Consider the following 228,308-nt stretch of genomic DNA (forward strand, 5'->3'; position numbering starts at 1 on the left):
GTAAGTGCTCAGAAGACCTTGTGATACATGATGCACACAGTGGTCTAGGCAATGGCTATCTGGGCATTTTGGATATAATGCAATGTAGTTTCCTGGACCATTAGAGCCTCCTAAGATTGGGATTCATGCTCTCAGCATGGTCTGGTACTTGTTTCGCAAGGATATTAACGTTGGCAGTAAGAGACAGTCTCAAAGGACAGTGATCGCTTAATGTTACATCTAAAACCTCGAAGTTAAAAACCCGGTTAAATAGATCAGGGGATATGACTATGTAGTCGACAGCCTAGGCAATTTAATGCTCCACAGTTCCCAAGTTATAATGCAAGAATGTGTATGTGCAAAGTATTTGTGGACCAACTTAGAACACATGCTACACTCTCGGCTCCTCTCCCTCTCCCCTGAGGTAAGGACGTACATGAACAAAATAGGGGAGCCAGGCAGCTATCATAAAGTAACAAAGCTCTTCTTTTGTTGAGTATCTTTCCTATTTTCTGGATGGATTTGAGCAGATGAGATGGGAAGAAGCCAAGTGGTTTATTCATTTTGTATTTTCCTGTATGCATACGTACACACTCACACAGAGGCCAGCATAATGTGAGCTGTTTGTGATCCAATGTAGAATGTTGCATTAAAAGCAAGACTTTTTTTTTTTTAGTGTTCCAGCTTTCTACTTGCAATTTGCTGTCAAGCGAAGATTGCTCGTTGCTAGTGAAAACTTGCCTTCTAGCATCTCTGGACCAGTGAATGCAAAAGCCCTGGGATGTATCAACAAGTACTTAAAACATCAATAGTTTTCTTTAAATCTTAGTGAAATTCTTCAGTGTACCAAACATGAGCCCCGTGGCGCAGAGTGGTGAGCGGCTGTACTGCAGCCCAAGCTCTGCTCACGACCGGAGTTTGATCCTGGCGGAAGCCGGGATCAAATAGCCGGCTCAAGGTTGACTCAGCCTTCCGTCCTTCCGAGGTCGGTAAAATGAGTACCCAGTTTCCTGGGGGTAAAGTGGGAAGGCAATGGCAAACCACCCTTAAAAAGTCTGCCAAGAAAACGTTGTGATGTGATGTCCCCCCATGGGTCAGTAACAACTCGGTGCTTGCACAGGGAACTACCTTTACCTATACCAAACAATACTTAGGATTGGCTGTTCTCTACTTGTTCTCCTCTCCTCACCCCCTCCCCAAATTGTGGGCTGCATCCTAATTCCTGTCTAATAAGGCTTCCCCAGAAGTCGAAAGTACAGTTTTCAGGGAAATGGCTAGTAGCTGCATGAATGCTGGCTCTGGTAAGGCATGCCGTGTTAGGAGCACAAGAGTGACTCGTCTTGCCTTCTGTAGCAAGTGGAAGGAAAGAAAAGCAAAGGCAGCAAGACCTGTGTCTGAGTTTCTTGTGCAAGGGGAATGGGAGCAGTAGTGCGGTAATGAGGACTGTGCGTGATATGGCAGTCTCAACCAAGCAAAGAACCTCGTGTGATGTCTAGACTTACGTGCTATGGTCAGTCAGGGGATTCTAGCATCCTGAGCTTAACACTCTATGCTTGGTGACTTAAATCTAGAATTGGATAACAGCACAGCAGATGGCAGAGTGATGAGAGACCAGCTCTGTACTTTCTAGGATTTCACGAAACCAGAGTGACCAAATCATGCTTCATTTGCATTCACCCCTTTGTGTTTTTGCAATGCAAACACTTAGAGGTGGGTAAATTAGTCACTCAGGAGTCATACAGGATGAGGGTTTTGAAGAGGGATTTAACAAAGGGAAAAGGGGGGGGGAATCCTTCCTGTACTCTATAAGAGAAGCACTATTGCTGAGCACAGAGCAAGAAACGGTAGGGGCTATAGGTGGAGGTTACACTCGATACAGAAATTAGAGAGAACCTTACAGAGACCTTAACAAAATACGTGATTACAAGTGGGGAGTTGTGATTTTGAGCGGAGGTGCCCTGTATTAAGAAGTCGGATGCTCGACAGAAAGGAAAGTCAGCAAGGAGAATACAGTAGCCACCATAGTTTGGGACGGTGTGGTAGCACTTAGCAGGAAGCTCAATTAGGAAAAAGATACATAGCAGTACTGTGTTTGTGCCATAAAAATGTTTGTTAGTGAGAAGCCGATGATGTTGCCAAGGATAGGGCTGTGGGCATTCCAGTTGTATCTTCTGAACTGTGGGGGAAAGCAACATTTTGATCGGAAAAACGAGGAGTTTGGCAATCGTCTCATTCCGTTGCAGATGAAGGCAACCACTCAGGAGGAAATGGCAGCAAGACAAAAGTTGCGGTGAGTCCCTCAAGAGCTGCCAATTGCGGCGATTCATTACACAGTTGCAAAGGTGTACACTGGCTGTCGCTATAGACTTGAAGCCACTTTCATCAAGTTTCAATGAAGTTTATTGGGGAAGGTGGTTGGGACTATCCTGTATGCTGGCATGTGTCTAGCCAGGCCATTCTTTTGACGGCGTGGTGCTCCAATTTCTTAAAAGGGTGATGGTGGTTTTTGGCCATTTCCCCTCTCCCTGAAGATCCCCAGTTTGTTCCATGTGCTGTTCCGAGGGTCCATTGACCCCAGGAACGAAACTTAAGGGGGCTCAGTGAGCTACAGCAGGAAGATGAAGCAGAAAAGTTCTGCTCTGTGAAAATCTGGATGGTTGGATAGACCTGTGGGTATGGTATTCATACAAGTTTTATTATGCACATTTAACTAATGTGCTTGCCGTGACCTGGACGGCTCAGACTAGCCCAGTCTTGTAGATCTTGGGAGTTAAGAAGGGTCAGTTCTGATTAGTACTTGGATAAAAGACCACCAAGGAAGTCCAGGGTCATTACACAGAGGCAGGCAAGGGAACACACCTCTGTGTCTTGCCTAGAACTTGATGTTTATTGAAACTCCGCTATAAGTTAGGGTGATGGGTAGATGGTCTAATGGTGTGAATGTTTTGTGGACAGACTTGCTTAGAAGATGGCTTAGAAGGCTGCTCGGGACTAGCTTCTAAGTTGTGATTCTTCGTGGTAGCATCAAGCAGATGCTCTTAACTACCCTGGATCTGAATCAGGCGTAAGGCGTGTACCCTCTGGCCTTTTTTTACATTAAGCTTGCCTGCAGCTGCTTTGTATCTATAAAATTAAGTTGCTTTTTTGCAGCTTTCAGGAGTTCCTAATCTCTTGTCTAGACAGTCCTAAAATTTAATTTCTGGACACTTTGTCTTTTTTTTTTGTTAAAGGTGTATCTAGAGCGTTGCTTTAATGCAGACCTGGAGCTGAATCCAATTTAATTTCCATAGTGGAAGCGACAAAAGCCATTATGCTTACAATTCTGGCTGTCACAATGTATGGTGACTTAAACACCTTCAGGGGATTCCTCCACTGAATTAAACATAAACGTTAGCTTTATTTGTACTTTGTTCATGCCCACTTCCTCTTTTTTTTCTTCCCTTTACACACCAAAGACTCTCTAAGAAAGGACTATAAACAAACAAACCAAGGATCCAGGCCGCAGAACAATTTTCCCTACTTCCTGGTGCCAATTTTAGAAGGACAAAAGATTTGCTTGTAAGGAGATTACAGTGTTTAAACCTGTATGGGAACAAGCAGGCTGTACTTCAATGCTGCATCATCTTTCTTGACAAGTGAAGTCCAGCGTCTGGCCGAGTGTGTGTGTGCTTCGTAATTGTGAAGCTGTTGCTGCAAGGCCCCATCTTTGTTACAGAGTTTGCTCCATAAGCTGCCGGTTTGCTTGGCAGAATCCACAGCTGGATTAGAAGCCATTTGTTGCGAAAGGAGCAAGCCATGGGAACGTAGGAAGTATCTAACCCTGCCTTTGTGAGCTTGGTTGAGTGTCCCTCTTGCAGCTGGAAGCTAAGGCTATGCCACCTTCATTTTCTTTCCCTGCTGCTCCATCCAGCGGCGAGCAAGAAAGCTACACTTTCAAAGCACTGCTTTTTTTCTTGCACATGAAGACTGCTTAAATGAAAAGAGCTTCCCAGGGCAAGTGGAGCCGCAGGTTGCAGAGATGAGATTCTTTTGTGCATGCTGGATGGATGTTCTGCCTTCCATAGCAGGAATAGAGGTTTTTGGAGGCAGTGTAGTTGCTTGTGATACCTCTGTAACGGGGTTTGTTTGTTTTTTTGGCTCAAAAAGGCCCTATTTGTGTACAATTGAATCGGCAAGCATTTCAGCACTACCTTCATTGATGCGTTTAATAACGGTGCCTGATCACTAAATCCCCAGATGTCTTTCAGTGGTGGCAGCAAGCATTATAGTTCTGCTCACAGTCTTAACTTTCCTTATCTCCCAAATAGATTCCATCTTTGAATGATGCAGTAATCGTACTCTGCCGCCACTGGTATGGGATTCAGCCTCTGCTCAGCAAAGCCTGAAGCTTTCCTGTAGCATAAGGACCCACCAGGAGGAAGGCTGAAGTTTTGGTGAGCAGAGTGGTTGGATCCACCTTCGTCTGACGAAGAGAGCTGTGGTTCTGGAAAGCTTATGCCTCAATAAAGTGGGTTTGTCTTAAAGGGGCTACTGGACTCTTTTTCTAAAAAGTGTGTATGTGTGTGTAGACTAGGGTTGCCAGCTCCAAGTTGGGAAATTCCTGGAGATCGGGGCAGGGAGAGGGGGTGAAACCTGGAGAAACCTGAAGAAAGGGGTTTAGGGATGGAAAGGGCCTTGTCATGGCATAATTCCATAGAGTCCACCCCCCAAAGTAGCCATTTTTTCCAGGTGAACTGATCTCTGTGGCCAGGAGACCAGTTGTAATTCCGGGATATCTCCAGCCACTACCTGGAGGCTGGCAACCCTAGTGTAGACATACACACAAATTTAAAAGTCGTGTTTTCTTTTCCTAAATGGCTTTCTTTTGAGTCAAAAGAGGGCGGAAGAATAATAAAAGATCTGTATTTTGCATCTGGGCAGAGAGTGAACGAAGACGCTGAAGTTTGCCTCAGCGCTCTCAACGCCCTTGCCCCCTTCATGGACTCCATTTCCCAGAAGTCATAGCGCTTTCCCGTCGCTGTTCCCTGGGAGGGAAGTCCTCTCTACGGCCTAGTGCTCCTGCGCGGGCCTCCCTCCTGTCAGGGCGTTCACTACATCTCCCATGACATCCCCGCGGCAGCCAGCGTCCTAGTAGGCGGCGGCGTGCGTCACGTGACACCGGCTATATAAGCGCCGAGGCTGCGCCGGCAGCCCTATTGTTATCGCCGAGCGGAGCCGGGGGCGGGTGGTCTGTCCGGCCCGGACTGTCGCTTGCCAGAGCCGCCGCCGACGTCGGTTTCCCGCTCCTTCCCCTCCCGACCCGAGGCACGGAGCTGCCAGCTGAGCATCTTCCCCTCCCCAGGGGACCTCGGGCTTCGCCCTGCAGCTCCGGCCTGTGCGGAGGGAGGGGAGGAGGGACCGGCCGACGGGCGGGAGGATCCCCTACCCGGTAAGAGGCCGCTCGGACTGACTGACTGGGGGGGGGGCTTTTCCCCCCAAGGGGGCGGCGCTATGGGACCCCTCCCCTTTTTTGCGTTGGGGGAGAAAACGAATGCCAAGCGGGGCCCATCGTTCCGAGGGTTGCCAACCTCCAGGTGGTGGCTGGAGATCTCCCGGAATGACAGCGGATTTCCAGGCCGCAAGCATCCCCTGGAGAAAATGGCTGCTTTGTAGGATGGGCACTATTGCAGTATACCTTGCTGAGGTCCCTTAATCCCCCAAATCCCACCTCCTCCCAGCCCAACCCCCCCACAATCTCCAGGAATTTCCCCATCTTGGAGGTGGTAACCCTAAGACACCCCCTTCCTTGTAAGTGTGTGTGTGGGGGGGTATCTCTAGGTTTGATGCCCCAGTGTCATTCCTTAGCAAGTACCTCTGGATTCCTCTTTTTAAAAAGATTTTGGGTGGGGGCCCTCTGGCCTTCCCTTCCCCTCCATTAAAATGTTCATTGTTCTGAGTTAAGTTGCTGTTTTTTTCTCATTTGATCTTCATCTGTCTGTCTGTCTATCTCATCATAGGGTTTTCAAGGTAAGAGATTAGAGTCCCCATAAGTCAGAGGCGACTTGACAGCACATAACACACATATAACATATCTTTCTCTCTAATCTATCACTGCTCCTGCAGCAATTGCCTTAAGCAGAAATTAAAGGAACCTTGTTCGATGTCATGTCTCTGATGTTTAATTATTGCCCCTCTACAGAAAATGGAATGGAATCCTTTGTGTCCAGTAGTAACCACATCATCTGGGCTCTCATGTTTGGTGGTAGTTCCATATTTTTAAGTAAAGGGATGATTAAGCTAGCCCTCAGCTCATTAAATATGGGACACTCTGTGATCCCGTGTTCAATGGTTTCAGTTTTATCATATGGGCATCTTCGTGTTCTATTCGCATGTGGCAACGAGTTCTGGGATCATCTTAATATGCTTCTTGGTTTGGGAAGGGGGGCATCTTTTATCCAGGCTGGCTGAAATATGACGTGCCACCCCCCGCCCCCCAACCATAATGCAGCACTTTGTTCTTAAGTTTTTTTGCCTTCCTATATTTATTTGCTGTCATTAGCATCAGGGTGCTTAAGATGCTACTGAGGCCTACCTGTGTATGTGCATGTCATATTATGGTACCCAGGGATGAACCTGATTTTGCTGTTGGGTTTCCAACTCCTGTCTTGAGTGTACCTTGCGCAAGAATTTAGGTTACAGTCAATCACACTAGTGCTTTTCATTGGTTTGGCGATTATCTTTCTAATTGCTGCTTAATAGCGTAAATAAATAAACAGTACTTGGATTGTAGCTACTGGCAGGTGAGGTCAGCAACTGTCCCTTGGTACAGCATCTACTGTGTAAACCTGTGAGGAAGGGAGCCACTTTAAGGTGGCCTTCTTAAATTTTCTTGCATGTGCTGCTGGACTATGAGACGGAGCAAGAGTGTGGCAAGCATTTTTGCATGAGCAGGGCTCGTTCGCTGGAAGAGGAACGTGCCCTGCGCACGGAACGTTTCTGTCCTCTGCTGTATTCCTTCATTAAGTCTCTATCTCTTGATTACACAGGTCCTTACAGCCACTTCTTTGGAGAGTAGCTTTGCGGTGGTTCAGCCAAGAATATATTATATATGTGACTCTTCATTCTTTAGACCGGAGTCTGGAAATTTATGATGGGGTCCGTAGATTAGATGAATGATCGCGGCAGGAGAGTATGGCATTTGTAAGAAGGTCTCTCCACATGGATGGAGTTGAGAAGATGTTTTGACATTAGAAGATACCGTTCATTGTGGACAACGGGCAGTGGTTTCTCTTCTGGGGACCTGAGTGCTTTTGGAGAGCTATAGCCCTGCTTAGCCCGAGCTTATTAGAGCTTGGATTCTAAGCAGGCTTGGCTGTGGTTAGTGCTTGGATGGGAGATGGCCAAGAAAAATTGGTGTTGCTGTGCAGAGAAAGGCAATGGCAAGCCACCTCCGCCTGGTGGTTGCCGACAGTTAATTGTGACTTGACTGCACGTTCTTATCATGCTCACTAAAGACCCGTCAGATGTCTTCAGTCTAGAGGAGGAAAGTTTTTACACATCTGACTTGGTCAGAGGAGACCTGAAGAAATGCTTTATGATTTCTCTTTGGTCCTTGGAAGCTCTTGTGCATCTGGTAGCTCTTTTTAGAAGGTCCTAGAAGGCCTTTGGTTTTCCTCTGACTCTTAGCTGTCAGTATACAGGCCAGATAGTCATAAGGGACGTATTCTTACGGTTATTTAAAGCAATAGTAAGGATCACAGAAAGGAGATGGAATGGCTTTGTGTTACTGAGCTGTGCTGGCACTTCCTGAGTCAGGATATGTTTCCTCCCACTCTTCCATCGTGACACATTCACAGTTAGCGGCCATTATTCATTGGAGGCTATGTATGGTAGCCCTCCTCCTCCATGCATGTTTGAAGCATGAAATTGTCCCCGTTTAATCAAAACGGGGAAGGGAAGAGTGCTAAATTCCAACCTCTTTAAGAGGAATTCTGTTATTCTGTCAAAGTACTGTGGCACGTTACACAATCTGGCCTGTTGCTGTATGTGCTAGAGCAAGGTGTTTCGGGTACACTGAAGGGCAACTCAGGTTAATAAGGTGGGAATTGAAGATGGTGATGAACACACCCTAGTTGCTTGAGTGCTGTCTGCCAAAGAATTACCCCGCCCTCGCCCTTTCCTCCACCCTTATTGCTGAGGGTTGGGATGAAGGAGATGGTGTTCATTCCCTCACTTCACACTGAGCTTTTCAGATAGTCAGAAACTCTGGGGCACTCTGGAACTCAAGGAAAAGATCAAGTCATTTATGTTGTATGTTACCACCCAGGAGAAAGAAAGAGAGGCTGAAACCACCACTGATTCTTCTGTACACTCCAGGTGGATACCCATGCTGTGTAAAGAGAGAGTTCCTCTTCCCCAGCCAACAGATACGGGTGGTATGAAGAGATCCCGAAGGAGGGGATCTCATGATGATCTAGTGCATTGACCAGAGAAGAGAATCTTGGTTGCCAGTGGTGGTATAATTTGACCAGTTTGCCAGTGGTGGTATAATTGGAATTTCTACCTCCAGGTCTGTCTCGAAGGCCTAAGAGAGACAACAGTATTTGCTCTTGAGTTGGGATTTTCTGATCTTGTACCTGTAGGTGCTTTTTAAATCCATTTATAGTGATTGTCAGAGGAGAGACAGTGGTCATTTCCAGCATTATATTCTTGCATTTCCCCTTTTTAGTGTCTGATTTCTGGCCATTCTCCTAGGCAGTGAGTGTCCATTTGTCCACTATGAACTGCTAAAGAGCAACTGCAGTGTATGTGACAGATGCAGGAACAAAAGATAGTGCAGCTGATCTTAGGCCCAGCAGTAGATGGAAGAACAGCTGGCACTGGAGCTTTAACCAACACCTTTGGATCAGGACCAGTGATGTCATAATGATGAGATGACTTTTCTAGAATATTGCCTTTCAAGGTCTCTTTGATATGACCTGTGAAGGGTCTGCCTTGCATCCAGACTCACAAACTTAAAATGGGGTTAATTGAACTGACATCAAACTCTTAACAGTTTAGGAAAGTGTATTTCACACTTGTAGAGAATTACATAAGACATCTGTGCACTTGAACAGATTCCGATGTCGTTTGCTTCCCCCAGAGATGTGCAGCTGCAGAAGCCATTTTGACACAGTTGTGAAATAATCTGTCCCATATTTTACGTTACGGCATATGCCCTTGCTACTATTAGTGGAGAATGAGGTCTGAATTGTCCCTTTTAACTTCTCCAGCTTTCCGTTTTCACCCTAAGATACAGAACGTCTGCCAGACTATGACACTTCAAGGAGCTCTGAATGGACTTGTGACCATCTGAAATAGCGAAGGGATGTTATTCATGAACCTGACATATGTGAATATCTGACACAGGAGCGAAATAATTGGTTAATTTCTGCTTTCTCAGCAGTACCTACTGAAACATGTTGCAAGAAGACTGTAGTTTCCTAGTTGCCAGAGACTTGATCATTCTTTCATCTTATTTCCAAGCTTCTTGCTGTGCGTGCAACTTACTTCATGGGGTAATGATACATTGAGGGTGTTTGTAGATCCAGAGGAGTTCGCTGTGTTAGTCTGTAGTAGCAAAATAGAAAAGAGTCCAGTAGCACCTTTAAGACTAACCCACTTTACTGTAGCATAAGCTTTCGAGAACCACAGCTCTCTTCGTCAGATAAAAAGGTGCTACTGGACTCTTTTCTATTGAGGGTGTTTGTGATGGTTCCTGATTTGTAGTAGAAAAGCCATTTCCTGTAACGTGAATGCTGTAATTGGTTTAAAACCCAAAGTTTTAGTGTTAAAGTGTATTTGGTTGGGTGGGATCACATTCGCCCTTGGGTTGTCTTCCTGACGGTCCTTCCTAATATACTTCTGTGGAAATTGTGAACATCGTGTTGTGTAGTGCTCACATTTACCTACTCAAAAGGACAAGGGTTGAGGAAGTCACTCTTGGGTTAACTACCATTTAGGTGCAGCAGCTGTTTATTATTACGGACCCTCCTTTGGATAATAGTCTCTTCTTGCCTTTGTGGTATCTTCACAAGCGAGATGGGCAAGTAGGAATATGCCTCCGTCCCCTTGTATGAAAAAGAAACGAATCTGCCAAAAAGACTGCTGTTCCTCTTTGAGGTTTTCCAGCACCACAGTTCGAGCTACAGGATGCATTGCATGTTGGAAAAACCTTGTAAGGCATTTCTAGAAATGATTAAAAGGCTGGATGTGGCCAGAGGTGTGAGCAGGGGGCAGAACTGGGAATAAATGAGCCAACCCAGGACTCAGTATCTGCCCCTCCTGTTTTTGCAAGTGACTAAAAGTCTAGGGGTAGACAGATGTGCAAGGCAATGCAGATGTGCAAGGGTAGACAGATGTGTCCTTGTAGCCCATGGCTTGTGCCTTGTGGCACCCATGTGAGCTATACCAGTGGGACCAGCACTGACCCGGGACGTCGTCTTTGAGTCATCATGTTGGTTGTTCTGCTCTTGTACAGAAGATCAGCGTTAATGCCAGTGTTACGTTGTCTTGTAATAAGCAGAATCGCCTCTCCTGACCTGGTGACAACTGCAGTGGCAAACCTTACACTCGGTATTGCTATGTGATATTCCTCATGCTTTTGTGGCAGGAGGTTAATAGGTGTACGGAGTACTTGCCAGGCCTGTCTGTTTCATCGCGTCTTCTGGTGACATCACCTTACAGTAAGTACCATTCACTTCTCTGCAGTAGTGGTGCCATTTCATTTTGGCAGCATCACTTCTGCAGCTAATGTGGGTGGTATATAGTAAATGTGAAATCAGACACTCGGGAATTCCTGATGAGCTGATTTCCATTGCACGAGGGCCTGAACTTGCGAAGGAACGTGGGGAGTTAGCCTAGAAGAGCCTCAGAATTTTCTATGTAACGTCATTTTATCTTCTAGCTCTTGGAAGGCTTTTATGTACATGCCTCCTGCCCTGTTTCAAAATCCCCGGTTAGCTTCCATTGATGAGTTACAGTTTTACATTTTTTTTTTAAAAAAAAGCTGTTCCTGAAATAACGGTGTGGAGTCTCAAAATAGCGAGAGCTTTTTGCCAGCAATAGAGAGAACAGGCGATGGTTCTGATGGAGCTTGTACTAGAACAGGACGGGCTGAGCTGTCCAGCCAGCCAGCTGGTGGGGCCATGCGGTCTTTGCCCTTCCCTTGCTGATTGACCTTGCTGGGAAGGGGCAGAAGAACCAGCAGGTTTTGAGTCCAGTGCCCAGTGGATGGGCCAGGGGTGTCCTGCACTTTACAACGTGTGTAGGCGCCGTTTCCTTCAAGCAGATAACAGAATCTTGGTCCAGTTCTTGTCCTGTTCACAGGCTTGTCTTACACCCAAACTCTTAATTAGGTGTGCTTCTTTCTGAATACCGGAAGCCTTGTTGCGCCTCATTTCTGTGGCTTAGGAGTGAAACGCTATAGTTCTGCAAACTGCGACTCTAGTTCTGTTCTCCGTGGCTAGCAACTTAAGCCACTCCTTTATCTGTACCCCCAAATACTATTGACTTCTCCGTCCAAGCTCACCTGGTACAAAAGTGGAACCAGCTGCCTAGGGAGGTGGTGAGCTCCCCTTCACTGGCAGTTTTCAAGAAGAGGCTGGATGAATACTTGTCAGAGATGCTTTAGGCTGATCCTGCACTGGGCAGGGGGTTGGACTAGATGGTCTGTATGACCCCTTCCAACTCTATGATTCTATGAAATGTGGCAGTCACCCACTCTTGAGAGATGAGAAGTAGAATTGGCCTTACGGGCTGCTTTATCCATATTGCTCGGCTTTAGCTGTCCCGCCACGTGCAGGAATCTGTGTTTATGGCTGTTAAGTGCTGTGCTTGATCGTCTGATAGCTTTGTCCTATATCCCATAAATTTCACAGGACTGCAAAGAAACTGGGTGTAGATTTGGAACCGGCAGCGCGCATCTTTTGAGCCACTAAACAGCTTTCAGGGTGCTGCACAAGCCTCTTATACAGCCACAGTTGTATCCTGTAGGGGAAAGAGGACATACTTGCGGTGAAGCTAGCCATGGCTGCTGCACTAGCAGCGAGCTGAGATTTGATCCTGGCTCAACACTGCTGCTTATAGCAATGTTTGCTAAATTTCAGGCAACCGAGGAACAAGGTTTTTTTTCTTTTCTGAATTGAAATTATGAAACATGCTTCACTCCTACACTCGAAATAGTTTTGCTCCTACAGTGCAGTTCCATTCACCTTTAATTCGAAACTTCCTTGCTGCCCCGGTGGGGTTTACTCCCAGTTAAGCACGCATTGGGCTGCAGCCTTAACAGCTGCAATAATGGCTAGTTCTGAGAAGGGCCTGTCAGTTGCGTCTCTGTGCAAGTTACCGTTCTGCTCGCCTTCTTCTGCGGAAGACTAGAGTAGTGATTGGTTCAGGGGCTCCGTGAGCAGCATCTGCTGAGGCGGAATAATTCTGCTTTCCGCATCCTGTCCCACCAGGTGCAAATGGGGCTGGCTTCCTCTCCCCGCCCAGGCAGACTGGGAAGCAAGCAAGGCAGAAGTAGCGAATCCTGTAGAAATGCCGCAGATAAGCTGCTTCTACGGACGGGTGTTATGGGGGCTTGTGAGTCTTAATTTGCTTCTCATCGCCTGCTAGTGTGCCTTGGCATACAGCTTGGCAAGTTCTGTCTTATAGGACTGGACAGTGAGCAGAGAGAGAGAGAGTTTGTTTCATGGCCTTATTTTCACATACTGCCATCACTTGTGGCAGAAACGTTTCCCTCTAGAATGGCATTAACCACCTCCCCTCCCGTTTCTCTTTGAAGAGAGATTCCCAAATAGATGTGCCTTTGTCCTCTCTCTGTCTCCTGTGTCAGCGGGCAGAGAGATAGCAGGTAGCACAGTGATTTTCAATACCTTTTAATGCTAGCTTTGCAGCTGGTGACGGTCAGGTCACGGAAAGAAGTTTGTGCTTCCCCCTAGCTATTTCAGGCAGCTTGCAAACTCTAGACGACAACGCAGCATTAAATTACATGGCTGTTGTGCTTGGCTGGCTGTTCACACACGTTTGTTCTAGAAAGCATTTTCTTAAACCGAAAGGTTGTCTTGCAGAGGATTGGCCTGTGATATTCCAGTCACATAAATATATCCGGCGAGAAGTCATCTGTTTTATTATCCTTGGCTTAGGCAGAGGATATTGCGCTAGGAGTTATTTTAGAGCTGAAAAGAGATCTTCCTCTTCACAAAATGATTTTTAAAAGTCAGCCTGCAAATAGGTAGAATAGTAGAATCACAGTAACATAAGTCTGGGCACGGCTGGTGTTTCGCCTTTGCAGTCTAGAGGGCTAGAAGCTTTCCTAGGACAAGTCTGTTTAAAAGCTGTGCTTAACCATCTGCTGTGTCTAAGGCGCAGGGCAGACTCAGGGAGCATCCTGCAACCTTGATCGGATATTCCCCTCCCTTCCTGTTTTGGAGATACGTCTCTTGGAGGTATGGCTACACTTGTGTTTCATGAACCATGGTAGCCAGTCTGTAAACCGTCTTCTAGTTATGGTTATAATCAGTAAAAAAATCAGTACAGATATAATGCTAATGGTGTGTGTGTGTGTGTGTGTGTGTTATGTGCCATCAAGTCGCCTCCGACCTATGACGACCCTATGAATGAAAGATCTCCAGAACATCTTATCGTTAACAGACTTGCTCAGATCCTGCAAACTGGAGGATGTGGCTTCTTTTATTGAGTCCAGCCATCTCGTTTTTGGGTCTTCCTCTTTTCCTACTGCCTTCCATTTTTCCTAGCATTATTTTTCCAAGATTCCAGAGAATCTTCTCATGATGTGACCAAACTATGATAGCCTCAGGGTTTTTTTTTTCATTTTAGCTTCTAGGGAGAATTCAGGCTTGATTTGATCTAGTACCCACTTATTTGTCTTTTGGGCTGTCCGTGGTATCCGCAAAACTCTCCTCCAGCACCACATTTCAAATGAATCAATTTTATTCCGGTTAGCTTTCTTCACTGTCCAGCTTTCACATCCATACATAGTAATGGGGAATACCATAGTTTGGATTATCTTGATCTTGGTCCCCAGAGAGACATCTTTATCTTTAAGGATCTTATCTAATTCCCTCACAGCTGCTCTTCCAAGTCTCAATCTTCTTCTGATTTCTTCATTGCAGTTTCCCTTTTGGTTAGTAGTTTTGAACTAGAGACAGGTATGCCTGCATGAGAGGGTATGTGATCTCTGGGAGAGGTACCCTGAAACATTTAAATCACAAGATCATTATGTGTATTGAGACCAAGGTGGTGAGGAAGAAACTCCAAAAATAGGATTTTAAACCTCGGCCAATTCAGCTGACGTCTGGAAAAAAGAAAACTATTATCTGTATGTATGTGATTTTTGCTGTTGATTTTCTAAAAATACTTGCCTATTTTTGTAATCTAATACTCAGTATTGGGTTCTATATGCGTGTGCTACATATTTATGGAAAGCTTAACAATGAGGAATTCTTAAGATGTCCTATTCTCATTTTAGGGAAACTGGTAAGAAAACTGAAAAATTAGCAAACGGTGCCAGGAACTCTTACAGCTGGATTGAGATTCCTTTAAGGAGAATTGATGGTGTTTTTGTTTGTCCTTTTTTTTGTGAAACACCCTTTCACCTAGTGAGGCTGATGAAATGAACAGTTACTTAGACTGATACACAGATTTTCCTAGCTTGTGTGAGCTTTGTGCATTAAGAGTCAAATGTCGTTACTCTGGAAAGTTCTGCAGTTCTAAATTGGCTCCCAGTATAAACCAACATATTTTGCACATGTGCAGAAGATGCTTCTAACAATCCCATTTTTAGTTCTAGACATGGACAGAATTAGATGGGCTAAATGTGGAATATGAAGCATGGACAGTGCTTGTACATGGTCCGGGCTTGTACATAATGTATTTGACTTACTTGCTAACATTATATAAAGTCTGCTAACATTATTAAAATAATTTATTTAAATTTGAATCGGAAAATCCGTACATCGTCAGGCATGGACGCTAATAGCAGCTCTGTCACACCTGAACATATGCCCTAAAAGGATTATCTTTAAGAGTCCAAGGAATTTGGGGTAAGCTGAGGAGTAATTAGTAGCCTGTGGGGGAAGAGATGCTTGTGCACTTCCAGAGCCTGTCTAGCCAGACTCTCAGAACTTCCTCTGCCCGATAGCTAGTGGTTCACACAAAAGATTTTTTTCCAAATGCATTTCATACAGAAGCTTTGGGGGCAATTTTTCTTTGTTTTCAGCACAACCAAAGAAGCAAGAAAATGGAAGATACGGGGAAGCAAGTGAACAGACGTTTGTATATAAGCCATTGGGTATTCAGCTAAGAAGCGTTCCAGAATTTGATCAGACATGCTCAAGAGATTGCATAGCTTTTTCTGCTTCCCAACTCCAGATTATCTTGGGGCTTGCCTGCCATTCTGTGATTTTTTTTTTTAAAAAAACCATTCTTTGGAGATGTTTGCCAAGCTCTATCAGAGCTGCAACTAGAGTTGTGATGAGGGCTAAAAATAGACTTGGATCAACATCATTGTCTGCACATGTGCGGGATTGTGTTTGGCACCCATGAGTCAATTTAGAATTTTTGAGAGACAGCCCCTCCCTCCCTTCCACCGCAAGTGTTTAACACTTGTAATTGTCAGCCGGTGGCAGGGGTGGAGTGGGGTAGAGAAAAGAAAAAAGCCGCGAACAAGTTAAAGGTTGTTCCCGCTGCCACCACACATATTTGCTTTCTCCTTCTGCTTAGTGCTGCCACCACACACATTTCCCTGGGCACAGGGGCAGATTGCCCACTAACCCTTAAAGCACAATGAGAGGGAGTTGAAGTCACAGCCTGTGGGTATAACAGTGATGAATCTTACAAAGAGTTAAGAAGAGTCCTGCTGGGTTGGACCAGCCATCCAGCCGGTACAGCCTCCTGTTTCATGCTACGGCTGCCCTGTGGCCCCGGATGGTCAACACACCTTCTTGGCTTGTGCTCAAGTCAGGAGCGTGCCCTGGCCTGTTTGCTGTCCTTTGCAAAACCGGCAGCTCAACATCTCCCTCCTTTATAGTTTTCAAAGCTGTGTAGCTTAATACTCAAGTATGTGCTTGAAGGCCATTTTTTGTTGGCCTCGGGCAAGAAGAGAGGAGGTTAGGTTGCAAAGCTTCTTTAGAACTGTTTTTATTACCATGACACATTATTTCAGTCATGATGTGTCACTGTCTAGTTTGTTTACCGATCTAATGCTTTAAGTGTGTGATGGGTGATCTCTGAAAAAAAGATAGGTGATGTAACCTCAGAGGGCTTGCAAATCTTAAGAACCACTTGATAAAGGTACATTTTTATATGGAGATTAATTCTAAGCCATTGATACACCAGCGCCCTCATCCATGTAGCCTCAGTTGGAAGATACAATCTGACAGCCGTTTGTATATTACAAAATACACGTCTTCTTTGTGGATGGTTGAACGTTTTCTGGTTGATCAGGAAGGAAGCTTTATTTAATTGTAGGTAAGGTAAAGGTAAAGGCAGCCCCCTGTGCAAGCACCGAGTCATTACTGACCCATGGGAGGACGTCACATCACAACGTTTTCTTGGCAGACTTTTGTTATGGGGTGGTTTGCCACTGCCTTCCCTAGTCATCTACACTTTACCTCCAGGAAACTGGGTACTCATTTTACTGACCTCGGAAGGATGGAAGGCTGAGTCAACTTTGAGCCGGCTACCTGAACCCGGCTTCCGCCAGGATCGAACTCAGGTTGTGAGCAGATCTTGGGCTGCAGTACTGCCGCTTACCACTCTGCGCCACGGGGCTCATTTTTGTTAAATGTAAGATCCAATTATTCTTCCTCCCTCCCCTTCCAGTCAATGCTTATGAGTATGTGTGAACTAGCAGATAATATTAATTTGTAAAATTATTTGTAGGGTTGAGTAACTAGTGTGTCAGCTGTGAACCCTGAAATTCACGGGCAGAAGGCACCGATGTGCTCCTTGGCTAGAAGGGGATGAATCCAGTGCTGTCCATGCCATCTACGTGACCAGAATTTTGGACACTTTACCGTGCTTTCACTTTTATATTGCACCAGCAGCTCATGAAACTGCTGTGCAGACGTGCCCTAAATTGGACGCATGGGAAGGATGATCCAGGAGTGAGGTAGAGGAGTATAAAATAGAAAGGCAGCAGTAAGAATGTAGCTTGTCTGGAGCAGAGATCCTTAAATGTAAAGTGTGCTTGATACTTAGAATACCAACTCAGGCTTAAGCAGCAGTACAGAAAAAAAAACCCCAAAATAACACACCTTCCATCCACAGTTCTGAGATCAGTCTTTCGGTTGGGAAAGGTGGTTTTTCCCAGAAGGATCAGATAAGCCAGTTTGGTGTAGTGGTTAAGAGCAGTGGGACTCTAATCTGGAGAGCCGGGTTTGATTCCCCGCTCCTCCACTTGAAGCCAGCTGGGTGACCTTGAGCTAGTCACGGCTCTCCGGGAGCTCCCTCAGCCCCACCCACCACACAGGAATAATAATAACATACTTTGTAAACCGCTCTGAGTGGGTGTTAAGTTGTCCTGAAGGGCGGCATATAAATCGAATGTTGTTGTTGTTAGTAATTTCACGGTTCGAAAAAGAATTGTCCCAAGGCCTCTCTGAGAAAGGGAATTTCCCAGTTGCCTGGAAGAAGGCTCTAGTGCTTTAGACAATGTAAAAGCAGATTCTTCCTCCCTCTAAGGCCACACCATGTCCAGGCAGGTAGCAATTCTTGCCTCAGGCAGGCACTACGACTGCATGTAGACAGTGGCAGCAGCTTGCGGGTTGATTGATAACTCCGTGCCTGTTCACTCCCACGTGAATTTCCATGTTAACAGTGTTGCTATTCACCACACAGTTGGCTCTTAAAATACCCGAGTATTTTTTTTTTAACTTGGCTGTGTGTGTTTCATGCTGAAAGGACTGAAAATGTGGCTTCTAGAAACATGTTTGCAAGAAGTTACAGGGGATGTGTGAGGATCACAAAAATGGTTTCTGTATTCCATACCACATGTCACTATGGGCCCCTTTTACAGAGATGAGGCTAAGAAAATTTCCCAGTGGTGGGTGTTCTTTGTGGGGTCTCACCACTTTGCCCACTCCATGTAGCTTGGTTTGCTTGCTTCCATGAGCGTTTTGCAGTCATCTGGTTTCTCCTTGTAGAGCACCGTGTTTAGGCGGCCAGCCCAGTCTTTGGCCAAAATGGTGTTTTAGCTTTTAATTCTGATGTTCAAGGTGGTTAACAGTCTACATTGTCACTGCTCGATGAATTGCAACTGAATTTATAAGTGGATTTCATCTGAAAAATTTTGAGAGGTTATAAAGAAGGTTGTGTGGCTTATTGGTGGCTCTCTGCCTGTGCAAGTCGTCACTCTTGACATGCGCCAGCCTTTCGTCACCATGACGTAGTTACATTGATAGTTGCACAAAGGTCAGGTTGAGTTTTCAAATGAAAGCACAGGAACCAGTTCTTTACAGCAAACGAAGGCTTCATTTCCCACTGAAGTGCGAATTCTGCTGCGGGAAGGTGGACCCACAACAGAACAGAAAGTGCAAGCAAAAGCAGTCTGAAAAGGGGAAATCCTTTCCAGCGCTCAAACATGTAGGAAAGTAGTAGGCCACAGGGAGCCCACATTCGGGAAGGCATTTCTGATGGACAAGGGACAGGTTCTCAGGTCCGCAGTAGTGAGTTGTTTCGCTGCATGAGAATTGGGCTTTGAATGCGACTGCATCGGCACTGCTGATACGCATGTTTCTCAGCCGGCCTTTCACTTTACAGACCGTTCTTGCCAAAAGGAAGTCCTTGCATATGATCTCATCATACAGTCTGGCCACTTTCCATCTGCATTGCTAATGAGTTGACATGAGGACTTCTGGCTGTGATTCAGGTTGGGCGCAGCGCCATGCGATGCAGGCAGTGGTCACCTTGGTGGGAAAGAGCTTAGAATCTGGGCTTTATTGGAAAAGCAGCAACTAAAACAGTCCATTATTTACTAACTGACTGAAGACCAGGGCCCTCTCTACAAGGGTGTCTGTTAAACTCGAACTGTTCATCACAGCCTGACCGTACGTAAAGTTCTCATACATTTCCCTCTCTGTATGGTTATTTATTGTTTGAGTGGTCCAGAAGAAGATTTAAAAATAGTAATTTAAAAATCCCTGTCTAGACTAGAGCTTGAATATTGAATCCTAATCTCCATTTCTGCTCATGGTAGAAGGGAAGGGTGTTTTTTTTTAACCGACCTTCCCATCTTACTGTAGCTCCTTCTTCAACCTCAGTGGTGTTCCTGGAAGGATCCATGGACCCATGAAAGTACAATTTTGCGTGGCATAGAAGATTGCAAAGGTGCTGTTGATGTAACGCAGCTCATCTTGCATAAGATCCAAGCTCAGTGTTCCCTCCTCACCCCCTTGTATAATTTATAACCTGTCATTGACAATTCTTTTGGTGTTGATCCAAAGTGCTTTGCTTCTCTTTCAGCAATCCAGGTTAAAATGGTTACGTTCCTGTTAGTCACGTGGATTCAGAGAGGAAAAATAGCGTTTTCCTCCCATGGACTACGCCAAATGTTTTAAAAGTAATTCAAGCTTTTGGATCTTATGTGAGCTTGAATTAATCTTAATTGTAGAGACCTCTGCAGTATGAATGGTGGCATTTCGTCTTCTGATGCTTTATGTTAAATAGCCTTGAAGAGTGAAGCTGTTAACTTTTTCCTCTTAATACGACCAAGGGAGGTGTAATGGAATAAAGATAGTTTGTTCAGGCTGCCCTCTGTTCTTGGTGATCAAGTGTTTAACTGGAGCAGGTGAGAACTTAATTCCTGTTTCTTTGGACACCCATGCCTGAAGAACCGTCTTTGGGAGTTCAGATTAAAGCCTTGCAACATTTCTCAGCTTGTGGGTCCAGTACGGCCAACATCATACTACTTTGACAGCGTTATTCTAGCTTGGTTATGGCTTTTCGGAAGGGTAGGAGGGGTTCTTGAGATAGTGGCAAGGGATTGTTTTGACAACTTCAGAAATCTTTTCTTTGATATCTTCAAGATCCCAGTTTCTTCTTATCCTTTAAAAAAAATGGATCCACGCGAGCGCACATCAGTGGAGCTCTAGTGCTGTAAGCAGGTCAGAGACATTGCACACACAGTTATATGTGGAGGTAAACACGGCCAGGTGAATAGGTCAGGGCTGTCCCTTTCTCTGTAATCCTGGTCAGTGGTTGGCTGTTTTCAAGTGGGTTGCTCTGTGTTAACTCCCATCTTTGGGTTTTAGGAATTTTTCAGACTTTGCCCCTCCATCTGATTAGCAGCCTTATTAACTACAAGGATTTTGTTTGAAACCTTTGTAATCCTTCATGAACGTGCTGCAGCCATTTCCGTGTGCATCTCCTCATGCCTCCGCACAGTCCTCTGCCTCTTAACCTCAGTCCCTTTGTCCCCTGAACACTAAACGGAACTGGCCTGTAAAGCTGCCTTATGTAAGGCAACCAGTCTGTATCTGGCTGGGCCTGGCTGTCTTATGAAAAGCAAGCTCTTTACTGAGAGAGAGGTGCTACTTAGTTTTTTGTGCTTATGGCTGCCGCTCTGACCAAGGTGAGAGCTTGCAGTCCCTCTCAAACAGAGCAGCTTCTAGCATGACTACTTAAATATTCTACAGATCTTGCATTCGGCTACGTGCTGGCCTCTCTTACAGGTGGGACAGCCTGCTGTAGAGAATTCTTAACCTTCACTGAGCCACCAGCTGTTCTCCAGACAATAGGATCATTAACAATACAGACATTTTCCTTAGCAGCCTAATTCTATCAAACAGGGAAAGCAAGCACAAGCAGTCGGTCTGGTCTTGCTTCCTGGAGCCAGAGGGTGGGGAGCCTCAAGGCTTCCGCAATGCCAGAATTGCGGGCACACAAAATTGGTGGGCACCTCCTGCCATTCCAGATCATGTTTTTTGCTTGCATCCTGCTCATGTTCTTATTTGCCCGTTGCAGAGAGAGTCCTCTCCTGCTGAGCATATTCCCCTCCTGCATCTGACGAAGAGAGCTGTGGCTCTCAAAAGCTTATGCTACAGTAAAGTTGGTTAGTCATAAAGGTGCTACTGGACTCTTTTCTATTTTGCCTCTCCTGCTAGGCACTTGTTTGCTCTTAAAAAGACACGGGTCTTGCCTTAGGGGAATGTGCCTCATGCCAGAGGGACACCTGCTCTGCAGTGGAGGACTGCCTCCAAAGTACACAAAGAGGAGGGACACCTGCTCTGCAGTGGAGGACTGCTTCCAAAGTACACGAAGAGGAGCACATGTGAAGGCAAGGTATAGGATCCAGGCTGTAGTGATGCTGAGCAGGCAGCTTGCCAACTATTGAGCTGTTAAGGTTACGTTTCGGTCTGAGCTCAGATCTGCATGGCCTTGGAAGGTCATTCAGCGCTTGACAGTTTTCATAGGGCCAGATGCACCATGTTGCTGTCATGATGGGGGAGAGAAGGATCATAAAGCATCTGGAATACAAAGTGCTTTAGAAATGAAGATTTGCCATCTGTCAGTCATGAAGGAAATCAACAAAATTCTCGGGGCACCTTAAAGGCTAACCAAGTTTTTATTCAAGCAAGAATCAGTCTGCCAAAAAAAAACCCAAAATTTCTGGAATAAAATATGCTTTGTTACCTAGGTGCCACAGGACTCCTCCTTTAAGAGATTAGCGCTTATCTCCTCCCAGATACTAGAAGTCCTTCTGCATATAGCAATGACCAAGTAGCTTTGAAACAAAACAGAGATCCAGTAGCAGCTGAAAGACTAACATTTATTCCAGCATAAGCTTTGGTGAGTCAGAGCTCACTTCTTCAGATGCAATGGAAAGAAAATTATTTTTCTTATTTTTTCCCAAAAATTACAGAAGGGGAGGGGGAGAAGGGGAGAGCTGAGCGAAGAAAGGCCTGGTATCATAAATCAGGTGTATTTCTCTGGCAGGGACTTGAACGGGCTTAAATGGTTACACAGCGTTCAGTGACGGTTAGGTGAGAAACAGGTGGTTATACTTTAAAGCGTCGCTGGGCTTCTCTTGTGCTTTGCTACAATGGACTAACATGGCTGCCACCTCTATAATCACATAGTTTTGAGAAATTCCAGTCTTGCGGATCTAGTAAGTGAAATTAAACTCTCTTCATCCCACTTCCTGCGGTGAATCTAGATACCCACAGACCTAGAGAAGAGCAAACAGGTTAGAAAACTTCCTTCCAGTTTTGCTGTTTGACCTTCTCTTTGGGGAGTTGTTTTCCTTCTCTGACCCCTGTCTTGCAGCTTCCTTTCTGCCTCCAATCAAATGAACTTTTCAGAAAGAGGGAGCTTTTCTCCCTCCTCCCTTCCTTCTCGCCTCCTTTGTGTATGGCCTGCTAATGAATTTTTCCTCAAGGAGCTCCCACTTTTCACTTGTGTCCTCCTCCTCATCGGCACATCCCGAGCACCGCAGGGTTTGCCCTAAAGATGTTTGGAATTCCTTTTCATAACGAGAAGCAGGTCGTGCTCCTCCTGCCCGCTGAAGCGTTTCTCATGTTGCTGTTTAAAACCTTAAAGGTTTCACGTTGCCTGCTTTCAGGTTGGTTCCGTTGTCAACATTTCAGGATGCAGGCCTTGGAGGAGAGGAATCTATTACAACTGGGAGCTTTTAAAAGTTTCAATATTGATCTCTAAGAGTTTAAAATAATAAGGATTCATAAGAGAGGTGGCCTTTCACTATGCATAATATGCAACATAACAATGTGGTGAGCACATAACAGCCAATGCGGTGTAGCGTTTAGAGTGTCAGACTAATAATAATAACTACAGCTTTCCGACATAACACCTACTGAACTGCAAAAGATGGCACTACTTGGAACAGCGTACATATTACGCCGATATCTGTTTGATACTTAGGTCTCCTGTGGAAACTTGTATCATCTTAGCAAGGCCAATCAATAATAACATGTGACTTCTGTGTTGCGGATAATTCAAATAATAACAGCAACAACATTCTATTTATATACTGCCGTTCAGGACAACTTAATGCCCACTCAGAGCGGTTTACAAAGTATGTTATTATTATCCCCACAACAACAACCACCTTTTTGAGGTGGGTGGCGTTGAGAGAGCTCCAAGAGAGCTGTGACTGATCCCAGGCCACCCAGATGGCTTCAAGCGGAGGAGCGGGGAATCAAACCTGGTTCTACAGATTAGAGTCCTGCTCCTCTTAACCACTACACCAAACCAGGTTCAAATCTCCACTGTGCCATGGAAGCTTGCTAGGTGACCTGCGCCTCACCTACTTCACAGGGTTGTCGTGAGAATAAAATGGAGAAGGGGAGGATGTTGTTAAGCCCCTTTGGGCCACCATTAAGGGAAAAAAGTAGGGTGTAAACGAAGTAAATAAATAAAACTGCCTCAAACGTAGTCAAGACTGTAGGTCTGTTGAGGTCACGGTTGTCTACTTTGACTAGATGTATTTCTCCGGGATCTCTGGTACAGGCCCCTCATATCACCTAACAGGAGAGGGCAAGTGGTCGAACTTGGGGGCTTGCGTGCAAATTGGATGCTTTACTCCAGTTGGAGTTTGCAGTCCCCACCCAGAGGCGATGCTTGTGTTGGACCTGTTCAGGAAGAAGCAGCAGGCAGGAAGCTTATTAACCTCTTAATCTGAAGAAGCTCCCTGGAAAAGACTTTCATTTGCCTTTTCAGTTGCAGTGCAATAAATTTATCTCTTGCAAGGGGAATTGTAGCCACCTAGCATAATGTGGTGTTGCTGAAAACAGCCAAGACAAAAGCCCGAGGCCTTCATACACTAAATTTTCAAATTGTGGCTTTCTCCGAAGCAGCAGCATGGATTCTAATTGTAATAACACACATCTCCTTACAGGCTGCCAGGAAAGGGCATGCACAGGCTATGTATGAAACCAAGAAGGTGGGTTTTTTTTTTTTTACAAGACCAGGAATTTGAGACCCGTTAATCGACCACATGAATGAGAATTGGAAAGCATCAAGGTTTTAGACTAGGCCAGACCGTCGTAATGGTTCCTCCAAGCTTTGAAAGCGAATCCCACGGTGCCATCATGAACAGGATATCTCAGGGGGGACAAATCTACCTCTGTGTCCCAAATTGTTTTCAAACTAGGTTTTAATGAGTTTCACTGAAAGGAGGTTGCCGGCTAAGGATGGAAAAGAGAGCTACATTTGATAGAACTTTTAAAAAGAATAAATATCCCTTGATTTTCAGGCTGCAAACTCAACTATCTGAGCGGCTTCCTTGAAGCTCATAGGTGCCAGCTGGACTGCTATCTTACTTCCCGCCTGTTTCTTACAATAGAAAGAGGGAAGACATTTGGAAAAGGAATTGCAAATTGTGTGTGAGAGGGGCTGGAGTGGTGCTAGAGGCACTGAGCAGGCCAGGGAACGGGGTGGCCCAGAAGTCAGATGTGCAACTCTTTCAAATTGAGAGACAAGCGGGAGCAACGAGGCTGCAGTGGGTGATTTGGGAGTTGTCGAGTGCTTCAGTGGAAAAGGCAGCAAAAATATTTGGTGTGGGGGGGGGGAGAAGTTTCAGGTGGGGTTATTTTATCGATTATTTAAAAAGCTGAATATTCCGAAGTGGAGTTGGGTGTGTGTGTGGGGCTGGGAATGCCACACATGGGTGCTTTTCCAGAGCTCGGGACTCTTTTCCCCTCCCAAGAAACTCAGCCGCCCGGCAGCCAGGATCCTCTTGCCGCCGTCTGCCACAGCTGGCTGGCATGTTTCTTTCAAGCCCATTTGTTCGGCTTTGTTGCTATGGGAACGGTTGCTAGGATGTTGAAGGGAACAGGCAAGTGCGGAGGGGAAGCAGGCAGGGTTGATCTGGGTGGGTGGTGGGCTTGAAGGAACGTGGGCCCGTTCTGGGGAAGGTGAGATCCTGCGTGCCTGGCATGTGGCGTTCGTTAAAGAAACTTGGGATGTAGCGGCTTCCTGGTTTGGGGTGAAGTGGTACCCTCCTTTAAACCCAAGCCACGTCTCCTGAGGGTGAAGGCTTGACACTGTGCTCCTTTATCTTGGGGGGGCTATTTTCCTAGCTACTTTGAAGGTTTATGAACTTGCCTGTTGATGCTTACCAGCAATTGGTAAGAGGGTGTATCGGAAACCGTAGGAGCTCCTTGAGCATCCCTTCCTTGCTCCTCGTCAGCGTGCCCGTTTGTCTTGGCAGTTGGGGCTCCTTCGTAAGGCTGTTCCTTTTGCCTGCTGTCCACCCGCTTGCATTTGCATTTCTGGGGGGGGGGGGGAGGAGGGGGAAGCTTTAAGAAAGTTGTTCCTCTCTTGTAAGCCCAGGACCCATTGTTCCCAGCCGTCAGGCACAACACCAACGGAGGCTGGCGCTAATCTTCTGTCCCCCAGCGGAGTAAAGGCCATTGTTCCGTAATGAATGTCTTTTGCGGCATGAAAGTGGAGACAGGAAGAGAAAACTGGCAGCACAGCAGAGGCTCCTTTGCACCGGCGTTTTTTGGATGTGGTGTGAAAGTGTCTGCTGAGTTTTGGCACTCGGGCGGCTGGAGATAAGCTTCGGTAGAGCTTTAGGGTTTAAGGTTTTGTCTGAGTTCAGTTGTATTACGTGAACTTCTCTCTCTCTCTCTTTTAATGTTCCGTGTTGCTATCCAGCCCGAGCCTTTCAAGATGATGCAGACCAGAAATTTTCAGTGGGCGGGGAATGCGTGGTGCATTCATTTTTCCTAGAGACGGATTCCTAAACCAGTCTAAATATTAGAGGCAAAACTGCCTGAACATTTGCATGCTTTCTACATTGATGTGGAGGCAGGTGTAGTACGAGAAGGCCATTTCAGTTGTAACCGTATTCCAGAGGGGAAGAACATCTTGTTTCCACTACTTGCTTTCTACAAGAAGACAGAACCAAGAAATCCTAATTAATGTCCCCCCCCTTTTCTGGCTTTTGAACAGCCCCCATCTCAGCAGATAATCAGAAGCCAGACTCCCAGGGGAGGACCTGCATCAGTCCCAGCTAACAGCTGTACTCTTTCAGGAGCAGCCCATAGAGGCCTCCGACATCCCCAGCTTTGCCTTCTGTACCGTTCGGCTCGAAAGACTCCCTGGCTTTTAACATAACTCCAGTTTGGGCTGTGGTTGCTGACCTCCAGGATGTGAAGGAATATGTGGACTTCAGTCCCCTCTTCTATCTGGAGCGCTGCTTTCTGGCAACAGCCGGTCTGCAGATAAATGAATGACAGTACTGCGTATTTTAAGAATAGGGCCTCTTGCTAAACCAGGTCGTACAGCCCACATTTGTCGCCCACGTGGCCTGCCCAGAAGAAGAAAAATAGTTATGTTGCAGTGTTTGTGTCTGGATGACTTTGTGCTATAGGCCAGCGCAGGGATAGCTGCTATTAGCAGAGGAGGCACCCTGAGGCCTGGCCGCTCGCCTTTCTTTGACTGCAGAGAAGTAGTTCGGATGGGGGAGACAAGTCTGGCCTCTGTCTACCCTGTGAAAAGGAGGGCTTGTTGCACACATCTTTTCCCCCCCTCTCTCTCTCTGTAAGCTGAATCAAGATGGGTGGCCGTGTTCATCTGTCTATAGCAGTAGAAAAGAGCAAGAATCCAGCAACACCCATAATAAGACTGATCAAATTTGTGGTAGGGTAAGAGTTTTCACCAGCCATAGCTCACTTCTTCAGATACCAAGAGTAGCAGTATCTGAAGAAGTGAGCTGTGGCTAACACAAGCTCCTCCCCTACCACAGATTTTGTTAGTCTTAGAGGTGCTACTGGACTCTTGCTGTAAGCTGAACGTTTTCCAGTAAGCCATTGGGAGCTTGCTCACAAGACACTGAAGCTCTGATTTCTGTCTAAAGGCCCCTGAAGGGCGTGTACTCTTCTGCTAAAGTGGGAGTCATCTGGCTTTTTTTTTACCACCTTCCTTTTAATGGAAAAATGGAACATAATCTCAGAAGCCTCCTAACCCTGTAAGATATTGATAAGGCCTAAAGGGGGAAATAATGGGAGAAAAAGGGATGAAGTCGTCCAGTATCTGATGAGTTTGCATTTCTGTGCATGTAAGTTTAAGTTATGGGTAGCACAGCTGGTGGCCAAACATTGGAAAGACCTCGGCATCCAGCAAGAATCCCACCACTCCGAGCAGAGCTTTTTCAAGGGGCATGCGCTAGTACAGAGCAGCACCGGTGTCTCTTTTATTTATTTATTTTATTTATGTCATTTATAGTCCGCCTTTCTCAATGAGACTCAAGGCAGATTACACGGTGTGAGATGAGTACAGTCAGTTTCAAGGACATTTCCATAAACAATGCCATAGGGAGAATGAACACAAGTTTACAAAGACACAGCATTAGTAAGAATCCAATAAATGCTGAAATAGAACATAAACAATTCTAGTGTTGACATTAGACCACATGAAGCACAGGTAGCTCACAAGAGCGCATATTTAAGACAACAGGTAGTGCGTTAGGCAACATAGTGGTGAAGTCTCTGGTCCTTAACTCATTATTGAAGCATCTGAGAGCCCCTCCCGACAATACAAAAGCCTTTTTGAATAATTTGGTTTTGCATCGTTTGCAGAAAGCTGGGGGGGGGCTCTCTTGACCTCCTCAGGCAGGCTGTTCCACAGGGTAGGGGCCACCACAGAGAAAGCCTGTGTATGGGCTGCTTTTGATTTCGCCCATGTGCAGGGTGGTGCTTGCAGGAGACCCTGTTCAGATGAGTGAAGCTGCCGTGGAGGAGCATAGGGAGGGAGGGGGTCCTGTAGGTATGCCGGGCCAAGGCCAGGAAGAGCTTTGTACCCTGAACTGAGCACGGTAGCTGATAGGTAGCCAATGGAGTGACTGCAGAATGGGGGTGATGTTCATGCTCCTGCTCGCTCCTTATAGCAGTCGTGCCGCAGCATTTTGCACCAGTTGGAGTCTCCTAGTTAATTTGGATGGGATTGGCATGCTCCAGTTGCTTAGGTTGGCAGGATTATCCTGCTTCAGCCTCTAATACTGGTTTTCTGTTGCCTCTTCCTCCGAAACATCTGAGGCCAGCCCTGATTTGACACCCATGCCAGCTGACGCAAAAGGTTACGCATGCCTTTATAGATGACATTCAGCGGCAAACATACACTAAAAAGCTGTAGATACTGTGTAATAGCTCTTCTGTAATAAGTGGCATAAACAAGTATATTCCTTTGTGGGTTGTGGTGTAAAACTGCTGCAATCTCCCTTTTGGCTTCCACTCTGCCGAAGGCAGACCTGGTTTAATCAGGATCCCTGTTTCATCTACTCGAGGAATTTCCACGCGCATGACTCTTGTTGTACTGGTCTGCTCGATGCACAAAAGACAAGAGCAGATTTAATCACTCGGAGTCAGCTGAATGCATACCGCACATGTCTGGCATGTAAACTTGTTCACGAATAGGAAAACAACTGGTATCTTCAGTTTCTTATAAAAGAACAGTTTACATGGAAGGGGGTCTAGAATTCTGCTTACAGCTGAAAAAAAAATGAAAAATTTAGCACTCAAAACAATGAGGTGGGCTTGCATCTAGCATTCCCCACCAGCTATCCTGAATTTTTCTGCTGTCTCATTTCCTATCTTACTCCTTTCAGACAAGGAGCAAAGGGTTGGACTTGTAGAACAATGTTAATCTGCTGTCCCTGGACAGGCCCATCCACTATTACTGTCAACCAAAAGAGCCACGTTACGGCTGTGTGCCCTGTGCTCCACCCCAAACACACTGTACCATAATATATCACTATTAACTATCCGTAACCTTTTAAATTACCAGAATGCCTCTGAGCATGTAAGGTCATGCTCTCTCTATTACTTTCGTGCTTTAGCCAGGCCTATCTGGAGTGAGGGAAGGGCTTGCTTGCACGTCAGACTTAACAACACAAAAATAGCGTGCACGCTTACACGTTTTCCAAGCACAATATCAACCTGGATGTTAGAAAGGTACCCTATGTTCAAGTCCCCTTCAGGTTGAATTCTAGTGCTACAGGAGAAGAAACCCCTCTCTGTGCTAACTTTTCAACTCGCAAGGAGTTCTGCTTTCTGGGTTTGTAAGTTGATCCAGCCTCATATGCAGGACCGCTTCATCACCACAACCGTGATACGGTCCTCCTAGGCAAATTTTGTTGTGTTTGAAAAATAAAACTTGTTTATCTTGGGCCTGTTGTTATTGATGGCATCGCCCCAATTTCTAAAGAGCTCCCTTTATTTTGCATCCTTAGCAGGAAACCCACAGCTCAGGGAGTCTTGCAGCTTACCAGTCCCTTTGGTGGTGGTTGTGTTGAGGTGGGAACCATGTGCCACCCCCAAGCCCCAATGGCCTTGTCCACTTTTCCGGAACATGGAGCAGGTGCTGCATTGGGGAACTGTGCTTGGAAGAGCCACAACTTCCATGACAAAGATACACACGGGGCTCCTGAGCCACTGAGTGGGTATCACTGTTGCAGAACGTCCGAGCGATGTGTTTTAGGGGCAGAGAATCAGGCATGCTGGTTATTGAAGGGAACTTGAGTATATGCAGACTGACCTTTCCCCAGTCTGCCCCCATCCTTGCTTATTGGTGTAGAGCCAGTTTGGTGTGGTGGTTAAGAGTGCGGGACTCTAATCTGGAGAGCCGGGTTTGGTTCCCCATTCCTCCGCTTGAAGCCAGCTGGGTGACCTTGGGTCAGTCACAGCTCTCTCAGAGCTCTCTCAGCCCCACCTACCTCACAAGGTGTTTGTTGTGTGGGGATAATAATAGCATATTTTGTAAACGGCTCCGAATGGGCGTTAACTTGTCCTGAAGGGCGGTATATAAATCGAATGTTGTTGTTTTTGTTATTGGTTATAACAGTTTGCTAGAAATGGCCCCTGTGTCTTGTGTGTCTGTGTGTATTTCTAGAGGTCTTGTGATGGGTAGGGAAGGAAATCTTAAGTTCTGCGTTAGGGACTGTGATCTGAGTGCACTTACGGTTATAGAGATTTATAAACCTTGGCTGTACGCAGTTAAATTTAGGAGGCCAAAGATAGGGCTGCTCTCCAAAATTCCTTTAGAGCTTATAGACTGAGCTGCTGCGGGTAAAGTCTGGAGAGAGCTTTTGAGTCCCTTGGGTTTTCCTCTGTCCCCCGTAGGTTAACTTGTGTAAATAACAGTCTAAGACTCTCAGGAACTGCTAGTTCACTGGCTGGCAGTACGAAGCTCTTTGCAGTCATGGGGTCCTAGAGGCATAATTCTAAGCTGCGTATCAATGTTTTCTCACCGTCAACATTTCATTGTTTTCTTGCGCTTCAGCAGGATGTGCTGTTACAGCATGAATACTGAGAGCCACCATTAAGTGTGTTGTATGAAAGAATGACAGATAGTGCAAAGAATGGTTTGGGTCACTGGGGAAAACCCGCAGTGAATCTGACCACGCGCTCCCTACATCCCTGTGTGGGTTGGCCCATAGCATGCAGCGGGTTGGAGCCTAAGGCTGAGAGAGAACCCTTCACTTAGTGGAAAGGAGCCTTGGGGTTCACCCCCTTGGCTGCACGTCTTTGCCCAGAGGTGTGTGGTTGGTGTCAGTGGAAACGGCCGTATCTGGGCATGCTGTGGGCCCCTGACGGTCGAAGCCTGCGAGTGCGAATGTGGGCGTTAGTGTGCAATCCTAAGCGCCCTTCATAAGGCCATCAACTTAATAGAGTGTGTGCTTAGGACTGTACTGTTTGTGGGAAGAACTGGGGGTTTCTCAAACCCATCTTTTAGGACCTGTTACAAGAGGGGGGGGGAGCTTCAACTAGAAGCACCGCAGTTGGGGAGGGAGAAGAGCCAGCAGTCGGTGCCAAATCTGCACTGCCGCTCTTGCGTGTGTGTGTGGGTGTGGGCGTGGGCATGTGTGTAGCTATGTATAAGCCATGCAGACTGAGGATTGTTTCCCCATGCCTGGTTTATTTTATTTATTTGTTTTTATTTATGTCATTTATAGTCCACCTTTCTCACTGAGACTCAAGGCAGATTACGCGGTGTGAGATGAGTACAGTCAGTTTCAAGGACATTTCCATAAACAGTGCCATAGAATAAATAAGCACAAGTGTACAAAGACAGAGCATTAGCAAGGATCCAATACAGAGTCGCAGAAATGCTGAAACAGAACAGAAGCAATTCTAGGGCTGCCAGACCACATGAAGCACAGGTAGCTCATAGGAGCACATATTGAAGACGACAGGTAGCACGTTGAAGTCTCTGGTCCTTAACTCTTTAGCAAAGCATCTGAGAGCCTCTCCCTACAATACAAAAGCCTTTTTGAATAATTTGGTTTTGCATCATTTGTGGAAAGCCGGGAGAGTGGGGGCTCTCCTGACCTCTGGCAGGCTGTTCCAGAGAGTGGGGGCCACCACAGAGAGAGCCTGTCTACCGGCTGCTATTGATTCCGCCCGTGTGCAGGGTGGCACCTGCAGGAGACCCTGTTCAGATGACTGAAGCTGCCGTGGAGGAGCATCGGGAGGGAGGCGGGCCTGTAGGTATGCTGGACCAAGGCCATGAAGAGCTTTGCATGTGATAACCAATGCCTTGAACTGAACACGGTAGCTGATAGGTAGCCAGTGGAGTGAGACTGCAGGATGGGGGTGATGTTCATGCTCCTGCTCGCTCCTGCTAACAGTCGAGCCGCAGCAGTTTGCACCAGTTGGAGTCTCCTAGTTAATTTGGCTTTCCAGAGCATTTGCTGCTTTGTGGGTGGACGGGTGAATTGGAAGAGGGCTCTGCTTGTGAAGCAGACTTGGGAATTCAGCATGGCCAAGATTGCACTTCAAGTCCACGCTAAGAAAGTGGCGGGCAACAGCAAGACTTAAGGCGCATGATCCTAGAGTGAGTCAGCAGGCTGCGTTGTTCTCAAGGGTGGCTATTTTTTATTCCTTCTTTCCTCTCTTTCTCCCCTCTCCTCCACTTTACCGTCCATTATTAGGTACCTGGTAAATCCCATTGATAAGCCTGGGGCTGAAGATCTTCCGTTGACACTAGTCCCCTTTCTGCTCTTTGGCTCTCCATGCGAGCCAGAGACCAATGGATGCCATCGCAAGCGCCAGCCTCAAGAGGAAGTTTGATGATGTGGATGTGGGTTCGCCCATCTCCAACTCTGACGATGAAATCTCCAACAGCGACAGCGCGGACAGCTGCGACAGTGTCAACCCTCCCAGCTCTACCGGCTTCATACGTAAGTGGCTCGGTCACAGGGACCTTTGAAACGTGCGATACTCTGTTGGGAATATCAGTGTGAAACTTTGGGGCTGTATTTGCAGTAGGCTTTCCTGTCTCATTTAACAGCAGATAGTTGCAGGTCCAACTCAGCACTTTTCCAGCGTTGAACTAAATTGAATGGCATACCACTGCGATGAGCGTTTTAAAGTGAAGCTGGCAGCAGTGGCTTCCGGAGTTCAGAGCAGCTGGTTCCGGGCAAGAAAAGCAGCCTAGAAGACCCTCTTCTCAAGGGCAGCATCATTCATATGTCCTCCTTCAAACTAGATCTTAATGGCATCCCTCTTGCAGAATGAAGCCCGCTGGAAATGTGGGGAGGGCGGAATAAAAGTCAAAAATAAATAAATCATAATAAATAACTCTGTAACGACAGTGATCAGAGCGTTTTGCATAATTTTCAACTAGGGGTGTACACCAAAAAAAAAAAAAGGAAAGGAAATCTGGATCTGGGTTTCAGAAATTCCAAAAAATCCAGGATTCCTGAAAATCTGGGGGAGATCGTCTGATCCAGTTAAGACAGATCAGAGAATTCCAAATTTATTTAGCCATTATTCCCTGTGGGGAAAGTACCTGTGGGATATCTAGGGGGCATTTTCCAAGCAAATTCCACCAAAATTGCAAGGAACCTACTCCTGATTGTTCTCTAAAGCAGCCCCCCCCCATTTCACAAAATTGGACCCTGAGGGTGTTCCCAACTGCTCTCCATTATTCCCGTGGGGGAAAACCTTTCCAAGCAGGCTCTCGGGCGGAAACACACAGGGGCAGGTCTGCCAGCAGCCAAAGGCCCGCTCCCAAATACAAGAGGAAGCCCAACAGAACCAAACTGACGCAAGGGAATGGACGGAATTCCCCCAGAACCAAAGTCAACCAAGGGGGCCAACATCAAACCAGTCATGTCAAAACAGAGAATTCCACCCAAACCAAACTGAAGCAAGGGACGCTCTTGCAACTTAGTCTAACTGAACCGGTGTCACTCACAGAAGCCAGGCAGACAAGGAGAGCGCCTGCGGGGATTGGCCACTCACTCCCCCCTCCCTGCCTCTCTCCCCCTCCCCTTTTGGAAAAAAAAGAATGAGAAGCCCAGGAAGGAGCCAGCCAGAGGCTGAAGCCCCATTTCCCACATTTACGCAGATCTGGGATTCTCTTATTTGATTTGGGAAAGCCAGATTTAGCAGGATCGGCAAAAACCTTGACTATTTTTTTCCTGTTTTCTCCCCTCAAATATAGCAATAAATGTAGATTGATAACCTCTGGACTGAGTTAGGTCTTTTGAGTTCACCCATCTAACAGGCTGGTAGTGGTATATGTTTGAAATTCTATGCTAATACGTATTTAACATTCATCTGTCATTTCCACTATTCAAATAGGTTTGCGTACATTTTCTTAGTATCACTGTTGCTTAGGTTCAGCTGGAGTTTAAAGAGTGATGTGGGAAGCTTGTCTGGGGCAAGAACTGGAAACTGGTACCCATGTGGATTATACTGCGGGGAGAGTACTTGACTGAATAAAGAAATTTACTTCATGTGTTTCCCACCATTCCTACCACTGGAGACCCAAGCGGCCAACATCATTCTCATCTTCTCCATTTTATCCACGGAACAGCCCTGTAAATTAGGTTATGCTGGAAATATGTAGCTGGCCCAAGGTCACCCAGCGAGCATCCCTAGCAGAGTGGGAATTCGAGCCTGGGCTTCCTAGATCGTTGTCTGACACTCACACCACTACGCCACACCAGCCCAGCGCCATCTGATTTTTCTGTAGAGCATTTTTAAATCGCTTACCTGACAACATACTGCTTGAAATATGCTCCTTTTTTCCTGTTGTAGTAGATAAGTGAAATAGAATCATAGGGTTGGAAAAGACCTCTAGGGTCATCTCGTCCAACCCCCTGCACAATGCCGGAAATTCACAACTACCCCCCCCCCCACAGCTGCCCCAGTGACCCCTACTTCATGCCCAGAAGATGGCAAAACACCTCCAAGATCCCTAGCCAAACTGGCCTGTGAAGCCCTGTGATTTCTCGAAATCTTGTGCGAACATCCCTGAAATTTAGTTTGCCTTTCGCTGCTGATTTTCTCATACTTTGTCCAGCTGCTTGGTGGGGTAGGAGATCATCCAATACCTTTCATGCGTTGTCAACGGGTTCTGTGGCAGATGAAAGCTCAGTGCAGTTGTGGCCCTGAACATCTTCAGGCATGCAGGAGAGAGGAGAGTTCACATGGGAATGGTGAGGATATTCTGCTTGGTTAGTGCTTTTTCTTCCTTCCAGTACTATCTAATATTCTTCCTTTTTTTTTTTGTGCATGTCAGCAACCTCCATCTTGAAAAGGCAGAAACAATTGCGCAGGAAGAACGTGCGCTTCGACCAGGTGACAGTGTACTATTTTGCACGGCGTCAGGGATTCACCAGTGTACCCAGCCAAGGCGGCAGCTCCCTGGGCATGGCCCAGCGCCACAACTCTGTCCGCAGGTACACCCTTGGTGAGTTTGCCCAGGAACAGGAAGTGAATCATCGGGAAATCCTCCGAGAGCACCTGAAGGAGGAGAAGTTACACGCCAAGAAAATGAAGGTACTGTTTTAAATGGACGTAAAAGCCTGGCCACCTCCGTCATTCTCTCAGAGCTCTATAGTCCCTTTTGGATATAGCTCCATGTGTGCTTTGCACGTACACAAGCCATATCACGTAGCAGCCAGAGGAAATTTTGCATGCCTGTTATACCAATCTGTTGCATTCATGGTAGTCACTGGTAGGTAGCAAAATAGTAAAGAGTTCAGTAGCAGCTTTAAGACTAACCAGCTTTATTGTACCATAAGCTTTTGAGAACCACAGCTTTCTTCATCAAATGCATCATCTGACGAAGAGAGCTGGGATTCTCGAACACTTATGCTACAATAAAGTGGGTTAGTCTTAAAGGCGCTTCTGGACTCTGTACTATTTTGCAACTACAGACTAGCAGAGCTAGCTCCTCCGGATCTATGATTGGTAGGTACACAGGTAGACATTTTATTATCTGTGGCCATTGGCCTTTACAAGTTAAAACATACTTACAAGCACAGATTTAAAATTCTGGGATTATAGACATCTTTAAAATATCTCAGTTCACAATCAAATCCAAAATTTACCATTCCATTCAGTTAGATGCTTCCTTAGAAACTACGCTTGCTCTTATTTCCCTGATCCTCCTTCCCAAGTGCTTTGGGTAAGACTATGTAAGACATACATGACCTTTATTTCCCCTTTGTGCATATGCTGGGTGTCCCCCCCCCCATTCCCGGCAATCAGCTGCTAGAGGGCATTATTTGCTTACCTTTTTGCACACAACTTCTCAGCGCTTGCTGATGATATCGCTTCCAGTGCAACTGAGAAGTGACAGTATCACGTCCTAAAGAACCGGCCCCAAAGACCGTGTTTTGCTATGCTTTGACTTGGTTCCTTAAAGAAGCTGTCCTGGTGCAAGGGTGTCGCTTCCAGATCGCGCCGGAATTGATCTCACATCAGCTGATGACACAGAGACATTCGCACCCATTCCCCCAGACATTATTCCAGCTTCCTGCCAATGGTGGGCAATCTCTGGGCAGCCCGCCTTCTTCCAGTGATTGCGAATGATCAGCTGGCAAAGGCTACAGTCACTGGGACATTGCCTGCCCTAGGTGGGGACATGGCAAGTTTAACTGCTCGTATTATGCTATAGATGCACTCCAATAATGAAAACTACGTCAACCTTAGTTTCATGTACATATCTGATGAAGGGAGCTCTGGCTTCCGAAAGCACGTGCCCTGGAAATCTAGCTGGTCTTTAAGGTGCTACTGGACCCACATCTATGTCAAACTTGGGATACTTGGTTATTTTGCATTTCCCCCCTCCTGCTTCTGCTAGTCTGTACTAGTCCGTACCTCATATCATAGTACTGGAGGTGGATGTTTGGAAAAACACACTGCCCGTCACAAGTGGCAGTAGACAATTAGGCAGCCTTGCTTTCTGCAAAAACAAGACTGTGGGACCTTTGAGAATTCTTTCTCAGGGTGAACGAGCCTGCGGTGGGCAAGAGCTTTCCCACTGAAGATGGTGGAGGACCCCTGCTATTCTAGTATGGTTTCAGTTGCTGCGTGAGACAAGGGCTTCCCCAGAAACGTTCCGTTTTTTGCATCAGCGTCCTTACAGCAGCGCTGCGAGGAATTGATCGACCGGTGGCTCTGTCCAGGTGTCCTTTTATGATCCGGCACCAGCTTTTGTGCAGGTCTTCTGTTTTCAGCGAAAACAGCGAAAGATTCTGGGCCTTCGCCTGCTGCCCTTCCCTAGAAGTGAGCTTCGTGCTCCAGCCTTCTCAGCCTTCTCTGGTATCATGCCTCCTGGCCGTCTGGCCTGTGTGTCCCATGGGTTGCCTAGCAACTGGGTTTCCCTTACCAGACTGGCTGCTTCTGTCTACAAACCTAGAATTTCCAATCAGGCCTTCCTCAGTCTCTTGCTGCTATGACAACCGGCTTAGCAGGAGACACATGCCCATCTTTCAGTCTAACTGATCCCTTCTCTGTGGCCTAGTTCTCACCAGCAGCAGATAAGTTGCTAAACCTCTGTCTGGACCTGGACTGCTTTAGGGGATACAGGAGAGGGCCACATAGTGGAAAGCTTCTCTGCAAAAAAAACCCCCAAAAAACCCTAGAAAAAACACACTAGAATTAGAGTTAAAATAGGAAAATGTCTTTTAATATATAATCTGTGAAGTATTAAAAATCTAACAAGTTCTATGACCATATAAAATATGACCAATCTAACAAGATCTATGACCATATAAAGTAGAAAATTCCCCCAAAGTAGAAGCAGATACTGAAAGATGAAAACTAAAGCCCCTGGTGCCAGAATGGAGTTCCTAAAGTTTGGGGTGCGTATAAGAGGATTACACTATTTGTATCATTTGTCCCTATGAGTTTGACATAGAGTTTATCATTCCAAAGGTTTCAGTTTCCCTTAAAAATCTGGGGTTGGTGGTGGGGGGGTGGAGGAATGCCTGAAAATGTGCAATCCACTTCTGGCAAAGGCCGGAATCATGAAGAGGGAGCTGTCGGGCAAATGGTTTCCTAGAAGCGCGAGGCTGGCAACTGGCCAGGTGAATCCACTCATCTTTCATATTACTTTTTCCCGGCTTCAGTATCCATCCCCTTCCCCTTCTTGGTCACCTGACCTAAATGTTCCTATCCTCCACGCCTTTTTTATTCAGCTTACTGCAAAAGAACGAACATCTTCAGAACTCTGCCTTGGAAGCAAAATGAGCTTTAGCAAGTGGCGTTCTCGTTTCTTGGTGCAGGAGGGATAATGCAGCCTTCATGTCCTGGAGGGTAGCTTTCCCGGTCTGTGAGTGGAAAGAATGTTATGCTTTCCAAATGTCCAGTAGAGTGGAAATGTTCATCATCTCCACAATTTGTTACACTGATATTCTCCCCCCCCCCACTTCCTCCAAGGAGCTCCAAATAAGGTCTGAGTCACACCCTGTAAAATAGCAGCTTGCACACCAGGCAGCCAGTGAGAAACCCCTTCTGCAAAGTGTTTCCCCCCAAGTCCAAGCCCCATAGTGCGACCTCTGCATCACACTCTGGCTGTTGCTACGTTCCATTTGAACAGCCAGCCTCGGATTGAAGGTGAAGGGGGCCAAGCAGGTATTGTTGTTCTGGCCTCAGTCACCCTTGAAATGAGCTATTGTTGCATCATCTCCCCAAGGAACTGGTCCTTATGTAATCTTGTTAATAGTATGATGAAATAGCTTCCCCTTGCTTTGTTTGTGCTGCCAGATCACTTTGCCTTAAGCGCTTCTGTTGGTTGTCAGAACGTATACAGATTTGAGGGTTTAGAGAAAATGCAGCGTTCTCTTTCTCTCGGCAGACAGCGAGAACACACTTGTGGGACTTCATAGCAGAATTGTCTGTTGTGGCTTATGAGGCTCTCAGTGCTGTGTTATTAGTTAAATGTCTGCACATCTTACTTGGGAACAGATGCTCAGACCTCAGGGTTTTATTAGTCCCTTCTTAAAAACCATTCCTGTGTATGGAAACTATACCTTTTAGAGCACTTTGGCTGTTTCTGAAAGGTGGAGATTTGGATGGATTTGCTAACGCTATTGACAATAAAAAAAAATGGCACGACTGTTCTTCTTTTTGCTTGTTTTCTTTGGAATGCTACGACGTTTAATTTCTGCAGTGTGTGCCGTTATAGCAAGTTTCATAGATTAAGCACATTCCAGCTACAAATGTTCTTAGGAAAATGTGGAACCTTCTTGTTACAGATAAAAGGGCAAGGATATGGAACATCACTCGTGCTGTGCTTGTAAGAAAGAGAGCGAATCAGCTCCGGAGCCCAGAATTTTGAAAAGAAAACCTGTCCATTCTGAGGACCGCAATAAATTCTGTAATCTCGTGGCGTAATGGCAGCCAAGCAGGCTTTTTATCCTTCCTCGGAGAATGCATGCAACTGCTTGTTAGTTTATAGTTCATTCATCAGGGCTCCTTCTGCTTCTCACGTAGTGTAAACTCCTCTGGGCAGACACATCTCTTATTTGGTTATGTACATTGATGGCACTAGGTAAGTAATATCAAGGCAGATCCATACTCACAAGCCATCACCCCAAACACAAGAATTATCCACTTCTTGTTGCGTTGTGTGCTTTGAGGAGAAAGCGCTTTGGTCCAAGAGCTGTTTCTCACAAGAAGCTTTTTAAAAAAATAAACGTACTGCACGGATGCAACGAACAAGTGTCCATGTCATTCAGGTAGAAGCTAGAACTGGCTCCTGCTCTGCCTCTCTGTCTTTGGTGACAAACTGCGTTTGCTGCCACATGAAGTGGCCCTAAGGTTGAAGGTGATATCACTTCCCTTACGTGGGTTGTGTGTGTGTTGCTCTGCTGAGGAAGGCTCTTTAGCCTGGCTCGGGGAAGCAGATTTAGCAGAAATGTAGATCTGGGTTTTGGCAAAGCCGGGAGTCAGCTTGCTGAGATTGTGCAGATGTATCTTGCAGTCTGTGGTTTCAAAAGACACCCTCCGCTTCAGGCGAATGTGGAAATGGAACGTAGCATCTTCTCTGAGCTGGGCTTTTGTAAATTGTGATGTTTCAGGAGACACAGCATTATGTGGAAAAACTGCTAGAGCTGGAAACCGGGTCCATGGCAGCAAGAGGAAGGGAAAAAAGCAAAATATATACCTGTCCTGGGGTAAAGGCCTATTCTCCAGCAGGGCAGGTATTGGGTACGGCTGGAGAGCAGCGTATAAAAGCCACAAGAAGGAATAATCCCTTTCTTTCAGGGGAGGGTTTGTTCCACCATTTGTGTCCTGTCTTAAGGTATTGGTTGGGGTGGGAGGTTGGGGGATAGGTGGGTTGAAAAAGCTAGCAAATGGTTGCGGTGTCAGAAGACAATTAAGACTGCGCAGGGAAGTAGCTGCTTGAACACCTAACACGGCTTCACCAGGCCATGCCCACATATTTTTAAACTTCCTTACACAGTGTGTAAATGCTAGGAGAGGTGTGTGTGTGTTGAAAAGAAAGCCAGAGTTCTCAGGATGTCGAATTCTGTGCCAGGTACCAGATGTTGCTCTTGCACAGCAAACACACAGATGTGTTGAATTCCTATGCAGTTCTGGCAAGCTGCCTGGATACTAGGAGCTGCTTTTAAATCTGAGACTGGTGACACAGAACCATTTGCGTGTGGGATGTGGCAGTACCACGGCATCTCATTTGAAGTAGGCTGGTACTCTTGCAAAGCAGCCACCAGTGTTTAGTTGATGCCATGTGACACCCATCTGGCAAGCACCAGGTAGCAGCCTAGTTTGAAATGAGACACTGTGCATCGCTGCATAAGGCATGCTCTGTGGCCTTGCAAGCCCTGCGATTTTTAATGGAGGGAAAAGGATGGATCCTTTATCGCTGCAGATTTCAACCCAAGGGAAATCTTGTCTTTCACAGACTGGAAAGCTGCACGCTATTGCAAGATTTCAAGATTAAGTGTGCCTCTGAGTGACTTTCTCTCTTCTCCCCTGCTCCCCCTCGCAGCTGACGAAGAACGGCACAGTCGAGTCAGAGGAGGCGGATGGCTTGACTCTCGAAGATGTCTCTGATGATGACATCGATGTAGAGAACGTGGAGGTGGACGACTACTTCTTCTTGCAGCCTCTGCCTACCAAGCGGCGCCGTGCCCTGCTCCGGGCCTCCGGTGTCCACCGCATTGATGCTGAGGAAAAACAAGAGCTCCGTGCCATCCGCCTCTCGCGGGAGGAATGCGGCTGTGACTGCCGACTGTACTGTGATCCTGAGGCCTGTGCCTGCAGCCAGGCTGGAATTAAATGCCAGGTCAGTGGGGAAACCGCTAGGCTTTGGCCTGAACTATGCTACATTGTCTGTGTGTCTGTCCTGGCTATTGAAGGGTGTGCTCGTGTGTGTGTGTGTGTGTGTGTGTGTGTGTGTGTGTGTGTGTGTGTGTGAGAGAGAGAGAGAGAGAGAGACTGAGCTTGCAAGGTGGGGGCTGGAGGAACATGATCCCCCTTAGCAGCTGTTAACTCCCACACTGCCAGCGCCTCTGAGACGAGCATGCTCGGTGATGAGGAATATGGCCTTATTTCCTCTGTCTTCAGAGCAAGAAAGGAATCCCTCCCCATTATCCAAGTGTCCTTTCAGACTGTGTTCTGCTGGGATTGTGGTGGAATACAAACAGCAGTGTGCCGAAGTTGTTTGTTTGTTTGTTTGTTTATTTCACATTTCTATTCTGTCCTTCCCGCAAGCGGGCTCAGGGTGGATCACAACCCATTAAAATACAGTCAAATTCCATCTCCGTAAAACATTTTAAAAACATCATTAAAATAAAAACATATTTCTAATTATACAGCAGTCAGCCTTACAAATTAAAACGGGATGGCGGACAGCCTTCGCAGGGAGGGTTAGATTTTATACCTCCCTTGTTTCAGGCCAGCGGAGGCCCAGACCTCAGCCATGTGCCTGGCAGAACAGCTCTGTCTTACAGGCCCGGCAAAAAGATAGTAGGTCTTGCCGGGCCCTGGTCTCAGCAGACAGCGCGTTCCACCAGGTAGGAGCCAGGACCAAGAAGGCCGTGGCTCTGGTTGAGGCTATGCAGGCCTCCTTGGGGCCAGGGACCACCAACAGTTGCTTGTCCCCTGATTGGAGTGTTCTCCGGGGAATATATGGGGAGAGACGGTCCTGTAGATACACTGGTCCCAGTCCGCATGGGGCCTTATAGGTCAATACCAGAACCTTGAATCTGATCCGGTACTCCACTGGCAACCAATGCAGCTCGCGTAATATCATTGTTATATGTGCCCCATTTGGCACTCTCACAGTAACACGCGCCGCTGCATTTTGTACCAGCTGCAATCTCTGGGTCAGGCTCAAGGGCAGCCCTGCATAGAGCGAGTTGCAGGGCGAACACATTTGGCATCTGCTGTCCTTTTGCTGCCGTCTACTGGCTGTCTTCTGAAAAGAGGTCATTTGAACCTGGATTTTTATGACATTCATGTAACTTTAAGTACGCTTCTAGATGTTTTTTGCCATTTCACTTCTGTTAGACGTGTGTGGGGCAGGGGGGAGAGCTGTTTAGGATACTGCAGTCCTGGCCAGTAGAAATCCCATTCAGTTCCCTTTCACATTACTACACATCCCCCCCCCCCTGAAATGTTTAACGTTGCTTGTAGCTTGTGAGACTTTCTGCACATCCACAAGGGCCAGAAACTTGCTCTTTGAACTTCGGCTCGCACTGTGCACCGTGTATTAACATCACATTTCCCTTGCCCGTTTTCCTTCGGAGTGCCATCTATGTGCACATGAGTATCGAAAGGTTTTGTTGTAGAAAGTGCTCTTATTACCAAGATTTCGTGTTTTCCAAGCGCCAGAAAAGTGTAATGTTTGAGAAATGAAACTTGGCCTCTGCTAGCACGCCTCTTTGCAGTCACTGGAATTGGGCAGATAGTCCGGGATGCATGCTTGGGTTCTCCCTGGGGTGTAGAAGTAATGAGGGATTGGTGGGGAACTGCATACAGCATCGTAGCTCTGATACGCTGTAGCTTGCCCAACGCACCTGCATGAATTTTGCATGTTCCTTCTGGCAAGACCTCAGCACCATGGCTGAACTTGTTTCATCCAGTCCCTTCCACCGTGATCCTGTTAGCCACGCTTTCACTGTCCCTCATTCCCCCACTCAGGTGGACCGAATGTCCTTCCCGTGCGGCTGCTCCAGGGATGGCTGTGGGAACATGGCGGGGCGCATTGAATTCAACCCCATCCGGGTGCGGACTCACTACCTCCACACCATTATGAAACTAGAGCTGGAGAACAAACGGCAGGTGAGCCGATCCCAGACTTTGGAGGAGGAGCCCCCTCACGGCTCCAGCAACGACTGGCTGGGAACACAGCCCTCGGAGACGCAGGACTTCCAGGAGTTCATGGCGGAGAACGAAACGGCAGTTATGCACCTGCAAACGGCCGAGGAACTGGAGAGGTTGAAGGCTGAAGAGGACTCCAGCAGCGGCTCCAGCGTGGAAAGCCTCGGCGTGTGCATCCTGGAGGAGCCCCTGGCAGTGCCAGAGGGCATGTGCCCAAGCCTGGCTGCGCCCATCCTCATTCAAGCCCAGCTACCCCCGGGCTCCTCGGTTCTTTGCTTCACGGACAGCACTGAGCAAGCGAGCTCAGCGGAGGGTGACCAGCCCTACTTGAACAGTGGGCCTGTTGTCTATTACCAGGTCGACCAAAGGTCGGTGCTAGGGGTGAAGGGAGAGAGCAATGCAGAGGAGCCTGAGACCCCATCTCGATACACAGAAGAGAAGGAGCTCAGTGTCTACTCTGTCCCTGTTACCTCGCTGATGCCTTGCGGCAGAGCAGCGGCCACTGGAAGGGTGGAGACGGGAAAGGCTGCTATATCCCCAGATCCCCTGCCTTCTGAAAGCGGTCGATCCGATGTCCCCCCACCAAGTCCGCCGTTCCGTGCAAATGTGCCACAGGACAGTTTGTGTCCCCAGGGAGTGGGGCCACCCCCAGAGAGAGCCTGTGAGCTGCCTTCCGCAGAGGAACGCTCTCTGGGACCCGCCCTGGCTGTGTGAGGCATCGCAGTCCATCGCAGCTCTTATCCTAAAGTCTATTTATTGACAGATTTTATCTGATGGCCACGGCCGCCACGGATTATTTAATGGGGGATGGGATGGCTACTTTGTACAGGCTTATTATAAAGTGAACTAAACTAAGCTCTTGTGGCTGCCTCAAGGGGGGGAGAGGTTCCCTCCTGCGGATGGAGGGGGGGGGCGCGAGCTGTCAGTGCTGGAGTCGCTGGACCATATACAGGGATATACAGTCTCAACAGAACTCCTGGCGCGGATGTATGGGGAGGTCTCCTCACCCCTTCCTGCGTGGACCAAACATGAATGTGTCTCTCGTGTAAGCAATAGAGCGCAGCTGCCTTTTCTTAAAGCGCTTACTATGGGCTTGAGAATGGGGGAGGGTCCGGCAAGGAAGATGGCTGTATGGTATCAAAGGTCCATGTGTGTGGTGCTGGAGGGTCTTTCCATCCTGCTTCTCGCCCCGAGCGAAGCTGCCGCCGTCTGTATCACGCTGTCCGTCATCTTCAGTGCTGTCTTTTCTGGAAACTGTGACCAGACCAGCTCGAAGCGCTCCAGCCGGTTGCACAACTGAAGCTCTCTACAATCTCTTTATTTATTTGAATGCTTGCTGCCCTTCTTTCCCTGGAGGAGCTTTTTTTTTTTTTTAAAGTCAGTTTAATAAGGATTAACTTTGACCCTGACTGGGTTACATCTATGGTTTGGCATGCAAGTGTCGTGCAGAAACACTTTCGTCCTGGAGTCGCCTGCCTCTGCCGGTGGCTTCGTCCAAACAGGACCCCCCCCCTCTCTCTCTCTCCATCTTGCTAGCCTTTGCATGGGCTGGAGGGATCAATCAGTTTTAAATGTTCTTTTTTTAAATTGAGCTGAATGTTTACTGGGACATCCTGTGATCTGTTGCTGACACCCCAATCTCCGCTCTCAGCTGGGGGTGCGGCTGCCTCCTCTGGTTTTATCCCTCCTTGAATCTGGTTCAATGAACAATGACTTCACTGGGGAGGGGAGGGAGGGATGAGCTTTTCCTTGGAGCTGTAAAATCTCTTATCAGGTCCTGAAGTTTTGGGCACCAGTGTAGGATATTCAAGTTACTTACCCTTCCGTCCTACGGTTTTACGAGTTACATTCTCTCTTTGGTCCCCTCCCCCGCTTACCGCTTCAAAATGTTCGTTCAGGTGACACACGAGTTTAGAGGTGGCTTTGACAACCTCCTGTTCCCCTGCCCCTTGCTCGCCGCTGAATGTTCTGGGTGGCTGTAAATGGCCGGAGGCCCGAGTGCCACAGAGCCATGTACCACAGGGGTTGGGAGAGCACGCAGATGGGTTGGCCCTTTCCAAGGGTTTTGCAGATGTGCAATAGGAAAGGAACGAGGAAGACTCCCACGTTGGATCTGTCTGCGAAGGTCTCCATCCAACGGAGGCAGGCCAACAGCTGTCCTGGGGAGTCTCAGAATAAAAGGGAGTGGAATGTTTTTAGAATGGCCATCGCTCCCTGGCTTGGATCCGCCAGTGGAATGTTTCTGCAGGCTCAAGGGCATCCACCGATGGAACGTGACCCTTTGGCCTCCTCTGTCCTGCAGCAGCCCCAGATGCCCCCCCCCAACTCCTGTTCCTAGGGGAGAGGGGACTCCAGGGACAGGCTATTGAGGGGCATTTGGGGCTGCCACAGGATGAGGAAAAATCATACTCCGTAGATGGAGGTTCTTGAGTCTGCAGAACCCAGAATGGCTGACCACCCTCCTCCACGCCAGGAAAACAAGCACTTTTCTCCTGTGGCTTCACGGGCATCCATCTCTCCTTACTTTTTGTAGTGAACAGACTATTATTGCTTCTTTCTACAGTTCCTGTTCTGGCCCAGCTCAAGCTGGACCTATCCCAGTGAACTACCTGTGGCGTACCTTTACACAGACCAGGGCCTATGAAGATTTCCCCTATTTTAGGACCTTCAGCCTATTCAAAGTGCACCCGATCCGTTTAACTCCCTCCCATTCCACATTCCTTAAGAGTTCCCTATGCAGTAAGAGGCTGCCGCACTTATATTTATTTACTGGGGGGGGGGAGGGCAAGGGAAGGGGAGATCTAAGCAGCCTGTGGTAGAAAACATTTTTCCATTATAACTTGCCTCTGTTTGTGAATTTGGGGGATGTAAGACGTGTGTAATAACTACTACGGAATGTATTTTCTCTCCGCAGAAAGCAAGTTTCTTCCTAAGCTTAGCAGTTGCTTACCTGAACTTGAACCTTCCAGGAGCCTGGGCTTTTGTGTATCCAGGAGCTTTAGATGCTGTTTAGGGAAATGGGAGGCTTGACAAAAACCCACCACGTCCATTACCTGCAAAGGTATTTTGGGGTGCAATTGGTATGAACCAAGCCGAGCTGCCTATTCCCGAGTCTAATCCGAGTTTGGCCCACCTTCTCGGCTCCACCCTCGATCGTAACAATAAATAGTAATTAACACTCACCAGCTTGCCTGGAAATGCCTGACCTTTCTTATTGGTGCTGGCTCAGTGTTCAGAAGGTCCGTAGAAGCCGTGTCATCCCTGCAGGAGAGCTTCGGTTGGCGCAGAGTTTCGGTGACGCCGCCTCTTGGCTTCAGAGCTCTCGCAGGCCATGGAATGTTCTCCTTGCTGTATCGATGGGACTTTGGAACAGATGGTGGATATTTGACTCTTTTTTTTAAAAAAAGGAAGCATTGGTTAACGGTAATGCCTACCCTCATTTCACTTTCCTTGTGCTGCTTATTGGCAAACGCGATCTTGGATGTGCAGTACAACCGGTCCTCCTGTAGCTTCATTAATAAGTACTTAATTGCTGTCTCACCTCCGCCTGTTCAGCCCCGGGGTCTGGAAATGGTATCCACGTATCGATGAGGCACCCTCCTCCCTTGTGCAGCGACTTTAAAGCGGGGGCAGGAGCACGAGAGAGGGTCTCGAGCATCTGAATCAGCGTAGCCTTAAAATGTCTCTTGTAGTCCCATTTACTGCCTTGCGTCATGAAGGGGCAATGCACACAGGCGTTCCTGTGTGACCACTCTGGCCTTGTGGGCTGGGGGGGGGGTTCTTGCTGCTAATGTTTGGGCTTCTCCTGCCCCCCCCCCATTTTTCTCTGCCCCAAGGTATTGCCAGTTTCCATATTAGCCGTTTACAAAATAAAAAGGTGCTATAAAAAGCTGGCTCTATTCTCAAAGGCAGCTGTTTCCAGATGTGGTCTGCTCAGTACGATGTCAGCGCTCTGGAACCAGAAGTATTCTTCCTGTGCACAAGGGAAAGATCTGCCACCTCTGGGAAGCTGCTCAGGCCAACGGCATGGGCATCCCAAAGGGTAAGGGAAACGAAATGACCCCGCGCTCTGCTTGGGCTGATCTCGCGAGAGCATCGTGCGGGAGCGTGAGGAATGGGTTCACGTGGCCCATCCATTCTCCAGCATCCCCCCCCCCCTGCCCTCTCCGCACGGCAGTAGACGACAATGGTGACGCCAGCCACTGGTGGTACTTCCGCCTTCACTGGGATGTCAGAGGTCACAAAGGACCTGCTTTTTCCCTAGGATGATTCTGTGCCCTCAGCCAGCTGCTGTCGCACAGAACCAGGAGCCATAGGCAGCTGCAGTATGAGAGCAGCAGAAGCCCAACCTGCCAGCTCCCTTAATTTTGTTGTCTTTTAAGTCCCACGACATGTTTTTTCTCCTCTGGGATGAGCTACGAACAGCCCCTCCTCTTCCCCCATGGAAGGGGCTGAAATAGGGTTCACCTTCCTTCCGGTGAGTGTTTTTAAGATACTGTAACACACCCCTCGGGCCGTCTCTCCAAGCTGGCTCATGGGCCTGCTGGAATAGGTCTTCTGCAAACGGAAGAAACGCAGCAGTTTAAGTATCGGAGCTCCTCTTTGAAGCGGCAGGCGTTCTCACGCTTAACATTCCAAGATACATAGATGGTTGGAGTAGGTTGACAGAAACCTAACAGAATACAGTTTGTAGTCTTGACACAGTAGTATACGTTCTTCCTGGTGGCAGAAGACTGATAGCGTCTGAATAGTTGCTAACTAACTGCTCTACTGGCCTTTTGCCACAACACACTCCCTGAGCCGGCTGATCTTTTGTGCCTGTGACTTTGGCAAAGTAAAGCTGTTCCTTGCTGTATGGGAAAGACAACGGTAAATGGCTTTTTGTGAGGTGGGTCCATTCCGGGTGTGTGTTAAACTTTTTAAAACATTCCCATAAACAGTATGGAAGAGTAACTTGAGAGTGCAAGTTATTTTTAAGAGAATTTACAGAATCAGCTCTGTTACGAAGCTGAAATCTGGCTTTTATCAAACTTTCTTTTTTTAGAAAAATGCTCTTTAATGGAATGGAGCATATCCCCCCTTCTGGGTCCCCCCCCCCATTTTTTTGAAGCTGTGATTTGATGTGGGCACCATTGTACTCCTACTAAAACATTTTTTCTTGATTTGTGATGGGAGTAAAGCAATCACCCACCTTTCCCCCCCATTTTGGTGCTACTGAACTGTTTACACGAGAGGGCAACCCTCCTACTCCCTGTTCGGAAGACAGTCTGTATTAGCTAGGCCCTGGTCTGCGACGCTGGGTAACAGCCCTGCCCCTGCTCTCTGCATCGGTTGTGACTCTGGTAACTTTATAACTTATTCTCCACTCCCCCCATATTACATGGTATACAGGTGGCATTTTCAATGTGAATCCAAAGCTTGTCAGGTCCTCTACATTTTGTTCTGCCTTTTATGTTCTTTTCATTGTGATAATGCTGTATTTAAAGAGGATATTTAAGTGTAAAAATAAAGAAATGCTCGGACTTACACCAAACGTCTGAAGTTCTCTCTTGCTCTTTTAAAATAACAATTAGAACGCTTTGTGTTGTTACTCTGCCCACTTACAAACCTTTTAGAGATGTAATTTTTCCTGACAGTCTCACTGCAGTTACAAAACCCATGTAGTTTTTATAAGGACAAACCAAAATGTCCCAAAACAGTGTGCAGGCTTTTGAGTTATTCAGAACTCTTCATCAGGCTAGTTGACTCTCCCTGCCAAGGTAGGGGAAGATGTCTTGGGTCATTTTTTTTTAAGGAGAAGGCATATTGTGTGAAATCCTGAGCAAGGTACGCAGATTTAAAGTGGTGTCGGTGTACAGTTACACCCAGTAGAATGTGGAAGCTGGCACGCAGTTCTCTCTCTGGTCCTAATAAAAAGGTGACTTTGGCGTACAGGCGTGCCTGTAAACCGTGGCTTGAAGAATCTGTATGAGAGAGGAAGTTGGCTTAGAGCCAGAAGGGACATAATACTATACACCAGTTAAAAGCAGCAGCAGACCGGAAGGGGGAATTCTGTGCATAAGCCTGCCTTGTGCTCCCCATGTCCCAGTGGTTGAATGCTGATGGATATTGCATCGTGAAGCTGATAATGGCTTTATACCTCAGTCACTGGTTCCCTCGGACTGATCATTTACTTCTTAAATGGAGAAACACGAGCAAAGAGCCTTTGGCTGTTGCAGCTAAGACGAGTCTCATCCCTGCCAAGCAGACTGATTCTCCTCGTCGTGAAAACTCTTAAGCCCTTATTTGAAAGGAGGATTTGAGTAATGGTTTTGTGGGACTATAAAGGCAAAGGCAGTCCCCTGTGCAAGCCTTGAGTCATTACTGACCCATGGGGGGACGTCGCATCACGACGTTTTCTTGGCAGACTTTTTACAAGGTGGTTTGCCATTGCCTTCCCCAGTCATCTACCCTTTACCCCCAGGAAACTGGGTACTCATTTTACCCACCTCGGAAGGCTGAGTCAACCTTGAGCCAGCTACATGAACCCAGCTTCCGCCAGGATCGAACTTGGGTCGTGAGCAGAGCTTGGGCTGCAGCTTTACCACTCCACCACAGGGACTATACACAAATGCAAACTGTGGACCAAATATGGTTTCATTTTGGACTGAAAGAGCACCCACAAAACCCTGAGGCCCAAACCTGTTCAGATGCTGTGCTAGAGTACAATAACTTGGGAGTAAGGCAGGAAACAGGTCCAACAAGAATTTAATGATTCCAGACCCCTGTAGTTGAGAGAGTAGTTTTTATTAGCCATCATTAACGGAATATTCACAGATAACAGTACAGTCCATTCAGTGCATGTTGTTTCGTACACTTGAATTCAAGCACTATAGAAGGTAGGATGGGGAGATACTCATATTCAAGCACCCTCTGGTCAGAATTCCAGCTGCAAAAACTTTTTAAAATATTTTATTTAGCCAGAAGACCTTTCTTCTGAGCTGCCCGGCTTGTGTAATAATCATTACTACTTCCTTAAGTTTCATGGTAGCATTTAAGACTTAGAAGCTCAGAAATGGGACGCAAGTGCCTTAGTAGGGGAATTATGTGTTCCACATAACCCGTTCTGCGCACGTTAATAGTCACAGGCTGGAATCCTGAGCTCCTCGGGGTGACTCCAAAATGCATTTTATAATGCTCTTTGGCTGAGAGAGCCCACACATGTCTGTCCAGCAGAAGTGCCGCCCTTCAAGAATGTAGTAGGATTTCCGGTCGAACGGTACAGTTCTGATGGAAAGGACTAATAACCATGCTCTAATGATGTTCTTAAAGCATACTGTGACAACCCAGGAATGGATCACTGAGCTATCACCCATCCTTGTCTTTAACTTCTCCTTAACCAGTACAGAGGGCTAGGGGGGCAGCACACAAGCTCTTCCCTGAACTACTCTGTAAGTGCCAATGTTTGAGGAAGCCAGTCAATCTAGTGGTATTCAAGACCTCGTAGCTAAATGGTGGGGAGAGCATGGACTTAGGATGTCACTGCTGAGCTAGACCAGAAAGCCACCTGTGCAGACATTTCTTCTGGAGACATCTCAAAGATGCCTGCTGTCCTTTTTTTCCTGAAGGTCAGAGGGAAAGACTTCACTCATCCTTAACGCAGTGCCTCCAACAGAACTGATAGCCTCTAGGGGAAGTAGAGGCATGACCCCTCCCTGCAGGACTCTGGCCATCCTGTTCAGTGCCAGCAAAACATCCATTTTTTTTTCTGCTGTAGCCCGAAGTCATTGTCACAGCATCTCTTCAGAAGTGGTCAGGAGGGGAGTCCACACTGGTCAGCCCTTGGAGGAGGAGAGGTAGTTGGTGGAAAGCAAGACCATGCTGTGGGCCAAGAGTGATACTTCCGAGTCTGAAAAAAAAAAACAACACTATTGTGGCTGCTGTGATTCTCTACTGTACTAGCAAGAATAGAGTATCGCGGATAGACAGTCTAGCAAAAGCAGTATCCTGAAACCTAACTAAGACTGAATTAAACTGTCCAGGTCTAGAACAAAGTATATTTAATGCAAGTTTGTGTGTAATCATTCAAAGGGTATTACACTGCCTACCCAACTAGGTAGCTTTGTTTATTGAACGGGGGGCTGTGAAGAACTGAGCTCGTCTTCGCACATCGATAAGAGAATAGCCTCTATTTTGCTACAGCAAGAAGGTGTCAGCAGAAGATGAGTAATAAATGCCAACAGAGGGGGAAGAGCAGAACCCAACTTCTCCCCAGTTGGCCGCATGGAACAGACCCACGAATGGTCGTAGCAGAAGCCTGCTGTGGCCGTCTCAGTCCAAGTCTTACCTTTCAGTGAGCAAGAGAGTTCCAGCCACCGGTCCAGCCACAGCCTGCACTGTGGTGGGCTTAAACGGACAGAATCCAAGCCCCGGGTATAACAAGCCTGCAAAAGATTTAAAAAAGCATTCTATTGCATCCAGAACGACGCGTTCATTTTGAAGGCAGGTGCTAAACTTAGCTAGCTGTAGGTCCTAACGTGAAGTGCTTAACCGGGGGGGGGGGGGGACGATTTCATGTGGCCCTGGTCTGGCCATTTTTAACCTTTCTTAAATAGAGGGCATATGAATGAAAGAGCAGGAAAGCAGTCGTTTATAACAGAATAGGCACAGGCTTAAAGTACTTCCTAGTCAGCGTTTCAGACATTTTTAAGATATGAGGGCATCAAGGCACACAGGCTTTGATCCAGCCTATGTTTCTGAGAAGCTGTTGTTGAAATCGAGAGCTTGAGTAAAAAATGAGAAAGAGTCCAGAAGCACCTTTAAGACTAACCAACTTTACTGTAGCATAAGCTTTCGAGAATCACAGTTCTCTTCTTCCGAACTGTGGTTCTCGAAAGCTTATGCTACAGTAAAGTTGGTTAGTCTCAAAGGTGTTCCTCTTTCATATTTTTGCTACTACAAACTAACACGGCTAACTCCTCTGGATCAGTAAAAAATGAGAAGCCTGGCTGCATGCATGGATCTTCCTAGGCATTTCTTCAAATTGGGGCCTTTAACTTTTTTACAAAAGGGGAGCAGCATTCCAAAACGTGTCCGCTATTGTTCATCTGACTGTACTGATTCTTAAGACTGCTCTGAGAGCAGTTTGGTCAGCCCTGCAACCCATGCCTAATATCAGGTGGTGGAATTATTTACAAATTTTCATAACATTAAGGCTTTATCTTTTTTTTTTAAACTTCCCTTGGCAAATACTTATTGCCACCCTAGGCAAGAGAAAACAGGACACAAAGTATGACCACTTCCAACAGGTCAACAGGAGGCAGCCCTGGGTAGTCGAGTTACCAGGCCATACAACTCGTGTCTCACCGCTCGCGCTTCCTCATCAGACAGCTCTCTTGCTCCCAGTTTCAGCATGGCTTGGTCCAGGTGGTACAGCTCTGACAGGTGAGTCTGCAGGCGGTATCTTAGGATCGCAGGCGGCAAGCGAGGCGTCAGGAACAGAACGCGGCTTAGAACTTTCTGAAAAAAAGGAAGGAAATGGTAAGAAGCTGTTAAAGGCTTCAAAGCCATCCCATTTCAAGGTGTGCTGTAAAGACGACTCTATGCCAGCTTGGTGTAATGATTAAGAACGGCAGGACTCAAATCTGGAGAGCCAGGTTTGATTCCCCACTCCTCCACTCGAAGCCAGCTGGGTGACCTTGGGTCAGTCACAGCTCTCTCAGCCCCACCCACCACACAGGGCGATTATTGTTGTGGGGATAATAATGGCATACTTTGTAAACCAATAGATAGCAAAGAACACGTAAACCAATAGATCCAAGAACACACACATCCCATAAATTCATATAAACGGAAGCGGCCGATTGTCCATTGGGCAGCGACATCTGGGGACAGACATCGACAGTGGCTTGCCTTTCGCACAGCACTTTTTCACTTTATTCTTTATGTTTACAGCTCTTTACCTCACTACTCAGGAGTAGCCGGTGAAACAGAATCTCAGAATCATAGAGTTGGAAGGGGCCATAGAGACCATCTAGTCCAACCCCCTGCCCAGTGCAGGATCAGCCTAAAGCATCTCTGACAAATATTCATCCAGCCTCTTCTTGAAAACCACCAGTGAAAAAACTGTCAGTCATTGTTCCCAGTGATGTAAATGTTTGATAATTCTTTTATATGAATTCATGGGATGTACGTGTTCTTGGATTGGTAAACCATTGTATATATATATTTGTAATGAACGATATGTTATGAACTTTGTATGTAATGTATGCACTTAAGCGCACTTTGAATTTAAAAATATCTGGAGACAATTTATGGTTTAATTCCACTTAGGGGACTTTTGCTATCAGTTGTGTATATCCCCTTTATTTGGCCTTTTTTCTAGTTAAATACTTTGTAAACCACTCTGAGTGGGCATTAAGTTGTCTTGAAGGGCGGTATATAATTCGAATGTTGTTGTTGTTGTTATGCTTTCCCCCTCCCCGCCTCCCCTCCGTGAAATAAACCCAGGCAGCATTAAGCAGCAGTAAGAGTCAGCAAGATGCCATGGGTCATATCTATAGCTCCTTGAGACTGACATTCGAGGAGCCGGTGGAAATATAGTAAGGCCAAGGATGGATAATACATTCATAAAGAGGGCTGCCAATATAATCAGTAATTTTTTTATGGGGCTTACCACTTGTTGAACACTGAGCGTTTGGATGCCAAAGGGATGCCCCTGAAATAACGTCCTCACAGCTTTAAGTTCGATTACATCTGGATGGAATCCTTCTTGTACCTTGAAGAAGACAAAGGGTTCGTTCTGATAGGCTAGAATTTTCCAAGAACAGACGAAGAGGCAAGAGACTTCATCCACTCAGGCCCACACATGATCCAGCACAAAATTTATCCCGCTAACTTGTTATCTAACTGGGTAGATTTTTGTGCCAGCAGCAAGAGAAAAATCCCACTTGTTCTGATCATTGTGTGCAAAAATATTCTCACAATCTGCTCTGCTTCACATCTTACTCTGGGCAAAAGCTGCTAGGCCAGGAAGACCCATCCACCAATACGTGGGTTGGATCCACACAAAGCCACCTCTTGCTGAATTACTTTCTTGGTCCATGAATAGTAAAGAGTCCAGCAGCACCTTTAAGACTAACCAACTTTATGGTAGCATAAGCTTTCGAGAACCACAGCTCTCTTCGTCAGATGCATGAGCTGAGAACGCTTACACTATAATAAGCTTTTGAGCGTATCTGCGGGAACGCCTCTCCCTATATGTGCCCCAGAGGACGCTTCGATCAGGTGACAAACAGCTGCTAGTGGTCTCTGGCCCCAGGGAGCCCGCTCAGCCTCGACCAGGGCCAGGGCCTTTTCGGTCCTGGCTCCAACCTAGTGGAACGCTTTGTCCAATGAGACCAGGGCTTGGTGGGATTTGTTATCTTTCCACTGGGCCTGTAAGACAGCTGTTCTGCCAGGCGTATGGTGGAGGCTGAGCTGGGCCCCTACTGGCCAAATAGAGGCGAACACCCTCCCTGCTAGGGGCATCCACCGCCGACCTTTCTTTTAACCAAGGAATTTTAATATGGCGGATTCGGTGGCGGACTGAAATTGATAAACTGATTACTCTTGCACTGCTTTCTTTGTACTTTTAAATACTCCCATTGTACTACTGTTTTATATTGTTTTAATTTTTAAAATGTTAATTATATTGTTGTTATTAATGTGCTGTTTTATAGAATGTAATCCGCCCTGAGCCTGCCAGTTCAGGGAGGGCAGAACAGAAATTGAAGGTAAATAATTTTTTTAAAAAATTGGTTAGTCTTAAAGGTGCCTACTGGACTCTACTATTTTGCAACTACAGACTAACACGGCTAAATGGCTCTTGGTCCATGAAGGTCAGTACCATCCACTCGGATTAGCAGCAGCTTTCCCAGATCTTTCATATCGCTATCTGATCCTTTTTTAACTGAAGATGCCGGGGATTGAACATGAGGCCTTCTGCATGCCAAACAGATGCTCTGTCACTGAGCCACAGCCCCTTTCCCCCCTGTTATCCACTGACTGCAAACAAAATGGAAGGCACCTCTACTGCAGCCTTCTGAACTCCCCCAAACCCTGCTCCTGGGGAAAAGGGGCCTCCAAGAAGTGGAGCGAAGAGTGAAATGGGAGACTGCAGGGGGATTGGTGAAAATGCACCCCCCCCCCCTCCCGGCACACTGACGGAAACACCTTAGGGTTAAATACTTGCTACAATACAAAGGAACTACAGGGTGGATTACGGGGATCCATGAGAAGGGAGCAATGACGGCTGACCGTTTTTCTGTCCCCACGCCAGCCACAGCCATATGCCTCCTGAAAACTTTCATTTCCTCAGTGGAGAGCGGCAAATTCACTCCTCCTCGTATGAGCGGAGCTCTGCTGGTGGAAGAGGAGGCAAGGAGTGATTCCGCCCCCTTCCCTACCGGGCTTCCTGACTCCCGTGGGTTTTGTGACCCCGGAAGAAGTTTCCGGAGGGTATGGGAAATCGGTGAAGATTAGGAATCCTTGCTGTGGACGGTCCTTGCACGGGATCCAACCCTTTACCTCCAAGGCGGTCTGTGTGTAGTTCAGGTCTTGCCTAAGGACAGCTTTTAAAATCATCTCACGGAAGTTTCACAAGATTACTGTCATATATGCCGGTCTGCATATCTGCCATGAATGTATTCTGTGTTATGTACTGATCCTCTAAGGGCATCAGAACTTGTTACGCCAGTGGGTTCTCTGGCAAGTGTTTACTTTCTCTTTCCCCGCCGCTTCCAGCAAGTGTCTTTGAATGCCAGCTGCGGCTGGCTCGAAATGTATCCTTCTTGAGAACGGAGATGATTCCGTTCTTTGTTCTGTGTTCTGTCTAGCCTAAATCTAGCTTCTCCTCTTCAGCCCCCTGGCTCCTTCGCACCCAAACTTTAACGGTCCCTGTCCTAAGGGCGGGAACGTTCCCTATAACTAACATCACCAACCCCATTCACGTCACTTCTGCCCATCCCGTTGTCTGAGCACCTTGAACTTGGTGGATCTCTAATAAAGTTACTTCAACCAATACACCTGCGTATTAGCCTGACGCCTAAAGACCCACGCGACTGTCTCCCTGCCTGTTAGGTGGGGTTTTCTTTTTAAGGATTATATACCTTTCTGCAGAGATGCAACATCTGTTTTTGAAGGAGTGGATTGGCTAGGAAACGAGACAGGTGCATTAGTTCATCAACCACTTCAGCATATGCTTCCTTCCTTATTTTGTGATACGCATCCAAAAACTCCACTTGTTGTTCAGGAGTCCAAAAGTGACGTATTAAGAGTTGTCTTGGGAACAGATACCTTGGGAAGAAAAGACAGTTTAGAAGAAATGGCACATTTCACAAGCCACGACAGTGGAAGCTCCCATTAGTTCCCCTCTTCAGCCACAGACTCGCTGTATCGATTGGATAGCTTGTCTTTAGGTTCTCTACAAAATGTGAGTTATATTGTATGTATAGCGGTTACATGATCTGACAGTAAGCGAGAGATGACCGTTAGTTTGGGTGGTGTAAAAGATGGGGCTCTTACAAAACATTAGTTCGTTAGCAAATTGTACGGCGGGGGAGCCTAATTTAAACAAAAATGGCTGGAAAAATTCAAAGCCACTGTGTTAAAAACTTGCCTGTATAAGTCAATGCAGATGATTAGAATGGAATAAAATAACTTGTAAGTACCTCAAAAAGGATCAATTTCTAGAATGTTTTCCAAGAATACATTAATACTTTGTTTGGACTCAAGGAACACTTTCTGGCTTGATCTTTGGGTTTATTTTATTTCCCAAACAGTGCAGGATTTCACAGCCGGGTACGCTTAACAATTATGTATGAAATCAGTGTCATTAGACTGTGCATTAGGAAATTGTTAAGGGCTTCTGATTTAGAGCAGGAGGCACCAAGCGGAATTTAAGCCTTTTCTCTTCTCTGTAGATGTGTTCTCACACTCATTTTCTTTTAAATAACTTTATACAAACAGCTTTACACTTTTGTTTTTTTACTTTCAAGGATTTAGAAAAGCAGGTGTTTTGATAGAAACAGAGCAGAAAGAAAGTCTCTAAAAATAGTGGGTGTTTGGCAGCTGTATACCAAAATTGTCCAGAAAAGAACAAATATCTGTTTATGCCATGGGCAACAAAAGCAAAAAATGTATAATTCTGACTCAGTGCACGCAAGCGACGAACGTGCAGGTTTCTGATTAATGAGATGTTCTTCTTCGGTCTATTTTTGTAGCAGCTGAAACAACCAGCTGTACTGTAACAGCCCCCTCACTGAAGAGCCAAGAACAACACTTGGCAACTGATGAGAGGGAAAAAAACCCCTTAAGACAAATGCCACTCCTGTTGAGTGACAGGACCGAGTTAAATTTCTAGACTTTAACCGTAATCCCTAAGCACTGTGTGTGAACAAGCACAAAGATATACTTACATGAGCAAGAGAACGAGATAGTTAGCAAAAGGTGGAAGCGAGAGAATCCCAATAGGAATGGCCTTGATCAGATCTCTGCGAAACTACACACACAAAACACAATTAGTTCGGCTGCAAGGCGCAATCCATGTAGCTATAGCAACCAAGAGTGATGCACAGGTAAAGGCAGCGGCTGCATGTTGTGCTACTGGCTATGACTTGCAAGCGCTTGGAGGCAAATGTGTCTTTGTTTGCTCCAAGCAAAGCCAGTGGTTATGAGTCCAACTGCTTATCATCCCAATTGGAAACTGCCTGTCAAAATGGCAGGGCTGGGTTCTTCTTAGCCCACAAAAAGAAATCCCTTACTGCAGAAGCATTAGATCTAGAACAAAGAGCAAGCACTGGATTGGTGTCAAAAAAGTGACAATTAAATTCGCCTCTGATGGTCTTTAGGCGCAGTAATGCCTCCACCATCCAGGAGGAGGCCCCACTGACTAACAGGCTTACTTCTGAGTAGACCTGCTAAGGATTGTTTCCTCCGTCTGGTATGTCTATTGTGAATCTAAGCTCCCTGACACTTCATTTGCAATACCCCTCCTCCCATCCTCTGCTTGGATTATAAATCCAGAGGAGTTAGCCGTGCCCGTCTGTAGTTGCAAAATAGTAAAAAGTCTAGTAGCGTCTTTAAGACTAACCAACTTTATTGTAACAAAAAGCTTCTGAGAACCACAGCTCTCTTTGTCGGATGTATGAACACATTGTGCAACTTCGTATTACAACACTACACGCTGCAACTAAGCCAAAAAGTGGCAAATTTATCTGCTGCTTCTGCACATGGGAAGGTTCCCAGGGTGGTACCCAAGCAGCCCCAGTAATGAGATATGCTGCAGATGGTATTTCTAAGGCCTTTGGTGTAGGCAGATGTGCCTGCCTGGACCACTGTCAATCCCATTGTTGCCTACACAGAATCCTACTGAAATCTATTCAGTAGGGATTACTCCTAGGAAAGCAGTCCTAGGATAGTACAGGGAACCATTGCCCATGGCCCTGAGAAGCTATTCAGATGCACAACTAGGATGATGAAATAGCACACAGTTAAGTTTGTCTGTGCAGGTCTTTATCTGCACCAATTCAACTATGCACGAGAAGGAATAAATGCAGGGATGCTGAAAGAAAGTGAAATGGTCTGTTTTTAGTAAAATTGAAAAGAGTCCAGTAGCATCTTTAAGACTAACCAACTTTACCGTAGCATAAGCTTTCGAGAACCACAGCTCACTGTGTCAGATGCATAAGCTTTCGAGAACCACAGCTCTCTTCGTCAGATGCATCTGACAGAGAGAACTGTGATTCTCGAAAGCTTATGCTACGGTTAAGTTGGTTAGTCTTAAAGGTGCTACTGGACTCTTTTCTGTTTTGCTACTACAGACTAACACAGCCTAACTCCTCTGTTTTTACTAAGAAGCTTGGTTGATTCGTTTTTGTAGCAAACAGAACTGTGAAGCAAGTGAAATAAGCCTGGGATCCAGGATACCAGCACAACTGCCCCAGCTCACGCAACGAAGCGGATAGGATGAGATTCTAGCTGGGCTGTCTCAGAATAGTAGGAACTGCAGAAAACCGATGCCACACCAAAGAGAAGCAAACTTGTACCCAGTGCAGCCCAGATTCTCTTGTGGAAGTCTTGTACAATACAAGTGGGGTGGGCGGCAACCGGTTCAACAGGACTTCTTGTGTAGGGAAACAGAGGCCCTTGCCCAAATATGAGACCCTCACGCATGAGTGCCGGTCAAACATTAACGTTTTAGGAACTCTGCCAGGAACAGCAAGCCCAGTGTCAAAACCTACCTGCCTTAGTCTCTCCATCTCTCTGTATGGAAGCTGATAAAACTGTATATTTTTATGCGACATATTGGCCTTTATTCTTCTTATTTCTTTTACCTCTGAGTAGAATACCCGAACCCCTGTATGGAACAAACAGATACTTTCAGATCAAGAGAGATGTTTTTCCTGTGGTTTCCATGCCAAAGCCCTTTCCAAACATTTCACCTTTCTTTTGTTTAAATACAGAGCACAACGGTACAAAATAACAGAAGATGTGTTTTTCTCTGCCATCTCAAGTATCTTGCTTTGACTGATTTCTGTCACACTTTCCTATCTGTAAAATCCTAGCAAGTGAATAATTTTGCATGTGGCTCTTTTCCAGGATTTCAGTGGAAAGGTAGGAATGGGGATGGGAGAGCCCAAATGTTGACACTTTCAAGGTTCCTCACAGCCTGTTCCTTGCTCACTAAGGCCCTTTAATGTTATCATCCTCTAGCACCAGTTTGGAGATAGCAGCAACAGCAACCTTTAATGGCATTACATCCATGTTAACAGTTTGGAGATAGTAGCTACATGAGAAGGTTCTCAAAGTAGCCTTTAGCCACTGTAAGTGAAGCCGCGGCACAGTTGTATCCTCTACAAATCAGTGAAGAAAACTGGTGCTGTGGCAAGCATTGGAGAAATCGTGGACTAACGCCATGGTTTTTTATACTGTGTTCTCGAGACTCTAAAGCTTAGAGAAGTTTCGAAAACATTCTTCAATAAAATGAATAATGGCAGCGAAACGTCTCTGAAACACAGCTTGTCCACCACTCCTGCTGTAGTAGCATCCGCCACTATTCTCTGGTAGTTCATAGCCACTGAAAAGTGCTGGACGTGTTCAGCTTGCCCCACGATCTTCAACACCAGCGTAGGGATGCTGGGCTCAAGGTTTCCAGAATATAACATTCCATGGTAAGCCACTGAGGTTATAGTACTTAGTGTCTAGGTAGGAAACTTGAGTTCAAGCATTCGTGAAACTCGCTGGTAGCCGTGGGCATGCCATTTGCTTAGCCTGACCTCTTTAACTGGGCTGCTCCAAGACTAAAATGATGATATCCCATTTTTATCCTAAATTTCTCCCAAGAATTGCAGCTTTTACATATGCAACAAAATGATGGCATGGAATCCTGCAGTGGAATGGACTGCACTACTTCAAGCAGCAGCTGAACGATTCAGGCTCTGAATGGTCCTTCAAGTAAGAAAATACCTGCATGCAAACAGAAAAACAGCACGGAAGGGGGAACAATTTCTGCTCCATCTCCTTGTTTGGTGTGCTAGTTTCCTATTGGTAGGGAGTCAATAGAAGCGAGCATTCCAAAACCATCCACGACAGTCTGATGCAATCCATTCTACACCCTCCAGTCTCTACGAACTCATCGCCTTGCATGTATGAATCCGTCTCATTTCTCAGTTTCTCATGTCTCCTCCTCCCAATTAGATGGTGTATGCAGGAATTATACCATAAACGTCATTAGGAGACAGCTTCTAGCACGCAAACAAAAAACTGTGGGATGTACTGGCAACACATGATATTGATCCGATTCAGTGTGTCTAAAATTATTTGTCATACGCTATCACTCTGCTGAAATCATGAAACCTTTTGCTAGCTGCCTTTATTTTTTCCAGTTAACACCTACCTTTGAAAAAGGTTGAATACAGCAGATAAAAACGCGGGAATGTCCGTTCCAAAAACCTTTCATATTTCTCATTTATGTATTTGGCTTTTGAGACCAGGGCAGAAAGAAGAGTTTTGGAATTTGCCTTTGCAGAGAACAGGCACACCGGTGGTCTGCAACGAAAGAAATGCCCACGCAAGTAAGTGCATTATTGTGGTACAAGTCTTTCATGCCTTCCACATCTCTCTCTCTCTCACGCACACACACCAAGCCACAGCTACAAAAACTAACAATAATCTAGTGGGGAAGGAGCAGCTGTATCTGGCTGATGCATCACAGCTTAATAACACACCATAAAGCATGTCTAATGCTCATAAGCCAGAAAGAGGGAGCAACTGTCCACAGCAGATATGATACGTGCACAATTTTATCCACCCTAATTGCTACCAAAGCGCCCCAGACTCATGGCAAGATGGGGGAGGGGACTTTTAAGTAAAATACCAGGTTCTGTCCCTGCCATCTCCAACATAAAGGAGATGCTTAAGTGCCAAAAAAAATATCTTTCCTTGCCCCAAACCCTGAAGAGCCAGCGCTGGTTAAAGAAGGCAATACTGAGAGCGGAAGTGACAAAAGGCACAGGTCGGACACTTGTCAGCTTCCCTCAAGTTTTGATGGGAAATGTAGGCGTCCTGGTCTTGCAGCTTGGCTCTCCGACTGCCGTCCAACGGACTTTTCAACTGTCACTTCTCCAAGAGTCCGCCAAGCTGCCTACATTTCCCATCAAAACTTGAGGGAAGCTGACAAGTGTCCAATCTGTGCCTTTTGTCACTTGTGGTTCCGCTCTGAGACAAATGGTCCACCTGACTCCTATATAAAAGCGGCTTCACTTGCCCACACCAGCAATAAGGGGCCCTTTCTCAGTACTACAGCCAATGTTGGCATGCAGAAGGACCCACATTTAACCCTTCGTGTCTCCCAATAAAAGATCCCATGTTGCAAACGATTGGAAAAATGCTTCTTTGCTTGAACCTCCGGAGAACTGATGCCAGCCGCTGCGGGTGTTACGGAGGTGTTGTGTGTTCACAGGAGGGCATCCCCTCCCCCTTTTTCTTGCGAGACTGTAGCTCCCCTACCTTATTGACTTCCCTATCATACTTGGGGTAGGGTTGCCAGCTCCAGGTTGGGAAATTCCTGGAGATTTGGGGAGTGGAGCATGGGGAAGGCAGAGGTTAGGGGAGGAGCACACAAGTGGGGTATAATGTTCCTGACATGGGCTTTCTCTATGGTGGCCCCTCCCCTGTGGAACGGCCTGCTTGAGGAGATTAGGAGAGCCCCTGCTCTCCTAGCTTTCTGCAAACAATACAAAACTGCATTATTCAAAGAGGTTTTTGTATTGTAGTGAGGGGTCTCAGATGCTCCGCTAATGAGTTAAGGACCATAGGCTTCACCAATAGACTTCACCATTATGTTGCCTTACATACTATCTGTTGCTTTAAATATGTGTTCCTCTGTCAGCCCTAGCATTGCTTATGTTCTGTTTCAGCATTTCTTCAGCTCTGTATTGGGATTCTTGCTAACTTTATGTCTTTCTAAACATGCGTTTATTTACTCTATGGCATTGTTTATGGAAATGTCCTTGAAACTGACTGTACTAATCTCACACTGTGCAATCTGCCTTGAGTCTCGGTGAGCAAGGCAGACTATAAATGACAAATGAATAAAATATTGATTGTATTAATTTCACACTGTGTAATTCACCTGGAGACTCAGTGAGAAATTTGGACTATAAATGACATAAATAAATAAATAATGCCATAGAGTCCATCCTCCAAAGCAGCCATTTTCTCCAGGGGAACTGATCTCTGCCACCTGGAAATCCGCTGCGATTCCGGGAGATCTCCCGCCCCCGCCTGGAGGTGGCAACCCCATGCCAGGAGAGAAGGCCGGCCGCTCTCCTCTCTCCCCCTCGCACTCACTCACCTCAGCGCCGGCCAGGGGGGAGGCTCGGGCCGCCGCCGGCTCCGATAGAGGGAAGCGGCCGGCACAGGGAGGCCGGCCAGGCCGAAGCGCAAAACGAAGCGACCGCCCAGCAGCACCATGCCTGGCAACGCCCGAAGAAGGGAAGGGCGGAAGAGACCCGAGAGCGAAGGTCGCGCCGCCGCACAGCTCAGCGGGACGGAGAAAGGAACGGAAGCGGAAGTAGAGAGCCCTCACGTGACTTCAGGCGGAAGGGAAGCGAAGGCGGCCGCCCGCGGGCACGTGACTGTAGGCAAACGGGTGGGCGGGGCGAATAGGAGAATCTGACAAAAACGTTGAGAGTCGGGCTATGGTTGCCAACCTCCCGGGAGTCTGGAGTTCTCTCCAAATTATACTGATTTCTTCTAGACGACAGAATTGAGTTCCCCTGGAGAAAATGGCTGCTTTGGAGGGGGCACTCTACGGCATTATACCCTGCTGTGTTCCTGCCTAGGGTTGCCAGCCTCCAGGTGGTGGCTGAAGATCTCCTGGAATTAGAACTGATTTCCAGAGGACAGAGATCAGTTCCCCTGGAGATAACGGTTCCTTGCAAGGGTGCACTCTATGGAATTATACCCCACTGACGTCCCTCCCCGCCTAAACTCTGCCCTCCCCAGCTTCAGCCCTCAAAATCTCCAGGAATTTCACAACCCGAGCTGCTGTAGAGGGTGAAGCCATACAACGGCTGCTGTAGCTTACTTTCCATCATACAGTGAAGATTCCTGTGCCGTGGTGGCAGTTGCTAATGAAGCAACATTTAATCAAATTTCCAACGGCCATTCAGAATCCCTTGGGTCAAAAGCCCCACCTGACACTACCTACTCTGTAAAAATACTTGGGTGCCAGGAAGGATGTGGGTGGGTGTCGTGGCACCCATGGGCAGGGGAGGGGGGGCTGCTTTAGTCCCTTTCGTTACAGAAGTATAAGGGGAAAGGTATGTCTTTGCAACAAAAGGGGCTAGAGACTTGCTCTTTAAGAAAATGAAAGCTGGAAATTCAGAGAATATAGTGCATTGGCACTCGGGTTGCCAGGTACAGGTTGAGGAAATCCTGGCGATTTGGGGGTGGAGCCTGAAGAGGGTGGGGCTTGGGGAAGGGAAGGGCCTCAGTGGGGTATAATTCCACACGGTCCACCCTTCAAAGCAGCCATTTTCTCCAGGGGAACTGATCTCTGTTGCCAGGAGATCAGTTGTAATTCTGGGAGATCTCCAGCTACCACCTGGAGGCTGGCAAGCCTAATTGACACTATGGTGATGCCTGGAAGAAGGGGTATGGAATGGCCACCACAAGGGACTGAGGCAGAGAAAGTAGTGCCAATGTGAGAGAAGATCTGAACTTTTCCATTCACATGAGTGCTATCCTAGCTTTGTTACAATCTTTCACAAAACATCCCAGCAAAGCAGGCTTGGTAGAGATCACAGGAAAGCCTGGGGAAACCCATGAGGTGCACAGAAGCACCACAATGCTGTGGGAAAGTAGAGGGGGGGGGGAAACCTGTTTCCCAACAGCATCCAAGCTGCGGCGAACAAGGGTGTGGAAGTGACCGTGCATCAGCTTCCCCTTTCAAGAGGGTTCCCTTTGGGGTTCCCTGCACTAAGCGCCTTCTAAGGTTAAGCTAGGGTTGCCAGATCCGGTTGGGAAATTCCTGGAGATTTAGGGGAGTGGATCCTGGAGAGGATGGGGCTTGGGGAACGGAGGGGCCTCAGCTGGTTATTATGCCATAGAGTCCACTTCCAGAGCAGCTGTTTTCTCCAGGGGAACTGATCTCAGTCAGCTGGAGATCAGTTGTAATTCTGGGAGATCTCCAGCCACCACCTGGAGACTGGCAACCCTGGGTTAAGCAGGGCTTTCCTGGAGGTGGTGCCCAGTGCCTACTTTATTGAACTCTTATGTGAAGAAGTCAGGCTAGCTCCATCTTGACCAGACCAATTGTGACTGCTGCGTTCCAAAGGGCTCCCGAGGGCGTGGCCTATATCGCTTTTTTTATCCAGACTTTTATTGTTGCTACTGATTGATTGGTTTTCTTTATGTTGTTTTAGAGCAATGATTTCCTGCATGCGGGGGAACTTTTCCTGGAGCTTTTTTTGTCGGCCGAGAACCCCGGCATATTTGTGCTAAAAGCCTAGAACGTCGCAGTGGATCTGAGGGAGTTTTCTAGGCTGGCACAGAGCATGCCTGCCTCGGACTCACCTGGTAATTCAGGGCCAGCCCAACCACTAGACAGACCTAAGCTGTCTCTACTGCTGCTGTTCCACTGCCACCTTCCAGTATCCTAGATGGGAGAGCAAGATCAGGTGGGCCTCCCTGGGCCACTGCTGCGCATTGCAGAGACAGACGAGTAATAATAGATGTGCTGGTTTTCAGAGGTGCTTGTCCATTGTTACTGATCCTATAGAGTTATTTCCTTTGTCATCATTGAGACTCAAAGGGAAATTCTAACTGGAAGCAGCAATCCACATTTTCCACAATGGGTACATACAGCACTGGTAAGGCCTATTGGGAAAGATTAAGATAATAGTGTATCACCCATCATGGTGATTCAAATTCTTCTCACTGAGTAACCCTGTTAAACTTGTGAGGACGCTCAGCGCTCCTCAGAACACATCCTGGAAACCTCTCTTTTAGAGTTTTTTAAAAAATTTATTACAGCTATATTTTTAATGTGAACTTCGTTGGCCTAAATGGTAGTAAGCAGGGCTTTTTTTCAGCGGGAACGCGATGGAACGGAGTTCCGGCACCTCTTAAATATGGTCACATGGCTGGTGGCCCCGCCCCCTGACCTCCAGACAGAGGGGAGTTTAGATTGCCCTCCGTGCTGCTCGGCCGCACGGAGGGCAATATAAACTCCCCTCTGTCTGGAGATCAGGGGGCGGGGCCACCGGCCATGTGACCCTTTTCGCCGAGGGCGATTTAAACTTTAAAAAACTCCCCCCTTGTTCCAGCTGACCCAAAGTGACATCATGGTGCGGTCTTGAGCTCCACCAGTGAGTTCCACCACCTCTTTTCCCAGAAAAAAAAACCCTGGTGGTAAGTATTGCTCTCCCTCTCTCATGCACAGTCAGGCCCCACCACAGTCTAGTATGACCAAGAAGCATAGCATAGGATGGGTATGTGCAGGTTGGAATGTTTTTATTCGCAGTGGGTGGCGTTGCTGGAAGCAGAAAGGAGATGCCGCTTCTATTTCAGTGATACCTCTCATTCATAGCAGTGGTGGGCTGTTAGTCACTCTTCTGGGGAAAAGTAAAACACTGAACTTGAGGTTGATCCTGCACTGAGGGCAAAACCTGCCCTCTAACCCCAGCATTGGAGGATTGGGCACCTTGAGGAGGGTGCAACATGTCTTCTTGCACAGAACCTTTACAAATACAATCCCTTCTTTCATACTTACTTATGCACGCCGCTCCATAATTACAGGCATTTTGCTAGTAATTATGGGTACTAGTAGTAGTACCCTAGTTATAACAACAGGCAATGCAGCTGTGAGTCGCAAGCAGGGTGCCTACCCTACCAGCATTTTATAGATTGCCGTAGATGCCTCGGCTAGATAGATTTGCTCCAGTGCATGTTCTGTTCCTGCGGTCTTGTGTAGTCAGCCTTTTCTTATCAGAAGCAAAGCACAGATGCCTGGAGAGACACCTGAAAGTCTTCGGGTCATTTGGCTAATAAACTCAGTCTTCACGGTGCTTTTGAATCACCAAATCATCGTTGATACTTTGAATTACATTATTAATCATCTTGATGGGATTTATCAGTGCTGCACGTAGCTGTAGCTGAAAATGTGAAACGCTGCCAGATTTGAACCTTACGGGGGGGGGGGGGGCCAGCCCAATCCAGTGCAGAGTTCAGAATGTGTTCTACATTAATCTTCAGAAAGCTACCCTAATCAATTTTGACCAAATGGCTATTAAAATTCCCTCCTATCAATTAACACTTATCCACCATAACCCTGCAGTGTCCAAGTCCAGAACAGTTGTTGGCACCAGCAAAAAAACAAACAAAAAACCCCCCCAGATCTGGGATCAAAGTTTCTCATGCGCAATTCATTCTTCATTCATTATTGGAAAGGCAGTTATATTAATTATTCTCAGGTCAGTCACCACTTCAGTAGGCAGGACTACGTGTATGCCTTTTTTTAAAAAAGCAAAGGCGTAATTGGTTTCTCCAAGATATTTTGAGCAACCCGCCCCTTACCAAGCTGAGAAAGGCAACTCTGAAGAGTTCTTATCAATTGGAGACACTTGCTATATAGCAAGGGAGGAGAGAGGGTTTGCTTTCTTTCTTTGTAGAGGGATTCGAGAAGCCAGCTAGTAATACTTCTGGACGATGCCCAAAAAACACTTCTCAAAGCAAAACTGTGAACTGGGTAGGTATTCTTGTTAATTATTATTTTGGGTTGCAAAGAGTAAACCCGCATTGAAATGAGATTTCCGTTGGGAACCCCGTGCAATTTTGGGGTTGTTGCTTTCTCCCTGTAGCGTCTAGTTAGACTTGACAGCTACATGCAGTGAATTGTGTACATCTACACAAACGTAAGATTCCCCACTCCTCCACATGAAAGCCAGCTGGGTGATCTTGGGCCAGTCACAGCTCTCTCAGAGCTCTCTCAGACCCACCCACCTCACAGGGTGTTTTGTTGTGGGGATAATAATAACATACTTTGTAAACCGCTCTGAGTGGGTATTAAGTTGTCCTGAAGGGCGATATATAAATCGAATATTATTATTATTATGGTGACCCCTGCTGGAGTTCTGAAGGCAAGAAACTCACAGAGGTGGTTTGGTATTGCCTGCCTCTGTGGAGAGACCCTTGTCTTCTTTGGTGGTGGTCTCCTAGGTTGCAGAGAGAGGAAAAACCCCATGTTCTGGAAGACTTCAAGGTAAGATGGAGCAAGTTTCACCTTGAGATAATTTACAGCGTCTTTCTGAGTAGAGCTCCATCCTTCTAAATCCATAAGTCAGTGGACTTAGAAGGGTATAGCTCTGCCAAGGATGGGACTGGTAGAGCCACACTAGACACCATGAGACCAACTGCTTTTTTGTTGTCCCTGCATCTGCCTCACATGTATGTGGGTCTAATTTTGTCATTGAAAAGGGTGTGCAGGTGAAGGTGACGCCTATTGTGCCTTCTCCCCCTTGCAGTCTGTCACCCAGAAATTTTTTTCCCATCTTGGCTCCAATACCAAAAGCGAGCTGAGGAGAAGGCTAACATAGCCGCTTGTGTCATGTGTCTCTTGGTTCTTAGGCAGTGGGTCTGCTTGTGAACTGGACCTAATGATTCCCTCCGTCCGTTTCTGCTCATCTATGATTCTGTGTGACAGGTCTTGGAGGGAGGGACTCTCCTGCTCACAACTGTGAGAATTTATTTTATTTTTATTTCATTTATATTTATGTCATTTATAGTCCGCCTTTCTCACTGAGACTCAAGGCCGATTACACAGCGTGAGAGACCAGTACAGTCCATTTCAAGGACATTTCCATAAACAATGCCGTAGGTTAAATAAACACAATTTTACAAAGACATGGCATTAGCAAGAATCCAATACAGAGTTGAAGAAATGCTGAAACAGAACAGAAGCAATTCTAGAGCTGACATTAGACCGCATGAAGCACAAGTAGCTCATAGGAGCACATATGTAAGACAACAGGTGGTACATAAGGCCACACAGTGGTGAAATCTAGGGTCCTTAACTCATTAGCAAAGCATCTGACAGACCCTCCCTATGTCTATTTCTACTTCCTATTTAACGAGTCATCAACCCATAAAAGGATATATCTTCCCTAAATTTATGAGCTTTCTCAGGAGCTTTTGGTGAAGGACTTATCCAAAAACTCAATGCCTATTGGATCCCTTCTGTCACCATGTTTGACACTCTGGTATTCTTAAAGGTTTAATAAGGCAGGCCTTCCATTCGCAGATGCCATACAGTATATTCCTAACTCTGTTACAGAAGTGAACTGAATAGACAGCCCTGATAGTCTGTTCTTCATCTGTTGAAATGGGAATGTTAATCTACCATAAATAGTAAAGACGAAGTCCAGTAGCACCTTTAAGACTAACCAACTTTATTGTAGCATAAGCAATGATGATGCAACGATACTGGACTCTTTACTGGTTTGCAACTACAGACTAACATGGCTAACTCCTCTGAGTTAACTCCCCTAGAACACAGTTCTAGGGGAGTTAACTCAGAGGAGTTAGCCATGTTAGTCTAGGGAACACAGTTCTAGGGAAACATGAGATTCCTTGTAGACTTACCAGCAGTTTGTTAGGAAGAAGATCAGTACCCTCCCCAAGATATCTTCACTGGAAATTACCTTCCCAGCAAGACACCTCACTCACCATTTTGTTAATCTTCCTCTGCAATGCAAGTGGAGTGTTGTTGTAGGATCATACCATCGACAAGATAACAATGAGGCTCTGTGATACTTGCATACTGACTACATGCCTAGAACACGCTCCACAATTTGTGCGATGCAGGCAAATGCATGTGGGTTTCTTGGGGGATGAGTCAAAGAGCTGGATTTTGCTAGCTTTTCCACTTAACCCAATTCCCCTTCTCTCTGCAATCCCCTCTCTATGTGAATTTTGTCTTCACAGGTCCCATGATCCCCAGCTTAACTTGTTTAGTCATCCAAATGGGTTCCTCCTCACTTGCTTGTGAGTGGAAAAGCTAAAGCCTTCCTTGAATCAGACCGCTAAAGACTTCCTTGAATTAGGTTGCTACCTCCTGTTTGGGGAAATTCCTGGAGATCTGAAGGAGGGGTGGCTCATGGCTGGAGAGGGGAAGGAGAAATATAGTGCCATAGAGGCAGCTGTCTAGGCTTCAGAACTTCCATTTCCTCCTAGAGAACATCTGGAGATCAGTTGTAATTCCAGGAAAAATGGTAACTCTAGTTGAAAAGAGTAGTCTACCCCACTTGGACCTCTGTAAACTAGAGTTAATTCCCCAACCAGGTTCCACCAGCATGTTACAGAGAACTGCCCTACAGAGTTTAATTTCAGCCTGTGCACACCAGAGCTTTCATAGCTATTCTTTAATACCTTCCGGCTCATCTTTGAATGATGTACGGTCTTATTTTTAAAGCAATTCTCAAAATTCCTGTGGGCCCTTTTGGAATTCTGATACAGGAAGGCAGGTGGAACCACTATATGGCCACGTACAAAATCACCACCATGGAAGGAAGAGATGCACCTGCACGCCAAAGAGGAAGGCTAAATGTAGAGGGCAAGAGGATTAATTTTTTTGAAAAATTCACTAGGAACCAGGGGAGAAAGAAGACAGATGATAATGAGGGGGCAGCAGCTGTTGACCTGCACAACCAATCAGATATCCAGTGGCCAGAAGCCCTCCTGGGCAGGTGCCCCACCTGGCCATGCCCACTTTCCAAAAGCACTTGGCAGGCACCATATTGGGGTCCCCTGCTTTATGCTCCCCGCTGCCCCAGCACAGAGCTTCGTCATAGAGCTGGTTTGCCCCTAATGCCATGTTAGTTTGTTGCTGCCAAAATGAACAAGAAAGACGGATAATGTTTTTAATCTAGCAGCAAAAATTTGTGTGGACTACTGTAGCTGATGCAAGTTTATGTTGGATTAAAAATAGGGTCGCCAGCTCTAGTCTGCAAAATTCCTGGAGATTTGGGGGATGGAGCCTGGAGAGGGTGGGGGCTTCAGGAAGGTATAATGCCATAGTGTCCACCTTCCAAAGCAGCCATTTTCTCCAAAGAAACTGGTATTTGTGACCTGGAAATCCAATGTAATTCCGGGAGATCTCCAGCACTGCCTGGAGGTTGGCAACCCTAAAAAAATGTTCTGTCTTTGCCGTGCTCCCAAACTCCGGTGAAATATATTCAGTACAGGATGAATTCTCTTTCTTTCTGGGTTGGTGTGTGGAGGTAAGGTTGCCAACTCCAGGTTGGGAATCCCCTGGAGATTGGGAGAAGGAGCGTAGAGAAGGGTGGGGTTTGGGGGCGGGGAGGGATCTCAGCGGGATATAATGCCATGCAGTGCACCCTCCGAAACAGCCATTCTCCAGAAATTGTGCACCCTGGATCTGGCGCCCCTATTCCCTCCTATTTCGGTGCTGCAGACTTCTGCAAGCAAGCTCAGCCTCCAGGACTGGGGCGGCCCCTTGCCCTTTCGGCGCAGTTCCACCAGGGGGCGTGTCGCTCCCAACCCGAGCCGCTCTCTCCTCCGTGGTCTATGGTCGCTTAGCGGACCAATGAGGGCGAGGGGGCGGGGCGGGGCCTGCGAAGATTCCGAGGGAGCCGCAGAATTAACCGGGATGGAAGCGGACGGGGAGCGGCGGCGGAGGTGAGAGGCAGGGCCCTTTTCTGTGCGGAACGCAGTTGGGTGTGCATGCGTTATAAAGTGCGTGCGTGTTGGAAGGAGGGTAATTATTTCATGAGAGCAAAGAGTCCAGTTGCACCTTTAAGACTAACCCTCTTAAGTGTAGCATAAGCTTTCGGGAACCACAGCTCTCTTCGTCAGATGCATAGTAAAGAGTCCAGTTGCACCTATAAGACTAAGCCTCTTAATTGTAGCATAAGCTTTCGAGAACCACAGTTCTCTTTTTTAGACACATCATAGTAAAAAGTCCAGTTGCACCTTTAAGACTAAGCCTCTTAATTGTAGCATAAGCTTTCGAGAACCACAGTTCTCTTTGTTAGACACATCATAGTAAAAAGTCCAGTTGCACCTTTAAGACTAACCCTCTTAAGTGTAGCATAAGCTTTTGAGAACCACAGCTCTCTTAGTTAGAGAGTTAAAGAGCTTAAAGTGGCACCTTTAAGACTAACCCACTTTAATGTAGCATAAGCTTTTGAGAACAACAGCTCTCTTCATCATGCATCTGATGAAGAGAGCTGTGGTTCTCGAAAGCTCATGCTGCAGTAAAGTGGGTTAGTCTTAAAGGTGCTGCTGGACTCTACTATTTTGCAACTACAGACTAACACAGCTGACTTCTCTGGAATTATTTCATGGGCGCCATACTGGGGTGGGGGAAGGTGTCCAGAATGTAATGAGTGTCCTTTGTGAGGTGTAGGTTGTTGTGTCCAAAAGGGGTGCATGTATACATAATATATGTGCACAGACAATACATATACATATGGCTATAGAATACATATATGTATTAGATACTCATAGATAGACACACACATAATGTCTTCGTATTAGGCATGCATATGGGGTATGAGTCTATGTCCTTTTATATGGCGAGGGGAGCCAAAGTACACTGTAGGAAGAGTGCTAGAATAGTTCTAATAATGTAACATAGTTCTAATAACACCTGGTTTGTTTATTATTTATTTTTATGTTATTTATGTCATTTATAGTCCGCCTTTCTCATTGAGACTCAAGGCGGGTTACACAGTGTGAGATTAGTACAGTCAATTTCAAGGACATTTCCATAAACAATGTCATAGGGTAAAGAAACACAAGTTTACAAAGACAAAACATTAGTAAGACTGCAATACAGAGCTGAAGAAATGCTGAAACAGAACATAAGCAATTCTAGGGCTGACATTAGACCACATGAAGCATGAAGCACACAAGTAGCTCATAGGAGCACATATTTAAGACAATAGGTGGTACGTGAAGTCTGTGGTGAAGTCTATGGTCCCTAACTCGTTAGAGAAGCATCTGAGAGCCCCTCCCTACAACACAAAAGCCTTTTTGATTAATTCAGTTTTGCATCCTTTGTGGAAAGCTAGGAGAGTGGGGGCTCCCAATCTCAGGCAGGCCATTCTATAGGGTAGGGTGGGGGTCACCACAACAAAAGGCTGCTGTTGATTTTGTGCATGTGCAGGGGAGCCAAGGTAAACTGTAGGCAGGGTGCTAGAATAGTTCTAATAGCATAGTGTAATTCTAATAACACCTGGTCTGTTACCATAATAAACAGTTCAGGACTAGCTAAGCGCCTATTGGATACTTAATGAAAGAAAAATACAACCTCACCTGATGGTGGGTGGGTCTCTTATTCTGAGAGTGGGTGTATTTTCTGAAAGGGGGAACAAGTACTGCTGCCATTTGCTTTCAAACCAATCTAATTTTCGTACAAAAGGAAAAGAGTTCTTCCTTATTTGGGAGGTCCAGGGAAGTCCAGTACTCTGCTTTTACTTTATGTTCCTTCGCTCATTGAGCATTCTCTGTTAAAACTGGTTGGTTGTTCCTAGTGTCTGTAAAGGTTAATGGTGGTATCTGATCCAGCAGTAAAAAAAACCCATTATACATATGTAAGCATGTGTATTGTTAAGTAGGTAGGTAGTAGGTTTAATTGTATATGGCCAAAGGGCGTCACAATACAAAGTTAAAAACAGTAAATATTGTTAAGTAGTCTGGAAGAACTGCTATTCCTGGTTTCATGCTCCTTTTCTGTCTGTGTATGTGAGTATTCCCATTTTGTCCATAAGTATACGTTAAAAATATGTAAGAAGTGAAATAATACTCTGCCTCCCTGTTCCATAAATTGTAGATTTTGGAAGAGTCCTGGATTTTATTTAGTATTTTCATTGAAGGAGGAGCCATCATCAGTCAGCGTTTTTTAAAAAAACTAATCGAGGTTGGGAGTCAGCATGACCCAAGGGGAATATTCTCAGTTTTAAGTGAGGTAATCATTAACCTCTGCCTTTCCTATCTCTTTCTTCCCCCTGGATCCATTCCACTGTCTTAGCCTGCATTCCTGGACATGGTAGCACTTTCAAGAGAGTCCAGTCCAGAGTTTATATTGGACAAGGAAGACAGGGGGCTCTCTGGGAAAAGGAACTAGGTAGTAGTGACTCCGCGTGCATGTGACTTGAGACATTTACAAGCATGTTTTCTTGGACTCCAGGCCAGTTGGTTTAATTCAGAGGCATTTATTTCCAGGTAAGCATGCCTTATGAATGAAACCTAGATTCTCTCATCTGTTCATATTTTTAAGCTTTAGTATTTCGTATCTTATTTCTAAGAATCCAGCCATACAGGAACATGGTAGCTCAAATCTTTGTGTATGGAGGCATTATATCTTTGAATTTCACATGCTGGGGACAAAGAAAAGGCATGGGCGGTTATATTTATCCCTTACTTATGATCTTCGGCAGGCACCTGTCTGACCCTGTTGGAAACAGAATGCTGGGCTTAATTAAGCTCTGTGTGAGCCACACAGAGTCCCCTGTTGTTACAACTCGTAACCTTTTAGCATGGATCTGTTGTAATAAGTGGATGCCATTCATACGCTCCACGCTTTGTTCCTCTTTTCCAGAGAAAATGACAAATGTCCTATCCGAAAGCCCTGGTTTCACCTTGCTTCACTCCATTGTACTATTTCTGTCTGAGAGCAAGAATGCTCGACATGCAAAGAAACTAGACTTTTTAGGTGTTGTTGTGTGAACAGAAGGTTAAAAACTATTTCTAAAGCGTTTTTGGAGGGCTTTCTTTTTTTCTTGCTTAGGTTGTCATTTTGCAGAGCAAACATATGAGTATGACTAATGTTCCAGAAAATGTCACCCGTGTCGTTTTTGCCAACTCAGCAGAAGGGCAGATTGAGTGTGAGCAGATACTAAGTTTGGAAGGAAGGCTGAGAACAGTTGGAGACAGAGTTACTGCAAATGTGTGTATTCTCCCCCATGTTAATAGCAATATAAGTAGGCTTGCAGGCAGCATGAAGCAGTAGTTGCCTGACTAAGATTGGGAAGACCCAAATTCCAATCTCCACTCTGCTATGGAAGCTGATTGGGTGACCTTGGGCCAATCATGCTTTCTTAGCCCAGCCCACCTCACAGGGTTGTTGTAGTGACAGTAAAATGGAGGAGGAGAGAACGATTGTTGTAGCCTTCTCCATTGTGGAGAAAAGTGGGGTATAAATATCTAAATAAAAAAAATCTCTCTCTTTCTCAGGTGGTTTAAAGCAAGGTTTTTGTGTAGAGCTGCTTGTTTAGAGAGGCCCCCACATGTTTAAACGGTTTTACGGCTTTTGTTGCATTTACTAATCAAATGGCAAATATAATAGCAAGAAAAGTCCAAGGTCTCTTCTTGGCAAAATAGCAATTACAACTTTCATAAGCACCTTTAAGACTAACCAACTTTATTGCAGCATAACCTTTTGAGAACCACAGCTCTCTTCGTCAGATGCATCCGACCAAGAGAGCTGTGGTTCTCGAAAGCTTGTGCTACAATAAAGTTGGTTAGTCTTAAAGGTGCTACTGGACTCTTTACTATTTTGCAACTACAGACTAACATGGCTAACTCCTCTGGATCAACTTCCATAAAAGCAGCCTGCATAGTATATGTGTGTGGCTGGCCACAAAATTTCTTATCAAAGCTGCACAGCATTACTGGGATATGAATACAGAGAAAGGTAGTTAATATCACATCTTTCTGTATGGGTTGTACAAGGCTAGATTAGGAACCAAACTTACAAGACGAATGTAAGTTAAGGTATTTCTTTAAGTCAAGGCCTTTCCACAGACAGAACAATACAACTGGATTTTTACAACTGAACACACAAGTGCAACAGAGAACAGAAACTTGCAGCAAGTAATATGTTTGAATTCAGTTAAGTAACTGGTTGTTCCTTGCTACCACTTTGGGGTGTGTAAAGTCCAACTCTTCTGGTCCACCAAGTGCCAGAGTCTTTCAATACAGTCCTTTTGATTAAAGGAAAAAACTGGAATCCAGGCCTCGGTCTTCAGCTTAGAAATTACAGCCGTGCAAAGCTAACACGATAGCTTTGTAATAGCACACAACTAAATTTACCCACCCATTCCTTTAACTCATTAGCTTTCACATACAATGTCTTTCCAGTTACCTTATTCAAGATCATAAGAGTGCATAAAATTTTATCAAGTGCCCCAGCTGCCAGCCTTTTCCTCTGTTGCTCAGTCTCAGACACTGACTCCACCCAACTGGGCTAAACTAGCTAGCTTATGAGGTTTACATTGGCTTAAAGAATGAGATGCTGTCTGTCTGAAAACTTCTGCAGTTGGGGCCAGGGAAGGAGGCAAGATTCACTCTTACGCTTGGATATATTGACGAATGCAATGCAAAAACTAAGCAGAACTGTGCAACTGGAAATAACTTTCAGACTAAACAGCACACTATAAAAGGGTGTTAAAAGATCGCCCACTTAATTAAATTCTGTTCTGGGTGAACAGAAATATTTTATGGCAGCCAAGTTTTGTACAGCTGTCAGCTGGAAAAAGTCAGGAACACCTTTATTTACAGGTTGTTCTGATGATAAACCTAACTTATTGTGCAAGATCCATAGATATATTTAGTACTGAAGCTAACCAATTTGTAGAGAAGTGGCCTCGTTAGCCTAGTAAAACAGAAATAAGATTTGTGATGCTTTACAGGCTAGTAGATGTATAGTGTTCTCTGCTTTCATGAGCTAGAGCCATTTCCTCAGATGTATGGTGTGTGTCATCCATTGGTAGATACACACGCACATGAGTATATAGGAAAAATCAGTAGAAACAAAAGACAATGAAAAGAAATTTCTGTACTTGCAGTTTCATAGCCTTTTGAACCCACTTCTTATTTTTTTTCCTGTATTTAAATCTGATGAGATGGCTCTGAGTTATGGAACCTAATACAACACATTTTTTACTCTTAAAGCATTGCAGTATTCTTAATTGTTTCTTGTTGTTTTTGTATGTAACGTTATGTGTCTGGCATGGAGCCATTTCATAGTATATCCACGCAGCGGCAACACAGTGCACGTGACCAGCAAATGACAGAAATACCGATGCTCCTGAAGAATTAAGCCGGGTGGGATTCGCTCTCCCTCAACCCCTCCTGTTGTGTTCTAGAACTGAAATTTGGAGGGTGAATAGATTGAGAAGTGCTGGGCTTCAAAGCATGCCTGTGTCTTGTACAGCTGAGAATGAAATAACAGATGCACAAAAGCATGTTGAGACAAATCATCTCCCGTTTAACAACATGCCTGTTGATTTAAATGCTGATAAAAACTATGTGTTAGTTGAAATAACTATCAATGCAAGGAAGAGGTTGGATTGGTAGCTGTTAAAAGAGGTATTTATATTACCTAAAGGACAAAAAAAGGAAAGATTCAAACTTCAGATTTGTATCAGCCTAGCTAGTCCCTAATAAATTGGCATACATCCTCCTAGCTTTGACGGGAAATTTCCTCCAACTTCTGTGGTTCTTCTATTAAAGAAAGAACCAGTTACGTTGTGGAGAGGCTTCGAACTTTGTTCAGTGGGATCCAGGCTGCTGCCTCGCTTACTCTTTTATATTGTTTTTATCATGCAATAATAATGATTTAGCTGATCTGAAATGGCACTTGTGTCTTCCTTGTGATGAGAAGTTTGCATCGAGTCTCATACAATTGCTCTTTGGGTTAAAAAAAGATTCAGTAGTTCCCGTCAAATGGCATGTAGTGCACATTTGTTCTTGTATGAAAAAATGTTGCAATGACAAACATCGTTTCCCCTCCCACCCTTTCCTTTATCTCTTGACATCGGAATGACTCTCTGTGGTCAGGCTGCACCGATAAGTGAAAGAATGCATTAAACTTTTCCAGTCAGGCATTCTGCCTTTCCTCCAAGAAGACTGAGAAACTGTGGGGTTTCCCCATTATATTCTTATAACCTCCCTATGATATAAATTGGCAGAGGCTATCCCCCTAATTGCAACAGTATTTTAAAAAGGAGGGGAATTTCAAGCTGCAGGATGCCTGACTCTTGTCTCACCTGCCATTTCTCCAGAGTAGATTCTCCATTCTCCCTGTTCAGAGGGGCGCAGAGGCATGTTCCCACGTCGATTGGTAGAACTCTGACTTGGAGCAAAGAAGCTGTGCATGGGGATTAAAAAATTCCCCCATTATTGCTAAAATGAAGGCGAGAAGAATGATGTAAGCTGCTTTGTATCCTCATTGGAGAGAAAGAAGGGTTTGAATTAAATATGAATTAAATAAATACTCTCCTGTTAGTTTAAAGCCCTATACAGTGTCTTCTCTGTGGTGGCAGCAAAACTTTGAAACTATTTATTTATCTGTTCGACTTTTAGCCTGCCTTCCCCCCAAGCGGGCTCAGGGCGGGTCACAAGGATAAAACAGTAAATATAAATATAAATACATTTTCAACAATAAAACCAATAAAATTACATCAAAATACAGTATCCCCCCAAATTGCGGCTCATTCTGTTTGTCCCTGCCCAAAAAAATGTTCAAAGGGGTTTTTGTGTCCCTCTATTGCTGTCCCCCCGCCAAAAAAGCTCAGATTTGTGTCCCTCTATCACTGTCTTCCCCCACTGGATGGATACTTTTTTTGGTTATTTTGGTGTACCTCCAATAACTGTTATTGGTCTTCCTCTCTTATTGTTAGAATGGCCAAATCTGGGTTCAGAAATTCATGGAGATTTTGGAGGTTAAGCCTGGGGACGGGAGAGACCTCAGCATGGTATAATGCCGTAGAGTCGACCCTCCAAAGTGACCCCTTCCTCCAAGAGAACTGATCACTGTAAACTGGAGATCATTTGTCATTCTGGGAGACCTGCAGGCCCCACCTGGAAGTTGGCAGCCCTACTTACAGTGTTGTGTTTGTGTATTTATATGGTTCTATTGAATTGTTTGTTTTATATATACTTTATTTTAAATTAGGCTTGTCCTCTCATGATGTGACCAAAGTACAATAGCCTCAGTTTTGTCATTTTAGCTTCTAGGGAGAATTCAGGCTTGATTTGATCTAGGACCCACTTATTTGTCTTTTGGGGGGTCCATGGTATCCTCAAAACTCTCCTCCAGCACCACATTTCAAATGAATCAGTTTTCTTCCTGTCAGCATTCTTCATTGTCCAGCTTTCACATCCCTACATAGTAATGGGGAATAACATAGTTTGGATTATTTTGATCTTGGTTCCCAGAGAGACATCTTTATCTTTAAGGAGCTTCTGTTGTTCCCTCACAGCTGCTCTTCCAAGTCTCAATCTTCTTCTAATTTCTTCATTGCACTCTCCCTTTTGGTTGATGATTGAACCAAGGAACAGAAAATCTTGAACAAGTTCAGTTTCCTCATTGTCAACTTTAAAATTGTGTAATTCCTCAGTAGTCATTACTTTTGTCTTCTTGGTGTTCTCCTTTAGCCTTCATCAGTAGTCGTTTCAAGTCTTCGCTATTTTCTGCCAGTAACATGGTGTCATCTGCGTATCTCAAATTGGTAACTTTCCTTCCACCAATTTTCACTCTGTCTTCTTCTAGATTTAATCTAGTTTTCCTTATAATATACTCTGCATAGAGGTTGAACAGGTAGGGAAATAGATATAATAGATATTTTATATATATAAAGTGGTATGGTGCAAGATTGCACCCTGGTTTCTGTGAGCAACAAAAAATAAATGTTGTCTTGCCACTGAAATTACAGAAGCCATCAATTTTCCTTGTACATCTTTGACACTGAGGGCCAAGCTACACATGACGAATGACACTTGAACGGCAAGTGGATTGATTGGAGGGCAAGTGAACAGGGAGAAATACACTTGCTGTTCAAGTGTCTTTCGTCATGTGTAGCTTGGCCCACAGATTCAGAAATCTCTTGAAGGATGCGAGTAAAGGAATTACTTGCTACGCTAGTTTATTATATCAACAATTTTGGAGATAAATAAAGGTGACACACAAGGTATGAAGTAAGTTGAAGCCAAATTCAGTAGTTTGACATCATGCCAATCAACTTAAAACGTACATCGAGGCATGAAATAACAGTGGCACATGCAAAATGGGAAACGTGTTCACTCCTGTAAATATATAGTAAGCAGTAATGGCATATTCTGCTGTAGTTTGGTCCCTTTCCTTGAAACTCCCCTCAAAAGTATCTAAATTATATAAAAATGATAGCAGTAGACCCCAATAGCTAGGAGCCAGGCCCCCAAAGTATTGGAGATTCCATTGATCAACTTAACTAAACCTCAATTCCTCAAGAGGTCAGAGAAGTGTCCTGGACCACAAAGGGCGAGGAAAATGCAAAACTTTACTGCAATACTCTCAAAGGAAAACGATCTGGGCGCAATTGATAAAAGTTTCTTAAACTCTTTTGAGACCCTCCCTCTTGAAGAGCAAGCTGATATTACCAAGAGGTTTGAACAACTACAAGATCGTTCGAAGTCCAACAAAGGAATGCAATTAAATCCGCTAACAATGACAAGAATAACAATAAGAGTGCAGAACTTACTGTATTACGATTATATGAAAACTCCCTAACTTAGAGAAAGAAGCAAACAACCTATGAGGAAATCAGAAGAAATGGGGGAAAACCCCTTTGCAAAACCATGGGAGAGGATTATTCCCTTCCTTGTAAAGAAACCCTCACAGCATTCCATCATCCGACCCTTCAGTCCCAATCCCTCTTGAACCCAAAGTTCACTTATGCTTTGCAAATCCGAATGTTACCTTCTCAGCTGGCCAAATTGAATTCCTGACAGCCAATGACAATACCTTTGTAGTGATATAAAAATATCAAGTTGGAATGTGGCTGGCTGGAAGACCAAATGGTTCTTTCCAGGTCAACTCTTTTCTATTTACTTTTTAAACATTATTTTAATGCAAGAGATTTGTCTTAAATAATCCCATAACTTTCTCAAATTACATTACTTTTTCTAAGGCGGCTCAAAAGGGAGAAGGCCAAGAGGCGGGTAAACTGGCCACATTTTATTTACCCTTAATATCTTTAGATTGGGTGGCCTCTTTTGATCTGATTTTAGCTGTTCTGATACAATTGACTGATTTCTCTTTTGTAGTAATATCAACCCATATCCCTCCCTCAAAATCGACATGTATTGACCTGTTAGTCCTTCTTTTCAGAAAAATATGATAATTTGACCTACTGGTTTCCTAATCACCCAATCCTTATTGCAGATAACCTCAATGCTAGAATCGGTCAAAATGACAGTGTCTGGTTAAAAAATGGCTAAGCTGTGAACCAGAAGAAACCAGTTTGGTGTAGTGGTTAAGAGCTTGGGACTCTAATCTGGAGAGCCGGGTTTGATTCCCCACTCCTCCACTTGATGTCAGCTGGGTGATCTTGGGTCAGTCACAGCTCTTCCAGAGCTCTCTCAGCCCCACCCACCTCACAGGGTGATTATTGTGGGGATAATAATGACATAGTTTGTAAACCGCTCTGAGTGAGTGTTAAGTTGTCCTGTAGGGCAGTATATAAATCAAATATTGTTATATTATTATAAGGGTGGTATGTAAATCGAATTTTGTTGTTATTATTTCTCCCTATTTGTAAAAGAGAAGACAATTAACACTGCAGGGCTCAAACTGCTCGAGTTTTCCATGCAGAGAGGGTTGGTCATCTTAAATGGGCCAAGCGAAATTGATGGAAAAGGTGACTTTACTTTTTTGGGTCACAAGGGGGCCAGTTTGATCGATTTTTTTAAAAAAGCACTGCAGCAGATTATTTTAATCTAGTTGAGAGAGTTAATTTGGAAGAATATATTGGGAGGGGACCATCTTCCAATTTCACTCAGGGCCAAGCTACAAGCGACACCTGACACTGGTTGGACACTTGTCAGCTTCCCTCAAGTTTTGATGGGAAATGTAGGCGTCCTGGTCTTGCAGCTTGGCTCTCCGACTGCTGTCCAATGGACTTTTCAACTGTCACTTGTCCAACATTCCGCCAAGCTGCCTACATTTCCCATCAAAACTTGAGGGACGCTGACAAGTGTCCAACTTGTGTCATTCATCACTTGTAGTTTGGCCCTCAGCCTCTGCACCCCTGTGGATAGTAATCTGTGCTATAAGCATTTGTTCCACCCAACTGATAAGCAGGCATTTCCATGCCACATTCGATGGTCTTTTGCTAATAGGAGGCAGCATCAAGCTTCTTGATTCTGAAAAATTCTGGGAAAGGGAGGAAAAACTCCTCTCAAGTAATCTAAAGAACCGTTTTGTTCCGTCTTTATACTCTTTATTCAATATCTTCGAACCGCTATACATTAAGCCACCCTTGGACATTCAAGAAGTCAAAAGACCCAATAGTTGGTCTGACTGCGTGAGTGCAAATTTCTAAAGAAGGCCGTCCATTACAAACATGAATTTAAAAGGAACAATATGCTGGGAGTTCTAAGAGAACTGTTGAACCTTAAAGGCCAATATAGGAAAACGTTAAATAGGAAAAAAGAGAGGAAATGCATTGGACATGCGGCCTCCTGATTTCCGCAATAAATAATAAAGACTCCAGTGTTTTTTGGTCTTTGATCTCTAGAAACTTGGATAGAAGACCATCCCTTCTGTCCTGTATCTCTGCTTCTGAATGATTGCTATTCTTTCAGAAAATATTCTCCTTTGAAAATACTACACCATGCCACCAGACCCCGTTGACCTACCCTTTTGGCCCGCTATTACTAAGTTACCTCCATGATTTATGCTCAGGGAAAGCTCTAGGTCTGGACTTTATGTTTCAGCCTTCCCTCCCACACCTTTTTCCTGCTCCGTTATGGATCTTGATGTGTACCCCAACCTGCTTTGTGTCACGTGTATGATCTAGGTGAGCCCTTTACCCTAAAGGATTGTTGTGGACAGACTAGACCCCTGTTTTGCAGTTTGTTTTGCCAGAAGGCCACTTCATATAAAGCAAAAAAGAAAAACGAAGTCTATGTTACTGTATATCGGAGGGGTAGATGAGTTGCTACAGTCACTAATATGTGAAGGGAATGACTGGCAAAGATTATTATGGGACTAAAGGGCTTCGAAGCGTGATGAGATGGGAAAGTTCCTACAACATAATGTGGGGAGTTCTGAACCTAACAAACTGAACTGGGATTTTCTGCTAGCGTAGGGGGGAAATAAGGATTTTGCACTACAACAGCGTAAGGGATATTTTGCAATATACTCTCTGGGTCAGTCTCAGCTCCGGAATGTTTTGAGCAGGACTTTGATGAGTGAATTTCTGTAGATGGGGGTTTATTCAGGAGGGCAACGTGAATGGTCACACTGGCACCTCGGGGCGCTGCGAAGCCGCTTAAATCAACTTTACTGCAGAGTTTGGAAAAGAGTACCTTGTAGAACAGTTGAGAAGGACAGCAAGGGTCTTGTATGCTTTCCACACTTCCATTACTTGTGGGAAATAGGGGGCAGAATTGAACACCTTGATCATCAGAATTTACGTGGTAAAAACTAGCCTCCGAGTCCCCTGACCGCGGCAGAAAGTTTGAGGCTTAGATGTAGCATATAATAGGAGAAAGGAAAGACTGCAGCCCAAACTGCTGTTCCTGGGACCCCTCCCTGGAATAGCATAAATATGCTGCTGGAGGGGGAGGGGGAGGGGAGAAATTGCCCCCTTTTTTTGGCTGGAAATCCTCCGCTGGATCCAAATCTAGCACTCTTACGTAAAGGGTTAAAGCTTAGCATTTGTCATTGTACCAAAATTGGTCAACAGTAGCACAAGGGTCCTTCCCATAAACCCTTATCTAAAGCAAACATGTTTGTTGTTCCCAGACAGAGAATAGTAAACTCCCGACGTTTCAGACTGGCACCGGGTTATCTCCATCAATCTTGAGGGCCGTGAGGGATGCAGAGTTAAACATTTATTAGGAAGAGTGTGTGTTCTTCATTAATCTTTCCCCCCCAAAAAAGCCATTTATGACCATCTTGAAGTGCTAACAGTGCTGCTTTTGCTGGAAAGAGAGTTTAAGTCGTTCTTTTTAAAATACTAATAAAGGTAGGACCTGCAAGGATGCCTGCTTTCTCATCCGTACTGCGTTCAGTGGTGCTGGGATGGCACCACTTTTCCAAAAAGATCATGTCAAATAAGGTTTGGAAAGGTCATAGCGGAGCAGATACAGGAGGAATAGAGGGCAACGTCGTGTGAATGCTCCCCAAAACCATGCTCCTGTAAGCAATGATGAAGATTTTCCGGAAAATTTTCCGATTCAAAGTAAAATAAATCATTTAAAGAACATTAGCAAAATTTAAATCGTGTTAGCAAAAGAAGGCCAATGTGCCTCGTTCAGGCCTTGACCGTGTACAAGCACACGGCTGTCAATGTTTCATATCTGACATTTGGCCCATCTAACATGACTGATTTGTAGCCCAACAGCCCTGACAACTATAGATAAAACAGACTATATGTGGGGTGGGAAATTTTCTGGAAGGTTTTCAGTTTTGGAAAATTTTCTGCCCTACATCACTGGCTGTAAGGAAGTCGTGGAGAAAAACGTCTGTCAGGAGACAGCCTAGGTCAGAAGTCTTCATTTAGGTTGCTTGAAAATTATCAGATTTAATAGTTTTCAAGCTGCTGACTGACGAAGGTCAGGTTCAGCCCTAACACTCTTACATTTTTTTCAGTTAGCTTTTACACATGGATCCAGTCTTAGCAGCAGGGGTCTGAAGAGAATGCATATAAATGTTCTTCCTTGTTTTTGACAGAATGTATAAATGTTGAAGGATGTTTTAGATGTGCGTAGGCATGTGTAGCCCATTCAAAATATAGATCCAGAGGAGTTAGCCGTGTTAGTCTGTAGTTGCAAAATAATAAAGAGTCCAGTAGCAGTTTTAAGGCTAACCAACTTATTTGTAGCATAAGCTTTTGAGAACCACAGCTCTCTTGGTCAGATGCACGCATCTGACAAAGCTATGGTTCTCGAAAGCTTATGCTACAAGTAAGTTGGTTAGCCTTAAAGCTGCTACTGGGCATTTTACCACTCAAAGTATAACATCTGCATTTGATTGGAGTTGAAGTCCTTCTTTGCGGCCACTTTGAGTATCTCTGAAAACTGTCTTGTGAGTGGTCTACTTCTGTGAGTTGGGAGTAGGGTAGTATGTGAGGCTCTGAAAAGCTAACTCAAACTGACCCGCCTCTTTCTTTTTAAAATAACATTTTCTTTCCGTCCACACATTAAGATGAAGCAAAGATATGCTTCTGCAGACACCAGTCTTGGTAGAACCAAACTGGACAGCTAATAAGGAAATAAGCTGTTAAATATTAATACCCTTGGATCACAGCCAGCGCCCCTCTTCGTGCTCAGCAGTGGGGTTTTATGCACCTTTGATGACTGACTGCTTGTCAGTAGAATCTTGCCTCCTGCTGCATTTATGCTGAAATAGGTAAGGTAAAGATAAAGGTAGTCCCCTGTGCAAACACCAAGTCATTACTAAACCATGGGGGCATGTCGCATCACGATGTTTTCTTGGCATACTTTTTGTTAAGCGGTGGTTTGCCATTGCCTTCCCCAGTCATCTGCAATAGTCATCCCAAATAGGATCAGGCTATTAATATAGAACAAGGATGGCCCTAGCATCAGTAGTGCTTGGCAGTACCCTTGCAGTACCAAATTTAAAGCATGCACCAGCAATCACGGTCAATTCCACCCACCATTCTTTACTGACTTTTTTGGGGGGGGGGACGTACTACTGGGGGTCGGGTTGGATAAGACAGAGATCGGTGGATTTCTGACATCAGTGGTTGGGCTGCAAATCAGCACTCTGCTGGTTCAAATCCAGCTACTGCCATGAGCTCAGTCTCACCTCCCCCTTCCTCATGTGAGTTCATATAATGGGCAGCTGATGTATTTATTGGCCGTCTAAACTGCATAGAAATAGTAAAAAGTCCAGTAGCACCTTTAGGACGAACCAACTTTATTGTAGCATAAGCTTTCGAGAGCCACAGCTCATCTGACGAAGAGAGCTGTGGCTCTCGAAAGCATACATCTGACGAAGAGAGCTGTGGCTCTCGAAAGCTTATGCTACAATAAAGTTGGTTAGTCCTAAAGGTGCTACTGGACTTTTTACTATTTATATGCAGTTTAGACAGCCAATACATACAACAGCTACCCATTATATGAACTCACATTTATGCTGCAATAAAGTTGGTTAGTCTTAAAGGTGCTCTAGGACTTTTTACTATTTTGCTACTACAGACTAGCATGGCTAACTCCTCTGGACCCTTGACCTGCATCTAGTTTCTGTAGATTAGATTCAAGAAACTGCTGTTTAGTTCCTCATACAATGTTGGCAAAAGCACAAATGGGAAAGAGCAGCCTGTGAACGCAGTTGTTTTGCTCCTCCCAAAGTGGTCTAAATGAATTAAGCGCATAAGCCATGACAAATTTTTTTACCTGCCCTGTGGGCATCCTGGTATGGTGTACTGCCTTCGCTCCTGCTTGAGGTGGGTAACAGGGACGGGCTTAACACATGGATAGATCTGCCTTATGAGGAGAGTTTATTCAGCCTTCTATGGTCACTTTTCATTCCAATTCCATGGACTAGATGTTGGATCTCATGGCAGATCCTAAGGTTTACCCGCAGGGGAACAGTAGCTGGTACCCTCACCTCTGCTTCTGTGTCTTGGTCCAGGTATCTGACATACTTCAGCATCCTTCTCTGTTAGACTGGTACTAACCATATCTTCAGCCTGCCGCCGTCTCTACAAATGCCACACGTGGTCTTAACTTTATGATCAATCTCTCTTTCCATCCCACCACCATTCCTTTATATACAGAGTGACCGATTATATGTATTTCCTTCAGTCCCTTCTTTTCTAGGAAAAAGAAAGAGAAAAGAACATTTCAGAGGAGAAGGCAGATGAAAAATTTCCTGTTTGCTCTGTGGCAGGACGTGGTTATGCTACTGTGTCTCATGCAATCTGACCCTGATGGTGCTTTTTATTCCTTTGCTGTCTTGCAGTTTGCGTGAGATTTTCTAAAGATTCCAGTCCCGGCAAGACAGCTCCCACCATGTCACCCGGGAAAGATCGGGAAGCATTATATGGTAATGTCGCTATTTTCACTATTTTTACGGAAAAATTTCTTTAAAGGTACTCTGCTTTCAGATTACATTTCCGCACAGCCGTCACCCACAATTAACTAAAACACCAAAAGTGATCCATAAAGAATTAATGAGCTTGATTTACAATAAAACCCAGATGCAGTGCCATGTTCCGACACATGCATAAAGATCAGCCATAGCAGAGAATCTTACATACTTTCCAAAGTTAATTGCTTACAGAAAAGAGATAAAATTGTTATACAAGACTAGATACAAACCATTCTTTGGGATCAATTCTTCAGGAGACATGACACAAAACAAGTCTGATTGACAAGACAGTAAACTCTCTCTGTAATATAAACATGTTACACGTCTGGTGCCACAAGGGAATCTTGGGTGTCTTCCTGAGAGAGGGTTTATCCAAGCTAAATCCTTGAGTACAAAGTCAAAACAAGAGAGATACTGTCCTTGCAACAGGGCTTTCTAACCCTACTTAACCACAGCACCGGAAGAATCTGCTTACAAATAATAACTTTTGCCTTCTATGTAGCAGGTCAACTCCAATAAATGCTCATACATAGGTCTTTTAGAATAGGGGTCATAGAAATTCCCTAATACTAAGAAATTTAGTAACGTTGTGAGTAAAACTGAGAAGAAATGCCCATAATCATCCAATCCTGGGCTGAATGTTTACAGCTTGCGCTTTTCAATTACTCAGGCTGGAATGAAACATCAGTCCTGGTGGGACTGAGTCAGTGGTGAGCGGATGAACATTCAGCTGCTGTGTCAGAAAGACCTCTTATTCATCACTTACCTCAGACCAATTTATGCTGTTACTTTAGGTAGAAACTACGTTGTATAGCTCCCCCCCTTCTGAGACAAGTCCGTTTTACTTGAAAGTATTCCAAAGGTGCCTCAAACAGCCTTGTTTCGGTCCTCGTAATGAGACCAAGCCAGATAACGGACTGCACTTCTTAATTTGTTGTGATTTGTCTTTTCAAACACCAAAGACAAACAGACCAATATCTAGCACTGATCAATAATACTTTCCTCTTTCCAAAACATGCTGTCTCATCACTATATTTATAAAATAGTAAAAAGTCCAGTAGCACCTTTAAGACTAATCAACTTTATTGAGGCACAAGCTTTCGAGAACCGCAGCTCTCTTTGTCAGATGCATCGTCAGCTTTCGAAAACCTCAGCGCTCTCTTTGTCAGATGCATTGTCGGCTTTCGAGAACCACAGCTCTCTTCGTCAGATGCATCTGACGAAGAGAGCTGTGGTTCTCAAAAGCTGATGATGCATCTGACGAAGAGAGCTGTGGTTCCTAAAGACATATGCCTCAATAAAGTCGGTTATTCTTAAAGGTGCTACTGGACTTTTCACTATTTTGCTTCTACAGACTAACACAGCTAACTCCTCTGGATAATATTTATACCAGCCCATTCTTCTACTTTATCTAACAAAACGTAGGAATACTGATGATTTGTGCCATTTCTAATTTGCTTTTCTCCTTATGGACTCAATGCCGCTTAAAAGGCAGGTGGAATAAGAAAAATTAAAATCAATGAGTACATTACAACTGCTTCAGAAGAACCGTACAATATACCCTCCTTAGCTATCAAAACCACTCATTTAAAAAAGCTGTTCTGTAACTCTTCCTGACATGGGGTGGCATTCATAGCACGTCTGGGAAGGTTGTTGTATAATACAGGAGCCACTGCAAAAAAGACTGTGGTTTAGGCAGATGATGACCAGATCTCTCCCCCCCTCCTGTTTTAACAAACAAAAGAATTAATAGAACTGAATAGCATTGCTAAGCTAATAGAGATTATCCAAAAACAATTCCTGGTAACGTACTCCATCTGTTGTTTTTTTCCACTGCTGGAAAAACGGGGGGAATATCATAAAATCACTTCTGTTTCTTCTCCCCTCTCTTCCTTTCTGAGTCTCTGCTGTGCCATGAAGTTCATTGGGTAGCCTTGGCGTAGTCATGCTTTCTCAGCTAGACCCTACCTTACAGGGTTGTTGTGGGGAATAAAATGGGGGAGGAGAAATCCATGTACTGCAGCCCTCAGAGGAAGAGCAAAGTAGATGGTGTAGAAACAGGTATACAAACTCAATTTATGCCCCTTAGTTGGGCTATTAAAATAGCTTCAGAGAGACAAAATTTAAGGCTTCATTCAACATACTTCTAGCTCGTTTCATCTTTGAGAAAGGGGGCAAATGTGTTAGGATAGGCCCCTGAACCTCCTTATCTCAAGTTTTCCTTCAACAGAGAGAGACTTCAGGTCTTTTATCAGCCAACTTGTTAAACCACCCTGCAGTGTTCTACAAGATAACTGAGAGAGCCCATAAAACGTAAGAGACTATAAAATTATCATTACCTCCTTATAAGTGTAATGAACACTTTTCTGTGTGTCTTGAATTACCCTGACGCCCACTGCAGTTAGAAATCTTGACCTCATAAACTGTTTTACTTTCTCAAGGTCCTTCCCTCTTTTTTTTTTCTTTTCAGAAATTGACTTTGTTTGTGAATTTCAATTGTTAGCAAAAGTGGAAGAAGAGGGGCTCCTGCGGTCCTTAGATCTTGTACAAGCACACAGAACTTCCTTGCATTATTTATTTATTTATATATTGGATTTATGTCCTGCCCTCCTCACAAGCAGGTTCAGGGCAGGTCACAACATCATACTACAACGATATATAAATACCATAAAATACTACCAAATACTATTTAAAACCATATAAAATGGTAAAACAATAAAACACAGTCCAACAAGGACCCCTAAAATATGGCAGGGCTGTAAGTTCAGTACATATCACCGTGGGTAGGCCCAACAGATCTCAGTTAGGCTTTGAGAGTGGAGCAGGCCAGGCAAGGAACCAGCAAGATAGTTCACCAGCTTCTCAACCATTTTCAGAGACTTGATGGAAGATCCCTATTTTACAGGCCTGGCGGTACTGTAGTTAACTAGAGATGCACACCCCAAAAATAGTCGGGTTTCCCGCTTCAGGATTCAGGTGTTTAAATCGCTTTGGTATGCTCCGTAAAGATTCAGGAATCTTTACAGAGCACACTGAAGCTCAAAGCAACATTTTGAAAAGCTTTTTCCACACTGTGACACTGAGAGATCTCTGTCTTTTGGTGCTACACCTCTGAAGATGCCAGCCACAGCTGCTGGCGAAACGTCAGGAACTACAATGCCAAGACCTCGGCAATACAGCCCGGAAAACCCACAACAACCATCGTTCTCCGGCTGTGAAAGCCATCGACAATACATGTTGCTTTAAACTTCCCTCCCTGCCACTGCCCCCACCCTGCTTTTTTCTAGCAAACAGCTAGAAAAGTGTTGCGGGCCGAGCTGCTGCTGCTCTACCCAAACTTCCTGAAGTGATACAAATCACTTCGGAAAGCTTTGCTTCGGGATTCCCGAATCAGCTCAGCAATGCTGGAGCTGATTCGGGAATCCTGATTTTTTCCAAATTAGGCCTGATTCGGGTTAAAAACCCGAATCAGAAACCCGAAGTGCACATCCCTAGTAGTAAGTCCCACAGGGCCCAGATCTCAGCTGGAAGAATCCAGTAGCACCTAGAAGACTAACAAAATTAGTGGTAGGGTAGGAGCTTTCATGAGCTGCAGCTCACTTCTTTGGATACCTGGTATCTGAAGAACTGAGATGTGGCTCAGGAAAGTTCATATCCTACCACTAAATATATTTCAGCATAAGCTTTTGAGATTCAGAGATTATTTCTTCAGATGCATAAAGTGTAGTGTTGCCAACTCCAACAGGGGAAATTCCTAGAGAATTTGGGGATGATGGCTGGGGGGGAGTGGAGTTTAGGGAGCGGAGGAAGCTCAGCAGGAGTAGTTCATATCTTGTGATGTCACATCCAGGTCAAAGGTCAACTCTTCCCCTTCCTGTGGAGTCATTTCCTCCCACCAAAATCCAAATTTTAAATTTTCCCACCTGATATGAATTCCGCCCACCATTTCCCCCACCTTATATCACTTGCAGGCTTCTACATGCATATGTTCTCTGTGTGTTATACTGACTTTTTGACTTCAAATATCTATGCTGGTATAATTGGCTGCTATCCAGTTATATTCCACTCAGCTTAGAAAACCTCTCAAAATTCTCTTCACTGAGAAAAACCTGAAGACCTGTAGGAGGATGCCATCCAACAGCAGACCCATCTCTCTGTCCCCAGCTAGCCACTGACGTTTAGTGTCCTTGAAAGTAACAATTGGTTCCTTCTCGTTTTTATCTCATTTCATAGGAGAAACAGAGTTCCTAGAGCACCCATCTCTGTAGATGCATCTGACAAAGAGAGCTGTGGTTCTCGAAAGCTTATGCTGCAATAAAGTTGGTGCTCCTGGACTCTTCACTCTTCTGCTACTACAGGCTAACACAGCTAACTCCTCTGGATCTATCATTCTCTGTAGCCACTCTAGTACTTCCATTACTTCTAGACTTTATAAAGCTTGCTAGAACTTCTAGAATAGACTAGCTTTGGGGTGGCTGGTCTATTCTAGAAAAAGAGAACAAGAACCAAAATGTTACAGGTACATTTTTTTCCAGTGGGCACACCTATGTTGGTGGCATGCTAGACTCATCAGCTTAAATGGGCCAAGGAAAGGTGTAACCTAATCTAGTATGGATCCTGCCCGTAACTGCTACTTAACCGGATTACAGCCTCAACATTGCATTATCATAGAGGCAGAGTTGGCAGAGTTCCCGGTATTTAGTCAGCTACCCATGTGCCACTTTGAAATCTTCCTCACACCGATTGATATGTCTTAAACTTGAGATCGGACCCTAGTCAGAGTAGCACTGTGAACAGAACTGGTTCAGTATTCTCCAAATTTTGTCTCGGGGTAGAATACTTCCTTAGTGACCCTTATTTGCTGTACAGCTTACACTCCTTTAAGAGAGGACATTCCATACTCCCGCGGCTTGCCAAATTCTTTCAGCACCTGAAGCCTTTTGTCAGGGAGCCAGTTTTCGGAAGGCAGCTTCTGCAAAGTTGTCGGGATCGGGTTGAGTCTGCGTATTCCGCACGATTCCTTACATTTCTCTCGCTTTGTTTCACTAGCAATTCTTCCTGTGTCGTTTGTGGTTTCCCCTCGCCCCAACATTGTACGGCATGGCTGTTGCTTTAATTCCCCCATGTAAACAGATCTGCCGAGTGGCATCTCTTCTTATTGAGGAGGCGGGGAAGGTGGAGGAGGAGAAACCAACTTCAGTGTTGCAACAGGAAACTGTTCGTATGTCTTTAAAAAAAAAAAGGATCGAGTTAATTTATGTTTAACTGCTCCTGTTGCGAACTATAAGTGGGCTACTTCTACATATCTCAAGAGGCAGATTTCCGTTGAGCTCTGCTTCCTGGCCCCCACAGAGAAGAAGCAAAATGCCAGCGGCAGAGCTCAGGAGCGAGTACAAGAGTAAGTACAATCAGAGCTTTGGGAGTTGCCCCTTTTAATGGGGCCGGTGTTGCCAAGGGGGAGATGGTGGAATGACGTTGCAAGACACACTGTGAAACGTGTGTCTCGTGGCTGTGTTAAACAATTTTAAGGACGACTGTTCTGAATTCCGTGTGTAGAGTTGCATCTTCTCCCTGCTTTTGCTTGCTAGGTGGAGGGAGAGGCGAGTAGTCAGACTGGGTTAAGAACAAAGTTGTGCTTTGTACAGAGCTCTTGGGGCTGAATTCAGAACTCTGTGAGCTCATGTAGTACAGTGGTTAGAACGTTGTACTTGTTCTGCTGAGGCTCCTCTTAGCAGTGAAACTCACCGGGTGTTCTTTTTAAAAAATTTTTATTCATGTATACTCCACCCAAAGCAGTTTACATCATTCTCCTCTCCTTCAGTTTATCCTTACAACAATCCTGCGCGGTAGGCTAGGCTGAGAGAGACTAACTGTCCTGAGGTTGCCCAGCAACCTTCCACTGCAGAGGAGAAGCCGGGATCCCCAGATTCTAGTCTGACACTTTAGCCGCTAGTGTTTGCATGGGCTGGAAGATCCATCGGATGGAGAAGAGGAAGGCCGTCTCCCGAGAAGGAATTCTTACTTTAATGTTATGCTTATACGGAGGCTCACGACTGCTGCAACCAAGCATCCTCTTTCTTAATCTAACTGACACAGGTTTGTGGCGAAGATCAAATTGAAGGAGACTCGAGTCAGTCCAAATCTCTGTAATATAAGCAACGGTAAAAGTATAAAATTCATAAAGGAGCTCGAAAGAAAGGAAATGCTTTGTCTAGAGCCAAAAAAGAAAAGGTGGCAATAAGACTTTGGATATGAGGAAAGGAGAGGACGGAGCAAATGGTTTTTCGTAACCACTTGGTCAGGAGAAGAAGAATCGAGAAAGATACATTAGAAAAGAGAAGCTTGGATCTTCTGCAGCTGTCTTAAAGAACACTGGAACTCTTCAAGATGAATATGATGTGTTAAAGCTTTGATTCCACATGGCAGCCTCCCAGACTCTAGAGATACTGGGAATTTTAGCATGCAACTGGGTGCAGCATACTTCTCTGCAAGAAGCTAATCATCTGTAGAGTGCTGAACAGATTATGGTCCTTGTCAGTCAGAGGGACTGGCAGGGGTTGAAGAACTCCAAGTGTCCCATCCAAAATTCACATTTCCAAGTAGCAGTGTTTGCATGGCCTGGAAGATCCATCGGATGGAGACGGGGAAGGCCATCTTCTGAGAAGAAATTCTTACTTTAATGTTATGCTTATATGGAGGCTTATGACAACTGCAACCAGTCCCCCCCCCCACTTGGGGGGGTGTTGCATAACAACAACAACAACAACAACATTCAATTTATATACCGCCCTTCAGGACAACTTAATGCCCACTCAGAGCGGTTTATAAAGTATGTCATTATTATCCCCGCAACAAAACACCCTGTAAGGTGGGTGGGGCTGAGAGAGCTCTGGAAGAGCTGTGACTGACCCAAAGTCACCCAGCTGGCTTCAAGTGGAGGAGTGGGGAATCAAACCTGGCTCTCCAGATTAGAGTCCCGAGCTCTTAACCACTACACCAAACTGGCTAATTAAAGGCGAATACAATTTTATTCCATGACACACTTTCACAAGCTAATAAGCACTTCTTCAGATACAGTGAATACTGTCTCACCAGGAAGAAATTTTATGGAGAGATACGGGAGAAAACAGCCAATCGGGTGGGGAGGCCGTGAGTTGCAGGCAGTACAAGGTGAAGAGTAATGATGTAATTATATAAAATTTGCATCTAATCAAGAAGACTATAGAGGCCGTTCACTGGTTTTGCTAATGCTAGTTAATAGTGTAATAATTGGGAGTCCCAGAACTTGCCAAGAGAGTTAACACCTATGATGAGTAAGAAATCCCTCACTTCTCTCTCCTTTCAAGAAAGAACCTTGGATAATGAAGGCAGTGATGGCTGGGTGAGCCACTTTAATGGCATCCTTATTATGCAAGGTACTTTAGTACATTTATCTCCTCTGCTTTGTGTGCTGGGTCACCGTAGTGCCTTTTAGGCCGCTGAGACCCAAGAGATCTTATCTGAGATTTGGTTGTGTCTCACAGGTCAAAGTGTGACATTTTGTCTGCTGAACCAGGGCTTTTTTTCAGGGGGAACACAGGGGAACAGAGTTCTGGAACCTCTTGAAAATGGTCACATGGCTAGTGGCCCCGCCCCCTGATCTCCAGACAGAGGGGAGTTGAGATTGAGTGGCGCGGAGGGCAATCTCAACTCCCCTCTGTCTGGAGATCAGGGGGCGGGGCCACTAGCCATGTGACCAATTTCTCCAAGGGCAACCCACTGAGTTCCACCACCTCTTTTCCCAGAAAAAAAACCCTGTGCTGAACCCTATGATGGCATTTATCCTGAACCTAAAAGATAACGGATTTAGATTGGGTGTTCGGCTAGCTGCAGCACGATGCGCTTACCCTGCGCACTGTATCCCTCTCCCTTATCTCCGCCCTCTTTCTCACAACCTTTTGTTGCTGTTCGTTTCCAGAAGATGCTTCTGGGGAAGGCGTCACCACAATTTACAGCAGTGCGGCACCGCCACAGGTTTCAGACTCTACCGATGAATTTACCACCTACTTTGATCAGAAAATTCCTATCCCGGAAGATGAGAAGGTTAGTGTGACTTGTCCCAATACCCACCTGTACAGGTATCTGCACTTTTGGGGAAGAGGGGTTGTATGTGTATTTAAATAGCAATTGGGAGGCACCATACCATGGTCACCTGATGCAGCAAGAAATAAAGGTGCCACAGAGGAGGCTGCCTGCAGTATCCCTGCATGAGTTCTGACCTTGCTTCCTTGCAGTCGTCCTCTAGTTTGGGTGGGTCATTTGATTCCATCGTGGCATCTGGTATGGAGGATCATTTCATAGTCCAGAAAAATTAACCCACCCTCAGAGGAGGTTATTTGTTGTGCTTCTGCATGAGTTATGCTCTAGGCTTATTTCCTTCTAACGTGGACACAAGTCCAAACTAGGGACGCATACACAAAGACAGCAAGTGGGCCTTTTGGAGGGCAGCTATTTCTTGACACTCTCAGACTGCAAAGTCTTTTTCATTGTAAAAGCAAAACAAAAAAAGGGTTTCTTTAATTCTAGTTCTGAAAATACAGTGTATTCTCAGCTGTTAAAAATGGGTTTCAGTAGGCTTCCCTCTAATCCAAGACTAGTACTTTCTAAATTTAAACTTGTGGCCCACTCTAGTATGGAATATATGTGGTCATCCAGCAACCCTTCTTGGACCTGCAGTATTACTTGAAGGTGATTTGAGTCTCCTTCCTTTTATTTTATTTTTTTAAAACCAGGAGCAAAACAGTAAGCAGTAATTTTCCTTGGCAACGTATCCAATGTAATGGTTGGTTGATGGGGAACAATGGTGCTCTGTAGAGGCAGCAGCCTTTAACTTTAGGAAAAGAATAGATGAGCCCCGGTGCTTGCTTGTCCTGCTGTTCTTTAAAATTAAGTTAGCTACTCAGTGGAACCTCTTCTCGACCTTTGCTGTAGCGACCACAAAGACCTTCTATCCCGAAGGTGCAATGTGCAATGTGCTATGTGCTATGCAGAAGCATTATCCTAGGCTGGCCATTATTTTATAAGTATGGCATTCCCACTTTTTTGAGTCGAAACCAATAGATCTTGTTTCATGCAAAAGAATGTTTGCATTGGGAAGACACGGATACCCCCTACACCTTTTTTCCAATTGTGGAAGTGTTATATCGGGAGTACTTAAATGTGGTGTGTTCCTTTGGCATTGTGGTGTATCTGGCTGGGGTTCAACATTAAATTTTTCATGGTCAAGACATAAGAATTGCATCTGGACTTGGAATTGCATGAATGATTGACACTCCTTGCAGGAAAACCAGTGGTTGATTTTAGAACTCTCGGGCGATGAATTTCAAGACGCTGCTTTCTGAGTTCACTCCCCCTAATAACTTGCCTGCTTGATGTATCCTTGATCCATACACCATCGGGTACAACCCAGAGATTCCATGTGGATGTTCTTGTTGACTGAACAAAGAGGGGATATCTTGCTGCCCACCCACAGCTTATTACCTTTTTCCTGTGAGGGCCCCCGTTCCCAACAATGCATTTTCACAAAGTGTTGCGGGTTCCAGGGCAAGATTTATTTTATTTATAGTCTACTTTTCTCACTGAGGGCCAAGCTACAAGTGACGAATGACACTTGAACGGCACATGTATTTCTCCCTGTTCACTTGCCCTCCACTCGATCCACTTGCCGTTCAAGTGTCATTCGTCACTTGTAGCTCGGCCCTGAGACTCAAGGCAGATTACATGGTATAAATTGGTGCAATCAAGTAGCATGAGAACATCTAACTAAAATAGGACTGGGGATTACAAAATTAGAAGCAATGCAAATAAAAAAGTATTGGACCATATGTCAAACAATACAGAAAGTTGTATTACAAAAGTAGAAAAACAGTGTGGTGAGAGAGATAATACATACAGTAAACAGATAATACATCCACTTCTGCTAGCGTTATATCTATTGTGTATCTCCGTGCTCTGCATGGATACCGGAATTTTTTCCAGGGCTCTCACTCAATTCATGCAACTCACGAGGTAGGCTTTGTGTGCTGCTTGGATTCTGCGCATCAATTGAGGCCACACCGTAGAATGACCCAGCAGTTCCCTGCGCAGTGCAGAAGTGTCCTTCAGGGAAGCTTTAAGCCTCCAAAGAATTCCACTGTTTTTTTAATCCTTTTTGAAAGCCACTCGCTTGAGGTTTTCTGCCTGAGAGATGGTTCTGCCTGTACGACTCCACGTACATTGTATAATGTTGCATTGTGAATTTCTTCCATTCAAAGCACGACAGGTTCCTCTGGATCTAAACGGGCAACACAGCACCTGTTGTGTGTGTGAATTAATCATCTTTCATGTTCATGTCTTGCTTCAAGCTCTCTATAGGAAAAAAACCCACAGAAGTTTAATATCTTATTTTGGTCTCTTCACATTTTTAAAGCATCCCTGGTTCAGTTTTCGAAAACTCTGGGCCTTCACGGGGCCAGGCTTTCTCATGAGCATCGCCTACCTGGATCCAGGCAACATTGAATCGGACCTACAGTCGGGTGCCGTTGCAGGGTTTAAGGTAAGAGGTTAAAAGTCTGTCTGTGAAGCTTCAGATCCAGAGCGTCCAAAGTCTTCCATAAAGTTTCAGAAACAAATGCATTGAAAATGAGCAATGATAAGTAAATTGTCAAGGTCAGGGTTAACTGAGCAGAGTAGTCTCTGCCCTTGCTTCCAGCTCAGTCCGAAGTGTGAATTCATACTGTGCACAGGCCAAGAGTTAGTGGGAATGGAGTATCTCTTGGTACCTAAATCCAGGGATCTTCTACCACCAGTGTTTCCTTCTTTATTTCTTAGGCAGAAAGGTCTGTTGATGCCTTACTTTCCAAGTGGAAGAAGGCCAACTATTCTGGGATAAGCTCGGAGCTTTTTAATGTTTTCAAAGGGAACATTTTAGCTATCAGGAAGAACAGCAAAGTATGTGCATTGAAAAGCCAAGCCTCACTCTTGCTGTGAATAATACTTTTTTTTGTTTTTAATTCCCCGGCAATAGGGAGATGTACTTGAGTTAGTAGACACTCTGGTCTGTCGAGTTGCTTCCAGAGTTCGTATTGGTTGGCCTCTTTTGACTTGTTTCTATGCTTTATCTTTCAGCTGCTCTGGGTTCTCCTGCTGGCCACAGTCATTGGCCTGCTCTTGCAGCGGTTAGCAGCGAGGCTAGGGGTGGTAACGGGACTTCATCTGGCGGAAGTATGCAACCGGCAGTATCCAAAGGTAGGCACATTAGCGGTGCTCCTTGTTGGGTTGGAAACTCTGTCGTGTTTGGGACACCTTGTTGAGAGTTGAGGGCTGTTCTGCCATTGATTGGGGTCTCCCAATGTATCAGAATCCCAGGCAGGATTTGTGATAGAGGTGTGATAATAGTAACTAGGGGCAAGGGTCCACAATCTTGTTGCGTCTGTGGGGCCCTTTTGGAAACTTGATAGCAGGTAGGAAGCACAAAATGGTGCGGCTAATCACAACGTTGCTGTCATGGAGGCTGGGGCCAGTCATAGTAGTGTCACGCTACTAATTATTGTATTTTTTTATTTACAAAATGTATACCCCGCCTTTCTACCCTCATCAGGGACATCAAAGTGGCTATCAGATTAAAAACGTACATCATAAAAACCATTAAAACCAAAGAGAACCAATTAAATACACATACAAACCATAAAAACAATTAAAACACATGAAGGAGGGATCGCTGAGGGATCGCCAGACAGAGCAAAAAAAGTCTTCACCTGCTAGCCAGGTGTCATTCTGTGATGAAGGCATCTGTTCCCCAAAATGGGCACTGCGTGTGGACACGAAAGCTGGTGGCTTCTGAGCTCTTCTGAAACACTTCCGCTGAGGAAGGAAAGCTGGGATTGACCATTTTTGTTGGGGAAGAGATGCTTTGGAGAAGAAGGAAGTGGGCACCACACTGGCGAACGGTGAACAAGAGGCACAGTTGACCAAGCAGGGCTGGAGTCAGGAAACCAGAGCAGTCCTGGGAGATGTTCTAGATAGTTAGGCAGTTCTCAGAGTCTGTAACCACAGGGGCCCTTGAAAGCAGAGGAACTGTTACGAATAGGGGACAGAAGCTTCAAATGCCTTCAGAGTAGCAAGTAGCAGAGATGGCATGCCAAGAAATGATGCTCAAATGAGTGAATGAAACCTAGCAGTGATATTCTTCAGTCACAGACTTTACTGGACGCGGCGGTACTTTGCTGTCTAGACACCTTTCGAGGCAGAAAGGGCCTGGGTTTCGGATCCTGTTGCCACCAAATGGATCTGACAAGCTTTACGCCCATCCAGTAGTATTGAAATTACTCTCAGAATCCTTACCATGTTGCTTTAATCAAAATTCTAATTGCCTTCTTCTGAAAAAACATTTGCAATTGAGGTCTTATGAGCAAAGAAATGATAGGCTTTTGGTAGAGGGAGGGGGCTGTGAAATAAAACTGTTTTCTAGTCATATGCAGAGAGCCCTTTAAAAACAAAAAAACACTGCGCGCACACACTTCAAGCATCTTGGAGCAAGGGGTTGTGAGTCGTCCAGGCAGACTTAATTAATTTACTTTTTTATACAGCTCCCCTTTCTTGCTGAGTCTCAGGATAGATTACAGAATATAAAACGATGCAGTCAGACACCATAAGGCATTTAATAAAGAGTGCAATAGGGCTAGGATTACGGAATTTGAAAACAGTGTGAGCAACAAACTGCCTAAGTCTTGGATATACGATAAACAGTGCAGAAAGTGAAATTACCCAGGTAGAAGAGAATGGAGTAAAAGCAACATGATACCTAAAATATTGTGGTAGTAGCCTACAGTCCTATTTCATTATTAAGGTGCCCTCCTGAACTTCATTCTTCATACCACCCAGGCCACCCACCGCCTTCTGGTTTAATATCCCTATACAGCGTTTACTTAACTTGGCCTCCATAATTACTTTACTGATCTTGGAGAATACGTCATGTCTTGCATTGGAAAAGCCAGTCTTCAAAAGCCTGGATTTAAATGAATGCATAGAAGGATTTGTTCACTATGAAATGCTTTAGAGGGGCTTGTTTTGGCAAGATGCGGTTGCCTAAGTGTGTTTTGAAACAATCCACCTGATTCCCCCCCCCTCAACTGGTACGAATCTCTCTTCTTTCTCTGTTCCTGCTTTACACTGGATGGCAGGTCTTTAGAATAATGCTTGGGGGGGGGTCTCACTTGGGAATTAATCACCCCCTTGGAGTATTTGAATTTCTCCTGGAGAAAATGCAAGGCCTGAGACAGTTACTTGCTGCTCTTTTGTTCCCCTAGATATGTGTCAGTCTCAATATGTCTCAGAGCCAAGCTACAAATGACACCTTACACAGGTTGGACACTTGTCAGCTTCCCTCAAGTTTTGATGGGAAATGTAGGCGCCCTGGTTTTACAGCTTGGCTCTCCATTACAGCTGCAAGACCAGGATGCCTACATTTCCCATCAAAACTTGAGGGAAGCTGACAAGTGTCCAACCTGTGTCAGGCGTCACTTGTAGTTTGGCTCTAAGTCTTGGTAGCTGGAGTTCTTTCAGTCAAGTTGAATCCCAGGTTGATCTGGAGAAGTCCAGGTAGTAATTATTTCCTGAAGCGAGCAGAAGAGGAAATGTGAATCTGAGGGACCTCTTTTCACATTACCTTTGTGGTATGGAAATTGCAGCATAGTTCCTTTCCATACTGAGAATGTCACATCAGAAAGCCTGAGTCAGTTTCTGGGAGGGCCAGTACTGCCATGAAATTGACTCTGGGCTCCTCCCATACAACCTGGTGTTTCCGGCATGCCTTTTGTTGTACGGGAAAGTGTTGGGAATTAGCAAGTGTTTACGTTCAGTCATGAAAGAAACTGTTGTTTGTGTTTCTTAGTTAGAAAACTTACTTGCATGTAACCACTTAGGTGTCAAATGTGGATTCCTGCTATAGAAATGGGAGTCACCGTGCTTAATGAACTAGAATTAGGCTTCTCTATTGGGCAACCAGTTTATTGGGGGGGGGGCAATTAAGTTGAAAGATATACTGAAGTTTTATTGCTCTTTGCCTCTGTCTGAGTAAGTATTAGAATGTAACCAGTTCAGTCTAAGCCCGTCTGAAGAAAGTCTCTGTTTAGTTCAGAAGCTAGTTCAGAAGCAAGTTCAGCTAGCTAGCCAGTTAGGTGTTTCTTATTTTATTCCAAAGTAACCTTTTTTATCCTTTATGTAGTAAAGTATTTTATAGAGCTAAACCTGTGAGTGTGTGTTCTCATTATGTGAAGTGTACGTCTCTGCTACTCTGCAACAAATTAAATATTTCTCTACAGAAAGTGATGTAATATGAGGCCATAACTGCTCAGTTGCAAATTAAAACACCAGGAATGCATATCCTTTTTTGTTTGTTTGTTTGGTTTAAAAAAAATAAATTAAAAAAAAAAGGAATGCATATCCTTAATACTGTATGATGGGTGTTCTTGGCTTCCCAAGACTGGATAGCATGTCCCTTCAGGAACTCTTCAAAGCTGTCTGCAGAGAACTTCTGACTCGGTGCTCTGTTGATTTAAAAGGGTGTCTCTTGCTCTTGCTTCATTGGTAGGGGGAAAAAAATACTTGACAGTCTTGTTATTGTAGTCTTGTTATTGTGTGTTGATTTGTGTCTTGCCAAATCCCACGCACGTAGGTGGTTCCTGATCTCTGCACACAATGAGTCCTTCTTTCACAGGGCATTTGACTTCTAAAAATAGAACGGAGTGCTGGCTTTTTAAAATAAGTTTTGCCCAAGGCCTGTGGCACCTGGGTGGTGGTTTTAATACGCTTCTTTAGCTTTGGCCTCTTCCAGGGTTTGTCAGCCAGAGCTAGGGCATGGTATTAAACCACAGGTAGAAATTACCTTAGCAGGCTTTCAGTATTCGCCACTGTCTTTCCAAGCCTGAACGCTGAGAGCTAAGATACAAATGACGAATTGCATGAGGACGTGCACATGAAGGGAGTCACAACGTTAGCTGGGAAGCTGAGTTTTAAAAGAGAGATCGGAAGGCTTTGTCCATTTCCCCTCTCTACAGAGCCAGCAGTATCAGTATCAGTATATTTATTACGGTCAGAGACCAAAAGTAATAACATACAACCTACGATCAAGGTATTTACAGAGCTGTCCAATAAAATGCCAGAGTTCGGATTCTTATATATTTAAAACCTTAAAACCTGAGTTCCCTAAAACCAAATTGTTAAATACTTAAATCCCTGAAGTTATAAAATATTTAAATATTTCCCCCTGTAAAATACTTCCTGATCTGTATGGCCTGCGCTGCGAATTTGCCACCTTTAGAGTAATTTCTTGATCCTTGTCAGCTAAAAGTTTATCTAGATAAAATCTATCATTTCTTCCCAGGAACTGATTGCAGATTGGAGTTATGATGGCTCCTCAGAGGGTTTGTTAATTTCTTTTTCTCCTCCCAGAGGCTCTGTCAGTTTCACCTCCCCTTCTAGGAGGCGGAGAGGAAATAAACAAACCCTCTGAGGAGCAATCCTGGCTTTGTAGAAAGGGGAAATTGACAGTCTTCCCACCTGTCTTTTAAAACTCAGAGCAGAACCACAAGTGACAAAAGGCACAGGTTGGACACTTGTCAGCTTCCCTCAAGTTTTGATGGGAAATGTAGGCATCCTGGTCTCGCAGCTTGGCTCTCCGACTGCTGCCCAACGGACTTTTCAACTGTCACTTGTCCAACATTCCGCCAAGCTGCCTATATTTCCCACCAACACTTGAGGGAAGCGGACAAGTGTCCAACCTGTGCCTTTTGTCACTTGTGGTTCTGCTCATAGCTTCCCAGCTAACATTGCGACTCCCTTCACGTGAGCGTCCTTGTGTAATTTGTCTCCTGAGTTTAGCTCTGAGTGTGTTTAAATACCTATAGCTGTTTTTGAGGGTTTTACAACAGAATTGCTGGTTTTCAGCTTGCTTGGATTAAGGCACTGCTGGCCCTGGTGTGGTGAAAGAAAACAGAGGTACACATATAGCTCTTTTTCAACTTCTCTTGTGCCTCAGTTTGTCAAAGAAGATTTGGAAAAGTAAAATATTGTCTCCCTCCCCGCCAGACTGGTTATAGCTATTTCTTAATCTGTCTCCAGAAGTTAAGTGAAATAAAACAGGTGAGTCCAGTGGCACTTTAAAGAGTAATAAAATTTATTCCACATTAAGCTTTTGTGAGGTAGAGCTCACCTCATCGGACGCATTAGAGTGTACATCCTTCAGGCCGATGTGTATACACACAACGGAAAGGTGGTGGTGAGGGATTGCAAAATGAGACCAATTCAAAACAAGATCCAGACCAAAGAGTAATCAGTTCACTGATCAGTAGTCTCTGGGTGTGACACACTTCCAGATGTTTAGGCAAAACCTAGTGCAGAATGAAATGAGGTTAGTAGATACAATAGGAAGATCTAGAGATATGGCTGAAGTCATTAGCATCTCTGCAGGGCCAGATGGGCAAGATATTAGCACCTTTACAGTGAAATCCTAACTCTGTTTCAGATTTCACTGTTACTGAGTTAGAAACCCCAAGTCCGTGTTAAGCCCTGGTGGCAAGGTTGGTGGCTGGAGAATTATGAGTGATCTGCAGGAGAAAGAGATCAGTTCCCCTGGAGAAAATGCTTGCTTTGGAAGGTGGATTCTATGACATCCTACCCAGCTAAGTTCCCTCCTCTCCCCAAACCCCACCCTCTCCAGGCTCCATCCCTCCCCCAATCTCCAAGAATTTCCTTACCCTACTTGGTGAGTGTGTTGTCATGAATTTGCTAATTCAAATTCAGCAATTTTGCATTTGGTTCTCCCTTTGACGTTTCCTTTTTCCAGGTTGTGTGCCGTCAAAACAGGCTTCACTGGGACAATGACAGATTTTAGTCCACGTTTTTAAGAGATGTATAACCTGGAATGAAAGCTACTTGTCAAGTGTGAAGCATGCTGAATTTGTTTTCTTTATTCTTGAACCGTTTCATTTATTTCCTGTCCATATCTGCAGCTCAGAGCCCTACAACAGACGAATAAACTGCCTGATTCCTCCTCCCCTCTCCATTGACAACTTGTCGAGTGGGGGAGAGGGGAGAAAAATTGTGGATAGAGTATGTGTTCTCCTTTTTGACACAATGTTTGTGCTCAGGTTCCACGGATTATCTTGTGGCTGATGGTGGAGTTGGCTATCATTGGGTCCGACATGCAAGAAGTCATCGGCTCAGCAATCGCTATTAACCTCTTGTCTGTTGGGGGGTAAGTTGTCTGTTTTATCCTCTGATCTACTTCAAACCAACATGGCTACCCATCTGAAACTATTTTATGTATAGTTTAGTAATATGAGTTTTGATTTCTCCAAAAATTGTGCTAAAGGCATCCCCAATAATGAGGGGAACGAAGGCGACAAGAGGAACGTGGTCATGGTGGGGAGAGAAATGCATGAGCAGGAGGTATTATCTGCATGTGACAAAAGATGCCTTGTTTTAATTGTCAAAAAGTGTTCAAATTATTGGGGGAAGAGGCAGAGGAACTTTTAATGAATTTCGCAAGCCTCATCCCCAACAATCCCCCCCCCCCAAATATGTTTCTGAAAATGATAATTTGGGGAAGGGGGATCATAGAAGAGAATGGACTGCTCCCCTCTCCCTGTAATCCAAGCAGCTTTGTTTTATAGCTCATAGCTAGAGATGAACACAAACCAAATTACAAACCAAAGTTTGGCGCAAACTGGGCCAGTTTGTGGTTCACAAACCAATGGTTCGTCAGAGCCCATTTCTGACAAACCGCCACGAACTTTAGGCCAGTTCATTTGGTTCATTTTTCAGTTCGTCACTGCAGACAGCCTGGCGCTGATCAATCAGTTTCCTAGGCAGCGGGGGTGGGTGGGTGGGCACTGACTTTCTGCAGACCTTCTGCTGACCTGGAAGTGACATTTTCACAAACCAAACAAACCAGTTTGCGAATCGGAGCAAATTTGTGAAAGTTCATGTTTCGTGAAACGCAATGAACCACGAACTGCACGGTTCCTTTCCCCCCCGGTTCATTCCTATTTCTACTCATGGCCATTAAAATAGGTGACTCTATGTGTGCGTTGGCCCAGAGGTGAACGGGCGAAGGACAGTCCATAGCACATGGCCTTCTCAGCGATGGCTCTGAATGTGAGAGATGCTTGTCTGAACTGGGATAAGAGTTAACATACTTAAAGCTAGCAAGTCATGGAGGAACCTAAAATCAACATATCCCTTTTGTCTTCCTGCAGGGTCCCTTTGTGGGGTGGGGTTCTCATAACCATTGCTGACACCTTTGTGTTTCTCTTCCTGGACAAGTACGGTAAGCTGCTTTATTGAAACAATTTCTTGTTCGAAGTTTTTTTCTTCTCTTGTCATTAACAGGTAGTGGCGCTTTTCACCAGCAGTGCTGAGAATGCCATTGTTGGGGTTACCAACTTCAGCTTAGGAAAGGGTTTTTTTTGGGTGGGGGGGTGCCTGCAAAGTGGAGGAATTCAGCAAGGATGTGACGTTCCCTTAGGACTTCAGTTGCTCTCCTAGACCCATAGAGTCCACCCTCTGGAGCTGCCATTTCCTCCAGGGAACCTGATCTCTGTAGTCTGGAAATCAGGTATACTTCTAGGACAACTCCTTTTTTAGCTGTTGTCCAGAAATCATCTTTAGGCTATGCTTGAAGAGCCTCTGCGGTCCTTCCAGGATCTTTGGGTGCTAAAAGGTGCCGTGCAGGAAATCGCTTCTGTCTTTTAAATGGTACATAGCAGACTCTTTACTGGAAGTGTGGAGTGAGTTCCCCAATTCCCTGAAGCTTCCCAACACGTTTTGCAAACCTTGTGAATACCATGCGCACGAGCTTGAACGCAAACAAAAATCACTGGGCGAGCATCCTTCCCTGGTGCTGCAGCTAATAGTGATCCGTTACTACTTGTTTCATGCTAGAGAACTAGCCTTTTGTGCTTGACCTCTGATACCCCATGAAATACTCTACCTTGTACCTCTCTCAGGCTATAATCCTGTGCATTTTATTCACTGGGAGCCAGTGCAATTGAATTCCGTGATCTTTATATATTTTTCTCTGTGTGTGTGTATGTGTGTGTGTGTGTGTGTGAGAGAGAGAGAGAGAGAGAGAGAGAGAGAGACAAGTGAATGCTCGTTGTGATATTATTTTGTCCATATCTTGTGATGGTGCACGAAGACTTCTGGCTGCTAACGGGGCGTGTCTGTCTGTCTTTCATTTTCAGGCTTGAGGAAACTTGAGGCATTTTTCGGCTTCCTGATTACTATTATGGCCATTATGTTTGGATACGAGGTAACCCCGGATTTTGAATATCCTTAGCAATTCATTGGTGACAACTGCTTTGAAAATTCCATAGGGCTTTCCCAAGTATGTGGACACAACAGAAACTCTTGCCCTGTAGGAAGTACCACACATTTACCCAGGATGCTTGCTTGTGGCAGGCTATTGCCGGGCTGTTTGCCACCTCCTGCCAATCGCCAGCAATCGCTGAGCAAAGGGGCAAACCGCTGGGAGTTTGCCTGCTCCAGCGGGCACCTGAGAACCCTACAGTCCTCATGCTGTTTACAGCAGCATTTTAGTGAGGCATTTGGGGCTGCACTGTTCAGCCGACAGAAATCCTTTCAGTCAGCAGAGATTTTCTGTGGGATTCAAGCCCACAAATTGAGACCAATTAAGTCCAGATGGAGGGCCATCATTCCTTGGTAAACGTACGCAGGTATAACTTCCCAAGTTAATCCGCTGGTATTGAACATAAAAAGATGGGGTGGTGAAAATGTCATTGGCAGCAAACGGTATGGCCCTAGATAGGGCGTCCCCAACTTTTTCAAGCTTTTTGACTCTTACGGAATTCTGACCACAGTGTGGTGGGCGCAGGCACAAAATGGCTGCCACAGGAGGCGGAGCCAGCCATACAATGGCTGCTGCCGCTTACCTCCAGTCACACAGTGAAGATCCTTAAACTCTGATGGCAGCTGCTGACGAACCAATGTTTTTGAAAAAACAGCACAGCCAATAAAATGTCCAGTGGCCAATCAGCAGATTTCTTGAGTGCCTTCTGTGGCCAAGCCTAAATACTGCCCAAGGCCAGTCTAAGGGGTCGCCATAAGTCAGCTACGACTTATAGCACTACACACTCACGTCCCAGAAGGACTAATTCATGTTCTCTCTTTCTGTGTTCTACAGTACGGTACAGTAAAACCAGACCAGGGCCAGCTACTAAAAGGGATGTTCATGCCGTATTGTGATAAATGTGGCCCTCCTCAGCTAGAACAAGCTGTGGGCATTGTGGGTGCGGTCATCATGCCACACAACATGTACCTGCATTCTGCTTTGGTTAAGGTAAGATGTGCCCCGCCCCTCCCCCATGTGGTAATTCTTGAGCTTTTCACATCGGCGCTTCCATACCACAGACCTCACAAATGCCATGAAACACACTTAGCCTAACTTAGGTTTGTCGAGAGGATAAAATGGGTTAGAGACTATATAGGGCAACTCCACAGTAATATAAAGGACTATCAACTCCTCTTTAAAGACACGAAATACTTCAATACCTTCTCTTTGTGTGACCCCCATCTTACCTCTGTCCATTTTCTGCTTAAACTTCAGCGGAACTCAAAGGAGGTAGAGCAACACAGAAATAAAACATATAATTACACTGAAATTAGATTACTATCATACATTCACGCTGTATCTGTCCACAACCACTGGAAACTGTTATTTATATGCTGTTTGAATGCTTGTGTGGTATAATGGTTAAGAATATTGGACTAGGACTGAGGAAACCTGGGGCAAATCTCTGTGCCGTAAAGATCACTGAGTGGTTTTTGGCCGGTCACATTCTTTTAGCCTAACCTTCCTCACAGAGCTGTGAGGGTGAAACAGAGGTGGGGAGAACCATTTACTGAACTCCATGTAGGGGAAGGATGGGGTAAAACTGTAATTGGAGCAGTACATGCCAGGCAGCCTTCCTGATGGTGATGAGTTTCTGGAAACTGGTACTCTACATTGGCTTCCTGTTACCTTTTAGGCACCAATCAAGCCTGTGCAATTTTTTGCCCGATAGTCTGATTAGCATCTAGTTTTCAGGAGGGCCCATGTTGAGAAGTTGGAGGGTGGTGTGTCGACAACCCCCACGGACTACCAGCAAATCCCATGTTCAGAACTACGTCTACTCTTCTTGTATCATATTTCCAGTGAAATAGAGAGGAATCCTGGTTTATATGCCGATTCCAGCCTGCAACATTCCATGTGATAATTTCCAAATATTTTCACAAGTCCAGCTTCATTCTTTCTCCCACCCTCTGTCTACGTGACTATATCACTTATTTTTATTTATTTATTTCAAATTTGTATTCCGCCCTCCCCGTGAGCGGGCTCAGGGTGGATAACAACGTATTAAAAGTACAATTAAACATTCATGTTCATTAAAAACAACACATTTAAAACAGGATGGTGGACAGCCTTCACAGGGAGGGTTCAGATTTATACACCCCTCTTGCATGAAATAGAGTCAGACACTCAAGATGGATTTCCAAGTTCATTGGTAGGCATGCCTGTTGCAAGATCTAAGAAGCAGCAGAGAGCAAGAGAGAGAGAAAAAGAAAGGTGGTGCAGTGAGAAGAAAAATTATTTTGTTATACTGCCCCTGTGCATTTTCACATGCTTTTTCAGGGGGATTTGTATGATTGTCTAGCCAAAGCAGGTCCCACAGCAACAGAATTTCAGAGAAATCTAAGGGCCAAGCTACAAGTAATGAATGACACTTGAACAGCAAGTGTATTTCTCCCTGTTCACTTGCCCTCCACTCAATCCACTTGCCGTTCAAGTGTCATTCGTCATGTGTAGCTTGGCCCTATGAGCTGTCCTGTCCTGTTGCTTAACTCTTAAAAGGTTGGATGATCAGACTTCACAGAAGTGCCATTGCTGTATGTTGGCTAAATACCAAGTCATGCTTTGGAATTCTCCTAACTGAGCTCTTCTTCCATCCTATATTGCCGTGTTCCCTTTCTCTCCAGTCTCGGCAGATAGACCGATCCAACAAGAAAGAGGTCAAGGAGGCCAACAAGTACTTCTTCATAGAGTCCTGCATTGCCCTCTTCATCTCCTTCATCATCAATGTCTTCGTCGTCTCCGTCTTTGCTGAAGCTTTCTACAATAAAACCAACGCAGAAGTGGTGAGTCTTCCTCTTCCACCTCCTGCAGTTTCACTTTCTCTTGAGACAGCTTTAAACTGATTACCAGAAAGCAAGAAATTTGCATTGCTATAACCAGAAGATCTTACCATCAGATTAAAAGCTCATTAAAAAAAAATCCTACATGTGTACTACACGAACCTTATGATTATTCAATGTGAGTGTCTACAGAGGAATTTAATACGCTGATTGTTCCCTCTGGCACAAATCTCAGGAGGAGGGTTTGGTCCCGATTGAATTTCCAGAATTTCTGTTTTCAGTACTGCACCAGTTCCCTTTGCCATCAACATGGCCCTTTGCAAAAACTTTCCTCTATCCCCTACCCTTTCTTCCACCTTCAGACTTTTGGTTCAAAATAGATGCTACAATTTTTAATGGGCGAAAGCCACACATGCACGCGCTTGTAAAATGAGTTCCCTCCAGCTGCCATCTGACTGTGCAAAAAGCAAACTGGGTTCGGGAAACGCAGACCCAACTTGTTAAGAAACATAACATGTAGTTTTGCCCTTTGTTCCAGCCAGAAATAGCTAATAAGACTCTTCTGTCTACATCTCATAGCCCTTTAAAGCCAGGACAGGTAACCCATTGGTATTTTTTTGTGGCCCACTGTACAGTTCTGTGTGGGACACTGTGTCAGTATGTAACATATGTATTAATGCAACTCCTGCTGTTGATGTATTTCAGGACCGTTCTTGTCCTTTCCATATTTAATACTTGTACCTTTTGTAACATGGGATTTCTCGTGAGCCAGAATTGGGTTGCCCTCCCTTTTTTAGGTTGCTGTGTATTTAAATGTGACCCTCCCCACCCCCACCCCCCACTGGCTGTTCTTCCCCTTCCTAGTGATCTACATTGTGGAAACTAAAAATATCACTCTCAATCTGTTTGCAGCATGACGTGTGTTCGAATACCAGCATTTCACATGCTGGGCTGTTTCCACTGAACAACGATACCCTGGAAGTAGATATTTATAAAGGGGTGAGTTTTTGAAGGGTGTTCTACATTGGAGTGGGGGAGAAGTTGCCTTTTGTGCTTTAGAGGGGTTAGCACCTGCTGCCTTTGACTTAAATGCAAACCATTAGCAGACTTCCCCGGTCATGGCAATCTTTGCTTCGTTTTATGCATTTTTAAATTTATTACTCGTTTTATCTGTCGTAGCCGCACACTGGAAATGCAACCTTTTGTCTGTATTTAACAAATTGCCAGAAGCTTCATAACTTGCCCACAAGACTCCAGTGAAGCACTGGCTAATTGTGACCCACTGCTTGAGAATGTACTGCTGTGACAGATTATCTGCGGACACGGTGTGGCTCGGCTGCAGGTTCATGAAATATTTGTATGCACTCTGGGGACTCAAGGCTCTAGTCCCTATGGATGTAGAATCCTAAAAGGTAATGGCCAAAAAGTTACATCAGATGACATAATGTTTGGCTTGAATAACACCCAGATCTTTCAGCACATATGAAACAATATTTATAGAAACCGATAAAGTTAGACATTGTTAAAGAAAAATAATGTATTTGAACAACAGTATAGGTGAACTGCTTGCATTTATTGTTTAAAAACCGTTTTGTGTCTCAGGGCGTCGTTCTGGGGTGTTATTTTGGACCTGCTGCTCTCTACATCTGGGCTATCGGGATTCTTGCGGCGGGTCAGAGCTCAACAATGACGGGGACCTACTCTGGACAGTTTGTCATGGAGGTATTTTGTCTCACTTTAGCCATGCTTAATTTACATCCCAAGTAGAAAGTCCCTTTTTCCTACTGGGTTTATAGGCCACCTAAATCTGAGTTGTTGGAGACTGGAGAATATGGTCTAAATGGACTGCTTCTTACAGAATCTCTTTGTCCAGAGTTAAACATAACAGGGATAATATTTTCTGACATACAGAAACAATGTTGAGTGAGGACCGTCTTAGCAAGTGCATGCAAGAAAAAGCCACAAGGCTACTTCAGCGTCGCCGCTGTTTTATAAATGCTTGTTAAGATAAAACCTACAAAAATGAAACGGATAAAGGCAACAAGAATTAAGTCTCCTGACATTTCTAAACTAAACCTAAGTTTGAATCAATTAAGGTTTACTGTGAAATGCATTAAGATTCCCGTAGCACACATTACAAAGGTAAGTTTCTCGCCTAGCTCTTTATGAGATTTCTTTCAGCCAAACCCCCAATCTGCTATCTGGGTTAGCACTATTACATGTTATCTTATGCAGAAATCTAAGATCTTTTTCATGTGATAGCGTAGATAAACTATCATTGTTCTGAGATTAAATCATTTATTCATATTTTCAATCATGTGACATTCTACCTAGACAAAAAGTGACGCTGTGTCCAGCTGCAAGAGAATTTATTTTATTTATTACTTTTGACTTTTATTCCACCCTCCCCGTACAGGCAGGCTCAGGGCGGATAAGAGGTACAAATCTGTGACATTAAGTGAGCAGATTGTCGGTCCGTTCTACAATTAGAGAACGTTTATCTGATACTGTCCACTATTTTTAATTGGCTGTCAAAGATGGAGGAGCACCTGTACAGTTGTACAACATGCTAGAAAAAAAACTACAGTAAAGTTCATACAGAGTTCACTAGAATACATGTGTCTCACTTAGTATAATGTTCTCTAATCCATATTTCAGTGACAAAGCCTTGATTCTGTTAGTAATGTTGCAATAGTAATTTCGTTGCAAAAAGACTCGCCTTGTTCTGATCGGGGTGATGGATTCTGAGATTTATATTGTTTGCTGAAGGGAAAAAGGCCTCTCTTTCCAATTTCCCCACGCTGCTCTTTTTGTCAAGTTTGCCTTGTAAAGTTACTCCTCTTTGTTTAACTTTGTCCCCTTCTTCTTCCAGGGGTTCCTGAATCTGAAGTGGTCACGTTTTGCTAGAGTGGTTCTGACCCGCTCTATTGCTATCACCCCAACACTCCTGGTTGCCATTTTCCAAGATGTGGAACATCTGACTGGCATGAACGACTTCCTAAATGTTTTGATGAGTTTACAGGTGAGGGACCTGATGAAGTGAAAGCATTCCCTAAAAATTTGCCCTGATGACCCACTCTTTGACGACAGCAAAATTTAAGCTGTAGCGCTATTTGGGGAGAAAGCAGATGCCAAATTTTCAAAGAGAATCATCACGAAAATTAATAAAAGAAGCACAGCCACAAATGCACACTCACACAGAAGAAACTTAGCAATGTGGGCTCTATTCTTCTGACAAGGCAGAGAATGGCCATAGAGCAAAGGGCGTGAAGTATAAATTTATAAGGGTATGCACCCACCCACCCCAAATTAGGGAAATCCAGATCCAGGTTTCGGGGATCTCGAAAAAATCCATGCGGGAAGTCGCTTCTGTCTTTTAAATGGTACATAATTTAATTTTAATTTAATTTTAATTTATTATATTTATATTCCGCCCTCCCTGCTTTCGTAGGCTCAGGGCGGATACATAGCAGACTCTTTACTGGCAGTGTAGAGTGAGACGCCCAATTCCCTGAAGCTTCCCAACACGTTTTGCAAACCTTGTGAATACCATGACCATGAGCTTGAACGCAAACAAAAATCACTGGGCAAGCATCCTTCCCTGTTGCTGCCGCTATGAGTGATCCGTTACTTCTTGTTTCATAATAGAGAGAACTAGCCTTTTGTGCTTGACCTCTGATACCCCGTGAAATACTGTACCTTGTACCTCTCTCAGGCTATAATCCTGTGCATTTTATTCATTGGGAGCCAGTGCAATTGAATTCAGTGGTCTTTATGTATATATATGGAAGGGTGAGTTAAGAGCCCCGTGGCGCAGAGTGGTAAACTGCAGTACTGCAGCCCAAGCTCTGCTCATGACCTGAGTTCGATCCTGGCAGAAGCCGGGTTCAGGTAGCCGGCTCATAGTTGACTCAGCCTTCCACCCTTCCGAGGTGGGTAAAATAAGTACCCAGTTTCCTGGGGGTAAAGTGTAGATGACTGGGGAAGGCAATGGCAAACCACCCCGTAAAAAGTCTGCCAAGAAAACGTCGTGATGCGACATCCCCCCGTGGGTCAGTAATGACTCGGTGCTTGCACAGGGGTCTACCTTCACCTACATTGAGTCTGTTTCTTTGTGTTTTGCTTTTCAGCTTCCCTTTGCTTTAATTCCTGTCCTCACCTTTACCAGTCTGCGTCCAGTGATGAATGACTTCGCCAATGGGCTGTAAGTATGAAATATTGCGAGCACATCACACCCTTAAATGACTTCAGAACAGTCAAACTGTGGAATGTGTAATAAATATTGTTTCTGGGCAGGGAAGGGCAGACACTTCACGGAATTTCCAAAAAGCATATCGTTTGCTAAAACTGCTTTAAAGCTCCGTAACATGCATGTCTGGGTTGCCTTCCCTGTTGTTGCCGCAGTGCTTGTGGCCTTGAGGAGGGGGGTGCCCTTGGAGGGGAAAATTTCGGCAGAATCGGCCATCTTTTCGAGTAGGTTCCTCCCTTGCATTTAGCACAAATGCTTGAAAAGCAACGTTTTTGCAGCATAGGGCTATTCAGGTGCATGAGTAATCCTATTAAAATCCAGGAGACCTGAAGCTGCATTAAGGAGGACATTTCTGAAAGCTGACTTCTTTAGGATTCATTTGATTTCTACATAAATAAAGGGAGGGAACTTCGCCTTGTGAAATGATTCTCTTTCTCTGAAAACTTCGATCTCGTTTTTTCGTAATTCGCCACGTATCCCATTTCGTTGAATCCAGACTTCATTTAGGAAATGTCCACTTTAACGTAAAGAACTACCACACCCTGAATGAATTGGGGGCTGTAAATGTCATGTGTTAAATAAGAGCACGTAAGAGATGCCCTGCTGTCTCAGAACGGTGGCCCACGTAGTCCTGCGGACTGTTACACACAGTTTTTGGGGAGAGCCATCAAACGGCATAAAGGCCAAGGCTTTTATTCTTAAATGAAAAATAAAGACAGTCACCTCTGAAGATGCCAGCCACAGCTGCTGGCGAAACGTCAGGAACTACAATGCCAAGACCACGGCAATACAGCCCGGAAAACACACAACAACCAAAGACAGTCATTCCCAATCTGTCTCTTCCCATTTGTAATATATATATATATTTTTTTTTCCTTTCCAGAGGCTGGAAGATTGCTGGGGGAATTCTTGTCGTGATAATCATTTCCATTAACATGTACTTCGTAGTGATCTACGTCACGGCACTGGGGCAAATGGTATTGTATGTCATTGCCTCACTTATCAGCATTGTGTATCTAGCCTTTGTGGCATACTTGGTAAGTTCATGGTGTGTGTGTGTGTGGTTTGTAAGGCCTGTATTTAACAAGAAAGGTGTTATTTTCATAATTAGAACATACTGATGGATCGGAGGCTGTTTCTTGACCGTTGTTGCCTTTAATCATGAGCAAATGTTTCCTATATACGAGAGCAGTAGAAAAGAGCAAGAGTCCGGTAGCACCTATAAGACTAACAAAATTTATGATGGGGTATGAGATTTCGTGAGCCACAACTCACTTCTTCAGATACAGCCTGAATATGAGTCTGTCTGTCCTTATATCTTGGAGATTGGAGTGATTGCAGAAGCTCAGTGATAATAGCTTGTGAATGACGATGGCAGGCATGATTGAATAGGGTGGGGTATGCAGAGGGGTAGTGGGTATGGAGAAATTAGCATTAGTAATGAGACAGGAAGCCAGTATCTTGATTCAGTCCAAGGGGAATGCATTATCTTAAGTTTCGTTATCAGTTGCAATTCAGCAGTCTCTCAGAGACTCTGCACTGCTTGGAGTGCACTGTAATGCATTGATGATAATGCCCTGTAGTTAAAAGAGCAGGCATTTCCCAAGTTAGCTATAGGCTGAATCAGCTTGGGATGTCCACTCAGTGACAGTTTTGCCTCCCTCTCTGTATGTTTTTTGTGGTTGGCTGAGAGCACATTATGTACATTTTTATTCTGAGGGTTGGATCCTATAGTCCATCAGCAGACGCATCTGACGAAGAGAGCTGTGGTTCTCAAAAGCTGATGATGCATCTGACGAAGAGAGCTGTGGTTCTCGAAAGCTTATGCTACAATAAAGTGGGTTAGTCTTAAAGGTGCTACTGGAATCTTGACTATTTTGCAACTACAGACTAACGCGGCTAACTCCTCTGGATCAGTTAAACAATGCAGCTGGGAGGTGTCCCATGGCTACCCAGTTCTGTAAATCACATTAGTGAAGATGGGAACCTCATCTGCCAACAAACACGTATGCTGTTAATAAGGGTGAGGTTGCTTGGTTGAAAATAAGCTTATGATTCCCTTGGAAATCTGACCTTGTGCTTTAGGAACCCCTAATGTGTACATTTTACATCATGTTTTTAATGTTGTTAGCTTTCTGCATGATTCATTTAAAAGCCTGGATAAATGAATGGGTTTCAGTGAAGGGGTTGGATTAATTTATAGAGAAAAACTTTGGTCAACTGAAAGGATACTTCCACTTAATTGGGTGAACTTTTTTGGGGGGTTGTAAGTGTGTTGTTCACCTGACTCTTTCTTGTCAGGTGTTCCATAAGAAGAGTGAAAACTAAGAGAGCCCTTATTTTCTTGGTCATTTATTATCCAACTTACAGATTTTTATAACTGTGTGTGAATGTTTTTATAACTTAGTGTAACTTTTTTAGCTTGTGGTTTGATTGCTTTAATATTGTGTTGTTTTTTACTTTAATATTGTGTTTTTAGTTTTTTAAAAGCACTATATAAATTTACAAAAGCAGTCCTGCCTAAGATGGTGGTGGCTACAGCGCGCACACACGCATCCTTTATTTATTTAATATTAATATCCTGTCTTTCCACAATGCTCAGAATATAGACATGCACAATTAAAAACACAAACACATGAATTAAAATCAAGAACAGCATCAAGTTAAAAATGCAACATCATCACTACCAGAGAAATTAGTTATTTCCGCTAAAGGTGTATCAGAATAATTCCACTCTGTACCTTTTACGGAAGGAAGAGAATATAGGAGCATTCTGTGCCGTTTCTGGACAGTTGTTCCAAATTGTGGGTGCAGCCACTCTGAAAACGTTATCTAAAACCAAAATACTAGTATGTAAATTGAATGGATTAATTATATGAGTTTTAATCAACAAACTCGGGTTTCTTCATTCAGGCAAGTAGGTTTATCTCTTCACTTAAAATGACTGATTACGCAGCCATTGTTTTTCCTGTTTCTCAGGGCCAAGCTACACATGACGAATGACACTTGAACAGCAAGTGTATTTCTCCCTCACTTGCCCTCCACTAAATCCACTTGCCGTTCAAGTGTCATTCGTCATGTGTAGCTTGGCCCTCAGAGGGTAGAATTGGATGATCTCCCCCCCACCCCCGCCCAAGAGTGACATTAAGAAAGAATTATTTATAGGGGAAAGCCATCAGAGGGAGAATGCACAGGCTAAGGGCATATAATTTGGAGGGAAACTTTTTGAGCACACGGGGACAGAGCTCAGCTAATGAATACTGTAGTCTTCCAAAGATAAATTACAGCAGCAATAATAATAATAATGATGATAATAACAATTACAATAATGATGATGATAACAACATTCGATTTATGTACTGCCCTTCAGGACAACTTAACACCCACTCAGAGCAGTTTACAAAGTATGTTACTATTATCCCCACAACAAAACACCCTGTGAGGAGAGTGGGGCTGAGAGAGCTCTGAGAGAGCTGTGACTCACCCAAGGTCACCCAGCTGGCTTTAAGTGGAGGAATCAAACCTGCTTCTCCGTATTACAGTCCTGCTGCTCTTATCTTAACCACACTTCACCACACTGGCTGCCACACCAGCCAGTCTTGTATCTCTCTTTTTAAATAAACATAAACACATAACTAATTTGGGATTTCCCCCCCCCCCCCCCCTCTCCTTTCAGAGTTGGCAGTGTCTAATTGCTCTCGGGATTTCCTCCCTGGCCTGTGGGCAAACGGTAAGAGTCACGAGAACCTTGCTTACTGAAGAGCCGTCTCCAACGCGCATTAATTAAAATGCTGGGTCTGTCCGTGTCCACAGCAGCTAGCCATCAGGGCCAGTGCGTTTCTATGGTTTACTGTGTGAACAAATACCAATGTATGTGCAGTTTGGCACAAAACGTTAAGATTGTAGTAATGGTGTTAATGGATGTACACTAGGAGAACTATTTAGGCTGCTCTTTTTCCTTGTTGATCCTCTTTATAATCACACTCCGGAAATACCTGATTGCTGCTCCTGTAGCACCAGATTTTCAGTGTGAGAGCCGTATGCAAGCTGGTAACACTAACAAAATAAATACTTTCAGACTGAACCAAGTGGCAAACTTACTCCAACTTGAGCTGTCCCATTAATGAGTGGTTGTTAAACAACTCCTAAAGGGCTTGAAATTTATATGTTGCAATCCAGTCTAATAGAGGGGGACCAATGGGTATATTACTGTCTCCAGTTGGAATATGTATGCTTCCCAGTGAAAGGGCAGAGTTTCTTTGGTGTCGAGAACAGTTTCTACATTTAAGCAAAACCTTAAAGCTTTGTATGGGTTGCGCACTTCACTCTGGGGGGCGGGGGGTGGGCTCTGTACACTTAGAAATGTAGCACACATGGGGAAATGTTGGCTAGACATCTGTATGCGGAGAATTGTTTCTTCATGGGACTTACAATGCACCTGCTTCCAGCCTGCAGCCAGAAATAGATACAGCCCATAGAAAGCTTTACCCATTTGGTTCTTCTGAATGTAGAAACTGAGGGGCTAAGTGTGGAAGCAAATCCCACAGCTTTCGTTCTGAATGGAACCCGATGATCATTCCTTTTACTATTTGAAGGAGGGTGTGAAATTAGTGACTCAGTTGTCTGAAACAAAATGGCTTCTTTAGCATAGTAATTCTGGGCCAGATGTTTCCTTGAGGTAATGAGCAGTCGCTGCAAAATGAGTCCAGAAAGTCATTTCTGAGGCTTCAATTTCTCTAGTGTTGATCAGGTTGCCAGACTTTTGTTTGTATCCTTCTGTAGGACTTCTGCCCAAAAGATCATGAAATCTGAGTTGCATGTCCGTTATAGGGGGCCAGGAACAGGGAGAGAATGCTTGGCCCAGTTATAAAATGGCTGATCCTTGGGAAGGAAACCACTTACTTCCATATCAAGGCTGGCTCCTGCCACATGCACACACTGTAATTTTTATGAAGGTTCCTCTCTGAGTAGCTCCCTACAAGGAACGCCTGAACTGCTTCTAGATTCCTAAGGCAGTTTGTGAGGAGTGACAGTATGAATAACTTCTCTCAGGATTGTGCAAACACAGCCTAAGCAGTTTAACACACACACTCCCAACACTCAAAAATAACAATTGATGTGAAACTATCTTCTTTTTCAAAAAAAATTGGAAACAGAAGAATGTGGAAATAGAGACAGAATATTTGTTGGCGTCTCACCACTTAGCCTTTCTTGACCAAAGAAACTCCTGCCCCAAACCCCACAACCTGGCCATAACAAAAGTGCTTTAGTGTCATTTGGTGTGCAGTTCTGGCAGTCTATGTTCAATGTTTTGAGTTTTACTCTCTTTTTGTGATTAACTTTTGTGTACTGCTGTGAGCTAATGCCTCTGTTTTCCCACAATCCCTTGTGTCTTGGCTTACGGAATGTTAAAAGCTTCACTGATGTACGTTATTTAAATATATGAAATATTGGGAGAAAAGTTTCAGCCAGGAGTCTCTGGTGATACGTAATACAAACACTGATTTAAAAACACATGCTCAGTTAAATGGGCACGTATTTGAATTTTATTCAGACCTTCTGTCCTTTTTTCTTCAATAGTTCTGGCTGTGTGGCCCCACTTCCTGTAACTTTTCAATCTAGCGGTTGAAAAGTCGTTGCCCAGTTCACTGGGTTGTGGGTATTGAAAGCATTAAAAATCAAAGCAATGATAGCATTAAGAATTGTGAAAAATAGAAGTAATTTCTTAGGAACATGTACAGATTTTTCTGCAGGAATATTGTTCAGGGACAAATTTCCCTTGTGGCCTTTTGACTATCCAGGTTTACTGCACCAGAAATGGTCCAACAAGGAATCCCCTAAGATAGGGATTACGGTGATCTTGGTGGCACATAATGAAGTATGTCCCACAAAAATGGATAGACTGGTCCACCATCCAACCTTCCTTTTGTATTATGACTTGGAATTTGACCTGGGAGCAGCGTTGAGTTTAGAACAGTTCTACATGGTATGTTTTTTTTAGAAGTGAAAATAGCTTTTGGTCTCTTCAAGAAACGAGCTAACTCCGAAAAGTCTGAGAGTCAGATCAAACAATACTTGAAAACATTGTCCTTGATCTCTAACATGGGCTTTTGTTATTTTAGAATCCGTTTACTAGATTTTTTTTTACTACCTATCTTGATTAACTTTGTTTCACCTTCTGGTCCAGGCCCTCAATGAAGCTGGCTTCTGAGGGATTCTGAAATAATCTATTTTTCATTGCTCTTATATGTATATTGCGACACTAACTGCATATATTGCGACCAGGTTGCACTAGTAACTAAAAGGCATAGGCCAAATGCCATAACCTGGCTACTGTTTCAGCACTCCACTACATTTGGCTCTCGTGCACTAACCTGTAGGGGTGTGTGTGTTTCTTTTAAAATATTGATAAAAAAATGTTTCTTAGGCATTTTCACTGGTGGAAGCCATTTTTTTTGTCCTTCAGTGCTAACCAGACCTCTGAGTCTGTGTTTGGTTCACTTCCCTACCACCTTGCCTTGTTAGCATCGTTTTGAAAGAGTTAATATCTTTCTACATCTCTAAAATTTGTGGGGTTTGAACAGATTTTGCAGCTTTTTTATCTGGGTTACCGTTATTTGTATAAATGTCAAAGGCAGCATTTCTGACCGTAGTTTAGTGTGCTGTGGTCCTATTGACAGAGATGGAGGCAGAGAATGCTGAATTAAACCAGTCCTCTCAGACATTGTAACGTATCTTACTAGCCCATATGAGAAATATCCACCTGCCCCCAAACCAAGAATTTCCCTTTAGCCACCTCTGCAAGGTGGAAAGACATGTCCAGTTTAGAAAAAATGCAGTTAAACAGTATTCTCTTTTGTTCATTGGTGGTTTATATTGTAGGTACTGGGGCAGGAGGTGGAGAACGTTTCAGTGTGGTTCGAAAGATGGCTTGAATGTTTTAATCTTTTGAGTGTTTGGTACCTTCAAAAGATAAATGGCCACTCCACGGAGGAGTTGAACTTTGTTTGACGCCTTCGTGCTGGTTTTCTCATCTGTTATTCCACACCTAGGTATAGTGGCATAAGTCTGACAAAATGTATTATTTCATGCATGGTACAAAACAAGAAATGTAGTGTTCTACCTCCTGCAACTAGATTAAACATTACATGCGATGTATCTACCAATGTTAAAGAATGTCTGCCTCCCCCCTTGGTGTTTAGTATATGTGTAGCTTTTCTTAAGATGAAACACTCATGCCCTCAGTGGCGAAGGAACTCCAAAATGCAAAGTGTAAGTTGACTTAACACACGTGGGATAATCCCCGTTTATAGTTCTGCCGTTCAGACCTTCGTTCATTTCCATGGGCCTTGTATAGGATTCTTGTAGCTCTGCAAAGTCTTTTGGTTCCTGTTGTAAGCAAAACAAGAGACTCTGCTGAAATGAAGCAGCTAAATTGTAATTGGTATTCATCTACATGGTCATCTTTGCATTCGTACTTGGCTTTGATGTGCCTTTTTCTGGTACGCTGAAAAACCATTTTAACTCCGCTGAGAAACTCCATTTTAACTTAACGTTATTTTAAATAAGAGAGCTTGCAAACCTTGAGCTTACAATCCTGCATTTTTTCTGTAGATTTTTTCAGTCTGGCTAAATGCTTTGTGTACAATGCATAGATGAATGTCTTTCATTTTGGGGTGGCAGAATAGTTTACATTGAAGCTTGTTGGTGATCGACGCTGTTATTTTTTTTATAAAGTCCAGCAGCCTTCAGGAGTCCTACCTTTTTTTTTCTTCTGTGCACTTTAACCTCGAAAAGTTCTCAGACAAACCTTCCACTTGGGATGTCAATTTCTGTCTAACACTGAACATGGTAAAAGAGTCTGGAAAAATCCCAGCTATGTAGCAGTCATGTAATAAAACATTTGAGCTACGAGGCTTGGCGTGTATAATCTGTGAAACAAATGTCTATTTTTTATCATATAGCAGTCTGTATAAATGATGATTTCAATTAAAGAATGGAACGTTTTTCAAGTTGGGTCTCTTCCTTTTTGATTTTTTTTTCTAAATGAACATAAGGAAAGTTGTCTTGGGTGGGTAGTGACACATTTCAAAGACAAACAAGACTTTTTGTAAAATGTGTATTAAAAATACCCATGTCTGAAATGCTGGCACATCCCACCTCCGTCCCAGTTCACTGGAGTGTGGACGAATGTTGTGCATGCACACTTTTGCGAAGCGCTGTCTGACACGGAAGGCATTTATGGAAAAAAACTGCACCCTCATTTCAAGCCCTGTACATGAATCAGAAGTTTGCACTGTGAGTCATAATCTGTGACCGGCAAGTCCACACACAAGACAAGAGTTCAGTGTCCTGCTTCAGAAAAGTCAAGATGGGTTACTGAAGAGCTAACAGGACGAATGCTCCTACTGGCTGGCCATAGGGAAGATAATGACCAGGAACAACGAAACTAATTCAGCCTCCAGAATTTGCCGCATCAGACCAACGTCCGTTTAGTTTATGAGAAAAGGCCTGAATGTGACAAGCAGGGGGGCGTGAACGCTTCTCCTTTGTTGATTGATCTCATTATCGGTAGTTTAGAGGTACAGTGCCTCTGTAAAAGGAGGTTTTGCTGTACTATCCAGGGAAATAGAGCTGTATTTTTCTTTAAAGCCATCTCAACTGGTGGCCATCACCTCATCTTATGGTAATCAATTCTGTATATTCACAGTTTTCTTCAGTCTTTCCTGAACCTAGGACAAATTGACATTGTGGGTGACCCCCCCCCCCCAAGTTCTACTGTTGCCCAAAAACTAGAGCCTTGCTGAATAGAGGAGGACCAATGGGTATAGGTCTTGAGCAAAATGTCTTCACAAATGATCCTACGAGTTGCTTCTATGCAATCTCACAGAAAATAAGCATGCTATTTAAAATCTCTAGCCAGCAAATGAAGGGCCATATTTTGAATTGGAAAAAAAAAATTAAAAGGTCCAGTAACAGGGCTTTCACCCACTGAGATGTTCCTGTTTCAGCTGAGATCGCCAGCAAAGAGAACACTGGCCCTTTCCATGGGTTAAACAGTAACAGATTTCAGCCGAGCTCTTTCCTTAACATTTATTTATTTATAGTCCGTCTTTCTCACTGAGATCCAAGGCAGATTACAGAAGTGCGAGTGAAAATACTAAGTTGTTGGGCTCTGAGACCAGGACAACAGAATCTACAGCTGATGTCCATAAGGGACAAGCTTTGCCAGCTACTATTGCTGCTTATTTTGGAAACGGAGAGGAAAAATAATCCTGGGGAAGGGAAGAGTTTCGTGTTAGGGATTAAGAGCCAAGCTACAAGAGATGAATTACGCAAGGACATGCACGTGAAGGGAGTCACAGTGTTACCCGGGAAGCTGAGTTTTAAAAGAGATCGGAAGGCTTTGTCAATTTCCCCTCTCTACAGAACCAGGGAGATCCCTGCTCATAGGGTTTGTTAATTTCCTCTTTGCCTCCCGAAGGCTCTGTCAGTTTCACCTCCCCTTCTAGGAGGAGAAGAGGAAATTAACAAACCCTCTGAGCAGCTATCTTTGAGGCTCTGTAGAGAGGGGAAATTGACAGAGCCCTGTTCCAATCTCTTTTAAAAGCTTCCCGGCTAGCACTGCAACTCCCTTCACGTGTGCATCCTCCTGTAACTCGTCTTTTGTAGCTTTGCTCTAGGAGAACCACCAGATCAATTCTTTAGCCTGTCCGCTGCTCTTCTTTACTTTAGGTAACTTATTGTTGCTGTCCAGATTTCACAAGCCAGAGAACTAATTTTTTACTAACAAAAAAATTTGAAAATCGCAATTTCCTACTAACAAAGAATTAATCACCGACAGGTTTTTACGGGTCAGTGGAACAGCCTGCAAACAGTCCTCTTCCACGCAGGCAGAACTGTTTTTAATACAAGATGGGCAGCTGTTCCCTTGCCCCTTTGATTCTGCCACAGTCACCCTCCTGTAGCAAAAAAGTGGCTGCTTTAAGCGATTGTGTTATGGGAGTTTTTCTCTTTTCTCCCCACCCCTCTCTTTCATTACAAGCTTTCCTTGCCAGCCCTAATGAAACTGGAAGGTGTAAGTAATTTTTCATATGAAAGCTTGCTGTGATATTTAAAACACAGAATGCATTTTATGTTCCTGAGAATATTTGGTAAGTTTCAGTTCATTTAAAAGCTCTTGGTCTATTGGGTTTTTTTAAATTCACACGTCATTTAATTTAAAACATTAAAGTTTAATAAAATTGACCAAATTTGCATGTGTGTACTGCTTGCCAGTTTTCCACTGAGGAAATTAACATGAAATGGTTATTTAAAAAAAAAAAAATCAGCTGTCAATGGACTTCAAATCAGCACTAAAATCAACCTTAAATTATTAGATCACTCTAGTGCACGTTGGGCAAATTAGATACTAAACACCATTTTAAAACCAGAAGAATTGCTTCTGGCTGCCAGAAGAACCACAGAGGGACAGGCTGGCCTAGTTTCCCAGTTGGTAATGCCAATATACCGCAGTGGTAATGCAGCTTCTATATGACAGTTATCCCAGTGCCTAGTTCCCTACCTTTAGGTACCACCCTCCATGCCGCTCGTTTTTTTCCTTTTTTAAAAAATTGGCAGTTGAACATGATTATATGTTCTTTGCCTTTCCCCTTATATCTCTGCAACAAAAGGGGCTAGAGGCTTTATAAAAATGAAAGCAGGGTGTTTAGAGAACTTGATATGCAGATGGGTATAATGTTACAACAATGCCCAGTTGCTGATCAAAAAAGCACACACGCCCTCAGCGGTGTGATAAGGGAATGGCCATTGTGGGAGGCAGGAAAATGGCAGCCATGTGGGTGAGTCTGGGAAATTTCAAACTTTCCCACCCACGGCAGCCATTCACAACAAAACAGTTTTGGGAAAGATTAGAAAACTGGAGAAACCCCATAAGGTCCACAAATGTATCATGATGCCATGGGGAGATTGGGAAAAAACCAACTTTCCAAGAGCACCAAACTCAGGGCAAATAAATGAATGAAAACACCTTAGTATCTCTTGTAGCAGATCGAATGATACTGTCCGCGGACGAAAGGAATTTGTCTCAGTGGAGTGAGACTCTCTTGTCTCATTCTCTCACTGCAGTCTGAAGTGGTGCTTCTAGGGGATAGGAAATCCTAAGAAACATCAGGAGGGTGAAATGGAGAACATTGCCTCCCCACAGGCCCATAAGCAGGCCCATTTGTTTCCAAGAAACCGTTGCCCGCATATGACATCTCTCCAAAGCTGTGTTCCTTTTAGAAACACCCACATCTTAAAGCACAGCATAAGGCTACTACCAAGAACCCAATGACCTCTTCTAGAAGTAACTTAGGAAGTAATACTGACCGTCTCGGATCCTACGGCTGTTACTCTGGCTGCAATTCACAAGAGACCCCAGAAATCGGGGAAAGAACAGGGCTTGGCCATGGTGTCTTACAACTGCTTGACACAGGACAAGTTTCCAGCAGATGTACTTCAGTTTTTAAAATTTCACATAGCCTGTATGTTGTGACAACTGCACACAGCTACATTGTCACATGTTATGTGCTGCAGGAAACTGCTGTCAAACAGGGCTTTCCCCTTGTGTGGATGTGCTATGGCAACAGACAGTATGTATACAAGCGATATCCATGCAAAAAATTTCATCATATGAAAAGACCGATTTGGGCTGGAACATCAGTCTCTTTAAGGTGGCCTTGGCTGAGTTCCGTTGGATTCTAAAAATCCATTGAAACTCTCCGGTGAGCTCTGAGGGGTTTATAATGTTCTCAGTAAGCACTCACGTGTATTTATCACTAGTCATTTTAATGGAGGGAGTGCAGTTGTGTACACCTGCTCTTTTCATTGAAAAGGATGGGGAGAAATACTCCTTGCCAGAACTCTGCAACTATGCACTAGAACTTTTTGTTGGATGAGTGATAATTTGGAGGGGAGAACCCCGAGAAGTTACATATTTTTAAAAGCAAGAGAGCCCAAATTAGCCACCATCTATCCGCTGCAATGTAGCACAAATTCTCATAGACTGATCCCCGAAGGTGATCAAAGTTTTGCAACGAATCCCCCTAAGTGAAGTGAGTCTCCAAATGTAAAGCGAGACCAGGAATTGTTCTGGTCCCGGCAGGGGTTGAGTCATTCAGCAAAGAAAAAGTGAGGACAACAGTATAATGGGAACCCCACAGAGACTTGTAGTACCTTGGAAGGATAAACAAATGTAGCGGAAACTTTCCTGGGCCAGAGTTCATCCAATCCCAGACACAAAATGGTCAACAACAACAAAGTTTATTAGCCAGACGCCATCACATTCTCGAAATCAATTCAAAATTACACAATTGCACATCAGCGAGACACGCCATTTTAAAATAAATATTTAAAAGGTACGTATTTCAACAAATTACCACCTTTAGAAATTTCCTTAATAAACCAATCTTTAAATAAAATAAAATACATCAGTTCTAAAAGCATAATTATTTGGCAACAATACAAACTTAAAATATCCAGGCAATCATTAAAATTGTAGCTTACTATAATTTACATAATATAAATACCTAAAAATTCAAATTACCTTATATTATCAAATTCTGCACACTAAGCCAGGATTTCCTCCTATTAATGACCATCTAGCCATATTTTGCCACTTGGAGCGTCGTTTCCCTACTCCTGTCTGCTAACATGATTGTAATATAATTTTTTCTCTCCCCGGAAGACTATCAGTTATAGGTTTAATATATATTTCCTTAATATCATCATATATTTTACACTCAAAGAAAACATGTAATAGGGACTCGACACTCCTGTCTCCACATTGGCACAAACATTTTTCATAAGCTATCTTCTTATATTTGCCTTCCGGGACAGCAGAGGGTAAGACATCAGGCACAAAATGGTCATCTACATCGCTAACAAGAAAGAAGAGGATTTTTTTTAAATTTACAAACTGCTCAGACAATAACAAAAAAAAATGTAGTGTTAAAATACCAGGCAGAGCGTAAATGGTGGATCCACTCAACTGAATTAATGATCCTGTCAAATGAATGCACGGCAAACAAGCAGTAGGGTGTGATCGGCTCCCAAATAACGGCTCTTGGTAATAATATAGACAGAGCAAGATCAATGGTGTAAACAAATGGTATATGCCCAACTTCTTTATGGCTGGCTGAGAACCACACCTCCTCGTTTTCTACTCATGAATGCTCTCCATTACCAGAGAGACGTCAGTGTCATTTTTGACATCTGGAGTTGAGAGAAGAATGCTTCTGAGACATTCCATCATATTACCAACAATCTGTGCCTAGACCACTCCATGCAAGAGGTTCAGTACAGTATAAGCAAGAGGACCATTTAAACATCGTAACTTAGGACAGGGTTTGCAGAAAAAAAAGAACAGAACACCATATGCCCACATCTGTCTGCTATAACCACTCTGGGCCAAGCTACACATGACGAATGACACTTGAACAGCAAGTGTATTTCTCCCTGTTCACTTGCCCTCCACTCAATCCACTTGCCGTTCAAGTGTCATTCGTCATGTGTAGCTTGGCCCTCTGTCTACCATCAAGGATCTATCACTGAGACTGATCCTTCAGTTTCAAAGGCCTTTGGAAACTTACGTTTGCTTAGAGACATACACCCACAAAGAAGTGACTTTTCAGCACTTGTGGGCCACCAAATGGAGTCAACAAATGGGACAGACAATAAAGTAATAACACTGAGAACACATTGAACTTTCCCCACAACGTTGTATAGTCAAGTTGAAAGCTCAACAAAAATCATTTCAAAGGGAGACTGAAGCAAAAAGTTGCTGAGAGGATATTTATTAACGAACTAGAAATAATGCCCATTGTGTGAAAGACTACAGTGGGCTCTAGAAAACTCAATCGGCGGGCCCCTTCCCAGTGGCAAGTGGACACTTCACAGTGGCTTGGAGGCCAAAGTGAGAGGGCCTTGAAGGCGCGGGGAGGAGTGATTAGGCCGTCTATTCAGCAGGCCCCTTCCCAGCAGTAAAGGGGCACTTCGCAGCGGCCTTGAGGCCAGAGTCGTTGGTAATGCGCCTGTGTGATAAAAAGTGAGTCGTCGCCAATACCAACTTCCCTTTTATATAGTAGGATGTGACATTGTGGAACTTGGTTTCAGTAGAGCCTGGGAGTGGCTGGTTCAGGACAGAAAGTAATTGTCCTACTTTAGGTGTTTGTTTAGGTCACTGATCTTGCTAGGCCTGAAGATCAGCCGTGGTCATCCGTCGAGACTAGGTCACACCCATGCTGAGTGGAACTTGCATACATTTGACTGGATTCTATAGTCACTTTCTGCTGTGACGTACCTGCTGCTCTATTTTGCATTGCTTAGGCCTCTGCTTGTATAAATACATTGGTTCCCCCTTCTCTCAAGGTATATATACCCACCGACGAGGCCACTTTATACATCAGATTGAACTCTGGCTTTCAAAAAGCTTATGCCATAATATATTTGTTTTTAAGGTCGTACAAGACTGTTTTGTTTTGCTTTTTTTGCGACACAAAAGAGTGTAGGGAAGCATACATTTTATTTATGTCATTTATAGTCCGCCTTTCTCATGGAGATTCAAGGTGGATTGCACAGTGTGAGACCAGTACAGTCAGTTTCACGGATATTTCCACAAACAATGGCTGAATCCACATTACCTCCGTGCGTCCCGGTGTTGCACTAAATGTTCGCTAAACACCCGGAAGTATAGCGTCTTTCAAGCGCGATTTCTGAATCGCGCTAGAAAGGCGCTATACTTCCGGGTGTTTAGCGAACATTTAGTGCAACACCGGGACGCACGGAGGTAATGTGGATTCAGCCAATGCCGTAGGGTAAATAAACACAAGTTTACAAAGGCAAAGCATTTGCAAGAATCCAATACAGAGTTGAAGAAATGCTGAAATAGAACAGAAGCAATTCTAGGGCTGCCAGACCACATGAAGCACAGGTAGCTCATAGGAGCACATATTGAAGACAACAGGTAGTATGTTCAAGTCTCTGGTCTTTAACTCTTTAGCAAAGCATCTGAGAGCCCCTCCCTACAATACAAAAGCCTTTTTGAATAATTCAGTTTTGCATCATTTGTGGAAAGCCGGGAGAGTGGGGGCGCTCCTGACCTCCTCAGGCAGGCCGTTCCACAGGGTAGGGGCCACCACAAAGAAAGCCCATGTACAAGCTGCTGTTGATTTCGCCCATGTGCAGGGTGGCACCTTCAGGAGACCCTGCATCTCTTTTGAGCCTGGCCTGGTATCTGGATTTGATTATCCCTGATTTCCATGATCTCTTGCTTCCTGCATCCAAAAGGGTATTCCTAATCAGTGCCTTCTTCTTTGCTTCCTCTAGTACCACCTGGGACTCACTGCACACCCTGAACTCTTCCTTCTCAACAATATCGATGCTGACCCGGTCATGAGTAGATGAATCCCTCTGAATCACAGTAGTGAGAGCACAGTGTTATGTTTAAAATCTGATGCTGCACAGAACCAAGCGTTAATCGGTTCGGAAATGAACATGCGTTCAAGGGCCGTGAACGGACTCGGACTTTGCTCTCGCGAGAGGAACAGAAAGTGTGTGGAGGGGAGCAAAACGTACCTGGAGAATGGACTTCTGTAGAGTTGGCACCCAAGTTTAATTGGGAGGTTTATTAGCGGACTGCTGACATTGTGTACGCATAGCATATGATGCACCATAAGAGAGTGGGGCGATAGACGATACCTGCAGACCTGTGCCTTTAAAGTGTAGCCTGTAAAGTTGTGGGCGGGGCACAGTTGGAAACAAGAAATGATAGGCTGGAGGGATGAACCCTTCCTCCTTCCTCCACTCTCATTCTTCCCTCCTCCCCTCATCTCTTTTCCTCCCATTTGGGCTTATTGCCTAACTCAGAGCCTAACGGTGGGAGGAGTTGAAGGGGGGGGAGAGGTGAAGAGAAAAAAGTTTCTACGTTTCTTTAATGCCCCCTTGCTTTGTCACTTGAAATCCCCCTTTGCTTTACAGGTGTTTAGCGGCATTCATGTGTTTGAAAACACAAGTCAGCCATCATCTCATGTTCTTTCACCTTGAGTCTCTGCATCTTGGTTTTTTAGGTACAGGGTTTTGAAACTTTCTCTTTTTTAAGAAATGTAATATATTTGGGGTACTTAAATGCTTCTCTCTGAAGCAGCTGCTGACAGGGGCTTCTATTTGTTACAGACCTATGTGTCTATGGTAGAAAGGGAGGGACAGCTTGTCCCAGCCCCAGATTTCTGGAACCCTTCCCAAAACTGAGACAGGCCCCACATTTATTTAAAAATACGTATCCTGTTGATGGAAATCGGTGCATGCAAAAGAAAATACAGACATGTAAAGCCAAACGGAAAGAGACACGGTCAAAATCCACCCAGAACAACTTCTTTGCAAAAGACCCACAAAAGATGAACAGATGCTACACAACAGCACAAAGTGCAGGTCTTCAAGATGGCTTCCACATAGCAGCAATTTGCCATGTAGTGTTGTTGCCATTGTGAATGGCATTTGCAGCAGCAACAGAGTGTCCACAGAGGACAGTATGGTGAACTTGCCTTGCTTCAGCGAACTGTAGTTCCTCTCCTCTCGTGTCACAGGAGGGTTATTTTAGGGCTTTTTTAAAAAAGCAACAACTGCGACATTGCTGTAGCATTATAACTATCGATTATTAAGGTTCCTCTGAATTCTCAGCTTTCATTTTTAAGAAGTCTCTAGTCCTTTTTGTTGCAGAGATAGAAAGGGTGCACCTTTCCCCTTATATCTCTGCAATGAAAAGGACTAGTGGCTTGGGCTATCAGAACTTGTACTTTTTAAATCCTTTGGTTGCTGGATTAAATGGCTATAGCTCTGAGCAAGTCCTAATCATATTTTTTAAAAAAAACACCTGGGAATTCAGAGGAGACTGTGGCAATAGATTATTAGAACATTATAACACTATAGCAGTCTAGCAGTTACTGATTCTTTTAAAAAGCCCATTGCTTGCATTGAATGTTTGCCCACACCTATTTTCAATGCTAGCTGAAGTTTGACTAATCTGCATCTAGTCCAGTACCAATGTGTTGCCTTGTACACTGTACATCAGTAGATTCCTTTCAAAACTAACTACCATCCTTCGCCATTGACTTCAATGGATTTAACTCTATTTAGAATAGCACTGTCTATTGCTCTGAATTCTTTTCCCCTTCCTAACTGAGCCGAGTACATTCCATATTTCCATACAACTGCATGAGAAATCATAGAACAGTAAGATCAAAGGGAAGGCAAAGTGATATATTTGTGTCTTGATTCAAGACATGGCTATACTAGACATTTCAAATGGTCTAAAGCCATTTCAAATAGTTTAAGGTCAGATTAACTTCCGCGGTCTCCCCCAAATAACTCTGGAACAGTGTCATTTTGAGAAGGTGCTGATGGTTGGTTTTGCTTTGTTTTGTTTATCGGAGATCTCTAAATATGTCCAGAGAACTACAGTTACTGGGAAAAGGCAAACTCTGAAATACGATTAGGCTTTGCTCAGAACGGTTGCCATTTAATGCAGCAACCAAAAGATTTTTTAAAAAATTCCGATTTCCCAATCCTAAACATGTTACTTTGAAATCGCACTGATTGCAGAGGAGTTCATTTCCAATAACAACAATTTAGGATAGTAGCATTTTGTGTTCCTTTTAAAGGTTCAGAATCTCAAATTCAGAGCTTGGAACTGATTGTCCAATAGTCATGGGCCGTCGCCACACGACTCACCTTCAATCGGAACGTTGTGAAAAAACCGCGGAAGATAGCGTTTTCTCGCGCTAGTTTTGCATGATGTCGTGCAAAACTCGCGCGAGAAAACGCTATCTTCCGCGTTTCTTTCGCAGCGTTTCGCGCCGTTCTGATTGAAGGTGAGTAGTGAGGAAATGGCCCTGGAGTGAAGACAGATTCACCCCAAGTGAATCTCCTAAAAGTTCTCTTTGAAAGTGCTGCATGAATATTAATATGTTTCATCATCTTACTTTTTAAAATGAAAACTCTTTTTAAATATAAAGCTGCTCTGGTAATGAAGGTGGAAGTTTTCATGGTGACATAGTATGGGACAGGCCATCAATATGCCAAACACAGTTGGCTTTTGGTTCCGTCTTGCAGAGCCGTTTCTTGTCCCGAGCTTGAACCTGGAGAGGAATTATCACAAATGAACTGACTTGAACGTGGTAAGGGTGCTTCCAGAGGACCCCCGCTACTTTAAAAAAACGTTACTTATGTCTTCACCCCAATATGAACTAAGTATTTGAAATTCTGCGGCAACAGAATTGCCTTTGGGTGGTCAGATGGTTTGAAATAATATATTTACTATCTGTGTTCTGTTACAAATCCCATTCTCCCCTCTATTTTTTTGTAATGATTTTTCTAAAAATTGGCAGTAATTTATTTTGTACTTGTTACTATTTGATTTTTAGTTTCAATGATGGTCCGGATTTACAAATAAATATTTCAGTTTTCTAACTTCTGTCTTGGTCGATACTGATGGGTGGGATCTTCCAACTTAAAAGATTTTTTTATTGGGTTTGATTGTTTTGTTCTACTACAAGTGCTTGAAGCATATTAACTAACAGCAAACATGCAAGCATCTTAGTGCTCAATTCTAACTTGTTTCAGGAATTGAAGTGGGAAGCAGACAGGAAAAATAAATGCATTTTTATGTATATATATATATATATATATAAAAATTTTGGAGTCCCGTGGTGCAGAGTGGTAAGCAACCCAAGCTCTGCTCACAAACTGAGTTTGATCCTGGCGGAAGCCGGGTTCAGATAGCCGACTCAAGGTTGACTCAGCCTTCCATCCTTCCGAGGTCGATAAAATGAGTGCCCAGTTTCCTGAGGGTAAAGTGTAGATGACTGGGGAAGGCAATGGCAAACCACCTGTAACAAGAAGTCTGCCAAGAAAACATTGCGATGCGACGTCCCCCCCCCCCCATGGGTCAGTAATGACTCAGTGCTTACACAGGGGGACTTTACCCAAAGGGGACTACCCCAAAAATGTGTGGTGGGGCTCATTCTGTTGTTTTTGAAAACTGAGGGGGATTTTAAGAAAGGGCGATAATTCAGTGGTAGAGCCAGGCGGATTACAGGCAGCGGGCCCTATGTTCAATCCTTGACTTCTTCAGTTTCATTTTAAAAGATAGTAATTCAGGCAGCATACCCTGAAGAGTTGTTGCCCGTCAGAATAGATTACTAGACTAGATATATTGATGGTCTGACTCTTCATAGGTTCATATCAGGCTTAATATCTTGATAACAGACTTCTTAAAAGACTGACATATCTCTGAACACGATGGTTTGGATTAGAACTGTCGAAGAGCTTCATGGTTTGGTTATGTCTGGATAGCCCGCGCAAATATAAGTCTTAACACTTGTTCTGAACATATACCATCCCTTTTTTATTAAACAAGGTTGCCCAAAAATTATAGTAGTATGCTTGGAACACGAACCACTCTTATAGGTATTTGGAAATAATGCTGATCGGAATTGTTTGTTCTCCCTCTTTGCTTCGATGACACCGATCATTTCTTCGGCCTGCCACTGGTCTGGTTGACGTAATCAGTGTACATAGAGTATAGAACGCCTAATGAGAGAAAAAGATACTTTTGTTGACTCTGTAATGGTTGGATCAATACTGTTCAGCGATTATTGTCCTCTATGGATAGAGCACACTCACGGGCACAAGGTGAGAACACCCCGTTTTCCAGCAGAAGGCTGACCGAGCATAAAAGGAAGGATGCATTGACAGCTGCCCGGCATCATGGGAGAGAAATTGTAACACACAAGGAAACATAACAGCCATGTGCAACAGAAAAATGCAAAGCCCACAACTCCTTCCATTTCTCGTGATGCCAACCCTAGATAGGATCTTATCCTAGTAGTTGCATTTTGCTGCTCCACAACTGCTTTTATGGAATTGATAGTAGACGCCTCTGTACTCTGTATTTATTGATACTTACTTGGTTTTCTTGTTTTAATGTAAATTGTACTATTTGATATTGTTGTGACCTGCCCTAAGCCTGCTTGTGGAGAGGGCAGACTATAAATGGAATAAATGTAAATGAAATGTAGCATCACATTTTATATACCTTAGCACGGGCAAATTATGGGATTTTAATGGCTTTTTGTAGATTTTATAGAAGCCACCATTATCGAAATGGAATGATGGGGCTTAAACTTCTTTTTTAAAATAACTATGCTATAAAAATACTCTTGCCCACATTAAAATAACTGGAGAGGTTTCAGACAACAGCAGTGAAAACCATTGGGGTATATTGCTTAGCTTAGTGTTGGACAATGGCAGGGGAGACTCGAGTTCAAATCCTCAGTCTGCCCTGAAGTTCACTGCAAGTCACTATCTCTCAGCATAACTTTGAGTTCATTGCCCCGAGACCATGAGAATAGGAGCAGAACACAGAATTGGATGAATACTACACGTTCCCACCAGATAGTATGCTTGGCTTCTGCTACAGGCACTAGAAACGCCCGTAAGGCAGGGCGAAGGAGTTGCTCTGTATCCAGGATGAGACCCCCTCCCACTCCCCAATCTCCAGTTCAAGAATTTCAGGCTGGAAAATCCCTCAGCCTGAGATTTGGGAACGTAACTGCTAGGAAATGGGTTAGATATTTTAACACCAACTAAGGGTGGGAGAGAAGATAAGAACGGCTGTCACGTTACCGAAGGCCTTGATGGAGATCAAGCACCATCTTCACTCATGTCCCATAAAATGGCTTTCTGGAGTAGAGAAAGGTTGGGACCCTCTTCTTTAGCTATTGTAGTGCTCCATGAGGTGGGTTTTCATTCTTCCTCAACCTGTCACCATAACCCAAGTTCTCCTTGCACCCACTTCCTGTCCACTCCAGTGTGACTTTCTGTATCTACTGGTGAGCTGTTTTCCCTCTTTGGGGGATTAGATTACCCCCCCCCCCAAATCCTTTTCAGTGACAGGATTTTGCTAACTTTTCTGGACTATCATTTCCTTCTGCCTTTGATAAAACTGGCATGGCTTGTGCTCCAGATGTGAATTTTGTATGCCATAAACGGTTCTCCACCAATGGCTCAACACTGCACAAAAAAGCCGCAACGGGTTAGGAAAGGGATGTAACTTACAACCAGCTTGTGATCAAGACAACTTCTTCTCTTACCTATTGTGATTGCTCCTACGACAAAACCTTGTGCCGCAACTCTCATGTGGATGAGGTGGACAGACATTTTTTGGCTTCCTCTGTGTTTTAACTTATAAAGACCATAGCCCACCACAGCAAGGCAGCCTGCTAGTCCTGAAAGTTAAAGAGAAAGGTAAAGTTACTTTAGCGCTGTGGGGTGGCTCTTATCTTTCAGCAGTCCCAACTCAGAAGCTGTGATAAATCGCAGTAACTCTTGCTATACTTCCCTGATCAATAGATAACATTTATAGGATCCGCTTTGTATCATTTTCCTGCAGCGCACTGTAATGGATGCATTCTGGTAAAGATGGATCCAAAGGAGTTAGCTGTGTTAGTCTGTAGTAGCAAAACTGAAAAGAGTCCAGTAGCACCTTTAAGACTAACCAACTGTAGCTTTCGAGAATCACAGTCCTCTTTGTCAGATGCGAAGAGAGCTGTGATTCTTGAAAGCTTATGCTACAGTAAAGCTGGTTAGTCTTAAAGGTGCTACTGGACTCTTTTCAATTTTGGTAAAGATGGAGAAGATCAAACAGGGAAAATCACAAGGAATTCACTTTCGAGGTTCTAAGAGTGCAGACCATTGATTTCAATGGTCTTAGACTGGAGTAACTCTTGTTTAGGAATGCACTGTAAACGTGTGAGACTAAGGGCCAAGCTACAAGTGACAAATGACACTTGAACGGCAAGTGTATTTCTCCCTGTTCACTCGCCCTCCACTCAAACCACTTGCCAGGCAAGTGTCTTTCGTCATGTGTAGCTTGGCCCATAATCTACCAAATTATAGGGAAGAGAGATGAAATATGGGCTTCTAAAAATGGGAGCACAGCCCCAATTATTATCTAAACACTCTTCTGACAGCGCTCACATTTTTCATGGAATTTGGCAATTTTGATTATTTTAAGCTGATTTAATACATTGGACAAATCTGGATGTTTTTCTTACAAGGCGTTACATGATGCATTCAGGGCAAGAGAAGTTGCCTTGATGATAGTATGAAAGTTGGTAATAAAAACTGCCCCAGACCAACTTTTTTCTGTTTACGCTTCATCCATTGTTATTTGTATTTTTAAAAACTAGGACCTGATTTGAATCAAATTTTGTTTAAAGCAGTGATAAGAAAACACCAGAACCTTTCATTTCAATAGGATGTTTCATTTTCAGAGTTATAAAAATTAGGATTTCATTTTGGGATTAGCAGATTTCTGTTCTTTCATTGTTCCATAATTTTTCTCTGTGCTGCATTCCATTCCTTGTTCAACCATGAGAATTTCTAAAATTAATACAGGATTTGCGTCATCTGCCATTTGCTGGAACTTTCAATTCGTTCAATTTAATGTGCATCTTTTCCTTCTCTTACATTACAAATGTCCATGTGTGCATGACAGAATACAAGAAATGAGCACTCTGGACGTGACCGTACATGTAACTTCATCAAGAGTTTTCTGTGTAGTCTTCCACTTATGTCCCAACTGCTCCAGTACGCTGATAAAACACCATACAAAAAGAAACTAGATATGGTTGAACATACAATCACATCAGAAATGCTTTTGTAGTTTTTTTTTAAAAGGTACACATCTGTAATGTAAAGAGGAAGATGAAATAAACTGAAGGACAGGATATTGTGGCAAACTCTACATACACAGTGACTTGAACAAAATCCAGAAATTAGCAACAAACAGAACAACGGGGAAGTTCTAAAGGCACCATTTCCTCTTTGGTTATTTATTTTCAGAACTATCCATGAGAAATTCGGATGAAGAGAATTTCTGAAACATCCCTAAGGGCCAAGCTACACATGACGAATGACACTTGAACAGCAAGTGTATTTCTCCCTGTTCACTTGCCCTCCATTCAATCCACTTGCCGTTCAAGTGTCATTCGTCATGTGTAGCTTGGCCCTAATTTCACTTCCCAGGCCATTTACAGTAACTTTTAATGACTCACTGAATCTAGATTTTTTATTTTTTTTTTTTTTGCTACGAAGTGACATCCAGATGTGTCGTTTTTTAAATTTTTGGCTGACTTGTTCTTAGAAGATGATTCAGGTGATATAAATTGCTTTTTTAAATTATTCTTGTTTTCGAGACATAAATTCAACATAATGACATATTTAAAAAAATCTCGGGACGGCAAACGTGGTCTGAGAAGGCAAGCGCTGTCCTTGCAGCCAGCTTAATTGGCAGCAGGGCATACAAATTACCCTTTGTTCATGGGCACTGCATGTACAAATCACTTTAAATTCAGGGAAAGGATCTGCTCTGATACACTTCTGGCCGAGCTGATAAATGGAAAGGAAGACTAACGAAGGTTGATCGGTGACAGCTTTTGAGGCTTCTGTTTTCCATTCTGTGTATGGGCACAGTTTTAAAAAGAAAACCCTGGCTCACATGTTGTTTGTGTGTCTTTTGAAATGTACCTTTTAAAAAAGATATTGTCAAGTCCAAGATGGCTATGAGAACCAGACCCAGACCCATCACATTTCGTGCCTGTTGATTCGGACTGGAACAGCCAGCGTTTGTATTTTCAGAGCTACCTTGACCTCCAGATAATATTTTGCAAGCTGGAACAATTTGACCTCTTAGTGAATGATCAATCTCTGCTCACATGGCACCCACCATTTACTGGAACATACATGGGTGGGAATTTCAGCCGAACCCCATTAAGCATTAATGGGTGGGAAGTACAGCCGAACCCCATTAAACATTCGCATCCTTTGACTTCTGAATTCATATAAGATAGTTATTCAAAAAATGCATATGAAATAAACACATCATGTACTTAAAAATGAAGCTGTGAGCCACACTGAAAATTTCATAGGGCCAGTGGGGAGGCAGATACAACCACGACCTTTAAAAGTGAATAAGACAGATTTGTGGAAAATTGATACGTCAATGGATATTAGCCATGATATTCAGAGACATAACAGTTGCTGGGGTGCAACAGTGGAGAAGAACAACTGCTTTCTTGTGGGCTTTCTGAATGCTTCCCAGTTTGGTGTAGTGGTTAAGAGCAGCAGGACTCTAATCTGGAGAGCCAGGTTTGAGTCCCCACTCCTCCTCTTGAAGCCAGCTGGGTGACCTTGAGTCAGTCACAGCTCTCTCAGAGCTCTCTCAGCTCCACCCACCTCACAGGGTGCTTGTTGTGGGGATAATAATAACATACTTTGTAAGCCGCTCTGAGGGCCAAGCTACACGTGACGAATGACACTTGAACAGCAAGTGGATTGAGTGGAGGGCAAGTGAACAGGGAGAAATACACTTGCTGTTCAAGTGTCATTCGTCATGTGTAGCTTGGCCCATAGTGTGTTAAGTCCTCAATTGAGGTTTCACAGATACATGTACGCTGATCAATGTTTGTTTTTTTAAAATCATCTGAGAAGCATCTCGGTTGGCATCGACTGGAAGCATTGACCGTAAATGAATGAATGAATCAATCAGTCATGAGCGCTGAAGGATTCAACTCACCAATGGGAACAAAGGGGGCATCCCGGGCTTTTCTAACCAGTTTCGAAGCTTGACTGTCATCTTCAACTGGGGACCACTTCTCATCAGAAGGCATTGTGTACGTCTGAAAGGAATAAGGAGAAAAATGGCTGACCATTTAAACACTGGGTAGGGAGGGAGAGACATCTTTGAATTACTGTATCGGAAGAGGGAGAGACTAGTGGGTTGGCTCTATTGCACTTTTTCAGTAACTTTTTTCCCCTGAGCATCTATAGTAATATTCAGAAGGTAAATCAGAGCTGGTTATTACCAACAGTGCCTTTGTTTTTTAAAAATTTATTAAAATACTGATTTCAAATTACAAAAGGAAATAAAAGCATATTAAAAAATTACAAATCAAATACCCAGAAAATAACTCATATCTACTCATACCTCTAGTGCAAATGGTACAGCCCTATACATCTGGTTTTAACTCCTATATGGAAAGTCAGATTAAACAACAGCAAAGTTACAATACATGCCCCTAACTCCTAACTCTACTTAGTTTTGTTATTCTACAGACCCCTATAAATATGATTTTTTCAAATTTCAAATAAAAGCATATCTCTCTACTGGGGCTCAGACGGTAAAACATATTTTTGTGACAAAATTTGAAGTATAGGAGCCGAGACGTTAACGAATTTATGATTCTTTCTGAGATAGGGTTTGCCAAATTCACTGTTATTTTGGACAACACAAAATATTTCCATATTTGAGTATACCAAGATTGGATATTTAAAGATTAATCATTTATACAGTTTGCTACTATTACGCTCCTCGCTATAGATAACAGTATTGAGATTAATTCAACCTGTGATTTATTTACTATCTTGGTGCCTTTGCCTATAGTCCGCCATTATCCCTCCTCCCTTCTAATGCATTGCAACACATGAGATCATGACATGAGCCATATGGAGTTAACTATTAGGGAATAGCCACATGGCCCTGTATACAGACAAGAAACACGAAACCGTTTTATTTACCTTAAAAATTGTGTCTTCAGCAACAGTATGTTTTATCACATCCACAGTCCCAGTATACATTGACAACCAAATCTGCCCGTAGTTTTGTTTTATGAAAACCTGTTGATTGACACAAAACAAATAATAAAAACTGTGACTTTGCATAGTCTAATCTTTCTTTCACTTATGCTTGTTTCAAGTCACCCACTAACAGGTTCATATACTGTTCTTGTGTACTTTTGGTAAGTCCTCATAAAAGGTATTCTGTGGCTTCAGGTATCTGAAGAAGTGAGCTGTGACTCACAAAAGCTCCTACCCTACCACAAATTTTGTTACTCAAAGTATGGTATACATCTGTGGGTTAAAGCAGATGTTTAATTTCAGTGTACTCAACCTAATGGATCGACAGAAAGCACAGTTTAAATGCCCCTTATGTTTGTCCTTCAGTCTGAATTCATCTCGATTTAGATTTGGTTCCCTGTCAGCTGTTTATGCTTCTCTGGAAGATTCAAGGCCATGACACTCTTGGAAACATATTGCATGTAAGTGATCTTTTATTTCTGTAACCTAAACACAATGAATTGCTAAGGACTTGCTCTCATTTACCCCAGACCAGTTCTCCTGACTTCCTTTAAAGTTGTTTCCAGTTCTCCCTCACCATCCAAAACTTGGGAACTCACCCACCAGACTTGAGAAGCAGTAGTAAACATGGTGAAATCTAATACACTTCTTGTCTATATAAACATATAACACTCCTATAGCCCTCATTTTAATTAAAACAAAATGATTGCATTCGGTGTATCTATCTCAGTTCCTTCCAATCGGGATCTGGTCCAACTGGATTCTATGCCATCCTTATTTTTAATTAATAATGTGATGTCAGTGTTTTTACTCCGAGATACAGCCTTCATTCCTGGGATACAGAATTAAGAAAAGTGAAAAGTAAAAATGCTACATTACCTTTGTTGCTGAAGTATTACTCGCTCCTCTGCTCTGCAATCTGGTCTCGAGGAGAGATGAACTTGTTTGCCTGCTGCCTGTAACAAGAGACAAATATAATTATAGACCCTTTGAAGACAACCTATGATAAAAATCTATTATGTTCTTCCCACAGATTCTGAAAGCTTTGATAATTGTTCTCAAAACGCATCCAGAAGGGCAGAAAATATCTAATGTAAGAGATTTAATGAGAAGTGGTCTTTAGGTAGCAGATAAAACTTAACAATGCTTCAGGTGATTTCTGGCTGGAGGAGGGATAAAAGTTGGCAGAATTTTTTGGTTCTCAAGGTGAATTTATTGACCAGCTTGGGCTGGAAACATCATGCAGACTTTCAAAGTTACACAAAACGTTTTCATCTTTCTCCAAGTTGTCTCCTCTCTATGATACCAATAGGTCCATCTGAAGTTTGGGTAATTCAATATCTTTTAAATCTGTACATGTTATATAGTAATGGTCCCTCCCTATATCAATTTCACATGATTTCACAAGTTTTATAGTCCATGCCCTGATGTGTCAAAGAGGATAGATAAGATTTATGAATCAATGGCCGAATTAACTAGTTATCTACATAACAGATCGATAGCCAAATTTTGGGGGAAATGGAAGGATTTCTTTGACTACTTAGGCAGAAATCAACATTAATTAAGGTAACTTAATATAAAGACAAGAAGCTAAAACATAGGGAATCAAAAAAAGAGTTGATATTATAGTTTGTATATAAGTAAACATAACCAAGGAGGGGAAGGGAGAGCTATTACACAATTACGTTTAGTTATGGCAAATTTTGAATGTATTTTTCTATTTTTTCAATGTAATTTTAAATGTAGGGCTTGTATAAGTCTCAAATTAATTCCAAATGTACTGTTTACATACATTTGTATGTTTCAACTCAATTTCAAGTGTAGTGTTTGTATAAGCTTTTATTATGCACTTTCTATTTCCATATCTTTTTTTAAAATAAAATTTCTATTAAAAAAATAATATTTGAGCCCATAATGCCAGTCTATTGCAAAAGAGCATCTTCACATTTTTTTCTGTGGGTCCAGTGTTGTAAGCATGCTTACTTTAGTGACAAAATCGAAAAGAGTCCAGTAGCACCCTTAAGACGAACCAACTTTACTGTAGCATAAGCTTTCGAGAATCACGGTTCTCTTTGTCAGATGCAAAGAGAACTGTGATTCTCGAAAGCTTATGCTACAGTAAAGTTGGTTCGTCTTAAAGGTGCTACTGGACTCTTTTCGATTTTGCTGCTACAGACTAACATGGCTAACTCCTCTGGGTTTAGTGACAAAGGTGACGAATCTTACAGATCGCACAATCTAACTGGAGAAAGTGATCCTCCGCATGAGAAAACTTTACAGTTACTCAAGGGACGCCAACCATATACAGAGTGAAATTTTCCCACTTCCTCCTCCTACTGCAGCTTTCTGAGCTCTTTGAAAATTTGCCAGGCGGGTGGGTGCTTGTGGGGGGTCAGCGGACCCTGAATAACAGCACAGGAGGCAAAGAAGGGGTCTGCAGGAGGAAATCAGTGGAAATTGCTCTCCTCTCCTCTGCAAATGAAAATGTGATTCTTTTGGAGAAAGTCTGTTGTGGAATACAGGCCACTGTCTCACTGTGTTCTAATGTCATTGTTTTTTTTAAAAAAATAAAATTTTTATTAGTTATATAAAAGTAACAATAACAATAAACATTAAATAGCGAATGTCATTGTTAATATAGCATATCAAAATAATATTTACAGAGGATTGTTCTTATGATCAAAAATGAACATGACATTAAGAAACAGGGCTGTCAGTAAAGGATTATGCAAACATATCTACCAGCCTACACGATCATGTAGGTTTCCCGTTATGATCACACGTGAACATATAACAAAGGACAGTGGTTAATCCAGAATAAGGACCTTGAAAAAATATTTGTTGATGAGCGTAGCTCCAAAAAGAAATTAAGTTTCTTTATCAGCACCATGGTTCATGAGGCAAATTATTCCTACATGACCACATTGCCTACTGTGGTCCCATTTGATGCAGTAAATGTGAATGGGTGTAATTGTCATTATACACCAATGGTACCAGGGCTGGTGCCAGCATACCATTTGGAGAGGCAGCTGCAGGGTCCCAGAGCTTCTTCTGGGGCCACTACTGCCAACCACCCACCCACCCTGTGTCCCCTTCCTCCATCCACAGGCAAGCACACAGCCACCTATGCTTCCAGCTCCACGTGCTGGCCTGCACCACTGGGGAATCACAGCGTCTGGGCCGTACAGGTGACTGTGTGGGTAGCGGGAGGACTTGTGGATGGGGGGGGGAACACATGGGTAGGTGGGAAAGCACGTGGGCAGGTGTGAGCAAGGTAGACCTGGCAAAACTTCCACGCTGAGCAGTCCTAATTATGTTTATTCAGAAGCAAGTTCCGCTGAGTTCAACTGTATTTACTCTATTGTAAATTTGCAGTCCAATCCTAAAGAGAATTACACCTTTATAAGTTTGTTGAAGCGCGTGGGCTTAAAAGAGTGTAACTCTTCTTTAGATTGCATTGTTAGGAAACAGTCTGTGTTTACACATCTTTGACAAATATCCACATACGATTGTTTCCGAGGACAGCCAGCCCAGCCCAGTTTGAGCACTCTGTCTAGAGTTTTCATGCTCCAGATCTGGTCCTAAGAAAAACATTCTCCTACAGCTCCCTGTCCCCAATCCATTCCTAAACTTTCTGCACTAGCAATACCTCCTTTGGGCTCTCTTTTCAGCACATCCAAAGCATCTCGACATGGGGACTTCCCAATGAGTCCTAGAAAACATTATTCAATGTAGCATGAGCATTGCAAGTAATAAGAGAGCTTCATCCCTCCTGTAGGACCACAATAGATGATGGGGGCTCATATAGAAGAGGAAATTTTAGCAGATTCAGCTCTCATCATAGCTTCTTCTTAGTCAACTGTTAAAAGGCACAGAGACCATCAGTGGATGAGCTGTGGGTGAGCCATATGCAAACTGCTTCCCAGATGCCCTGGGAACAAAAGTGTTTGTGTGGGGGGGGGGGGAGTCACGTATGAATTCTACAGGCCACAAACAGAGTCTGCAATCTGTTTTTAAAAGATCCGATGGGCCAGAGGTAGCTTGTCTCTAATTTAAATGTATAAAATGTAAGAAGGTTAGGCTATGCTTTAAAGCCAGTTTGGTGTAGTGGTTAAGATAGGCAGGACTCTAATCTGGAGAACCAGGTTTGATTCCCCACTCCTCTGCTTGAAGCCAGCTGGGTGACCTTGGGTCAGTCACAGCTTCTAGGAGCTCTCTCAGCCCCTCCCACCTCACAGGGTGTTGGTTGTTGTGGGGATAATAATAGTATACTTTGTAAAATGCTCTGAGTGGGTGTTAGGTCATCCTGAAGGGAGGTATCTAAATAGAATGTTATTGTTATTATTATAAAGTCATTTCTTATCCCTAATCTCAGGGCCAAGCTACACATGACAAAAGACACTTGCCTAGCAAGTGGATTGAGTGGAGGGCAAGTGAACAGGGACAAATACACTTGCCGTTCAAGTGTCATTTGTCACTTGTAGCTTGGCCCACAGATTCATGGGGCTAGCAAGATTGTGGTCCACGGCACTCTGTACATGCCAAATTGTAGCAGAGTATTTCTGAGCAAGTCTCAACATGCTGTAAACAAGTTCTTGGGCTAAATCCTGGTGAGCCTTGGTTTTATTTAAGCACTGCTCCTGAAATATTACCTGGGGAGGGAGCTGGACCTCACTGCCAAAGCACGGCCTGGCATTTCCAGGAGGAAATACCTACTGAGCAACCTGGCAGAACAGAAATAAACTCCCAGGATGGAAGACTTGGCAGAGGATAAAGAAAAGGTGAGGCTGAACTGGCACCTGATGAACACAAATCTCTCACCTTTTCAAATTCCAAAATGGCCACAGATTCCCCCACAGCTGTTTCAGCTCTTGAAAAGGTGTGTGCGCGGAGGGAACAAGAGCACTTCAGTCTACCACATTGTGGGCCCCCAATCATGCCATTTAAAATGGCAGTGGGGTCCCCATGGCAGACACAAGAATGACATCATGTCTACTTTTGTCCTCAGTTCTAGTGTGTATCAACCGTGATGTGCCCTTCCTGGCTACCACACTAAACCGGTCGGCTTCTACCTGAAGTCAGACTATGAGAGAGAGCTTTTTCTAACCTGCTAAGTTAGACTTCTCAGCCCTATCGGAAGAAGTGGCAGTTAAATCCTTCAGTTTTTCTCCTCCTATTCCCGCCCCCCCCCCAACTTCTCCCTCTGAGGATTCCAAACGTCTGCTTATGGCTACTGTAATAGACATGCAGATTTTAAAGGGGATTGGAAGATTTAGGAAAAATGGCCAGACTTAGCTCTGCCCATCACACAAAGTAAAAAAATAAATAATTTAAACAGTATTTCTGCATTTTTTTAAAAAAAATGAATGAAGCCTTCCCGCCTTATCGTTTGGACATGATTCTTGCCCCCGGCAACCAAGTTTCTACGTACAAGCCAAAGACAATCTCTGCATCTCCTTGGAGGTGCAAACAGAAGGTACCCATGAGTGTTCACCTCTTAAGTTTCTCATTATTTCTCCATTTTTTCAGGGCAAGTCTCAGAGAACAACCTGATGAAGCTGGCCAGAAAACTGGGCAAGAATTGGAAAGACATTGGGACTGAGGGGTGGAAGTTTCATTCTTAGAGCAAAGAAAATCTTATTGTTGGCTTTCACCTCCTGTTCCAACGTCCAGGACAGGCGGGTTCCTGCAGAGCTTTCCGATGCTCTGGGTAGACTCCCCTTTGGCTGTGGCTGCACTGTCCACTAACAGTATTAAACGAACACATTAATGGGCAATACACATTTGTCATTGCCAAAATCTGGGCTGGGTGGGAAGGGAAAAACCTTCACCTTCCCTTTTTCTATGGCCCTTAAAGCAAGAGGGGGGGGGAAGCAAACAGTTAAAAACATCATACTCCAATGTTTTATAGTGTATACTGGCCACTTGATAATTCCAGTCTTGGTTTAGGTGAAATCCACCAGTTAGGTTAAGTGACAGATTATTTGGTTACTATAACACAATAGAAATAATTCACAAGAACACGTATTCCTATTTTGTCCAGCAGATGTCAGCAACCACTCACCTCTCTTGAAGAACTGGAACGCATTTTTATTTATGCAACTTACTCTGTCACAGACACGTTATGTAATTTTCTTCTTCTGATCAACTGTATACTCAAAATATGGAAAGTTATGTATCTTTAGGCTCTCGCTGGAAGATTAAAGCCCTATAGGGTTTCCCAAACGCTGATGAGATTCCTTTCTCCCACAAGAGTTCAGTCCCCATTTTGGTTGCTTGGATGCAGCCAAAAGTTTCGTAGCAAAATTATCTATACAGTTCATTTTTTAAAAAGGGAACAGGATAAGAATTTTTTAAATGGTGTAATGTCATCATCATGCACAGAGGGAAGTTTTATGATTATCATAGCCATGGGTTCAGCAACAGACAGACAGCCTTCAATGTATTCCTCTATACTGAGTGTATTTGCACTTTCTGTCTCTTTAAATACAGAGAGCGTCTTTCACCACTGACTACCCACAGCCCAAAAACAGAGAAGAGGTTTAACTCCACACTTTGTCCCCATGATCTCTGGGGTTCTGCACCAACCCCCAGGGCTTGCCTTCCGTCAGGCGGGCTTCCCTCCCAGCGGTGACGATTCCTCTGGCCTACTCCCCCTCTCAAGCCCCTTTCTCACCTTCTCCATTGGTTTCAGAGTGTCTTGTGGCTACGGGGCTGGCGTATACACGTTTAGAAGAGTGAATACACGTTGATAAAAAAAGAACGTCTATATTTTATCACATGCCTCAGTAATATACACCTTGATAATAAAGGCAATTCCCTAGTTCGTCCCCTTCATTTGTACCTTGCCTGTCTCTCCAAAGCAGCTTACATTGTTTTGCTCTCTTTCGTTTTATTCTCACAAGAAATCTGTGAGGTAGATTAGGCTGGGAATGTGTGATGGCCCAAGATCACCTTGCATGTCGGGAGGGCGGACTAAAAATCTAACAAACAAACAAACTTCCGTGGCAGAGTGGTGATTTGAACCTGGGTCTCCCTCGAGCCTCGTCCAACACTAACTACTCCACCACACTGGCTCTCAGATATACTCAGGCAGGTCTTTTTTTCAGGGGGAACGTGGGGGAACGGAGTTCCGGAACCTCTTGAAAATGGTCACATGGCTGGTGGCCCCGCCCCCTGATCTCCCGACAGAGGGGAGTTGAGATTGCCCTCCGTGCCGCTGAACGGCGGGGAGGGCAATCTCAACTCCCCTCTGACTGGAGATCAGGGGGCGGGGCCACCAGCCATGTGACCATTTTCTCCAAGGGCAACCCACTGAGTTCCACCACCTCTTTTCCCAGAAAAAAAGCCCTGTGCTCAAGTATACCATAAGGCCCACAAGAAGTGTAGCAAGTCATGCTTCCTGAGGGAGGGAGTTCCACAGCTTAACTGGTGTCAGCTGGGAAGACTGACCCACACAAGTCTGCACTAGCCACACTGAATCTTTATACTTAAAAACATCTTCACGCGGAGCAGCCCTACGGGGCAAGTAATATATGAGGCATGGGGACTACCTACAGCAACGCCTGAGCCTCCAGAAGCCCTACGCAGTTTCTTTAACTCAAATGGAGGGAGGAGAAATTGCATAAGCAGGACTTCCTGGGGATCAGGCATCAGTATAGACATATAGAGTCTATAGACTAATATGGGGTATTCCCTATATAGATGCAGGAACAACTGCACCTTGTGGCTCCCTCTAACAAGCCTGCCTGGTAGACCTGACTGAAGACTCCTGAGCTTAGGTCCACCGGCCAGCCCATTTCTGATTGGCTGGCCAGGCAGTTTGAACCCATTGGCTCCCATGAAGTTGCAGGGGGCCTTTGGGGGCCGCCTAGCCCTGGACGATGCTGCAGAAGCCTCGGCCCTGCACTCTGTACTAGAGATGGGCACGATCCGCATTACGATCCCAAAAAACCCACGATAATGGCGATCGCGCAATCGTGACTCAGCGGATCGTGATCGGCCACGGCCAACGATCCAGTGATCGGGAGGGGGCTGGATCGGGGCTGGATCGTGCTCGGATCGGGAAGCCAGACACTCAGGCACCAGTAATCTATTCCCGGGGCAACGGAGCCAGGGGAATGCCTGAGCTGTGTTTCCCCTCCTTCTGTCACCCTGGAAACCCGAATGGAAGCTCAGCTTTCCTTGATCAGCAGGGCTTCCTTCCAACCACGGAGCAGCAAAGCAATCACCAGTTGGGAGAAGACACCCAGGGGAGGGAGGGGGAAGGGGGTGTTCTGTAGCCATGGGCACTCCAATCTCATCCCTGCAAACCCTGATAGGCAGCTCTGACGGCCAAACACAGACAGCCAAACACAAACACAGATGCCGCCGGCATCACCCACCGTTCTTTTCTCATCAGCGCGCTCCCTTTTGGCCTGGCGGGCGGGCACATGGGGGGTGCTGCCGGCGAGCGGCCAGACCCCCTGCCCCCTGAGGGGAGGCGGCTTGTCACCGTCTCCCCATGCCTGCTGGACCCGGTGGCTGCCGCCAACACTCACCTTCCCACATAGCTGGGAATAGCAGCGCACCCCACTTTGGCCTCCACGATCCACGGATCGGGAATGGGAGATGATCGATGTGGATCGTTCAGTCGGGATCGTCACCGGCACCGATCCACGATCAGCTGGATCAGCAATTTTTTTTGGATCATGCCCATCTCTACTCTGTACCCTCCCACCCACAAATGGCTCCAGGTAGGCTGAGGCATCTCCTATACAGATGCAGGAACAACGCTACTTTCTTTGAAGGATAAGTATGACCTGAGGGATCCTGACACAATACTGCAAATATCTGGAACTGAAATTTGAGGCCCCAAAGGGTGCCCAGATAAGGTTCCTCAGTGCCTGCCAGTGGTGGGCAAACTCTCAGAGGTTTGCCAGCTTGCCTACTGCCCCACCAGTGGTTGGTGGGAAGTGGCAAGCTCCCAGAGGTTGCCCACCACCAGTAGGCACCTCAGGAACGTGCAACATCACTTCTAGACATGACGTCGCCATGGGAGCGTTCCTGCGCTTTGTTTGGGGCCCCAACGGGCCAAATCAGCCCTGTATGGAGTATGGGAGCGCTCCCATGGCCAGCACAGTGACATCACTTCTGGAAGTGACATCATTGTGCAGGCGCCGGGGACCTCTTCACTGGCACGAGGTAAGTGCTAGGTCCCCCCAACCCGTGCCGGGAGGGTATAGAGACTTGGCAACTTGTGCCCAAGTCTCAAGTGTGTGTGTGTGTGTGTGTGTGTGTTTTCTATTGGAAGAACACAAACAAATTAATTTGGTAGAACTGAAAGCTGCTACAGGCAGGAGAGATCCGGTTTAGGAAAAACTAAGTTGTCAGAAAGAAGGAGAAGGAGGCAACACTTCCTAAATTACATTGCTCTGTAGCTGTTCACAATTCAATGACAGCCTATTGTTCTCTGATCACTGATTTTTAAAAAAATTAAAGTAGGCTTAATGGAGCTAGGAAGGTATGAGAAAAGGTTGTAAACCTTGCTGTCATACTTAATTACATAGCACCGTTTTATTAGGAGAGGAAGAACATAGCATGGCTGGAATAAAATACAAGACTGGAACATATTAAAAATGTGTGAGTGGGAAAAAAATACCTACAGGTAGATAATGCTTACTATTAATATTATAGTGGATCCCAAAAATCCTCTTTCCCTATGTAAAGAAATATATGAAATGTAAACTAGGTTTGCCAGCTTGGGGTTGGGAAATTCCTGGAGATTTGGGGGCGTGGAGCCTGGGGAGGGCAGGGTTTGGGGAGGGGAAGGAACTCAGCAGGGTATAGCGCCATTAAATCTACCCTCCAAAACAGCCATTTTCTCCTGGATCCAGAGGAGTTCGCCGTGTTAGTCTGTAGTTGCAAAATAGTAAAGAGTCCAGTAGCACCTTTAAGCTTTATTGTAGCATAAGCTTTTGAGAACCACAGCTCTCTTTGTCACTGATTTTTAAAAAAATACAAAATAAAACTATAAAAGAGTTAGGGGGAATCAGATACGAGATAGAATTGGCCTACAGCCATACTGCCCAATCTCGTCTGATCTTGGAAGCTAAGCAGAGTCGAGCCTGGTTAGTACTTGGATGGGAGACCGCCTGGAAATACCAGGTGCTGTAGGAGATAGAATTGATTTCTTATCTTTGGAGGTAAGGCTATGGCAGTCTAGAGGAGGGCCTTTCTTTCGAGTAACATCAGAGTCAGCCTGAGACATTTTTGGTATGGGAGGCAGAAAATCTAAGTGGCGCTTCTGTGAGTAGCAAAAATATAACAATGAACAAAACGATTGTCAATTTGTTGCTTTTAAACAAAGCTCCAAAATATGCTACCTGAGGGCCAAGCTACACATGACGAAAGACACTTGCCTGGCAAGTGGATTGAGTGGAGGGCAAGTGAACAGGGAGAAATACACTTGCCATTCAAGTGTCATTTGTCACTTGTAGCTTGGCCCTGAGGGAGACAAATGGTGATCTGTGATCTTGGTGGCCACTCTGTGAAACAACTTACTAAAATGGGCTTCTATGGTAAATCTTTGGATCTTAGGGAGCAATCCAACACAAGTCTACTCAGAAATATGTCAAGTGTTATTCAATAGGGCTTACTTCCAGGTATTTAGGAACCTTCCACACTAGCCCCAGTGCAAACATAATTCCCCATGTTTTCAAACTATAGTTAGGAGATGGCCCTGTCAGGCCTCAAGACAGTACTTTCCCCCCACAGTCCTGAACGCTCATCTTAGAGCCAAGCTACAAGTGACACCTTACACAGGTTGGACACTTGTCAGCTTCCCTCAAGTTTTGATGGGAAATGTAGGCGTCCTGGTTTTACAGCTTGGCTCTCCATTACAGCTGCAAGACCAGGATGCCTACATTTCCCATCAGAACTTGAGGGAAGCTGACAAGTGCCCAACCTGTGTAAAGCGTCACTTGTAGCTTGGCTCTGAGCCTCATCACTTTTACTGCAAATACACAAAGAGAGTGGTGTGAGCGTTCACATCTCAGGGAGAAATGGGTGATGTCTGTGGCCCAGGCTACAATGTAATTTATAGGCTGCCACTTCCCACAGGCTCACAGTTGAGTAATAGCAAACAGTGTGTTGTTTCTTAATATGCACCCTATACTTTGAATCTGTAAAGTTTAAAACCCAACAGCAAAGGCTGACAGCTGGTTTAAATGAAACCAGAGTCGAAAACGTATCAAAACTTGGTATCGTTTTTTGTTGCCGAGATAAATTCTAGGCGATTCAGTAATTGTGGTGAATTGAATGTTTTCTGTTTCCCTCCTGACAAGAATTCTGAGGAGTCTTTTCATGGATGCAGTTTTTTTTTAACTATTAAAACTGCATATTGTCATGACAAAATTTTTGCTTTGTTTGTATATTTAATAATAAAATGCCTACTTTATCCCAGAAGTCTCATAATGGATGAAAGCATAAAATCAGTGGGCACAATCCAACCAAAATGAAACCCTTTGGGGCCAAATAGATTTCAACGGGAGAGATTTAAGACCAAGTTTAACTCCCCTTTTTAAATCAGTAGGACTTTAAAGTGCTTTAAGTTGGCTGGGTTGTGTCCAGGAGGTAATAAAAGCACTTTATTAAAGTTCATCTGATGCTTAAAGCTCCTGCTCTTCTCTGACTGTTAAATGTTCACCCAAATAGAAATGTCTTATAGAGGTACCGGAAAATACTCGTGTTTGGGATTTATTGGTCTTTTGGATCAAAAGAAAGGCATTCCAGAGCGCCATCTAAGGGTGGCCCTTCTCTCACTTTACCATAGATTACCATAGATTATGAAGAAGGCAGTCTCCAAACTATTCAATATCTACTCAATCTTAAGCATGTTTACTTTGCAGTAAGTCCCTCTGGCTTCTGTGGGTTTTACTCTCCAGAAAATGCCTGGAGGAATGGAGACTGACAGTGCAATCCTACAGTGAGTTACTTCAGTCTAAGTGCATTGAAGTCAATGGACTTAGACTGGAGTAACTCTCCATAGGACTGCACTGTGAACATTTTAATGATCATCGCCACCTTGAGGGCCCTATTTGGGTCGAAATACTGCATGCAAATATTTTAAACAAATAAAATAAATAATAAAACCAACATCTTAAATAGTCCTTAATGTGCTCAGTTTAGAAAAAGTGACAATGTATATATGTGTATATGTATACAGACAGACAGACAGACAGACATAAGCACTGACAGCATTTCAGGGAACTTTATTTTATTTCCTAGCTGGATATGCCCTGTGGTGCAAAGTTAGTACTTGAGCATTAAATAATATCAAAATGTTTGCGTAGTGAAAATAATTGCCGAGATGCCCTTCTGCACAAGAGTTGACAACTCTTTAATATCAGAAATACTGGTATGTGGGCAAAGAGAGACGGAGCCAAAGGGTAGAGCCCACTGTTTTGTTTTTTGGTAGTATTGGAAGCAGTTTCTGTGTGAGCTGCCAAGATCTATTGTGAGAATTGCACTAAGGGTTAAAAAAAATTAGAAATGTGTTTTTGTGCAGAAAGACTCTTGAAATGCCTTACAGAGTCGGACCAAGTTCAGTTTAGACATCTATTTTGTTCTGGTCTCCATCAAGACGTCTCTGGGCACTTGCAAGGACGATATGAAAGAAATGGACTTCCCACGTTTGTTCGTAGGATCTGGTAAGAACCCTCTCAGTGGGGCAAACCACAAGGAATGCTTTGGTTTACTTCAGTGACCAGTTCCTAAGTAATTCCATTTACAGGTCTTGTGGGCTTGGACCGTACTTTAGTGGTGATGATGTAGAACCTTTTAGAAAAGGATAGCTGGCAATTTTCCTGAGAAGGCAATAGGCAGAAACGTATCTGCATAATCAGTACTTTCTACAAATAATTCTTCTCCTCCTCCTCTTCTTCCTTCCCACAGTCATGTCAGTGATAAATCACAGGACAAACAGGGCAAGAGTCCAGTAGCTTTGAGTCTTGTTGCCCGTCTATTATGTGTCTTAGGTCTAAATTGCAAGTATACTTTACAGGATGCTACATTATGGCCCTGTCCAAAACAAATGAGGCACCAGCCATGTTCGTCTGACTGTGCCATCTTTGTACCACACTAGGTACATTTTTTAAAAAGGGCTGTTGGCTTAAGAAGTTTCACTTATGGAACTCAAGAGTGAAGCATTTTGGAGGAAATGTTTCTCTGGAAAACTGAAAAGGTGTCCTATCTCCACAGAGGTGAAGAGAGGACTGAGAGAGGAGTATTCCCTCTCCCTAAGTCATGTGTTGTTTCAGCGGGAAAATATCAGCATGTGATGTGGACAGGGCTTTTTTTCTGGGAAAAGAGGTGGTGGAACTCAGTGGGTTGCCCTCAGAGAAAATGGTCACATGGCTAGTGGCCCCGCCCCCTGATCTCCAGACAGAGGGGAGTTTAGATTGCCCTCCGCGTCTGGAGATCAGGGGGTGGGGCCACCAGCCATGTGACCATTTTCAAGAGGTTCCGGAACTCCGTTCCACCGCATTCCAGCTGAAAAAAAGCCCTGGATGCGGAGGAGTACTCCACAGCTTTGGAAAGCTCTAGAAATCTTGAACATTTCACCTTCACGGCTGGCCTGTGCAGTCCCGTGTGGGACTGCACAGAAGCCACAAAGATGAACTGTTGTGTAGTTGTGCCATAAATATTTGGAGTATGTGTGTTTGCACACACTCGTGCAAACCAAGCATTAGCCTGCCTCCATATGCAGTTACTTAAGAGCCACAGCAAGATCCTTTGATCTCTTAATATCATGATTCACCGGTTTATCTCCTGATCTGTTTATTGTTAGTTCAATTAATTCGTCCCAGCCCCGCTCACAGCACTACAGAAGAAACAACCATCCAACCCATTTCAGATGGTCAGACAGAGTAGAACAGTGCGTGTGGAAGGGATGGGGGTGTCGGGATTGCATGCCCCTCACATTTCGTATATTGATTGTCATTTCTGTATAGGGGCATACACACAGACAGCCCAATGCGAGTAGGTTCTCTGGCTGTACAATGTTTATCTTTGCTAACATTAAGGATACAGATCATGCTATCAGATCCTCCGTGCACCAGGGTGTGCACGCACAGGTAGATTTTGATGACCATTTTAAGGTTTAGGACAGGACTGGGAGACATAATCCCAGCTTCCCATATATGTTCACAATGTACATTTCTGTCTAGTTCAAGGTGTTAACCTTGGTGTTTAAAGCCCTTCACGGACGGGGACCTGCATAGGATTGGGACTGGTACTACTTAATTCATGAACAATTTGGAATTGAGGATGAGCAGTGTAGAAGCCAAGTTTGCAGATGATACCCAGTTATTCAGGATGGCGAAAACCAAGATGGATTGTGAAGAGCGACAGGAAAAACTCTGTAAACTGGGGGAGTGAAAAGTAGGATTGCCAGTCAAATACTTGTAACTGGTGGAGATGGATGGAAGCAGCACATGTGAATATGCAGTGTTCCAGTGTGGCGACATCACTTCTGGTGTGAGCCTGGAAATAACAACAACAACAACAACAACAACTGCTGTTATATACTGCTCTTCTAGACAGATTAGTGCCCCACTCAGAGCAGTGAACAACTTAGTGTTATCATTATCCCCACAATACAGCTGGGGAGCTGGGGTTGAGAGGAGGGGCTTACCCAAGGCCACCTACTGAGCTCATGGCAGTAATGGGATTCGAACCTGTAGAGTGTTGATTCACAGCGGAACCACTTCCCTACTGTGTTACAGCAGTGTCATCATGATGTCAGCATGACGCTCTAGGATTCCGTCCCCAAACTCTATGGAGTTGTACTGGAAATGAGGTTGTGGCACTGGAACAATGCATATCCCACCCCCCTCCCCCGGCTCTCTCATATCAGCTCTGTCTTGTCTGCAGATCTGCTGTTTTTCATACCAAATTATATTAAGTTTGTGTTCTGGGCCTCATTTTTTGGAAGGCTTGCCCCAAGTCAATGGTGGTGGTATGCCTTGTTGTTTTCCAAAAGGAGTTGATCTACAATAACAGAGCTTCGATTTAATCTTGACAAAGTCATATCCTTTTCTACTCCTATTAAGAACACGATCACATACCTGTTGGGCACACTGGACTCCATTCAGTTCAGTAAATATATATGCTTTTCATGTGACCATATCTGTATTCAGTTCACTTCTCCTGTAAGAAACAACAAAGTGGTACGTAGACAACAGAGCAAATGTGTAGCATGCACTCCAACTGTCTTTTAACCAGGCATAGTCCCAATTTTCTGGTCCCTCTTCCAGACGAATCAGAGGGTTTTTTTTTAACACCCCCCCCCCATTTTGACCTTTGTTCATGGCTTCCAAAAATGTTTCTAGTGTGAGTTGCTAGTCATTGCTTAGGATCATCTTCTTCTTCAAATCTCTAGAAAGTAAATCTCGGGGGGGGGGGGGCTGAATTCATCTTTTCTGTTGCATATAAATGCAAGAACCTAAATACTAAGACACTGTGTAGCACATTGTGTACCACTGCACTCACGGCTATATTTTGAGCTGTTGTTATATAACATATTATAGAACATCCCCTCCCCTCATATCTTTAAGTAAAGCATTTTGCTTTTAAATAAGTTCTGGTCAGACTATGACAAAGTAAATAAGTATGGCAGGCAAAACCAAGCCTTCAGTGGGATGTAACATTGGTGGAGGGCTTGTGTATTGGATCTAGGTGAATGACCCTATTATATCAGTGGAAAATACAGGGGTCAAGTTACAAAGTATTAAAATATATTCCAAATAGGTATTTATTATTGGTGTACTCAAAGTTCAAGTTAAAAACAAGTTAAAAACATAGGGCCTGAATAGCAGGCTACATTCATACGTTAAAAATAGGTAAACCGTTCTTCATACGAAGATGATGATACAGTTAAATGGCCAACACTAAAACAGACCATATGCATTTTAGCCCCAAGGCCGTCAGTAGTCAATTGTACAATATTTATGGTAAACAAACACACCCACACATCCAGAAACCAATATAAAAATGCTCCTGATGCTCCTATCTCTTGTATTGTGTGGTATAATACAGATTGTTGCCACTGAACGTCTCCGATAGCAATGGAACACAGAGTAGAATCTTTCTTACACTGCAGACCTCAACACAGAATTAGCTGTGTTAGTCTGTAGCAGCAAAATAGTAAAGAGTCCAGTAGCACCTTAAAGACTAACCAACTTTATTGTAGCATAAGCTTTTGAGAGCCACAGCTCTCTTCGTCAGATGCATGAAGGGTATGAAGAAACTAGCCAGAGATATATAGGTGATGAGGAGAGGGGGGAGAGGGTACGGGGAGTGAGGGTCATGTAAATGTAAATAAGTTCATGAAAGAGGTGGAATGCATAATCCAGGCTGGGTGTGACCCCCCCTCCCTTCCATGGCAGAACCTGAATAGAACGCCTGAAGGCAGTTACTTTTGGTAATGAGATAACCATTCATAGTCTCTATTCAATCCAAGTCTGACTGAGCCAAATTTACATATGAATTCCAATTCAGCAGCTTCCCATTGGATTTTGTTTTTTAAATGTTTCTGTTGAACTATATCTTTAAGTCCTTGATGGAATGTCCTGGTAGATTGAAGTGTTCTCCTACTGGTTTCTGGATGTTGCCATTTTTAATGTCAGATTTGTGTCCATTTGTTTTTTTTTGCGCAGAGGTCGGCTGGTTTGTCCAATGTACAGAGCAGATGGACATTGTTGGCACATGAGGGCATATATCACGTTGGAGGATGAGCAGCTGTAAGAGCCAGAGACAGTGTAGTTGACGCCATTGGGTCTCAACATGGTCCTCAACTCAGTCACACCTTTCTTAGCCCATTGACTTCAGAAGACAAGACATAAAAGGATTTAACTCTGCTTCGGATAGCACTGTTGATCCCCTAAGAGAACAAGCAGGGCGTGTTGGAGAAGGTAGTCCTTAAGAGGTGTTTGTGTTTTGTGCTGTCAAGTCACCTCCGACCTACGGCGACGCTCCAAAACATCCTATCATTAACAGACTTGCTCAGATCTTCCAAACTGGAGGACATGGCATCTTTGATTGAGTCCAGCCATCTCGTTTTAGGTCTTCCTCTTTTCCTACTGCCTTCTACTGTTCCTAACATTATTGACTTTTCTAGAGAATTTTGTCTTCTCATAATGTGTGACCAAAGTACGATAGCCTCAGTTTTGTCATTTTAGCTTCTAGGGAGAATTCAGGCTTGATTTGATCTAGTACCCGCTTACTCTTTTTGGCTCCACAGGTATCCTGTTCCTAAACAGGTTTAGGGCTTTAAATGTCTACACCAGCACTTTTAATTGGCTGAAGGACAAACTGAAAGTCAGTGAAGCTGGACTGAATCTGGAGTGATCTGATCAAAACAATATGTGGAGGAAGATATTATTTAATGCTGTTAAAATCGCAGGAATAGGACGCATAAACTGGCAACTCTCAATGCTAAGAATTCTCAAGTCACTAAGATGGAAGGTTGCAAACAGTCACCTTGAGAATAGTAATAGGGCAGAGCAGTGGTTCTCAGACTGTGCTCTAGGAGCCCAAAATGGGTCACGGCTCTTTAAGAGGGGGGTCTCAAGGCCAGGAGAGGGGAGGAGGAAGAGGGTTAGGTGGGAAAGGAATTTCTGGGAGTCTTGGGTGCAAATTTAGGTTTTGCCTCTGCATAATGTACAAAATGTGCCTGAAATACAGCCTGTTGCTCAATATACAAAAAACAACAAAAAGAAAGAAAAAGAAAAAATAAACTTGTTCAGTATCAACTGATGTGACATTTGTGGCCTTTTATGGTGTCCTAGGGAAAGCAGCATGGAGATTCTTAAGAAGCGCTTCCCAAAAAAGTCCAATGAATTTTGAAGTGGGTCCCAAGAATTTGAGTACACTTTGAAGTGAGTCCCACTTTGAAAATCACCACTAAGGTAGATAATGGCTGCTTCCACACACGTTGGATAATCCACTTTCAATACTCTTTAGTGAAGATTTGAAACTGATTTTCCACGTGTGGAACAAAAAATCCACTTCTAAAGGATTGCGAAAGTGCATTGAAAGTGCATTATTCAACGTGTGTGGAAATGGCCAATGTCTGCACCATTTAGGATATGGCGAAAGGGACAGGACAGGGAGAAACTATGCCCTAAGGTAACAGGAAAGTGGAAATTGTATCCAGATGTGTTTGTTGTGTTTCTGGTTGCTTGAACCTGTGGGGAATTTATGTGCCTCAAAGTACAAATTTTAAAAAGACAAGCGTTTTCCTCTCCTCCTTGCATAGAAGTGTTTTGCCTGTCATACCTAAGAACTGTGTCAAATTTGCACACGGACATCTAAATGTGGGACCATCCTTTGTCCAGCTGTCCTATTTGCATGAAAATGTGAGCGCGCTCCTAAGCTTCCTAGAGTACCTCTTACTAAGAACAAATTCCGGGGGGGAAAAAACCAGCCCATGTCTGTCAATTGCAGCAAAAACTAAAAGGGAGTCTTGTGGCATTTAAAAGACAAACACATTTTGCCACAATAACTCATGTGCAATGAAGTTCTATGCATGCTTCTTCAGAAGCAAGGTCTCACTGTGTCAAATGGGGCTTACTCTCAAGTAAATGTGGTTAGCATTGTAGCCTTAGTCTTTTCAGCTGCTAGAAAAATTATTTTTCATATTCCCGAAAAGCCTTTGGAAGAGCAAGAGTCTGGATGTAATGTATTTCAGAATGAAAGGTACTGCAGAACGGTGATGCTATATTTCTACCCTGGAAAAGCAAGCACCAAGAGACGGCACTGTATTGATTTTGTTAGGAATATCTTGAGAATTGGCACTTATATGGTTTGTCAGATCTAGTCTCTGGGTTGAAAAGTTCCTAGAAGCATATTCCCATTTTTTCCCTCCAAAAAGGGGAACTCTGTGCCTTTAAAACCCCTGCAAATTGAGAAAAACAAACTCTGATTTATATAAGCTGGTTAATCATGTGATTTGCAGGAAAGCTCCCTCCCCCCCCCTCCCAGCTTCTCATCCCCAAGCTGGCCTCCAACTGGCATGCAAGCAGCATTTCAAGAAAGAGGCACCAGCACTGGGGCCTGATCAGGGGGCAGAAAGGGAGGGTTTTCATTCAGAAAGAGAGGAAACAAAACAAACAGCAGCGAGGCGGGAAAGGCAAAAGGGGAGGGAGGGAAGGAGAGAAGAGGAGGCCTCCGCGTTATTTCCATTTCTGCCATTCTTTTCCCTCCGTCGAGCCATGGACTATCAGAAGAGCCAGTTTTCTGCTTTTCAGGCACCAAATCATCTACCCAAGCCTGAGTCAAAAGCTGATCCCTTGGAAAGGGCGATGGGGAGAAGGAGAGGAGACATCTTTTGCTGTTCTATATTCCATTTGCATCTGATCTCTCCTTAACGACACAAAAGCATCCCCCCCACACACACACACACTTCCAAGCTGCCCGGCATGGAAGGAAAAAAGCTCTCTACAAATTTTAATCTCTCACATATATGCTGGCCAGTATGGCTGTATACACATATACTTCCATTTGCTCTTTATTATTATTTTTTATTAAAGGCATGAGGAGAGGGGATTTATTCCTGATCAGAAAAAAACCCAAATTCTTGCAAGGGACAGAGTTGAGGAAGCATGTAGCAAAGGCGTTTTGCTCTCGGAAGAAATCCAAGTGGGAGAAAGTGGCTGTTTTTGGAAGCAAAAACGGTACGCGGATAAGCGCTTAAGTGTTTTGTTTCTGGGGAAATAAATGAGCATTTACAGCAAGATCGGAGAATGTTGACACGACTGCTCTTGTGTGAGAAAAGTTGTTAATTAATCTTAGGCCAGTCACTCACACTCCACCTAACCTACCTTACATGGTTGTTGTGAAGATAAAATGGAGAGTATGCCACTTTGGGTCTCCTTTGGGGAGAAAAGCGGGGTATAAATGAAGTAAATAAATAATTATTTCCCAAGTGAAAGAAATGAGTTCACTATTGTTTACTCTGACTGTCTCCAAGGCTTAAAAGACCTTCAGCTTAGAGTTTCTCTACACGAGACTTCTTACATGAGAATGCTCAAGTGTAGAGAGATGCAATGCTAGCCAGAAAGCGTAGTTTAAAATGACAGTGCCAAAGGTTCTGTCAATTTCACCTCTCTACAGAGCTGGCAAAAATCCCTCCTCAGAGGGTTTGTTAATTTCCTCTTTGTCTCCCCAAAAGCTCTGTCAATTTCGCCTCCCTGAATTAACAAACCCTTTGAGGAGCGATCCTTGCTGGCTCTGTAGAGGTGAAATTGACAGAGCCTTTGGCTCTGTCAATTTTAAACTATGCTTCCTGGATAGCATTGCGTCTCGCTACAGTTGAGCATTCTCATGTAAGATGGCTCCTGCAGAGAGAGTCTCTCACTGCCTGATCCTTTTAACAGGAGATCCAGGGGATTGAATCTAGGACTATTTGCATGCAAAGCAGGTCTCTGCAACTGAGCTGCCACTTCACCTTCTGGTGAACTGAAGAACGAGTGTGTTGTTGATGATGCCATAAGCACCTGCCAGTAAACACTCTTCACAAATGGCTTTTCCCTGGTACAAACAGAGACACATTGAAGACTTTGTTTTTCAGAGTTCACCTTGTACAGAAAATGGTACAAGTCTACTGAACGGAGTATTATTAAATGTATTACCCTCCCCTCTACACACACAACCATTTTCAAAATCTTATATATCTTCACCCCAAGATGATACAATTCTCAGGTAAGGGCTTGTGCACGTCAGGTTCATCTCTATGGAAGTGATGTTACCAGGTTCTTACAATTTTCCAAGGCAACATTAACAAGTGGATTCTTGTCTGCTGCCAACTTGTATTTGCCTAATAGTTCAAGTAAGCTGTTAATTAAATGGTGAGTAAATAGAAAACTTGTTTATTTGCGAGTACTTATCCCAATTCTTCCCCTGACCTGGATAGCCCAGGTGAGCCTGATCTTGTCAGATCTCAGAAGCTAAGCAGGGTCGGCCTTGGTTAGTAATTGTATGGGAGACCTCCAACAAAGACCAGGGTTGTGGAGGCAGGCAATGGCAAACCACCTCTGATAGTCTCCTGCCATGAAAACCCCACCAGAGGTTGCCATAAGTCAACTCTGACTTGAGGGCACCACTCACACGCACACTCCAATTCCTACCCTGTATTCTTGTAGAGAGAGGGAGCAAGCAAGTTTAGCGCCTTGGGATAGAACATGAAAAAGAACTAGTCACGATATTTTATTTCATTTGTTTCCATGCACGCAAATTCCATCCACTTTTACAGCACAATTCAACTTGACTAGAATTTGTACAATTAAATGTCCTCTCTGCATAAACATGTTTCTTGGAGAAGTTGGTGCATATTTGTTTCCTGTTTACAGAACACAATCCATCTGTTTTTTGCTCAAGTAGAGCTTAATACTATAGTGTAATCAACCCACGAGGGGAAAAAATATGTATGAAAAGCTTGTTATTGGTACTTTATGAGCATAGTTTGGGATGGAGACCAGAAAAACTCCTTTCCTCTGCTCAACTGCATTCCATTACTAGCCAAAGTACCTGCTCAAACATGCCACAGTGTTGTGCGAAGTATTTTTTTTTAAAATTCTCTTAAATTTGTGTACTCTTGTGATCCTTCATGCAATTTTCTGAGTACAATCTCAGGGCCAAGCTACAAGTGACGAATGACACTTGAACGGCAAGTGTATTTCTCCCTGTTCACTTGCCCTCCATTCAATCCACTTGCCGTTCAAGTGTCATTCATCATGTGTAGCTTGGCCCTCAGTGTATTAGATGAAGTTATGGGCTCGAGTACCTCACTGTCCAACTCCATTCGGAAGTGCTTGTATGACCTCACCATCAGAGGACATACATGGAGGTTATCAACTCCAACTTGGGGAATTCCTGGACCCTTCAATGGGGAGGGCAGAGTTTGGGGAGAAGCCATTTTCTCCACTGGAAATGATCTCTGTAGTCTAGAGCTCAGGGCCAAGCTACACATGACGAATGACACTTGAACGGCAAGTGGATTGAGTGGAGGGCAAGTGAACAGGGAGAAATACACTTGCCGTTCAAGTGTCATTCGTCATGTGTAGCTTGGCCCTCAGTTGCAATTCCAAGAGATAGCCTGCCCCCACCTAGAAGTTGGCAACTCTATCTAAGAGGGCTGGGTGTGAAGTTTCAAATCCTTCCCCAACATCTCATTGGCTTATATGACCCTCTTGTATCATCAAAGGAGAATAACTTCATTTCCAACGTTTATAATGCTTTGGATCCTTTGGAGCTAAAGACCCATTTGATAAAAAGGCAGGCAGAAATGGGAGGGGAGATTTGTTTAAAAACCTTCCAGAATGCCTTCCCTTGCAAGAAAATGTGGGCTCAGATAAATAGTAGTATTAAAAATTGCACACAACTACTAACTGTCATGCGTATGAAGAGCTCATGAGAACTGTGGAATGGCTAACGTCGCAATCCATGATCTCGGTAAAACTCACAGCAACCCAAGAAGGTCATTATTAGACATGGGCACGAACCGCATTACGAACTTCAAAAACCCACGAAATTGGCGATCGCAATCCGGCAGTTCGTGATTGTCCACGGCCAACGAACCAGCGTTCGGAAGAAGCCTGGTTCGGTGCGTTTGGCCGCGGTTCAGGAAGCCAGACAGTCAGGCGCCATCAATCAATTCCCCTGGAAATGGAGCCAGGGGAATGCCTGAACTCTGTCTGCGCTCCTTCTGTCGCCCTGGAAACCCGAATGGAAGCCAAGCTTACCTTGATTGGCAGGTCTTCCTTCCAACCATGGAGCTGCAAAGTGGTTACAAGTTAGGAGAAGACACCCGGGGGAGGGAGGGGGTGTTCTGTAGCCACGGGCACTCCAATCTCATCCCTGCAAACCCTGATAGGCAGCTCTGATGGCCAAACACAGACCTCCTGTGTTGCTCTATGGGACCTCAGCTTATAAAAAGCACTGTGCTCCTAGGCTGGCTTTCACTTTCAGCGAGCGGTGGAGTGTGAGAGCTGTTGCTTGCTACTTGCTAGCCTTTGGGGAGAGACAGAGAGAGTATAATTGAGCTTGGATTTTTGTGGGCGTTTCCTGGGGGCCTCAGATTGGAGAGGGTATAACTCCAAGATCCCTATTGCAATCTTGACCAAACTTGGAAGCTGGCTGGAGGAGATCCTGCTATACACTCCCTGTGACTATGGGCTCTCTAAGTGCAACGGGGGCCATTCTGAGCACCACAAACTGCGAACCACAAACCGGTTCGGCAACGGGAAATGTCCGTTGCAGTTTGCGACTTCAGGGTCGTCATCAGCACCGAACCCCAAACCATGGATTCATTAAATTTTTTTGGTTCGTGCCCATGTCTAGTCATTATCCCACCTACAAATTAGATCGACAGTGCAATCCTACAATGAAGTCAACGGGCTTAACTGCTTAGGATCAACCGATGAGAGTCACCTATCTAAGGCCACCTCCTAAGTTTGTGTCTAGGTGAGTTTTGAACCTGGTGCTTTGTGATTTGCAGCTCGGCCTTCCCACTGCATCTGCACAACAGGTTTGGGGAGTGCTATGAACATCTGTGTGGAAGAACTGCTTATAAAAGCCGCATCCTACCACAAAAATTCCAGCTGTATATGCTACTGTTCTAGTTAGAGCACTGATACTCAGTGGCTCAGGAGCAATGTGGCTCTTTGACGTGCCACATGTGGCTTTTCTGAGTACCAGTCCCTGGTGTGGAACCTGAACTATGTTTCAGGAAAGTGAGCAAGTCCTTTGTCCAGTGGGGCTTGGGAGTTGGCTGGTGGTTCCCAACTTGAGACAGCCACTGGTGGAGGAACAGGTAAGTGCAAACCTCATTGAGATGGAGACCTCCGACCTGGGATGGATGTAAATGTGATTTTTTGGTGGGGGTTGATGGCAATTTTAACAGTGGCTCTGCACAAGCCGCTGAATACCACTGAGTTAGACAGAATACCTTTCAGGAAACTGAAAGTGATAGGTTGGTATGGTTGATAAAAGAACTGGAGAAAAATGCCCTTCCCCTTTAACAGCAGCTTAATATGGGGAAATGGGCCGCTGAAGTTTTTCATCACATGGATGTTTAAATCACATCTCCTGGTAAACCACATCCTATTAAGCCCTGTTTAAAAGGCAAGAGCATTTTAAACATTTCTCCAGGTTACAGGCAATCCTAGGTTAGTCTCAGCTAGAACTCAACACCTGTTTAACCGGTCTCTTGATATTCTTTTGGGTTACACACCCTTATCTGGATAGATCGAGCTGAAACGGAACTAGCCTTTATCTAGAATCACTTTTTTTTAGTGCTATTAAGAGGTGTTCTGAGTTTATAAACTTCCTGGTATGGCTGACTCACGAGAAGACATAATAATCTCACTTGGAAGCCAACTGATAAAGATAATTTTGGTTTCAATAATGAATCTCTTCGGTAACAACCATGGGAAAACCACCGCCCTGTTTTGGAGAGTTCTGCCACCTCCTCCCACACTCTTAAGACATGTGTAATAATAATGGCCAAACAAAACTGGCACAGAAGGATAGGGAATGAAAAGCTCTTCAGTAGTTCAATAAAGGTATTAAAGCAGCTGTTTTTACCCTTAAGAGAACTGGATAGCCTTAGGCGAGACACTATTCTCATAGCCCCTACGTGCAAGAATATATTCCGAGAATATATGGAAATAAGCTTTAAGGATACTATTTTGCCTGTTACAAGAAGGGTACTCTGTAATACCAACAACATTTTACCTCCGCATTTCCATCCCCTGACTATACTTATTCAATCCCTGCCTGTTAAATAAATTTGTTATTTTTAAAAAAAATATTATGCAGTCTCTAGTGCCATTTCCAAGTACAAAAGGAAGAGGGTTCCTGCTTTCCCCCATCAAGTTCCTGGGCTGGGCTAAAAGCTAAAATTATATCTGCCTGTCAGGGTGGGACAGACACACTTTCTAAACCACAAATATTAACATGCTACTTGGGGCAGCTCAGTCAAAGCAGGGAGACTGATTTTGGCAGGAAAGTCTGCCTCACAATGGGGAGAGTGAACAGGGGTGGGTGGGGGTCTGTCATACCTACATTATCCCAGCTCTCTCATTTCTAACAATCAAACCCTAGTGAATTAAACAGGCAGTGTGCATATCTCAAATAATCTGGAGTGCAGTCAGTATTTTCAGTGCCAATTCTGAAATAGTAAATCAGATTAAGTTGTGCTCCACAAATTTATAGGGGGGTGGGGGTGGGAGGTGCTGCTGAAGGCTGAGAATAACACAACTGAAAAGGAAGCTCTCCCAGAGTGGAACTACAAGTGACAAAAGGCACAGGTTGGACACTTGTCAGCTTCCCTCAAGTTTTGATGGGAAATGTAGGCGTCCTGGTCTTGCAGCTTGGCTCTCCGACTGCTCTCCAACGGACTTGTCAACTGTCACTTCTCCAACATTCCGCCAAGCTGCCTACATTTCCCATCAAAACTTGAGGGAAGCTGACAAGTGTCCAATCTGTGCCTTTTGTCACTTGTAGTTCCGCTCCCAGTCAAACAGACCAACTTGTTGGGATTGTGGGATTGTAGCCGGCCCCTTGTTGCTGTAATGAAGAGCCAAGCTGTAAAACCAGGACGCCTACATTTCCCATCAAAACTTGAGGGAAGCTGACAAGTGTCCAACCTGTGTAAGGTGTCACTTGTAGCTTGGCTCCTCTGGTTGTGGCTCTGCCTGCAGCAAAAGGAAAAAAGATGAAAGAAAAAAATTAATAAGCAGGATTACTTTGGACACTTACCTGTAGAAGTTCTTGTTCCATTTGAGATCCATTTTTCCTCTTGCACCTGTAGAAAGAAAAAGAAAGAAAGAATCAACTATAATGCTCTCTGTTGGATGTCAGCTTCATCTATAGACTTTGTTGGCTGTTCTATTGTATTTATTGGATTGTGGATATTTTGTATGCTTTTTAACTATTTGTTGTGAATGTATTTATTCTGTATTTATACGAATTCAGCACATAGCACGTTGCACTTATTTAATTAATACAAAAAACAATTTTGATTATCGTTTCTAAGTATCCACTCCCGGTTGTGGGTTTCCACTACTAATTTTTGAAGGCTGAGAATAGCCTGGCGGGGGAGGAAGAACACGGCTGTTTATTCAGCCCAGTTACTTCCGAAGCATACTTGGACCATCTTTGTTGTGAATGAAGCTAGCATCTGTGTTTTTCTCCAGTGGAGCAATAGAATCTTCACCAAGGGAAAATCTGATGCCCTTAAAATACTTTGCAACTTAATCCATACACCACCACCTGCCCGAGAAGATGTGCGATCATTTCTCTCATGGCGCTATCCCCTTCACACAGTCTGGTATTTTTTTTTTCAGTACAAAGAGTAATCACTAAAATATAGTACATGGTAATTGGGAGGAAAAGGCAGCTTGCCAAACGTACAAGAAATCAAAGGCAAGATCCTCATTTAAAGCATTTGATACGTGTTCGGACTGCATTATCTGCCGCAGCTTGCTGGGGAAAGGAGTTGTAATGCCAGGGAATCAGAACAGCGTGGTGCAGGATCCAATCCACTAAGCAATGAGATCCTGTGAGCCCTTTCATGGATCATGCATTTGTTAGATCCAGTTCCTGGATTCCGGGGTGTGGTTACTAGGATGTGACCTAGTGAACCACTAGGCCACTACATCCCCATGTGATACCACCTGATTATTTTCAATCATTTTGAGATCAAGATCTAGATATCACACATACAGTAAATTTCTGATATGACAAACATGACTATAACAAGGTGAATACTGTAAATGGATGAGTTATCGTAATGGTTTTTCTTCCCCTAATAAACAGAGCCCAGATTCCAGTAAATACATCCATTATATGACATTCCTCTATAATTCAAACGTCGTTAGCTCATTGCAACATTTCACTGCTTTGGCTTAATTTCATAAGGCGGTCGTAAATACTAGCAGTTCTCCTGCTCTTCCAATTAGCGGGCACATTAATCCTTGTAGGACCGAGCCAAGCGATAAGAGATTCTGTATCACGTTCTTTTTTATCCTTTTTGGTTGAAGAATGATGAAATGGTTAAGAGATAAGTTTTTCCATAACGCACTATATAAATTAGGGATGCCCAAATCTCTCATAAAAATGAAAACCTCTCTCTAGTAAAACAAGGCGCAACACAGAAGATGTGACTGTGCCGGCAATGTATGCAATGAGTAAAAATTCATTTATTAATTAGAAAGCCAGAATTATTTGGCATTTAAAGTATAAAAGGAAAGATGATATTGCTAAAATCTCTGCTACCTCGTGGAGGAAGGGAAGGGGGGGTACATACTGTCAGGGCAGGTACAATATTCTAATAGTTTTCCAAAGTAGGAAAGGAGGGTACGCACCACGAGGCCTGAGTGGTAGTTAGCCTAGGCCAAATAAGTAAGAAAGTTTATCCCATCACAGCAAAAGAAAAAAGGGACTTTCCAAACTGGATATGAATCTCAAATCTGGGCTGTTTTCACATGTCCTTATTGTAGCATCATGATATTGCAATTGTTCCGCTATACTCACAGCTGTACACACATCCCCGTAATCCACCTGTGAAAATCTGTCCTACTCCTGTAATCGGTGTGCTTTCTTCGAGAACGCAGATTTCCCATTTGTAACACTTTGTAACGCTTCTTTAGCGCTTTTTTTGCCTGCATGAGAACACTTGGAAACGCTTCTCCAGAGACCTCAATCCTCCTTCCTTTTTTGGTTTCTGCACCCTAGAAAGAGATTTTCCTGCCCAACCTGGCAACAGTGATGCCAATTTTTTTTTAAAGGACACCTTTATTGTGCGAGTGTGATGTCTCGCTTAAAATGAACCAACTGCACAAACATAGCCGCTAATTAACAACTGTAGAAATTAACTGTTTAATGTCTGATGTTAAAGTTGCACTTTGCAAATAACGGAACACCCCAACCTTGGTTTTTTAAAATTTTCCCAGAGGGACAGCACAATTGTGCTGTGAACGTCTGGAAGCACAACAAAGCAGCACAAGTCAAGGCAATGTGAATGGTGCATCATGATAGTGGGACTGCAACCAACAGAATCATAGCACAAAATTAGCAGAATATTTGGATGTGTGAAGATGGCCCTGAATTTCCCAGGCTCTGTCTTTCAGGGCCAAGCTACACATGACGAATGACACGTGAACGGCAAGTGTATTTCTCCCTGTTCACTTGCCCTCCACTCAATCCACTTGCCGTTCAAGTGTCATTCCTCATGTGTAGCTTGACCCTCAGTAGCAAGATATTGTCGTAAAGAGATGTTGGTGAAAGGATGTCTATCCCCAACTGAGACCTGAACAAAAAGTTTATCTGGGAAACAGAGATGCCTGCCTGCTTTCACATGGTGGGTGAAATGGAGCCAAGCTTTGGTATTTAATGATAAGTGTAGCTTGTGGATAGATATTCTCAATAAGTAATTTATTGTGTTTAGGTTTTAACATTGATAGTGTGTATGAAGGAGCAGAAGGGGAAACAACACCTTACCAAAGAGTTTTACATGTAGACAACATGTGGAACATAAGAGACCTCGTTTCTATGTTCCTCATATAGTAAGGTTGCCAGGTGCAGGTTGGGAAATTCCTGGAGATTTTGGGGGTGGAGCCTAGAGAGGGTGGGGTTTGGGAGGGGAGAGACTTCAGAATGGTATAATCCCATAGAGCCTACCCTCCAAAGCAGCCATTTTCTCCAGGGGAACTGATCTCTGTCACCTGGAGATCAGTTGTAATTCTAGGAGATCTCCAGACACCAGCTGGAGGCTGGCAACCCTACTCATATAGTCATTTCCAAAATGAGGAAAGGTTGAAGTTTAGTCATAATCTATTGCAGAATCCTAGAGAAGCTAGGACGACACAGGTTGGACACTTGTCAGCTTCCCTCAAGTTTTGGTGGGAAATGTAGGCATCCTGGTCTTGCAGCTTGGCTCTCCGACTACTGTCCAACAGACTTTTCAACTGTCACTTGTCCAACATTCCGCCAAGCTGCCTACATTTCCCATCAAAACTTGAGGGAAGCTGACAAGGGTCCAATCTGTGTCATTTGTCACTTGTAGTTTGGCCCAAAGAGTATATTGGACGTGGCTAAAGAAAGAAGAGTTTATTAATTACTCGCGCTTTATTAACTCACCCGGGGCAATTATGTTAAGATCAGGTTAACAGCAGCACAAAAAGTTAGTGGTAGTTAAGATCTAAACGTAGGCCACATCATTTGGGGTTTAGCAAACATGACTTGATTTCCTGTCTCAGGAACGAAACAAGAAGAGTTCGAAGGAAGTATCTACAGCCATCAGATATCGGTATCAGTGAAGTTTTCTTGGAATGAGCAGATTTTTCTTTTAGGAATTGGGTGGGGCTGCGGAGAGGAGTTCTGTGAAATATGAGCCTTTCCCTTTGGAATTTCTCTAGGAGTTTCTCTACCCCTTGAGGGCCTCTTTGCTTCAAGGGATTAACATGCAACCCCTAATACTTTACCGTTATACACTGGAAGGGGTGGGTTGTTACCATGAACCAGAAATTATAGTTACGGAGAGTTTTTTAAAAAATAATTTTGCAGTGGCCAGCAAAATGATAACCACTGACTGGAACTAGCCTTTTTCTTTTCCAGCATAGATAAACTGTGTCCTCCCTTTTGAGAAGGTGAAAGGGTGAAAAAAAAGGGAAGCGATTCTAACAAAGCAGAAGTCTAGAGATTTCCAAGCCTGCTTTCTTCAAGAACTAATTTCTTATAATGCATATAAATCACAGAACTTCTCTGATCACTAAAACTATGCCATTAAGCATGCAAATCGAAACAGGTAGAAACACAACTACCAAAATTATATTTTGGCGAATAGTGTATGAATACTTCGTGGTTAGAGCTCTGGACTGGGAACAGAGAAGCCCGTATTCCAATCCCTGCTCAGCCCTGAAACTCAGGGCCAAGCTACACGTGACAAATGACACTTGAACAGCAAGTGTATTTCTCCCTGTTCACTTGCCCTCCACTCAATCCACTTGCCGTTCAAGTGTCATTCGTCATGTGTAGCTTGGCCCTCAGCTTAATTTATCTCACAGAGTTGTCATGAAAATATGAACTTGAGCCAGTCACTGTCTCAGCCCTTTTTCAGTAAAGATAAAATATAGGAGAAGTGGGAATCTGGTATACTACCTGAATTCCACGGAGGAAGAGTGGATAAAAAATGCAGTCGATAGATCTTGGTTAAGGTATAAATACAATTTTTGTGCGATAAGATAATGACAAATGAATGTACATTATGAACTAGTGGTCTTGTTGCCTGGAAACCCTTAGCCTCTGTCCCCAGCAGCCACCTGATAGAGGGATAGGGGAAATATAGGGGAGCTGAAATGGCAGCTGGTGACTCCATGACGTCACTTTCAGCTGCATAACAGGACGTGATGTCATTATTGCGGGGCACGGTAGGTTTTTACCATAGAGTTTAGGGGAATTCTAGAGCATCTTGTAGTGTAGTGGCATCATTTCCCACAGAGCTGGATGCCATTTCAATAAGTCTCTGACCTCCCTTGTGAACATTGCAAAAGTTGATCATACAGAAAAACCAATGGGGTGTTTTCCATATGGAGACAGGCCTGTGTGTTTTCCCCATTGCTGCTCCAACTGTTGATATGACATAGCAGCAATGGGGCTTCCACATGGCAGGTTTTACCATAGTTGTCCTGTCCCAGGCCTCTGATAACAGTCATCCCCACATTACCAGAGCTTTGGGGGCTTGGAGGGGATCGGCAATAGAATATCTTTATATCGTTATAAAGTTATAATGAACTGTATTGGTTTATCTGAATTTCCAGCTTTCATTTTAAGAAAAAGTAAGTCTCAAGGCCCTTTTGTTGTGGAGATATAAGTGGAAAGGCATATCTCTACAGCAAAAGTGGCTAGACACGTTTTTACAAATGATAGCTGGTAATTCAGAGTACTAGCAGTATAAAGAATTGCTGCTTTAAAAACAAACCTCTCCCCTTGTGGCAAAGGAGAGGAAGGGGCAGAGAAAATGGCTGCTGTATAGGCAGGACTGGAAAAATCTGAACTTTCCCAACTTCCCAGCAAACATCTTGACTGTGTTGTGGTCTTTCCCAAAATCTGCAGCAAAGCAGATTTGGGGAAGATATGAGAAAAGCAATGAGGAAACCCAGGAGTTGCGCAAATGCTCCACAGATGCTGTGGGGAAACAAGAAAAATCTTTGCTTCCCAACAGTATTGAACACAGAACTAATAACCCATGTGGAAAAGAAATCCCAACAATTTTTTTTCCTGATATAAACTTTCCATAACCCGTCTTCCATAGTTATTCGGCAGGCAAAAAAGCTGTTATACTCTTGGCCGCTGAAACAGTGTGATCCTAAGCATAGTTACTCTAGTCTAAGACCATTAAAATCAATGGGCTTAGACTGGAGGAACTATGCTTAGGATTGCACTGAAAGTTTCTTTTTATCGGGGCAAGAAAAAATTAATTGAATTAAACAATAGATCATTAATTACAGATCAGAATGTGCACTGCATATTGGATTTTCGTAGTAAATGTTCCTTTGGAAAGTGCTTAGCGCTAATGGCTTTGTAGTGAATTATCTGTGTGTCCTTCTCTGTTCAAGATGTATGCTCAAGATAATTACCCAGCTGAGCAACTACCTATCCTTCCTCTCTCTCTCACGAGTCCTGCTGCTCCTTCCATGTGGCTGGTGTCACACTTCAGCAACTGACACAGACACTGTTTGGGAAAAAGCACCCTGAAAAGACTGAGGGCCAAGCTACACATGACGAATGACACTTGAACAGCAAGTGTATTTCTCCCTGTTCACTTGCCCTCCACTCAATCCACTTGCCGTTCAAGTGTCATTCCTCATGTGTAGCTTGGCCCACACACTAACTTTCAATGTCCAATCATAAAAGGATTCCTTCATCTTTCATCCACATAAGCTTAGCACTAGCAGCTCATCCACTGGAGGGTAATTATCCCAGGAACGTCTCGGGTTCTTGGTATAGTAGATCTGCAGTGCCATCCCAAGTAGGTCTACTCAGTACCCTTTCCAAATCTATTCAGTGGGTTTAGGTAAAGGTAAAGGTGGTCCCCTGTGCAAGCACCGAGTCATTACTGACCCATGGCGGGGGGAGGGGGGCGTCACATCACAACATTTTCTTGGCAGACCTTTTTACAGGGTGGTTTGCCATTGCCTTCCTCAGTCACCTACACTTTACCACCAGGAATCGGGGTGCTCATTTTACCGACCTCGGAAAGATGGAAGGCTGAGTCAACCTTGAGCCGGCTACCTGAATCCAGCTTCCACCAGGATTGAATTCAGGTCGTGAGCAGAGCTTGAGCTGCAGTACTGCAGCTTACCACTCTGCGCCACGGAGCTCTTACTCCAAATCTATTCAGTGGGTTTATACTCAGTAGCTCTGTGGTGGCCTCCATGGAATCAGAGGAAGAGGACAGGAGTGAACCACCTCCTTTGGCACTGGTGATAGAGCCATTCTTGCCTATGATAAAACCATAGATTTTTAAAAATTCATAAAATGTTACAATATCAATTTATGCCTTCCACATGCTGTTGTCCCATTCCCCCCCCCTCCACTGCTCCTCTGAGGGAGGGCCAGGAAGCGTAATTGGGAGGTCCCCACCATTACCCTATAAGTGGCAACTCTAATTTACAGGTTCTTTCTGGGGAGTTCCTAAAGGAGAAGGTACCTCCACCTGAGAGGCTCAAAAAAGTTTGAGGACCCCTGCCCTTCTCATATGACCTGGCTCAATGCCCCAATACCTTACTTGACTGTGTGGAGACATGCCGGCAGGACTCATCTCTGCTGACCCATCTCCTATTCTGCTAAACAGTCAGAGCCAACAGAATTCAGGGAGGCCAGAAGAAGGTAGGTCCCAAAACGAGAAAGGCAGGGGAATCCCAGCTTCCAAAAGAGCAAACATATCTGTTCCGTTGCTGAGCAGGGAGATACGTTGCCAGATAAAATAAAGCAGACCCGTGGCACCTTCAAGACGAACAAAATTTATTCCAGCTTAAATATTCATGATTCAGAGCTCATTTCATAAGAGACGTATTCTGCTACAGACAAACACGGCTGCCCATTTGGAATGATCATGTTATCAGATGAAGTGATGGTGGAAATGGGATACCAGCATTCTTATTTATTTATATTTGATTTAGTACATTTTATTCCACCCTTCCTCCAAGGAGCTCAGGGTGGCATACGTTGTTCTTCCTTCTCCATGTTATCCCCTATGAGATAAGTTAGGCAGAGAGAGTGGCTGACCCAAGTTCACCAAGCCAACTTCATAGCAGAGAGGGAATCTGAACGGAGGCTTCTCAGATTCTAGTCTGACACGCTGATTGCTAAACTGTGCTGGCTCTTTCCCAACAATAAGCAAAGAGCAGGACCACCCCGCCCCTGCACAGGAGGAGGGTACAATAAATCACAAAGTGGAAAATAGAGTCGCAATCTATTTACAGTGCCCAGTGCAAATGGTGAATAAATATCAACAGTATATAATCTCATACGATCTTCATAAAACACTGTATAAATAACAATAAATTACAATCGCCACATTTTGACAACATTACAATAACCCTTCCAACGATTCCAAATGTAATATTCATTGTCCAATTGGAATAAATAGTCTATTTGCTTTATATCTTGCAGAGCTGTCAGGGTAAGTTCTTAAAGTGACATATGCAGATGAACTGTGGGCAAGCCAGGTAAGTAAATTAAGTTCAAAGTGGTTGCTAATGTCCTTTTTTGTGTTTGTCTCTTGACAGGTCAGATACTGCATCCTGGGAAGGGGGGTGGGTGGTCCCCGTCCCTACTAAAGCGTCTCAGCTATTTCTTATGGCACAGTCCTGTAATCTGGATAGAAAACCCTGACTAACTCAGGGCCAAGCTACAAGTGACGAACGACACTTGAACGGCAAGTGGATTGAGTGGAGGGCAAGTGAACAGAGAGAAATACACTTGCCGTTCAAGTGACATTCGTCACTTGTAGCTTGGCCCTCAGTTTGGATAGCAAAATCAAAAAGAGTCCAGTAGCACCTTTAAGACTAACCAATTTTATTGTAGCATAAGCTTTCGAGAATCAAGTTCTCTTCGTCAGATGCATGGTACAGAAACTCTGCATCAGTTTGGATAGTTTGCGGAAAGCAGGGAGAGTGAGAGCTTTCCTGACCATCTGAGGGCCAAGCTACAAGTGACGAATGACACTTGAACAGCAAGTGGATCGAGTGGAGAGCAAGTGGAGGGCAAGTGAACAGGGAGGAATACACTTGCCGTTCAAGTATCATTCATCACTTGTAGTTTGGCCCCCAGACAGCCATTCTATAAGGTGGGCATTACCACATTATAGTGATTATTCAGAAAGCCCCATAGTAATGTGAGCGGGGGGAGATGCTGGGAAAGTGGTGTCCACAAGGGTGGGAAAATGGCAATGCAGGTAGGGAAATGCAGAACGTTCCTTCTTGAACATAGTAAAGAGTCCAGTAGCACCTTTAAGACTAACCAACTTTACTGTAGCATAAGCTTTCGAGAACCACAGCTCTCTTCATCAGATGCATGACGAAGAGAACTGTGGTTCTCGAAAGCTTATGTTACAGTAAAGTTCGTTAGTCTTAAAGGTGCTACTGGACTCTTTACTATTTTGCTACTACACGGCTAACTCCTCTGGATCTATCCCCTTCCTGAACAGTGTATTAATGTACTGGAACTGTATTCTTTCCAAAAATATTAAAGTAAAGCAAGTTTGGGAGGAAAGAGCGTGTTGAGGGTATGGGAAAGATAGGAAATGGATGATTACAGCATAATGTCATGTGAACTGACCCCCCCCCTCCTCAAGTGTTTCAGTTTGGAAGTCTTAGGGCCAAGCTACAAGTGACGAATGACACTTGAACAGCACGTGGATTGAGTGGAGGGCAAGTGAACAGGGAGAAATACACTTGCCGTTCAAGTGTCATTCGTCACTTGTAGCTTGGCCCTCAGATGCTTCATTAATGAGTTAGGGACCATAGACGTCACGGCTATGTTGTCTTACATCCTATCTGTTGCTTCAAATATGTGCTCCTGTGTGCTACCTGTGCTTCATGTTGTCGAATGTCAATTCTAGAATTGCTTATGTTCTGTTTCAGCATTTCGTCAACTCTGTATTGGATTCTTGCTAATGCTATGTCTTTGTAAACTTGTGTTTATTTATCCTATGGCATTGTTTATGGAAATGTCCTTGACACTGATTGTAATAATCTCACACCATGTAATCCACCTTGAGTCTCAGGGCCAAGCTACACCTGACGAATGACACTTGAACGGCAAGTGTATTTCTCCCTGTTCACTTGCCCTCCACTCAATCCACTTGCTGTTCAAGTGTCATTCGTCATGTGTAGCTTGGCCCTCAGTGAGAAAGGCAGACTACAAACAAACAAACAAACAAACAAACAAACAAACAAACAAACTAACTAACTAACTAACTAACTAACTAACTAACTAACTAACTAACTAACTAACTAACTAACTAACTAACTAACTTGTGGAAGAAGCCGTAATTAGTCAGTGTTGTCCTAATCAATTTGCCATTGTTTCATTACCATATCATAAATACAAGGATTTTTTCTGCTTTTGAAGGTTCCTCTCTCATACCTATACAGTTTCCTCCCAGGTACTGCCCCAAATCACTAACATCATCCTGTGTGCACAGGTGGCCAGTAAAAATGTTTGTGGGCTGCTCAGTTTTGTGGATTCGTTTGCAAAACTGGATCAACTGTCCTGTTTTTACCAATTAATCAATATGCAATTAAAATGTGTACCCACGGTCATCTGTGTGGATATTTTTTGAAGGCATTTAACAAAGATAACAATTCCTCCAACTAATTAGCTCAGATAAATTGTTTGTTGTGGTGATAAATTACCGCTCATTGGAAAGCAACAGTGACAACTCACCCCATGCCGATGACAAAACAGCAGGAGCTTATAGCTAAAAGATGCTCCAAGTGAAGGAAAATGTGGATTGGGCCCAGGGCTTTTTTTCAGCTGGAATGCAGTGGAACGGAGTTCCGGCACCTCTTGAAAATGGTCACATGGCCGGTGGCCCCGCCCCCTGATCTCCAGACGCGGAGGAGAGTTTAGATTGCCCTCTGTGCTGCTCAGCTTCCTTCACCCGGTGTGAGAGGGGTGATTCCCTCGTCCCTCTGGCATTGGGCAAAGTGGGCTTTTTTCCAGTGAACTGATCCTTGCAGCTAACATATATACTGCTCTAGCCTACTCATGTGTACTCTGAAGGAAGCCTCATGACGTTAAGTGGTGCTTACTACCCAGTAAACATGCATAGGTTTCTCTTTTTCCAGAATGAGCATTTGTAAGCTAGAGTTCACTTTATCAGACCCACAAAGGAAAACTGAGGGCCAAGCTACAAGTGATGAATGACACTTGAATGGCAAGTTGATCAAGTGGAGCGCAAGTGGAGGGCAAGTGAACAAGGAGGAATACACTTGCCATTCAAGTGTCATTCGTTACTTGTAGTTTGGCCCTCAGTCAGAAGATAAACAGAAGAAAATATATAAACAGTGGGGCTAAAAGGTCATGAAATGCAGGAGGCAGCAGGCTGTGACAATTGCAAACATATACAAGGCCAGTGACAATTCAAAAAAACCGAATCTGCTGATAATCCAAGCCTCCCTAATTATTGTAAGATATGTTAACATCTGTAATGGATGAGAATGACTTGTCTGTATTTAGGCCCCTGTTGATACCATTTACATAATCCATTTGTTTTATATCAGCTGAATGATGTTTCACTTTATGTATATAATCTGGATTCTGACCCATGGAAGTGTTTTCTGTAATAAATCTGCTGGTTTTAAGGTGTCACAAAACTCTTTTTTTCTATTTGGGCGAGTTGTCATTTCCTCTTAGAGCAAAGGGAGCATAATATATTCAGAACTTCATGATTTTTGACCAGCAGCCACAGTAGAAACATTGCAATTGTGCAAATCTCCCTCTCACTCTTTTTTTTTTTAAATTGGTCTGGACTGCCTGTCAGCACAGACTGGAAAAGGAAAAGGGGGGGGGATGGGGATGGGCTCAGTGGGGAGGCGTTTCCCAACTGGTGAAGCATTCCCAATAGTTCCCAATCGTCTCCAGTCGTTCCCATGAACCGCTTAAAAAGCATCATTAAGTGGAATAAACGGAACTCCACGATTGCGGAATTATACAGGCATGCAAGGGTTTTAGCGGAAGAAAAACGATAGTATGTGCAAGGTTTGCACTACACTAAGGGCCAAGCTACAAGTGACGAATGACACTTGAACGGCAAGTGGATCGAGTAGAGCGCAAGTGAACAGGGAGAAATACACTTGCCGTTCAAGTGCCATTTGTCACTTTTAGCTTGGCCCTAAGGCAGTGTGAAAATGGCCCCTTTCTGCTTTACTTGGCTCAAATGACTAAGTAAGGACCGCCCTACAAACCTCCTTAAAAATCTCAAAGCAGTTGACAATTCTGCTATTTATGAGAAGTCTGAAATGGAGAAATATTCATAATGTTGCATATGTAGGCAGGGAGGGGAGGCAGAGTACTGAATTCCAGGAAGAATGGCGCGTGCTGGCCTTGACCCAACTGTAATAGTGGGCAACTAGCCACGCATAATAGCCGGTGGACCTCCGATGTAGATATACGTCCCTATTTAGATCTGACGTTGCATCCAGGTGAGACTCAAGATGCAGATTGCATCAGCAAAAGGTACCAACGACTGATTACTGTGGATCTCCCTGGAGCAAGCAGCTATTTCTTTGGACTTTTTGATTTAGTGGGGTTTTTTTTTTTAGATCAGCGAGGGTTGGAGAGAACAGTTCACTTACATATACTGTTGTGCCCTTCCAAGTACTGTTTGAACTGGGATTGGTGAAGGATAATTCTGGTATGCTGCTCACACACTAGTGCAAAAAAAAGACCATAAGGGTACAAAGAAGCTAATGATTCTGTACTTTTATAGAGCCACGCTGTTGGCTTTCTGTAACTGTTCTTTTCTCCTCCAGTTTCTTAATCATCCTGCTGGGCCCACGGTCGTGTTGCTTCTCTGTGCGTACACACATACGCTCCTGAACACACACACACACAGCAATTTTGAAGACTGGAACTTCTGGCAGAACAAAGCAAACTGGCAGGACAGCTTTTGGCAGAACACAGCAAACATGTGCCACAGCAGCAAGCACCAGGGACAAATGAAGGAAAGCCCCTGTAATGGGGCAGGGTGGTGGAGGAAAACGTTCAGAGTGCAGCTTTTCCTTGGTGGTCATGCTGCAAAGGAAAATAAAGGGCCTTAAAGTAAAAAAATAAATAAATCATGAATGCTAGATTTATCCAGGAAGGTGATCTTAGGGTTGTGATCAAAAACTCATTCAATATGCAACAACAGGGGGAGGGCAAAGGCAGCCATTTGTTTTATATACATTTAACCAGTTCTAGTAATTCTTCGCAATGATGTACAAATCCGGTGCTCGCAATTTGAAATGACTGTACACACGAAGCTGCCTTGCGCTGGGTCATGCTGTTGGTTTGTCAAGGTCAGGGTTGCTTACTCTGCCTGGAAGTGGCTCTCCAGGGACTCAGGTAGAGGTCTTTGACATTGCCTGGTCCTTTTAGCTGGATATGTCTGGGATTAAACCAGAGAATTTCTGTAGATGCTTTAGCGATGAGTCACAGCCCCTCCTGGAAGTGAACATGAAATGTCAAACATCAATGCCATTATATAAAGCTGTGTTATGGGCCACATTAGAAACAGGGTGTGTAATTCTGGTGGCCCTATTTCAGAAAAGATATTCTAGGACGACCAAATGTACAGAAAAGGGCGACCAGAAAGGTCCAAGGAAAAAAGCTCAACTATCCCAAGATCTCTAGTTTGGGCTTTTTAAAAATAAAAGATTCATGGAAGATAGTCGACTAATATCTATAGGCCATGGTAGCTAAACAGAACTTCCATGTGCAGAAGCAATGCGTGACTATCGCATGCCATGAGCAAATAGCAGAGGACAATCTTCACAGTTTATGCCCCACCACTTACGACCTTCCCAGAGGTATCTAGCTAGCCCGGCTACTCTTGGAAAGAGAATGCTGGATTATATAGACCTTTGGCTTGATTGCAGGGATACCCTTAAGATAACTTAGCATGTTTTAAATAACGGACATTTGCAGATGTGTAGAAGCTTTGTTGAAGAGCCCCGTGGTGCAGAGTGGTAAGCTGCAGTACTGCAGCCCAAGCTCTGCTCATGACTGGAGTTCAATCCTGGTGGAAGCCGGGTTCAGGTAGCCGGCCCAAGGTTGAGTCAGCCTTCCATCCTTCCGAGATCGGTAAAATGAGTACCCAGTTTCCTGGAGGTAAAGTGTAGACGACTGGGGAAGGCAATGGCAAACCACCCCATAAAAAGTCTGCCAAGAAAAGGTGATGCGACATCCCCCTGTGGGTCAGTAATGACTTGGTGCATGCACAGAGGACTGACTACCTAGAAGCTTTGTACTGGGACTCTGGAATCAGGAAGCCTGGAATACAATAGACATGATTGCCCCTCAGCATTCTCTCTGTCACACCGGAGCTTGATTGCCCCCCCCCCCCCCGTTCACAACGGAAATTGAGGATCGGAAGCACAAAGGAAGATGATTAGAGGTGGGGTGGGCTTTGAGTCTGGGAGATTTTCAGTCTCAGCAAGAAAGGTGTGTCATAAACAACAATAAAGTAAACCGATAGTGGAGGAAAATTTGGGCTGCGTATGACCAAACACAAGTTTGAACAAATTTGAAAACATTCTTTGCGGCGGGGAAGGCAGTGAAGTAACGATTCTCCTCGACTATCATTGCAATGGTGCAGAGCACAAGGGTGCTGTTTGGGAGATCAAGAAATCTTTTACAAGCTGGAATCTCAGAGCAAAGAGAAGGCCCCTCGACAGCTTGTTGTGTGACCCATTTGCAAGGTGTTTTGTGAACAAAATCACTCGAAAGGACCTTAGGTAGCAGAGCTGGCCAAAAAACCTCTGCTCAAGATCCTGAAGAAATATCAGTATTTTAAGTCAATAGTTCCTACTGAGCAGCTGCAGACCCTCAGAAGGGTGGTGTGAATCCAGAAGTGACATCATCGTGTCAGGGTAACACTCTAGAGTTCTACCATAAAGTTTCAGTGGAATCCTAAGGCTTGATGCAGTGATATAGCTCTGGGTTTGCACTGGAAATAATGTCATGCTCTCAGACAACCAACATTTTAAATGTCCCTGCCCACCCAAGCCACTGGTTGCCAGAATTCAGCAAGATGGGCTAATAGTCTGATTAGGTATAAGGTAGCCTCATAGACGTATCCCCTTCCTCCACTTCCATTTATGCTTGGCCACACTTCTCTGGTGCTGTCAGGCTTGATTGACACATGCATGAAGACGAGATAAGAATAAGGTGACAGAATGATGAAGTGATAGAATAGGTGACATTATTTCAGACTGCAAGAGAAGGACCATGGAGAGTTTCATTTTGCAAAGCTCCCTGCAAACAGAAAACCTGGCACAGTAAACCAAGAGAAAGGGTAGAGGCTGGCTCCCTGTTGTTCTTATTATCCTGTTTGCATAGAGTTGTTTATGGCAAGGAGCATTCAAAGTTGTCATCCATCACCTGAAATCTATTCCACTGCCTCATTCTCTGGCATGGGTAAACCCGGCCTCTAGGGAATGGGTACATTTTTTAGGAAAATGGGGTAAGTCATGCTATAGGTTATGGAAAAAGCACTGAGTGGATGCTGTTTCAAATGGTGTGTGATAACGGTAACTTGCCCCTTGGTGGCTGTAATGAGGGAGTCCTTTAAAAAGTAATGTCTTCTCCCACAAAAACTAAGATGATAGACTGCACCATGTCAGTTAAATGTGTTTGGATCAGTGGTTGGCCACCACTTTCTCCATTGTCCCCGACATGTTTTACCAGGGCTTTTTTTCTGGGAAAAGAGGTGGTGGATCTCAAGACCATGCAATGATGTCACTTTGGATCAGCTGGGACTAGGAGGGAGTTTTTCAACGTTTAAATCGCCCTCGGCGAAAATGGTCACATGGCCGGTGGCTCCGCCCCCCTGATCTCCAAACAGAGGGGAGTTTAGATTGCCCTTCGCACTGCGGAGGGCAATCTAAACTCCCCTCTGTCTGGAGATCAGGGGGTGGGGCCACCAGCCATGTGACCATTTTTAAGAGGTGCCAGAACTCCGTTCCACTGGGTTCCCGCTGAAAAAAAGCCCTGTGTTTTACTGACAAGACTGAAACATAAATGTAACTGAGTAAATGAAGAGAAAATGCTCTCTCTTGCTGTCTCCCATGCCTGAAGCTTACATTTCCAACAGGGGATTTCTGCATTTAGGGTCAGAAAAGGAGACTTCTTCCCTTAAAATAATTAAGGGTGCTTTCTGTCATTATTAGTTTCAAAAAACAGATGGTGGCTCATCATTCTCTTTCTGGCAGATTTTGCAAAGCACAACACACTTCAGTTTATGCTTGTATTTTTCCCCTCTGTTGAGGGGAGGGGGTTAATTATGAAACAAGTACAAGATTAAACATTTCTCCCCAGTACTGCTGCTTCAATCAAAATCAGGGCAGCTGTCTTAAACAACAAACAAAAATGTCTAGAGATCTCACCACAAACATTGCATACTGTTAGGGCCCTTGATTCCCCAAATACTTTCCTTCACTCATTCTGCTAATGAATGATAAAACAGATCTGAAAATAAAATGAACTCTGGCAGGCAGGATTGCTTTCCTAGAGCCAAGGAAGGCACATAACATGGTGGCAAATGAGGAGTGTGTGTGTTTTGTGACAGAAATCTATAGTTAAAGAGTTTGGCAGCGAGCTTCAGCTTATCATATTCAGCCCTCCCTTTTTCCTCGCTGGAAAAAAAAATCCCGCCATCTTCAGTCCCTTTTCCCAACACAGCATCTTACCACTTTGTTCTCTTTGTAAACTTGTAAGCCAGTTTTCAATTGTGGAGGAGAATTCTTTCTGGAGCGGGGAAGGAGTGGGACAAAAAGTGTGATCTCAAGCACAGTTCATGGTTCTTTGAAACGCATCTACTACACTGGATCAGTGAGAGAAAAGAGAAACCAGAAGCGGAACTGGTCTGGGATCCCTGTGTTTAGTTCATTACCCAATGCTGATCTTTGCTGTCAGGTTCCATGGCACAGGGGTGCTTTGCTAGGCTTGCTGGCACATGCCTACCACCATCTGCATTTCACCCTCCTCCTTGGCCATTCAACTCCATACCATCTAGTTTATTGACTTGATTCATGTTGTAAATGAACTCGGCGAATACCTCTCATGTTTCCCGGGGACATTCCCACCTGCCTATGCTAGTTCGCCTCATCTCACCCTTGTCAGGAGTGGTTCACACAGTGCTTTCCCACCAGACCCTTTTGACCATTGTCGAGTGAGAAACGGGTCCTGCACGTCCGTCAATGGCTATCACTTGCTAGCGTTTCTTCCTCCTTGTTCAGTGTTTTGCTTGCTGTGATCTACCATGTTGTTTTGAAGATCCTCCCATTCTCTCAAGGGACACTGTTTACAGGGTACGTTTTCTCATGAGAAAAGTGCACTGGAGACTTAAAATATTTTTTTTGCAACATATTTACAAAAGATAGAGTCCAAATGAGGTTTCCCCAGTGTAAACTACAAAACCAACAGTGGTAAAACCACAACTGGAGGAATGAAAGTGACCAAAGCTCAATTTAGCAAAGTCCAACTGCAAAATTTATACGTGTTGTCAATCAGAAATATAAAGTGCATAAGTGCATCAATAAATATCATGAAGTATGTACAATCCAAGAACATTTCAGTTGATGAGTAAAACATTCATTAAATACAATAAATACATATCTAGAATGATGAAATAAATATCTTAGAATAAATAGCGGCTGCCACGATAGCTCAATGCAAAGAATGACAATTTAAAGGTAAAGCTGTCTCCTTTTCTCTTTCTCTGAGAGCCAAACCAAACGAGACGAATTACTCGTGGATATGCAAGTGGCGGTAATCATGTCCGTTCTTACCTTCTCATGTGCAGTTATCCCCTTGTGAGCCCGTGTCCTGTACCCTTACTCTGTACACATGATATTGTGGTCACTGCTGCGAGTGTCCCCGATGAACATCATTGAAGATCCATTGAGAAGAAAAGCTCCAGGGAAGAAATCCGTGTTCAAGGTAAGTGTACAAATAACAACGGATAACTAATTTTGTTTTCCTCTTTTTTTTCAGGTGGAGTTGTATACTTCAGGGGCACTACAGGCTCACACCTAGTTAGCCCAACAAGGGGCCGGCTACATGAACCACATGTTTCATCATAAGACTTCCTCAGGGGCAATACTGTAGTCCACCCAAATTATATCACTGACAACGTTAGTCTCTCTTGCACCTCATTCAACGGCCGTATATATTTACAAAAAGCACAGATAAAACCCCAGGCAAGCTTTTTTGATACTAGACAGCATTAGCTCACTCTCACAATCAGCATGCCATTAAACACACACACACACACACACACACACACACACACACACACACACACCACCACCACCACCACCAGTTGTGAAACCTCCAATTTCTGTCTCATTTGCTAACTGTTCCAACTTCAAATCTCTTTCTCTACAACCATGCACATACGCATCAGCAAAGGCAGCCTACTGGCCTTAACATCGAACCTGACTGGAAGAGGTTTCAGTAGCTAGTAGACACCAGCCATTACTAGCCATTCAGCAAGCACCTTCTAGCTGTTAGCACCCATTGAGGAACTGTAGTTAGCTGGTAGCGATACTCAGGATCAGAGAACAGGCTATCTCCTCGCTTGATGGGAGACGGCAGCATTCCCCGTTGCATCATGCTGCTATAAGATGCGCGTCGGATCTGTGATCTGTCTACCACAGCAACGTCCTTGCGGCTCTTCCTTTCTTCTCCATTTCATTTTTTGTCACACCCCATGCATTAAATCTCACCTCCAGAATTTTAAAGTGACTTAGGATCTTGTTCGATTAGCATAAATATTTCTGCTTATAAGTAGTATGAGTGGATAGATTCAAATGAGCAAGAATAATCTGGACAGCATGTAAATTTGCATGTTGCCATCTATACCCTGCCTTGAAGGCGTACTGGGGAAAGACACTAACTACAGTTTTGAAACACTTATGTTCTTCTCTGCCGGTTTGGCTTTGGGGAGGGCTGCTTTCTGCTTTCAGAAGAAGCTGGACTTGCACAGTATTGACTGGCACTTACAGTTGCCAACTGCCAGGTGGAGCCTGGAGATCTCCTCGAATTACAAGTGATCTCCAGATCTGTTCCTCTAGAGCAAATGGCTACTTTGGAGGAAGGGCTCTATGTGATTATACCTCACTAAGGTCCATCCCCAAATCCTACCCTCCCCAGGCTTCACCCCCAAATTTCCAGGAATTTTCCAAACTGGAGTTGGCAACCCTACTGCCCTTGACTCAATCAGGAAGCTTCCTCGCCTTGGCCAAAGCAGGTCTGTGCGCAGCACTGATTGGCTAGCCCTGATGTCAAATCAGTTGAGGAGGTGCTTCCCCCGTCTTTGTGGGAGTGGACTTCAAAGCGCAAATGAACAGATGGAAAGACTTTTTAAACTAAAGTTTTTGAGCAATGGTTTATTCAGATGACCATGCAGGCTGCAGGCACAGTGAAACTCAAATGAAAAACGAAGTGGAGAGCTAACCTTCACCATTGTTGAGGTTTCAGTTATTGGCTTTCACTTCTAAAACCAGATACAGGTGAAGGAAGGGGAAAGCAGAGGTTGCTCCACAACCATAAAACTGGTATTCATTTTGAGCTCCTCTACCTTTTAAAACGTATAAGGTGGTATGCTGCATTAACCATACTAACAGTTCTAATAATAAAGTCCATTGCCTTTTCTGTGTTATCTGTTATTTTTAAGGATGAACCTGGCAACAACATCTAATTGCCAGCTTTTCTAAGCCAGGTGTTCTCTGTCCCATAATATCCTTGCAGCTTCACTGTAAAAGATAATCCAAAGGGAAGTAAATAGCAAGTATCCTCATAATTGCTGATGTCTGACCAAGTGCCTGGCATCATGCAGGGGAAATAAGGAGTGTGTGAAAAAATGAATTACTAGGTGGGAAGAAGAAGACAAGATTTTCTGGAAAAGTCAATAAAGCTTGGAAAAGTGAAAGGCAGTAGGAAAAGACCAAGATATAAAACGAGATGGCTGGACTCAATCAAAAAAGCCACGTCCTCTGGTTTGCAGGATCTGAGCAAGTCTGTTAATGAGATGACATTTTGGAGGTCTTTCATTCATAGGGTCGCCATAGGTCAGAGGTGACTTGACAGCACATAACACACACACACACACTGGTGGGGAAAGGACTACTCTTGATCTTCTCCGACTCCGCTTGACATACCCATTTTATGACTTATTATGTGTATTTTTATCTCATTCTTTCTTCAAGTATGGCTGATTCAAGGTGATCCAGTGAGCTTTATGATAGAGATTTGAACCTCTGCCTTTTTTTTTTGTCATACTCTGGCACTCTAACCACTATGCCCACACTAGTTCTCTCATTTGTGCTTCCACCACACCAGTCTCTCCTCCTTCGCATGCATTTTTGTTTGCTCCTTCTCTTACTCACCTACCCCAAAACTCCAATCTCCAACATTTATTTCTTGGTCACACTTAGCACGACACAAATAGAATGTTTGGAACTGGCTTCTATTGAGAGACATTGCATCACTTCGAAGTTAACATAAAGAACATAAGCCCACCTGTGTTGACGATATAAGTAGAATTGGCACCTTTCAACTGAGTAAATTACAGCCAACACAGCTAGAGCTGCTAGCAAAATTTGCCCTTTGTGGAATTATTGTTATTTTTGTTAAATAGCACTGATGAAAACCAGATCACTAATAGCAAATGTCCGTTCTAGGCTGCACAGCATTTTTTAAACTAAGTAACAACCCTTACATTATGTTTGAAGAAAACAATTTACTAGGGGTTTTTTTTTTGTACAGCACATTCGTTGTTCCTTCTTGCTTTTTACAAAAGATTTTATCTCGTGCTTATTTTTGAACAAACAAACAAAAAAATGGACAAACTTCATTCACGGTATGTTTTCTAATTATTACAGAGAGCCCCCGGAATACAAACTGTCTGCAAAAATTATGAACGGGTAGGAACCCTACACTGAAGTGGAGAGCTGAGCTTGAAAGTCAAGTAAAGAAGATATAAATCTGGTGTGTGGGTGTTTTGTTCATTTTAAATTGCCTGATATAAGTAAGATAGAAGGGGGGGGGGAGGAAAGAAAACTTAGCTCAGTTTATGAGTATCCTGCACTTTCTTTAATTGATGGTATATTTGTTACGAGGGCACAACATATCTAAGAAACGACCAGTGCGATCCTAAATAGAGTTACACCCACTTGAATCAGTTGGTTTAGAAGGGTATAAATGCTTAAGATGGCACTGTATGTCTTCCCATTTAGTAGCTCAGGAATCTTAATATCTGTTTGCAAAGTCAGGAAAGATTGCCAGGGCACACAATGAAATGTTTCCTCATTGGCTACCTTTCCAGTGTACAATCCCCAGAATACACAACACAGCCAAAATCTAGGTCTGGAATTACACCTTATCCAAAAAAGCTACATTTCCAACCCCCCAATCCCAGTTCTGTAACATATGCTACAATTTACTGTGCATTATGACAACTTTAATAATGGCTGATTCCGCTCACCTTGGATAAAGCACTTTCAATGCACTTTATCAATCGTTTGAGGTGGATTTTTTGTTCTGCACACAAAAAAATCTGTTTCAAATGATCTATAAAGAGGATTGGAAGTGCATTATCCAATGTGTGTGGAATCACTCAATGATAATAATCAGGGGTTTTTTTCTGGGAAAAGAGGTGGTGGAACTCTCAGGAGGGAAATGAGGAAGAAACACATGGGATTCTTTCAATAATATTTTCAATCACTATTGCCGAGTATTTTCAAGAGGTGCTGGAACTCTGTTCCACCGTGTTCCCGCTGAAAAAAGCCCTGACAACAACAACAACAACATTCGATTTATATACTGCCCTTCAGGACAACTTAATGCCCACTCAGAGCGGTTTACAAAGTATGTTATTATTATCTTTAGGACAATCATCCTGTGAGGTAGGTGGGGCTGCGAGAGCTCTGAGAGAGCTGTGACAAGCCCAAGGTCACGCAGCTGGCTTCAAGTGGAGGAGTGAGGAATCAAACCCTGCTCTCCAGATTAGAGTCCTGCATTCTTAACCACTACACCAAACTGGAAGAGTGCTTGGACCCATCCCTGCTTCACACCAAATGGAAGAGGTGAAGGCACAGGCAACCCCCCCCCCCACATTATGAGTTATGAGTCGAGGCAAGTCGCACTAACATTACAGAAGAGGGGGGGAAAGATGGCACGCCGTAGCTCTGTTCCAGGTAACGTGGAGTTCTACTACCTTCCAGAATGGGTATCAGACTTTTTCATTCAAATTGACTTTGGGTAGAGAGGGATAGGGTTGGAGAGGAGGGAATGGTGGTTTCCCCCAATGCCATTTGGAGTTTTGTGATTCATGTACTTGATTACCTCATTTATGTAGGATTGCCAAGGGGCTATACTTCATAATACACCCTAATTCTAATGCAGGCCATCTTTGTTCCAATATTAAGATATCTGCAGTAAGTGCCCCAGAGGTTATTAGTTAATTTTCTTTTTATTTGATAAGTTTTTTACCTCAAGACGATGTTAATATTAACATCAAAACATTGGCCCTTTTCACACTGCTTACCTGCTGCCGCAACGACACAAAATATCACGCAAAAAACGCGGAACATTGTGTTTTCTCACGCAAGATTTGCACGACATCACACAAATCTTGCGCGAGAAAACGCGATGTTCCGTGGTTTTTGCGCAATATTTCACATCATTGTGGCAGCAGGTAAGCAGTGTGAAAAGGGTCATTGTTTTATAAATAAAAGATACTTGTGGAATATTATTGAGACTCTCTTCCAGAGCCATACCATCTACTTCAGGAATGGATGCTAAACATTTCTAATTGCTATTATTTTTTTAAAAAATACTCTTTCTATTGAGGAGAAGGACAACTATTTATTTATTTTTAATTAGGAGATTTATATAATAAAGAGATAAAGATACAATTACTCAAAAACTAGGTAACAAACAAAAATAACAAACCATACAAACAGAACATAGACTAAACACAGAAGGGAAAGAAAAAAACTATAGAAACTAAAAGGAAGATTCCGATTTTCTCTGCGGCAAATATTAACGGTTGACAACCCTATGACTGGCCCAAATGACCTTTACGGTAGAGTAGCAATTAGAATTATGGTCTCACTGATCTTACTTCAGTTTTAACTTAGAGCCGAACCACATGATACAAATTACACATGAATGATACGAAAACGCACTTACACGTGTTGTGTAACACTTACAATGTTGTTTTCAACTACACGTGCCAGGAATGCAGGACCTCCCGTCGAACCTGTGTTCGCGGTAGCACGGGTTTTCTCTGCATTCCTCCAAGATGCAGGAAGGATATCCCATCATGCATCTGCACTCTGCGCATAGATGTGAGCACCATCTACCCACAGTTCTGAGATCACGGTGGAGCGAGCTGCAGATAGGAAGCGGAAGATCCAGGAAAAAAGGACACTCTGCATTGTCGACTTACTGGTTGCAACCGTGAACATGCGCCATCGTGGCCACACTGGAGCATAACATTAAGAATCTGTGCCTGGACCAGAACACGCGCTCATCGAGAGAATGTTGGATATGGGCATTTGGGGTAAGGCAGGACTCCTGACACTCGCTCGGTCTCGTGTAATTCGTATCATGTGGTTCAGCCCTGAGTCAAGGCAGTTCCTGCAGAATAGCTGGATTCATGAACCTCACAGTTTGGGTAAGTGGATATGTGAGAAGATGGCACTGCATATCCTGTTAACTGAGACTATTTAGGGCTTTATAGTTCTTGAATTGGCCCGTACGCAAACTAGAAGCCAATGAAGTTGTAACAGAACAGGTGTGACATGCTCATTAGGTCGGGTTCCCGTAAGGACACCAATTAGAGTTTGTGTCCTAAGCTAAGTGAACTTTCTGAACCATATTCAAGGGCAACCTAACATACGAAAGTAGTCCTGTCTGGATGTTATTACAGAATGTGTAACAAACAGCATATTATCTTTTTTTGCTCCACAGTTGGAAAACCACCCTAATCTGGGGAAAAACTACTTCCACCATCTGTGTTTCTTTCCAAAAATACTGTCAAAACGGCATCCCTGCTTTTTCAGGGCAAGTGTAACTCTGTCCCGAATACAGCTGTTCCAAATGTTGCACTTCTTTCTCCAGGGATATTGTTTTTGGTAGAAGGGAAGAAGCCCAAGAAAACTGTAGAGCTAAACTTCTTCCTCTTGGGTTGCTGCTACCTTTACTTTCATATTGAGTTGCAATCTGACAACAGAGGGCGGCATCAACAAAACACTCCTTTAAGAACCCTTTTTTTGTGTGTGTCAGTGGAACCAAAATCCCACGCCCCAACTGAAAACAAAGTAAGGTGAGGAACAAATGATAATATCCCACATAGATCCTGTACATCCAACCTGTCTCAATCCCAGGAAGGATGCCCTGAGGGAAGGGCAAAGATAACGTGCATATCTTAACTGCAGTTTAGGGGGGGGAAATCGCTCGTGGAAAAGTATTTATACAAACAAACATCATTACCACATGAAAATGAGAATCATAGCATATAGTGAGTGTGGGAAGTGACAGTTTTAAGGGGTGAAAATAATTGAAAACCAGTATATTTCACAAGGCTTTTGAGTGTTAAAAACAGGTCTGAGGTGTGTTGCTAGACTGCTGACTACACTTTTCTTAATTGTTTTTTTAAAAAAATGTTATTGTATTTTATAGTGGCTTTATGTTGCTTTACGATGTTAAAGCAACATTATGAGTGCTCCTGGAAGGCAAAAAGCAAACGGCAGGTTTTAAATAAATAAAATAAAGAAATGAAATGATAGGTAGAATATGACTGACTGAGAGGTAAGAGAAGAATGACAGCCAGGCAATCGTAAGAAAATCTATCATATGCAGTCAATCTGCTAGGCACCTTGGGTTTCTCCTTTCTAGCAATTAATTTTATTATTTTTTTTTTACAAAACAGGAGCGCTGCTTCAGTCCCTGCCTCTGAAACCGCCATCCCATTAAGCTATATGAGCAACTTTGAACTACATATTCATGGTGGGGGGACACTTCCCATAAAGACACATTGAAACAAAGGCTGTGATTGAATCAATGTCTACGGGGGGCTCTTGACAAGTCACAGACGAACAGTAGTTTCACAGAGAAGTGTTCTATTAGTGTCAACCACTACTGAGAATAAATACAGCTTTTCCTTAGTGTCTGCTGAGAGAGAACCAAGAGACAGGTGACAAAACATACTTTTAAACATCCCCCCCCCCTCTGAATAGCTATAAATGTAATAATGAGTCATTAGTAAAATAACAGTTTGGAACTGGAAGAAAGGATTTGCTTGTGATATTTTTGGGCTAAGTTGCTCTGAGGTTCTGTGCCAAGCTATGTGGGATTTTGAGGAGAATCTAGCTTCAATTATCAATTAAAAGGGCATAGGCTTGCTTCTTGCAATCGCTTCGCTTGCCTGCTTTTTTAACTATCAAAATTCAAGTTACGTATGAACAACTTTCCTTCACTTGGACATGTTAAGCTGACAGCAGATTTTGTCTTTTGCTAAAAGTGAGGGCAGTGAGATTTCTCCTCAGTAAAATTCTGCATCTGCTAAGATATAAAAGGCAATCGCCAGTGTGGTATAGCGGTTGGATTAGGACCAAAGATGCCCAGGTTTGAACACACCATTCAGCCATGAAACTCTGTGACTGACCTCGAGCCAGTCAGGATCTCACACAGGGTTGCTGTGACGGTAAAATGTAGGTTGCTTTGAGGAAGGGTAAGATTAATTTTATAAAAACCAAATCTATTGTAGTGGACCGCTTCTTGGTTCTCCTGAGAGGGTGGGTTATTTATTTATTTTATTTTTATGGTCCACCTTTCTCACTGAGAGCGGGACCACAAGTGACGCCTGACACAGGTTGGACACTTGTCAGCTTCCCTCAAGTTTTGATGGGAAATGTAGGTGTCCCGGTCTTGCAGCTTCGCTCTCCGACTGCTGTCCAACGGACTTTTCAACTGTCACTTGTCCAACATTCCGCCAAGCTGCCTACATTTCCCATCAAAACTTGAGGGAAGCTGACTAGTGTCCAACCTGTGTCAGGCGTCACTTGTGGTCCCGCTCTGAGACTCAAGAAGGATTACACATTGTAAGAGTAGTACAGTCAGTATCAAGGACAGTTTTGTAAGCAATGCCATAGAGTAAATAACAACAACAACAACATTTGATTTATATACCACTCTTCAGGATGACTTAACACCCACTCAGAGTGTTTTACAAAGCATGTTATTATCCCCACAACAAAACACCCTGTGAGGTGGGTGGAGCTGAGAGAGCTAGAAGCTGTGACTGACCCAAGGTCACCCAGCTGGCTTCAAGTGGAGGAGTGAGGAATCAAACCCAGTTCTCCAGATTAGAGTCCTGTGCTCTTAACCACTACACCAAATAAATGCAAGTTTACAAAGACATAACATTAGAAAGAATCAATGCAGAGTTGAAGAAATGCTGAAACAGAACATAAGCGATTCTAGGACTGGCATAGAAGCACAAATTTAAAGCAACAGATAGTACGTAAAGCAACATAATGGTGAAGTCCGTGGGTGAAGTCTATGGTCCTGGAGCATTTGAGACACCTCCTTACAATACGAAAGCCTTTTTGAATAATTTGGTTTGCATCATTTGCAGAAAGCTAGGAGAGTAGGGGCTCTCCTAACCTCCTTGGACAGGCTGTTCCACAGAGTAGGGGCCACCACAGGGAAAGCCTGTGTACGGGCTGCTGTTGATTTCGCCCACGTGCAGCGTAACACCTGCAGGACCCTGTTCAAATGAATGAAGTTGCCGTGGAGGAACATAGGAAGGAAGGTGGTCCCGTAGGTATGCCGGATCAAGAGGCTGTGCTATCGGCCTTCACCTGTCAAAATGGCCTTCTTGCAAAATTAGTTGCTGATAATGGTTGTTGTAATCAATCTAAGTTATCTAAAGAAGGTCTTGAAATAATATGGACGCTGAGCATGTCCAGATTGAGAACACTATAAAACTAGTCAGTAACCAAATCTTGAAGATCCTAGATTTAAATTTAAACAGTATTTCTTAGGGCCAAGCTACACATGACGAATGACACTTGAATGGCAAGTGTATTTCTCCCTGTTCACTTGCCCTCCACTAAATCCACCTGCCGTTCAAGTGTCATTCGTCATGTGTAGCTTGGCCCTCAGACAGCAAGAGGGATTCTGCTTTGTGGCTTATCAACATTTTGAATTGTGACTTGGCTTCCCAAGGTTGCCATTTCAGACTTCAGTAGAGGAGAGCAAGAAATTTGCGGTGGGGATGGGGGTAGGGAAATAGAAATGTCAGCAAGAAGCATTGAATGAATACTTGGATACATTCAACATTAAACTGCAAAAGTGAAAAAGTGTAATTAACACCTTTTGTTCTGATTATTGTATTGTTACGCTTCCTAAGAATTGTAATATTGTTATCAGCATGGGTTGAACTGTGACACACATATTTATTGAAGAACACATGCATAAAGGTACTTGTGTCTTTGCATTCAGGTAACTTCTAATTCTTAACAGTCATCAGCCTGTGTTAAAACTAAAGAATTGGCCACAGATGCCGATGCTCTTGACAAATAATCACATCTGATCTTAAAAATGGATATGCTCCCTAACAGGTGTTTGCTCGGAGCCCGGCAGGATTTGTCGTCCTTCCGCTGGGCCTGTTAGACAGAGATGTTCCACTAGGCGTTTGGTTGAAGCCGGGTCTGGCTTCCGGTGGCCATGGGGGAGGAAGTTGATGAATGCTTAAATCTCCTCCCACCGGATATGTTACCATCACTCTGCTTTAGAATATTGTCTTATTGAGCGAAGATAAGTTAAGCCGTACTATGACTGCTGCCCTCTTGATGTCTTTTAATTATTTATATGTAACTGTGATTTTAATATGTTTTATGGATTTGTAAATTTTGCTGTAATTGTGATTGTGTTTTGATGGATGTAATCTGCCCTGAGCCCATTCGTGGGAGGGCGGAATAGAAATATAGATTGTGTGCTCTAACAGAAACCAGTCTGCTCTTCTGCTTCACAGTTGTATAGGATTGCCCCTCTTCTCCACTCTGCATGATACCATTACTTTCTTGCTGATACTGAAGGCGGATAACAGAATTAAAAACAACAGCTATGTAATTGTACAGCATAACACAACCAAAGAACAATGCAATTGGGCTAGTGATGGGCACGAACCAGAAAAAAAAACACATGTGGTTCGTGGTTTGTCAAATTTCATGAACCACGAACTTTCACAAACTTGCCCCTGGTTTGCGAAGTGGTTCATTTGGTTCGTGAAAATGGCACATCCAGGGCAGAAAATAATCACTTCCGGGCCAGCAGAAGGTCACTTCTGGGCCAACAGAAGATCACTTCCAGGTCAGCAGAAGGTCTGCAAGAAGTCCATCCCCTGTTGCCTAGGAAACTGATTGATTGGCACCAGGCTGTCTGCAGTGTTGAACCAAAAAAGAACCAAATGAACCTGCCTAATGTTTGTGGCGGTTCATCAGAAATGGGATCTGATGAACAGCTGGTTTGCAAACCATGAACCAGCGTGGTTCGTGCTTAATTTTGGTTCATATTTCGGTTCATGCCCATCTCTAGCTAGGACTACTGAAATAGTAGACAGGGCAAACCAAAATTGCCTAAGCAAGGTATAATGGAACCACAGAAGTTAATGCAGTAAAAGCGAGATGATACCTTGAATAATAATTGCAGTGGTCTACAATCCAATTCCATTACAAAGGCACCTTCTTTTATAGCTTAAAGACTGATGTTTTGCTTCCAGCTACAGCTGGTACTTTATGTTCTGAGGGAAAGTAAAACACCCAAAATGTACTTGGGTCAAAGGGCTCTTTGAATTTTTGTTTTCCCATATGTTGTGGCTTGCAGTTCATAGCTGCTGTAATGTTAGAGGTTTTTTTTTTAAAGTTCTCTCTTCATGGTAATTGGTTCAGCCTCTGCTATATACTCACTCATCCTTATATGAGATTCCAGACACAGGGGTTTTTTTTCATACATGTCTGAACCAAAGAGCCTTTGCATTTCTCCCTAAAAGAAAGAAATATAGAATATTTGCAATCAGGAAAAAAAAATCAGTGGTCTTAGAAGAATGTAACTGAGTTCAAGATTGCGCTGTAAACTTTTTACTGATGAAGCCATAGAAAAGAATGCAGGCATTATTCACTCAGCAAGAACTAGCTTCCAGTGTTCGGGTAAGAAAGTGAAAAGACTTGATATCAACGGATAGGCAGGGTTTTTTTTTTGGTTTGTTTAAGAATTCAAATTACTAAGCATATTAGATTGCCTGTATTTAGCATTCTTCTATTTTTCATTGATTTACAAAGCCCACGCACCCACCCCTCCAATGTAGTCTTAGGCACACACACATCCAACCACAAAATTTCTGGCAACGGTCCTGCATGCATGGCTAAAACATACTTGGTATGCTCTGTGCTGGGTGCTGCATTTCCCTTCTTCAGCACAGCTTCTGAAATTCCAAATGAAAACCCAGTATGATGAATGCATTAGCAGGATAAATGGCCACAGTGATTTGAGCTAAAGGGCTGGAAGACCTATTCACATCTTTCGGAGGGGAAGGTTCCTCATAGCAGCTGTAGCACACCGCCTAGCACATTAATTTCGGAGAGTGCCAGAAATAGGGCTGTCAGACCTGAAATATCACTGTATTTCATTAATCGTAAATGCACATTACCATCACGGCGCTGATACAGGCGAGGGCTGTGTTCATTACTCTGAAAACACTGGAAATATTATTTGGCCCTGTGAAGGGGAGGCGGTAGGGAAGGGCGCTTAACTTGCATGTGAACCAGCCTGCAGTGGGGCTCATCTGCAAAGAGGAGGTTTGCATTGTATTACTGGACCAAGGAAAGAGAGGATTAGGGGACCGAAGGTCACTAGCACAGTGACAAGACGGAGGTGATTTTTCAAGGTCAGAAAGAGGTCAGGGAGAGTTTGAAGCTTTTCAGGCGCCGCCTGCAGATGCAGTATACAGAGACAATGGGATAAGGGCAGTGAATTCAAGGTGCTAGACACTGAAAAGAAAACCAGTATGACTTGGGATGGATCAAGTTGCTAAACAACAGGCTGCATTTAAGGGTGGGGGGAACAGGTCGATCTGCAATAAGAGCTGGATACAGGAAGCGAATGAAAATGTGTGGAGAGAGCAGAGCAGGGAAGTCTGTAGGAGAGGGTTCAGCGTATCGATCCTTTCCTTGTTGCTAGTAATGAACGTGAGACAAGGTAATCTGCGTTTCTAATAAAACCTGACACTCGATGACTGCCTGAATTATTCAGTAGGAGCTGTGGTCTCGATTACAGGGCATGTCCCACAGGTTTCAAGAGAGACAGGGAGAAAGATTTGGGAATGTTCAAACTCTTCGCTGCCTCCCTGAAAGGCCTGTAACAGATGGAGAGCTATTTCTTCGACCCAATTCTTAGCAGAGGAGCAGAGCGGGTGAGTGCAGGCAGCACACGGCTCACTGTTGATCCAGCTCCTGTGGCATTTTGGTGCGACAGAGCCAAGCTACAAGTGACGCCTGACACAGGTTGGACACTTGTCAGCTTCCCTCAAGTTTTGATGGGGAATGTAGGCGTCCTGGTCTTGCAGCTTGGCTCTCCAACTGCTGTCCAACGGACTTTTCAACTGTCACTTGTCCAACATTCTGCCAAGCGGCCTACATTTCCCATCAAAACTTGGGGGAAGCTGACAAGTGTCCAACCTGTGTTATTCGGAATCAGAAAGAGGGTGTGGAGACAGAAAGAGGCCAGGGACTCCCACTGTCCCTGTACTGCTCAGTCCATTCTCTTTCCCCACAGTACAAGACTGAATGGGAGGACAAAGAAATGCACAGTGTTTTGTGGACTCATTCACAAAGGAATCACTCTTGTGGTTTCTTCTGTGTTCCTTTCCCCCCTGTTCTTTTCTTTTCTTTCCTTTGGCAAATGCAACCCCCAGGATTGCTTCACCAAGGAAGAGAACATCATGGAGAGGAGAGGGGGGACTTTAACCCTTTCCTTACCTGCTGTTTTCTTGCTGGACAAGGTCACCCTGAGCCGCTTTTACCAATACCGGGGGTGGGGCAAGGACCAAATAATTGTGGGAATTGTAGTTTGAGGCGCAGAGCATTTGCTTTAGCCCTCACAGGATTATGGTTCGCTGGGGAGAAAAAAATAGCTGCTAAACTGCCTTAAATGCTGCTAAATTGCTTCATATTAAGTCAGAGAATCACCATAGCTGTCAGATGACCATCTGGCCTCTTCTTAAATGCCTCCAAGGAAGGAGAGCCCACCTCCTGAGAAAGCTTGTTCCACTGAGGAACCGCTCTGTCAGGAAGTTCTTCCTAATGTTTAGCCAAAAATTTTGCTTTAATTTTAAAGCAAGATCCCTCACCATCTTTGCTGCCCTCATTTGGACATGTTCCAGCTTGTCAACATCCTTCTTAAACTGTGGTGCCCAAAACTGAATGCAGTATTCCAAACGAGGTCTAACCAGAGCAGAGTAAAGCGATACCATCACCTCACGTGATCTGACCATACTTCTGTTGATACAGCCTAAAATCGCATTTGCCTTTTTAGCTACAGCATCACGTTGATGACTTATGTTCAGTGTATGATCTACCAAGACCCCTAGATCCTTTTCACATGTACTACTGCCAAGGCACGTTTCTCTCATCCTATAAGTATGCATTTTTCGTACCTAAATGCAGAACTTTACATTTATCTGTGTTGAAATTCATTTTGTTAGTTTTAGCCCAACTTTCCAGCCCCCCAAGATCACCTTGAATCTTGCTTCTGTCTTCTACTGTGTTAGCAGTTCCTCCCAATTTGGTATCATCTGCAAGGGAAGGGAGGGATCTTGGGGCCAAGCTACAAGTGACAAATGACACTTGAACAGCAAGTGTATTTCTCCCTGTTCACTTGCCCTCCACTCAATCCACTTGCCGTTCAAGTGTCATTCGTCATGTGTAGCTTGGCCCTAAGGCTTCCAGGACTCCGCTATGGTCCATTTCCGCTTCATAGGAGAATGGGGGAGATGGGGAGGGGAGAAGTGGCATTGTACAGACACCGCAGATTCATTTCTGGTGTGAACCCAGAAGTGATGCTCTAGGATTCCTCCAAATCTTATGGTAAAATCATAGAGTTGGGGGGGGGGAGAGCGGAAATCCTAGAGTGTCGCACCAACATGGTGACATCACTGCTTAGTTTGTGCCAAAAGTGACATTGCGGCATCATCATGACTCTGGTTTCCTATGCCCCCGCAATTGCAATCACCAGCTAGGTGCCAGTGCTGGACTGTCAACCCTCAAGGGAACTACAGGATGTGGTGTCTGGTCCTGTGATGTGACATCCAGGTCATAGGTCAGCTCTTCCAACTCCTTCCTGTGTGAGGTTATTTCCACCAAAATTCATGTTTTAAATTTCCTGATTCATTGATATTCCCCAACCTAAAAAATCCCTCTCAAAATCACCTTCAGTTTTTTTCTGTGTTAAGGAGATATATCCAATCTGAAACACACCGAAAGATGGCCTTCCCATCTCTCTCTCAGTCCCCAACTGGCGACAGTCAATTCGTTTCTCCTCATCCCTATGGTATACCCCAGGAGAGATGGAAGTTCTAAAACTAGATCTTCTCTCTGTAGCGACTCTACCATTTCTGCCAAACTCTATAGTTCTTCCAGGGGAACTGAACTTTGTAGTCTGGAGAGTAGTTGTATTCCTGGGAGAACTCCAAGCAGTATCTTACTTGCATCTTAAGCCGCGCGAGCAAAGTTGTTCTGGAGAAAGCAACTCCCACCCCCTCTGACTGCAACCTCCTGTGCTCCTGTGGGCCGAAAGTAAAAACCATGGGGAGCAAATCGAATGTCAGCTTCAGGGGCGGATGTGTCAGGTGGATACGTCAAAATCTCTTTTTTCCGTGGATGGATGTAAAATCTGTTCTTTTGGAGGAGCTGCTGCCACAGAGACAAAACAGCATTGAAGGAGTCAACCCTCTCTGTTAAAACTCCCTACCATCACTGCAAAATGACGCTCTCTCAGGTTCCTCGAAAAGAGGGAATGAATACTAAACCAGTTTGTGATATGTCTGCAGATGTGTGCCCAACACGCTCCTGTGGCTGTGCGTCTCTGTGTCAGATCAGTAATGGTGGACAAGCCGTCTTTTAGGAATGTTTGTCCCCCCATTGCTTCTAATGCAGGAACTTTGAAAACCGCTTGCTTAAATTATAGGTTATATGAAAATAGCGAAGCAAATACACTCCATTAAACAATCCACTGACAGGATTATGGTGGTAGTTTACGCTGCAATGGCAAGGATTTTCTTTTTTATATATCATGCTATGAAAATAAATTATTGTACTAAGATGCCTCAGACTATAAAAATCTTTTGTACTCTCCAGGGGAGATCTTTACAAGGTCAGTTTTTGCATTGTTTTTTTTTTTTACTACCAGAGTGGAGACTTGTCAATTTTGTAAACATACTGTTTATTAACAAACGAACAGGTTGAGTGGGTAGCAAGCAAGCACACAAACAGGCATTACTCACCTGCCCCCAAATGTCATACCAGGACCCCAAGTTGCTAAAAAGCTGGAAGGAAAGAAACAGAAGGAGTCTATCTAGTCCAAACCACTGTTCAGTAAATAAAATCCAGAAATCTTTTGGTGATCTCTGCCAGGGCCAAGCTACACATGACGAATGACACTTGAACGGCAAGTGGATTGAGTGGAGGGCTAGTGAACAGGGAGAAATACACTTGCCATTCAAGTGTCATTCGTCACTTGTAGCTTGGCCCCCAGACACCATCAAATCTGCATCTAACAATTTTCTTAGGCCCTTTACTGCTGGTATATGTATGTTTGCAGTGGCAGGTAGACTGCCTGGGTCTTACAGGCTATTCAGTCCAATTGCCTGCAGGAAATCCAAATCTAGAACAGACAGCTGACCAGCTCTTCTTGAAGATTTCCAGCAAAACCAATATGGTAGGCATGTTCATAATTTATCAACATGGCCATTTTCACATCTTTACCCTTGCATAAAATCGCGCAAAACTCACGGAATGACAGCTTCTTCATGGTGTCACCCCGTCATGATTCCGTTTCATGGCGCAGTGATGTCAGAAATCATGCCATGAAGGCGTCATCATTCTGTGAATTTTGTGCGATTTTGCACGAGGGTAAAGATGTGTGAAAAAGGCCTGTCTCTTTTAGGAATATTAATTATAATATGATTAATGATTTGTAATAACAGGTTGGATCCAAGGATTCTTTTTGGCCATGTGAGGAGCCTCCTCCATCAAAAGGAGTCAATGGATCTAACCCTACGCTTTCTGCGTATTTTGCAGCTTTTGAAAAGTATTTTGTTGCTTTGACACTGTTGATGCTGTTAATCATATGAGTAAAGTTTCTATCAATAAATTACAGAAAGAGAGAGATACCGGAGGGGTTGGCTGTGTTCGTTTGTTGCAGCATGAACAAACAGTGTCTTATTATGGCTTGTTAAACATACTGTGGCATCAGAAGGAAGAGAGAGAAACTAAAAATGACAACCAGGCATTTTAGGTATGGGAGCCACTTGAAACGCCTTCTCAGACCAAATCTCTGCTCCAAACCAGCCAGCAGTGGCAAGCTTAATGGTACTTGGTGACAGCAGCCTATAACCAACTTGTACAGGTGGACAACCAGCCTATACAGGATTGGCAGGCATTTTTCCAGTGGCTACATCGTGCCCAGTGATTGTGGGAACTAGTCTTGTGCCAAATTCTTTTGCTTGGCTCGTTTGTCCAGGGAATGGGCTATATTCTGAGCTGTGTTTCATATGCTGCAAGCTCTAAATGTAACTCTGTCCTGCCAGAACATACAAGGTGACTGATAATTAGAAGGCTGCTGGCATGCCCGAAGCTGTGCCGTGTGGCCCGGAGCTGCACAGCCTGGCAGCACTCTGTGGGGGCCAGGCAAGCGGGTGGGGGGAGATGCAGTGATGCTCCAGGTGCCCTGTCTGCTGCTGACCTCTTCACCTGGCCCCCGCCCGAAGCTGCGCTAGCAGCTAGCAGCGGCCAGGCACCCTATCTGCTGTGTGGGGAAGGGGGGGCAGGAGAGGGCCCCCAAAACCCCACACACACAGCGGAGGGGAAGGGAGGTGCCCGGCAAGAGCCCAACGCCTGCACTCCCCTCCCTGCAGCTCTGTAAATGTTAAACTTAAAGCTGCAAGGACGCCTACACTTCCTACACTTCCCATCAAACCTTGAGATAAGCAGACACGTGTAGAACTCTAGTAACTCGTCTCGTGTAGTTCTACTCTTAGCGAGTAGACTCCTCTGAGGATGGTAATTCTATTGCTTCTCTTCATCAGGAAGAACTGAAGGATCTACCTGGAAAACAGTGAGGCACCCAGTAAATCATGCAGAGATGCAGCAAGCCACCTCTTCTGCTGGTGAGTGCTTTGGGCTTAAAGGTTCTTTTCATTGCTTAACTAATTTATTTCTTGAAACAGTTCTCTCACTGGCCTGGCACACTGTTTGTGAATTATTGGCTATTACTTGAAATGAGTACCCTGTTTTTTCTTATAAACCTGCCGCATCAGAAATAGATATACGCTTCCTATATGTCAGCTTAACGGCTTTTCGTGTGCTTTCTTTTTTCAATGCACAAAGCATTATTTGTTTGGTTTCTAAATCTGTTAGGAGGACAACAGCAGGGGAAAAAAACAAGTAGTGGTTTTGGAGTAGGCAATTTAGAATAATCAATGAAGCTCTTTCAGGCTCAAGGTACAATCTTAAATGTAATGGTATTTTTCCACACTGAATTAAGAAATGTGCTTCAGGCCTGCGCACTTAGAGGTCTGCTGCAGCTCCATAACATCTGCCTATGGGGGAAAGGTATTGCTCAACGCTCAGGAATGCATAGCCAATGTGACAGCAATAGGAAATAACCTCAGAGATTATAGTGGGGCCACGAAGGGGCAGCGAATTCAAAACACAGACTGAATGTAAACAACATCTTTGGACTGCAGAATTCCTTCCCTCAAACATTTCAGAGCAGCAGGGCTCATGGGTTACAAAACACATATGCATTGCTTGCAACACTTCATGAGTTAATTGATTAGATTAATGGATTAAAAAAATTAGATCCACTAAAATGGTGCCCCTGATTAATTAGACAACTTTCCCCCTTCCTTTTTGATTTACGTTATTTATGGTCTGCCTTTCTCCCTGAGACTCAAGAAAGAATTACACTGTTTAAGTCCATACGATCAACGGTCGGGACATTCAGTAAACAGTACAATTGGGTATGGAATGCAGAAATTTGAAAAAAGAAGCAGAAATCTGATACGGAGCTAAAAGAATGCTGAAACAAAACATAAGCAATTTAACATTACATGACAAGCGATGTAGAAACTACCCAGTAGGGACATACTTACAGCAACAGATACTACACAGTAGTATAGTGTTTTTAAAAAGTGTTAACTCTTTTTATTATAAGGAGTAGAGATGGGCATGAACCGAAATATGAACCAAAGTTTGTCATGAACTGGGCCGTTTTTTGGTTTGCAAACTGGCGGTTTGTCAGAGCTCATTTCTGACAAACCGCGATGAACCACTATGATTTTTATAGTGGTCTGTATGGTTTGTTTTTTGGTTTGTCACTGCAGACAGCCTGATGCCGATCAATCTGCTACCTAGGCAACGGGGAGATGGGCTTTCTGCAGACCTTCTGTAGCCCCGGAAGCAATGAACCGACGAACCAATCGAACTGGTTCGCAAGCCCCGGAAGCGATGAACCGACAAACCAATCGAACTGGTTCGCAAACTGGGAAAGTTCATGGTGGTTTGTGGTTTATGATACGTGATGAACCACAAACCACAATGAACCTCCATTTTCCCGGTTTGTGCCCGCCTCTAATAAAGACTTGTAACAACTGGAGATGGCACAAGGCAGGAATTCTTCTTATCTAAACTGGTGCCTGCTATGGCATATCCTTGTGAACATCATCTAAAAGTAACAAAAAGATGCTTTTGTTGTTTTTGTTAGATGCAAATTCACACAGACCTAAACCATCCATTATGGTTTGCCAAGTCCAGCACAGAAAATTCCTGAATATTTGGAGGTGTGTCTAGGGAGGGTGGATTTTGGAGAGGGAGATCTAGAACTTCCATTTCTCCTGGGCTCTGTGTGGTTTACCATAGAGTCCGCCATCTGAAATTGCCCTTTTCTCTAGGAGTAGACATCTCTGTAGCTTGGAGATGTCTGTAGTCTGGAGATCAGTTGTAATTCCAGGAGATCTTCAAGCTCCACCTGGAGGCTGGCAACCCTAGAACACCCACTCCAGGCCTGGATTCGAGAATGGTCATTCCAATACCGTGTAAGAATGCATTCCTGCAAATTATAGTACAAAACATGGCGTGAAAAAGGAGGATTCTATTGTCTGAACACGAGCTCAGAAAGTTTCTCTTTTTTTAGGGCGGAGATTAGTCAGGAAAGATAAAATATGAAAAGGTGGCATTTTATCTTGATTCCACTTCAGGGACCTGTGCAGCTATGTATCCTGAAATTAGTCCTTGGCAGCTATACCACAGCCCAGGGATCCCAAGACTTTTTGAGACGGTGGGCACCTTTGGAATTCTGACACAGGGTAATGGGCGCAGCACAAAATGGCTGCCACAAGAGGCGGATGCATCTGACAAAGAGAGCTGTGGTTCTCAAAAGCTTATGCTATAATAAAGTTGGTTAGTCTTAAAAGGTGCTACTGGACTCTTTACTATTTTGCAGCTACAGACTAACACGGCTAACTCCTCTGGATCTTAGAACGGACTGTGTTCTTAAATCGCTTATCCACAGAGGTGGGGCTTCCAAGGCAGGCCAGTTAGGGGAATAAGATTCTTGGACCCTGATCGCCATTGGAGTCCACAGTTGTAGGCAAGTCAGGTAGTTTAATTTCATAGGATGTTTGGGTTGCATCAGAACAGTGTGAAGGAGGCCCAGAGAGGATCTTTGCATGGAAGCCTTTGGTGACTATTGGCAGCCCTGTAGAGCAGTCCCAGTTGAGGGATCCACACACTGAATCCAGATGGGCATTCAGACGCCAGGGTAGTCCAGACCAGGCAATGAAAACATTCCATGTGCCAGCTCCTACTCGCTCTGCCAATGTGCTTCCTCAGCACTGGCAGGTTATGTATGGCACCAGGGAGCTGCAAATCTGTTGTGTGAGTCCCTTCCGAAACCTCCTCAGCAAAAGTAATCATAGAAGTAAGTAAGTAAGTAAGTAAGTAAGTAAGTAAGTAAGTAAGTAAGTAAGTAAGTAAGTAAGTAAGTAAGTAAGTAAGTAAGTAAGTAGTTGTAGTAGTAATGTCGCCTTTGCCAGGAAAAAGATGAAACTGTGGCCGATTCCAGATGACTAACCTTAAGTCGCTTCATGCCACCCTCTTCCGGATCGCGACGGGGAAAATGCGAAATATCGCGTTTCCTCGCGCGAGTTTTGCGCAACGACGCGCAAAACTCACGCGAGGAAACGCGATATTTCGCATTTTCCCCGTCGCGATCCGGAAGAGGGCGGCATGAAGCGACTTAAGGTTAGTCGTCTGGAATCGGCCCGTGTCCCACCTTATTTGTGAATGCAGCAAAACTGCACAGACGGACTACAAAGCTAGACATGACAGGGTTGCAAAGCTGATTCATTGGTGATTGCGTAAAAAGTATAATCCGCCGGTATCAAAGAATTCATGGGAACATCAGGTGGGAAAGGTGTTAGAAAATGATCAAGTCAAGATCTTGTGGGATTTTAGAGACTTGGCAATAGAAACCACCCGACTATGGAAGTAGAATGCAGCAGTAGTCCCCATTGTCATTGGGGCACTGGGAAATATTTCAAAACTTTTTGCAACTTATATGGGAAAACTGCAGCTTTCTGATATAACACCTGCAGAACTGCAAAAGACAGCGTTACTTGGAACAGCGTACATATTGCACCAATGCCTGGCCGATACTTAGGTCTCTGGCAGAAGCTTGTATCAGCTCAGCAAAGCCAATCAATGATAACATGTGATCTTTATTTATTATTGATTGTGTTGCATGTAATTTGAATAATAATAACATTCGATTTATATACCACCCTTCAGGACAACTTAACACCCACTCAGAGCAGTTTACAAAGTATGTTATCATTATTCCCGCAACAACAATCCCCCTGTGAGGTGGGTGGGGCTGAGAGAGCTCTGGAAGAGCTGTGACTGAGCCAGGGTCACCCAGCTGGCTGCAAGTGGAAGAGTGGGGAATCAAACCCGGTTCTCCAGATTAGAGTCCTGCTCCTCTTAACCACTACACCAAACTGGCAAATGTGCCAGTAATGTGCAAATAACGTCACTGCATATTATTATCCTTTACCCACTACTCCAAGTGGTGAAAAGTTCAGGGGCTAATGCTTACCTTGCTGGTTCCCTTGAAAGGAGAGACTTATGGTGTCTGTGTAGCATTCGAGCACAGGTAGAGGAACAGCTATAGGGCAACAAATTCTGCCCCCCCCCCCCCGGACATATCAGATCCCCAATGAGCTCCTGCACCCACTATGGGCTTCTGCTCACTTCTCAGCAAGTGCACACTGTGCCAGATGTTCTTTGTATGTCTGCAGCTGCTCATATGTAATTCACAAAGACCGGATGGCTACACTTATGACAATGAAGCCAGAATGATTGGCATGGCTTTGAGTTACCCTTGGCTGGTAACTGCTGGGAGGCTGGTGGAGGTGGGACTTACCTGAAAGGTGGTTTTCCGACACTGCAATGTCACCCCAGCTGCATAACTGGAAATGACATCACCACACTGCCAGCTGCTCTAGGATCCATCCAAAACTCTATGGTAAAAACCATAGCGTTTGGGGTGAATTCTAGAGCGCTCCATGTTACAGTGATACCACTTCCAGTTACATAGCTGTAAGTGATGTTGCAGCACTGAGATCACCTTTCAGGTCAGTCCGATCTCTACCAGTCTCTTGGGAGTTGCCAGCTGTGGGCAAATGTCTACCCTAGAATGGATGCATGTGGGAAAGTGAGAAAGGCTGGCCAATGTTCTGTGGCGCTCAAGTGGTTTTCATTCACAAGAGACAAAGGGTGTATGTAGGAGATATGGCGCTTGGCGCTCTGCAAAAGCCTCTGCTTTACAGATCTGCTAATTCTTTACATAATGGTTTAGGCTGTGCAATAGCGAATGTGTGATTCAGCTAAAGCAAAAAAACAGCCAGAGGGAAGTTGTAAATCGCTGCTGGATGCCTTTACACATTTTTTTTTAAAAAGAGGTTATTCTTTAAAATGACAAAAGATTCTTGTTTATTTTTCTTGCAACATGGCTCTCCCTCTGGCGTTTACACAGAAACAAAAAGAGTCTACACAGCTATCGTTTTGGCGTATTTGCTTGGAAATAAGTCCCATTTGACTCACTGGAATTTTATTTCTGAGTTTAACCATTTTTAAGATGCATATGTGTGAAGAAGGCTTATGACCTTTGCGATTCAAGGAAATGTGGCGCTTTTCTGTGCCTGGAATGCAGTTCACCTCTTCGCTGTGTCCCCAACCTGGCAGTCATGTGATCTAGCGCAATAGTTGCATTTTTCTTCTGCGTCTTTTGGTGCCACATTGCAAACGATCAATTTTTATGCTTCATTAGAATTGGTCCGCATTTCCATTTTCTTCTGCTCCAATTCAAAAGTGTAAAGAATGCTAGCAAGACATTTTTATATCCTTTAAAAAATACAAAAGGGGGAAGGGGACAGGCATGCAAATCTTCCAAATGCCATATCAAGAGTGATGACACAATCAAAAGAGATTCTACAAAGCAAATGCCACTTTAGCTATTTGCTGTCGTTTGGTTGTGGTTAAGAGCGCAGGACTCTAATCTGGAGAACCGGGTTTGATTCCCCACTCCTCCGCTTGAAGCCAGCTGGGTGACCTTGGGCTAGTCACGGCTCTCTCAGAGCTCTCTCAGCCTCACCCCGTTACAGGGTGTTTTGTTGTGGGGATAATAATGGCATACTTTGTAAACCGCTCTGAGTGGGTGTTAAGTTGTCCTGAAGGGCTGTATATAAATCGAATGTTATTTTTATAATATTATTATTATGACACTGAAGGTTGGTTCACATGCGCATCGACATCATTTGATTATTGATTCACAGATGTATCTCTGAATATGTTTCACAGGGCCAAGCTACAAGTGACGCCTAACACAGGTTGGACACTTGTCAGCTTCCCCCAAGTTTTGATGGGAAACGTAGGCATTCTGGTCTTGCAGCTTGGCTCTCCGGACGGCTGTCCAATGGACTTTTCAACTGTCACTTGTCCAACATTCCGCCAAGCTGCCTACATTTCCCATCAAAACTTCAGGGAAGCTGACAAGTGTCCAACCTGTGTCAGGCATCACTTGTAGCTTGGCCCACAGATTGGGACTTAGGGCCAAGCTACACATGACGAATGACACTTGAACAGCAAGTGTATTTCTCCCTGTTCACTTGCCCTCCACTCAATCCACTTGCCATTCAAGTGTCATTCGTCATGTGTAGCTTGGCCCTGAGATTGTGAAAGAGGATCCAAGTGATCTGTGATGACTCATTCACATGCGCAAGTCGTCACTTGATGTTGCAGTTATCCAGTGATTGTACATGCATGTGTGAACCAACCCCTTTTCACTGTTCTTTCTTGAGCAAGTCACAGTGCGTGCAATACAAGTGGCTGAAACAACCCTCTCCGCTTGTGAAAGAAACTCTCATCCTCATAACAGTCTCATTATGACAGAAAGCACGGCAACCGCAACCTGGATCCCTCCCCAATGCTTCTAAGTCTTCCCATGGAACTATTATTACATATGACCCTTCCTTATACTGAGCAGACTGTTGGCCCATTTAACCCAGTCCTGTCTACTTGGGCAGGTAGTGACTCACTAAAGAGTTATCAAGAAGAGATCTCTTTGGAGATTCTTTTAAAATGGAGATGGCAAGGGTTGAACCTAGGATCTCGAAGACCACCGATGCTGTATCACTGAGCTTTGAACTTTCCCCCAGGCATCTACAAATTGCTACATCACTAACAATTAAGGTCGCTGCAGCTGTGAACACTAAAAGAAAAAAACTGGATAAGCTGAGTGCTCCTTAATTGAGTACCTTGCCTTTAAAAAAACACGTTAGTTAGTTAGTTTTAGTTAGTTAGTTAGTTAGTTAGTTCATTCGTATTTCTGCTGGAACACAGATGCCTGAAGAGGGAAAATAAAACTTCTATACTGATAAATTTTCATTTGAAATAAATTGTGGAGCCAGCAAAGTTCAGGTATTGTTGTGCTTGTCTTGTGTGTAGCAATTCAAAGTCAAATGAAGAAGCCTGACATCTTTTTCCCCACTGACACTAAACTATGCATGCCTTGGAGTGTTTAAATGCAGATCTACCCTAAGCAGATGTAAAAGCATTCTTTGGAATTTGCAATTTAAAGTGCCAAAGATAAGAGGCGGGTGCAGAACTCTCTCTCCTCCACAAACCAGTTCACTATGTTTTGCTGTTTATTTAAAGATGTATACTCCGCCCTTTCCATCAAATTAATCTCTAAATAACTTAAACAACAGATGTAATATAGTTTTAAGTCCCCTCCCCTTATGATATTTTTTGTTTTTCTCCAGCTGTGAGAAAAACAGGTTTGAGGAAGACTTGTAATGAGAAAACTGGGTGGCGAGGGCTCATTATTCCTTTCCCTTTTGGTCTTTAAATTGGAGAAAGGTTGCCAACTCCAGGTTGTGAAATCCTGGAGATCTGGCGGGACATCAGCAGGATGTAATTCCATACCCTCCAAATCAGTCATTTTCTCCAGGGCAACTGATCTCTGTACTTTGGAGATCAGTTGTATTTCCAGGATATCTCCAGGCCACACCTGGATGCTGGCAATCCTATATTGGAGAAGACCCCCTCCACTTTTAAAGAAAAGAGCCAGTGTTGGGTATTGGATAGTGTTAGACTAAGACCTGGGAGATTGGAGTTCGAATCCTTAACATGCATGAAGCTCCCTGCGTGACCTTGGGTCAGCCTCTTTCTTTCAGCATTATAGGTTGTTGGGAGTGGGGTGGGGGTGGAATAGGAGCATCATGCTTGTTGCCCTGAACAGGCAGGATAAAAATGTGATAGACAGGAATAGTGGGTTTTGTCATTAAAAAAAATCTGCCTCTTCAAACCAGTATATATTGCAAGAAATCCAGCATCCATAGTGTGGAACAACTGAGTACAAGGGTTGTTAGCTTTCCCTATTTATTTGTTTACTTTCTGTTTTACAAGTGAACAGGTAGACACAAAAATGAATCCATGAAGTCCTGTTCCTGTCTGCCCAGCCGGGTCACATCTAGTGTGTTGCCAATGATCATACTGTTATTTGGCACAATTAAAAAAAAAACCCTGGTCCCTTTATAGTTGTCTGACACCCTCTCCACTTCTTTCAAACCAGTAACAAACTCTTAAAAAGCAAAAGAGCAAGAAATTACAGGGTTTAAAGGCATCGGATCCAAGGAGAGATGGTGCGGAACAGAAAGCTTCTATTCCATCCAGGCAGTCCTCTGGATAAGAATCCATTCTCCTGACAAACTCATTGCGTAACAATGACGCCGAATTGGAAATCCATACAAACAAGTCCTTTGGTGAACCAACCTCACAGAGTGGGGAAAGGGGGAGGAGGAAATCACAACAGCTGCTTCACTCAGCCTCCCTGCCCCCAGCCACCACACACACAAATGCTCCATCAAAAATCCTTATTTTGTCACAGATTCAAAAGAAAAGGTCAAGTCCAAGATGCTGCACAACATCTCTGAATACAGATGCACATACGCATCTTTGGCATCGCAAATTCTGGGGTGGGGAGGGAGGTGGGGAGGGGAGGGGCTGCTGTGCTTTCTGGGGCCCTGTGCATTATCTCCAGGGACAAATAGAAAAGACGCCAGCCTTAAATGACCTTTTGAATTTCATACGGGTAGCAAAATAACGATTTTGCACAGAGCATATCCAAGGGACCCAAGGACAGTTGTTCAAATGAAGACATTTGCCAGACTGACAGTCGTTGTCAAACCTGCATTGTATGCAAAACACACACACACACTCTGGAATTTTTTCTGTTTCGACTCTGGCCTTTGTCAAAAGAACCAGCTGAACTGCAGGAACCAAGGACAATCGGGTAGTCACTCCAGAATAAAGAACTCTTCTGTCACAGAGGAATTAACTACACTATGGAGCAAATTCCACTGGAGGGAAACCGCCCAAATGAACAGGCTGCTCCAAAACAGCCATGCAACATGAGGTGTGCACGCGGGATCTACACACAGCATTGACACATTGCTCTGGAGCTCGAGTGCTAGGTGGATTATCTGTTCTGGGGCAAATCTTACAACTGCTGTTGGGTAGAGATTGTGAACGGAAGGTTCAGATGTCACCTCTGCTACAACCTTGCCGGATAACCTTCGACGAGCCACTCTCTCTCTCTCAACCTTAGGCCTTAATCACATGGTACAAAATTCTCGTGTCCTCCAAAACCCTGGAAACGGGTGTTCTTGGGGAGCTCTATGTTCAGAACTTACTTCTCAAGTGCACATGGGGCCTGATTGGGATTGGAGCTGCAACATGTGGGGGGAGAGGGAAGCTGAAATGGTCCTGGGGAGCCACTGGTTGCACCATTGGGGAGGGGGCAACACATACTGAAGGGTTACATGTAAGTTTCACCAGTGGGCAAATGATGGCTCCCCGTTGCTCATTCAGATTGAAAAATGGGTACAAGGGAAGAAGGTTTAAGTTCTCCTCTCCCTGTGTGCCATGACCCTGATGTGAATCACTTAATGCTAAAACAGAAAGAGTTGCCCTCACCCCCTCACTCTGAGGGCCAAGCTACAAGTGATGAATGACACTTGCCTGGCAAGGGAACAGACTCGCGTGTATTCCTCCCTGTTCACTTGCCGGTCACTTGATCAAGTGGAGTGCAGTGGAGCACAAGTGAACAGGGAGGAATACACACGAGTCCGTTCACTTGCCAGGCAAGTGTCATTCGTCACTTGTATCTTGGCCCTGAATGGACAGAGACTACAGTTGCCACCTTTGGCTTAAGAAATTCCTGGAGTTGGGGGTGGTGCATGGAGGAGGTTGTAGTTCAGGGAGGGGAGGGAGCTTAGTAGGGATATGAGTCACTCTAGGATGTTTGTTTTTTCAAGACTCTCTGATATACCATAGAGTCTGCCCTCCACAGCTGCCCTTTCCCACAGGGGAACTGATCTCTGTAGTCTAAAGATCCATTGTAATTCTGGGAGAACCTAGAGGTCGTTAACCCGTTTGTCTTGTTTTACAGTCCCACCATGTTGGGAAACTGCTGGCAAAATAGGGGGGGAATCTGCACATTCAGAATGCGGGCAAAAAACCACCTTGGTGAAATCTTTAACAAAAAGGCACCCCCTCATTCCTCAGCCCTCTTGGGAGAGATTCGTGTGAAATTCACTACCATCACACACAACCACAACTTAACATGGTTAAGTTGTGGGATTCATTGCCAGGTGACATTGTGGAAACCTAAGTGGGTTGAAAAAGAGACACGTTTCTAGGAGACAAGAAAATCTGTGGCCATTAGCCAAGATTTCATAGGGGCTGTATGCAGAGTGTACCAGAAATAGATGCAATGAGGAACTGAACAACCCATAATAGCTCTGCTTCCTGTTCACTTCCATTTTAAGGGTATGGCAAAGGAAGGATACTTTTAGGTTTCGCTCATTTGGGAAATCCGACTTATTCTGGAAGTCTCCACGTCCAAGGCTGATGTCCCAACAACTAGGCTAGATAACCTTTCTTCCTTCTAGGCCTTGAAAAGAGAGGGTTTTAAGGCCATCCTGTCTGAGAAGAGTTGCACAATGCTTAGTTTGTCTAGTAACTGATTAAACTGACTGTTTGTTCAGCTCTGAAACACTGCTGGTGAAATGGTGCTGGTGGACTGCAATGTTCAGACTGGCGCCACACTCCCAAATTTCCCCATGAACCAGCTGCAACTTCACCTATTCCTCCCCCCCCACATCAGAAGATGGGGGGGATATGGTTTAAAACGGAGTCAAAGAACAGGTTGCAAGAAGCTCTGGCATCTCCCCTTGGATTCGCTATACACTGGAGCTGCGTGAAGGGGCTGTGAAATGCCAGAAGGGAAACTTCAGCCCATTATAACCTCTCCAGGTCCAAACCCGGCTCTGGAAGGCAGCTCCAGCCCATTTCTATTCCTTTGAGATCCCACACAGTTTTAGACTGGAGTGGTGAAACTGACAGAGCTTTCTAGGAGGCGAAGTTGAAATTAACAAACCCTCTGAGGAGCGATCTCTGCCGGCTCTGTCTTTTAAAACTACGCTCCCTGGCTAACATTGCATCTCCCTACACTTGACGAACATGCATCCCGACACACACCGACATCTCGTGTAGAGAGACTCTTAAGTTTGTACAGCATGAGGCAAAGATGAGCTATATGCTTCATAATCAGAGTTATAAGTATTCTGCCTGGGAGTCATATACTGCTGTTGATAGACTGGGATTAAGTACAGTTATTTGGAAACTATGCTTCATCTTGGAGGTGTTGGTTAGAGATATTGCATCCCCGACTCATTAAAAAACATGTGTCTGGTCACTTGCAGCTTAGCTCCAGTTCTCTAATCACTACACTGCAGTTTCCCTAAATGAGGTCCCATCATGGAAAAAGCCCTCTTGCTTTGGCCATCCACCTAACTTTGGAGTAGTCACCAGTGTAGATATTTCGGTAGGATCCTACAGAATTTAGCTCGAATGTGTGGAATATAGGATTGTCCTGTTAAAAGTAGACATAGGCACGAACAGCATTACGAATGGAAAAAACCCACGAACAGCCCGTTTGTCTGTTCGCAAACAAGCCATTTGTGACCGAGGCTCCATTCTAAACGAACAAGTGGTCATTGCAAGCCTCGTTCGTTGCCTTCGTCAGCCGTTCGTCAAGCCGGACAGTCTGGGGCTTTTCAATCAATTCCCTTGGCAACGGCAGGGACTGAACTCTGTATAAAGTTGTGCAAATGCTATTCAGAGACGCTCCCTTTTAGAACCTTGTGCTGTGAGAGAGAAGAACTTAACTGGAAACCCAAAGCCACTGAGCCAACTGGAATTAGGAAATGTCTTTTTTTTTGGTCATTCATGGATTGGTTCTTACTTCAAGCCAGTATTGTGACAGAAGTGAGTCTTGGAGAACTGCAGAAAGGTTGGATGGAGCATGCAGATCTATACTGGGACGTCTCTGATCAACGGAAGCTACAGAAGTTGCAAAGTTGCGTGTGTTCTGAATAGCTGGATTCATGTCTCATTTCCCCTCCCACCCTGCCCTGCCCTGGGCTTTGCTGTATCAATTATTACTCTGAAAAGCCTGTTCGTCAAGCTGACTTGGCAAAGGTATGGGTAAGGCCACTCCGCAGGAGGAGTCTGACAGGAGGCTTGCACTTAATGCTTTGCCGAAGCATCCCATAAACACAGTGCAGAATGTAACACAATCTTCTCCTGCTGTTTCCCTATTTAGGAGAATATGCCTGGCGTTTGCTGCTAAATTAACTCTTGACTCCTGGGGTATGATGTCACATGACCTTTGTAGGATAAGGTTACCATTCATTCCAGAAACGTGTCCAATGGGAAGGCAGGTGTGTGATCTCATTTCTGCATACCCTTCCTATTTATTTCTGGGGTTTTGCTTATCTCTGAATAACAGTCGCGCTATAATTTCCCACATGACGTTCTATTGTAAGGCAAGGAAGTCCCAAATAGGTTTAGTGCCCCCACTTCACTCGCCTCCGCTGCTTTGTTTATGAGGTGCCTTCGTGCTAGTTGCTTGTAAACTAATATAGAAACGCAGGGGGTTCAGACCCCTGTTGTGCAAGTTGCTGTACGCTTACAATATACTAGGTTTTCAAACCGTATTGGGAGTAACGGTGTTCCTTAGATGCTTTCAAAGAGTTCCTCAGTGAGATTATTGGTAGTAGATAAGCTTGGGTCCTACCAATCTCTTACTGCAGTCTGTAGATATTGGGAAGGATTAGGGGTGTTTTAGGGGCAGAACTGGACCTTCCACGTATTTCCATGGTTCTTTTTGATCAGCAGCTGCCATTGAAGGCACTTCAGAAGGCTTCCCTTGGTTCGTAGAGTTCCCCAACTGCCAGGGGTTTGCCTCCTTGCCCGCTGACCTACTAGTGGTCGGGGGAGGTGGCAAGCTCCCAGAGGTTGCCTGCCACCAGCAGGCACCCCAGGAATGCACGCCGTGCATGTGCCCCCAAGGAGCATGACAACGTCGCCCACGCTGGACACGGGAGCGTTGGGTTTGGGGCCAATTGGGCCCCAAATGGACCGAATTGGCCCCACACAGAGTGTGGGAGCACTCCCGTGGCCGGTGCAACAATGGGCCAAGCTACAAGTGACGAATGACACAGGTTGGACACTTGTCAGCTTCCCTCAAGTTTTGATGGGAAATGTAGGCATCCTGGTCTTGTAGCTTGGCTCTCTGACTGCTGTCCAATGGACTTTTCAACTGTCACTTGTCCAACATTCCGCCAAGCAGCCTACATTTCCCATCAAAACTTGAGGGAAGCTGGCAAGTGTCCAACCTGTGTCATTCGTCACTTGTAGTTTGGCCCGATGTCACTTCCGGGAGTGACATCATTGCTCATACTATATTGAACCCCCTCCTTTTACTTTCTACATACATAATTTCTAATTACCTTATACAAGGTGATAAGAGCCTAGAAAATTTCAATCTACCTGGTCATTCCTCAACTGCTAACCTCTACCTTCATCCCTTCTTGGCTAAATCACCCAGTTTTTAGCAGTTTTGGTGATACTTTAGAGGGTTTCCAAAAGCAAATACAGTGAAGTTCACATGAAATCATTAGAAGATAGTTTGCTAGTCCTCATGATTTTACTTTGCACCTAAAAAAAAAAAAAGATTGCCGTTTCATACTAAAAAGCTTAAAAACAAGAATTTTAAAATACCATATTATTCAAATTAGGTTTTAATTAAAAAAAACACCCTTAATCTCATGATCTGAGAGGTTGATTCATGACTTTTTAAATGTAAATTTGGCAGCTGCGGTATAGAAATGTCATAACTCCATCTGCCTAAATCTACACTCTTCATTATCTCTTTTTCTGGCCTTTTCTCTCTGACTCCTATTGGAAGTCTTTTATCTAGTTCTCAATGCCTTTTTAGCCCATTTGATGTCATCTGTTGGTTTCTTTGCTCCATGCAGAGTACACAACGTCCCAGGCAACGAGTAGGTGCTGTGTAGAAATAGAGCACAGTTGCCGGGCGAAAGTGGCTCATGGTGTGCCGAAACAATTACCGTCTTGCAGAGAATCTGTCAAGTAGATGTGCCTGATATATTATTCATGGGTGATCTCTCTCCTTCAACATGATATTTTGAATGGCTGGGCATCCAATGAGAGCCAGAGGTAGCTAAAAACAACAGGGGGAGGCATTCATGCAAAGAAACCACAATTCACGATTGATTCATTCAGACTTGCACATCGGCTTGGTTTCGCTATCCTTGATGACTCGCCACTGAGGAATACTGGAAGACCATTGCCTCGGGGAGGATACAAAAGTTCTGCCTGATCAGGCCCAATCCATACAATGCTCTGTTCCTCTGGGTCTGATGGACAAACAAATCTGGGGAAAATGTAATTAGGTGGGGGGGGGGCTGGTTCAGATTGAACACCTCACAGGGTGTTTGTTGTGGGGATAATAATATACTTTGTAAACCGCTCTGAGTGGGTGTTCAGCCGTCCTGAAGGGCGGTATATAAATCGAATATTGTTGTTGTCATTATTGTTATTGTTGTTTCTCCCAAACCTTTTCAAGTGCTGATACAGTTGTCCTGCAGTCAGGATCAGGCCCTTGCAGCAGTTTTTAAATGGCTAAATTCTTCTTTAAAATAGCATCCTTGTTTCATGTCGTTTGGCCGCCACACCACCCAGTGTGGTTTTCCCTACCTGAACTGGGACGGTTTCATATCAGGAAAATGGCATGAGGGGGGAAGGCGCACAGCTCTGTCCCATCCCTTTACTATGAACCTGATTCAGATTGATCCCCCCTCGCCCCTGGCCTGGGAGTTATGGATCTCCCAGACCACTTTTATTGACTAGACCCAGGAATGGCGTATTATGTAATCATGTCCTGAGGAGGTAGATCTGTTATGGCCCTTTCATTTTTGAAACTCATCACTGGATGGTAGAGTTATCAAGTGAGGAATTCCTTGATGGTGCTACCTGTTTATTTCTTATAACCCTGGCCTAAAACAGTTGTAGCTTTCTCTCTCTCTCTCTCTCTCTCTCTCTCTCTCTCTCTCTCTCTCTCTCTCTCTCTCTCACACACACACACACACACACACACGTAAATGCATTTGCCCTTCACACATCATCCTTTATTCTCTGTAATACAGATATTGCTTAAATACCTGCCGTTTCTCTTTCAGATGACTTGCCAGAAGATTATTGAGATGGTTATTTGGGAGGCTTAAAAATGGATTATTGATGGAGCCCACCAGCCCACCAGCACTGAAGGGAGAGACAGAATTTCATACATACACGATTGAACTGCAGCTCTCTCCCCCCGGACAGCCAAGTGCTGGCAGGGAAAATGCTTTTATGGTAAAAAAGGAAGTGGAGAGAATTTGTAGCCCAGGAATCTCGCAGAAATCTCATTTTTCAAAGGCTTTTTAAGGAAGTGCACAACATTTAGATTGTAATTTTTTTTCTTTTTAAAAAGCCCCTTCAGACATTCATAGTGTAGACAAAGGACATATTTTGATGGAAGGGAAGTGAAAATATTTATTAGGGCAGGAAATGGTGGAAGTGGGGATTTATGGTGGGGGAAGGTGCCTGGCATCCCTGATGCAATGACATCACTTCCAGGAAGAACTGGAAGTGACATCATCATGCCAGGTTGATACTCTAGCTTTTGCCCAAGGCTCTATAGTTTAACCACAAAGGCTGCAGCAAACGGTAGACTATTGCCAGGCACGATGACATTACTTCCAGGTTGTGCCAGAAGTGATGTCTTCATCCCTGGGCTGCCAGTTGCCCCTTTCTATATTGTGAGGGAATTTCCACATGCCGCTCAGCTGAGCGATAGACAGCAACAACAGCCATGGGTGGGAGGTTTCCCGTTACACCTGGCAACCCTCATTGAGAGAGCAGCTTGCTGCTATGATGGTCTGCAGGATACAAATGGGTCTCTGATAGGGGTAGACTGAGAGCCAAGTTACAAGTGATGCCTGACACAAGTTGGACACTTGTCAGCTTCCCTCAAGTTGTGATGGGAAATGTAGGCATCCTGGTCTTGCAGCTGTAATGGAGAGCCAAGCTGTAAAACCAGGACGCCTACATTTCCCATCAAAACTTGAGGCAAGCTGACAAGTGTCCAACCTGTGTCAGGCATCACTTGTAGCTTGGCTCTGAGAGTCTCTCTAAAAGAGACACATTACACGAGGATGCTCAAGTGAAGGGAGATGCAATGTTAGCCAGGAATCGTAGTGTAAAAAAGACAGATCAGAAGGCTCTGTTATTTTCACCTCTCTAGAGATGGTACAGTAAGATCACTCCACATTTGGTGGGGGAGGGAAGTCCCCCCACCAGCTGAAGAGCGGGGGTTAAAAGAGCTCCTTTCTGCTGGGGCTGACTCTTTAGCAGTCAGCCAAAAACAGGGTTCTCCAATGTGGTACCTTTCCTCAGCCCACCAAGTATTTTTAGAAATGGGGTGGAGGCTAGGTGGCTCTTTTGCCAAGCACAGCTTTTGATTGGCCATTGGAGATTTGATTGTCTGTGCAGATTTTTAAAAGCCTTGCTTTGGCAGAAGTTGCTTCCACAGCACAAGGATCTTTCTGTGCGACTGAAAAGGAGCTCAATGGAGGAGGGAGTCCCTCGTTCTTCCATCAGGCTCATTTTCCAACGGAACGAAGGAAGGAGCCATGGTGCATGCACACTGAAAGTGAAAACTGCCTTCAAAGGGATGGTTTTCACTCAGGATTCCTCTGCGGAGGGGGAGTGTGGGAGCTTGTACCTTGTCCCCCCCATACCAATCATCTGATAAGACCTACTTTTCAACAAACCACTGACTATAAGAACATCTGTCCCTTCCCATATATTCCAGGCTTTTCTAATGCCCCATGCAGACAAGCTAGCACCCCACTACAGCTGTCAAATAGGATAAAGGGCACAAGACTTAAGGCAATACTTGGCCTCCACAGATTGGAGAGATGCAAGCTGTGCTAATTTTCTTTTCCTTTTCCTTGGAGAAAGAAGACTTCTCTGTTCCAGCCAATCTGTGTGGAAGCCAAGATTGTACTAGCCATGTTGCTTCATCTGCTCTTACTTCCTGCAATTACTGCTGCAATTATTCTCAAGATTTAGGGCCAAGCTACAAGTGAAGAATGACACTTGAACGGCAAGTGGATTGAGTGGAGGGCAAGTGAACAGGGAGAAATACACTTGCCGTTCAAGTGTCATTCGTCACTTGTAGCTTGGCCCTTAGAAACTGTCAGCTCAAGTAGCAAGGCACCTGAGCTGGCCCTTCTCTCTGTCTTTGGTAGCAGAGGGCCTCAGTTCTTTCTGCATCCTCAGGGTATCGTTCAAATTCTGGAATGTAGGAAGAGTAAATTGCACACGAGTGCTTATGGAGCAGCAAAATTCAACTGAGGGCCAAGCTACAAGTGACAAATGACACTTGAACGGCAAGTGGATCGAGTGGAGAGCAAGTGGAGGGCAAGTGAACAGGGAGAAATACACTTGCTGTTCAAGTGTCATTCGTCACTTGTAGCTTGGCCCTGAGATAAAAGTTTTACTCAAATGGGTAAGTGGGCAGGGGCAAAGACGCTGCATGCATGGAACAAAATCTGAGGAGACTGGAACAATTTTAGCAACAAGAACAGTTTTAGAGGACAAATAACTGCAGACGAGTAGCCATGTTAGACTGCCTGCAACAAGATTTGATAGGATCCTTGAGGCGCCTCAAAGACTAACAAGTTCTTATTCTAGTATAAACGTTTGTGGCCTACTTTGTCAGGTCCATTGTGCAACGTAGGCTGTGGTCCACAAAAGTTTAAGGTAGGATAAAAGCTGGTTAGTCTTTAAGGCATCAAAGACTTCTATTTTAGAGGGTAAAATAGTTGAAAGAAGAAGCAGTGTTTGAATTTGGCTGGTTTGGTGATATTAGGTGTAACTTTTGATTTAATTCATCCTCTGAGCTTCTGTGACCCCCTACTCAAGTTATCCTTGGAAAAGAATACGTTCCTGGAATAGAAAATAATCTTTTGGATATGTTGATGCTATTGTCTCTCTTTCTCTGTTTCCCTGAAGGCTTGTGGCCAAAATACATGTTGTACAGGCCCTCCCACAGCAATTTTTGTGGGTGAAAATGGTGTAGGAGTGAAAGCTGAAGCCTTTGGAGTGACAGAAAGGTTTCTAAAGGTTAATCCCCACGTGAATGTGTACCTGATAGTCAGCTTGGGCACTCATCATGACCTGACTCGTGTCACAAGTTACGTGCATTTTCACCCTGGTTCACACAGTTATTTGGCTCACAGGCAATGCTCTGCCCCATCTGCATTCCCCTAAGCTCATGGCAATTGGGTTGTCCGTATTGTACTTGGAGTTTTGCAGAGTGTCGCTCAAACTATCGCACAAGGTTGAAGGTTTTATGCATTCACCCATTTGCCGCCTACAAGGTTCTAGGCAGAGATCAAAGTGCATCAAGCCATGAGCACAGCTGTTGTGTACATTCCCTGGAAAAGGCGCAGGCAAGGACAGAGAGAATGTCTGTCTTAGCAGGAGATACTATCCAAAACCACTGATATGCCATTAAAGGTTTTCCACGACAAAGCCTACGTAAAGAAAACAGCCTCTTGGGTTGAGCTCTGCTTAGCTTAATTAGATGCTCAAGTACTTCTCTCTCCTTCTCATTGTTCCAAAAGCATCTATTCCTTGGAGGAAATCTCCTGTCGCCACAACTTGGCAACCTTCACAGGATATGAGCTTCCTGGTTCCCGCCGCCCCCCCCCCCGCACCCAGTCTTTGCCGCCACTGTTTAAAACCACCCGTTTACTGCCATCCTGCCCCAGAGGCACAAATAAACTTCCCTGAAATAGCTGCTTAGCCTCCCTGGAAGTCCTTGGAGATTCCTCTGGCCCACCCAAGCTGGTCTGCAGAAGTCTTCAGCCACTACACGTTACTTCTTTTATGAGTTCTCCACAGAGCCAACCCCTGCTTTGCATAGACCCACTTCACCTCTGGAATTGGCTTCTGTTTAAAAAAAAAAACAGCACGCAAATGGGCTCGGAAAGCTGCTGCCGGGGCAGGGAAAGTGCCTGCCTTTCTCCCAAGCTTTTTTCCCCATCCAGAGGTGAGACATCTCCCCATTTCTGCTGCTCCACATGGAGGTATTTTGTGCACGTGCAGCAGCAGAAAGGGGGGAACTGACCCGCACTGTTTTCGCATGGGGACAAAAAGCTTGGGAGCAAGGCAGGAACTTTCCCGTCCCCAGTGGCAGCTCTCTCAGCCCATTTGCATACTGTTGTTGTTGTTTTTAATTAGAAGCCAAGCCCCATGATGATGTGTGTCTATGCAGAGCAAGAGTTGGCTCCGTGGAGAACTCATATAATGTGTAGAGTAACTGAGAGCCAAGCTACAAGTGACGCCTGACACAGGTTGGACACTTGTCAGCTTCCCTCAAGTTTTGATGGGAAGTGTAGGTGTCCTGGTTTTACAGCTTGGCTCTCTATTACAGCTGCAAGACCAGGATGCCTACATTTCCCATCAAAACTTGAAGGAAGCTGACAAGTGTCCAACCTGTGTCAGGCGTCACTTGTAGCTTGGCTCTGTCAGTCTCACTTTGATGATGGCCTGGAAGAAACCTTGCCTGTGCTTCATGCATTGCTCACCCCTGAGCAGGTGGCAGGTTGAAGAGGCTGGGAGCAGGGGATCCCCCACCCCCGCTGAGGGCATGGCAACCGTAAAGCTCACTGGTGACCTGGGGCTAGTTATGCTCTCTCTTAGCCTGACCTTCTTCACAGAGTGGTTGCTGTGAGGATAAAATGGAGGTGGGAGGAAAAATGTTTTATGCTGCTAATGGGGGGGGGAATCAAGGCATAAAAATCTAAGCAAATAAAAATCAATCAGATCAATAATAAGGAAGGTGCAGCATGCCCTGGCAAGACCACGTATTGATATAATTGTTTTTTTAAGTATCAATAAGACTTAAATGTGAATAGCTATAGCAGTGGATGGTTAAGCTAATTTCTCAACCTCTCTCTGTCCAAAGTGAGGAATGAGGAAGGAAATGCTTTTTCCAAATCAGATACAACGTGCTCCATTGTACGTTTTCAGTCTATGGCAAATCACCAATCCCGAGGGAACTATGATTATATTTGAGTTTAAAAGCTGTGTTCTTAGCACTGTTCAAGATTATACGAGTCACCGAAGGGTAATTAATTCGGCTTAATTTATCATCTGCAATTACAAGTTCATTATTTACCCTTCATTTCTCAATTGCCATTTACAATCCAGCGTTTATTATGCGTTGTTTGCATTAGAATTCTCTCCCGTTAGTCTAATTGGTGTATATTGATGTATATTTCTGGGATGCACAAATGTGTTTGAACAATCACACAAAACTGTAGGTCAGAAAGGGGGATATTTTAGCTCTTTGACATTTTACTCAGATTTTTCATTTTAAATGGAACATGATGGAAATATTTTCACCTTTAAAAGAAAAAGCCTGCAAGCAAATTAAAAAAAAAATCATATAAAAAGTACCTTTTAGTCATTCTTAATTGTTTCCAGTGTCAGATGCAATCCACAATGAAGAGCTGTATTAAAGTTGGCCAAAGACGGGGGGGTGTGAAAAAAAAAATCAAAATTCAAAAATCTCTCGTCCTCATGCTACATTGCAGTCCGCTTTTGAAATGGGGGCCATGGAGGGCTTAAACATGCATTAAAAAATTTTTAAAAATCAGAGGGGTGCTGTGATGTCACCAATGATGTGTGAATAAAGATGATAGCACCCTCACTTAAAAATCCTGATTATTTAGAGCATTTAATAAAGGAAATAAACGGTCTCCACAACTGTTAAAATACAAAGGGAGGGCAGATTCCAGTGTTTATGGATCAACTGCTAAGAAAATCAGGAATAAGTTGAACGTGTAGAAGAGACCTTAGATGGCTCCGCTTTTGGGCCAGATGTAATAACTTCCACGCCATCCCTCCCGGATTCCATCTTCCAGCAATAACTGTGACTATATCCCTAGCGGTTGATTGGGGGAAACATTTTGTGCCTCTGAAAAAGTGAGGCACTATTTGCATAAATGTGTGACATAATATCACTTGTTAAGATGCCCAGAGCTTTTTTTCAGCTGGAACGCGGTGGAACGGAGTTCCGGAACCTCTTGAAAATGGTCACATGGCTGGTGGCCCCGCCCCCTGATCTCCAGACAGGGGGGAGTTTCTAAACTCCCCTCTGTCTGGAGATCAGGGGGCGGGGCCACCAGCCATGTGACCATTTTCTCCGAGGGCAACCCACTGAGTTCCACCACTTGTTTTCCCAGAAAAAAAACCTGAAGATGTCACATGATGATTTGTTGTTTTGATTGCAACAGACAAGCGTGGCATTGGCTACCTCCTGGGATTATTATTATTACCATAATATCTATATCTTAAAAATGAAGGGACTCCACTCAGTGTGGCTAATGAAAACCACACAACAGGGCCACCCACCAACACGTATTTATTTATTTAAAATATGTATATTGTGCTTTTCTCCTGGTCAACAGAACTCAAAGCGGCTGACATCTTTCAAACCAGCTAAAATTTCCATTTTGCTGAAATGGAATACAAGTAGAAATAAGAGAGGAAGCCATTACCCCATCATACTAATTCACCTCTATTCACAAAGCACCAAAAGCAGGTATTATTCAAAAAGCACCTTACAGGGCCATGCAAATCTCTACAAGATACTCCTCACGTACTTAGAAAGTCCATTCCACAGAACCAGAAGAGACATTGAGAAAGTCCAGACCAGAGGAGAAACAGTTCTCATTAGCCTGGGTGGAGGCGCTGTTAATAATCTCTTGTCTGACAAGATCGGAGTAGCTTAGGGTTGCCAGCTCCAAGTTGGGAAAGTCCTAGAGATCTAGGGGATGAAACCTGGAGAAACCTGGAGAAAGAGGGGTTTGGGGAGGGAAAGGACCTCGGCATGGCATAATTCCATAGAGTCCACCCCCAAAAGCTGCCATTTTCTCTAGGTGAACTGATCTCTGTGGCCTGGAGACCAGTTGTAATTCCGGGAGATCTCCAGCCACTACCTGGAGGCTGGTGATCCTAGAGTGGCTTTGTAAGCAGAAGGGGTTCTAGCTACTTGGAGTACACCTTGTGTATGCTAAGAAAATACAACATTGTAAATCAACTTTTAAAACCACACCCTGCTATCTGCATGGAGAAAAATCTCGTGCCCTTGAACATAGGGTTAATGGGATATTATTTGCAAGGTGAAGTGATTTACTTTCATGCCCTGAAAAACAACAGCTGCCCATTTCCACACACTGTTAAAGGGGCAGGACATTTTTCTCCAGGTCTGTTGGCAACCCTATCCCTAACGGGGACTCAAAGTGCTTTGAAAATTACAGAATGTTGAGAGCTGATGATAGTCTGTTAAAGAAGTAAGGGGGGGGTAGAAATTAGCCTCCTCAATCCCCTAGATTTATCAAAGCCTGAAGAGGAAGGATTTAAAGAGATGGAATTATCAAATTGTCTCCTCCCAGAGTACAGCATAGAACGTGTGTGCGTGCGTGGTGCCCTCAAGTCATAGCTGACTTATGACAACCCCTGGTGGGGTTTCATGGCAAGAGACTGTGGGCCAAGCTACACATGACGAATGACACTTGAACAGCAAGTGGATTTAGTGGAGGGCAAGTGAACAGGGAGAAATACACTTGCTGTTCAAGTGTCATTCGTCATGTGTAGCTTGGCCCTAACATTGCCTGCCTCTGCAACCCTGGTCTTACGCTGGAGATGCATCTGACGAAGAGAGCTGTGGTTCTTGAAAGCTTATGCTGCAATAAAGTTGGTTAGTCTTAAAGCTGCTACTGGAATCTTTACTATTTTGCAACTACTAACATGCCTAACTCCTTCAATTCTAGATCGAGAGTCTTCTTCACATCTTGATCTTCGTCTCCCAGCTTCTCCAGATGCCACCCAACGCCAGCGAGTGCTCCTGAGATTGGACCCATCCCTGCTTGTCACTCATCTCCTTCCAGCAGCCTGTTTGCATTCCACAAGTAGGAACAAACCCTGCACTCCTTTGGCTATGTCCCCTAAGGCATGGGGTGTGGGGCTTTCCTGCATAAATCCTGAGAAAGACCTAAAGAAAGATGAGTCATAAGGGCTCCATTACCTGAAGGCATTTGGCAGGTTCCAAGTCATTTCTGAGCCTGCCTTGAAGTAGCGAAACAACCAGAGTCAGGTAAGACTCTGCGAAGTCCTAAACAATGTTACACCCCCACTAAACCCATTGACTTGAATGGATTTTAAAGGGTGTAACTCTGCTTTGGATTTCACTGTAAAGTCAGAGAAAGAGGAGAGCTTGGCCAAGTTGGGGGGTGGAAGGTTTACTTGAGTTTGGCAGCCTGCCTATTTTGACAAGGTCGTATGTTGGACTGGGGCGGTGTAGGCAGGATTATGTGCTCTCCGTAATCTGCACCAAAATAAATCAGCCAGGATTAAAAATGGAATTCAGACTGAATTTTTGTATTGTTTGCTTGTTTTTCACCATTGTTCTGTTTCTGCAGAGGCACAAAAGCTCTGGTGCTCCGTTCCCCCTACCCTGCCAGCTTCTAAAATGTCACAGGTCATCAGAATTTAAGCCATAAAAGCTAAACTTGCTATTTTCCTTCAAATCTAAACTGGGTGGTGGTGATGTTGCTGAAGTCTGCTCTGTCAACTTGCATATTTGCGTGTTGCACTTGCGGACTCACAGAACACAAAAAACCCTGGCCCTAGGCCTAGAGTGACCTTCTTATGAGTTACTGCTCAGTCTCTGGAATGCTTGGCGGGGGGCACTGAAATAAGGACCTTTGGAACAGCAGCCTGAAAAGAGATCCATTCTGACTTTTCCCTTGTCTGAAATCTCATCTCATCCACAAACTCTCTGCTGTTTTACTTCGTGCTGTTCGTTTTTGTGCTGTTGGTTTTATTGTGCTGTTGGTTTTTGTGTTTTATGTGTCATTAAGTCACCTCCAACCTATGGCAACCCTATGGATGAAAGACTTCCAAAATGTCCTATAATTAATACATTTGCTCAGATCCTGCAAACTGGAGGACGTGGATTCTTTTATTGAGTCCAGCCATCTCATTTCAGGTCTTCCTCTTTTCCCACTGCCTTCCACTTTTCCTAGCATTATTGACTTTTCCAGAGAATCTTGTCTTCTTGTAGCTTTTACTATTATATTATTTTGCTAGCTGCCTCAGACAGTCTAAGGAGAGATGGGAGTAAAAATAATCTAAATAAAGAATTGCATTGGGACAGTGTTATATCAGTGGTGATCTTATCATGGTGGACATTGATTGTTAGTATATCCCCACAACTGGTAACCAATGAAGGGGTGGTGGTGGAATAGTGTCATGTCAAGTATTCCTCCTCCAACTTCACGGACATACAGGTGGGTAACAAATGCACACACATCTCAGAACATGCAGGGTTTTTTGATGCCTTGAGGTTTTAAAGTTTGCAGGTGGTTAGTCACACCATCTTTTTGGCGCAAGGAGTTGCTGATGAATGGGAGACACTTCAACCTCCTGTCCCAAGAGAGTAGAAACAATGCAGCCTCTACTCTACTACTCTAGAAAGGAAAACACTCTCCCCCTCAATCAGAATCCTAATATAGTCCAGTCTTAAAGTTGTTTGGCTTTCGCCTTTGGCTTGTCCTTCCAAAATGGAGACCTGGATAGACGAAAAAAGCTTTATCCAAACACTCCGCTCAGCCTTCCAGTAGTTTAAGGAGTCTTTCTCCAAGGGCCTTCCTCCTTGGATACAAGACAAGGAGATCTTCTGTGTGTGAAAAGGACGGCCAAGGCCATGAAGTGGTGATTTCTTCCTCAGTGCTCTTCCTTCTCAAAACCATGCCTATCACTAATGGCCAGGAGATGGACAATAGAAAACCCTAAATAGGAAAGCCAGTTTGGAGAAGTGGTTAAGAGCGGCAGGACTCTAATCTGGAGAACCAGGCTTGAAGCCAGCTGAGTGACCTTGGGTCAGTCACAGCTTCTCGGAGCTCTCTCAGCCCCTCCCACCTCACAGGATGACTGTTGTGTGGATAATAACAACACACTTTGTAAACTTCTCTGAGTGGGTGTTAATTGTCTTGAAGGTTGTTATATAAATCAAATGTTGTTGTTATCTGATTCGTTCTTCTTTGCTCCCATACCAATCCTCTATATTTATTCCCGTTGCAGAGGCGAGTAGGAGAAGTTCTAGGTTAAGAATTTCCTAAGGCCATCTGCTTAGTCAGTGACAGAGACAAGATTTCATCTGTGGCATCCAGACCATTTTGGTTTTAGGGGATCTCTTGCCTGACGCTCCTTTAGACCTTCCCGGACCCTTGCTTCATTTGACAAGTTGTTTCTTTAACTGCAGCCTTGCCCTATCCAGCTATGTCTGTAAGTCAGTGTAGTGCATTAGTTAGAACCAGGATCTGGGAAGCTTGCTGACCTACCTTTCTCAGTGGAACCAACCTCACAGTGTTGTTATACTGATAAAATGGAGGAGGACCATAAGATTATGCTTTCTGAAATGGGCATTTCAAGTCCTTTGCATCCAGGGAGAAAAAGAAGGGTGTGGTTTTTAAAAGAGAGTGGTTAGAGGATTTGAGAGAACCTGGTTTGGATCCCCCATTCTGCCATGAAAGCTTGCTTGGGCCAGTCACACATGCTCAGCCTAACCTACCTCACAAGGTTGTTGTGTGGATGAAAGGGAGGAGAAGGGAATGACGTGCGCCGCTTTGAGAAAGAACAAGGTATAAATGAAGTAAATAAATACAATACTTGCTTTCACAAGCAATGTCCAAACCACAGGAAGAGGCTCAGATTAGCCGCGTCCTGTTGTATCGAGGGTCTTGTCTCTGTGATGCAAGACCCACAAAATTCTGTGACGCAAACTTCTGGGGAACCCCAATTAAAAAATCTTCTATTGCGCTTTTTAATCTGGAAGAGGCAGGGTATGTCAGCCGCAAATTCTTCTTGGATACAATGAGCAAAATGAGAATGGTGGTGATTTGGGGGCATTGGGTCCCTTGAGACTAGATCAACTATGGGTTGGATTCCATGGATCTGTTCTGCTAGCAGAGGCGTTTTCCCCTGGTGGAAGGAGCTTTCCCCTGATGCAAGACCAGTGGAGAAAAGTTCCTCCATTCGCAGAACAGGTGCACAGTATCCAACCAAGGTAGAACACTGGTACCTTATATGACAACAAACAAAAGAAAAAAATAACGCATGCAAATATTTAGATTAACAAGCTTATGAAATTACTTAGCAACAGACATAATAGATTGCTACAAAATGCACAGAAACAAATACAGATGATAACATTGATACCTTCTAAATCCTTGCTGATATTACTTAACACGTAGAGCAAACAAGAATCCATTCTTTACTTCCTGACAAGTAAAATGGAATTTTTTCGTCACGGCATGCGTCATACCAGAGCAAAAGTCTCCCAAAAAAATCTATGCTGTTTTCCATCATAGCAAAGCCTCTTTCCTATTGTAAATATTATCCACTTTAAAACCCCAAGTGGCCGGAAATCTTACAGAGAAGCTGTTACTTTCAGCCCTACCACATAAATCGCCTTAGCATCGGATGAGAAGATTAGTCTTAGCTAGACTTTAAAGATTACTGAGCTCAGCTGGAAGTAGAATCATTGCTAACCTGAAAAGGAATCACCGTGCTCAGCTGGAAGTAGACTTGGATCGCTGGCCGGTCCGACCGCCTCCTTTTAATGACATTGTTTAGACAAGAAGAATTTTCCAACAATATTTTAAAAGTGTACACAAAATATCCTGTATACTTTTGGTATGATAAATCAGGAGTGCACAATTTTTCACGCTTTTTAAAATTTAGCTTTTTAAAAATAATTTTTCATTTAATTACTTGCTCATTTTTTTTCTTTCTTGGGCTGCTTTTCCTCTTGTAGAGGTCATGACGCATGTGCTTCTCTGTGGCTTTCCTCATTAAACTATAGCTGCAGCACCTCCACTAAACTTTGCCTTCAAATTGACAGAGCTAACCCCCCCCCCACACACACACAGACACTTTTTGGCCCTTTAAAGGGCTTTATTTCCTTTTCCAGCTGAGCCACACTTGTAGCTTTACAGTCCGGTTCAGCTGGGAAAGGGAAAACGAAGGCAAAAGTGTGTGTGTGTGGGGGGGAGGTGGCAAGATTTGAAAGAGCCCTTGGTTTTTTTGTATGGTTGCCACTGCTGCCATGGTGGGGGCATATTTTTCTTCCTCTGTGTAGATTCAGGGCCAAACTACAAGTGATGGCTGACACAGGTTGGACACTCGTCGGCTTCCCTCAAGTTTTGGTGGGAAATGTAGGCAGCTTGGCGGAATGTTGGACAAGTGACAGTTGAAAAGTCCGTTGGACAGCAGTCGGAGAGCCAAGCTGCAAGACCAGGATGCCTACATTTCCCACCAAAACTTGAGGGAAGCTGACAAGTGTCCAACCTGTGTCACTTGTAGCTTGGCCCTGAGTCTCATATGATTCAATGAGAAACAATTTCCAGCTGCAGCTTAATTCCCCCCCCCTACAGAATATGGATAAAAACTGTAGGGATTGTACTTCTCACCACAAGCAGGCCGATTTGAGAAATTATTCCAGTTTTCTGCGGAACTAAAGGCAAAATACTTTGCCAGCTTTAAAATTTTTGTTTCCCCTCCAATTTGGATGACATTCTCAGGGAGAATACCCAAGGGATTCTCTCTGCCAAATTTTAGACCACTATTGGAAGGGATCTCAGATTTATAGGCAACTAGAATTCCAACCTGCAGACCGGGCAGTTGTTTGGCACCCCTAGAAGGTAAGCAGCAGTACAGAGTGACCACAAGGAAGTTCACATTTGATATCCCGAGGAAGCGGGGTAGCGAGTGCAGTTGGCACTGCCAAAATGGCAAACAGTAGATCTTTCATTTCCAATCCAGTAACTAGGGTTTTTTTTCTGGAAAAAGAGGTGGCAGAACTCTCAAGAGGGAAATGAGGAAGAAATACACGGGATTCTTTGAAATAATATTATTTTCAAGCACTATTACCAAGTATTTTCTAGAGGTTCCAGAACTCCGTTCCACCGCGTTCCCCCTGAAAAAAGGCCCTGCCAATGACCATAATACACAACCCAAGCATCTTAGGGCCAAGCTACAAGTGACGAATGACACTTGAACAGCAAGTGGATTGAGTGGAGGGCAAGTGAACAGGGAGAAATACGCTTGCCGTTCAAGTGTCATTCGTCACTTGTAGCTTGGCCGTTAGGTGTTAGAAGTTAAGGGAAATGCCCTCTTACATAGACTTGACCTTGGTCATCTGTTGTTTTTGCTTGCTTGCTTGTTTGTTTGTAGTCCACTTTCCCAGGCACCACAAGGTGAACTGACCTTGTGGTGCCAGGGCCCAGAGACATCACAATTGTGTGATTTTTAAAATAACACTAAAGAAATCACATCTCCAGCTGCAGGCTTAAGCAGTTGTCCTTTGGCTTGGTTAAATACTGAGAATTGCTGTCCGGCTGATGTGGTGTTTGTGTGTTTTTCTTACAACCAGGGTATTAGAAATCTGTTCTGTTTCCCTCAGTGCTGGCTCTGCTAAGACAACAACCATAACATCGGTCTTTCCCGCCTCTCTCTTGCCTAGGAGCTGGAGAGCTGAAAGCATAAAGTGTGTGTGTTTGTGTGTGTGTGTGTACTTTCCCCTCCTCAAACCTCAATGTTTTCCTCTAGGAAACACAACTAATGAGATTCAGATGTCTTCTGCAGTTGATTTCCCTTCTTTTTTAAAAAAGAAGAAGAAAAGAAGCTGCTTATCCTTATTCATTTTGAGCAAAATGTCTCTCATAACGGGGAGGAAAGATGTTTATTTGCAAAGGCTTGCTAGAAGCTGCAGTGTGCTCTATGCACCAAGACACATTGTGTGTACACGCCGCTTTCCTAATATGTCCCTATGGGTCAAGCTACACATGACGAATGACACTTGAACGGCAAGTGGATTGAGTGGAGGGCAAGTGAACAGGGAGAAATACACTTGCCGTTCAAGTGTCATTCGTCATGTGTAGCTTGGCCCTCTATCCACTTGCCGTTCAAGTGTCATTCGTCATGTGTAGCTTGGCCCTATGTTAGGCCGGGTGCCTAGTATTGGGAGGGGGCAGGTTTCACCACCTCATCCCAACAGTGTTCCCAAGCACCTTCTGTTAATGATAGGACATTTTGGAGGGCCTTCATTCATAGAGTCACCA

General features: G+C 44.2%; 4 protein-coding genes across 8 annotated transcripts; 2 read left to right on the plus strand and 2 right to left on the minus strand.

Annotated features, from left to right (window-relative positions):
- Nucleotides 1-5,201: 5,201 nt before the first annotated feature.
- CSRNP2 (cysteine and serine rich nuclear protein 2) lies at nt 5,202-48,082 on the plus strand. Its single transcript, XM_055003925.1, has 5 exons — nt 5,202-5,407; nt 31,910-32,158; nt 34,510-34,769; nt 40,234-40,530; nt 42,390-48,082. Exons 2-5 carry the CDS (start codon nt 32,008-32,010, stop codon nt 43,281-43,283), a joined length of 1,602 nt encoding a protein of 533 aa, XP_054859900.1. The 5' UTR covers nt 5,202-5,407; nt 31,910-32,007; the 3' UTR covers nt 43,284-48,082.
- A 1,257-nt stretch (nt 48,083-49,339) lies between these two features.
- On the minus strand, nt 49,340-62,627 carry LETMD1 (LETM1 domain containing 1). The gene is made up of 9 exons (XM_055003760.1): nt 62,443-62,627; nt 60,484-60,635; nt 58,829-58,944; nt 57,005-57,087; nt 55,697-55,883; nt 53,224-53,325; nt 51,915-52,067; nt 50,896-50,992; nt 49,340-50,457 (listed from the first exon to the last, which is right to left on the minus strand). Exons 1-9 carry the CDS (start codon nt 62,559-62,561, stop codon nt 50,384-50,386), a joined length of 1,083 nt encoding a protein of 360 aa, XP_054859735.1. The 5' UTR covers nt 62,562-62,627; the 3' UTR covers nt 49,340-50,383.
- Nucleotides 62,628-66,770: 4,143 nt separating this feature from the next.
- On the plus strand, nt 66,771-131,176 carry SLC11A2 (solute carrier family 11 member 2). Of its 4 annotated transcripts, none has more exons than XM_055003971.1 (17): nt 66,771-66,840; nt 86,092-86,175; nt 94,178-94,302; nt 96,668-96,793; nt 97,366-97,485; nt 103,386-103,492; nt 104,496-104,566; nt 105,483-105,550; nt 106,442-106,597; nt 108,274-108,432; nt 109,342-109,428; nt 110,032-110,151; nt 111,302-111,451; nt 112,560-112,633; nt 113,562-113,715; nt 116,355-116,408; nt 128,045-131,176. In XM_055003971.1, the coding sequence occupies exons 1-17, from the start codon at nt 66,801-66,803 to the stop codon at nt 128,120-128,122; spliced, it is 1,773 nt and encodes a 590-aa protein (XP_054859946.1). In that variant the 5' UTR covers nt 66,771-66,800; the 3' UTR covers nt 128,123-131,176. The 4 variants fall into 4 exon arrangements, with proteins under 4 accessions (XP_054859946.1, XP_054859947.1, XP_054859948.1 ...); XM_055003972.1 differs by lacking the exon at nt 66,771-66,840 and adding an exon at nt 70,725-70,787; XM_055003973.1 differs by lacking the exon at nt 66,771-66,840 and adding an exon at nt 73,220-73,337.
- Nucleotides 131,177-131,490: 314 nt separating this feature from the next.
- Nucleotides 131,491-171,284, minus strand: HIGD1C (HIG1 hypoxia inducible domain family member 1C). Of its 2 annotated transcripts, XM_055003698.1 has the most exons (8): nt 171,243-171,284; nt 164,213-164,258; nt 153,520-153,601; nt 139,292-139,368; nt 138,353-138,451; nt 137,352-137,454; nt 133,867-134,001; nt 131,491-132,304 (listed from the first exon to the last, which is right to left on the minus strand). In XM_055003698.1, exons 5-8 carry the CDS (start codon nt 138,410-138,412, stop codon nt 132,243-132,245), a joined length of 360 nt encoding a protein of 119 aa, XP_054859673.1. In that variant the 5' UTR covers nt 138,413-138,451; nt 139,292-139,368; nt 153,520-153,601; nt 164,213-164,258; nt 171,243-171,284; the 3' UTR covers nt 131,491-132,242. The 2 variants fall into 2 exon arrangements, with proteins under 2 accessions (XP_054859673.1, XP_054859674.1); XM_055003699.1 differs by lacking the exons at nt 153,520-153,601; nt 171,243-171,284.
- Between the last annotated feature and the right edge of the window lie 57,024 nt (nt 171,285-228,308).

This window comes from Eublepharis macularius, chromosome 19, assembly GCF_028583425.1.
Source record: "Eublepharis macularius isolate TG4126 chromosome 19, MPM_Emac_v1.0, whole genome shotgun sequence".
Lineage (NCBI taxonomy): Eukaryota > Metazoa > Chordata > Lepidosauria > Squamata > Eublepharidae > Eublepharis > Eublepharis macularius.

Bases quoted from the DNA above. Each gene is read 5' to 3' on its own strand.
- CSRNP2 (XM_055003925.1), top strand. From the start codon at position 32,008: ATGGATGCCATCGCAAGCGCCAGCCTCAAGAGGAAGTTTGATGATGTG. The intron at 34,770-40,233 runs GTACTGTTTTAA...TCCCCCTCGCAG, and splicing joins TACACGCCAAGAAAATGAAG to CTGACGAAGAACGGCACAGT. The intron at 40,531-42,389 runs GTCAGTGGGGAA...TCCCCCACTCAG, and splicing joins AGGCTGGAATTAAATGCCAG to GTGGACCGAATGTCCTTCCC.
- LETMD1 (XM_055003760.1), bottom strand. From the start codon at position 62,561: ATGGTGCTGCTGGGCGGTCGCTTCGTTTTGCGCTTCGGCCTGGCCGGC. The intron at 60,636-62,442 runs GTGAGTGAGTGC...CTTTCGTTGCAG, and splicing joins CCCCCCTGGCCGGCGCTGAG to ACCACCGGTGTGCCTGTTCT. The intron at 58,945-60,483 runs GTAGGTGTTAAC...TGTTCCATACAG, and splicing joins GTATTCAACCTTTTTCAAAG to GGGTTCGGGTATTCTACTCA.
- SLC11A2 (XM_055003971.1), top strand. From the start codon at position 66,801: ATGCCCAAAAAACACTTCTCAAAGCAAAACTGTGAACTGG. The intron at 104,567-105,482 runs GTAAGCTGCTTT...TTTCATTTTCAG, and splicing joins TCTCTTCCTGGACAAGTACG to GCTTGAGGAAACTTGAGGCA. The intron at 105,551-106,441 runs GTAACCCCGGAT...TGTGTTCTACAG, and splicing joins CCATTATGTTTGGATACGAG to TACGGTACAGTAAAACCAGA.
- HIGD1C (XM_055003698.1), bottom strand. From the start codon at position 138,412: ATGTATACTGGGACTGTGGATGTGATAAAACATACTGTTGCTGAAGAC. The intron at 134,002-137,351 runs GTGAGTTGAATC...TTTAACTTTCAG, and splicing joins TGCCCCCTTTGTTCCCATTG to GACTAGCAGGCTGCCTTGCT. The intron at 132,305-133,866 runs GTAAGAGAAGAA...TTCTCTCATTAG, and splicing joins CGTAGGAGCAATCACAATAG to GCGTTCTATACTCTATGTAC.